Source organism: Pogona vitticeps, chromosome 6 (assembly GCF_051106095.1).
Source record: "Pogona vitticeps strain Pit_001003342236 chromosome 6, PviZW2.1, whole genome shotgun sequence".
Classification (NCBI taxonomy): domain Eukaryota; kingdom Metazoa; phylum Chordata; class Lepidosauria; order Squamata; family Agamidae; genus Pogona; species Pogona vitticeps.
This window is the reverse complement of record NC_135788.1, coordinates 71813803-72052603: the sequence shown is the minus strand read 5'-3', so window position 1 is coordinate 72052603 and position 238801 is coordinate 71813803. Positions and strand designations below refer to the sequence as shown.

Here is a 238801-nt window from a genome sequence, read left to right as displayed (position 1 = left end):
ACAGTAGTAGAGCAGTAGATACTGTAAGTGCAGCATCTGGTATGAGTCCTCCCTCCGCAGGCAGTGAAGTATGTCTCGCAGCTCAGAAAGGCAGTATCTTCAAAAACTTAACCTACTGATGCCTCAATTCATGTAATTTTATTCGTATCTATTTTTATTTTTTAAATTTACCAGTAGCTGCTGCATTTTCCACCCTCGGCTTATATTCGAGTCAATAAGTTTCCCCATTTTTTGTGGTAAAATTGGGTGCCTCGGCTTATTTTGAGTCGGCTTATACAGTACTCGAGCATATAAGATATCTGAAATTGAACAGTTCCAGCTTTTCAGAGTGTTTTATGTTCTAGAACATTTACAGTGCACATCTAGCTATGGTGTTGTTTCAAACTTTTGAAGACATTTGACAAAAATGTTAAGTAGCACAGCTTTTGCAACATTGTTCTACTCAACTGTGAAATTAACAAGGTTTTGATATGATAGTATGTGCTAGAAATTACAATATAAACAGGAGTGGTATATAGCTAGGCCCAAGAGAGGCAAAGTCAGCCAACACAAACCTCACAGAATATTGGTTAGCTGCCATGTGGTAAGACGACAATATTAATACACACATGGATTTTCAATTAGTGCCCATGTCACAATGATGCTAAAATACTTCTAAAGGCTGAAGCATGGCAACATGACAGTGAAGCACATTTGAACATCAACGAACAAAATTAAAAAGACAAAGGATTGGACAGTAGATTTCTTAAAACTGAAACCACAATGCAACTCACATTGCATGCTAGCGTATAAATAATGGAGATTTTAAAAAAATTAAAATTCATAAAGACACAACTGAGCATATTTTCACCCCCATTGGTCGCAGGAGAACCGCAGCATATTATATTAATTGCCTTGGCCTAGAAAAAAAATGGACTAAAATTCTGTTTATGACTTGCATTGTTAAAAGATAATTGCTAATTAGTAGTTTTGCACATTAGGAAGTGGTTTGCCTTTTTGGCAACAAGGTGTTTTGGGGAAAAGAGCAAGAAAGGGATCCTATAAACAAGTGGTTCCCAACTTTTGGTAACCTAGGTCTTCTTAGACTGTAAGTCCCAGAAACTCCGGCCAACACTGGTTAAGGCTTCTGGAAATTGCAGTCCAAGAACACTTGGGTTACCCAAGGTTGGGAACCACTGCTATAGACAGAACATTTGTTCCTTCCTCTTTGTATTGCTTGGTACCTAATGGCCAAAATCCTGCTGCTGAGTGAAGTAAATGATACTAGAGTAGGTCCATTTGAATCAATGGAATCTGTTGAGGAGTTGACTCAACAAATCCCCATTGATTTAATGGGGATAACTCTAATATGAGTTACTCTGCCAGGCAACAGGATTTTGGCCACTAAGTGCAGATCTTATTAGCTCTTCAAGAATCGGTTCTAAGTATTCTTAAAAATATAATCTGTTGTGTTTTCTTTGTTGCTGTCATTGCTTTACTATATTAAGCACTACATGGCAAGTTTCAAATCCATTTTTTAAAAAGCCCTGGAAAGCCAGAGTCATTCTCTGTCACCCATTTAAGCGTTGCATTGTCTGCATGGTGGGAATAATATTGATAATAATGCACAGTTGGGCACCTAAAGAAAAAAAAATTCTCCATCTGGATGAAAATGAAACTTCCTTTTTTTGTTGTTTCACTCCCTCCTTTTTTAATCCTAGTTTTCTTAGGACATTTTTTAAAAAAAAATGGTAGCCACAAGTAACATTTATTCAATAGAACATTGTGTTTAGGTGTATTGTTGGGTGTGGGAGAGAAGCTTGCCCGCCTCCATCAGTATATATTTCATTGCTTTCCTCTCACTTCTGCATTTAACAAGACTGAGGGGAGATATGATAGAACTTCTCAAATACTTGAAAGCTAGTAATATAGAGGAGCAGGATCTGTTCTCCATCATCCCAGAATGCAGGGCATATAAAAAGAGGTCACTTACCTGTAACTCTGGTTCTTCTAGTGGTCATCTGTGAATTCACACTAATGGGTTAATCTGCGCCTGTGCAGAGCAGCCTCGGAAAGTGCGGAAGGTGAGGTGCGAGCAAGATAATAGGAGAAAGCCCGTTTGATGTCTAGGGAATATAACGCCCATTCCAAAGGTAAGGTGCTGGAAAAAAAGTGGGGAGCACGATCAGCTGGTTTAAATGAAAATAAGATACTGTGGGAAGAAAGGAGAGATCCGGTTAGAGTGTCACCTTGTCCAGGTGGAATTGGGGGAAAGGCGGGTCCACTCTTAGGGCCGCCATTTCCCCTGCCCAATGTGCCGAGGTGATGGCAAAGAGAAAGGCAGTCTCCAGGAACAGGAGTCGCTCTGACGCTGTGGCCAAAGACTCAAATGGAAGCTTCATAAGGCAAGTCAGGACCAGCTGGAGGGACCATTGTGGAGTAAGAGGCCTATAAGCTGGGTGCATATTCTTTAGCGCCCGCTAAAGAGTGGGGTGGTGGAAGAGAAACACTGCCTCCTAAGAATATGGCTGATGGGCCACTATGGCCACCATATATACCTTCAGAGTGGAGTCGGAGAGGCCACGCCAGAACAGGTGAAGCAAGCAAGCAAAATAAGTTTATTGAGTGGCACAAAGGCCAGGTGAAGCCGGAACTGGAAGACAGCGTCGACGGATGTCAGGATCACAGATAAGTGGCGCGAAGAAGCAAACATGCAAAAAGCCTTCTACTACTAGGAATATGTCAAAGTCATGGAGCATTTATGTGCATGGCTGAGAACATCCGCTATAGAGGGGGAAGCCTCCATGCTGCCAGGTGAAGAGAGTCCAAGTCGGGTGAAATGTTTTGCCATGATATAGGGTCAACAGGTGGGGAATCAACGGCAAACGGATGTACTCTGTCGCTCTATTGTGCAGTGCAGAGAACCATGGCTGGCGATCAGGATGACATTCACGTTGTCTTGGCAGATTTTGACAACAGTCTTCTGCATGAATGGAATTGGTGGGAACATGTACAGCAGACAGGTGGACCAGCTGGTCATGAAGGGGCCCCCCAGGGAGAGATGACCTACTCCTGCCCGGAAGCAGTAGCGGCTGCATTTCTTGTTGACTGGCAACACAAAGATGCCCACTTGTGGAGTGCCCCAAGGACAACATAGGCAATGGAAGATGGTGTCATCAAGTGCCCACTTGTGGGAACAAGACTGGAGCCTGCTGAGGTAGTTTCCCAGGACATTGCCTTGGGCAGCAACATGGACCGCCACTGGGTAAATGTGGTGGACATAGCACCACTCCCAAAGATCGACAGCTAGGTAAAGCAGGGGGAGCGAGTTGGTACCCCCCTGCTTGTTGACACAGAAAATGGCTATTGTGTTGTCTGTCTCGATCTGGACCAGCTGTTTGACCAAAAGTTGTTTGAATGCCCGAAGGACCTTGATGACTGCCAGGAGCTCAAGGCGAATGATGTGCAGTCCTGCTTCGACCAGAGATCAGAGGCCATGGATCGTCAGAGAACCTAGGTGCGCACCCAATCAGTTGACTTGCATCTGTGGTCAACTGGACAGATGGGGTTAATGGGCCAAAGGACCTTCCACCATGAGGTTGGACAGACGATTCCACCAGGACAATTGGGAGGCCAGTTCTACCATAACCTCCAGGAGCTTGGTCAGAGGGTCAAGTGCCACATTGAACCGGGAGAGGTACCAAGCCTGAAGGGACCTCATTTTCAAACGGGCATGTTTAACAGCCATGGGCAACACCATGAGACCCAACAGACGCTGAGCCTGAAGGGCTGATACCAAGGCGCCCTGGTGAAACGGGCCCAGCATGAGCTGGATCTTTAATATCCTGTCTGGAGGCAGGGAGGCACATTCCATTGAAGCATCAAATACTGTACTGATGTAAGGGGCCTGCTGAGTGGGTTACAGTGTGGATTTTTCTGCATTGATCTGGAGACCAAGGGCTGACAGCAGAGAAAGAGTCAATGTGATATCTCGCTTGGCCTGGGCAAAGAACGGCATGACCAGCAGCCAGTCGTCCAAGTAAGGGAACACCACGACACCCTAGAGGCGAAGATGTGCCGCCACAGGGGCTAAACATTTCGTGAACACCTGAGGGGCAGTGGATAATCTGAAGGGGAGGGCTTTGAATTCATATGTTATTCCCTTGACTGAGAAACTGGCGGTTATTGGAATGGATGCTGATATGAAAATAGGCATCCTTGAGATCTAGGACTGTGAACTAGTCGCCTTGCCAGAGCATCTGGATGGTGGCATTTAGAAAGACCATACAGAACCACTGAGGAGTGATATACGAGTTCAAATGGTGGAGATCACTATTCACTTGGAATAGTGAAGTAATGGGAATAAATCCTGCGTGCAATGTCCAGGTGAGCCAAACGTTTAATGGCATCCTTCTGGAGCAAAGATCGTATTTCGTCTTCCTAAGGAGAGGGGGCAGTGGTTTTGAGGAAACCCATGATAGGGAGAGTGTTGAAGTTGAACGCATAGCCTATGGCTATGATGGAAAGGACCCAGGAGTCTGAGGTGATGGCGTGCCAGGATTGTAGGAATGGCGAAAGGCGAATGGACGAATCTGTGGCTGCTAGTGCAATACCTGATACCTGAGGCCTCTGACAGACCTGGAAGGTCCTTGAAGAGAATGGACGACACCAGGTATTCCTAGGGTGATACTGCTGAGCAGAGTACGATCTAGCTGTCTTCCTCAGTTTTAGAAGATTGCCAAAGATCTGTTTTTTTTTTCATTGAAAAGACCTACCCCTATCAAAAGGCAGCTCCTCGATCGTTGACCTTTCATCTTCTGAGATGCCTGCTGAACATAACCAAGCATGACAGAATGAAGCCAAGGCAAAGGGGAGGATTTTGATCATGAGTGATGTCCTCATACACCTTGTCTACCTTACGAGATGCTGGCTGCTCCACAGCTAAATCAAGTACCTTCGCAATGCGAAGTATAAGCTGGGAGTACAAAGTTTAGTCCTTGGGTGGTGAGGGAGGGTGATTTTCTGCCACCTCCGAGATTGGCGTAGGGACAATTGGAGGAGATTCATCCTCTCCGTCAGATAGTGCACAATTTGAATTGAGGGGAACATGGTCGAGGAGAGTAATTCTCTCAGGCTGGCGGCAGATTGAGTTGCTCCAGTGTTGATATGGGCACCAGGTCTATTCCTGTCACCTTTAGATGAATGTCTAGCCAGCGAATAAGGGTGGTCCGCAACCGACTCTGATGTAGAGGCATCCTCCAGGCCTGATGCCAGGCGATGGAAATGCTTCGCTTCCATAGGGGAAGCATAGTCCAGTGGCAAAGGCCTTTTATGGGCTTGGGGTGGAACAGGAGGGTAGAAGTCTCCTTCGGGCTCAGCAAAGCAATCATCAATGCAACGATACCATGGAGGAGAAGGTGAAGGAGATGGTGAATACCAAGAGTAGTAATCATAAGGCCAATGGTACCGGTAGTAGGGATAGACTCTGTAGAGTCTCAAGTATGTACGCTGGTCAGGCATGAAGTTATCGGGCTCGAAATAGGGCTGATGGCTGAAGTACTGTATCACCTTTCAAACTCTTGAGAACAGTAGTTGGGTCCATACCCTGATCAGTGTCGAGGGGGTTCAGGCTCAGCTGGCAGCTCCAGATGCTGAGACCTGTGAGTCTTCTTTCTAGGTACATCGCCCTGTACCGACTCCAGAGGTGAAGCTGAGACATGACAAACAGATGAGCCCGAAGGAGACTGCAGGCTAGCCTGAGTCAATTAAATGACCTCAGCCGAGATTTTCCCCCAGTCAGGTGAGCAGTTGACACATGGGGATGGCATGGCCTCCAGCATCAGGGGCGGACCGTCCTCGTTCCCCGACGGTATGCTCAGGCATATAGATTCTCGCTGGGATACTTCCACTATTGGCGTCAACAGCACAGTCTTCTCTGCTGAGTGCCTGGGCTTCTGCACCTTCTTCTTTTTCTTCAGGGCTGACACCGAAGGAGGCTTCAGTGTCAATACCATAGCCATCAACATCAAACCCAAGGACAACGGCTGGGGCTTGGATGCTATCTTAGGTCCTTTCGGAGCCTTAGGAGGAGGCAGAGAGCCCAAAAGCAAAGAATGCCCCACAGCCTGAGGTGATTCCATAGGAGCCCCTTGAGATGGAGATAAGAGACTTTTCCCACAAAAAAGGAGATGTTGAAGCCTCAATTTAAGAACTGACTTAGTAAAGTTCTTATACACCCCGCCAAGAGCTGATTGGTGTTCTTCCCTGAGACAGAACAAACAGCGGGAGTGCCCATCGGAGAGGGCTACCTTGTTGGGGCAAGTCTCACACCTCTTGAAGAGGCCCAGGGCAGCCATAACCAAGTTTATGGCTCCTCAACACAAGAAATAACAGTCTGATTATTTTCTTTTTGCCAAACTCACGCAGAAGAAATGTTGAGTGGTCCATGTCCGAAGTCTGGGAGGTCCACAACAAATGTAATATACTGTACTTTGAAAGGGAAAGGTAAATGGAAAGTTCCTAACGACAGTGGCGGCAAGAAAGGAACCGAAGCACTCAGTGCCGGGGGGGCGGGCTTAAGGGCACCATGTGCTTGAGCTCTGGAATATTCAGAGGCTCCTCTGCACAGATTAATCTATTAGTGTGCATTCACAGAGACCACAAAGAATAATGGGTTCAAATCACGAGAAGCTAGATTTTGGCTGAATATTGGGAAAAATTTTGCAATTGTTAGAGCAGTACGACAATGGACCCAATTACTTTGGGAAGTGGTGAGAGCTCCAATGCTGGAGGCATTCAAGAGAAAACTGGACAACCATCTGTCAAATCTGCTGTGCTTTCGATTCATGCATTAGGCCCCTTCCAACTCAGTTATTCTATGCTATTTGACTTATACTGATGTACATAAATGATAAGATTTTAGCCAGTTTGTTTGTTTAATTGCTATTATTATTATTTGATGTGTGGGGAGCTGTTTTGGGTACCATTAAATGGAAATGTGAGATACAAATATATGGATGAATGGACTGTAATCCCATACATTGCATTAAAAGCTACTTAAATCTATGTGACACTTCCCCCCCATTAGTTATTTGGCAGTGTTTTTGCATATCAATCACCCTTTCCATGAAAAAGATATGCTTGCCTCCAGCTGTGAATCAGCAATACATGTGGAAGGCTGCCTAGACACTTAGTAGACTGTTATAGGTTAATTTTAAATAAATGTAACCATAGGAACCAGCTTTTAAGTATGATGAATATTTTATGCTTTCTCAATTAACTTTGTTAAATTGGTTTTACTGTTGGCACTTTGGACTGAGATTAGTTTATGCTTGACAAGCTTATTTTTGTAGCATATTTCCCACTCCCCGGCCTAGACCATTTACACTTGCTAAAAATATGCAAAAATGGTAATCTTACATTAGTGTATTATAAATTATAAAAACTAATACTAAAGAAAGCAGAAACACAGCTGTATTCAATATTTTTTCAAGTAATGTTATGTACATTTTATTGCCTGTATATGCACAATGGTAAGCAGAGAACTATAAATACACAATTGAACAGTAGAAAACAAAATGTTACACTTATGGGAATGAGGAAGGGGAGACTATTTTTCTGATGTAGCTGCTAAAAAAGCCAGTGATGAATAATGCAATTATTTTTTACATATAATTCTAAAATATTTTCCCAATAAACAGCTTTCTGCAACAGCAAATTGCTTTTTCAATAACCACATCTTTCTCAGTCAGAATAACTTCTGATCCAAGTCTAAGTAACTTATTATATTATGTAACTGCAAATAATCACTTTTTCTCTCAAAGGTATTAAGCAAATAAACTGTTATTAGCTCTTTTTAGAAATGATATTTGGCTGCATGTTAAAGAATTGGGCCTTGGATACACAATAGCAAAAGGAACCAAAAATAACATAAAAAAATATATCTATAGACAAGATTTTTCACAAGACATTATGGGTAGCAGCTTAATCAGAAGTATTCGCCTTGAAGAGGTAGAGAGAATCTTAGCCTAGCACAGAAAATCATCATCCTTGGCACTGCTATTTTCTCTCCTGTGAAGACACAACCCCTAAAACTAGATAATGTAACTCTAGTCACAGAATCTTGGTTCTAGCCTTTGTAAGAAGGGTGCTGATGTCACTCCCGTCTTTTTGTTAAGTAGCCTGGTGTTTACATCTGAGAAACAAAAGCCTCTTAGGACATTTGCTTGATTTCCACTGTCTCTTCAGTTCTTAAGTCCATAAATACAAAGATGCTTTATTCACAATAAAGTTAAAAAATTCACAGAAACAACCTGAAAACATTTCCATAACTTAAATTAGATGATCTTGATGACATCATGTCAAGAGAACCATGCAATAAATTTAGTGCTGCTTCCTCTAACTCATTCATTTACAACCCAAAATCAATGGTGTCAAGGAGTATAGTGCTTGTGATTCTTCCCCAGACCTCCCTTAATATTCAGTGCAGAAACCACCATTCTTGCAAAAAGTAATAGCTGAAAAGTTTTCTGCAGTGCTGTCATGTATTCCTATGTGAGTTAAAATGATAGAACTACTGGTTCCAGTATTAGCTTGCAAGGAAACATTCTAGTGATAAAGATAAATGCATACTGAGCATGCTTGTGCAGAGCACTCCACTCTGAAGCATACTGCTTGAAGAAGGGATGGTGACAAGGATGGTTTCCATCTGTGAAGGGCCTTTGCTTGTTCCCTGGATGGAAGAGCCGCCACCCAACCCCAGTTCTGCAATACTGTAATCCAAGTGGGCTGTCTTCCACACAGTGTCAGGACTGGGGCCTTGCTGGAAAACGGCAACCTTACTGCAGGCAGGATTGGCCCCATCTCTCTGGGGGAAACTGTTCTAAAGACTGCAGGGCTGGGCCCTTTTCCTGCAGCTGTTGCTCAGCTCCTCAGGAGTGCCACTTGGGGAAGCTGAAGACTGGGCTATATAAGAACAGGTCTTTGCTGCAGGCCTTTGCCTCAACAACGGAGGTCTCTGGCTGTGTTGTGGGGATATTCCTGTCTTGCCTCCTTGTTCCTGACCTGCCTGCCTGTTCCTGCCTTGCCTCTCCTGCATCCCTAGACCATGCTGCCTTGATACGGTTCCTCCTGGCTTTGACCCCTGGACTGTCTGACCACAATTTGCATTATCCTTCCACCCGGTGGACTCAAAGCTCCAGCTGGTTGGTCTCTGCTTGGGTTGTGGGGTTGGTTCTACCTTGTTCCTGTGGTCTTGCTCTGGACCATCCTGGTGCCTCTTCTACTGAACCCTGACACAAAGGAGGCACTACCTGCTTTGTCCTCCTGGTTTGCATTGCATTTTTATTTATGGAACAAACATATTCAAACAGTGAACTATAACCACTTTTACACTGCTAGATCAATCCAGCTTTTTATGGGCACTGCATGTGTTCAGATTCAATTCTCTGAGTCAAGAAAGCCATATGAGGATGTATCTCCAGCACATTGATCTAAATCTACTGGCAGTTCAGACCAGTCCAGCTTTGTTGTTCTTGTGTCCTGCCACTTATGTGTCCAAGAAAAAAACATGATACTATAAAAACAGTAAGTAGTCATGTTATTTTGCAGCTAAATAAAAACAAGGAAATTTAGACTTTAGCTTTTAAAGCCTGAAGCATTCCTGTTTTTTTTTTAATGTACTGTAACACTGATAAAAATTGATGGGACAGCACACAGAGGAGTGTGAACAGAAAACATGATGGATTAGATTTTTTAAATTTATTTTGCTTTGATCAAGTGATATTAATACTGTTTCTCCTTTGGATATGGAATAACTGCAACAGTCACATGCAGGCTGAGAGTAGCCCTCTATTAAGGGGAAACAAGAAGAAAGAAAAATTAAAAAGAAAACTACAAAAAATGAAGAGTTCCAGAATGTGTTTGAGATTTTTTTCCTTTTACAGATGCATTGTTTCTTTGCACGATCAAGCATGCAGGCATCAGCATCACTAGCTTTGTCCAGGAACATCTGTTGCTGCATCACCTGCTCCAGAGCCTGTTTGAGCCCGTTTGATATAAAGATTCAACAACTTCATCTGCAGATTTAATTATAAACATCTTGATTAGTATTTACAGCAGACTGAATATTAGAAAATTCATGAAGTGGTAAGCAATTATATTTTATAAATTCATTAACAGTAATAAAGGAAAAAGATTTACAGAAGTACAGTGGACCCTCGACTTACGGAATTAATCTGTATTGGAATGGTGGCCGCAGGTCAAAAAGTCAAGGTCCATTTCCCATGGGAATGCATTGAAAACCATTTAATCCATTCCAGCCAAAGAAAATAAATCATGGACTTCGAAAGCTGCACCTGCTCCTCTCTGCCTCCTGTCCCTGGTGCCCTTCTGTCCACGGGGACAGGAGGCAGAGGGCACTGGGGACAGAAGACATGGCAGCAGTTGCAGCTTTCGAAGTCCGGCAAGCTGAAAGCCAGCCGTGGGCACAGAAGTCGGAGTGGTTTTTGGGTTGCCGGGCTTCCAAAGCTGCCCCCGCTGCCCTCTGCCTCCTGTCCCTGCGGGGCAGCAGGGACGGGAGGCAGCAGGCAGTGGGTGCAGCTTTGAATTTCCCACCCTTTCCCCCTGCCTTTCATAGGTTGAAGCTCTGGCTGCAAGCTGATCCAAAATTTTGTGGCTGGAGCTTTTCCTACCTCAAAATTTTCGTAAGTAGGGACCTTTGTAAGTCGAAGGTCCACTGTAGGAAGCATGGCAAGAAAGAAAAGTTAACTATTCCTTGAAAATTATAAAATGTATCTCTGGTTTAAAGTAAAGGAAGGATTAGTCTTCTCCACAAAATATGAACATGTAAAACTGTTGGAAACAGGAAACTACTGTTTCTTGCTACCAAGAATTACTTCAGTAAACAATGTAATTATGCATTTCTTTTTCATACTCAAGACAAGAAGCCTTTTTAAAAAAGCCAGTTCTTTATGACAGGGGTCCCCAGCCCTCGGTTTGCGGCCTGGACCGGTCCATGGAGACAAATCTCCCACGCCCTTCCCCCCCACAGCCCCTTTGTGTGAGTACATGCATGCACCTCTGCCCCTTTGTGCACGCGCGTGAGTATACGCACCCCCGCCCCTTTGTGCATGCGTGTGCACGCCTCATGCGTGCCCTGCCACTTTGTGCAGGTGTGTGTGCCGTGCGTCTGTGCAAATGAGCACTGCCCCTTCACATATGCATGGAAGGGGTGGCCTGCCCCCTGCACACGGATCCCATCCCCCCAACCGGTCTGCAGTGTCAAAAAAGTTGGGGACCATTGCTTTATGACATCTCAACTTGGGGTAACTGTAGTTTGAGAAGACAGTGGGATCTGAAACCATGGTTTGATTCTAGCTTGTTATCAGTCATAGTTTAAACAAAGCAGGAAATCCTAGTAGTTCAAAAGTAGAACATAGCAACTTCCTCTCCTCATAAGTGCCAAAGATCAAATGAGAGGAGCAGGAACACTGAAGCCCAAAACCCGCTGTGTCTTGTTCTTGGAAAGCCACTGCTTCCTATTATGACTGAAATGGCAGATAGGTTTATTGCAATAACCACTTAGGTTATCCTGTATGTCTGAATGCTGCTCCATGGGAGGGTGGAGACCTCATACATACCAAGAAAAAAAACATGCTAGAAATCAGTGCTGTTGAATGCCAGGTCTGTAACTAATAAATTCCAGATTATTTATGATCTTATTCTGGAAGAGGATGCAGACCTGGCGTGCATAACCGAAATGTGGATTAGTGGGGAAGGGGGTCCGCCCTTGACCCTTGCCTGTCTTCCCAGTTATGCTGTACAGCACCAAGGTAGACTGGAGGGATGGGCAGGGGGAGTAGCCATTGTATATAAAAACACCCTGGAGGTTACTAGGTGCTCTGCGGTGCTGAAGCCAGGTTTGGAGGCCCTCCATGTGTCGATAGGGGCCAGGGGTGGTATTGCGATTTTGCTGGGTTACCGTGCTCCCCATGACCCAGCCATCTCCTTACCAGAGCTGGTGGACTTTGTCTCCGCGGCATTGTTGGAATCCCCGAGGCTTTTGATCTTGGGTGATTTCAACATGCATGCGGAGGCCGAGACATCTTGTGCAGCTTTTGAGTTCTTGGAAACCATGGATACCTTGAACATGTCCCAACATGTTAATGGCCACACCCACGTGGGAGGCCATACGCTAGACATGTTTTTTTCCACCAGTTGGAGTGAGCGTAGTCCGATGGTGACTGACGTTGAGTCAGTTCCCTTGTCATGGTCGGATCACCACCTAATAATATGTAACCTCTCAGTGGCCCTCCCACCTTGCAAGGAGCATGGATCTATTTTAATGGTCCACCCTCAAAGGCTACTGGATCCTATAGGATTCCAGGATACCATGAGAGGGATTCCAGCAGATCTGGCTGGTGCTCCTGTTGAGGCTCTGGCTGAAGGCTGGTTTACAGCCACCACTAGGGCTGTTGACATGATCGCTACTAAATGCCCTCTCCAATGCAGAGCTCAGCTTGCATCCTGGTTTAATCAGGAACTACGAGCGATGAAGCAAACTAGGAGAAGGCTAGAGTGCAAGTGGAGAAGGAAACCAATGGAATATAATAAGGAAGCTGTCAGGGTCACGACTAACCTCTACCATGCGAAGATAAGGGCTGATAGTTAAGCTCACCTCGCTAACCAGATAAGCGAGGCTTCAAATCAGCAGGCAGAACTTTACCGTATAGTTTGTGACCTATCTGGAATTGGTCTAAGTGATGTACCTCCTTCTAGTATCTCACCTGACCAATTTGCAGCATTTTTAAAATCAAAAGTGGAGGCCATCCCCCGGGAAATTTCTCCTTTTTTTGGATACAGTGGACCGAGCAGAGATGTCCAGTGCTCCACCTTGCCTGGTGAGTCTCGATCTCTTTCAGCCTGTCATGCCAAATACTGTGGACAAAGTGCTAAACCGCTGTCAGGCCACCACCTCATCTCTTGACCCTTGTCCGGCCTGCCTAATCAAAGTAGCCAGGCCTATAACAATTGAATGGGCCACAGTGATAATTAAGGGGTCTTTCCTTGAGGGCAGGGTTCCCCTCCGCCCTCAAGGAGACACTCATTAGGCCTATTAGAAAGAAACTGAATTTGGTGGCGGGCGATATTGGCAACTATAGGACTGTTGCCAATGTTTCTTTCATTAGTAAAGTAGTTGAGAGGGTGGTGGCCGATCAGGTTCAGGTGAATTTGGATGAAACAAACACCCTGGATCCATTCCAGTTGGGCTTCGGGCCACGCTACGGTATAGAAACAGCATTGGTCGCCCTGTTAGATGACCTATTGAGGGAGGCTGACAGAGGGAAAATGTCCCTGTTGGCCCTCCTCAATATCTCAGCTACCTTTGATATTGTCGACCATGGTATCCTCCTGAGGAGGCTCTCCAAATTGGAAATTGGTGGCCTGGACTTCTTGGAAGACCGTCTTCAGAGAGTTCAGCATGGGGTGGGGGACTTGGCCCTGTGGAACTTCAATTGTGGAGTTCCGCAGGGTTCGACCCTCTCTCCAATGCTGTTTAATATCTATATGAGGCCGCTGGGTGGGGTCATCAGGGGGTGTGGGGCATTGTGCCATCAGTATGCTGATGACACTCGGCTCTACATCTCCTTTTCTCCAACCACAGTGGATGCTGTTCTGTCCCTTCAGCACTGCTTGGAGACTGTACTGCAATGGATGCAAGAAAATGGGCTGAGGCTGAACCCAGAAAAGACGGAGGTCCTTAGGGTGGGTGGCCCCACCATTGGCAGTTTGGGAAACTCCCCCTCTTTTGGGGGTGTGACTCTTACTTCAAAGAGTGAGGTTTCCAGCTTGGGGATACATCTGGACCCGGCATTCACCATGGAAACTCAAGTGGCGTCAGTGGTCCGTTCCGTATACAGTGGTGCCTCACAAGACAAATGCCTCGCAGGACATAAGATTAACAAGACGAATGGTTTTGGCAATGGGGTGGATGACTCACAAGATGACTGTTCCTATGGCTGTGCTTTGCAAGATGAATGTTTTTCGTTTTTTGTTACTGCCTCATGTTTGCTGATTTTTATATGTTTTTCTATGATGTTTAAAGAGTTAAAGTTTTTTGACTGAAATTTTTGAAATCATCTGCACAATATGTATGGCTTTAAAGAGCACTTAATAAACTCTTTGTAAACCAAATTTGACTTTGTTGTGACTTTTTTTGCCCATATGAACGCATTAATTAGATTTCAATGCATTCCTATGGGAAAACGTGTTTCGCAAGATGAATTTTTTGCAAGACAACATTAACCGTGGAATGAATTAAATTCGTCTTGCAAGGCACCACTGTATTTCCATTTCTGGCGGACTGCCCAGCTGCATCCCTTACTTGATGTTGGGGCGCTCACCACTCTGGTCCATGCGTTCGTAATCTCAAGATTAGACCACTGTAATGAACTCTCCATGGGGCTACCTTTGAGATTGATGCGGAAACTCCAAATGGTGCAGAATGCGGCAGCCAGACTTCTCAGTGGAGTGAGGAAAAACCAACATATCACTCCCACCCTGGCCGCCTTGCATTGGTTGCCCGTACGCTTCCGCGTTAATTTCAAAGTTTTAATGATTATATACAAAGCCCTAAACGGTTTAGGATCTCAATACTTGGCGGAACGCCGCCTCCCACCTAGATCTACCCATATCACTAGATCCAGTCAGGAGGGGCGACTGAGGAGCCTAACGCCGAGGGAGGTCCAGAAAGAAAAGAAAAATATACCGGGCCTTTTCAGCAGTGGCTCCTTCTCTTTGGAACAAACTCCCCTCTGAGATCCATTTGGCCTCCTCGCTGGGTATTTTTAAAAAACAACTTAAGACCTGGTTATTCAGACAGGCCTTCCCTCCAGGCACTACTTAATTTTCTTCTTCCCATCTTGAACTATTGTTTTCATTGTATATTGCTGTAAAACTGTTACTATATATTAACTGTTTTTATCTTGTCTGTTGAGAGCCACCCAGAGTAGACAATGTCTAGATGGGTGGCATATAATAAATAAAATAGAAAGGAGACCATCAACATATCAGTAGGATGTGTGAGGCGGTGCTTCGTCACAGTGAGATCGGCCAGTTTCCAGGAGGCTCCTGAAACTAACCAAGGACACTCAGTTTCAACCCCCTCAAATTTGGGGGGGGGGAGGACTTTTACTAGGAGAAGTGAAAGTCTGAAGCAACAGAACCTGACTGAGAATGGGGGTGAGTCGGGAGATCCCTGGATTGGCCTCTCCTTGAAGTCAGAAACTGAGAAGGTGCCATTTTGGCACAGAGTTCTGAATGCCCCAAGACAGAGATCGGAAAAGTACAAAAGGATTGTGAAAAATAATCTTGACCAAACTTGAAGTAAGTGGCTTGTTTTACATATGGAACTGCTAAGGACCTAATACAATGAAGAGATTGGGTGTAGTCTGTCAGAGAAAGTGACTAGATCTGTATGTGGCCAGACTGACAAACCCTTCCCCCCTTCATCTGAGGCTTGGCTGAGAAACAGAAAGAAAGGAGGAGGAAGGGAAAGGGAGAGAAAAACAACTCTGCTTCTATTGCAGCAATAAAACTCGCTCCTGCAGGACAATATAACCATAAATTACTAATGGATTTAAATCTGTGAAGCAGCCAGAAACAGTATCGGGGAAAAGCCCTTCCTTCTGTCAACTTTTTGCCCCAAGCTATTACTGTGAATAACTACTGTGGGCACTACCTGCTGGAAAGAAATTCAGATAATACCTCCAATTATGGAACAACGAGATATCCTCAAGAATATTCAGAACATTATACTTAATGGACGGCACCAGATGAAACCAGACGGATCAGCTATTTGAACAAACTAAAGACGTGGGGACATAAATGGAATTTACAGTCAAGATAGTGAAGACGGAGAAAGAAGTGAAACTGCGATAGCAGAATCAACTTTTTAAAACCACAAACAGAGACAATCTTCTAGAAGCTTCTAGAAGAAAAAGGTGAAGATACAATGCAGTGGCCGATTTGTTAATCCTCCTTATGGAGATGTTAACAGCGGAAATGCATCAAATTACTATGAATTTTGATATGAAAGGGAGAAGAATTGAGATGATGAGACAGATTTTGTGGCAGATGAGGCAAAGGAGACAATACCTGGAGTGAAAGAAGCTCTTGAGAATGGATGCATGGTCCATAAGATGGAAAATGAAGGATGACATGATAATAGGGGCACAAAATATTGGTTAGAATATAGAGATAGAGCAGTGGAGGTAAACGTTGTTAAATCTAAGAAGGTATTTTGTGGTGAAAGAATATATGATAAACACAAATTAATGGTTATAACAGTGATTTAGCAATAGAACAATTTATTATTTATTATTATTATTTATTATATTAGATTTATACCATCTAAACCAAAGAATAATAGATATAAGATGGCAGAATAATATTAAAGCTATAAAACTAATAAACTTAAAGATAAAGTCCAAGAAAATGGAAGATTAGTAATGATAATTATCGAAAATTGTTATAATGCATTTTTTTTCTTTGTATGATTTCCATCTTTAATACAGTGGTACCTCGATTTAAGAACTTAATCTGTATTGGGACTGTGTTCTTAAGTCGAAATGTTCTTAAGTCGAAGCACCATTCCCCATAGGAATGCATTGAAAACCATTTAATCCGTATCTGCTGTTTTTTGTTCTTAAATCGAGGCGCTGTTCTTAAGTCGAAGCATTAGTTCCTATAGGAACTAATGCAAAGCTGGTTAATCCGTATCTACCACTAGGGAGTGATTTTTCTTCTTCTTTTGACCTAAGGTGAACTTAGGTCAAAAAAAGGGCAGGAAAAGTTTTTCTTTTTCTGGTTCTTAAGTCGAGGCTCCGTTCTCAAATCGAAGCAACTTTTTGCAAACGGAGCCGTTCTTAACTCAAATTGTTCTTATGTAGGGACATTCTCAAGTCGAGGTACCACTGTACAATTGTATAAGCAGATGTAAGAATACTTTTCACTCTCTGGAATTTTACCCTTTCTTACCCTTCCCCACCTCTTACCCCAGCCCCCTAACTGCACCATTTAATCCCTATGAAAATGAATAAAAATATATTTAAAAAAAACATATCAGCAGGATGTGTATAATGTGTATGCTGGTTATTTTATTTGCATAGAGGTGATTGGCAGTGATCTGAAAACAATCCTTTCAAAAATTAATTCATTGTTTCATAAAATTATTTAGTAACAGTGAATGGATGAAAATACACGATTAGACAGGATTCACATTTTAGAAGTTGCTCTTACATTCTAAAGCATTTACTTTCTTGAGATCATCATATGAAAAATATTGATTTCATGTACTCTAGCTGCTACAGATTAAATATTTTTGAATGATGATCTTGAAGTAAATGTGAGATTATACATATATTTTATTGATGGCAGTGAAAAGGTAAAATAAAACCATACATATACATGGTAACTGAAACTGGTATTAAGTTATGAATTCCCCTTTTGGCTGTGCAGGTCAGATCTATGGCAAGACAAAACTGAAAGGAATATTTGTTTCACTTTCAATTAGCACCCCAAACAGTATCTCATTTCTTGAACTTCAGAAATTTTTATTCCCAAAATACGTCTGTGAGTCTGTAACTACAACATCAAACTGACACTCTAGTTAAGTGGTAACATCCACTGCTGTTTTGCAATTCCACAGCAAGAATGCAAAGAATCCCTGTGAGAAAGAAAAGGTTATGAGAGAGTGTTTGACCCAGGGTCACACAACAATTCATGTGAGTTGGGATTTGAATGCAAGTCACTGCAGTTCTAGTTACAGCTTGACATTAACCATGGAATAAAAAAAAAAAATCAGTTCTAACAGTTATGGGGGATGTTGGGGTATTAACAAGTTTTCAGTAAGTAAATATAAGTCAAATAAACATGCCGAATCAGATCACACTGTATTTACGGCACTATAATTTTTTCAGAAATCCAAATCACCAGTGGTTGGGTTTTTTAATTTGCTGCCTGAAATGGCAGAACCTGGGAAATATCCACTACTCAGTAACGTATAATTAATGCATTTATAATAATGTATACATAATTTATGGCCTAATTAGTGTTGTAATAGGGCCTTAAGTCAAGCCTGATTTTAGAACAAACAATCCAACATCCATATATTTATCGGAGATATATGGCCTGTTTTCCAGAAATGCTTGCAATATTTCACAATATTGCAAGCATTATTGTGAAATAATGCCACTTTTTAGACAGTAACAAAAGCTTCTCCTGTCTCTTAAATTCACCCTCTTAGTAGTTAATACATGACACCAAACTAGGTTTTTGGATTTGACAGGTCTCCACCTACTTTGCTGCCTGTGAGCTGGCTGAGATGTGGTTTCAGCTCATCTCCAATTACTGCATGAATAGCTACAAGACAGAAGACACAAGCCTTTCGAACACTGCTCTCTGAGTTATCATAGCCCTAGAAAGCAAGAAAAGTTAGCATTTAAAAGTGTATAAAAAACTACATGAACAAAATTAAAAATCAAGGTCCTTACTAGTATATATATAATTAGTCAGGGAACAAACAGAACAATTCCTGCAATTATTAAGACAGAAAAAAACACTAATCAGCTTCAAAGGAATCAGTCTGGGTCAATTATATCGATCACATGTCTATTAAAAACTGAGCAGTCACAGAAAAGCTATCTGATTTTAATTCGTTGCTATTTACCAACTTTCCACAACTCATTCTTGCACATGTATTATAACTTCTTACCTGTATAAGACCTGGTACTATTTCTGGCAAGAGCTGAGCAAGTGTTTCTTTAGGTACTCTTTCTATGACTTTCGTCTGCATTTTGATTGCAGCCAGATTGATAGGGTAATCTGCTGTTTGAATAATGGGGCAAAGTACTTTGATGCACTGATCTGGACTAATGGATGTAGCAAGCATAGTAGCAGCTTCTTCAGCCGATCTTACTACCTAAAATAATAAACAGAAACACAGAGAAACAATTAAATTGCATTGGTTCAATTCCACTTTGGATGTTTTAATAAAATCATGTAGAGAATGAAATATAAATAATATTTTGCTGTATAACTTAATGCCTCTAGAAGAGCAGCCTGTCAGTAATGGGCCAGATTGTCAAAACACTGTTCAACACCCCCAAACTTGAAAATACAAATAGCTGTCTCTAACAATAAAGAAATTTATCAGTCCAAGCATTTGGATGTTTCATTCCCTACGTTGAAGTCAGCTTCTTTGATTTTCATTAAAAAGCAGTGCTTTTCAATAAAAATCCTGCTCAAATAAGCCCCCCCAGTCCCCATTAATTCAAAACTGTAATCCACAACTGACTTGCAGCTATATTTTAATTTACTACTTTATATTTAGACCTGACACCAAGACAAATATTTCACTTCCTCTATTATATATTCTAGAGCAAGTTCAGCTTCTTAAACTGTAATGCTTATTAACTTTTGCAGAAGTATATTTTAATATAATGAATAAAAGACACACTAATGAATAAAGGTGTGAAAATAAAGGAAGGTTTAACAACAATGCAGACATGGTAAACATTATCCAGTTGCATTCACAAAGGTGTGCAAGCCTCTGGAATATCACATCGCTGAGCAACATATACACATGAAGCAACTTCATGGGTGGAAAAAATTATGTGGAGACCCAGAAGTACTGATTATTTTTAGGTGTCTGATGAGTAAGATGTATCATCATTATCAGTGCATCTTACTGATGTTCATATTAATAAAAGTTGCTCTGCAACTTATAAACCTTCCTTAACTGAGAAATAGTTCCTCCATACAAAATCTGTGGTACCAGACATTTATTTTGGTTGAATTTTTCAGAGCTATATGAATGATAGTTCCTCTAAGTTTGATATGCTTGCAATCATGGCTTGAAACTGGATGCACCCCCAACATTTGGGGGGTCCCCTTGCTCAGCCTATGGGCCCTTTATGCAATATCTATATTTGTTTTAATTTTTAACACCACATTAATTCTCCACATCTTCAAGGGTAAATCAAGCCTAAAGAAGAATATACTAACCTCTTTATGAGGGTCTTTATGAGCTTCCAGAGTCTTCATGATTGTGAGCTCAGCATAATTTCTAAATCTTGCTGGTTGGTGCCTTAAAATTTCTCTTAAGACTTTCAATGCCAGTGCCCTAATTGCATGCTGAAAATATAAACATACTTGCTTAGCCTTTTTTACATAGTTTTAGTCAATTTTTTTACTGTTGGTCTATGAAAACTTAGGGTGTTCCTGTATTGTGATTTATCCTGTGATTTGTCCCACTGTTGTTATGGTTATGTTTGGTATATTCTACAGCGGCTACACAACACACCGCTAAATCAAAAAAGAAGAAGTTTCTTACCTGTAACTCTGGTTCTTTGAGTGGTCATCTGTGAATTCACACTAATGGGTTAATCTGCGTCTGAGCAGAGCAGCCTCGGAAGCTTCTATAGCTTTAAGCACTTGGTTCCAAGACCTCCCACATAGGCTATATCACCGCCCCAGGCACCCAGTGCCTCAGTTCCAAGGAATCGACCGCCGCTGCCCAGCATGCGGTGGCACATGTGACGGACAGCGGGGAGGAGGGTGGTGAATTCACAGATGACCACTCGAAGAACCAGAGTTACAGGTAAGTAACTTCTTTTTCTCCTTCGTGGTCTCTGTGAATACACACTAATGGGTGACTAGCAAGCTGACTAACCCGGAGGAGGGACGTCACAAAAGTGCAGAAGCCAGGACAGCTTAACCTACCGCAGCCTCAGCCTTTGCTCGTACAACCAGACGGTTGTGTGAGATGAAGATAGACAGAGTGGTCCATGTGGCTGCCCGGCAGATATTCGCGATGTGCACTCCATGGAGAAAGGTCATTGAGGATGCTACAGCTCTAGTAGAGTAAGCTCTCACTGGTCCTGGAAGAGGAGTCTCTGCCAAGTCATAGGCAAGATGGATGGTCTGGACTAAGCATTTAGAGATGGACTGAGAGGAAGCTGGTGCTTCCAAGGAGGGGCCAGCAAAGGTGACAAAGAGACGTTGTGAGGCATGAAAAGTGGTCGTGCGGTGCACATAATAAGACAGAGCACGCTTCACATCTAGAGCGTGCAGAGCCGACTCAAGTGATGAAGATGGACAATTGGCTGGTTCCAATGGAAGGCAGAAGATACCTTAGACAGGAAGGTAAGGTCTGGTTGCAGGATCACCTTGTCTGTATGAAATTGCAGAAAGGAGGCTTGCTGTCAGTGCAGCCAGTTCTCCAGCCCTGTGAGCTGAGGTTATGGACAGGAGAAAGACTGTTTCGAGGTTTAGCAAGCGGAGTGATGCTGGCACCAAGGACTCAAAGGGAGGCCTCACAAGCCGCCAAAAAACTAATTGGAGAGACCATTGAGGTGTTAGTGGTCTATAGGCAGGGCGCATATTTTCCAGGCCTTGGAAAATTGCTTGAAGGTAGAATGGGCCAGTCCCAGGCGAAACAGGTGCAGGAGAAACTGAAGGAATGTGTCCAGAGACATTGGCCTAGTAGGCAAATGTAGTCTTGATGGAAAGTGACAGAACGCCTACCCATTATAGCAGTAGGTCAAGACAGTAGAAGGTTTGCGAGCATGATTGAGCACGACTGTTACAGTCGGGGAAGTAGCCAAGCCGTCAGGTGGAGGGACTTGAGGTCCAGATGAAATATCTGACCCGTGAGACAGTAGATGAGGGACCAGCTCCAGTCTGATGTATTCTGCAACCCTCAAAAGCAGGATCAAGAGCCATGGCTGGTGAGGGGACCAAGCATGATGTTCGCACTCTCATGTTGGACTCAAATGGCAGTCCTTTGAAGAAGGGGGAAATGTGGAAACCTGTAGAGGAGGCCCCATGACCAATTCATTAGGAAGGCGTTCCCTAGGGAGTTGCGGCCAATGCGGGCCTGGGAGCAGAACCTGGCCCACTTCTTGTTTGTCTGGGATGCAAAAACGTCTCTCTGGAGTCCCCCATCAATAACAAGAGGGGGCAAAAGATGGCATCGCCGAGAGCCCACTCGTAAGAGCACGACTGTAGTCTGCTGAGATGGTCTCCTAAGGAATTGTTCCTGTCTGCCAAATGTACAGCCACTGGATAAATGTGGTGAGCATAACACCATCCAAAAGGTTGATTGTGTGAAAGAGAAGGCGTAATGAGTGCTGCCCTGCTTGTTTATATAATAAACTGCAGTGGCATGGTCTGATGTGACCTGGACTATCCAACCACGGAGTAAAGGCTCGAAGACCCCAAAGGCCTTGGTGATTGCCAGGAGCACCAGCACATTGATATGGAGGCCAGCTTCTATCATGGACCATGGACAGCATGGTGGTATAGACAAGCCCCCCAGCCTGACTGGCTGGCATCCTCAGTTTACTGAACTATCAGGGTCAAGAGACCAAAGGGTCTCCCTATCCGCAGGTTGGGGGGTTCTCCACCTGTCCAGTTGTGCAACAAGTTCCGGCATAACCTGGAGCAATGTGGATTGGTGGTCGCAAGATGTCCGAAACAGTGAGAGATACAGTGGGGTCTCGACTTACAAACTTAATCCATATTGGAAGGCAGTTCGCAGGTCGAAAAGTTCGTAGGTCGAATCTGCATTTCCCATAGGAATGCACTGAAAACCACTTAATCCGTATCTGCTCTTTTCCATCCATAGAAACTAATGGAAAGCTGCTATTCTGCCTTCTGCCACTAGAGGGGGATATTTTTTATTTTTTTCTTAGGTCAAGAAAAGTTCAGGAAAGGAAGGGGGAGGCAGAGAACAGTTTTAAAAGCACTTTTGAAATCTTTTTTTCCCAACGAAGCCAATTTTAAAGCATGTTTAACACAGAGACAGGAGTCTGGAATTCACCTTAGCCCAGTCTTTGCAAGCCAGAATTCTGACCCACAGATTTTTTCAGCAAAAACACAGACAGGCAGGAGTCTGGAACTCACATCTTGACCCAGGCTTTGCAAGACAGAATGCCTGACCCACACAATTCTTCTGCAAAAACACAGACAGGTAGGATTTTGGAACTCACACCTTAACCCAGTCTTTGCAAACCAGAATGCCTGACCCACACAATTCTTCAGCACAAAGACACACAGCTCTTTTCCAACCAAACCAACCCAACCCAACGGGAGGGAGGGAGGGAACAATGAGGAAAAGAAGAAAGAAAGAATGAAAGAAAGAACAAAAGAAAGAACGAAAGAACGAACGAAAGAAAGAAAGAAAGAACGAAAGAACGAACGAACGAACGAACGAACGAACGAACGAACGAAAGAAAGAAAGAAAGAAAGAAAGAAAGAAAGAAAGAAAGAAAGAAAGAAAGAAAGAAAGAAAGAAAGAAAGAAAGAAAGAAAGAAAGAAAGAAAGAAAGAAAGAAAGAAAGAAAGAAAGAAAGAAAAGGTCATTGTGACAACCCCAGACCTACTGGAGTATACCACACTTTAATTAAGCTGCCACCAACCATTCCCTATAAGAAGTCACACAGACCAGGAATGGATTTTTAACAAACAAAAGAACAAGGTTTATTTAAATAACAAACAGGGTAAATAAAATGATCAGGTAAATAAGATACTGTAACGTGGCTTAGTCTCAATCATACATACATCAGATTGGTTCACACAGAACCCTTTAAAGTAAAGCACAGACCCTGAACCTATCAGTTCTGGCTACCTATAAAGAAACCTGAACCTATCAGGTATGTACCAACTGACACACAGTTGTACTCAGTCTGACACACAGACTCCCACTCCTCACTCTCCACACAAGCTCCACATATATATACAGTACAGCACCTCCCCCCTGATGTCCCGCCTTCCACTCCCCATAGGATGGAACTTTCCCTCCAAACCCATGACAGACAGGTACCATCAGTGCTGTATGTGACACCTCCCCTCTTTATAAGTTGTTTTGCAGGGGAAAAGCTAAAGTGCTTTTCTCCAAAAAAACAACCAGGATCAAAACACACAAAAACAGTTATACATTAACATACAATACCATAACCCATACTTACACTCTAGGTTAAACATATCAATTAGGCATTTAAACATTCATATTTACAATACATTAAGTTACCTTTATTAATACAAACCAAGCATGTTTAATAAACAGGTACAATTAACTTTTGGTCACCAAAATATATACATAGTCCATGTTTCTTCGCCGTCTTCACTCTTCGGGTCTTCTTGACAAGGCGTCAGCAACACAGTTCATTGACCCTCTGACCACCTTCACTTCAAAGTCATAATCTTGCAGGTTTAAAGCCCACCTCATAAGTTTACTATTGTGGGTTTTCATTGTCTTTAACCACTGCAGTGGTGAGTGGTCAGTGCACAGAACAAAATGTCTTCCCCAGATGTAAGGTTTGGCCTTCTGAATCGCGTATACTATGGCCAGGCACTCCTTTTCCACGGTTGCCAAATGTCTCTCACCTTTCTGGAGTTTCCTACTCAGGTAGGACACTGGATGCTGGTCACCATTTTCATCCTCCTGGCAAAGAACTGCTCCTACCCTGCTGTTAGACGCATCGGTGTAGATGATGAACTCCCGGTCGAAGTCTGGAGCACGCAGCACTGGATACTGGACGAGCGCCTCCTTCAACCTCTGGAACGCCTCCTCACAGTCGCTGGTCCACGGGATGCGGTCATCAGTCTTCTTCCGCGTCAGATCGGTCAGCGGAGTCGCTATCTCGCTAAACCTCGGGATGAACTTTCTGTAGTAGCCCACCAACCCAAGAAATGATTTGACTTTTTTCTTGGTGTTGGGTCTGGGCCAATCACGAACGGCTTCTATCTTGGCCTCTAGGGGTCTGATCACTCCTCCCCCTACTATGTGACCCAAGTATTTTATTTCTGGGCTACCCAGCTGCAGTTTGTTCTCTTTGCAGGGCCTAGGCCACAGCACTTCCTCCCCTGGGTTAAAGTGCCTCTCCCTGGCTTTCTGCTCATACCAGGTTTTCTGTCTGACCTTCTGAGCTTGCAGGTTTTCTGCTGCTAGCTCTAGGTTTCTCTTCAGGTCAATCATTAAAGTGTCTATATACGTCACAACATCTTGTGGGTCATCCTGGGTGATCTGCTCCCAATTTTGCTTGATTAAATCAAGTGGCCCTTTCACCCTTCTCCCAAACAAAAGTTCAAACGGACTGAACCCGGTACTGGCTTATGGCACTGATCGATAAGCAAACAAAAGGGATTGCAGCTTCTGGTCCCAATTGTTTGGATTCTCTGCCAAGTAAGCCGTAATCATGCGCATCAGAGTCCCATTGAACTTCTCCGTTAACCCATTACTTTCGGGGTGATAGGCAGTGGTTTCCTTGTGTTTAATTCCACAGATTTGCCATAACCGTTTCATGAGCTTTGATGTAAACGATGTGCCCAAATCTGTGATTATTTCTGAGGCAAATCCCATCCTGGACATATACCCCACCAAGGCATCTGCCACTGTGTTAGTTTCGATGTTAGTCAAGGGTATGGCTTCGGGGTACCTCGTGGCATGGTCCACAATGGTGAGAATGAACCTGTTCCCCCTCTTTGTGGCCTTGGGCAAAGGTCCCACAATATCCACTCCTATACATTTGAACGGGGTGTCAATCACAGGCAAAGGGCACAACTTCGCTTTGGTCCTGTCACGGTTATTCCCCTGCCTCTGACACACATCACATTGTTTACAGAACTCCTTATCTGCTTCCCTATTTCAGGCCAGTAAAAATTTTGTGTGATTCTCTGCTGGGTTTTGTTCACCCCTAAGTGCGCAGCAAACATGTCAGAGTGCCCCCTTTGTAAGATCATGGGGCGATACTTTTCAGGTACCACTAGCTGACTTCTGATCCCATCTCCCCCTTTTGAGATATTCATCAGGGTCTCTCTATATAAAATTCCCTTTTTCTCATGAAATCTCGCTGTGGTTTCAGGTGTTAGCGGGGTGTCTGTCACCTGTTCAAAACACTTTCGGAGAGTGGCGTCTGCCTTTTGCTCTTGGCCAAATTTGCTGTCTGTGGTTAAGGTTTCTACCACAGCTTCGGGACTCCCCTCATCTGCTTCCGTCTCGGGCTCTTCAGTACCCCCCTGAACTGTCCCCGTGGTGGCTTGTGAACGTGTAATCACTAGCACCCGTTTCACATGTTCAGCCAGGTCATTTCCCACGAGCACGGCTGCTGGCAGAGTCGATGAAATCGCTAGCCGCCAAACTCCCCTCCAGCCTTGAAAGCTCACAGGTACCTCAGCTACTGGCAGTGAGATCACCTGTCCCTCAATCCCTGCCACCTTCAGGCTCTCATTTGGGATTATATACTCCCTAGGAATAATGTCTGGATGGCCCAGGGTCACCTGGGAACAAGTATCCCTTAGCCCCCTATACTGATGGTCGAGTATTCCTACGTCCACCCCTGCAGTCTCAAACAATTGTGAATCTGTTCTCACTAGTAAGCAGCGCTTGACCTCCACAAGAGGACCATTTTCCCCAGCCTGATCAGCAGATGTAACTGTTCCAGACTGAGTAGCCATGGCAACAGGCTCCCTCAGTGACAAGGAGCTTTGCTCTTTCTGGACACAGAACACAGCTTTTGGCTTGGTTCCACTCAAATCATGAGGCAAATTTCCCTTCAGCTGCTTTAATTTCTCACACTCTGAGATTAGATGGCCCTTTCCTTGACAGAAATAACATTTTCTGCTGTATTTTGAGTCTTTCTAATCTGGTTTTGGTTTTCCCTCCAAAATCTGAGGTCTTTGTGGTTTCATGTCTGAGGGCTTCCCTTCAACATGGGCCCCTCCCCCTTGCTGGTTTTTCCCTGGTCCCTGAGAGTACTTGCTGTAGGTTTCCTTGGATTTACCTACAGATTTCCCCTCAGCACCTAAGGGCTTTCTTATTTGGTAAATAAAATCTGCGATCTCTGCCGCCTCTGTCACAGATTTCGGTTTCCTCTCCCTCACCTGGAACTTCAGTTCCCCATGCAGGACTGAATAAAACTGTTCCAGCGCTATCAGGTCTTTGAGCTGCTGGAAGGTCTCTGTCCCCTCCTGAGACAGCCATTTCTCTAGCAGCCTCACCAGTTGAGCCCCCACTTGGGTAAAAGTCTGCTCTGGTTTCTTTGTGAGTGACCTGAATCTTTGCCTCAGCTGTTCCGCATTTATCCCATGTCTGGCAAACACCAGTTTTTTAAACTCAGCGAAATCTTTCAACAGTTCCACTGGCATCTCCGCATAGACTTCTGCCAGGCTGCCACTGATTAAAGATCGCATAATGGTCATCTTCTCAGTTTCCCTTACTGAGAAGTCCACAAACGCTCTTTCCACGAGGGAAAAGAACACCTCAGGGCAATCTCCCTTGTGGTACACAGGGAATTTCTTCAGGTCAGTTTTAGACAGGCTGCCTTCCCCATTCCCTGGGTTCCCCTCATTATTATTGTTATTACTATTTCTATTCATTATCTCCAGCTTCTTCAGCTCAAACGCCTGTTACATACAGCACTGATGTTACCTGTCTGTCATGGGTTTGGAGGGAAAGTTCCATCCTATGGGGAGTGGAAGGCGGGACATCAGGAGGAGGGGCTGTACTGTATATATATGTGAAGCCTGTGTGAAGAAGTTTGGAAGCTGGAAGAAGCTGGGAGAAGAGCTGAGAGAAGAAGCTTGAGTGGGAGTCTGTGTGTCAGACAGGGTACTACTGTGTGTCAGTCAGTACCAACCTGATAGGTTCAGGTGTCTGTAGGGTTAGCCAGAACTGATAGGTTCAGGGTCTGTGCTTTAGTTAAATGCGTTCTGTGTGAACCAAACTAGTGTATGTATGATTGAGACTAAGCCACGTTACTGTATCTTATACATTTGATCATTTTATTTTCCCTGTGTGTTATGTAAATAAACCTTGTTCTTTTATTTGTTAAAAATCCATCCCTGGTCTGTGTGACTTCTTATAGGGAATGGTTGGTGGCAGCTTAGTGTAAAGTGTGGCATCCTCCAGTAGGTCTGGGGTTTGTCACATTGATTCCCCATGCAGGACTGAGTAAAACTGTTCCAGCGCTATCAAGTCTTTGAGCTGCTGGAAGGTCTCTGTTCCCTCCTGAGATAGCCATTTCTCTAGCAGCCTCACCAGTTGGGCCCCCACTTGGGTAAAAGTCTGCTCTGGTTTCTTGGTGAGTGACCTGAATCTTTGCCTCAGCTGTTCCGCATTTATCCCATGTCTGGCAAACACCAGTTTTTTAAACTCTGCAAAATCTTTTAACAGCTCCTCTGGCATCTCTGCATAGACTTCTGCCAGGCTGCCACTGATTAAAGATCGCATAATGGTCATCTTCTCAGTTTCCCTTACTGAGAAGTCCACAAACGCTCTTTCCACTAGGGAAAAGAACACCTCAGGGCAATCTCCCTTGTGGTATACAGGGAATTTCTTCAGGTCAGTTTTAGACAATTGACCTCCCTCAGAATCCCTATTGTTATTATTGTTCTGGTTCATCATTTCCAATTTTCTTAACTCAAAGGCCATCCTCTCTCTCTCCAACGCCATTCTTTCTTCTCTTTCCATTTTCTCTCTCTCTAATTCAAATTGTCTCTGCCTCTCCCTTTCCTTTTCCTCCATTTCCCTCACCCTCAGTTCATGCTGTTGGGCTATGAGCAATTTTCTGAGTTCAGGGTTCTGTTCTCCCGTGCTGTCACCCTGCACTGAGCCAAATTCATCCTCAGAACCTTGGTCCACCTGGGGTTCCCTCACTTCACCCATTTCTGCCATTTGGCTTCGAGTCAAGGGCATAATCCCCCCCCCCCAGAACAGGCTGCTTTCAAAAGTCAAGCCTCAAAATAAAGCGACCACTTTTTTTTTCTTTCTTTCTTTTGCCTCAGAACCAGCTTTCTATAGATTGCTGCTGTTCTTCAGCACTAACTTGCAACTGTAGCCAGCCAGAGTCTACCCCCCTCTGCTAGGCCTCTCAGCAGACAAGCTAGATCACTGCTACTTTACACAGTTTTGCCTCAGCCTTTTTCCCGCCAAAACAAGTTGCCTCAGAGCTCCCTAATCTAGTCTCCCCAGTTGGCACGTTCTTCCACTAGCGCACCTCCCCGTGAGGTACGCCTAGAAGATTACCTACGCGCCCTCAGATTGTCCCTGACTAGACCCCCCTTGCTCTGGGCACACTTGCCAAGGCTTTGCTGGACCACTGGACAACTGGACCAGTCGTATCCCACACGCTGGACACCAATCAATGTGACAAACCCCAGACCTACTGGAGGATGCCACACTTTACACTAAGCTGCCACCAACCATTCCCTATAAGAAGTCACACAGACCAGGGATGGATTTTTAACAAATAAAAGAACAAGGTTTATTTACATAACACACAGGGAAAATAAAATGATCAAATGTATAAGATACAGTAACGTGGCTTAGTCTCAATCATACATACACTAGTTTGGTTCACACAGAACGCATTTAACTAAAGCACAGACCCTGAACCTATCAGTTCTGGCTAACCCTACAGACACCTGAACCTATCAGGTTGGTACTGACTGACACACAGTAGTACCCTGTCTGACACACAGACTCCCACTCAAGCTTCTTCTCTCAGCTCTTCTCCCAGCTTCTTCCAGCTTCCAAACTTCTTCACACAGGCTTCACATATATATACAGTACAGCCCCTCCTCCTGATGTCCCGCCTTCCACTCCCCATAGGATGGAACTTTCCCTCCAAACCCATGACAGACAGGTAACATCAGTGCTGTATGTAACAACGCCATTTTCTCTAACTCAAATTGTCTTTGCCTCTCCCTTTCCCTTTCCTGTTTCTCTTCCTTTTCCATTTCAAATTGTCTCTGTTTCTCTCTTTCCCTTTGCTCCATTTCAACTTGCCTTTGTTTCTCTTCCCTTTCTATTTCCCTCATCCTCAGTTCATGCTGTTGGGCTAGGACCATTTTTCTGAGTTCTGGGTTCTGTTCTCCCGTGCTCACATCCTGCACTGAGCCAAATTCCTCCTCAGAACCTTGGTCTACCTGTGGGTCTCTTACTTCCCCCATTTCTGCCATTTGGCTTCGAGTCAAGGGCATAATCCCCCCAGAACAGGCTGCCTTCAAAAGTCAAGCCTCAAAATAAAGCGACGACTTTTTTTTTTCCTTTTGCCTCAGAAACAGCCTTCTATAGATTGCTGCTGTTCCTTCAGCACTAACTTGCAACTGTTGCCAGGCAGAATCCACCCCCTCTGCTAGGCCTCTCAGCAGACAGGCTAGATCACTGTTACTTCACACAGCTTTGCCTCAGCCCTTTCCCGCCAAAACGGGTTGCCTCAGAGCTCCCTAATCTAGTCCCCAATCTGAGGTGGCATGTTCTTCCACTAGCGTACCTCCCCGTGAGGTAAGCCTAGAAGATTACCTACGCGCTCTCAGATTGTCCCTGACTAGACCCCCCTTGCTCTGGGCACGCCTGCCAAGGCTTTGCTGGACCACTGGACTACTGGACCAGTCGTATCCCACACGCTGGACACCAATCAATGTGACAACCCCAGACCTACTGGAGTATACCACACTTTAATTAAGCTGCCACCAACCATTCCCTATAAGAAGTCACACAGACCAGGAATGGATTTTTAACAAACAAAAGAACAAGGTTTATTTAAATAACAAACAGGGTAAATAAAATGATCAGGTAAATAAGATACTGTAACGTGGCTTAGTCTCAATCATACATACATCAGATTGGTTCACACAGAACCCTTTAAAGTAAAGCACAGACCCTGAACCTATCAGTTCTGGCTACCTATAAAGAAACCTGAACCTATCAGGTATGTACCAACTGACACACAGTTGTACTCAGTCTGACACACAGACTCCCACTCCTCACTCTCCACACAAGCTCCAAATATATATACAGTACAGCACCTCCCCCCTGATGTCCCGCCTTCCACTCCCCATAGGATGGAACTTTCCCTCCAAACCCATGACAGACAGGTACCATCAGTGCTGTATGTGACAGTCATCACTGGGGCACACAGAACCCTCAGACAGACAGAGAGAGAGAGAGAGAGAGAGAGAAGGGGGGGGGAGTTTGGAGGCTAAAACACATTTCAATCAACACATTTTAACCAAAACATTTTTAAAACCAGCAACTTTTAAACAAATCAGGAACAAAGCAACTTTTAACCTAACAAACAAACCTACCCACCCACCCACCCACCCACCCACTTATCTTTCGTTGTCTTCTTTCTGGAGGACAATAAAGCTGGAAATAAAACATTGCTGCTTTTCCCTTGCCCCCGGGAGGCTTCTGAAAGCGGGGGAGCTTTATTCCTCAGTGCTGAGCAAGCCTCCAGCAGCCTCTTCAGAGCCAGCCGATCAGCTGTTAGGTGGGGAAAGGTGGGGCAGGAGCAGAGAAGAGCACAAAATGGCTGCCAGGCTCCCTTCTGGGTGTCGGCTTTTATCTGTTTGCTGCTCTTTTTCCTGCAGTTCGGGGGCTACCAAGACCTGGTGAGTGACTTTCTTTTATTTATTTTTAAGTTTCTGACCTTTTTTTCCCCTCCAGAAGCCTCTAAAGGGAGGGGACACTTTTTTCCTTTTGGTAACTCGAGGGAAGTTCGTATGTCAGGTTCGTATTTCCCTATTGGGCGGGTTCGTAAGTTGAATTGTTCGCAAGTAGGGCTGTTTGTAAGTCGAGACCCCACTGTACCAGGCTTGAAGGGACCGCATCTTCAGTCGAACATGCTGTACCACAGCTGTGGTAGATGCCATCAGCCCCAGAAGTTGCTGAACCTGTAGAAAGGGATCCAAGTGTCTGAGGAAAAGGAGCATAACAAACCATGCATTTTTCACTATTTTGTTGTCAGGGAGAATAGCTTGCCCCATGAAAATGTCCAAAGTCGCACCAATTTAATTTACACGTTGTGTAGGTTGCAAAGTTGACTTCTCTATATTGACCTTTAGTCCTAATGCTGACAAAAGAGACAGGGTCAAGGACGTGTATTTACAAGCTTGTGATTTGGACACAACGACCAGGAGCCAGTTATTCAAACATGGGGTAAACAGTGATTCCTCCAACTGAAAACATGAGAAAGCATAGATGGTCTGACCAGATGCTAGCATGAAATAAGCATCTTTCAGGTCAAACACAGTAAACTAATCCCCTGGATGTCACATGTGAATAACAGAGTCCAGAGAAACCATACGGAATCTTTGTGGAGTAATGAAAGAATTCAGGCCTCTAAGGTCAAGGATGGGTCGGAGGCCTCCATCCTTTTTGGGGATGGTGCCAAGGAACAATGGCATATTTTCGTAACAGGCCAGAATTTCATCTTCCAAAGGGGAAGGGGAGTGGCCTTAAAGTGGCCTGTGACAGGGGATAAATCAAATTCAACGGTATAGCCGGTAGCTATGATAGAGAGTACCCAAGTGTCAGACATGAAGGAACACCAATTGGAAAGAAAAGGGGTCAAATGGACTGATTGGTCAATAACACAGAAGTCAGGTGCATTACAGAGACTGCTTGGTAGTGCTGCCTGTGGTTTTGTTGGCCAGGGCGCTGCCTCCCTACTTGCCTAGGGGGTGGCGGTTGGTAACCTTGGGGTTGGGACCTTTGACATTCCTGGGATGCTCTAGGCTGGTAGGAGCGTCTCCAGGTACTCTTTGGGCAAGGCTGTTGCGTTGCAAATGACCATGCCATCTCCTGGAGCTAGAGCAGGTTATCAAGAATATCATCAGTTTTCTGATCAAAAAGCCCTACTCCATCAATGGCAGGTCCTTGACCCGTGCCCTCACATCTTCTGATATACTGGAAGATCTTAGCCAAGCATGCCGCCATAAAGAGATGGCAGCGGCCAGTTCTTTGGATGCTCCTTCCAAGGCATGACGAGCAGCAATGGGCTTGCGATGTGTCAGCTTCATTGCCCCCTGGTGATATGAGAGGCCCTGGCTGCGAAGGTGCTGAGGAGCTGCCTGGAGAATTGGCAGTGCCAAATTCCATAAGTGACGATGATAAGCACCCATGGCAGTGGAGTAATTGGCTACACAAAGGACACAGGAGGCCAGAGATAAAAATCGCCGACCAAAGATGTCCAATTTACGAACTTCCTTATTGAAGGGGAAAGCATTTGAATGATTCCGAGCTCTGTTTTGCATGCTGTCCACTAGGAATGAGTTCAGAAGAGGGAAACAGCATCGGTCCCAGAAAGCTTATATAAAATCTCAACTCTCCTTTTTGATAAGTAGTAGAGGGCCTAGCCCAAGCATTCCTCATAAGTTCAGAAAAGGAAGGGATGAATCTAAGACAAACGGGTAGAGGCTGGTCCTGCGCAATGTCCTCAAATACCTTATCTGTCTTCCTTGACATGGGTATAGGAAGATTGGTTGGAAAATCATCCTCCCCTTCTGACTCTTGTGAATCCCAATCCAAACAAGCTAAGTCCTTCCGACGATTTGGGGAGAAGTCTTCCTTCGTGTGAACCCGACCAAGATCAGTCTCGAGATCAGCCGCCAGGGCGGAGAAGGCTGAATGGGTTAACTGGGGGTTCAGTCAAACCTGCGGACACTTTGTTCCCACCGCCGGAGCTGAGTTCGAGGGAGCACTATTCCTTCAAGGTGTTGGTGGAGGCACATGGCATTCCTTAGCTCGTGGCTCAAAATGGTGCCAGGTAGAGTGGGGGGCTGGTGGTGGCAGAAAGGGTGGTGGATAAGGCTCATAGCTCCAATACTGAAAATATGAGTCGGTATAGTAGGGCACTGGATAAAAGGACGGATCTCACTGAACTTGTCAGCATGATAGGACCCCACTGAAGAGCAGGGAAAACTTCTCGAGTACGCCGGATGGCCACAGGGTTCCCTCAATTGGGTCGGCTTCTATGAATCCTTTTCCTATGAGCCTCTGCTGGCGTCGGGCTGTTTTGCACCAATTCATCAACCTCCAAAGAGGTGCTACCCCAGTCAGGAATATCGCTGACAGGTGGGGATGGCGGTGGGAGCTGCAGGGGCCCCTTTTCTTTTCCCAAGGGGAAAGCTAGGGCTACCGTATGTTGCCGGGATATCTCCAGTTGTTGTTGCTCTCGAGCCTGTTGCCTTGGCTTCGGAAGCAGCTCCTCCCCACCTTATGGAGCTATTGTTAAGAAGGCAAAAGAAACTTTTCTCAGAGAAAAGCCCTGAGGCGCTGCTTCAAAGCCAGCTTTGTAAAGCTCTTACAAAAGATACATAACACCGGCTAGTGCTCTTGCCCCAGGCAGAAGAAACAACTTGTATAAACAAACCTCTTATTGAGGCTAATTAACAATTATCCATTTGTTTATGCAGGTTACTCATAGTTACTGAAGAAAGATCAAGCCAGGGAGGTCAAGAGAAGAGAAAGGTAAGGATTAGTATTTTTTAAAAAAATGCGAAGTTCTTAACTAAGCTGCTTTTGGTGGACAAAAAAGAAACTGAGGCACTGGGTGCCGGTGGGGGGGCCCGTGATATAGCCTACGTGGGAGGTCCTGGAACCAAGTGCTTAAAGCTATAGAAGCTTCTGAGGCTGCTTTGCTCAGACACAGATTAACCCATTAGTGTGTATTCACAGAGACCACAAAGGAGAACCAACCCAGCCTTTCCCCCCAGCAGTTCAAACATTTTTGGTTCACTAGCAGGGGCTCCTTCAGGTTTTCTCCTTCAGGTAAGATGGTTGTACAGTGCTGTGGGCAGTTCTAAGAAGTGATCTACTGCAAACCCAAAATAGTTTCCTTGTTCCCAGCAGATTAACACTTTTTTTGCATTATACATAATACAGCATCACTGGTAATCCACCTTCCTCTGGCAATGTACAGAAAGAACACCCTCTCCTGTTGTTTCTGCTCCAACACTTTTTTTAAAAAACTATTTTATCAGATGCAGTACTGTGTTGGAGAAGCCCAAATTGCTCCCCCATCTAGCTGTCGTCGCTAGTTAACATAAGCACTGCACTTTACAAAATATTAAAGGAATTCAGTATTATGTAAGGAAATGCCCAGATGAATAAAGGAAGGACAGGGAAGAGGCTTAGTACAAATGACAGAAGAGGGTAAAAATTTCAACATTTGAAGTGCATGTGGTCTCTTGCCAGGATAAAGTGAATGCTTCCAGGTGAGTGGAAAACTCAATCTAAATGCCATTCAAAGTCCCATCAACCCAGGTGAGCCTAATCCAAGCTGGGACAACTTCCCTATGGTACTCATACTCTTAGTTCCATGTTTCCAGAATTTCTTCTTTTCTGGATCTATGAAAATAAGAACAATTTCTGACTATTATTTTTAAAATGGGTGCATAAAGATCTTTTCTCACAGCACAACATCTGCAGTGAATAGCACACTTACCTGGTGCTAACATCAGAATATATTTTAACAGGCTTGCAGTAAAGGAGCACATCTAATATCAGTGTAAATACAGAGCATGGTCACAAGTCTTTACTAAACATTCTGACTTCACCATTACTAGTGGAGAAGTGTAATTCCCTTCCATGCCATAAAAACACTGAACACCAACCTCAGCATTTAAAAAAATAACTTATTCCAACAGTGATTAGCATAGGTTGTTAAACTGAAGGCCATCACGAGCTGTTTGCATGTATGTACGAAGAGACTGTACCAAGAAAACGGGACGTGTCTGGTTTCTTTTTAATCTTCTACCATGAAATGTTAATGCTGACACGCTGGCTAAAATCTTTTTGCAGTTATGCAAACAGCATAACTTTTAGTTACACAAATGGCACAAACTGCCATAAGTTAAGAAATTTCCACAGGCATTGTTTGTTGGATGCAGTATTGTGTAACTGTATATGCAACTGATATTTACTGAGATTTATTAATTTACAGCAATTATCTTCCAAAAATTATGCCATTTGCAAAATTGTGCAACAGGATTTCAACCATTGATTACTTTCAGGAGAACATTAATATCAATCTTTCCCCAAATCTAGACAAGCAATAGGGAAGTAAAAAAGCTAAAACTATTTTTACCTTTTTACCATTTTCTGCCTTACCTCTTTGTCCCCAAGAGTTTCAAGTAAGAGAAGCAGAATTGTTTTGAAGTGCTCATCCCAAACACCAACAGACTCTTCTTGAGTCAATTTCATTAGTTCGTAAAGAGCAGACTTCCTTTCTTCAATTCTCTCATTATGATTTGATAATTCCTTTAGCAGCTCTGCTACCAGGTCTGAATGATCTAGGGGTGGTTCTATGCCAAAGGAAAGTATGAATAAATAAAAACTGTGAATTAAAAATGACTTTTTGGTGGGGTGTTTGGTACAAAAGCAAAGCAAAAAAATGCATTCCAGGATGTGATACTACTATTATAATAGTCAAACAATATGCATTTTATTTTACTTGAGACGTATCTTGGAAATTGATTATTTACTTACTGGCAAATTTTATTACTACTTATGAGACAGAGTAGCTGATACCTCTAGATGTTATCTATTCATGAGAATTCAGGTTCTTTTTAAAAAGATTGCCAGGGACCCAAATTAGAGGAATTTTGAATCCTTGAGACAGTTACTAGTGATGTAACTATAATCCACTCTACCCAAAACTTTCAAAATACACCTAACTACAATGGGGATGCAGGGCCCAAAACTGCTGGGACCCCAAGTGAAAAATTTAAAGAAAGATGAACTATCTCAAGGTAGGATGAGTCCTGGACTGCTGCCAACAAGAGAATTCATCAGTAAGCAAATTTTCATTCTCTCTATTTGTGATTTATTTAGTTAATTAAACAACAGAACCCAAATACAGCCTGAGCTCAGGCTTCCAGAACACTCTGAAGCACTCTCCCACTGAAGAAAAAGAAAGCAAAGCAAAGCAAAACACTACATTAGTCCTCTGGTATTCTGTGAAAGGACGCCAAGATAATGTAGCAGCTCTGTAAATGCCCTCCTTTTGGCCAGATGGCCAAAAATGCCATTATTTCTATAAAATCAAGGACCTCTTCAGATATTCTACAGATACCATAAAAATAAAATGAGGGAATATACTTTTATGCAAACTATGAAAATATGAGCTGAATTTAGTTCTTACGAATCTCTTTTCTGTAGAAGCTTAGACAATGCAAACATTCTGTGTTTTACCTAAAAATATTTTCTCAGCAAAATATTGCAGTGCTTTTTTATCATTGAAAGGTAAGAGCCCTCCCTCTTTAATTGGAAATTATCTTTACCCAAACTTATTTTTTCTTTTGGCTGCATGTGTTATGGAAAACCTAACCTGACCTGATATTTTCCTATTTATGTTTTACTGTAAATTATATTCTTTTCCTCAATTACTTCATCTGCATGAATGGCCTTGGTTATTATGGAAGTTAGGAGGCACAGGCTTCTTCCTCAATCAGCCTAAGTAGAATTCATATGCTTCCATTTCATTATATTTCACACAGTCTTAATTGCCCTTTCCCCCAAAAAGGCTCTGAATAGGAAAAATGTTCTGTTACCAACATAAATACAAATCTAGATGGAAACACGCCTAACAACTCTAGAATATACACATGTAAGATCTGATTCCATTTACATTTAGTGTAATCTTTTTAGACACCAATGCAGTTTCACCCTTCTGCATTTTGAATAAATTCTTCTGTATTTTCAAGTAAATGTAGCAAGTATCAGAATTTCATTTAGCTTACAGTAATTCAAGATGGCCCGAATTCTATTGCTGAGTTATATTTACATAAAGGAAATTGTATAGGTCTTGGTGACAAATTGCTACTCATCACTGAGGTGCTAGTTGTGTTTCGGTATGTCATGGATTTTGTCTAACATCTGTATCTCTTTTGATTAGGTTATTTTTTTTCCACATCACCTTTATTGATCCCTCCAGATATACTTTTCCCAGTATTGTCTGCAGCACAGTAGACTCACCATCAGGAAACTGGTCTGCATCATCATCAAACATGGCCTCTTTTAAAGCTGATTTATTAAAAGGACCAACACTATCTGAGTAGTTGTATGGATTATAATCACGTGACCGTGGGGAAGAATGAGGAGGCATTGTGTTGAGTAGTGAGGTTTTGTTGTCAAGAGCTGTTCGACCTGTATCACTGGCTCCACCTCCTGCTCGCAGATCTACTATGCCAGACCCACTACAAATCTAATAAACAAAAAGAGACATATTAAAAAACAGTAGACCAAGATTTATTTATAACTCTTACATATATAATACTCCTGTATAGAAGTCAAAATATTCCAAATATTCAACCTCCAGTAGGAGATAAAAAAACGCACAATACTATAATCTTTCAGTGGTTTATGCACAATGTACAATAAAATAATAACTTTCTATATCCTCTACAATATGCTATGAACTTAATAAAGATCAAAGACTTCAAAACAATAAAATAGGGTCATGTCAGAGGAAAGGATTCTGCTCTGCCAGCACTGTGTCTCCACAAAGTCACCTTGCAGAGTTGTTTCAAGTGAAAAGGGGTTTAATATGCACCCCAGCAAAAGAGCAACATGCTGGCCACTCAGCAACCCCTGAAAACCCAGATCTGCAGCTCAGGTGTGCTCCTGGATTCATCTCTCAGCCTGGATGCCCAGAATTTGGTAGTGGTCAGGAGTCCATGTGCACAGTTGAAACTGATGCACCAGCTGTGCCCGTTTCTTGAGATGTATGATTTGACTACAGTAACAATGCCTTAGTTACATCCTGCTTGGATTACTGTAATGCATTCTATGTGGTGCTGACTTTGAAGATGGTTCAAAATGCAGCTGCCAGATTGACAGGGGCCAGTTATAGGGAGCATATAATACCACTGCTACAATAATTACACTGACCACAAGTCTGTTTCCAGGGACAATTCCAACCCCTGGTTATTCCTAAAAAAAACATTTAGTTTGAGCCCAGGCTATCTGACAAACAGTATATTCTCATATGAACTTTCCAAGTACTTAAGATCATCAGACAAGGATCTCCAATTAGTCCCATTGCCATTGCAGCCATGTTTTATGGGACCATGAGAAAAAAACATCTCTGTAGCTGCTCCCAGGTTGTTGAATCTCCCACTTGAGAGGTTAAGTTGACTTCCTCCATTATATTTTGCCACTGCCAGTTAAAGACCCACCTCTTCAGGCAGGCTTTTAATAACCTTAACGGAGTCCCTGAATGCTGGTTTTTAGATAAGTTTGTTTCAAAGTTTAAATGTTACATTGATTAAATGTTGTTAATCAATGCATTTTAAATTACTATTATAGTTTCCCCTTCATGCATTGCTACCTTGTCATGGTGAAGGAGCTTCAGTAATTCAGAGAAGCTATGGGCTATGCTGTGCATGGACACCCAAGATAGATAGGTCATAGCGGAGAGTTCTGACTAAACGCAATCCACCTGGAGCAGGAATTGGCAAGCCACTCCAGTATCCCTGCCAAGAAAACTCCATGGACAGAAACAAAAGGCTAAAAGATATGACGCTGGAAGATGAGCCCCTCAGGTCAGAAGGTGTCCAGCATGCTACTGAGGAACAGCAGAAGTACAAGTAGCTCCAGAGCTAAAGAAGTGGTTGGGCCAAAGCCGAAAGGATGCTCAGCTGTGGACGTGCCTGGAGGCGAAAGGAAAGTCTGATGCTGCAAAGAAAAATACTGCATAGGAACCTGGAACGTAAGATCTATGAACCTTGGTAAGCCGGGTGTGGTCAAACAGGAGATGGCAAGAATAAACATTGACATCCTGGGTGTCAATGAACTAAAATGGATGGGAATGGGCGGATTCAATTCAGACGATTATCATATCTACTACTGTGGGCAAGAATCCCGTAGGAGAAATGGAGTAGCTCTCATAGTCAACAAAAGAGTGGGAAAAGCTGTACTGGGATACAATCTCAAAAATAATAGAATGATTTCAATACGAATCCAAGGCGGACCTTTCAATATCACAGTAATTCAAGTTTATTCACCAACCACCAATTCTGAAGATGCTGAAACTGACCAATTCTATGAAGACTTACAACATCTTCTAGGACTTACACCAAAGAAAGATGTTCTTGTCATTATAGGGGACTGGAATGCTACAGCAGGGAGTCAAGAGATAAAAGGAACAACAGGTATGTTTTTCCTTGGAGTTCAAAACGAAGCAGGGCAAAGGCTAATAGAGTTCTGTCAAGAGAACAAGCTGGTCATCACAAACACTCTTTTCAACAACACAAGAGGCGACTCTACACTTGGACATCACTAGATGGGCAATACTGAAATCAGATTGATTATATTCTCTGCAGCCAACGATGGAGAATCTCTATACAGTCAGCAAAAACAAGACCTGGAGCTGATTGTGGCTCTGATCATCAGTTTCTTATACCAAAACTCAAGCTTAAACTAAAGAAAGTAGGAAAAACCACTGGGCTAGTCAGGTATAATCTAAACCAGGGGTGTCCAACCTTTCACCTTCCCTGGGCCACATTAGAAGATGAAAATTTGGTTTGGGCCGCAAATACATTTGATTTGGGCTGCATGAGGGGGGCAGCCCTAGCCATCCTCTGCAGCCCCGTTCCAAGCGCGCTTACCGGCAGCTGCGATCTCAGAGGGCAGAGGCTGCCAGCTTCAACTCTGGCAGCTTTATGGGGCCGGGAGGAGGTCCACCTATTGACAAGGACGGCACAATGCAGTCACGCAGTCCTCCTGTCCCCTCCCCTCCCACTCCTTCCTTCCTTCCCTCTCTCCCCCTCTACTGTTGTGACATGCCCCAGCCACATTCCAGCCACAAGCGCCGGCAGTGTAACTTGTAACTTTGGAATTTCTTTAAAAATAAAAAATTGCACTGGGCTGCATTATGAGCTGACCTGGGCCGCAAGCGGCCCTCAGGCCGCGGGTTGGACAAGCCTGATCTAAAACATACCCCTTATGAATACACAGTGGAAGTGAAGAACTGATTTAAGGAACTAGACTTGGTGGACAGAGTGCCTGAAGAACTATGGATGGAGGCTCGTAACACTGTACAGGAGGCAGCAACAAAAACCATCCAAAAGAAAAGGAAATGGAAGAAAGCAAAGTGGCTGTCCAATGAGGCCTTACAAATAGCAGAGAAGAGAAAGGAAATACAATGCAAGGGAGATAGGGAGATTTACAGAAAACTGAATGCAGATTTCCAAAGAATAGCAAGGAGAGACAAGAGGGCCTTCTTAAATGAACAGTACAAAGATATAGAGGAAAAGAATAGAAAGGGAAAAATCAGAGATCTGTTCAAGAAAATTGGAGATATTAAAAGAATATTTTGTCAAGTGGGCCTTAGAAAGCATGGTTAACAACAAAGCCAGTAGAGTGATGGCATTCCAGTTGAACTATTAAAAATTTTAACAGATTATGCTGTTAAGGTGGTACATTCAACATCCCAGCAAGTTTGAAAAACTCAGCAGTGGCCAGAGGACTGGAAGAGATCAGTCTACATCCCAATCCCAAAGAAGGGCACTGCCAAAGAATGGTCCAACTACTGTACAATTGCACTCATTTCACATGCTAGCAAGGTTATGCTCCAAATCCTCCAAGGTAGGTTTCATCAGTATGTGGACCAAGAACTCCCAGAAGTACAAGCTGGATTCCGAAGGGGCAGAGGAACTAGAGACCAAATTGCTAACACACGCTGGATTATGGAGAAAGCCAGACAGTTCCAGAAAAACATCTGCTTCATTGACTATGCAAAAGCCTTTGACTGTGTCAACCACAAAAAACTATGGCAAGTTCTTAAAGAAATGGGAGTGCCTCACCACCTTATCTATCTCCTGAGAAATCTATATGTGGGACAGGAAGCAACAGTTAGAACTGGATAAGGAACAACAGATTGGTTCAAAATTGGGAAAGGAGTATGACAAGGCTGTATATTGTCTCCCTGCTTATTTAACTTATATGCAGAATACATCATGCGAAAGGCTGGACTGGATGAATTCCAAACCAGAATTAAGATTGCCGAAAGAAATATCAACAACCTCCGATATGCAGATGATACAACTGTGATGGCAGAAAGTGAGAAGGACATGACTTAATGACTAAACAACAACAACAACATTATAGTTTAATTGGTTTCAATGTATAATTTATTGTGTTTTAATTTTTTGTTAATACTGTGGGCTGTCTTGAGTCAGGAGAAAGGCTGTGTATAAATGAGACAAATGACGAATAAATAAGGTTACCCCCTTTTTGGACATGCAATTCTTTTGTTCTATTTTCAGTCTAACTGAAATACTCACTGCATCAACATCCTCTTTTTTTGAATCTCGCTTCATAGGTTCATTCATATCTTCCTGACTGCGGAAGCTAAAGTTCTGAATTGCTTCAGTTACTCCACGGAGAGAACTATAAATATCTTCTGAATTCATATTTTCTGTATCATAATCAAATGCACTGTAAAAAACCAGAAACAATCAAGGTGAAGCTATTTTTATTTTAACAGCATGTTTCGCTTACCAACTAGTATTGTTCTATGTGAATTCTCACATGAAAAACAATGAAACTCAGCAAACTGCCTTGTACTGGATCAATGTATTTGCCCATTTTGCCTAGTAATGTCTCCACTGATTGGCAGCTGTAACTGAAGGCATGAAGCGTAGAAGTGTTTTGCCCATTACATGTTATTTAAGTTTTTAAAAGAGATTAACCTTGGATCTTCTGCACACAAACCATTCTCTGCTACTGAGTTACAGTTCCTTCCTAAAGAATTCAGAGTGTTGGTTTCAACCTATAAAGCCCTGAACAGGTTGTTCCCAGGCTATCTCAGGGATCTTATCTCCCTTTATGAGCTTGTCTGAGTGTTAAGATCATCAGGAGAAGCCTTTCTCATAGTTGTGCCACCTTTCAGGTGTTTGGTGGGTACATGGGAGAGCGCCTTCTCTGTCGCTGCTCCAAGACTCTGGAACTACCTCCCATAGGAATCTAGGATGGCTCCATTGTTATTGTTCTTCTGCAAACAGATGAAGGCCTTTTTCTTCAGGCAAGCTTTCCATTAGAGACTGTCTGCCTTAGTAGGGTTTTTGAATGGATTGTTCTAGCTTACGGCTTTGAATGAGTTTTTGTGTTGCTTATGTTTTTCCTATAAGACTCATGTGATCCTTTTTAGTAAAGTGGTGCCTCACAAGACAATGCTAATTTGTTCCGCAAAAAACGTTGTTTTGCGAAAACATTGTCTTGTGAAACGCGGTTCCCCATTGAAATGCATTGAAATCTATTTAATGTGTTCCAATGGGGAAAAATCGTTGTCTTGCGAAAATTGTCCATAGAAAACATTGTCTTGCAGAACGCGGTTCCCAACTGGAATGCACTGAAATCTATTTAATGTGTTCCAATGGGGAAAAATCATTGTCTTGCGAAAATTGTCCATAGAAAACATCATCTTGCGAAGCACAACAGCAATTGCAAAAACCAATCGTCTTGCGGATTGTCCCACGAGGCAATCGTCTTGCGAGGTACCACTATACTGTATTTGTAAATAGTATCTGAAGATGACAGATTTGAGGAGGGACTGCAGTAATCTGGCACTGAATATGAAACAAATCTTTAATTAATACAATGAGACAATACAGTATTAGTATTGAATAAAGCATTCTGGTATGCACTGAGGACATTGTGATGGGTAATTCAAAGAAAATGAGGATACTAAATATGAGGGGAAAGGATGAATGTAGGTAGGCAGTACTGGATTTGGCATTTAAACATTTTATCACTACAGTTTTTCAGAAAGCTAAATTCAAAATATTCTTGGGAGTTGATCTAGATTACTGGTTCTTAACCTTGGGTTACTCAGGAGTTTTGGACTGCAACTCCCAGAAGCCTTCACCACCAGCTGTCCTGACTGGGGTTTCTGGGAGTTGCAGTTCAAAAGCATCTGAGTAACAAAGGTTAAGAACCACTGATCTAGATAACAGCTAGTCATTCATTTCTTTTTGTTGAAAACTCTGTTTTGTTAAGATAAAATCAGTAAGATATGATAATCTGGATCTAGAGTTATGAAGATTTAATAACCCTGTGCATGGCAGCAGGCGGGGGGAGAATAATTTTTGCCTCTCCACTCCTCCCATAGCTTTTTAAGCCGCAGAAAATCTATTCTAAAGGATTGGTTAGGGGGACCCTGAAATGTAGTATATAGTGCTGGAGGCTGCAAAAGTTAGGAGGAACTGGCAAAAATAGCTTCTCTACTTTATTTCCCCCTTCCAGGAGATTGGCCTGCATCAGTTCCTTCTACTGATGGTTAAAATACTTATGTTTGCCAAGTATAATCTTTGGATCCATTTAGTTAAGCTGCATCTTACCTTGGTGACAAAGTATTTTGTGATGTATTGGTTGGGGAAGTGATGGGACTAGACCAACTGGCTGGTGAGCGTGGAACCGGCCTTGTTAAAGGGCTTCCCATGGAACCCTGTAATTGAAATATATATTCTTCCTTATTATACTTAATACTGTGGTTGAGCCTTTTATTCAGAAAACCACATGAAAGATTCTTCTATTATTATTATATCAATAAGCAAATGCATAAATATGACATTGTGGCATTGCCTGAGAAAAATAATCTCTGAAAACTTAACAAATAATTAACATCTTAAATATAATAAAATGTATACATGTCTTTAACCAAACATGCTTTAAATCTTTATTATAGTTTTTAAATCCTCAAATATTTTAATGAGAATAATAATCTGAAAATACCTGGCCACCATTTCCTGTGTTCCGGAGGTGATTATGAAGTAACTTTGTGGCACCATCCTGAAAAGTTTTTGGTAAAGCACCCAGCAACATTGTAAACTCTGGGGTATTGAGTTCAAACAGAGAAATCAGCACCGACTGTGCAGCCTAGGCCAAAAGAGCAAGTAATTTAGGTAAACAGGCCAGACTTTAAATAGAGAAGACGACTGAGATATCTAGGCAGGTCTAAAGATTTATAGTAAAAGAAGTATGCAAAGGAATTGACACTTCCTTGAAAATAATGAATTTAATCTGACAACCACATTCTCAATATTTTATTGTAGCCAAACCTTTGGTACTTGGGACTATGGAAAATGACACATACGGCTCTATGCTACTTATATTTCACAGGACAGGATACATTTACTGGGCAGGTTGCAGATATGGGATGACTCTGAGGAAGGTTGAAGAGATTAAACTCATCAGAGAGTGGTTATATGGATCCAGTGATATGCTATTGCAAGACCTAGAATGCTGTAATTTTTGTGGCCTAGTGAGTCCACTAGTTCAAAAGTTATGACAGAGCCTTTCAACAAGTGGTATGGAATACCCCGTGTAAGCAGAGCGGAGCTGCATCTCCCTCCTCCTACTGAAGTGATCAGATCTATGCATGTCTCACAGGAAGAACTCAGGAACAAAAACAACAGGGAAGCTATTGCACAGCTACATGCCTAATGCAAGCAGTAATTAAATTAAAAAGGGAGGCTCCTTTGCTAGCGTTACTTTCATTAATGGCTCTGCCCACCTTGTTCTCAGCATCTGCACACTACCCAAAGTTTGATCACCATCTGTTGCACCTAAGTCTGGATACTGCTCTGTTCTTCCTGACATCTGGCTGAAAATGCCATCAGTAATGAAAACTCTAATGTTAAAAAACTACATATCTTTATCTACTTTAAGGTCCGTGTCCTTGATATGTTACATTTCAAAAACTGAGATTAAACTGGACACTGAAACAATTTTCATAATTCTGCCTCTGTATGTCACTACAAGGCATTTGAAATGAAACAACCGAGATGCACTTAAAGTGAAGACTTTCATCTTTAATTCAACGGGTTGAACAAAATTAGCATATAAAACTTTTAGGAATTGCAACCATTTTCATACACAGTCCCCTTCTTTCAGGAACACAAATATAATTGGATAAATTAACACAATCAGAAATAAAATGTTCATTTACATACTTTATTTATTTATTTAGAATCCTTTGCAGGCTATTTATTTATTTAGAATCCTTTGCAGGCAATGATTGCTTGAAATCTGGAACACATGGACATCAACAAACACTGGTGTAGTGTTCACCTCTTATTATGCTAAATAAATCATGTATCATTCATGTTTTATGCTGATGTGGTTGAGAGGTGGGGCCACTAGAGAGGTTAAAAGGCAGAGCCTGAGAGCAGGAGTCAATCAGTCAAGAGTCAGACAGGAGGGAGTTAGTCAGAGTCAGAGAGCCAGAGAGAGAAGGAACAGATATTAATAGAGCTAAGCTGGTTAAAATAGATAGAGAAGGTGGCAATTAATTATATGGAAAGAAGAAAGTACTGTATTGTACAGTGGTGCCTCGCATTACAAGCGCACCGTATAACAACGAATCCGCATAGCGATCCCTTTTCCGGGATCGCTAATGCGGAGGCATAGCGTCGGCCCCAATGGGCAAAACTTGCTTACCGATCTTCCATGTGGGGGGCCCGTCGGAAGGAGCCGCCGCCACCACCGCCGCCGAGAGAGTGATGCGGGGCTGTGCTGGCCGGGGAGAAAAGCAGGCAGCGAGACAGGCAGGCGGAGGGAGGGAAGTGGCGCGTGCTCGTGCGTCCGCCCCCCTTTCCCTCTTCGTCCTCCTCCCCCCACACTTTCCCTCTTCCTCCTCCTCCCTCTTCTGCCGTCGCCGGGGAGGAACGCAGGCAGGCAGGCAGATGGAGGAAAGGAAGTGGCGCATGCTTGTGCGCCCGCCCACCTTTCCCTCTTCGTCCTCCTCCCCCCACACTTTCCCTCTTCCTCCCTCTTCTGCCGTCGCCGGGGAGGAACGCAGGCAGGCAGGCAGATGGAGGAAAGGAAGTGGGGCGCGCTCGTGTGTCTGCCCCCCTTTCCCTCTTCCTCCTCCTCCCTTTTTTGCCGCCGCCGGGGAGGAACGCAGGCAGGCAGGCAGGCAGATGGAGGAAAGGAAGTGGCGCACGCTCGTGCGTCTGCCCCCCTTTCCCTCTTCCTCCTCCTCCCTCTTCTGCCGCCGCCGGGGAGGAACGCAGGCAGGCAGGCAGATGGAGGAAAGGAAGTGGCGCGCGCTCGTGCGTCCGCCCCCTTTCCCTCTTCGTCCTCCTCCCCCCACACTTTCCCTCTTCCTCCTCCTCCTCTTGCCCTTGGGCGATCAGCTGTTGCCGGATGCCCGAAATGGCCGCACGCAGCGTTTTTGCGCCCTCCCCTCGCTTACCGAGGGCGCGAAAATGGCTGCCGGACCCCGGAAGCATCGCTGAAAGGTGAGTTTTGGGCCGATTTGGAACGCATTAAACGATGTTTAATGCGTTCCAATGGCTTTTTTTGTCCCGTTCAGCGATGTTTCGCTATAGCGAAGGTTAATCCGGAATGGATTAACCTCGCTATGCGAGGCATCACTGTATAGAGAGACCTGTGAATGATTTCCTTGTGTACAATGAACATCTGAAGAACATCTGTGATTATTATTAACTGTGCTACACTTCATTAAATAATTTCTGTTTGCAATCACCAGACAAGTGTTTGGACAAATGTCTTTTGTATTGTGGGCAGAGGTAATCCACTGGTGGCAGTAAGGGAAACAAAGACTGGAACCTTTGTGAGGGCACAAAAAGTAGGTGATTCATAGAGGTGAACGTCACAATTGGTGTCCAGCGGTGGGATACGGAAAAAAAATCCAGTCAATCAAGAGTTAAAAGTGAATTTTCTTTGAGTCAAGGGTACCTTTTAGTCAGAGGTCTGTGGTAAAGAAGTAGGTTACCTGCTAGAGCTTTAGTGGTAATGCTTAGTAGCAGGGCTTCAGATCCTAGATCTGGGGGGGACTAAAGAAAGGGAAAAACTCTGAAAGGAAAATTCCTTTTGAGGTTACCTCAGGATTTGAACAGATCCAGTGGGCTACATTAAAATCCAAGGCTCTGAGAGTTAAGGGAGCGCTTGTGGATAAGAAGCAGAAGCCAGGGTCAGAACAGGTCTTAGGTGAAAAGGAACATAAAAAGCAAAGGCTTGAAAACAGAACTTGTTTTGTGTCTGGAGGCAAGAAGGATGTCTCCAACCAAGAAACGTCATGGCTGGCGTGGTGTCAGAAAAAGTGTAGCTATCTTTAGCTGCCAAATGAGAGCTACATAGTACCCCAGAAAAACACCAGGAAAAGAAAACAACAGTAAAAAGTGTGTTTTTAAAGAGGCCTGACTAACTCTGCAATAGGAATCAGCTCTTATCAAATACAGTGGTGCCTCGTATAACGAGTGCATCGTTGAACGATGAATCCGCATTGCGATGCGGATTTCCCCATTGCTAATGCGAGGGCACGCTCGCATTACGATGGGGAAACAGCTGTTCCGCGGCTCCAAAATGGCCGCCGGAACACAAAAAATGGGTGCTGGTACACCCAAGATGGCCGCTGGAACAAAAAAATGGCCACTGGCACACCCAAGATGGCCGCTGGAACAAAAAAATGGCCACCGGAACACCCAAGATGGCCGCCGGAACAAAAAAATTGCCACTGGTACACCCAAGATGGCCGCCAGAACACAAAAAATGGGCACCGGTACACCCAAAATGGCTACCGGGACGCTCAAAATGGCCACCGGTACACCCAAGATGGCCGCCGGAACAAGGGAAAACATCGGAGAACGGTGAGTTTTGGGCCCATTTGGGGTTTTTGATCCGTTTTACGATGTTTTCCCATAGCGAAGGTTAATCCGGAACAGATTAACCTCGCTATGCGGGGCACCACTGTAAGTACATATATACTTATGCCAACCAAAAGAATTAGAAAGTTAAAAATGGATGTAATTGATCTTCAAGAGGCACAAAGTTTACTTCAGGAGGTGGAGGGAAATGGAGACCCTCTAGCTCCAGCGGAACAGGAGGAGAGTCATGAGGGTGTGTCAGAGGAACAAAAGGATCTAAGCTCCAAAGGTTCTGAAAAATGGAAATTGGAACAGGAATTCAAACTAAGAGCTAAGGAATTAGAAATCAGAGAAAAAGCCAGAGCTGATGAAAAAGCTAAAGAGCTAGAGCTCAGGAAACTATAGCTCAAGGCTGAGTAGGAGGCCAGACAAATAGAATTAAGAGAGAGAGAAATTGCACTGGAGCAAGAAAAAGACAAATGGAATTTCAAATACAGATGAAACTGGAAATCTCTCAAAGATCGATCTAAAGAAATTCCCCCAATATAGGAAAGGAGATTGCCCTGAATCCTTCCTCATTTCATTTGAGAGAGCATGTTGGGACTTTAATGTTAAGGATGATGAAAGGACAATGGTTTTGAGATCCCAAATAAGTGGAGTTTTAGCTGAGCTGTATTCTCAGATGCCTCTGGATTTTGAAGCCTATAGAAAAATGGTATTTTCACCAGGACGGGTTTCACCCATAGAAGCATTTGTTCATTCCAACCTTTTGAATGTTAGAAAAATTTTGACTTATACACTGGTGCCTCACACAACGATGTTAATTGGTTACAAAAAAATCAACGTTGTGTGAAACATCGTTCTGTGAAACACCATTTCCCATAGGAATGAATTGAAAACTGGTTAATCCGTTCCAATTGGAACAGATTGCCATCGTTCAGTGAAAATCCCCATAGGAAACATTGTTGAGTGAAACAATGTTTCCTATATTGGAATGTATTGAAGACGACTCAATACATTTCAATGCCTTTGCGAAGTCCTTTTTCGCTCCTGTAAAAGTGTCTTACAATGTTTGGACACTGTTTTAAATGATTGCAATGGTTAGTCCACCTCCTGAAACCTATGCAAATTTAATTTGATGTTGTTCAGAGTCGTCCTTAATTTTTAGTGATTTTTTGAATTTTCTCTCATTGGAATGTACTGTATTGAACTTTCCGTCCAATGCATTCCATTGAGAGAAAATTCAAAAAATCACCAAAAATTAAGGACGACTCAGAACAACACCAAATTAAGTTTGCATAGGGTTCAGGAGGTGGGCTAACGATTGCAAGCATTTAAAACCTGTTCCAAACATTGTAAGACCCTTAAAAATGAGCGAAAACGGAAGAGCTTCAAAAGCACTGAAGCCGGCTTCAGTGCTTTTGAAGTCTTTTCCGATGTCCCTTTTTGCTCATTTTTAAGTGTCTTACAATGTTTGGAACAGGTTTTAAATGCTTGCAGTCGTTAGCCCACCTCCTGAACCCTATGCAAACTTAATTTGGTGTTGTTCTGAGTCGTCCTTAATTTTTGGTGATTTTTTGAATTTTCTCTCATTGGAATGCATTGGACGGAAAGTTCAATACATTCCAATGAGAGAAAATTCAAAAAATCACCAAAAATTAAGGACGACTCAGAACAACACCAAATTAAGTTTGCATAGGGTTCAGGAGGTGGGCTAACGATTGCAAGCATTTAAAACCTGTTCCAAACATTGTAAGACCCTTAAAAATGAGCGAAAACGGAAGAGCTTCAAAAGCACTGAAGCCGGCTTCAGTGCTTTTGAAGTCTTTTCCGATGTCCCTTTTCGCTCATTTTTAAGTGTCTTACAATGTTTGGAACAGGTTTTAAATGCTTGCAATTGTTAGCCCACCTCCTGAACCCTATGCAAACATAATTTGGTGTTGTTCTGAGTCGTCCTTAATTTTTGGTGATTTTTTGTTTTCCCTATTTAAATGAATTGAACTGTCCATTCAATTGATTTAAATGGGGAAAATAAAAAAATCATCAAAAATTAATGAAGACTCAGAACAAAACCAAATTAAGTTTGCACATGTTTCACAAGGTGCACTATGGAATCCAAGCATTTAAAACAGGTTTCAAACATTTTAAGACACTTGTAAATGAGCAAAAAGGGACATCGTTAAGTGAAATTCCCCCATAGAGAACATCGTTAAACGGTGGGGGAAATTCCTCAAAAAAACCCATCGCTGTGTGAATTCATCGTTGTATGAAGCAATCGTTGTGCGAGGCACCACTGTACAGATATTTTAGACAAAGATAGGAGATTAAAGCCAAAACAAGATCTTATAGACCAGGGGTTAGATGCATCATGGTGGTCTACAATGCAAATACAATCATGAACGGGACCTAAAAATGTATGATTTTTATAAAGAACAACTTTTGACCAAATAATGTTAACATCAGATGATAAACTAATTAGGAAAGTATATAAATACCTTTTAAATTGGAAAATGGAGGATGAACAGGTCAAAGAAACGATAGTTCAATGGGCAAAAAATTTTGGGTACAATATTGACTTAGAAAAATGGCAAGGGCTGTGGTCTAGAAACTATAAGATGACAATGGCAACATCTTATAAAGAGAATCTATATAAAATGTTTTATAGATGGCATTTACCTTCTGATAGATTGGCTAAGATGTATTCTAGCAGGTCAAGTAAATGTTGGAAATGTCATAAAAAAAATTGGAACCTATTATCACCTCTGGTGGACTTGTGATAAAGCAAAAAAAATTTGGAACAAAATACATACATGGCTTGTTAAAATAATCAAAAAACATGTAGATTTTAGGCCAGAGCTCTTTCTGTTAGGTATAATACCAGAAAGTGTTGATAGACAGAATGTATATTTAATACTGCATATTCTAAGAGTGGCGAGGATTATTTATGCACAGTACTGGAAAAATGAAGGAACACCTACGGATCAAGAAATAATTAAAAAGATATTGGACTGCGCCGAAATGGACAGACTAACATTGAAAATCAAAGGAAAAGAAGATACAAAATATTATCAAACATGGGACTTATTCTATCAATGGTTAGAAGGATGTTGTATAGATTAGGAGTGTAATGTGTGTAGTAGTTGTTTTACAAATGATTATAAGCTGTACCCTGGTGACACGATGTTAAATCAGTATGGATAGATTTATATAATAAAAAAATGTAAAAAAAAAAGAAAAATGGTATTTTCTAGATTTGTCATCAATGCAGAACACCTGCAGAGAAAATTTCATTCCCTGACCAAAAAGCTTGAGGAATCTTATTCCCAGATAGGGGCTAAACTGCTACAATGTTTGGAGAAATGGATGGAACATGAAAACGTAACTTCTCTTGAGAAGATGAAAAATGTGATTGGGTTAGAACAATTTTATTCTATCTTGCCTGGGGAATTGCGTTATTTAGTTAAGGATAAAAATCCTAAAAATCTATTAGAAGCAGGTGAAACAGCTGATTACATTGGGGAAATTAGAGACTACAAGTTTTCTGAGGTAAAATTTAACAAGCAGAACTGGGTCAACAATATTTATTTATTTATTTATTTATTTATTTATTTATTTATTTATTTATTTAATTTATACCCCGCCTATCTGGCCCACCGGACCACTCTTTAAGAAACCCTTTAATAAAAATACCTCAGCAAAACATCAGGGGAAGAAGGCCAGGGTAGTACTTCACCTAAGTTAGCACGGCCTAGTTCTCAGACCCAAATGAACCCTGAGGAAAAGTTAAAGTTGAACAGATCTCCTCAGAATGAGAGACAGTCTTACAAATGTTATAACTGTGGAGTGTTCGGTCATTTACAGTTCAATTGTATGAAAAATAAACTTAGGAATGAGAAGGATGATAATCAGCCCAAGAAGGTTTACTGTTTAAAACCAGCTGAAGCCACTGAGAAAAGCAGTAACCAAGTTCTGTCTCCATGGCAACTGGCACGACAGAAAATTTTGATCTGCCACTAGCCCAGGTTGTTCATTGTTTTCTAGCAAAGGCAGAAGTTATTTTAGTTCATAACCCTGGTGAAAGGATTCTCATTAATGAAAAGTCTTATGCTGGAGTGGTTGACACTTGTTCTAACATAACCCTGTGTCATCCTGATATGATTCCTAAAGAATTCTCTCAAACCAGACTGTTACCATCAAGGGAATAAGTTCTGCTCCAGTGATTTTACCCATGGCTAAAGTAAAGATAAACTATAGAGACTACGTTGGAATTTGGGATGTGGCAATCTCTGATCAAATTCCTGCACTTGTTTAACCGGGCTAGATCTCACTAAGCATGTGCAGAGTGCTTTTGAAGTAACAGGTTCCCTGAGGGAGCAGTTAACAATCTCTGAAGGAAAAATGGATTCCCTAACCTCTGAATCTATCCAGGGATGCCCCAAGTTAGAAAAGAATCATGAGGTAACCAAAATGAATGATGAGGTTATTTTGAAAATCCCTAATGATCCTTCCTGTATTGAGGAACCGATGGAAGATAGTACTTTGAATGATGATACTACAAACGTTAGAGAGAATCCCATTCCACTAAACCTTGAACACCCAAAGAGGTCTATGACTGATAAAGACCTGATGTATAGAGAGGGTTTACATTTGATAGAGCATGTTAAGAGTGCTTTTGTACTTACATGCTCACAAGGGGGCCAGGAATCACCCACTGCAGCAGGAACGGATACAGTAGCAGAGGGAATCCTGGAGGTAAAAAGTCTCTTTGGAAGTCAGCCTAATTATCATCCAGAAGCTGATCTTATGCTTCTAAAGAATCCAAATAAAAATAGTTTGGCTCAGGGGTGGGAGGAGGAAATCAGTTTGGTAGGTTGCTTTGTACCACCAGTACAGCCACTTTATTATCTCCTGAATGCCCTGAAAGGTCTTGCCCGGATAAGGAGCTTTTATATAGAAAAAAGTCCTTAGAAGTGGCAGAGCCAAGCTTGGGAAGTACTCCTGAAAAAGAGAAAGGATTGTATGAGGCCCAGGAAAGAGTATTCTGTCCTGAGGACCCAGTAGCAGAACTGAGAACTATAGAGGGGAGAAACTTGCTTTTGGCAGGGGCGGAACAAGTAGTCTTTAAATCCTTGCAAGGCAACCCCCTATCTAGCGTATCACTGAATAAAGAAATAGAATCAGCTAACATACTCAGTGCATCTAAAACAAACCAATTGTTGATTGCACTTAAGAAAAACTTGCATGAGAATATTAAAGTGACCCATGATAGTGGTCCCCCTCAGAGTGAAAACGTTTCAATAAAAATACCTGTGAGTGAATGTGTGAGTGAGGATGAAGGCGTAAGCCCTGACTTCTTAAAGAGGGATGCATCCAGAGATGTTCAGGAGGAGGACAGGGACTTTCTACCCTTTCCCCAGCTGAGAAAGTGAAGCCCCAAGCCAGACTTAAAGTAGATGTCACTAACAAACGACAAGCAGAGAACATCCGGTCGACAACCGAGTGGCTGATGACCGCTAGTTGACAGAAGAGAACACGGAAGAAGGAGTCAGAGATCATCAGAGGGACCCTGAGTGCCAGCAGTCGTGTGACCAGCTGAAGGAGGTGAAAACGACCAGACCAGTCCACAGCGCAACTGACTACAATGGGAAGGTGAAAAACTGGGACTTGCAAACCACGGAGTAAAAGAGACTCAGATCATGCCTCAAAAGCCAAATGACTGATGGGGGGGGGGGGGGTAAACCAAGCTGATAATGTTATAATAAATGTTCTGTTTCCGTATAGTGTGGAAAAACTGAATATTGATGAACTGAAACGTGGAGAATGATTCAAGGACTTCTAAAACGAAGTGGAAAGGACTACTGATTTATTGGTTAATAATCTATGTAAAAGTTTCCTGATTGTGGTATATTTGTGTAAGTTCGAAAATGTTAAATGTAGTAAGTATAAGTGATAAGGTAAAGTACTGTACTGTATATTGTTTGTTTGTTTGTTTGTTTGTTTGTTTATTTATTTATCATGCTGCCCACACTAATTGTATTGGAATGTTTAGACTAAAAGAGATTGTGGTAGTTATAATACATATTTTTATTGCTTTCAAAATGTTGCCAGAGGCTAAGTAAAGTTTCATGCAATGATGCATGTTTGTTTGGGAGGGAAAACTTTCACAGATATAGTTAACTACTTGAGCTATTTAAAAGGCTTCATAATATTTTAATAACTGCAGTACTGCTAATCCTCCTTTAACACTTGGTTAATTTTTTACAGAATTTATAAATCTTATTGTTCTTCCTTTCCTGTAATAATGTTTTCCAGGTTTTTCTTTTTGTCATAGTTTTATCTTTTTCATTTCTGGTTGCAGGGGTATATTTTGGAACAAAAATAATACTTTTGATAAAATAGAGACTCCCACTTGTTGCTATTCTCTCTAATAATGATAAATTTAGTTTTTCCTATTTCTTCATTTTTTTCTCTTACAGTTGCAAATATAGCCTTTTAATTCCTGTACACTAGCCAATTTATGCTTTTTGTTAACCAGTTCCCCAAATATCTAAAATCAGAATAACACAAATCTAATTTGACATTATCTTGATTTTCTTTTGTTCTACTGTAGGAATGTTTATACATAGCAATTTATATGAAGGTATAGGATTTTATGAATAAGAAATTTACTATTATTGTAGTACAACAGGTATTGTTCTGCAATGCTATCTTGAATGGATTGATAGAAATAAAATAAAATAAATAAAAAAGTATAAAAAACAGTATGTCTCCTTCTAGCAGTTGCTGCAGAATAAGCATCAAGAGCTGCACTCATGCCCTTCAGATTGTTCACTGTATGAACAGAATGCTAGTGTTTTGGTATGATCTAGCATGACAAATTTTTATTAGATGACAAATTTTACCAAAGTGAATGCTTCAAATTCTTCCATTATATCACATTAACTTGACATTAAAACCAGCTTTTCTTTATCCTTGTGAAAAAATGGAAGACATTAACTTTCTAACAGCAACAGTCATGTCACATGACACTGTAATATTAAAGCATCTAAGTAAAATTCTGTGCAGACATAACAAGAATTAAAATCCCAAGAACCATCAGTTTACAGTACAAATGTTAATACAAAGGGAAGTACTGTACCTTCCTAACATCGGAACTTTTAGGTTCTGTTGTCCAAGTGATAATGCGAGATACTGCCAGACGAGTTTCACTCGAATTTACAAAATCTCCTGGATCCATCTGTTGTGCCAGAGTCTCTATATATTTAAGAATGGCAACTTTTACCTATAAAAATAACAACAATCAAATAAATACACAGAAATACACAGTGTGGCAGTCAATGGCAAATAGGATTAGAAGGGGTGATTATTTTTCCACTTGAGAACATTAACACAGCAACATTACATAACAGGAAAAATGACACTCCTTCCCATTTCATAATGTTATTTCTAAGAAATTATCTTCAAGAATCAAGGTAAGGAGATCCTAAGAATTGTAAGCATAGAAAAAACAGCTGGCATTGATGCTCTGTAAACTTCTGGATAAGAATTTGTAACATTGTAAGCAGAACATTTTGGACAGATACAGTTTTATAAACAGACGTAGTTTTCATGGCCTTATTCCTAGCCAAAAGCCCAGCAACAAACAGAGGCCAGGCATGGTGAATTTTATCACCTGATGAACCTGCTGTATTACCTGCAAACTCTCCTCCTTTCACCTGAAAAACACACGCACTGCTCTAACAGAGTCCCTCCCCCACTCTTTTTAAACACCATGCCTAATGAAGATATTGTTTTATATCAAGAGGTCTTTTTAGGTGGCCTAAAATGATAGTACCATAACAGGGATTTTGTATTTACCTTCATTTTTTCCCCACTAACTTTCATGAATGGAAGACACATTACAAATAAAGAAAAGCAGCTCTGAATCCAATCCAGTGATTTCTAATAGCAATATGAAGCATATACAGTACTGGACAAGAACCAAAGAACTATGCAAAGGGCATCCCTAAGATCTTTCAAACAATAACTGTGCAACGTCTCCTTGAGACAAGATGGGAAATCCATTTTTGAAATTTTTGAAACTGAGTTCCAAAGCAGTTTGAAATACTAAACTGACAGCTTGCTAGTTGAGTGTGTGTGAGAGACAAAGAGAGAGGGAATCAAACTGGAGCATCATTAGTCTGGCCAACTGTGCAATTATATTATCAAAATTGAAAAGGTGCTTGAATAATATACAAGTATGGATCACAGGCACAATGACATCAGATTACTAATCACTTACTCCACTGAAGGCCAAGACAGTAGAATAGTCATGTCTCTTAGAAATACATACATTTCTTTAAAATATTTAGATAAGTATGATAATGCTATTAACTGTCCTCAAGAATATGGACTAATGAGAATTCTTTATTCATCTTACCACTCCACTTCTTCAAAAATATATTCTGCCAGCACAACTGACAGACAATGGATGGTATATGTACTTCAATACAGAACACCAAACTGCCTTTTTTGTGATAAAAACAAGAAGTGCTTGCTGACAAATGAATCAGCACAATTTGATAACACATAAAAACAAGCACCAATTTTCAGTGTGCTGAAAGAACCCACAACTTTGGTCTTATGCCAAGTTACATATATGGTGAATGGGGAGGGAGGGCTTGCTACTTCCTTCTTATTGTTTCCTACTCAGCAGTCCATGGAACTCCACTCTAAGAAAGATACTCTGGAAGACTAGGAAGCTTTTCACTACTGTTTCCTTCATTTGGGGAAGGAAATAAGTTGTTGTATGCTGTATGCTGTATCAGAAGCATACAGATTCAATATTCTCCTAAACAGACAGGACCTCTGGAACACACTTCAATAGATATCAAGCCATACTCTTCACATTCACCATGAAGTTATAATTCTGTTTCAGATTTTCAGAAATGCGTATATTTGTATTACTCTGGTATATAGTATTAAATAATTACACAATTGGTTCTAAAGGGACATAAAAAAGGTAAAGGTAAAGGTTCCCCTTGACAAATTGTCCAGTCATGTCCGACTCTAGGGGGCGGTGCTCATCCCCATTCCCAAGCTGTAGAGCCAGCGTTTGTCTGTACAGTTTTCCACGGTCACATGGCCAGCGCAACTAGACACGGAACGCTGTTACCTTCCCATTGTGGTGGTACCTATTTATCTACTCGCATTTTTACATGCTTCCGAACTGCTAGGTTGGCAGGAGCCGGGACAAGTGACTGGAGCTCACTCTGTCGCATGGATTCAAACTACTGATCTTACCACTTTGCAGCCCAGAGGTTTTGCAGTTTAACCCGCAGCTCCACCATGTCCCTTATAAAGGGACATAAAAAGGTAAGGGTAAAGGTTCCCCTTGATAAATTGTCCAGTCGTGTCTGACTCTAGGGCGTGGTGCTTGTCCCTGTTTCCAAGCCACAGACCCTGCGTCTGTCTGTAGACAGTTTCCGTGGTCACGTGGCCAGTGCAACTAGACACGGAACACCATTACCTTCCCACCGTGGTGGTATCTATTTATCTACTCGCGTTTACATATTTTCGAACTGCTAGGTTGGCAGGAATAAAGGGATATACACTGGCGTAATTCCACAATCAGGGAAAATCCAGCTGTCATCTACATAACCTCTTTATAGGATTTTTCATTTTGAGGAGTTATGGAATCTATTTCATTTAAAGCTAGAAAACTACTGTAAAACCAAGCTCAAAGCATTCTCACTAACCAACTGCATTAAAACAATCTCTGTTTAACATGTATAATAACATTCTGTTGAACGGTAAACAAATGAGGAGATAGCTGCGTGCGACTTCAGCGCCACTGTGTTCAAGGATAAAGAAGTGCCATCTGTGAAAAGCTCTTAACAGACTGTGTACATTTACTGCGTGCAGGATAGAGGAAAAACGCTGGTTGTATACATATGCTTGTTGTTTTCCCAAACTGCCTCAGTTTAAGTTCTTAATATATGCTGCATTTATACCCAAGACTGCAGGTTCTCCAACTACACACTTCCAGGAGAGGCCTGCATTTTATATTTTCCATTGCATTTTACCATTTCAGACTCCACATCCATGTCTGAATTTGTATAATTATTGTGCAATATTTACAATAAAATCTTATGAAAATAGAGATGCCTCTAATTTTGAATATGAAAAAGGACTATATGACTTTGGGAAGCCCAGGAATAAAATCAGCTCTACTTCCAGTAAATCCATAAAATGAGGAGTGGAAAATCACAAGCATAACATTAGGAGAGAAACGATAGAGTGAGTTTGCATAACCAGCTTGGTGTTAGGCAGCCATACATTTGTTTTCTATTTTGTTGATCTTGTCGTGTTTTCTTCTACAGTTTACTGTCAAACGTTTTAACAGAAGCATAATGCTTGACATTGACTGGACAAAAGCATGCTCAAAATTCCTTGCAAAGGTTAGTAGCTGCATATTGGATGCATACAAATAACAACTTGAAAAATGTAAAATTTAAACATAGTAGGTTAAAAAGGCAATAATGCAGACAAAAACCTTGGAGCTCCAAAAAGAGCGAAGCTGGTCCTGCAGTGCTGGCTTGACTGTCTGAAATTTTACAAAAACAAAACCCACTAATTGAAAACCAGCAACAGAGAATGCAACAGAGACTAAAATATTAATGAGCAGAATTTTTACAAGTGCCATTTTTCTTCAAAAACTGGGAAAGGATCATACCTTCAAGCTGGGTGTCTGGGTCTGATCAACGGTAAACCGCATTAAAATACTGAACTGGAGATCATTTGGAAAAGATTCTCTGCAAAGATGAATTAAAATTAAAGGTAAATGTTGACTTTTAACAACTTGTTATTGAGCTCGTGGAAACTAGAGAAAGGAGGGAGACAACAGGAAACATTTCAGTGGTTTTAAAATTGAAATATACAGTGGTGCCTTGCATAGTGACGATAATCCGTGTAGCAAAAATCACTGCAAAGTGATTTCGTCACTTTGCGATATTAAAAAGCCCATAAGAATCCATTGAAACCCCTTCAATGCATTCCTATGGGCTTAAAACTCACCTTAAAGTGAAGATCCTCCATACGGCGGCCATTTTCGCTGCCTCTTATGCGAGGAATCTGTCCCTAAACACAGCGGGTGGCCATTTTTTTACCCGGTGGCCATTTTGGAACCGCCGATCAGCTGTTAAAAAATCATCGCTTTGCGATGATCGGTAAGCAAAACAGGGTACCGCTCATCGTAAAGCGATTTTCCCCATTTAAAACATCGCAAAGCGATCGCAAAAAGTTAATCGCTATGCAATTTCAGTGTTAAACGGGGCGCCCGTTAAGCGAGGCACCACTGTTTGCCTAGTGAGGCCTGAACACTTTCTGGTTGAGAACAGGAAGACAGCAATATTGGTGGTGGGCTGTTCATGTAAGAATGAGTGATCTTGAAGTGCTGAAAATCAGGATGAAGCATTTGGTCCAATATATAAGATACAATCTTCAACTTATGCTCTTGTTTCGTTAAACATGTATCTTTTACCAACAATGGAAATACACTGATCTTGTTACATTGAAATGGCTCTCAGTATTAAAACTACCATTACTTGATACCCAAGAAGGTATCATTTGTAAACAAAGCAAGAGAGAAGTATTTATAAAAATGTTAATAAAATAATATTCATTTGTTTTCACACAGTGAAGAATCTATTACCTCGTCACATCAAGTGCCTTTTGGACTTTTGCTTGCACAGATCCTAACAAGTCAGCACCCATTTTTTTTAGGAGTTGTGTCAGCAACACAAATAGCCAATCCTGTAGATCTTCTTTATGGACCTGGATGAAATCTACTAAAGTTTCCAAAAACATGCTGAACACCTGGAGGAGGCATAAAAAAAGGAGGACAGAAGGAAAAAGAAAGAGTAGGGAAGGAGTTGATGTTTGCCTGTGTTGAACTCATAGAATGATGAAGTAACACGCAGAAGCAGACAGAAGCAATGATTCACAGCCAAGCAGGATAACATTCTGCCCTGTCTTTCATCAGAATCTGTGATTCAGAAGTATGTATGCCATTCTGAAAATTAGTACTTCATGCAATATCACTGGGTAAAGAAACGCTGTGATGACTGGCGCAACTTCTTCTCCCTCTCCCTCTCTCTCTCACACTCTCTTACACACAAACACGCTTTGGTGTTGGTCACTGAACTAAGTTTTAGGAAAGCAGTTTAAGCCAGTGTGTCTCAAATTTGACAAAATTATGACTCATCTTAAAGACAGTAGAGCTTGCCATTTGCCTGTGTTTTGGGGCTTCTTTGGACAAGTTACCACAGCTCGCTTGTAATGTTACCTCATTCCTATACACATAAATCCTATATTTCCTTATACTAAGCCATCACCATCCTAACCCAGCTCTCCTCATGCTACCGTGTTTCCCTGAAAATAAGACAGGGACTTATATTAATTTTTGCTCCAAAAAACACATTAAGGCTTATTTTCAGGGGATGTTTTATTTTACAGTAATGTCATCTTCTGGTTGCTGCACAATGCTTTACAATGGTGGAGGGCGGGATTTCATTTAACTGGGGCTTATTTTTGAGGTAGGGCTTATATTACGAGCATGCTGAAAAATCATACTAGGGCTTATTTTCAGGTTAGGTCTTATTTTCGGGGAAATAGTATGTACATATTTCTGTTCCTCACAACATACAAATGTGTCTTCAGTGACTAATGAGCCACTTAGTATAGTGTATACCTTTATGCTAGCAGATCTCCCTTCCTCATTTGAGAAACACTGTTTTAGACAGTTAATCCACTCACTCTTACTGTACATGCAACACAACATGTGCACATCACTCAAAAAGACACACACACACACACACATTTAAAAAAGGCCTAAGATACCATGATAAGCCTTCAGTGAAACATAGACTTCTGTATACTTTCTATATAAAGCATAATATGTAATGAAGCAGAAAAGAATGCATTTTCCTTTTCTTACAAGGAAGTATGGTGCTAAGAAAAAGATTTTTAAAAAACAATTGCTTACTAAATCCTTAGTTAAAGATGGCTCACTATAGTAGCGTAAGTTGTAATTTGTTAAAACAGCTCAGGAAGCAAGACACCATACTTCAAATTAAACTATATCATCATTAGACTTTAAATGATCATTCCTGAAGCATCAGAATAATAAGCGACACAAAACTGAAAACCGAACAAAAAAATTCTGGATTTAAAAACAAGCTACTTAAACCATTGGTACAGAAGGATCACCTAAATGGGAAATTTACTTTCTTACACACAACTGTCAAAATCAAATTTCCAAAACCACAAATCTAGACACATGAAACTTGTCATGCACCATAGAGAAACCAAGGTGTCCAACTGTAGTTTTCATGATTTCAATTTAAATTAATCTGAATTTGTCTGTTTTTGAAACCTGCATTACTTCTAGGATCTCTAGGTCCTATTACTGCCACAATGCATTGTGGCAGTAATAGTACCTAGAGATCCTAGAAGCCATGCTTCCTCAGACAAGGAAGGCACAAAGGATTCAACTCTGGCAGCTGCTTTGTCTGAAAGCTTTTCTCTATCAAAGTGACAGCTGTTCCAATCCATGCAAAGCCCGATACTTTTGCTAGTAAGCAATTAAAAAAAACTGGGCACAACTGTTTTGCTTCCAAGGTTCAGTTAAACATCTGAATTCTTTACTGCAGGAAGAGAGAACCTCTAATCTGCCAGTCTTTTCGATCCAGCCTTCAAGCTTCTTCTACCTCCATAGCTATGTAGGGACCTCTGCTTCTAGCTCTGATAAGAATTACACCTGGTTTTACTCTTCTTGTATCTTTAGTTCAGGTGCCTACTGGAAAATCCCCCCCCCCCAAATTCCTTTCCATGCTGAAGTCACTAACCCATAGGGTCATCAGAAGTGGGAAGCTACAAGATGGCACATAGCAGCAGCAGCAACACAATTTTATTTTCATATTGGAAATCAGCCATATTTGAACCTGGTAAAATATTGTCAAATGTCTAGTAGTTGCAGTCCCAGGTACCCTCCTGAAGGATTTACAGTCTACACTATATCTGCAGATTGTATGTTAATATACTACAGCTACAATAAGAACAGGTCTGTGAGCTTTTCCACCAAGGACTGGCAACTGAGATTTTGGTATTTGTTCACATCCAAATTCTCCATCATATTAAGGCTAATAAAGGTGCCACAAACCTTGCACCATTTTATGCAAGATGGTAATCATTTTTGAGGTATGTTGATTATATAATGTACCATGTCTCCCTGAAAATAAGACCTAACCTGAAAATAAGCCCTAGTATGTTTTTTCAGGATGCTTGTTATATAAGCCCTACCTAAAAAATAAGCCCTAGTTAAGTGAAACCCCACCCTCCACCATTGTGCAGCAATCAGAAGATGACATGACTGTATTTGAATAAACATAGATGGTTGTAAATGAAAACAATAAAACATCCCCCCAAAATAAGCCCTAATGCATTTTTGGAGCAAAAATTAATATAAGATCCTGTCTTATTTTCGGGGAAACACAGTAGCCTAAAGCAAACACATTGTTTCAGATGAAAGTGATACCACAGCACACATTTAAAGTTAATGCAGCTTATTCACCAGCACCAAAGAGGCTCTGTTGCATTTTTTAAATTCTGAATAAAAGGTAGAAGCATGATGAATGTGGTTTAAATGGTTCTCAACAGTAATTTTCTGCCATATGAATGACTAAATTATGGGTGTGATGCACAAACATAGCAAGGCTTAGGTATTATCTTGACCACAGATTTTTCTTTGTTTCTTCAACCTATACACTAACTATAATTGCACTAAGCTCAAAAAAAAATATACTCAATGTTTGTTCTAGACTTAATATGACTTTTCTTTAAAAAGATAGGCATCTAAAAGGAAAGCCAATAATGAAGATAACCATGAAATTGTGAACACTCCACTTGTATTTATTACTGCTCTGACGCAATACTGCATTGTGAAAAAATTCCTGGAAATCTCATATGAAGCTGAAACTGGAGTATGGAGAGCAAAATGGTTTTATAGTCTGCTATAAAAAAGTAATTCCTTAGGCAATGTGAAGTTAAGATGCGCCAGTCACCACATTATGCAGCAGAAATATAAAATCCAAAAAGGTGAGTTAATTAGTATACAAAAGCACATCCAGAAACATTTCAGCATAATTTGCATAACTGCAAGGATTTTGTAAAGCGCAAAAGCGAGGTTCTGCACACATTCTTTATAAGAGTAAAGTAGAGGAAAAAAGGTTAATTTCAGTCATGCAGCAAGGTTAGGGTTCCAACAAATACTGAACCAACTTACTCTCTATAGAGAGTTCCAACACAGGGGACAGCATGCAAAAAGAAAAAATAAGGGCGGGGAGGGAGGGGGAGATAAAACACACAAATTAGTTGCCATCTGCATAGTTCCTGAATGAGGAAAATATGATAATTGGGTTTTTAAATGGTTAAACGTTAACACCTTTGGTATCAAATCAAGTAAAACAGAAGTACACACATCTATCCTTGCTCTTTTTCTCCTTTCCTCTCCCTTTTCAACCCAAATAGTCCGAAAACAAATACTGCTTTTTGTGAGCACTGCCTCCATGTGGGCCAATTCAGTCATGCTGGTTTGATACATATATAGTAGCATATTCCACAGAAAGTAAACCATAACATTTCAGAAGCATATCCATTTTGTAGCCTTTGGCATCCTACAGAAAAATTCGAAAAACCGCTTTTTCATGAATGTGGGTTCAGAATTCAAAATGTCAGGGAATGGCCCAGTATTGCTGCATAATGTTGTGCCTGCAATGCCAGCAGGAAAAAGGATGTCAAAGGGCAGCCTGAATGTTGACAATACGAATGTCAGCTGTGAAGATGCTGTACACCATCTTTAGTGCTGGGGCACCGCCAAACCCAGCCAGAGGTGCTGTGGAATCCTCCCATCCTTCACTGCTGCCATCTCCCTCTCCTTGGCCAAGGGGTCTCCCTGCGTGCTGGCTGGGATCATGCTAACACCTTGCCCATGCCCAGGTGCAGACCCTGGGTTGAGCAGGAATCTCCGGATTCCTGCCTGCACAGGAGAAGAAGACGCAGTGGCAACGGCGCCTTTTTATGCTGGGGAGGCTCTGGGACAGGTCAAGGGAGCCATATGTGAAAACAGTTTGGGAACCACTGGTCTACAGGATACCCTTTTGTGCTCAGTACCATTCACAAAGTGATACCAAGCAAGGGAAAATCCCAGAAGCAGACTCCTTTTTTCATCAGTTAATCACTTCTCACTCAAACACAAAACAATTGGCAGGGCTGTTTTTCAGCAATTATGAACTTTTGAAGAGAGGAAGGAGTACATGCAAGAAACATCAAGATAACTAAACGTTCACTGTATCTCCAATACAACACAGAGATACAACAGCAATTTTACTATTTCTTTTCCACAGGGAGAGCCGCTTCCAAGAAATAACCCCCGTAATAAAATTTTGCAAATGATATTAAAGAAATGTTTGAAACCGATATATTGCAATACTCTAACACAGTGAGTTATTTACGCTTACAACTACAAATGACTGTTGTGAATGTAAAATTGACATGTACTGTATCAATGACTACAATCATAGGTCCAAAATGATTCTGCTCTTCTTACTATGTGATTAAGTGTAAGGAATTCAGCTTAAATGCCATGTAGCTTCTCAATGATGAAAACAGAGAACATAGGCATGATGATGACGATAAGCTACCAGGATGTAGATGCTCTGATTGGTCTACTGTTGCTCTTGTTCTCATGGTTTAAAAGACTTTCTCCTAAGCAGTATGAAGCTAAACAATTTGATGAAATTAAATGATGACTCCTAACCATGAAGGTATGCAGAAGTGGATTTTTCCCCTATCAGACAAGCTGGGTTCTTTGCATTAAACTCATTCCTGTTAAGACTTCCTTCTCAAGTACCAATATACAGCCATGCTGACACTAGGCATGACTATTTGGCTTTTTACTGCCCAAGGATTTATCTCATTCTGATTACACTATACCCTTAAAAGGCACTGTGAAAAGACTAATGCTCTGGGGAACTCTGAATTCAGAAACTTCTCTTACGGAACAATTTCTGCTAAATTTTACGAATAGCTGACCTTGGATTTCTGAACAAACTGCCTGTCAAAGAAAAACAAGGGGAAAACTGGGGCAGTAGATGTATAATTACAAACAATATCTTAGGGGGACAATTATCTCGGACTGTAAGTGCTTGAAAAGCTCTTGCAGGACAGCATGTTGTAAAGGTAGCATCTGGGGCAGACAGAAAGAGGCTGCAGCCAGCTTCATTGTTCTTTGCTGCCTTCTGGTGGCCTGGGGCTAAATTTCTAGTTGTTCTTTACAACTTCAAAGATCCAGCTGGTGCATTTTGTCAGGAATTGGACCTGACTCAGCAAAGGGTGTTTCCTCTGCTGTTAGAAGGATACCATTAGGAAGACAGAAGTAAAGATGTCTTCATGTTGTACTAATCACTGCAATGGCTGAGATGAGGCCTCTGAATGCTCTTCTACTGAGTCACTGGGCAACCTCAGTGGTCCTTATAAGCAGCAGAGCCTGTTGCAATATGAAGTTGGCACTTCACAAATCTAACATATCACGTTTGGATTAATGCGATCTTTGAAAAGGAACACTTCTCTATGGGAGTCACCAGCAGTAATATAGAGAAGGGGATGAGAGAAAGGCAATACCAAGAGAAAAGGAGAATAGGAGCATGTTTGGGGTTGGGTAGTGGAGAAAACGAGAAAAGAAGAAGAAAAAGGAAGGAGATGACGGAGAAATAGGCTTTAAAATCTGGAACAAAGAAAAGAGGGTTCCGTAGCTGCTCCTGAGCAAAGAGAAGAACTGACAGAAAAGGTCTGAGTGGAAATTTAAGTCATGTGCTTCCACTTTTCACCATCTTCCACACCAAAACAGAGAACAGGCAAACAGCATAATGCACTCTCAGGAAAGCCTCATGACCATACCAAACATTTCTCAACAAAGAATTTCAAGTTGCTCATGGAATGGCACAACAATTTTAAAATCAACCCTACATAAGCATTCCAAACAGCACACTGGCATCAGTTCAAATGTTCTGGACTTCCAATCTATGTATAGAACGTATGAGGCTAAAAGAAGACAGTTACAAGATTCCAGAGAGAAAGGAAAGCATACAATGATAATAGGAATGAACAACATGTGCCCCCCCAATCTATACACTCATCCCAAAATTTTGAAGGGCTGAAAAAGTTCCTTTGTACTGTCTAGCAGGCATGCTGGATAATTCTGCCATGTTTTGAATGATCCTTAGCCCCCTGGGGACCTTCTCCTCCCCCCACAAAAAAATAAAATGTTGCAGAGAAGATTGTTTGAGTGCATAAGGAGTAAAGAATACATTTTAAAAGAATATTTTTGGGGAGTTGTGGTCATAAGAACAACCCTCCAAGCCCCAGTGATGGACTTCTGTGGCTCCCAGATCTCTGGAAACCACCTGCTCCTTGCAGTAACGGGACTTTTCCCTCTGGTTTTTAAGTAGACCTTTTCAAAAACGTATTTCTATAAGTAAAACTTCTCACATATCCATAAGCAGATTACACAACATGTAAGACATATGAGTATCATACTAAAATTAAAGGTTTAGGGCAAAACACACTCTCCAGATGTTGTCAGACTGCACCTCCCATCCATCCCAGCCAGCAGTGAAGACTGCAGGTAGCTGCAAATCAACAACTACTGGGGGGGGGGCAGTTTGCTCATCCCTGGCTTTTAGGAACACCTCTCTGATGCTGCTCAAAGCAAACACATCCTCTCTTTCACGTGATTTTTTTTACATATAACTTACACTGATGATTTAATGTAAAGATAATGGGGTCTTCCTTCTGTATTCAGAAACTCTGAAGTCCCTGAACAGATACAACCACATTATCACTAAACACTAGTTGAATACAAAATACTACCTGATTCTGTCTTGTACCACATTTTGTACCATTAGAGGCCTAGACCATCATGAAATAATCATTTTATCATAACAAGTAGAAAAGTTATTAGTTGCCTTATATTTCTAATACAGAAAATGTAAAGAAAAAGCCATGTGCTTTGCCAACTATTGCTGCTCTTAAAAATGAATGGTTACTTAGAAGTCATCAATAAATTTAGCATTTGCTTTCAAACTGATTTGTACATACTACAGTGCTCATATATATGTTTGCAGATGTTCATAACAAGTCAGAAAAAGTCAAATATGTATAGATATATATACCTTGCTGTGAGGATCAGCAAACATCCTGGTGAAGATTTCGCACAATCTTTTTAATTCAACTCGACTGCCAAAAAGAGAAAAGATAACACTATTAGCAATCTGCAGAATCATCTTAACAACTTTAAAATAGAATCAATGTAACACTTTCATTCCAATAATAAAAATTCACAATGTAAACAGAATTTTAATGGCTCCATTAAAAGCTGACATTTATACTAGCATTTGCATCCAAAACTGTAGAACACATCCAGAAAACTGGTTAACTGATCACAGAGGACTAATTACTGGAAATCTCAATTTTCATAGAAAAGGAAGATGAAAACTTGATTGGAAAACCACTCCTTCAAGAATATGAGGAGGTAAGAGCCAAACAGACAACATTTACTCAAGATAAGGGCTTTCCTGCAAGGCTTTTTTTTTTTTGGAGAAACAAAACAGAAGTTTAAACTATCCTGTAACAGAGAAGAAGCTGTGAACAGCCTGAGGATAGAACAACACACAATCTGGTGCTTTTGAAGACATCACTGCTAAACAAAGACAGGAAATTCAAAGCATCCTTCTGCTATAGCCTAATACTGAAAGGGGGGAAGGGCACAGAGGCTTGTTGCTCCCAAAGAATAAAAGAGGTTGTTTATCTGTAATGTTTGTTCTTTGAGTGGTCATTTGTGCATTCACATATATGGGTCTGCACCTGCACAGTCATGGTTTGGAATCTTGTGAATAGGGTTTTGACAGTGGCCCCATTTCTTCCCTATAGTGTGTGTGTGAGAAAATTATTTCTCAGTTCAACATTCAGAGGACAAGGCAGGACAGCAACATTAAAAGAGAGCAGGAAAAGCAGAGGACCTTTGAGGAACAATTGTAACAGATAAACAACCTATTTTCTTTCTTCATGGTTTCTGTGCATAACACATATGGATAAGGCCAAGGAAAAGGTCTGCAAAAAATACATGACAAGGAGGAAAGGCACTTGCAGTTACTGAAGAAGAGCAGTTAGAACTGATCTATTGAATGACATCCTCTTGGTATCAAGACCAGTGCTAAATACTGATGATTGTAAGTAGGAATGGGATGTATTGATTTTTTGGACTACAGATCCCATAATTCTTCATTCTGGGAGTTCCACCTGACAGACAACATAAGGCTCCTAAATGTGGCTCACTATGGGAAAAGGCCACAATTGGAATGAGGTTTAGCTCCAGCTAGCTTCCTGTTCAGAAAGAAAGCTTCAACTTAGCATTGGGGCAGGAACAGGAAGCTTGAGCAGAACTAGGACTCAATATTTACATTCAATAATAAATGGCATAAGGCAACAGATCAATTGAGGTGTTTTTGATATGGAGTATCTGGTTACTCTTGTGTGATCATGGTGAAGGCATAACTATAGAACAGGTAGAACTACAACAGCATCAAAGACAAGAATGATGTCTATTGCACTACCGTCCTAGGGATCAACTAGCCAAGCATCAATACTGTCAATTCTCTTGGTACTATCAATATTCACCTTCTTGTCAGCACCTCTGTTTGAAAACAAACAGAGGTGCTGATAAGGAGGTGAATACTGATAGAACCAGGATGCTGAGTAGAATGTTAGGAACTCTCATGATAAATCCCTCATTTCTGAAACTCCGCAAGTATGATGTAACAACACAGAACACTGTGTAGTAAGAGGCACAATAAACTGCCATGCCCAATCTGGGCCATAATTGCTGGAACTGACATAATTTGCTGTCGTGACTGGCTCAAGGGGTTCATCCAAAATGGATTCTTCTCTTATTTTTGCTCATGGACATCATGGAAAAATCTTTGATGGTGAGTGATCAGATATGACTTTCATTTTGGCACTGTTGATGGTGGTAGATTTAGGAGCTTTAATCTTCTTTTATTTCTTTATGAAAGGTTTGAAGAAACTTTTCTCTTACCACCATTGAAAGACTTTGCAAACATTATGTCTTCCAAGGAAAGAGACAGAAAAGATACTTATTGTACACATCTGCTGGGGGAGCTGTTGCCCTCTAACAATACAACAGCATTTAAAGAATGCCCATAGGGTCATTGGCCCTGAGAGGAATGAAAAACAAGTAGCAATCAAAATAAAGGATGGTACATATAAATTTTGGGGGACGTGGTGGCGCTGCGGGGTAAACTGCAGAAGCCTGTGCTGCAGGGTCAGAAGACCAGCAGTCGTAAGATCGAATCCATGTGACGGAGTGAGCTCCCGTCGCTTTGTCCTAGCCCCTCGCCAACCTAGCAGTTTGAAAGCATGTAAATGCGAGTAGATAAATAGGTACCACCTCGGTGGGAAGGTAAAACGGCATTCCCTAGTCACGTGACAACAGAAACTGTCTTTGGACAAGCACTGGTTCTACGGCTTGAAAATGGAATGAGCACCGCCCCCTAGAGTCGGACACGACTGGACTGAAAATGTCAAGGGGAACCTTTATCTTTACATATAAATTTTAGAAATATAAAAAGGAAATGAAAATAAAAGAATGAAAGAAATAGATAAACTGCAGACTAATAGCTTGTATTAGTCAACTTCTATCTGAGATATTTTACTACCTGCTGCCACTGTGGTGGACAAAGCAGAACTCAAGACAGTGCTTTCACACATGTGATATGGGAAGGGGAGTGGAGCTGCCCTCCAAACTTTCTAGCTCAAAGGGTCCAAATCATGGTTCTGCACGGGCAAAGTCCAACAAAGAACATCATGAAAACCTGAGTTTTAAAAGCAAATAATAAAGAGGACATTTCCTCTAAAATCATGAGTCTAGTATTTGGCTAGGGTAGTGGTTATGCTCTTTTGTGGGGGGAAAAACTACATTGGATGATATATGACTCCTTTGAGTATTATGGCATAAATTGAACTTAATAGCAGCAGACTGATAACCCCTGCTAGCACAGTTGTTTTGGCTTATGACAGTACATAAGTGGGTGTATAATCAGTTGTACATGTGGTTATGTACTCACTTACACAAATACCTGTGCAAAATACTAGCTATTCTCTTGTGTGAATTCTAAAAATACACCACTGTTAGTAGAATATATCTTGTATTACTACATTGATTCCAATGGATACAGGCTGAAGTGTTAAACAGACAGGTTACTTACCTGTAACCATGGTTCTTCAAGTGGACCTCTGTAAATTCACACAAAAGGGTTAAGTCAGCGCCTGCACTGGACCTCTCAGAATATTCCAGAAAAATAACAAAGTTTAAGTTGCCCCAATAGCGCATGCTCCACCCGCCTCAGCCCCCAGTTCCATTTATCCGCCAGAATAACCTGAGTTTAAGCTAAATATGTTCACTGACAGATAGTGGGGAGGCTGGATGTGTGAATTCACAGAGGTCCACTTGAAGAGCCATGGTTACAGGTAAGTAACCTGTCTTTTTTCATCGTGGCCTCTGTGAATGCACACAAAAGCGTGACTAGCACACCCACTTACCAGAAGGTGGGTCGTCACTGAAGGACGCTCTCCCGAAGCCTGTCTCTCTTTTAGCCCTCAGGTCCAGTTTATAGTGGGTTACAAAGGTGGAGACGTTGGACCAAGTGGCAGTTCTACAGATGTCTGGAATGTTAATGCCACATGGTAGGGCTATAGAAGTAGCCATGGCTCTGGTGGAATGAGCCCTAAGTCCTTCAGGTGGAGTGCGGTGTTGTAGCTCGTATACCAAAGAAATAGTTGAGACAAGCCATCTGGAGAGGGTTGATGAAGAAGCTGTACATCCTTTCCTACGGCCATAAAAGCACAAGAACAGTCTAGGAGAAGTACGGAAGTCTCTGGTATGAGACACATAAAAGGCTAATGCTCTCCTCACATCAAGGGGGTGTAACATGCGCTCAGTGTCAGTTTTTGGATCCAAGAAAAGAGTAGGCAATATTAGTGGTTGATTTACATGAAAATCAGTGACCACTTTAGGCAAAAAGGTTAAATTTAGGTGTAATATCACTTTGTCTCTGAAAATTTGTAAATATGGTTGATCCGATCGGAGAGCTGCAAGTTCGCTGGCTCTTCTTGCAGATGTAATAGCCACAAGGAATAAAGTCTTAAAGGAGAGTAACCATAGATCAAATGTCGCCATTGGTTCAAAGGGTGGTCGGGTCAACGCATGTAATACCACATGAAGAGACCATTGACATGTTGGTGACTTAATGAGGTTAGTGAGAAATGCCTTGAGTGTAGGATGTGAGAACATGTGTGCTGAATTCGAGTCTCTGGGTTGAAAAGACAGAATTGCAGCAGTATAAACTTTAAGAGTTTAAAGGGCAAGGCCAAGATCAAATAGGTAGCGTAGGTGTTGGAGCAAGGTGGAGAGTGAAACAGGGGAAGTTTCATAGTGTCTAGTTTCTGCAAAGTTAACAAAACTCTTCCACTTGTAGGAATATAGACGAGTGGTAGAGGGCTTCCTAGCACTATCTAGGACCTCCTTCATCGCGGGGAGATCCTCCACGCTGTCAGATGTAGAGTTTCTACATTTGGGTGGAGAACAGTGCCTGCATCCTGCGTGAGAAGATGTGGTAGAGGTGGCAGCTTGACCATGTCTGATGCCATTGCCTGAAGCGTGGGGAACCAGGCTTGTTGAGGCCAATATGGCGCTACTAGTATTGCCTCTGATTTTGTGTGACGTAGTCTGATCAAAGTTCTTTGTACAAGAGGAATTGGAGGGAAAAGGCAGAGTAGGCCTTTGCCCCAAGGAATCATGAATGCGTCCCCCAGAGAGTCCATTCCTCGACCCATCTGGAAGTGTAGAGTTTGCATTTTTTGTTGAGATGGCTTGCAAACAGATCCATCTTGGGATTCCCCCAACGGTGACACAGACAGGCATAAATCTTGTTGTTCAGCTCCCATTTGTGTGATTGAGCTGTCAGCCTGCTTAGTTTGTCTGCTGTTTTGTTGTCTGTGGTGGAGATGTGAATTGCCACTGGGAAGATGTGGTGTTGATAGCACCATTCCCATAGGTGAATTGTTAGAAACAGAAGAGATTTGGAATGTGTTCCTCCTTGTTTGTTGATGTAGTATATGGTCATGGTGTTGTCGGTGACCTGCTGCACACCACGACCATGTATTAGAGGTAGAAAGGCTCTGAACGCCTTCGTGACTGCTAGAAGTTCTAGATGATTGATGTGCAGGTTCTTGTCCTGTTAGGACCACAAAGTGTGAATTTGATGATGACCACAATGTGCCCCCCAACTGATGAGGTTGGCGTCCATTGTGACTTGGATTGTGAGTCGGAGAAGTCTGAAGGGATGGCCTATCATGAGATGTGGAAGAAAAGTCCACCACTGTATTTGTTGTGCAAGTTCTGGAGAGGCACGAAGTCGCTTTCTTTGGCTGTTGTGAATTGGGTTGAAGAGAGATAGAACCCAGAGTTGTAAGGAGCGCATCTTTAGCCTTGTGTGAGCCAAGGCGGGTGTTGTGGATGCCATGAGTCCCAGAAGATGTTGTGCATGCTGAGCAGAGATTGTCCTGTGCAGCCTGAATTTGTGTACAGCAGTCCTTATTTTTTGGATGCATTCTGAGGGAACACCTTGTCTGCATTGGAGTCCAGTTTGGCTCCTATGTAGTTTATCACTTGGGAAGGATTGAGAATTGATTTCTTTGTATTGATCGTGAGACCTAGGTCCTTTAGAGTGCGTAGAACGAACTTGGTGTTTTTGATGGCTTGACGTCTGGACAGAGAAACTATCAACCAGTTGTCTATGTACAGGTAAACTTGGATTCCCTGAAGACGTAGGAATGCTGCCACTGGCGCCATGCACTTTGTGAACGTCCTTGGTGCTGTGGACAACCCGAATGGAAGAGCCAGGTACTGATAAATGGTGTTTTGGAATACAAACCGGAGGTATTTTCTGTGATTTGGGTGGATTGTTATGTGGAAGTAGGCATCCTTGAGATCCACTACCACAAACCAGTCCTTTTTTCTCAGCAGGTGAATGATTGAGTCCAAGGTGACCATCCTGAATCGTTTTGCGTGGAGGTAAGTGTTGAGATCTCTTCGGACCATGATTGGTCTGATTCCTCCGTCTTTGGGACGGCAAAGTAACAGGAGTAGAATCCGTTCTTTACATTTCTTCTGGGCACTCTTTGGATTGCGTGCTTCTACAATAGAGTACAAATTTCTTCTTCTAGGACAGGGTTGGGGAGTGTGACTTTTACCTGTCCCAGAGGAGGATATTCTGCAAGTTCTAGTTGGTATCTACAGCGAATGATGGTTAGAACCCAGGAATCTGTGGTTATTTTTGTCCAGTTTTGTAGGAAGGGATGAAGTCGAGTTGGATGATCCTGTCCGGTCAGAGGTAAGGGGGGGAGTCAAAGATAAGGTTTTGATTTCTTTGCATGAGGTTTGTAAGATTGTCGGCGTTGTGAAGACTGGGAACGAAATGTGGATGAAGAATATGCTGCTTGAGATAATCTGGATTGACCTTGGCCCTTGAAGGGACGGAAGGATTGAGAAGATTGTGAGTAATGTAAAGAATGGGAGTACTGGAAGTAAGGTTTAAGGCATTGGTATTTGTTAAATCTTGGTTGCTGTTGTACAGAAAAGGATTTGGCTGTTTTCTTCATTTTGAGAAGTTCATCCAGGTTACTGATTGTTTTTTCATTAAAGAGGCCGTTAGCATCAAAGGGTAGGTTTTCTATCCTTGTCTTAACATCATCCATGATTGTAGCAACTCTGAGCCAGGCGTGTCGTCTTAAGGTGACTGCAGACATCAGAACCTTGGCAGCAGCAGCATCTGCATGACGTGATGCTAGTCTCTGATGTTTTGAGACTGTCAGGGCCTCTTCATAAGTATTGAGGAACCCCTGGCGTATGTCCTCAGGAATCAACTTGAGGGCTGGAAGAACTCGTAACCATAATTGCTTCTGGTAGGCTCCCACTGCCGTTAGGTAGTTTGTCACCCTAAGAAGAAACGAGATTAGGGAATACATCTTTCTGCCCAGGACTTCCAGTTTTCTCCCTTCTCTCTTGGTAGGTGTAACGTGAGCCTTAGCATTTGGCCTAGAGGAGCTTGTCTCCACTATTAGAGAGTTAGGAACAGGATGTTTCGCTAGAAATTTCTCCATTGACACGGTATAGATTTTCTGTACATCTTGAAATGGGTGTAGATGTAGAAGGTTGGTTCCAAGCATCTTTTATTAAGTCCATAAGGGCAGAAATAAACGCTAAGCTGAGTGGAGGAGTACGCTCTTGGTTAATATCACTGAAAATTAAGTTCTCAGATGGGGGGCTGGTTTGTTCTGTGTGCATCTTGAGTGTCTTGGCCATTCTAGACACCATTTGCACATAGGAAGAAAAGTCCTCGGATGGAGATGAGGGGTGTGAGTCAGCTGCATCTGACTCCATTCTTTCTCCTTCAGGTAGTTCATCTGCTGAAGTGCCCTGTTGAGTGTCATCATCAGGAGGTGAGAAATTTGCCGAGAAGTCTGCTTCCTCTTCTGATTTGGAGGGTGAGTGATGTCTTTTACAGAGTTTCTCTATATCAGTAGTAGTAGTCTTAGGGTGTTGAGAAGATGACATGATTCAGGTTCTTGTTGGGTGTTTGCAGTCTTAGAAAGATGTGGTCTTTTCTCATTCTTGTCAGCATCAAAAGTTTTCCGATGTCGGCGTCGATGTGGAGAGGTAGAAGGGCAAGATGACGATGTTGATGAATATGAACGTTTCGATCTCTTCCTTTGTCTATGATGATCTGTCGATGAGGAATCTGATTCGGAATAGTCTCGTTGACGCTGGTGGTGGCGTTTCTTTCTCTCAGTCTCGGTGTTGTCGGAGTCTTAGTGTTTCCTATGTTGACGCCAAGACGAGCGATGAGATGATCGGTGTTGATCAGAAAGCAAATGCTTGGTGTTATTCGCTCTTTTGTGTGGAGGCGAAATCGGTCTTGACGGGACCAACTACAATGAAGGAGCCGGAGATGCCCACCCGGTAGATACAGGGCTATTTGGGGCCAGAAGCCAGATTTGTGGTGGCTTGTACAAGTTGGCTCGGAGTTGGGAATGTTACGCCCACTGGTAAAACAGGCTCAATCTGTCTAGGAGGTAGCAAGGTTGCTGCCTCAGATATTGATTCCTGATCCCAGGAAGCGTCTTCTAAAATTGGGGATGGTATAGATGCTGAGACTGGAGGCAACTGTTTGAGGAGTTCTTTAGGTTTAGTCAAAGATTTTGATTTGGCTTGTTTGGTGACCTTAATGGAGACAGTAGAAGATGCCTTCGACATCGAGGTGGAGGTTTTCTTTAAAGTTGCAGATTTTTTTGGCGGGTTTATCTTTAGTAGCGGTTGAAGGCAACTGAGGGTAAGCTGCATGAACTTCTGACTGTGGTGTGGCAGAGGATGAAGAGATTTCCATTTCAGATGGTTTAGATGCTGAAAGGGTTTTATTCCACAGGTAATATTTCAACCTTTGTTGGCATGTCTTAATCACGGCTTTTGTAATTTTTTTACAGTGCTTGCAACTGCCTGGCTGGTGGGACTTCCCAAGGCAAAAAACACAGCGATCGTGACTGTCCTGAAAGGGCAGTTTGTGGGAGCAGATGGTACAGTGGCTGAAAGGACCGGAACGGGACATAAGCAGGTAGGGAAACAGATCAGCGTTACTGTTGTGGATTGGTAATTGAAGTCGCATGGGCTGTTAATTAGCGGGAAATTGTCCGGAAGCAACAAATCCAAGTGGTAGGCAACAGAAGAGTCAAAGAGCAGTCTGAGGTCGAGGCAACAGATATAGCTAAGTCAGAATAGTCCGTGGTCAAAAAATACAGAAATTTTTAAGGAAAATTGCGAAGCTCAAACGAGAGGTTCCTAGCCAGATGGCGGTAAAATGGAACTGGGGGCAGAGGCGGGTGGAGCATGCGCTATTGGGGAAACTTAAACTTTGTTACTTTTCTCTTGAAGCTCTGGAATATTCTGAGAGGTCCAGCGCAGGCCCTGACTTAACCCTTTTGTGTGCATTCACAGAGGCCACGATGAAGAACTGCAATTTTCTATTCCTGCAATAATTACAAGCAGCATTACTTCAGTTCTAATTTTGTATAGTAATCATAGAAGTAGCCTATTGCATGTTATATATTAAGTTAGTTGACATTTTCTCTCTGTTGTACAGTGCTTCAGGGAATAGTTACTGTATAATTGTAACAATCAGGTGCCATCAAGTCAATTCCAACATACAGAATCTCTCCAAGGGTTTTCTTATGGTAAAGTACTCAGAAGTGCTTTACCAGTTCGCCTCTCCGGTGTCCTTTGGGAAGATACAGCTTGCCCAAGACAGCACATGTAGCAGAGCACATAATCACATCAGCCTCAGATATTCTGGGTAATGCTGAGTAGCCTTTCTCTCATGAAGCACAGAGAGGGTTTAAACTCCCTGCACCTGTCTCTGTAGCCAGGCCTTCCATGACTCATATATATAAATACTCCCATTGAAAGCAATATAAAGAAAGCTTAATTTCAGTTAGTGTTTCCAGTTTCATGTTCATCATATCATAATCAATACATTGCATACAGAACTTAACATACAGCAAAATAAATCGCTGCAGAAAAAAAGTCTTTCTCAAATGGAACATTTCTTATCTGAAAAAGATTCTCTTACCTTAAAGTCCTCTGATTTTTTAATAAATTCTGTAGCCCCAGGAGGCCTTCTTTTCTTTCTGACCAATTGGAGCTTGCACAGCGATTAAGGACCTCTGCCACATCTTCTGTCTGCCGCATATAGGTAGGTATAGTGCCATTCCGTGAGCTATATGATCTTTCTGAGCAGGCACTGGAAGCATCGCTGTTGGCATCATCATCAGAGTACATTCCATACGACTCATATCTCCTTCGCACTGGTTTTTTCTGTCATACACAAAACTACATGTGAACATTGATAATAAAGTGCAGTACTTTTTTGTGAACAGTGATGAATAGTTATGAACCCACTTTCCTGCAATCTCTCCAATTCTACCACCATCTCCAGGCACATCTTACATGGATTCTAACACTTCCTTTGAGTACCCTCACATGTAGAATGTCTGAATCTTAAAACTACTGATACTTAGAATATAAAAAAGGAACTTTTCCAGAAATGACACTATGTCATTATGTTCTTAATGGCAACATTTCTACTGATGACAAGTCCTGCTATGTTCTGTTCTGTTTTGAAAAACAGCACCATATGAATACTTGAAAGCTTCCGGAAATGTTGAAAGTGCAATGTAGCACAAAGGACGACAATGCTTCAAGCTACCCAAGCTTCATTTAGAATTTCTTAAAACATTTGTGCAGGACAGAAACTGTTTTGCTAAATAGGCACAGTGTTTACATTCAAGAACACATGACAGGAAAACAAAGGGAATTATACCTTCGTCCGCATGTCTCCTAAGAGCTGAATGCATTGAATTATAAGGAAAAATAGAAGAATTAAGAATGTTATTGACAATTATTGAGTAGTATGGTTAGCAGATGTCATTATACTACTTCCAGTTACAGTTAAGATTTGCAAGAATGTGAGGTCTGATTGTTTATAATTAAGTAAAATGGTAGCCTTAAGTTTCCTCATAAAAAGCTTGTTTAGCTAGTTCCAGAGATGACTAAACAAACATGGACAATACAGAATATAGCTTGGCAGGCAACTGTAGTTACCTAAAACAAATACTGGAATGTGTACGAAGAGAAATATACAAAAGAATCTGTGTCTTTTAATATAATAACTGAGTGCCTCTATATATTTAATTTTGCAATTTTTATTATAAACTTATGAGGTGCCATAAGAATTAAGCAAAAACAATACAGGATTCCTGGGATGTCATATTAACCTATAATGACCCCTCCAAAATTCTAGAGTCAATCTTGCCAGACCCAGTCTAGATTTTATGAACACACAAGCATAATCCAGCCTGTGATAAAATGGCAAGAAAAGATATGCAACAATAGATGAATTGGTTCAAAAATCTTCCAAGAACATAGTAACTAAAAAGGACCACCTTGTTTTAGATTTGAATCACACGGTGTTACAGACTACTAGCATATACCATATTTTTCACTCCATAAGACGCACCTCAGCATAAGACACAGCTAATTTTTAGAGGAGGAAAATAGGAAAAAAAATTCTGAACAAAGTAGTGTAATAAAGTTGTATGGTATCTCTACAGGCAGAGTGGTCCCATGTGAGGAGGTCTATTATTTATTTATTTATTTGTTTGTTTATTTTTTCGATTTATATCCCGCCCATCTGGTATATTCTACCACTCTGGGCGGCTTTATATATTATATATTATATAATATATTATATATTACTTTATATAATACATTTTGAATTATGTTCACCATTAGGGGAGTAGAGTAGACACCCCAAGGTGCAATACATCAGTGTAAAGTTTCAAAAATTCAGGTTTAAGATGCCATTGGAGTGGGTTGCTTTGAATAGTATGACAAATCTCAAAAGAACTAAAAGCCTTTCACTCAGTGAGCAACTGAAACAAATCCTACTTTTCACCAACAATTCCTCATGTGCCCCTTAATGTCATCAGTCAGCAATGCAGCCAGGAATTCCTCTGTATTATGTTATTTACGATACCTGGACGAGTCTTCTCCCTTCCTCCGTGGAGCTCTCCTCTCCCTCTCTCTCTCTCTGCTTCCCCCAGCGCCTGGCTGGTCACATGATCCAGCTGTCCAGTAAGCAGCTCTGGTCCTACAGGGCTGCTACGGATACCCTATAGTATCAGTGCTACTAATGAGTACAGTACTGGGGGGTCTGTTACATCACCACCATTTTGCCTAGTCCCAGCAAGCTTGAGGCAGCGTCCTTCCAGATCAGCATTGTAAAAAAGTGTAATTATCAAACTGGCTACTAGAGGGTACCAAACACAATGTAATTTTCTTCATAAGATTCACAGACTTTTTACCTCACTTTTTTTGAAGGGAAAAGTGCGTCTTATGGAGCAAAAAATATGGTAAAATATGAACCGATCCCAAGTTTCAATCTTAAAGAGGGAAACAAGAGGTCACAGTGGGCAAATCTATTTATGCATACTTAAACATGGATTACAGTTGAGAATGTATATTAAAAAATCAAGTAAAATGCACTGTGGAAAATGTGCATTTTAAAGGAAAACATCTGAGGAATGAAATGCAGTGTAAACTCACAAAGGGAGCTCTGTTTAATTTAGTAGAATCAATTTAAAAAATAGACAAGAGCATAAAATACGTAGTTTAAATCATGTGTCAAACTCAAGGCCTGCAGGCCGAATCTGGCCCGCCGGGCCATTTCATGTGGCCCTTGCAATGTTGCCTACTACTGTGCAGTATACAATATGCAGGCACTTACATGGTCACCAATAAAGCTCCGCAAAGATGCTGGGAATCTGCCCAACGGGGCTTCTAATTCCAAGCAGTGAAGAGTCAGAAAGTGATAATTGTATGAGGATTATATTTAATATGATAAAGAGTAGATACAGTTATATAGTCTTACAGATACAACCAGCCCTTTGAGCGCAACCATAATGCCGATGCGGCCCAAGAAGAAATAGAGTTTTACACCTCTGGTTTAAATCCTATTACAATGCTTTTATTTGCCATCCATCCAAGGGGATTGGGGTTTGAGATAGAAGCTGCTCACCAAAGCATCTGCTACTGCTTCTTCCACATCTGAACCTGTATTCAAGACTCGCATGGCACTAACAGAAGAAGATAATCGACTTGACTGACTTATTCCAAAACCTGTCCCTGTCACAATAAGAAAAGAAGGCAAAGTTAATCAGAAGTATCCAGGAGGGCTTAATACAATATTAGACACATTTAAAAAGCTGTATTTCAGAAATGTCATGCCTTTTGTTATTTGAAAATGGCCATATCACTGAAATTTATTCTTGGCTCCAATTTGCCTCAAGGAGCATTCAACTGATTAAGATGGGGAAGTAAAAATATTAACTATATCTTCCTAAATGCAGCTGAATCTTGCTATAGAAATTCAGAACTCTTGTATTAATCACATGAGCCAGATGGGTCAAAGACAGAGTCTTGCATAATTTAGGTAGTTCTACATGAGTATGCAACGGCTATATGAGTGATCAGAGTTCTCTTTTAAGTTTGTCAAAATAGGATTGTCATTACAGAGCGAAGCAGTCACTTAATTTTAAAACTGTCTTTGCTTCTTTACTTTTGAAACTGCAGCAACAAAAATTTGTATGGAAATCCAAGGCTGTCACAAATGGTTTTCAGCAGCATATGCTTAAAATTTTGTTGGATGCTGGCATTAGTAACTTCACAAAACTGAAGTAAATATAAAGCCAATTACTTAATTGTACCTTGTGTGACAAAAAGAACATGTTCTGACACTAAACATATGCAGGAATTGAAACAATAGCAAATTATTTCTTTTCCTTATTAAAATCTGTTAAACATGCCACTACAGCTTTTCTTTCAAGCTATGAAGCAAATTAAAGAAAAGAACTATCAATATAGCCTACAGCACTACATATGACAAAGCTACATGCATTCAATAGAGCTTTATGAGACGATATAGACAAACTAAAAACCAACAAAATTCATTTGAAAAGACAGAAAATAAATTGCTTGAGTAATGGTAGAAGGGGAAAATGTTTCATTTTTTGTTTTAAGTATTCAAAACTAATAAATAGAAGTAAACATAAAAATGATAAAAAATAGATTGTACGGGTAACTGAACAGGGGGAAAAATCCAGGATGATGCACAGATGATAGCAAAGTGTACTCATCCTTCACCTGTAGCCCCATAAACATCTGGAGAGTAGAGGGCACCAGTGGATCTGGAGTGATGCCTGGAAGCTGTAATAACAGGATCATATGAACCCTATCTATTGCTGTAACAGTAAAGTGTATGGCAACTACATGGAAAACAGATCTAATTCTGGACAAAGCCAGGTGGCATTACCTCATGAGACTGATACCTAGGCACAATTAAGGGCTAATTCAGATGAACCATGACTACTGGCTCCTTTCCTACATTTGACCAATTATATGTAGCTTGGACCATCATATATTCAGCATTCTGCTATGATAAACATTCAATATTTAGTCTTACAGTTGGTAGCAAAAACATTATGTCTAGCAGCAGATCCACACAAGATAGTGGTCCCCAACCTTGAGTAACCCAGGTGTGCTCGGACTGCAACTCCCAGAAACCCTGGTTAGCACATCTAGAGTGTGTTGTAAGCCGCCTAGAGTGGTCACATTTGACCAGATAGGCGGGGTATAAATTAAACAAACAAACAAACAAACAAACAAACAAATAGTGGTGAAGGCTTCTAGGAGCTGCACTCCATGAACCCCTGGGGTCACTGTCATAATAGGCTACTAGCTCGCATATGACTTCCAAAATGCTATATGATGCAGGAGATTTGAATTTTTGTCCCACGCAAGAATCAGAAAATTCTGAGATTTAAAAGTATAAGGTAATACAAAACTTTGCCACTATCTATAAAAATGGCACACATAAAAGAGAGAAATGGCTAATAAAATACAGCGATTTGTAATTATGGGGAAAGACAAAAGCTTCAAATGGTTAAGTCTGCAACTTCAATTGTTACAGAAATAAGGATTTATTTTTTAAAAAAAGAACTGTACTCTCACATTACAGAAACTACTGACATATGACACTTGGGCACGTAAGTTAGGAGATTGATTCATACAAAAGAAACTCTGAAGCTCTGATTTGACTATTGCATGCTGAAATTACACACAATGACAGGAATCCAACTGAGTAATTATGCCAACATGAGTTCAATGATGTACATTTCATGAGGCAACTGCCACTAGTTAGGACATTAGTGTTTGCATTTCTTGTTGAGGCAAGTGGTGTGCAAAAAGGAAATACAACTACTGACTTCTTAACTAGTAGCAATTTGTTGCTGAGGTTCACACCACTGGATTTAGGCCAGCCAGTGAAAATAAGTAATTATCAAAGGAAGAAATGAGTAATTAATAATCAAAGGAAGAAGTAATAACCAAAGGAAGTAATTATTATTCCTTTGATTATTACATAAGTATATAATCAAAGGAAGACATTCTCTGGCTGACCATTCACATCTGAAAATACTATACATCAACAGTGACTTGACGGAACATGCAAATTATGTATGACATGGAAAAAAATAATTTTTTACACATACTACCGTGTTTTCCCCAAAATAAGACAGAGTAGTATATTAATTTTTGCTCCAAAAACGCATTAGGGCTTATTTTCAGGGGATGTTTTATATTTTTAATGTACAACAAGCTATATTTATTCAAATATAGTCATGTCATCTTCTTCTGGTTGCTGCACAATGGTGGAGAGTGGGGTTTCACTTAACTGGGGCTTATTTTTGGGGTAGGGGTATAATATGCTTTTATGATGAGTATCCTGAAAAATCACACTAGGGCTTATTTTCAGATTAGGTCTTATTTTAGGGGAAAAAGGATAGCTTAATGAAAGTGGTATAGCAGAAGCATAGAGTACACTTTTGTAAAAATAAAATCTGTCACAGTTAACACTGATATAAGTAACTAAACACTACATGGAATTTTCTCATTAAACATGAAGTAAGTAGCATCATATCGTAGAATCACATTGTACTCATTCTGGAGAAAAAGTTGACAGGATGAGTTGCCTCAATTTAAAATGACATAAAATGAGATGGATCTGTGGATGCTAATTAAAGCAAAGGAGTGATTTCCAGTGTTTGAAGTCAAGCAGTGGCACTGCAGTAATGAATTTTACAGCAGTAAGCAAAATATTGTTTCAAAAAGAGTAAGCTACTTTTAAAGTGGCTTAGAGCCTTTTTTTGGGGGGGAAGCAGCAAATAGAAATCAGAAGCTGTCAATCAATTAAAATCACTTAAGCATCTTTTTAAAAAAGTCAACTCTAATCCAAATTGGACATGGGAACCTAACGTTACTTTTCTCAGAATAAAATAGTTTTAATTATAGATAATAAAATATCAATACAAAATCCTTTCGTCTTGATTTTATTTTTAAAAAAATTAATCAAAGACACTGTGCTGTTAAACAAGTAATGTTAATGAAAAAATCTCACATGTATGAAATGCAGGGATTTGTAATATATATATATATATATATATATATATATATATATATATATATATATATATATAGTCCTCCCCCCTTATGTATCAAGGTAAACTTGAATAACAGTTTAAACATTTTTGTCCCTTCTGTGACTTTCTTTATTCCCAAAACTTTGCCATTTAAAGCTGGTGCTTCCAAACACAAGACTGTCATGATCTCCAGTAGAAGAAAATTCCAAAATACATTACATTTGTTTATATTACAGTGATATATTAGAAAATGATTGTGTAGAATTGGCATTTTTTGTTTATAATCAATTCACTGGAACTGCATTGCCACTGCTACACAACAGAACTGTTAATAGAATTATGAGAATAGTAGGTAACTATCTGTACAATACGATTAAAGAAAAATCAAAATAAATCTATTATGGCAAGAAAAAAACCCTGATAAATATATGCAATACAGAAACAAAGAATGAACTCTGCCTCTAAAATCATCAATTTTACAATTTACTTGTCCAAGACTACAATTCAGAGGTGAATGCCTATTATAAACATTATTATACATTGTTTCCCATCAAGCCTTGACATCCAAGAACTCTGAATCTTTTAACATCAGTTCTCAAAAAACAGTTTGAGGTCTACTGCAAAAGCTGCTGATGAAGAAACTTGATTACTACTGACTGAAAAAAAAGGCTTATACAAAATTATGACAAATGTGTGTGTGTGTGTATGTGTGCTGGAAATACAGTTGACTGATGTGCAAAATATCTTTGGAATTGCTGCATTTACACCTCTGAATTGTGCCATTAACATAACAGAATTACATAGGACATTCTCAAGTTCTTCACACGAGTATGTTTTTAGCCAAAGTAAAGAGGCTATGGGTTTTATAGGCAGGGAAATATTTATTTGTTAAATGCTGGATCTTTATTTAGCTTATATTAGCAGATAATCAAGGGCAGACAGCCATGCAGAACACATTCTCCAAGTACTTACCAAGGGGTGCAAAAGAGCGGACAGGGCTTGTATCCCTGCTACTTTCACGGCTGGCTTCCCGACTGCATCCCTGACTCACACTAGGTCGAGGAATACGACTACCTCGTGCTAGTATGATTCAGGATACAGATCAACAGCAGCAGAGAAAGAGAGAAGACACAGAAAGAGTTGACATTTTAATGCAATTCTGTTTTTTTACCTTTCACAGTAAGAGGTGCATTACTAAAGAGATGGTCCCATCTCTTGTTAATACTAACAAAACATGTGTTCTTTCATACTTTGAACTATGGAGAACAAACACCCTGTGAAGATTTCTTTATAATGTAAACTAGTGTCAATTTGGGGGGGAGGGAAGAATGAATATGATACAACTAATGGCATGGAAAAGAGGAGGCATTACAATATGCTGCTTATGTACTGCCTCTTGTAGATATAGTAGCAAACCAAGTGTTATATTTTCATCACTGTCTAGTATGTTTCTAGCATGTTTCTGACAATTGTTTTATATAATATGCACTCTTTAGAACTATGAAATATGTGTACAGTAAATTGATCTGAAGAAGGAGAATAGCAAAGCAGAGGGCTTACCATTCTCCACAAAAGCCCTTCCGGTTGCGCTTTAAAGCATGTGCAGCGACATACCAGTTGAGGGAATTGTGCCAGTCACACCATCCCTGATTTTTTCCCTTCAGGGAAATATAACAAACTGAAACACTGCTGTATGCAGGTAGCCTCTCGATGTGAGCCAACCTACTCTCCCAAAATCATGAATCTGTCCACTTGGGTACAGCACCCTCTCCCTCTTCAGACAACTGCATTTCTGATACTGAAGAGATGGTGGAAAGGGGCAGAATAAATGTGCTCTCTCAAAATGCACGACTTTCACATACTTTTAACTATGATTAAATAGGGCTCTAATATAGTACAAATCTTAGAATACAGTTGAGGTGCAGCAGAACCTAATCATAGAGTTTGAAGAATAACATTAGACCTGGTCTTTTCCACCAATGGGAGTGAGAGTGGTCCGATGGTGACTGACCTTGAGTCGGCTCCCTTGTCATGGTCGGATCACCACCTAATAAAATGCACCCTCAAGATGGCTCTCCCCCCTCGCAGGGAGCAAGGACCTATTGTCATGGTCCGCCCTCGAAGGCTACTGGATCCGACTGGATTCCAGGATGCCATGAGAGGGGTTACGGCTGACCTGGTTGGCGCTCCTGTCGAGGCTCTGGTCGACGGCTGGTTCACCGCCGCGGCTAGTGCCGTAGACACGATCGCGCCTAAACGCCCTCTCCGCCGCAGAGATCGCCCGGCGCCCTGGTTTAACCAGGATCTCCGGACGTCGAAGCGGGTCAGGAGACGGCTAGAGCGCAAATGGAGAAAGGACCCGACGGTTTTTAATCGTATAGCTGTTAAGGTCGCTACTAACCTTTACCAAGCTAAGGTAAAGGCTGCCAGTCGAACCTACCTCACTAACCGGATAAGTGAGGCATCCAACCAGCAGGCGGAATTATTCCGTATAGTACGTGACCTATCCGGAATTGGCCCGGGTGATAGGCCTCCCCCTAGTTTTACACCGGACCAATTTGCAGCATTTTTTAAATCTAAAGTGGAGGCCATCCGCCGGGACCTCTCCCCTTTTTTGAATACAGTGAGTCGAGCTGAGATGTCCAGCGCTCCGTCTTGCCCGGTGACTTTTGACTCCTTTCAGCCCGTCTCGCCCGACACTGTGGCCAGGACGCTTGATCGCTGTCGTGCCACCACCTCCTCCTTGGACCCTTGCCCGGCCTGGCTAATCAAGGCAGCCAGGCCTTCAACAACAGAATGGGCTACTGTAATAATTAATGGGTCTTTCCTTGAGGGCAGATTTCCTTCTGCCCTCAAGGAAACACTCATTAGGCCCATCAGAAAGAAACCTAGTTTGGCGGCGGACGAAATTGGCAATTATAGGCCCGTCGCCAATGTTTCTTTCTTGAGCAAGGTAGTCGAGAGGGTGGTGGCCGATCAGCTTCAGGCGCTCCTGGATGAAACAGATGCCCTGGATCCATTCCAGTCGGGCTTCAGGCCGCGCCATGGAACAGAAACGGCATTGGTCGCCCTGTGTGATGACCTATTGAGGGAGGCCGACGGGGGCAAAGTGTCTCTGCTGGTCCTCCTCGATATCTCAGCGGCCTTTGATACCATTGACCACGGTATCCTCCTGGGGAGGCTCTCTGAGTTGGGAATTGGTGGCCTCGCATTGGCCTGGCTCCGTTCCTTCTTGGTGGACCGCCCCCAGAGAGTACAGCTTGGGGAGGCTGTCTCGGCCCCGTGGAGCCTCAATTGTGGGGTCCCACAGGGGTCGATCATCTCCCCAATGCTGTTCAACATCTATATGAGGCCGCTGGGTGGGGTCATCAGGAGGTGTGGGGCACTGTGCCACCAATATGCGGATGACACACAGCTCTACATCTCCTTTTTTCCAACTGCAGGAGATGCCGTTCTGTCCCTTCAGCGTTGCCTGGAGTCCGTACTGGAATGGATGCAGGAGAACGGGCTGAGGCTGAACCCGGACAAGACGGAGGTACTGAGGGTGGGTGCCCCCACACTTGGGGATATGGGAAACTCCCTCACTTTTGGGGGGGTGACTCTGTCCGCCAGGGATGGGGTCCGCAGCTTGGGGATCCATCTGGACCCGGCGCTCACCATGGAATCCCAGGTGGCGTCCGTGGTCCGCACCGCTTTCTTTCATCTTAGGCGGATAGCCCAGCTGCGGCCCTACCTCGATGTTGGGGCTCTCACCACTTTGGTGCATGCGCTTGTAATCTCAAGATTAGACCACTGTAATGCGCTCTACGTGGGGCTACCTTTGAGGCTGCTGCGGAAACTACAGGTGGTGCAGAATGCTGCGGCCAGATTACTCAGTGGAGTGAGAAGATACCAACATATCTCCCCCACCCTGGCCGCGTTGCATTGGCTGCCCATCCGATTCCGCATCGACTTCAAAGTCTTGATGCTTACTTACAAAGCCCTAAACGGTTTAGGACCTCGATACTTGATGGAGCGCCTTCTCCCACCAAGATCTACCCGTGTCACTCGTGCTAGCCAGGAGGTGAGGCTGAGGAGCCTAACGCCGAGAGAGGCCCGGAAGGAAAAGACCAGAAATAGGGCCTTCTCGGCGGTGGCTCCTCGCCTCTGGAACAACTTACCTCCTGAGATTCGCGCGGCTCCCTCGCTGGGCATGTTCAAGAAACAATTAAAAACGCTGTTGTATAAGCGGGCCTTTCCAACAGAAAACTCCTGACGATTTTCTTTCTATATCTTTTTAATTTCTATCTTTCTTAAATTGTAATGTTTTAAAATTTTGTTGTTGCTGTTTGTTGTGAGCCGCCTAGAGTGGTCTAGTACGACCAGATAGGCGGGATAGAAATAAAATAAATAAATAAAATAAATAAATAAATAAATTCAGAAAACATGGACTTGGTCACCATATGAAAGACATGGACAATATAAAAAGAACAGATTATGTCTAGCTAGCAAGTCTTACCAACTGATAGTCTTGAAGGACTGGCCTCTCTGCTGCATCCTTGACTTCGAGGAATCTTGCTTCGCTTTTGTGCTGTTGCAGGGCTGACCAACACTCTTTGAACCCCAGTGTTCAGAGTTGAGAGGGCAGTTGTAGTTAAAACTCTTCCAGGAGAACCGGAACGACTGCCAGCTGAAGGCAAACAAAAATAAGCTGTGTTTTACAATGCATCCATGACAATAAAGGTGGGGGAGAAATGAATATAGTTGAAATAGGTACGGTGGAACAAAATTATTTGAGACAGTTTGGAAGAATCTGAAGCTGGATCTTTGGAAGAATCTGAAGATAATGAACAACTTCTAGAAAAAAAAATACACTGACTTTAAGAAAAGCTACAAGTATGTTAACTCAAGCCTTGCAATATTCTTAATATTTGAGCTATACATACTTAAGTATTATTACAGCTTTTTCAGAAATAAATACATACCAGTATTGAGGACTTACATTAAACTGCTGGGTATGAATGAGAAATTCATCATGAACTGAATCAATTTGCAGGACTGTAGATACTCCAGAAACATAGCAGAAAATGAACCACCTGTTTTGTATAGTGGTTCATCTAACATTTATTAGGCTGGAGTGAGAAGCTGTTGTGAATACCAGGTTTTCTAATAACCGGGTTACTGAATAAGGCATTCCTGGAACCTGGGAAACAGGTGGAGAATGTCCAGTGCTCTGTAAAGTAGATGGGGTCTGGCCACAAATCACATGCATTGAATAGCTGCCCTCATCAAAAATGGCTTTTTCCTATTACACGGAAATTTTCAAACACCTTTTTTTTTTCTGGCAATGAGATAACTAAAACAGACAACTTACTTCCAAATTTCAGGTGTCTAGATTAGTGTGCTTCTTTAGCAACCTTAACTCAATATGAAATAAAACCAAATTTCACAGGGGAAAATATGCAACTTTATTCCTTGAAAATAAAACCATGTTCCAATGAAGATAGTTTGATCATGGGAATTCATTTATAACATAAATGAGTATCCCATGAATATTATAGACAGATATTGTTTTTTTTAGACACAGTACACGAGGTACAGACTTCTACAAAATGTTAATATGTTGTTTTTTGTGCTATTACAATGTGGCTTAACATGATCAGATCCATTCATCCCCACCTCCTTGGAGCGTGGCTTAAAATACTATACATTCAAACAATCTCATTATAAAGCATGATAGTAAATGACTGATACAGGACCAACATGGAGGATGATGGGGCAAGACAATGCTCCATGCAAATGCTATGTGGGCCATTGTTTGCCTTTGGATATAACATGTCATGAGAAGAGAACAGCAATTCCCAAACTATATACCATGTCATACTATGAAAATTAAACTACAGACTCCTATTAACCCAAAGACCCAAAGAAATGAGAAAATAGCATTTCTGCTCTAGCCTTGCCTCCTTCAATCAGTATTTGCTTGTGAGGGGAATCACCTTTGACTGCAAGCACTGGGTAGGAGTCACTCACTTCAGACACATCAGACTTGCCTGCCCTCAAAAGAGGGCTTTGTGCTCCTTGTGGCTTTTAACTTCAAAACCAGGAGTCATACTCAGATCAAAGACACAGAGAAACATATGAGCTAAGGATGACATGTCAGTTCACCAAAACTGATTTTCTCTCATTCAAAGTCTAAAAGGAAGTAACTTTGGATATAAGTGTGTTTCCATTTCAGATTCAGAAACTCAAGTGTACTTCAGCTAATAAAGTTTGGGAAATACTGCAGCGGAATATGCTCTTCAGATAGGAATCTATTCAGCAAAAATATATATTTTTTAAAAGGCATATGCCAGTAAGCTCACATATTGTGCAAAAATATGTATACAGTTTTGCAGCAATAAAAGGGGATTTCAGTCTCTGCACTAAGCTCAGACTACTTAAAGATCACAAGCCTAGAAAATGCAATCATAGGGAGAGTTCAAACTCTAGAGAATAAGTTCCACTAACACAATGTTATTTACTTTAGAGAAAACAAAACTAGGTTTACACTGAGAAGTGATTACATGGTGAAAACTAATGTTAAATCTTTACATAAGGCTGCAGCACTTTCCACTGGCCACATATTTTCAAGTTCATCCATCTTAAAATAAACTGCTGCTTCTTTTAGATTAACTTTCAAGCCCATCATGACAGTCTTAAGTGCCTGTGAATATGTGCCTTAAGGTTTCAAAAAACAGTCAGAATTCTATCAGTTACATCAGCAGTTAAACTCAAGTAGTGTAAATCTCAGCGAACTGCCACTAATTAAGTTAGTGCATTCATTAACTTGCATCAATTCATCACTGAAATTTACACTGACCGAGTTAGACTGGTGGAAACACATAAAAGGATTCTGGCCTACAAATTAAAGTTCAGCTTTTCAAAACAACAGCAAAAAACAAACAAACAAAAAAACAACACCAAATGCCGTGTTCCATATCAAATTCTATGATATTAATAAGAAATCACAACTTTTTCCCACTAGACCAACTGCAAGTAGCCCTATGACACTACAGTACACTGACTTTTGTGCTAAATGTGCAAGGAGTAAAATGTGTGGCACATTTTATAATCTACATTTTTTTTGGTCTTTCAACTTGAGATATTTACAGCATTGCAAGCAGCACACTGAAGAGAAATCAATGGACTTTGGAGAAGTTTTTTTTATGAAAAGGCTGGAACCATTTAAAAAACCTGTCATTCTTGAGGCTCCTCTCATATTCAGAGGTACTGTTTTCCCTTTATTCAGCACTGGTTAGGTGTCATCTTGAGTGCTGTGGACACAGCACTTCAAAAGGGATGCTGATAAACTGGAACAGGTTCAGAGAAGGGCAACAAGGATGATCAAGGCTAAAAATCGAGCCCCATGAGGAAAGACTAAAAGAACCTGGCATGCTTAGGGATGAAAAAAGAAGACTGAAGGGAGATATGATAGTTGTTTTCAAATATTTGAAAGGCTATCATACCAGAGGAGCGGCAGGATCTGTTCTTGATCATCATAGAGTACAAAACATGCAACAATGGGCTCAAGTTACAGGAAGCCCGTTTTGCAGTTTAATATCAGAAAAAACTTCCTGTTAGAGCAGTATGACAATGGAACCAATTACCTTGAGAGGTGGTGAGTGCTCCAATACTGTAGCATTGAAGAGAAATTTAGACAGCCACCTTACAGATATCCTTTGATTTGTATTCCTGCATTGAGCAGGGGGTTGAACCAATGGCATTACAGGTGCCTTCCAACTTCATTGTTCTATGTTCGATCTCAATTCACAGATTTATGTTTTAAGATATTTCCTTTTTTTCCTACAGGAAAATCTATATACACTCAATATATTTGGACCTGCAGTATTTTACTATGAGTTGACAAATACCTGGTATTTCTGCTGAATAGGATCCTGTTGTGATGGATGGTAACCAATGATGCACACACAAAATCTAAAAAGCCTTACCACCAGACTGTGTATTAGCAGACTGTGATCCTGAACAAGTGTAAAGGCAGGAATAGGGTAAGGGTTTAAATCCATGAAGAGGGAGGGAGCAGAGCAGATTAACAATGGATGGCGAATGGAAATAAAAAAGCTTTAGTCAATTCACATAAAAAGGAGGGGGAACTGCCGCAAGAGGATTAGTGCTAATAGTGCATTTTACTAGCCTCTACCAGGCTCAGATGCTCATATATGAAACAGACAGAACAGAAACTGCACAATTACAGTTCTTCAGCTCTCAAACAAAGAACTGCACAGGAATGAATTTAACTGAAACACTGGATCAAGATCTTTGGAAAGCTCTGTTCACAGGAATTTTAAAGTATAATATTTTAGCTAAGGAAAAGACAGCATAAATGTTTCAATCTTGATAACAGAAAGAAAGGAATGTGGTTGCATAGGGGAAGAAAAAGGAAAAGGACATTTGTGTCTGGTATACATGCTGCTTTAGAGACAACAAAAGGTGATTGGAGAGCTATAACAAAGCCTTGCAACATCTACATGCTCTTGGCCTTGTTTTAGTGGTCTTAGTTCACTGTGTCATGAAATGTAACCACAAACAGAATATATTATTGTGTTTCTTTTGTGTGGGTTCGTGAAAACCTAGGGAAAAAAACATCCAGAAACTGGCCAACTCCTTATGTATATTGCTGATATCCACCGATTCAAATACATATTCTGCCAAGGTTGTCCCTCTCATAACACTGGGTGAGGTGGTTACCTCAGGTCCTAAGAGTGCTGAGGAACTGCCACTCCTTTGGTGCTGCACCCCAACTCACAAGGACCTAAACACACCTGGATGTGAGAAGGAAGCAGTACCACTTCACCCTCTGCTAAAAAAAGAGAGAAGGGGAACAGGAATAACAATGTCTATGATTGCTACTGCCACCACTCATCTTTTTAAAGTTACCCATTTTCTTTTCCCCCTGTCTCTTTGTCACAGGGTGGCACAGCAACATTACTCCCTATATCTGTCTACTCTCCTCAGCAAAAAGAGAGGGGTGGGTGGGTAAGGGGAGGTGGGTTACTTTGAAGAAAATGGGGGTGGCAGCAGGAGCAATGAGGGCAATCAATGACAACTAAGGCCATCTGTGCACCTTGCCCATGCCTAGTGCAGAGGAGAAGGAGAAGGCTTATGCAGTCACATGTCTGAAAGCCAGCTCCATATTGATTAAGTGGTTTCTTTAGTTTTCCAACAGTCAATTATCCCAGCTCCTCCTACACTGCCTTGGGTCCAGAAAGAACCCTTGCAGAACAACAGAGAAGATTGTGCCTGTTCTGTACAGAAGCCTCTTCTGGTAAGACACATGAAGCTGTTTAATCCTCTTCCTTCTCCCACTATGACTATAACAAACATGTGCAGGTTGAACTGCTGGGCATCACTCATCATAACCACCACCCATCTATTCTGATGAATAAGTCAACTTCATCTGATACCTCAACCATATCTGTTCTAGGGAGGAGAGATGGTGCTGCTCCCTTCTTCCCAACAATGCCCTGCACTGGGGCTGGGAAACTGTCTTTTGGTTGCAGTTAAACTGGTTCCCACCTCAAAACATCCTATGTGTTCTGATATGAATATATGAGGGGTTCAGCCCTTTACCATAATGAATATAAGGTTTAAGAGGCAGCAGAATATAGATTTGTCCATCCTGGTTTTTTTACTTTTAGTACATTTTGAGTAATCCACTAAACAATTCCTGAGATGGCAGGACATATAATCAGTTCAAGCAAAGCACTGATGTGGTCTTTTGGAACTGATTTCTTCACACAAATTGAACTGAGAACGTCCCCTACAACACCTTAACTCTTGAAGTTTCATAGATGCAAACCTTAATTCATGATGAGATACTGTACTGTATTTGAAATGTATGTGAAATGCAAAAGTTTCAGAGACATAGAAACATAGTTCCTAGAATTAAATAGTACTTATGGAGCAGGAAAACTTGACAAACATTTTCACTGTATTTTCCACCAAACAATTTACTATGAAGAATATTTACAAAAATAAAATAGGCTGAATTATCTTTAACCAGTGTCAGTTTTGTAAGGTGAGGAGTTTCATCTTGTTCTTAGATGTGATCTACCACTTAAGGTGGGACCACTCATTTCAAAAAGGCTAAAACAAGTTTCAGAAAATTTCTTCCTTTCAGGCCATCTAGATTACACAATCAATTTCGCTAGGCTAAATCCAAATAGTCCAAACTAGAACAGACCCAGTACATCTATGGGGTCTACATACCTGGTAAGAAGTCAATACTTATGTAGGTCCAACTGATTCAACCAATCTACCTTTGGGGGGGGGATAAGTAATTTGATTTTGCTCACTATATTTTATTTATTTCTTCTTTCTCGTTGCAAAGGAAAACTGATACCAATTGTATTCAAGGGAGATGGCCCATTATTACTGGATCTAGTTCCTGAACCAGTTTCTGAAGAGCCTTGTTAAATTTCCAAGTAACTCCTTCTGGGTACCCTATACAGTGGACCCTCTACTTACGGAATTAATCCGTATTGGAACGGTGGCTGCAGGTCGAAAAGTCTGTAGGTTGAGTCTCCATTGACCTACAATGCATTGAAAACCTATTAATCCCGTAACCGGCAGTTTTTGTTTCATTTCTGTTCCATTTTGGTTTTTTTCTGGTCTGTAAGTCGATTCTCTGGCTGCAAGTCGAACCTAAATTTTGCAGCCAGAGAAGTCTGTAACTCGAAAAGTCTGTAAGTCAAGCCATCTGTAAGTTGAGGGTCCACTGTAAACAGTTTGAAAATCAGTGATCTTATACTACTAGGTAAAAATTGTAAAAAAAATCTAATTCTTTTCACTGCTGAAGGTTTAAATATTTTTTGCAGTAGATCTAAATGAGTAGAAAATATGAAAATATGAAACTATATAATCACAGGCATTTCTTATTTTATTTTAATTTTTGTAATTCAACATTTTAGAAATTACTGCCTGAAACCTTAAAAGATCATCAAAGTAAATTGCTATATAGCTTTAAAAATTTATCCAAATAAATAATGTTCATACTAAAGTAACTCTTCCTTGCACGAGAAAGATTCTTATTTCATTTCTACTTCACTCTAATTACTTCCTGGTTTTAAATGTGTATAGAAATGTTAAAGTACACATTATAATCATTTCAAATTATCAAGATCCTACAATATTTTAAATATAATTTTAAATACCAACATCTCTGAAGTATCAATGTTAAAGTCACTATCCAGCTTCCCCAAGAATATGAACAACATAATCAGGAAATTTAAGGCATAAGTGCTTATGTTCTATATAAATGTTTGAAAAAATGCATGTTTAATCACTTAACATTTGTAATCCTATACCCATTCTTCTGTGAGTAACTTCTTCTGAACTTAATGGGGCTTATTTTTGAGCAGTCCCAACAGCTGGTCCCAGAGCAGACATACACTTCTTAAAAAGCAGTCAGGTAAACATATTGTGCATTTGCTAGAATACTAAATGCTGTAACATTTTAGATATCATGTGGTATGAGCTTTTTAAAAAAGTTAATTTTTTAGCTACATAAAAAAGAATGTGAAGGTAGATGAAACGAATTATGCCATATGCCTCTTTTTAATGAGAAGGAGATACAGAATACTCTGAGGCAGCTAAAAAGAAAAGCTAAAAATGTATTGATCTGGTTTAAAGCACTGATATTTCTCTCTCCTTAATGCTTTTACTCAGTGTATTACCAAATACACCAACACTGCAAAGACAGGTATATACACTATATATTTTTCATTCTAATTCACAAGGTTTATCAAATGCCTATGAACTCTAGGCCAGCTAAAAGCAGAACTAGAGTACAGTGGTGCCCCGCTAGACGATGACCTCACAAAACGACGAATCTGCATGACGATGAGGTTTTGCGATTGCTATAGCAATTTTCACTGGACGATGTTTGGGTCCGTGCTTCGCAAACCGATTTTTGCAAGACAATGATTTTGACACTGATTGGCGCTTCGCAAAACGGGTGTTTTCAGGACTGATGCTTCGCAAGACCGCCATTTTTACATCTGATCGGTGTTTCGCAAAATGGCTTCCCTATGGGCGATCTTTGCAAAACAACGATTTTTCCCCACTGGAACACATTAAATGGATTTTAATGCATTCCAATGGGGAAATGGTTTTCGCAAGACAATGTTTTCACAAGACAGCGATTTCAATGGAATGGATTAACATCGTCTTGCGGGGCACCACTGTCTACCCATTGTCTGGATGGGACTAACTAATTATCCATGCTATATTAAAATGCCATAACCTTTAAAGACAATGTTAAGGTCTGTAGAACACATGAATCAGATAACTAAGCAAAATTATTTTCAAAGGGAAGAGGGAAAATGTCTGCACATTCAGCATCCAAACAATTTATAACCCTGCAAACAATCTTTGTGGCTGAAATAAAGAAGGATTAAAAACACTGGCAACATCCTTCTTTCATTAAAGTAGGTCCTAGCAACCTGCAGCTAAAGGAAGCGTTGACAGTTGTAAATAACATGACTTTAAACAACAACAGTTTAAATAATGATAAATTCAACCCTCCTGACAAAGCTTTGCTTCCATTTTAAAAGGTTTTTTTTCTTTTGCAACTACGAAACCTCCCTTGATTTTCAAGGCTTGAGGAAGGGGGAGAGATGGTTCTCATTCATGGCCTCTGTGAATACACGCTAATGGGTTAATCTGCGCTCCAGCAGAGCAGCCTCGGAAACGTTCACAGCTTTAAGCACTTAGTCCTGGGACCTCCCCTACACCTGGCTATATAACTCCCCCCCCCAACCCAGTGCCTCAGTTCTTTTTTCAACAGCAACTTTAGCAGCAGCTTTATTTGGAACTTTGCAAGTAAAAACAATTCCTTTCCTTTCTTTGACCTCCCCTTGTTCTTTCTTCTATAACAAGTTGTTTCTTCTGCCTGGGGGAAGAGCACTAGCCAGCCTTAGGTATTCTTTGTAAAGGCTTTATAAAGCCAGCTTTTGAGCCCTCAGGGCTTTTCTCTTAAAGAAATAAGGTCTCTTTTACCTTCTTAATAAGGCTACCCCAGGCTCAAGAGCAACAGCTATCCACCTGTTTGCAATCTTCCTCTTCATGTCAAGAAAGAGGACAACATCTGAGCTAGCTCTGCAAGTCTGCAGTGAGTTGGGCGTCTGATGCCCTGCCCTTGGAAGAAGAAAGGGCCTCCTGCAGCTCCTGTCGCCATTCCTGTTTGTCAGTGATTCTCCTGACTGGGGGTAAAGCCTCTTTGGAGGTTGGCATGGAACAGCCCTTTTGCATCATGGGCTTGTTCATACAGCTGCTAATTCCAGAGAGAGCCGGGTGCTGAGGCTGAAGATGTTCTGGCAACATATGGTAAGCCTTGCCTTTGGGGAAAGAAAGGGCCCCCTGCAGCTCCCACTGCCAGCCCCATCTGTCAGTGATACCTGACCAGGGCAACACCGTTTGGTGGTTTGGCATAAAACAGCCCTTGTTTATCAATGGGCTTGTTCACACAGCTGCTATTTCCAGAAACAGCTAGGTGCCAAAGCAAGAGCTATTTGATAGCCCTAGCTTTGCCTTTAAAAAGGGGGGGAGGGGCTGCAGCTCTCACTGCTAGCCCCACTAGTCAGGGATATTCCTGTCTGGGGTAGACCTGTTTGGTAGCTGATAATTTGGCATGAAACAGCCCTCTTTTATCAATGGGCTCATTCACACAGTAGCCTGCGTCCCCACCTCAGCTGCCGGCACCAGCATAGGCTCATAAGGAAAGGACTCATAAGAGTCAACCCTAGAACCCTGCCACTGTCAGGTAGACCCGAGTAATTTTCCTCAGGAGGGTCCTATCATGCTGACAAGTTCGTGCTGGACCACTCCTTTTTATCCGGTACAGGAGCTCTGAGCCTTTTCCGCTGCCTTTTCTGCCACCACCGCTGCCTCACTCCATCTGGCACTGTTCTGAGCCACGGGCTAAGGAGTGCTCTGTGCCTCCACCTATGTCTCAAAGGTGTAGTGCTCCCTCGAACTCGGCTCCAGCAGCAAAATGTCTACGGGTTTGACCAAATCCACTGTTAACCCTTTCAGCCTTCTCCGTCCTGGCAACTGTATTGAGACTGAGCTTGGTCAGGTTCATGCTAAGAAAGACTGTTCCCCTAATCGTCAGAAGGACTTACCTTATTCAGCTGGGACTCACAAGAGTCAGAAGGGGAGGAAGATTTCCAACCAATCTTCCTACTCCCATATCAGTTGCCGCAGTTAGTCCCCCTCCTTTACCATTAACAGATAAGGAGTTCTTTGGTCGGCGTTTTTTTCTGGCCGCCATGTAGCCACTACTCCTCTGCCATGGGTGCTTATCATGACCACTTATGGAATTTGGCATTGCCCATTCTGCAGGTAGCTCCTGTGCACCTTTACAGTTGAGGCCTCCTATATCACTAGGAGGCAATGGGGTGGGCGTGTCACAAGCGCATTGCTGCTCGACATGCCTTAAACCAGCATCCAAACAACTGGTGGGTCAAAGACATGCTGTTTGATGGCACAGGGCTTTTTGGTCAGAAAACTGATGTTATTCTTGATAACCTGCTCAAGCTCTGGAAGGTGGCAAGGTCATTTGCAGAGTAACAACCACAAGTACAGTACCTGGTGATGTTCCTACCGGCCTAGGACATAACAGGAACGTCAAAGGCCTCAACCCCAAAGTTAACAGCCACCACCCCCTAGACATGTGGGCAGGCAGAACCCTGACCAACAAAACCGCAGGCAGGATCGAAATACCGAGCGGTCTCTTTACTGCACCTGACTTCTCTGTTGTAGAACTATCAGTCCGTTTGACACTTCATCTTTCAAATTGGTGTTCCTTCACATCTAACACTTCAGTACTCTCTATCATAGCTACCAGTGATGCCACTGAATTTGATGTACCCCCTTGTCACAGGCCACGTTAAGGCCACCCCCACCCCCAAAAAAGGATGGAGACCTCTAGCCCATGCTTGATTTTGGAGGCCTGAATTCTTTTATTACTCTACGTAGATTCCATATGGCTTCCTTGGACTCTGTTATTCACATGTTACATCCAGGGAGTTGGTTTACCGTGAGATGCTCATTTTCATGCTGGCATCCGGCCAGACTATCAACGCTTTCTCAGGGTTTCATTTGGGGAATCACTGTTTACCCTTATTTGGATAACTGGCTCCTGGTCGCTGAGTCCAAGTCACAAGTTTGTAAACACACGTCCTTGACACTGTCTCTTTCGTCGGCGTCAGGACTAAAGGTCAACAGAGACGTCGATTTTGCACCCTACACAATGTGTAAATTGTATTGCAACTTTGGATGCTTTCTTGAAGCAGGCTTTCTTTTCCCTGACAACAAGTCTGTGAAAATGCATGATTTGTTATGCTCCTTTTCTTCAGGCATTTGGCTCCCTGTCCTACAGGTCCAGTGACTCCTGGGGCTGATGGCATCTACCACAGCTGTGGGACAGCATGCTCGATTGAGGTTGCAGTCCCTTCAAGCCTGGTTTCTCTCACTCTTTTAGATTTCTTGTGATCACCTATCCACATTGCTCCAGGTGATTCCGGAACTCACTGCACAACTGGACTGGTGGAGATCTCCCCTCAACCTACGGATAGGGAGACCCTTTGGTCTCTTGATCCGGTGGGTTCAGTCAGTGGTGGATGCCAGCCCGTCAGGCTGCAGGTGCTTGTCTACGCCACCACGTTGCCATGGGCCGCTGGTCCATGATAGTATTCAGTCTGCATATCATTGTGCTGGAGCTCCTGGCAGTCACCAAGGCCTTTCGGGCCTCTGAGCCCCTACTCCGGGGTCGGGTGGTCCAGGTTGCCTCAGACAATACCATTGCAGTTTATTATATAAACAAGAAGGGCAGCACACATTCGTTAAGGCTTCTTTTTCAAACCATTGACTTTTCGGAATGGTGTTATGCTCGCCACATTTATCCGGTGGCTGTACATTTGGCAGGCGAGAACATATCAGCAGACTACAGTCCTGCTCTCACGAGTGGACTCTCGATGATACCATTTTTCGTTGCCTCTGTCGTTGAGGGGGGACTCCAGACATAGACACTGTCACATCTCGGACGAACAAGAAGTGTGCCATGTTTGGCTCCCAAGCTGTCATCAGCTGCAAATCCCTAGGGGACACCTTCCTGACGAATTGGTCACGGGGCCTCCTCTACATGTTTCCACCTTTCCCCCTTTGCAAAGGATTGTCGTTCAAGTCCAACATGAGTGTGCAAACGTCATGCTTGGTCACCTCCCCAGCCATGGTTCTTGATCCTGCTTCCGTGAGCTGTGGAATACATCACACTGCAGCTGGTCCCTCATCTACTGGCTCGAGACAAGGGTCGGATATTTCATCCGGTCCTCGAGTCTCTCCATCTGACGGCTTGGAGTCTTCCCTGTCTGTCACAGACATGCTCAATCATGCTCACAAACCTTCTACCACCTTGACAAGCTCCTATAATGGGTAGGCGTTCTGTCACTTTGCATCAACCAACAATTGCCTACTAACCTAATGTCTCTGGATGCATTCCTTCAGTTTCTCCTTCACCTAACTTGCCTGGGACTGGCCCACTCTACCTGCAAGCTATTTCTCAGAGGCCTGGAGAATATGCGCCCTGCCTATAGACCACTAACATCTCAGTGGTCTCTCCAATCAATTCTTCAGCGGCTTATGAGGCCTCCCTTCAAGCCCTTGGCGTCAGCATCGCTTCACTTGCTAAGCTCAGAACTCCTTTTCTCCTGGCAGTAACTTTAGCTTCCAGAGCTGGAGGACTGGCTACACTAAGAGCGGATCCTCCTTTCTGCAAGGTAACCTTACGCCCAGACCTTACCTTCTTGCCTAAAGTATTTTCTGCCTTCCATCTGAACCAGCCAGCTGTCCTTCTTGCCTTCTTTCCCACGCCATCTTCACTGCTTGAGACAGCTCTGCATGCTCTAGATGTGAAGCGTGCTCTGCTGCATTATGTGAATAGCACAACCACTTTTCATGCCTCACAGTGTCTCTTTGTCACCTTTGCCGGCTCCTCCTTCGGAGCACCGGCTTCCTCTCAGACCATCTCTAGATGGTTAGTCAAGACCATCCGTCTTCCTATGATTTGGCAGAGACTCTTCTTCCAAAGTCAGTGAGAGCTCATTTTACTAGAGCTGTGGCATCATCAACAGCTTTTCGCCATGGACTGGACATCGTAGATGTCTGCCGCGCTTCCGCATGTGCCACCCTCCCTATCTTCATCTCGCTCTACCGCCTGGATGTCTGGCCGAAGGCTGAGGCTGTGGTAGGTCGAGCTGTCCTTGCTTCCACACTTTCGTGACGTCCCTCCTCCTGGTTAGTCAGCTTTCCAGTCACCCATTAGTGTGTATTCAGAGGCCACGAAGGAGAAAGAAAAGTTACTTACCTGTAACTCTGGTTCTTCGAGTGGTCCTCTGTGAATTCACACGTCCCGCCCTCCTTCCCACTGTCCGTCATGTGTGCCATTGAACGCTGGGCAGTGGTGGTCGGCTTCTTAGAGGCACTGGGTGCCGGGGGTGGAGTTATATAGTTGGTGTAGGGGAAGTCCCAGCACTAAGTGCTTAAAGCTGTGAAAGTTTCCAAGACTCCTCTGCTCAAGCATAGATTAACTCATTAGTGTGAATTCATAGAGGAGCACTCGAAGAACCAGAGTTACAGGTAAGTAAGTTTTCTATACCATTTCCTCATCTTTAATGTTACAAAAAGAAAAGTGGCTTTTCAGAGAATATGGCCACGGCCTTATGGCATTCTTAATTAGATGCTAAAATCTAAACTCTCAAAAATGAGAACATGTTCCATTAAGTGGCACATGTAACCAACTCCTTTAGGAGCATGATACACAATAACAAGGAGACTGGCTAAATTTCTGTTGATTCCATGGGCATACTCTAATGTGATTTCCTATGCTAAGCGACAGGATTTTGGCCAATGAATACAACTGCCAGCAATTCTTAAGGCACAGTATTTGACAAACAGTTCAAAACAAACAATAAACAACTATGTATGATAAAACTCTACTGGAATGCTAAAATGACTTTCCAAGTGAAAAATGACATGTTTGAAGTGTCTGCTTAAGTGACTGTTTAATAATGTGTTTCCCTAATTCTACATACACACATTTCCAATAAACCATAATATACTACACTGAATTCTACTGAGAAGCAAAAACAGGGCACTGCAGTTCTAGATGAAATGGAAACTACTGAATAGTAGCGTTAACAGGTAAAATGTTTTATGACACTGAAACTGATTATGGATGTCATCAACTGCTTCATGAACTTTCCCATTCTATCCATACTATCCATTCATTCATTTTTGTTATTAAACTTTAGCTTATTAGTTCCATAGTACAAAGGAGTCTAATTTTAATAGCTCTACACTGCTTCACCATAAGAATAACTTCCTCCTGCTCTTTGCTTTTTAAATGGCATCTTGTTCAAAATAACACCACACGAACTATAAAAGACTCCAAAAGCATGCAGACTACTGACCCGAAACACTGAAACACTGAAAAAAAATACCTTCATTTTTGTCTGGCGATGATGAACCTAAGGCACAGAACAACAACTCAGTATGTAGTGTTTTTTAAAAAATATTTGACCATATCCTTTGGTCAACGATTGTACACTATGCATATGGCTTAATGCTATTAAGAGATAAACAAGACATGCGGCAATACATACGCTGAGACTGAGATACAACTTTTGTTCGACTACGACCTCTGGAATCTGTCTTTGAGTTTCCCATGCCAACAGATGGTGTTGAAAGCTTGGTTCGTACACGTCCTAGGAAGGAAGGAATTAGAAAAATTATTCAGTAATGATGGCAATCATAAAAGTAAGCATAACATACTTTAATCATGCTGCTGCTCTAATCAGGTGTTTCTTACTCCCTGTCAAAAATTAAAATGTTAAGAAAACAGACAGGAATTCGTATCGCAGTTTCAACAGAGTAAAAGAAAACTACAGAAATGCTAACAGCACTAGGTGCAAAGTTTTGCCACACTCCTCACTAACATGGATGTGTGAGGTAAAGCAGAGGTCCCCAACCCCCGGTCCACGGCCTGGTGCTGGTCCGTGGCCTGAGCCAGACCAAGCCACCAAGACAGACATCCTGCTCTACCCCCCCACGCACTCACCCCCGCACAGCCCATTTTCACCTGTGCGTGCTCCAGCACACCTGTGCAAGTGCCGCTGTTTGTGCATGGGCACGAGTGCGCCCATGCCCAGACAAGCACCACACTGCCATTTGTGCATGGGCATGAGCGTGGTTGCGTGCATGCGCAGTGGCACGCTTGTGCAAGAGAGAGAGTGCTTGTTCGTGCATGCACATGAGCGCGGGGGGTGCCCCGCCTTCCCCAGCCAGTTCGTGGACTGAAAAAGGATGGGGAACGCTGTAAATTATAATCTGAATAGTAAGTCTGGCAAAACATTACCATCAGTCAGCTGATTTTATGTATGCCGTATTTATGCTCAAGAAAGATGCCTTTTCCACTCCTTGACTTGCCATCTTTCTGGTTTAAATATATTCATTTTTTATTCTCCAATTTGAATTAAGCCATTGCTATCAACAATTAGAGACTTCATCGCCCATAATAATGGCAGCTTATCATCAAAGTTTGTGTGCTTTAGTAAGGAATAAATTCTATTTTATAAAGAAAAACCAGAAAATGTTGTGTAAGCACATTTATTGAAGCAAACCAACCAAATTCTATCCTACACATTCAAGATGGATGGGATTTCTGAAGCTATTCAGAAAACTGTCACCACAGTGAAGAGTTGAGCACCAAGCTTAAGAACAAAAATTCTGTATACCAATCTGTAAAACACCATTCTAATATTTGTGATTGAACATTAAAATAAAATATCTAGGAAAAACAATACACCAACGCAGTTTGATACAGTCTATTAGATACAGTTCTGAAACTGTTATACTATATAAAGCATTGTTCACCTAAGTAGGAAAAAAATCCTGAGTCTATGGAAGTGGAGTCAGTATTTTAAAAGTTACACCCTTTGTTATTGGCAATATACGTTTATTATGTATGAACAGGTTTGGCTAAAGCCCATACAATCACACTCATGCAACAGGACTGCTGGCATCCACTGTAATGGGGTGAGAAGGATGCACACAGACTTTCACCTGCAAAAAGCAGGAATACAGAGTGCTACCATTTTTTCATCATTCTAAATTACCACAAATAGAGGAGCTTAGTTACATTATAATAAAACCCCAAAAGCCAAACCATAAGGCAATGTTGCTGCTTGTTCCGTATCTGTTAAGTGTCGTCACTAGCGAGATACAGGGCTGCCACACTGCTCAATTTAGTTTCTATTTTGCACAGTCAAATAATGTCAAATATTCTAAGAATGCCACCACATAAATGGAAATCCATTTTTATATTGCTATAACATAATTTATTCATATAACATAATATGAAAAGCAACAAGAACATTTTGACCTCTAGCTTTCTGGCAGTTAAAGACACAGCTAGTAGCAGAGTAAAGCTTATCCAGTTGCTAGGTATTGCTGAATACAGTGGTACCTTGACTTGAGAAGGTCCCTACATACGAACAATTCAAGTTAAGAATGGCTCCATTCACAAAAAGTTGCTTTGACTTGAGAACGGAACCTTGACTTAAGAACCAGAAAAAGAAAAAGAAAAAAAACACCTTTCCTGCCCTTTTTTTGACCCAAGTTCACCTTAGGTCAAAAGAAGAAAAAATAGTAAAAAATTCACCCCTTAGTGGTAGATACGGATTAACCAGCTTTGCCTTAGTTCCTATGGGAACTAATGCTTCAATTTAAGAACAGCGCCTTGACTTAAGAACGAAAAACTGCAGCTACGGATTAAATGGTTTTCAATGCATCCCTATGGGAAATGGTGCGTTGACTTAAGAACGCAGTCCCAATACAGATTAAGTTCTTAAATCGAGGTATCACTGTAGTCAGACAAGCAGTTATCTATGGCAAAGGTCACAGTCATCTGTTGATCTATGACCAGGGAGATCCAAGTACAAATGCTCAGTCATGAGCTTCAGCAGGTGTTACTGGGTCAGTCACGCAAACTCAGTCCAATATACCTAACAGGGATATTGCAAGAATAAAAAAAAATGGAAGCACTCTACATATTGTCCTGAATTCCATGGAAAAAAGGGCAGAATTAAATATACAAAACCTGTAATAGAAATGGGAGGAACAATTCTGCTCTTCCCACTATGACCTCCGACCATGCATCTCCATACCAACACTGGAGCCCACAATTGGAACCAAAGAGAACTAGCGGGGTGAGCAGAGAAACGTCCGTTGTCACTAGTAGATGCTGGATTTAACCAACTGTTTTTCAACAGCAACTATTCTAATCTTAAGAAAATTAATTATATGTTAACTCTACTGAACATCATCACTGTCCTCAACATTAGTTGCTTTAAAAATATTTGACCATTATTTGACAATACCTCAATAGGTAAATGCTTAACTATATTTAGAAAGCAAAGAAACATTTCTAAGATATGAAGAATAGTAGCACCTGCTTTCCAAGCATGAGAACATCTAGCATATTGAAATTTCCACTGAAGGGTTTTAGCAAGAACAAAATAAACCAAAAGTTTGCATTTCTAAAATAAAAACAGAATCAATACTTTTTAAAAATATAAATGGTTATTTTGAAAACGCATTAACACAAATTAGGCAAAGAAATACTGTATTGCAGCAACAAAACAGTATTAGGTAAGCCAACTAATACGTTAACCCTTAAGATCACATAATGGACTGTTCAGTTTGTACAAGGCTATTGCTTATGATGATGGAAAGATTAAGATGGAAGCATGTGCTTTTTAGAAGGTTCATTCTCTTACCATCTTCAGAAGCTGTTCCTAAATGGGAAAAATATTAAAACAATGATATTCCAAATAAGTACTTCAGTGTATTTGGTAAGCAATCACTCTGGTTTTCAAAGAACATACATAAAAGAGTGTCTATTATGCAAGAATGAATTCTTACTATACTGCACTTTTCAATGAAATTATGCTCAGAAATAAGCATAATCTTTTTAGTCACATGAAAAATGCAGCGTTGCATCATATCTTCCAGCCATTATAGCTAATGCTATTTTGTGCCATAGCTGCAGGGAAATACAGTATGGTAATAGCAGCACCAGAAAGATTCACAAAAGCACTTCCACAGCTGGCTTAACAATTGGATCTACATTATTAGGAAGACATGTCTTGGATATCTAATGTGGACATTAATGCACTTATGAACTCACCACACCCGACAAACGCTATAAACAACATAATATAGATACAAATATAGATAAAAGCAATCATGGCTATGCTTCGACTCCATTGAGAGTAACATGAAAAAAAAATTGATCATGGCTGATGGAATGGATTTGGAAAAAATGGCAGTGGGTAAGAAAGAAACAACATTGGAAGCTATCTTCTCTTGTTGCAGATTATTACAGAATTTGAAACACAGGAATCATGGGAAAGGACACAGTAACAGATTCATGGAAGAAACTAAGGAAAAAGTAAGTATTTTCAATGTTTTAAAAATTTTATGCATTAAAAGGATAAAATGGTAGACAGTATATTATGACCAACTTTATAACAGTACTTCATAAAGTTCTGTTATCTATAGCCTAGGAAATTTCTTTGTCTTTTGATTATTTATTGATGTCGACTGTTTATATTTTATGAAGGATGGGCAAAAACCTGGTGGAGTAAAATTCCACTGGTGTAAAGTAGATCTAACATAGGAAATAATTAAACTTATTGAAAGCTTTCTATCTCTTACCTTTAGGTTCTGAGGTTCCCTTGGACTCTCTTGGAAACCCTTTGTGAACCTTGGGATAGGTGGGTGTGGGTGTCTTCTGTGCAGTCAAGTCAGAACCAACTTATAGGGCTTTCAAGGTAAGTGAGATATTTAAGGAGTGGCTTTACCAGTCTCTACACCCAATGAGTTTCCATGGCTAAGTAGGAATTTGAATCTTGTTCCCCAGAGTCCTAGTTCCTCTACATAACGCTGGGAATCAGTGTGGGACTGTGAAGGGGGGAGGCTTTAACGTACGGGTGTCCAACCTTTCACCTTCCCTAGGCCAAATTAGAAGATGAAAATTTGGTTTGGGCCGCACATAAATTTGGTTTGGGCTGCATGGGGGGGGCAGCCCTAGCCATCCTCTGTAGCCCTGCTCCAAGCACGCTTACCGGCAGCTGCAATCTCGGACAGCAGAGGCTACCAGCTTCAACTCCGGTGGCTTTATGGGGCCGGGAGGGGGTCCACCTATTGACGGGGATGGCACAATGCAGTCACACAGCCCCCCTGTCCCCTCCCCTCCCACTCCATCCTTCCTTCCCTCTCCCACCCTACCATTGTGACATGCCCCAGTGCATTCCGTCCGCAAGCGCGGGCAGTGTAACTTGAAACTTTGGAATTTTTTTAAAAATAAAAAAATTGCACTGGGCTGCATTATGAGCCGACCTGAGCCGCATGGACAAGTCTGCTTTAATGGTAAAAAATTGTTGATGATTCCAATCGCAGCTCAGGGGATAATTGACTAATATAGGCCTCCTCCCCCCCCCCCAATTCTGGGGCTCCCAAAGGCCTCTCCAGTGCAGGGGGAGGACAGGAAGCCTTTTATTAGTTTAAATTAATTACTTGGTGGAATCAGTCATGCTGGATCCAGTTTATTCTGGCTTCCAAGTTAATGGTGCTGGATCCAGTTTGTGATGGCATAACTTTACACAACAGGATTTTTATTGTTTTCATGAGCTTTTAAAAATGTTATTTCTAAGAAGAAATTGAATGACAATGTTTCTACTTAAAACAAAATTTCTGGATGTCCTCAATGTATTTTGGTATGTGTTTACCTTTTTATGTCTTGCTAGGGTTGTCATTTTAGTTTTATTTTAATCATCACTAACTCCAGACATTGTAGCCATTTTTTAATGAGAAGTGTGAGATAAGATGGTAAACAAGATGGCTGAATGGAGCTGGAATGTGCCTTTGAACAACAGCACAAAGAAGGAAATACATATAAAAAGACAGCAATGAGTGTTGCACACGGCTAAGTCACTTGGCTCCTGTTACATTGTTGTTACTGGTAACCCCCGTCATATGGGCGCTTGAGTTATTATTCAATTATGACCTAATATTCAGGATATCAAATCCTGCCAACATTTGGTGGGCTCTTATAATGGAAACAGCAGCAGCAGCTACTTCAAATCATAAACCAGAAATGCAAAGTAAATCACCAGTTAGAGAAGTCAAAATTACACATCTAGATTTAACTGCTACAGTTGGAAAAAAAACTACAGTTGTTCACTTGATTGCCAACTGTTGCAATATTAAAATTATGTTTTTCTCAAACTAATGCTAGGTATATTAATAGATGCATATTTTAGTAACACTGTGGCTAAAATCCTGTTGGTGGTGCTGTGTCATAGAAGGAGGATAATACAGGGATCCCCCAAACCCACTGAGGTCCCCAGGAAACCTGTTATTGCCCCAAAACTGCCATGTCTGATGAGATAATCCTTGGTGCAAGATGTAAAGTTGTGCATCAGGATTTCAGCCTGTATTACATAAACTTACAGCACAATTTTGATGTTGATATTAATGTGCAATACATTAGTGAAAACATAAAATTAGTTATAAATTAAATGATAGATTATGAACTAAGTAATGATATTCAAATTATTATGTAAATACAAGCCACTAGATTAGTTGTTTTAGAAAATGACAGACAAAATACGATCTTACCATCCATCTTGTCAGAAGTATCCTCTTTGTTGAAAGAGCAGGCAAGGAAATAGGGAAAACTTAGTGTGTTAGACAAATAGTGTTGACAGAAGAGCCATAAAACATTCATTATGGGAACTACATTAGTATGAATAATTTGCAGAGACCTGAACATTGAATCAATGCATTTGCTAATTTGGCATGTCAGCATTTTTCAGAATCACATGTATAAAACCATAATATGCTATTAGTATTATACTCACTGAGACATTCAGTAACTTTATTATTACTATAAAGATATTTGACATTTGCAAATCACATGGAAGCAAACAGTTCCAGCTTAATGCCAAACAGTCATCAATGAATTATACTGATAAACCTGGAAACATACAAACTTAGGAACATTCTGGTCCCACTGAAATCAGTGTGAGTTTGGGCAATTTGTTTTTGATTCAACCCATAATGTGAAAATAAATGAGCAAATGCAGACAACCTATTTCAGAAATCAAAACAAAAGAAGTGAGATAAACTGATTTGCAGGAACATTTAAGAATTCCTAAATTTATGGTACATTCTTAAGAAAACACATACTGATGCTCTCGTACTAGCACAGGATTGGCCCTTTTCTCTTAAAAGAAACAAAGAATAGTGCTGGGGAAACTTCATTGATTTATCTTTTCTCTCTCTAGAGTAAATCTGCCACTACAACTCCCTTAGAGGTTACAAATCTCTGTCAATGTAAATCACCCAGAGAGCTACCAAGCAGACTCGAATCAACCTTCTGTCCTGCTGCTGGACCAAACTATTTGTAGGACCCGGGGCATTCAAAACTTTCATATCTAAAGTATGTTGGCTATTAGTACCAAAAGAGAGAAACGCCAGACCTAGTCATCAGACAAACTGCTTGTTATTCCCCATAAGGCCATTTTTTATCCACAGAGACTCCATGAATTAATGACTTTCAACAGTTCCTAAATTGTCAGTCCTGCTCAGGTCTTGCAAACGAACTGTTGCAGCTTCCTTTACTGAATAAATTCATCTCATATTTGGCCTTCCTCTTATTGCTTTCTAATTTTACTAGCATTGTTGTCTTTCCTAGTGAATCCTGTCTTCTTCATAGTAAGTCTAAAATTTAATTATTTTAGTTTACAGATTTTAGCTTCTAGACGGAATTCAGATATGATATGATCTAGAACCTACTTATTTGTCTCTCTTGCATTCATAAATCTTTCCTCCAAAACATTTCAAATGTGTAGATTCTTCTTGTTGTTAGCTTTCTTCACTGTACAGCTTTCCCATCCATACACACTAGGATGTACACCAGGAACACACAGTAGAGATGATCTTGGATTTGATCTCCAGTGACACTCCCTCACATTTATGGATTTTTTAGTTCTTTCATACATTCTGAGTCTCAATCTTTTCTTGATTTCTTGGCTGCTGTTTTCATTTGGATTGATTATTGAAACAAAACATATAAAATCTTTAACAATTTCCTTACTGTCAACATTAAAGTTGTGTAATGGTTCAGTATTAATTGTTTTTGTCTTAATATCCCACTGTAATCCTGATTTTGCATTTTTCTTTAGGCTTCATTAACTGCTATTTTAATTAATTGATATTCTCTGCTAATAATATGGTGCCATCTGCATCTTAAATTATGGATGTCAGCTCACCAAGTCCACTCTTCTTTCAATTGAATCTAATCCAGCTTTCCATGTAAGAAAAGCCAATACTCTCTGTCAGTTTAATTTCCTGTCTCACCTTTGCCTCATGGCTTTTCAGTACTGTTGTGGAACCTTTCAGAATATGTGAGCACAAGCAGGAGTGAGTGGACACACAAGACAAAATGTATTTCTGTGCACATTCCAAATTAATGCCCTATGAGAAATACTATCTTTACTGTGTGGGAGCCTTAGCTGGTGACAACTGACTATGGGCTGGGCATAAGGACAGACTGCAGGCAGAGAATCAGTCAAGTACCGTATTTTTCGCTCCATAAGACACACCAAATTTTTAGGAGAACAGGAAAAATAATCTGCTTTCTTCTCCTAAAAATTGGTGAGCCTTATGGAGAGGTCCATCTTATGGAACACATCCTAAAACCCTTTGGAGCCCCCCCCCCGGCGTCAGAGGGGGTGAAATCGCCACCTTCTGGGACTCTTCTGAAGCTTCCCAAGCCTCAAAAGAGTCCCAGAAGCTGGCGATTTCACCGGCGCTGGCCCCGTGCGGGGGTGGGGGGAGTGTCGCAAGGGTCCTGGAAGGCTCACTCGGACCCTTGTGACGCTCCTCCACCCCCCCACAGGGCCGGGGGGGGTGAAATCACCAGCTTCTGGAAGTCTTTTGAGGCTTGGGAAGCTTCAGAAGACTCCCAGAAGCTGGCGATTTCGCCAGCGCTGGCCCCGTGCGGGGGCGGGGAGACCATCACAAGGATCTGAGTGAGCCTTTCCGGACCCTTGCGATGCTGCCCCACCTGGAAGCTGGCGATTTCGCCCGCGCTGGCCCCGTGGGTGGTGGTGGGAGCGTTGCAAGGGTCCTGGAAGGCTCACCCAGACCCTTGCGATGCCCCCCCACGGGGCCAGCAGGGATGAAATTGGTGCCTTCGCTCCATAAGACGCATGGACTTCCCCCTCACATTTTGGGGGAGAAAAAGTGCATCTTATGGAGCAAAAAATACGGTAGTTTGTTTTAGTGTGTCTTAGTGGAGGAAGAAGCTAAAGTGAGCATGTTGGTATGTTCATAAATAACAGATATGTGTTTGCAGGACTAGGATATTTGGCATTACTGAGCATGGATAGCATAAAGAGGCAGCAAAAATGAAGGCCCTACAGCTAAGAGAATCTGTTTTAAAATGTCACATAACAGAGAGAGTTTATCCTCAACAACAGCAGTGCATGGTAGTGGTGGTGGAGATAGGAGCAAACTTTTCTCCAAGTAAGCTTTAAAGCAAAGAGACAGGCAGCTACACTTTTGCGAAGCTGTTTCTCTCTCTCTCTCTTTTCTTCCAGTCTAAGTGCCAATTTCTCATGGAATGCCACCTAGGATGCTTGGACAGTAATAAACTATCAAACCTGTCATCCAGGAGTATCAATATAACACATATTTTCTACTTCCCTTTCTCTTGTACAGAAGTGTGAACATCTGTCATTTCAAAGTATGTGTTCCATAGTTTTGACAAGGTATTAGTGACAAATGCAACATCTTTCCATTCCTCATTTTCAAAAGAAGAAACTGTTATAGGACAGTATTTTCTTGATTGATTTTGAAGAGCAAGAGAACAATATTTGTTAACCAAGATAGAATGATTATGGGTTTAAATAGTTTTTAATGTACTTTCTGTTACTGCCAATCTAAATTAGAATTACAGTTCTCATTCTGAAATTAGAATGAATGTTATAGAGAACACTTAACATTGACATCTCAGTATCTCACAAAAGGTAAAAGTCTACGGCAAGTGGCATCACTACCATCGAATAAAAATGCCTGTCCAGCTCAGCATAACAGCCAGGTAGTTCAAAGTTAGCAGGTAGTACTCAAAGTGGCAAGAAACAAGAATCAGGCAACACTGAAAAGCGATTATGAAAAGCTAATGAGAACACAATCCCTAGTTAAATCACATCACTTCAGATCATTTCTCTGCTGCAGGAAATTTAATTGGAAGCCCTAGCATATTATGCATACTTACTAAGAATTAAATTCTTTAAAAATTCAAAATGATGAACTTAAAAGTAAAGACTAGGTATCAGAATCATGCTTACTAGAATAATCAATATTTATTTATTATTCAGGTGAAAGGTTTTCAGAAAATCTTTCACTTAAATAACAAATATGAGTATGTACAAAAAGACAACAATTAGCATCATGAATCATTTGGCAATACTGTTTTCTGTACTTATGAAGCTGTGTATCTAGCAGTACTATACTTCTTCCTTGAATTGCATGGGTTTAAGCAATGTGGTTTTGGTTATACATGGATTTTTTAATAGACAAATACACAAAAAAATAAATATTCAATAAGTCCTGTGCTCTTGGCCACCCAAAACCTATGAGTTCAACACTGAAGGTGCTGAAGTGGTCTACTTTCCCACAAACAAACCTCTCTAATACAGCCTCTGGATCAGGGGTCATAAGGACCTTTAAGGCTCATTGCACACAGTACTGCATGGAAAGGATTGACAATGCTATGGAAGAGAGCTCCAACAGAGAGAACTGTTCTGTGTATGTGTTTGTGTGTGGAAAAGACAGGTTACTTACCTGTAACCATGGTTCAAGTGGACCTCTGTGAATTCACACAAGTGGGTTTTGACAGTGCCTGCACTGGTCCTCTTGGAATCTTCTAGAGCTTTTGTAGAAAAGTAACAAAGTTTAGAATTGCCCCTGTCGTGCATGCTCCACCTGCTTCAGCCTTCAGTTCCATTTATCCGCCACAATAGCCTGAGCTTAGCAGAGACAAAGTCAGTGCCGGATAGTGGGGAGGCTGGGTGGGAATTCACAGAGATCCATTTGAAGAACCATGGTTACAGGTAAGTAACCTGTCTTTCTTCTTCGTGGCCTCTGTGAATGCATACATGTGGGTGACTAGCAAGCTCACTTACCAGAAGGAGAACAGAAGAACAGAAGTCAAAACTGCTCTTCCAAAGCTTGTCTCCTTCTTGGCCTGAATGTCTAGTCTGTAGTGCGTCACAAAAGTGGACGCATTAGACCATGTGGCTGCTCTGCAGATGTCTGGAACATCGACACCACGCAGCAACGCTGTAGATGTTGCAAGAGCTATGGAGTAATGTGCTTTCATACCTTCTGGAGGAGTTTTGCCTTGCGGTTTGTAAGCCAGAGCAATAGTGGAGACAAGCCATTGAGAAACAGACGAAGAGGAAGCAGGGGAACCCTTATGTGATCCATGGAAACAGAGGAATAGTCTTGAGGCAGCACAAAAGTCCTTAGTCCGTGAAACATAATACGCCAAGGCTCTTTGAACGTCCAGTGAATGAAGCATGCGCTCAATGTCCGATGTAGGTTCAGGAAACAAAGTTGGTAATGTAAGAGGTTGACTGAGGTGAAAATCAGAGACAACCTTAGGCAAAAAAAGAGATGTCAGGATATAAAATAACCTTGTCTTTAAAGAATTGCAGATAAGGAGCATCAGATCGGAGAGCTGCTAACTCACTTGCCCTTCTGGCAGATGTAATATCCACCAGGAATAAAGCTTTGAATGACAAGAGGCAAATATCACAAAAGGCATAGGTTTGAAGAGATGGCGCATAAGGGCGCGCAACACAAGTTGAAGAGACCACAGAGGTACAGGAGCCTTGACAGGTGGTTGGATATTTGACAGACCCTTCAAAAAGGATTTGAGAGTTGCGTGAGAGAAAAGACGTGCTGAATCTGAGTCACAAGGCTGGAAAGAGACAAATGCCAAGATGTAAACCTTAAGGGTAGATAACGCCAAACTGGAATCAAACAAATTGCGTAGGTGTTGAAGCATGGTATGAAGAGAAACAGGGGAGATTTATAGTTGTCTTGATTGGGCAAACTTTAGAAAATTATCCCATTTATATTTATAAAGGAGGTTAGTAGATGGCTTCCTAGCTTTGTCTAGAACCTCCTTGATCGATGGATGATCCTCCAAGCTGTCAAATACAGTGACTGTAGGTCTGGATGGAGGATGTATCCTGAGTCTTGGGTGAGAAGGTGTGGAATGAGTGGTAGCTTGAACACATCCACGGCCATCGTCTTGAGAATGGAAAACCATGGCTGGTGAGATCACCATGGTGCAATGAAGACTGCATCTGTTCTCAGCTGACGAGCTCTGACCAGGGTCCTCTGTATGAGCGGTATTGGAGCGGTATTGGAGGGAAAAGGTAAAGAAAGCCTGATTCCCATGGAATCATGAAAGCACCCGCAAGTGAATTCACACCTCTTCCCGCAGAAGAGGCATACCGCCTGCACTTCCTGTTGGTCTGAGTTGCAAACATGTCCATTATGGGATATCCCCAACGTTTGCAGAGCATGAGGAAGATCTCTTTGTCCAATTCCCACTCATGGGTCTGTACTGTCAGACAGCTCAGTCTGTCTACCAGCTCGTTGTCCGTAGCTGAAATGTGAAGGGCTACTGGGAAAACATGATGGTCGTAGCACCACTCCCATAGATGTATTGAGAGGTACAGAAGAGAGCATGCTTGTTGATGTAAAGCATGGTCGTGGTGTTGTCTGTGATCACTTGTACACCACAACCTTGTATCAGAGGAAGGAATGCACAGAAAGCTTTTATAAACGCCAGCATCTCCAGATGATTGATGTGTAGATATCTGTCATGATGGGACCATAGAGCATTTATCCTGTGGGGTCCACAGTGTGTTCCCTAACCTATAGGACTGGCATCTGTTGTCACTTGAATTGAGAGCTGCAACCGTCGAAACGGGCAGCCGACCAGAAGATGTGGCAGAAACATCCAGCACTATAGTTGCTTTGTTAGTTCTGATGTGACAGGCAAGTGTTTTCTTGGACTGTCCTGAAGGGGGTCGAAGAGAGTCAGAAACCACGCCTCAAGAGAGTGCATCTTCAGACGTGTGTGTGTCACTGCAGATGTTGTGGAGGCCATGAGGCCAAGCAGATGCTGAACATGACTTGCTGAGACCTTTGAGTGCGGTTGAAATCTGCGAACAGCTCTGCGGAGCTTCAGTATGTGGTCCGGTGGTAGGAATATTCAAGCTCTGATGGAGTCCAGACTTGCTCCTACATAGTCGACCATCTGGGATGGTATCAGATGGGACTTCTTCTCGTTTACTGCAAGATTGAGGTCTTTCAGAGTGTGTAGAACAAACTTGGTGTCTTGAATTGCCTTTCGTTTGGATGGAGATACCACCAGTCAGTTGTCTATATATGGATAGACCTGTATGCCGTGTAGACGAAGAAAGGCCGCTACTGGAGCCATGCACTTTGTGAAAGTGCGAGGAGCTGTGGGTAGTCCGAAGGGAAGAGCACAAAATTGGTCAACGGTGTTTTGAAAAATGAAGCGAAGATATTTCCTGTGATGTGGATGAATTGATATATAAAAATAGGCATCCTATGACCACAAGCCAATCTTTTCATTTTAGGAGATGAAGAATGGATTCTAACGTGACCATCCGAAAACGCCATGGATGCAGGTAAGTGTTTAGCTTTCTTAAGTCCAAAATGGGCCTGATCCCGCCGTCCTTTTTCGGTACTGCAAAGTACCGGGAGTAAAAGCCGTACGGTATGTCCCATGGTGGTACTCATTTAATAGTTTGTTTTTGAAGAAGAGTGAGAATCTCTTCTTCTAGAACAGGGTTGAAAGATGTAAGCTTGATTTGTCCTAGAGGAGGAAATTCTGCAAACTCCAGATGGTAGCCGAATTGAATGATACTTAAGACCCAAGATTCTTTTGTGATGTGGGCCCAGTTGTGAAAAAATAGAGTTAGTCGAGTGGGATGCCAGGGTTCGAATAGCCTTGTGTATGAGTCAAAGGTACTGCTTTGATTTCTTGGCAGGTGGCCTGTATGATTGGCGGCATTGTGAAGAAGTTTGTGGGCAGAAGGTGGAAGCAGAAGAAGAGGCTTGAGAAGATCTAGTCCGGTTCTGATTTTTGAAGGGACTGTAAGATTGAGAGGCTGATATTGCTGGTGTGGGTATTGTTTACGCCACTGATATCTGTTGTATTTAGGCTGTTGTTGAATCGTATAGGATTTAGCAGTCTTTTTAATTTTGTGTAAATTTTCTTTCATTTGGGTAAATGTTCTTTCATTGAAGAAGCCTTTAGCATCAAAAGGTAAGTCTTCTATATGTGTCTTGACGTCTTCTATAGTTCCTGAGGATCTAAGCCATGTGTGCCATCTCAAAGTGATGGCTGATGTCAGTGTTTTTGAAGCTACATCTGCTGAATGGCGGGAGGTGTTTAGAAACAGTAAGAGCTTCAGCGTAAGTATTTAGGAAACTTTGTCTAGTGTCATCTAGAGCTGCTTGAAGGGACGGAAGAATCCTTGATCGAAGCTGCCTCTGGTAAGCCCCCATGGCTGCTTGGTAATTTGCTACCCTAAGCAAAAAGGTGGTGAAAGAGTATATTTTCCTACCCAGTACATCCAATTTTTATCCCTCTCTATTCTTAGGGGTGACGTGAGACTTCCCAGACGATTTAGATGAGCTTGACTGAATGATCATGGAATTGGGAGCCGGGTGCTTGACAAGAAAATTAGTGTCATCCCTGTGGGTACTATACAGTTTTTCAGTTCTGCGAACTATAGGTGAAGATGTAGATGGTTGATTCCAAGATTCCTTGATAAGCTCCATCAAGGTTGGAATGAACGCCAGGCTCAATGGAGGAGTTCTTTCCTGATTAATGTCTCCAAATATAAGGTCTTCTGTAGGAGGTAGAGGTTGCTCAGTTTGCAGCTTTAGTGTCTTGGTCATCCTAGATATCATCTGAATGTATGAGGAGAAATCCTCTGAGGGTGAGGATGGGTGAGGGTCACTAGCATCTGATTCAAAGGTTTCCCCCTCTACAGGTGTTTCACCTGAGGCCTCAGAAAACACTTAATCATTCTTATCTGAAGCGGCAGACAAAAGTATATCTTTCTGATCTGAAGTGGAAGGTAAATGCAAAGATTTCTTTAATTTTCATTTCTTACTGTCCATTCCAGATATCTGATCTATGTGAGTTGAATGAGTCTTTGACTGTGTAGCTTTTGACATCAACTATGTAATTTTGGCACAATCGGATGTGTCCTTTGTCCTATCTTGATGTTTGGAAACTCAACAGTTGTCAACGTAGAGATGTTGTCGACATCGAAGTTGAGGTGGCGACGAGGACAGGGAGGAAGATGAAGAAGCATACACATACCGTATCTTCTTCTTCCTACGGTATTCGTCATTGCTCGAAGAAGATTCGGTGTCCGAGTTGTGTCGACGTCGACAACGGGACTTCTTATGATCAACCTCAATGTAAATGGGGTCATCGTATTTCAACTTATGTCGACACCGAGACGATCAAGGTAGACTCACAACCTCACATCGAGAAGATGGGCGCCGATCCGGAAATAGATGTTTTGTCTTTGCTGTTCATTTTCAAGGTGGAGAAATCAGCCTCGAAGAAGCTGATGGCAATGAAGGTTCAGGTGATGCCCACCCGGTAGAAACAGGGCTATGATGGGCAGAAGCTGGGCTAGAAACAATAACGTCTTCTAGCTAGCTAGGGCTCGGAGAGAGGTCGGGTCCGGTAGGTGAAGTGTCAAGCTGCCATGGAGGAAGAGAAGTGGCAGCTTCGGAAAGAGATTCCTGGTCCCGGGATGAATCCTTCAAAATCAGTGATAGCAGCAACGCCAAAACTGGAGGAATCTGTTTCTGATGATCCTTAGTTTTGTCTTTCTTGTCTTTAGACGATGACTTTTTCTGTTTCAGGGGATCCTTCGAAGACGAGCTCGAAGTAGTCCTTGATGTTGACGTAGGTGGTTTCTTCATGGTTGACGTAGATGATCTTTTTTGTGATTTTGTTGACAGGTTTTGACATCGACAATGGTGGTGGGGAGGCAATCTGCACTTTAGATCATGGGGTAGCCGATGGTGTCGGTGTCATTTCCTTCTCGGACGGCCTCAACGCAGAGAATGTTTTGTCCCACAGAAAAAGTTTCAAACGTTGCTGCCGAGGTTTTAGGGTGGCTTTAGTGAACTTTTTACAATGTCTGCAGGAATGTGGTTGATGGGACTCTCATAGACAAAAAAGCCAGTGTTCGTGACCATCCAAGAATGGCAGTTTTCGCGAACACGACATGCACCTACTGAAGGGTCCGGAGAGGGACATAAAGTAGAAAGGAGAATAAGGGGTAGTATGACTCACAATTAATTGGGTGGCAAAAGTCCAGAATTGTCCAGGCCTTTGAGGAAATGTCAAGAAAATAGTATGAAGAAGCAGCAGTAGCGGTAAGCCAGAAAGAGGCGGGAAAGTGAAACAATGGGGAAAAAATCAATCCAAATCGCAAAGCGAAGAATAGTCGAGCAGTCCGTAATCAAGGGGCAACAGAGAGATCGAATAATTAAAGGGAGTCCGTATCAGAAGCCGTAATCCAATAAATATAATCGAAATAGAGAGCTCTAAGACCAAGAAGTTCAAAGCATTAAGGCGGTAAAATGGAACTGAAGGCTGAGGCAGGTGCAGCATGCGCAATAGGGGCAACTCTAAACTTTGTTACTTTTCTACAAAAGCTCTAGAAGATTCCGAGACTAGCGCAGTTGCTGTCAAAACCCACTTGTGTGCATTCACAGAGGCCACGAAGAAGAATCGACTGTTTATGCTTTGTAGTTATGTTTTAGGGGCCATAAAAATATACATAAATGTTGGAACTACATGGGGGTTCAGCGCTCCTAACCCCAGCATTGTTGAAGGGAGAAGCGTATAAGTGTGACTGAGAAAAATATTTAAATGCACAGAATATACTGCATCATTGTAGAGTTTTCTCACCTAGAGAAGCATACGATCCTGGAGGTAGACCTGCCGTTGCTAAGCGGCCAGCTCCTGCCGTTTGACCAATAGCATGACGTGCCTTTGCACCTGCAGCAGCATTAACATCAATGTCACTGCGAGACCTCTGAAGTGTCCCTGGACTTGGAGCAGTCTTGATAGTCCCTGCAACTGAATGTAAAGGTTGTTATAATTAATACACTGAAGTATTATATATAGTTTACTTCTTACACTTGCAAATGAAAAAGCCATCAAAACAATCAATTTGGGCCAACTTTTTAAAAAAAGGAAGATGCCATCTTTACACCTTCCTGACTAAGCCTTCTTTAGTATATACACAGCAATGAAAACATTTACCTCTTCCAGCCATACTTGAACTTGACGAGGACCATTTTGATGAGAAAGGACGACTGAAACAAAGGTAATAACAGCCACTTTACTAATGCATATTATTATGTGTTTCACAACATAGTGAAGTATTCCCTTTCTGCTTTACTTTACTGCTCCACTATTATATGAAGGTTATGGCTGTCTAGTGAGTTATCAGTACTCTTTATATGTTGATATCATTCTGCTGTCACTATAAAAGCTTGCAAGTTTTCAAACAGTCTGTACAGTTTTCTGAGTTGTTCATTCTTCTTCACTATTTCACAGAACCAAGGCCTCTATCTAGGAACTGTAAGGTCATGTAAGATGTATTTATACAAGACTAGTTATGCTAGCATGTAATACATTAAAATGTGGAGCCCATTAAAAATAATGCAACATGGATAGCCAACATTTGTATTCAAGTAAGCATTTAATACATACTCATGGTTCAGCAAATTTCATGCATATAAAATATGCTTCTTTGTACAGATCTCCTTATCTAGATCAAGATGAAGACATTTTCTTCTAAATGTGATGCTTACTTGAGACTTTCCTGTGAGCTGGAGGATGACCTGTCTGACTGTGGAAGTGATGTGATGCTACCAGAATTCTTTAAGTAGGTCTGGAGACTTCTCTGATAGGACGGTTCCAGACTGTTATAGAGTGCTTCTGCTTCACCTGGAAAATGGTTTCTTAGACCTAAATAAGTCCTGCCAACAAATCACATAATATTTATTACAGGTAATGTTGTCACTCAGGCATTTTTAGAAAAGCAAATAATAATCCATCAACGCTAGAAAAAAAGGAATATACAAAATTTAGTAATCAGTTAAGATATGTCATATCCCCAAAAGGAATGGTCCAAAAACAAAAAACGAAGACATACTGTAGAATAAATTAATTTTCTCCTGTTAAAAGGAATATACAATTTCAAGACTAATTTAACGATAGTTGAATCTTACTTTCTTGCCTCTACTCTTGCCTCAGCATCTGCATCATGAATGCCCTTTTTGATTGTTTCAACCAAGACTGCTGCATGCCTATAAAAGAAAACACAAGATTGATGTTATAAGTAATATTATTTTGTACTCATTAACATTTCTTCTGGCTTTGTACAGACACAGCCAAAGTAGGCTTTATTTTCTTCTTGTTTAATCAGTAAGCAATTATGTCTCTGAATTCTGAATATTTTCATTCCCGGTTCATCCCTATTTCTGAACTGTGGACAGAGTTAGAGAGGGAAAATATGCATTTCAAAATTATCTAAGAAAATCTGATAAAAAGGAGTCAGATGAACAACCCTTATTGACTGGCTGCACACCTGAAGTTACAACAAATGCACAGGAAGTCACATGAAGGAGAGTGGTTCTTGGACTACAACTCCCAGAAATCCTGGCCAGCACAGCTAGTGGTGAAGGCTTCTGGGAGTTTTCACTGAAGAACATCTGGAGAACCAAGGCTGGGAACCACTGCACCAGAAGTCTGATTATTGAGTTTTAGATAAATTCTGATCCATTTCTAAATCCTAACCTTTCCTAAAAGTATAAACACCTTGACAGGAAATACCCATTTTTAAACACAATATGTTAAGGTTTTAGGTTTATAGGAAAAATAAGTTACTAATCAGAATCTGATTTGATGGTTCATTCAATAGGAACATGCTTTGAGGGGGAAAAAACCTTTAACGTAATATATGGAAAACTGTAAAGTTAGACTTGTGTTATAATTATCTAAGGATAGCTTAGCAGAATAATCCTGAAATTGGCCAAAGGCTCTGCAAAAATAATCCTGCAGGGCCTCTGGATGTTGCAGAAGTGCTGCTCCACTGGCAGTACAGTATAGCATTTCTGTCCCAGACACCCCTAGAATGCTCATGAAACATTCAACTAACATATGCAGTATCAAGCAATGTTTTTACTGATCAGAGGGCTTGAATCGGTTTTCTGTAGGCATCAAGTAGAGTCTTTGATTCAAAGTACAGTACCCCAACATGCACATAAGTAGCTGAAATAAAATCAGTGCTTCTGCCCAGAGAGCCTGTTACACTGTAATTAAAGCTGGAAACTAGAAATACAGCAGATAGCCCCATATACCGGTAACTCAACATGCCTGACTCTACAACTTGCATTTGAAGTTGTTCATTTATTATGTTTAAAAAGAACTTAAGGTTATTCCACCAAGCCTTAAATATACCTTTTCATTTTATAAACTGGTGGAATGAATTTATTTATTACGGTTTGGTGACCAGCTCATAAAACATATTATGTGGCTAAAGTATACAAAATGCAGTTTAAAAAGTGTACAAAACTAATGGAAATAGTTCTGAATTGTCTGCTTAAAAACTATTTATCAGAACCCATAGAAAACAGATCCATCTGCTACAGGTAATTTAAAGGAAAAATATACATACCTTTCCAAAGAGTGAGTTTGCCACTCTTGCAACAACAAGTCTAGAAATTCAAATGAGCGCCTGGAAAAGACAAAAACGAAAGTAAAATTTAAATCTGTGAATGATCACAGCATGTCAGTACTCTGAATAACTTTTGATTACTGAAAGTCCAAGAATTTGTGACTCACATCAAGCAAACTATTTATACAGCTTAATGGGCATAATAAAAAAAAACTACTTCAAGCAGACCTACTGTAATTTTAAAAAGACTTTCATTCTCTATCACAAACAACTTTTTCTCTGGACTTCCAAATGTATTTTCTACGAATGTGTGGAAAGTATTTAGGAAACATTAAGTTCAAAGTTATTTCAGAGGATACAAGCTAACTCCCTCCAATGACCACATCTGTGTCTGAATCAAAATACAGTGGGGTCTCTACTTAAGAACTTAATCCGTATTGGAAGGTGGTTCTCAAGTGGAAAAGTTCTTATGTAGAATCTGCATTTCCCATAGGAATGCATTGAAAACCATTTAATCCGTATCTGCTCTTTTCCGTCCATAGAAACTAATGGGAAGCTGCTATTCCGCCTTCTACCACTAGAGGGGGAAATGTTTTCTTTTTTTCCCCCCTTAGGTCAGGGAACAGTGTTAAAAGCTTTCTGACGAAGCTAATTTTGACGCAATGGACTGAAAACCAATTAATCCGTTCTGGCTGTTTTTTTGTTATGTAGAGGTGCGTTTGTACATTGAAGCATTAGTTCCCATAGGAACTAATGCAAAGCTGGTTAATACATACTCTACCACTAGGGGGAGAATTTTTTTTAACCTAAGATGACCTAAGGTTAAAAAAAGAGCAAGAAAGGTTTTTTTTCCTATTCTTATCTTGGATTTTTGTTCTCAAGTAGAAGCAAAATTTAGCAAACGGAGCTGTTCTTAAGTGGAATTGTTCTTAAGTAGGGACGTTCTTAAGTAGAGACCCCACTGTAGTAATTATAACTCAGGGAAAAGAAGGCAAATAATGATGTACTCCTGGAGAAAACCTCCTTCCTTGTCTCTTTGCCAGCAACCAAAGTTCATAGAAAGTGCAAGTGTAGTAAAAACTCATGCAGTGGTGCCTCGCAAGATGAACGCCTTGCGGGATGAGAAACCCACAAGACGAATCATTTTTGCGATCACTGTGGTGCCTTGCAAGATGGTTTCTTCTATGGCCATGCTTCGCAAGATGATTTTTTTTTCATGACTGATGCCTCGCAAGAGGAAAAAAATTAATTCATCTTGCGAGGTTCCCATAGGAATGCATTGCAATCCACTTTTTGCAAGACGAAAATATGGGAATCCACTTTTTGCAAGACGAAAATTTCGCAAGACAGTGCTGCTCGCAGAATGAATTACATTCGTCTTGTGAGGCACCACTGTACTTGTGAAAGAGAAAGAAAGCCCAAGACTGCTAATTGGCTTCAACTTGTTCACACTGTCACTGAATAAAGAAATTGGGAGACATATTTCTACGGCCCACACAGACAAATCCAATCCTTAAACCCCACACTGCTGTCTGAGACTATGATAAGATGTGGTACAAGTGCATGTGGCCCTCAAATATGGTCCAACCAGGCCAAGGCACCAAATCTAAATGGACACAGTGCCTCCATGGAAACTATTTTAAGAGTCAGTTCAAACTTCATTGACATTTCTTTTAGTGGATTAAATCTAATATTAGTACCACCTACAAAAGATTTACTGAAATCAATGGGTACTAAGTTACTTGTTCCTTATAAGTCCCATTCATTTCAGTGAATCTCCTCTAGCAAGGGCTAATATTTAGATTTGGCCCATTGCGTGCAGGATTGAAACTACAAGGTATTATTATCTAATAAACTTGCCTGACAAAGAAAACTATAATGTTATTGAAAATGGAAAGGAATATAAAATGCCACAGCAAGTCAAATGGGCATATCAACTCTTGATAAATGTGCTGTCTATTACATTAAGTTTATTAATTACTTAATGTAATAAATTCTACTTGGTAAACATCACTAAAGATTCTGTTCCAATTTTGTATGTGACCGTTCATTCTAGTCTTAATTCTTCCAAGGCAACTGCCTTCTCTCCTTGCATATATGAACAGCAAGAATGAAACCGGCTACACTTCTGATGTTTCCATTCTAATGTATTTAAGTACATTTTTCACTTTTAATCAAACTATTTGCCTTGATATATAGCCACACTTCTTTCAGATCTTTATGTCCCTTTATACCACATTACTACAGCTTGAAGTAGTCAGAGTTTAAAAAGCATCAAATATGGCTTCAGTAAAAATTCAACATGATAAATCATTAGAAAAATATAGAAAGTAGGTCCGTTTAAAAAAAATAACATGCAGGGTTTCCAATGGAATCCTATTCATGTTCACTAAGAAGCAAGTACTTCTGGGTTCAGTTTGTATATGACTATAGCCTTAATTTTTGTGATCAAAGCCTTATTCAGGATTTTTAAAGCATATATTGAGCAGTATTCAAGGGCACAAGTGTGCTAGTGCCACCTACTCCAAATGAAGAGAGGAGCATACTTTGACAGACTCCCTATGTTGGCATTTAGCTGAAGACTAACTGAGCTGAAGAGAGAAGTTGTTTTACTCAGGCAGGCTCTCTCTTTGCAATCCAGCATACAGAAAAATCAGGATTTTGGCTGCTACAGAGAGATTCTACAAGTAGGAACCTCTCTTCTTTAGACTTTTCATTTTTAATCTGACTGAAATGTTTACAGATTGTAGCAGAGTGAACACACTCCCCTCAAGGACAAATAAGAATGACTAAACTGAATCTAACCCTATTGAATGCAGTATCTATTTTGCAGCATTAAATAACTTCGTAACACTTTGAGCAAACTCTATGAAACAACGGGACATAAGCTAATTAGATCTAGTCTAAGTATGAATAAATTGAGAGTCAACCCAATGTATACTACCAAATAAATGCTTACCTCCTGACTGCAACAGATTTTGAGGTACAATTGCTGGTTATTAAAGGTATGAGTCGGGGCACATGGGTATGCTGAAAAGAGAACATTTCTTTAAGATTAACCACAAAGCATTCAATATTCATAAAAGTACAGTGGTACTTCTCAGATGTACATTATAGCAATGTACAAAATTACAAAAATGCTCTCTTCCTATAGGTTAACTGCCTCACTTCATTTGTCAGGAATACTTAAGAGTAGGAGCTCTGTAGATCTTAAAGTCTGACAAGGAATGCATGGCAGATAGAAGCCTTTTTGGATACAGTAGTTTGTTTTCAAGCCATACACGTCTACAAAGGCTAAAACCAGCATTTTACATTTATATATTGTATTTAAATTTACATCTGAACTATTATGAAAGAGAGGCTTCAAGATGGGTGAAGTGTAAAGAAGCTAAATTTAAATACTAATCAATCATAGTGTGCAAAACAGGATGCTCACTTGTAACATTTGCTTTACTTTCATATGAATGCACCTGCACAAAGCCACAATTCAGAACCTTCTAGATAGAGAAATGATTTTGACAATAGTTCTACCCTTCCTATCTACAAAGCACATATTAGTGAACTGCTCCCTAGTTCAAAATTCGGACAAGACAGAAGCAAAGCAACAGTTGATTAAAAGTGATAAAGAAGGAAAGGTAGGTGATGTAATTGCATGGCTGACCAAGTGGTTAGCAATCCGTTTTTCTTCTTCATGGTCTGTGCATTTCCACATATATAGTGATGGAGCAGTGAGCTCACCTGGATGAAACTCTTGAAGGCAGAAGAGTACTCTCCTGAGTTTACTCAAGCACAGTTAAAATAAAAGCTTTTCCAATCCATGATTTGATACTGGTACAGTAGTGCTGCACAAAGGTCAGGAACAAGTTTTTGGATTTAGCATCCTGGAGCTTATTTAACATCTACTATATGAAGAAAATTTTGTTGTCCTACTGTTGTAGATGAAATAAGACAACTGGAAGAACAATATACTTTAAGATGTGGAAATCCAAGAATACCTCTGTTGGAAAAGAGAGCTGTAGCAGAACCATGACTTTGTCTGAGTACCAATGTAAGTCAGATCAATCTACCTGCAATGCTCAAAGTTCTCTTGCATGGCATACTGCAGTAATGGCCACAAGGAAGGCTACTTTGGTTGTTCATAGGCATAAGGAAGCAGAAACCCACAGCTCAAAAGGCAACTTCAAGAGGAACATCTTAGAAACCCCAGGCAAGGGCTGGGAACTGGAATGCCATCCCAGGTAGGAGTACGAAAAGAGAACAATGCAGGTAAACCAACTTTAACAGAGAAGAATGACAAACCTCTATCCAACAGGGATAGCAATAACTAGAAACTGGTAAAGGTAACAGTTTTCTGGAGCAAGTACAGGAACAAAAAAATCTGGCATTTATAATTGTAGGAATGGTAGATGGATGGCTTTCTTGCCATCTGAATAATTTGAATTATCCTTGATGCTTAAGCACCTTGATGCTTAAAAGCTTAAATGTAGATATGTAGCAATGAAGAATCAACCAACCATACGGGCTGAGGAAACCATTACTGGCAATGACCGTAAAGAGGCTATGAGGATGCTCCTGATGGAAGTCTGAAAATGACCATAGTGAGAAGAATAGAGAGAAATATGTATAAGCCTTCCCCATGCCAGGGCAGATGGTGAACTTCCACCTGTGAGTTGTCTGTCCCAGCTTGGCTGCAACACTACTGAAGTTTTAAATTCAATACTGAAGCAAACACATTGATTCAAAATAGTCCCCCCATCTGGAAGAGCTTGCCAAGTAGGTAAAAGTAATGTTCCCATTCCTGCATGTTTCAGTGACACTGCTGAACAGATGTGCTGGTAGTTTTTTGGCCAGCCACGTGCAACACTACAAGAAAGATAATGCAATGAATGCACCATTGCCAAAGGCAAAAAGTGTGGTCTAGCTAAGGTTTGGACCACATTGTGCCTTATTTGCTAATCTGCCACATCATAGGATACCTGATCCACAGTCCTCTCAAGTAGTGGGAGAAATACTTTGCAGAACATGAAGACTGCAAAGAACTCCCAATGAGTGGATGTGGTGCTAGGCCTCTAATGTCCATCACCTTTGAGTTCTGTAATGGACATAGTGCCCTCCCCAACTGTGGCTGGATGCAGCAGTTGTTGTTTTTAGAAAAGAATGGAGAGGACAGAATAACATGCCCAGTTGTTGTAATAGTGGTGGTGCTAGTAAATGAGCAGGGCATGTTCACCATGATAGGGAAAGAAAGACAGAATAAGGCACTGTGAACCAAAGTTGCTTTGAGATGTGGACTGGATTACAGTACCCCAGAAACCACAATTTTAATGGTATTATTCAGTCTTTACTAGGGACGTGGTGGCGCTGTGGGCTAAACCGCAGAAGCCTGTGCTGCAGGGTCAGAAGACCAAGCAGTCGTAAGATCGAATCCACGTGACGGAGTGAGCGCCCGTCGCCTGTCCCAGCTCCCGCCAACCTAGCGGTTCGAAAGCATGCAAATGCGAGTAGATAAATAGGGACCATCTCGGTGGGAAGGTAAACAGCGTTCCGTGTCTAAATCACACTGGCCATGTGACCACGGAAAGATTGTCTTCGGACAAAACGCTGGCTCTATGGCTTGAAGAGCGGGATGAGCGCCGCCCCCTAGAGTCGGACACGACTGGACAAAAATTGTCAAGGGGAACCTTTACCTTTACCTTTTTATTCAGTCTTTAAGTACTGTAACTGTGTGTCTGAGTAGCTTTACAGCAGAATATGGAATATTCTAGAATAATCAACATAAAATGTAGTACAACTATTACTCCCACCAGTACCGCACTAATGGGGGAGAGTGGTAATAGTGTATAGTATATACCATAGCAATTACATGTTGGGCTTTTTCTCTGAGAACAAACTGAGAAAGCAAAGTTTCGGATCACTTTGCCTTCTATAAAAAGGATGTCCTTAGTGTGAGGTGGGACTTGTCCGCACTGAGGAAAAGGCCTAGCCCATGAAAAAATAGAGAGTGTGATGTCAAGATAGTACTTTTGTGGCGATCTGGCTGAAGCAACAACCAAGCAGTCACTCATATACAGGAGCAGAATTATGCCATTTCCACAGATGTTCCACACCACCACCACCACCACGTCCACTGCTGTGGAGAGCCTGAAGGGAAGGATTCTGTATTGGTAGCCTTCACAGCCAAAGTCAAACCTGAGGTACTTGCTACATGCTGGGTGAATGGTTGTGAACCAGCTGCCTTCCTGTAGGAGGCGATATGTTTGGGCACAGCCACCATTCAAAAGCACTTTGCAGCTCTACATCTGCTAACACTTCACAGATGTAGGGTTGATTGGAGACCCATTCCCACTGATGTGGGCCAATCAAGTGGATGTAACCTACATCTAACTCACTACTAGAGACAGAGCAGTGTGAAAGAGCAACTTCATTCTACTCTTCTCTCTGTGGAGAATGAAGCACCCTCTTTGAGGACAGAAGTAGGATAGCCACAAACAGAGCTGAAATTGTCAGTTAGGTGATGAACATTCACAGTGGTGATAGAAGAACAAAACAGGCTGAGGTACATATCACTATAATGGTTGGCACCACAACAACTGTTAGTCTCAATAACAAGTAAGTAGGGTCTAATTACAATACTGAGGTGTCCCATACTAAACATGCTGGAGGCTGGTAAAAATGTTGCTGACAGAATCCTTGCAGATGTGGTGTATACCAGTTCTACATAATAGATAGATACTATACAACAATACCAAACCAGTGATCTGATTCATTTAGGTGATTCATTTAGGTGACTGCTGGGGTGATTAACTTAGGAGTATTCAGAGGATGCTGAATACTCTTGACATTCATGATTTGAAGAGTAAAACTGGGCCTGATAGTCACGTTACCACGGACTCTCATTGTTTAGTTGCAGCCGTAATGTTATTTGGAGGCCCACCGTCAGGGTAAGTAAAGGACCTCTGTTCTTTTCAGTAAGCCTCTTAACTAACATGCCTGGTAAGCAGTACTGATAGGCTGACCAAGTTCCCTCAACTAGATATGACGATGGCTCAGGCTGCAAGATGCCTGACAGAGTAGTCAGATAAGCACCTCTTAGATGTTGGTAGCAATTAGCATGGCATGTTTAACATTTTTAAGGCAGCTCAGAGGAATGGTGGTTCCTTTCCCTTTTGAGTTGGCACTGATTAGGTCATAAACTGCTGAGTTAGTACCAATGTGGCTGGATTATGATGATAAAAGTTACTGGATGTTGAATTGGTGCTGAGGATGAGTGCACTGATTTTGTATATACTGTACTGATATCTGTATAAACTAGATGTTGTTTAATATTCAATCTTTATCAACAGTTATTTTAGTTTTTCAGTTTATTAAATACCCAAGCAAAGAGGGGATGTGTTCTTAATGCAGATTGTTGCATCAGCACTCCAATATCACTTTTCAAAGTAGTCACAGCCAACTCAGAACTTATCAGGATACAATAAAACAGAGGTGTGTCTCCCAATACATTCTGCACTTTCAGAATGATTGCTGGTTGGTTTTAAAGCTATTCACTATTAGCTTGAAATCTGCATTCCTAAAAGTACCTTCTACTGCCCTTCCTACTCACATTGCAAGTGCCTTATTTATTTTACACAACATAGTGTTTAGTTAAACATAAATAGTACAGATCTACAGCCTGCTACGTACGTAGCCAGTAACTGTCAATACAGGAGTAGAGTTTTCAAATCACACGGGTAAATACTTACACGGATGATAAATCTAATGGCTGCACACCCAGAAGTGGCCATAACTTTGGCGCTATTAGGGACCAGATTAAACAGAGTAGGCACAATGGCTTCTGCGCCATGGTCAAACTTGTTTCCCAGCACTGTTGAAAGATGGCTGTAAGGAATTAAAATAGCTGGTTACTACAAGCAGTTCACTATCTCAAGAATTTTAGCTGTCCTCTGAAATCAGACTATTGCTTCCATTTCCAAAGCCACTCAGTCATGACCTTACAACAAACCACAGGATTTGAATCCACAGCTCTATAAACTCTCTGAAAAATGAACCACTGTCCACAAGACTTTGAATCACTCTTCTACTCCAAAAAGCCATTTATCTTTGGATTCATATCATATACTTTTTATACACTTTTATGGTAAACCAATCTACATGAAAACTACAATCACAATCAGGAATCATTCTTTGTCCAGATAACAATGCGTGATGAAAGTGTTCAAGACAGATGGCAATGACAGAAGCCCTGAGCTCTTTCAATTAAGTAAAAAGAATTGCACTAATATACAGTACATCAACTAATTACATCAAGATACAGTTTTTGCCCAACATACACACAGGTTTCTTCAAAATCTGGCTGTATGGAGGCATTACATTTAGCTGTGTTACATTTGCTTCACTAGTCAAATTCAATTTTAAAAAATATTTTGGGCTATCACAGAGGTACTATATTGGCACTAGGCAAAAGGTAAATCTGAATCTACTGGTACATTTTGGGGGAAATTGTGGATTGATAAAATGAGTACCCAGTTTGTTGGAAGGCAAAAGTGTTATATGCATAAATGTGTTAACAGCCGCCTAAGAGTGCTCTAGCACTATGAACCAGTATGTAAGTCAAGACAATAAATAAATAAAGTGGCAGGAACTTTTGACTCCCAATTATTTCTCAACAGCAGCAACACTATTGGCCCCTCAGCCATAAATTGTGCTGGTGAACTGATTTAATCTTGGAGCAACCGGGATTGGAAATTTACATGAAAGAACATAGGGCTCTGTAAAGTTCTGCATTCAGAACAAATTTCTCAAAATCCTTTAGAGCTACTTATATGCCCCTTACGTCACATTATAGTCAGTTAGTCAAATTTACCCATAAGAAGACATTTTCAGGTCACTTAGCCTGTACTTACGCTACTGTAATGCATGCTTCTCTAACCACTTGTGATCGGAGATCTTTCGCGGATAATTTAAATGCTCCATCTAACAGTCGCAAATGCTGGAAAAAACAGTCATATTGTGCAGCTCCAGCAACAAGCAACGACCGGACTTTCTTGAGCTGGGGGTAGGGTGGGGAGAGAGAAGAATTGGAATATTAATCATTTCTGAATCCAAACATACTGGACACAGGTAATGGCATAATAAATATATAAAATAACACATTAAAATTGTGTTACCGCATTGGCTCGTTGATCCCAGTCATGCTTATCATCTGACAAGATTTCCCTGATTTTATTTAGAGTTTCTTCAAGTTCGCGACTTGAATAGATCTGAAAAATAAAATTAGATGAGATTACGTATGAGACTTGCGATGTGAATAGTTCAAATTAATTCAAGCAATCAAACCAACAAAGGCAACCCATTTTTAATCTCTTATCTAGATGCTGATACACTCAATTAATCTAGGTAAAATTCCTAAATGCCGTCCAGGAATTCAGTTTAAATTTAAGCCTCCTCTGTGTTGCAGAGCTATCTTTAAATTCTGCAAAGTTTTTTTCTACTGTTGAAAATCTCAATGTTCCCATGTTAAGGCCTGCAAGGAGCTTACTTCCACATATGCATTCCAAACCAAACATGGCTTGATTTGCTGTCTCTTAAGAGTTAAGAAGCTCAGACTTCTCTAGCCACCACTATCCTTTTTTAGTGATCGTCAATTAATTCAGCTATCTCCTGGTAAAATGCTTCTGTACATCTGATTAAATATGGCAGGTTAAGGAGACCATTCTTTGTCAATCTTCACAGACATATGAATGAAATGCAATAAAAAGGTGTATGACTGGAAATTATCTTGCTTGTATAGGTTTAGAACATTTTAGGGGTTCATAGTTAACATCAAAAAATCTAGAAACAGGGAATGGAAAATAGATTTTCCAGACTTTAAAGTAAATCTAGTTCACAACTTGTTATTTTTCAGACACCAAATAAATACTGCAGTATACATGTATACTATTTTATTGAATGAGTTTTAGTAACAAAAACTCAAGCATAAAACTGAGCAAGGAATGGGAGATAGCATCCCCCAAGAGAAATATACAATAACATATAATGGATTATGAATGACAAACAGAATTAAATGTGGCATACTTGAAATACTATAACTGTATGCTGTCAAGTCACTTCAGATTTATTTTAAGGCACCGAGTACTCAGAAGTGGTTTACCATTTCCTTCTTCTGAGGGTGCCTTGCAAATATGCAGTTTACCCAAGGTTACATAGTCTAGTTCTTATACACTTGTATAAAAAAAAAACCTTGCTGGCCACCAACAGAGGGCAATATAACACAATGCTTGTTTTACTACCTCATAAATTACAATAATTAAATAATTAATTGATAGTACTATTAAAAAACATGTTTTTTGAAATGTTTTCAGTGTGTAAGACCTTTTTTAATAATAAAGCATGAAACTTTGCAGTTAAAAATAATTCCAAGTAAAAAAGAATTGACATAGTGTGGTCCCACCCCAATAACTACAACAGTAATTAAAAGATTACAGTTACATTGGAAAAAGAATGACACCACTTTTTATTAAACCAGCATGTGTGCCAGTTTTTTCTGCTTCCTTTTTTCTTCCACCTTGAATGTTGCTGAAACTGCAACTGCCATAATATACCCACTATGGCAGTTCTTGTGGGTGGTAGTGGTAAGGGGGAGTATATGGCTGCCCAGCTCCTGACCCCCTGAGGAGGAGATGAAAGAAGATTGGTTGGGGTCAGATAGTCAGCTCAAACTGTCCAGTTCCAAATTTTGCACAAATATCTCCACAGACATTGAAGCACTAACACTGAATAGGAAAAGGGGGAAAGAGACTGGGGTAAGGGTCCCCAATGCCCTCTGAACTCCCAATTATGGCATATTCCCTCAACACAGAGGGACACTTAGATCAGCTTGTCTTTGTGGTAGAGGAATTCTGGCTCTCTCTCCCTCATTAAAGGTGGTTACTGCCTGTGCCAGGCTGAAATTCAACAGTCAGCAAGAATTGGGTCCAAATTATCTCTCCACAGAAAGATTCAGGACAGGAATCACCTAGAATTCACCTTACAAAACCACACATGGAAGTGTACAATAGGTCTGATATCTATTGTATTAGTGCTAAGACTAGGATGTGCCATAACACCAAACTTCTCCAGCCAGTATAAAACAGTATTAAAAATAAATGTAAGGATTGAAAGGTCTAGACACCCATGAAGGTGATAATGTGCAAAGCAATGTAAGGGGAATATTGTCTGGATGCTGTGGAATTTGCGTTATGAACTTGAAAGGTTACTAAATATCCCACCTAGAAGAGCCCCAAGTAAAACTGCAATTTAATTGTAAAATATATTACAACACCTTCATTACTGAAAATGAAAATTATCTACAAGCAATTAATTACCAGTTGCTAGTTATTCATAATTACTTGTTTCCAAGCACTGGTGTAGTTTGGCAGATGCCATGCAGACAGACCTATGAAGTTCAAGGAGGGCCCAAAACATCTCCTCTTCAATGAAAAGACAGCTTTCCTTTACTCTCTGAATTATCTACTAGCCAGGCAGTTCGACATCTGTGCAGATATTAGGCAAAATCCTATTGGTGTAAATTTACACTAATGGAAAGCAATGGCATCACTTCTGATGCTGGTAACATTTAATTTAAATTAATTGAAAGCTTCCTATCTACTTGTTTCAGGTTCTGAGGTTCTCTCAGGCTCCCCTTTGTTCATAACAAAAAGGTGGAACAGATCATATATGCACATGAGTCAAACACACTGACCTAAATCCAACTGTTAGTCCCATCTAGAGTAAACTGAATGTATCAAGTAAACTTAAGTATTGATTTAAGGTAAAGGTTCCCCTTGACATTAAGTCCAGTCGTGTCCGACTCTAGGGCGCAGTGCTTATCCCCGTCTCCAAGCCATAGAGCCAGCGTTTGTCTGTACAGTTTCCATGGTCACATGGCCAGCGTGACTAGAAAAGGAATGCCACTACCTTCCCACCGTGGTGGTACCTATTTATCTACTCGCATTTACATGCTTTCGAACTGCTAGGCTGGCAGGAACTGGGACAAGCAACGGGAGTTCACTCCATTGCGTGGATTGGATCTTACAACTGTTGGTCTTCTGACCTTACAGCACAGAGTCTTCTGCAGTTTAACCTACAGCACCACCACATCCCATAAGTATTGATTTACTAAATTCCAATTGATTTAATAGGTATATACTTGGGACTAAGAACTGTATTTAAATAATCCATTTATTGGAGTTGGTCATACTGCAGATTTCTGGTGACTTCATCAGCTGCACCCATGTCATGGCTGTTTTAGGAAATTAATTTTTTTCCAATCTCTCCCAGGCTGTTGGGGATTCCTAGGAATCCCTTCTGTCCTGCAGCAGCTTCCGGGAACCAAGGAAGGGGAGGCAGAATGATTTACACCTAGAAAATCACCACTGTTGGAACCAATGATGGCAATTTTCTTGCTTTAAACAATTTCCCCTCCCCATCCGACCTTGGATGAAGACATTCCTTAGGGATCCCTGAAGCCTGGGTAAGGTAGGGAAACTTTTAATTTCCTGAAATGGCTGCAGCATGGTCATGGCTGATGGGATCACTGGAGATCTGCAGCATAACTTGTGCCAACAACATTCCGGACAATGTTACATACAGTGCTTCTATGAAACAGAGTATGGTAACTTGGAAATGCTTCTCAGACAGATGAGACTTCTAAATGGCATTATTTCTGCAACTGGCATATTTAAAAAAAATTAATGGTTTAAATATGTGATGAATATTTTATCAATTAACCAAGGACGGGGGATATTCTGGACCAATCAAATACTAATTCCAACCAGGCTAAAAACATTATCCTTGTACCACACAGTTTCCACAACACAGAACTTTAAAATCAACATTGCACATTAATACCAATATGCAAGTTTGAAGAATTTAGCTAAACCCTGGGAACTTGGTGGATAAACCTAGAAATGCAAGCTTAAAAATATGAAATTTTATGTGGTGTATTTCTTTCCAAAATCCCATTCAGAATGTCAATCTTCCTCATAAATTACTAACATTGTATATTATATATATTATCTATTTTTCTATAGAATTTTGGTTTATTTATGGCATTTTCTTTATTATTAGGACAACATTTAAGCATCCATACAAGATGCAACAGAATATCATCAATACTGTTTAAGGTTTAATTTCATATCTTTTATAAAGGCCATTCAGGGCTAATGAAAATCAATTCTGATATGAATAAACAAAAAAGCCAAGATGTATATTGGAGGGCCGGTGGGGAAGCTTTGAAGCTCCACTGCGCCTAGTATTAATTAGAAGTATGGAATTTATATGATTTAATATGTAAACATAATGAGCTGTACTCAGATATGAATGCATGCAAAGCATGCTGCTTATACACCACCCTGTAGTGCTTCAAGCACTCTCTGGGCAGTTTACAAGTTAATTATGCAGGCTACACATTGCCCCTCCCCCCAGCGAACTGGGTACTCATTTTACCGACCTCAGAAGGATAGAAGGCTGAGTCAACCTTGAGCCGGCTACCTGGGATTGAACCCCAGGTCATGAGCACAGTTTTGGCTGCAATACGGCAGTTTAACCACTGTGCCACAAGGCTCAGTGGTTAAAGAAGAGAAAAAGCTTCCTACACTATGATCCAGCAGAGACTCCATGCTGGAACACTCCTTTAGCAAACCACCTTTTGCCCTGCAAATACTAGTACCATGCAACACACTGCTTTGCAGGACTGCAGATACTAGGGAGCTGCAGAAGGGAAAGGACATCAGTGAAAAGGAACCCTAACTACATGCATCAGGTTGCACAGTTCAACTCTATCCAACACAATAGCTGTTGATAAAATAAGTACAGTACCATTAAGATCCTCAAACTTATTAGGTGCGGTTTCACCAAAGAAAAGTTTCCTGGTTTCTTCGTCGCAAAAAGAATCTTGAAACATGTGTGCCACACATGCTGCCTCCACGGTTCATGTTTCACTTCTTTCCCCTCACAATTACCCACATTCTTACCAACATCTACTCTGTGATTGTATATGTGCATGTTATAGAGTGGTAGAATATACCAGATGGGCGGGATATAAATCAAACAAATAAATAAATAAATAAAATAATATATACAGTGGTGCCCCACATGACGACGATAATTCGTTCCGTTAAAATCACTGTACAGCGAAATTGTCATGTGAAAAAAAACACTGGAATGCATTGAAAACCGGTTAATGCATTCCAATGGGGGAAATACCTGATTGTCCTGCGAAGATCCTCCATAGGGCGGCCATTTTGCAATCGCTGTCTTGTGAAAATCGATCCAGAAAACAGCAGGGAGTATTTTGCAAACCGCTGATCAGCTGTTTTAAATCGTCGTCTTGCGAACAATCAGTTCGCGAAGCATGGACCTAATCGTTGTTAAACAAAAATCCCCTATAGGAAACATCATTTTGTGATCGCTATAGCGATCGCAAAAAAGTCATCGTCAAGCGATTTTGTCATTGTGCGGGGTAAGCGTCTAGCGGGGCACCACTGTATAAGGTTGTTATATGTTAAAGAATATAAAACTAACATAGAAAACAATTGGCGAGGGCATAAATAACTGTATGTGTTGATCACACACAAAGGACCAAAATGATACTGCACAAAAGAATGATGAAAAATACTGTTTTAGAAGACAAAAATACTGTATTCAATGCAGGAATGAAACTACTACTTTGATGGTATGTATCTGTTATGTTTCAAACTCATTTTGTCCCCCAAAGTGTATCACGGGGATGGGTGAATCTGTCTAGCTCGATCTCACCAAAGTTCTTTTTTCTACTGCCATGTCTATTCTCCCTTTGTAGGGGGTTTTCCTGCATTTTTCAAGCAATCATTTCTTCCCAAAAATCATGTGTTTTTGTGTGCTTTTTTCAAATCTGTATATGCTCCCATGCAGTTTTTCAACAAATTTTGTTTTGTTTTGCAAAATATATTGCACCTTGAAAATGTACAGGTTTCATGCACAAACTGTTTTCTGTCCTTATCTGATTCCAGAATTGGATGATCTCATATAAAAATGTGAAGTCAACATATTTCTCACCCATCATTATTTTCTACCTTATGACAACTTTGGTGTAGTGTTGTGAAAATGCACTTAGGGCATAATATAGCCAAAAGAAGCTTTTTCTTAGTTATAACATTGTTCACTACATTGTCTAAGCCAACATTAAGCTAAATAGTAAATCTTAATTGTGTAGTAAAAACAAGGTAACGTCAAACCCCAGTTTATAAGGCTGGTTTGTTTTCATTAATCACAGTTCAGATTGTTCTTTTGATGCTAACTCAATATGTAGTGCTAAATCTGAACAGACTTATCACCTTTATTTGTAAAGCAAAATTGCTTTTGATTTTTTGAGTGAAACATACATGAGCCATGTTTCTCTAGGCTGACCAAACAAGCAGTACATTCATATTATAAACCCAAGTGGTTCACTGCAAGAATGAGTCTTCAGTTTTCTTCTTTGTATTACAAAGAAGTAAGAGCTGGAAAGATCCTGATCCTCACCTTGTCCAATGCCCTGCTAAAGACAGAATCCTCCACACATGCATTTAAGCCACTTAGTGATTAATCCACCTTATCATGGCTGCCGTATGGCACACTGAGAGAGCAGATGTGGTCAGCGACTTATGCTACAGATTCTACACTAATTAAACTCTAGAAATACAAGTCACAACAGGAAGTTTAAGCAAGTGGGTGTATTATGAAAGCCTCACAACTCTACCCTAGCTACCCTAGACACTAGTCAATCTAGTTTACAGGACTACTGCTTCCTAATCCCAAATATATTTCTCACTAAAACTCCTCACCTGCATGGCTAGCCAAATTTAAGCAATATTTTAAAATACATTTGTGCATTTGACAACACTTAGCCCCCTTTTCCATTGATGCTTCAAAGCAATTCATGGCTTTTGTGCTTGTGTCTTCTGAAGTTTCAAAGAAATCCAAGGCCTCATGAAGGATCACATGCTTTCATTAAATACTGAAAGCGAGTTAGCATTCATTTGTTAAAATGAATGTTGCACTATAAAATGTGGAACTATCACTATTAAATCATGTTGTTACTTGCCATCAAATACTTTCCAACTTACAGTGATCCAACAGTGTTTGAGGTGTATGACATGTTCATGGAGTAGTTTACATTGCCGCCCTATGTTGAGTGTTCATGTCTCCTGATTCCTAGCCTGACTCTCTATCCACTATACTACATTTAATCTTATTAATATTATTAATACATTTAATCTTATTAATATTAATATCATATCAAGAACATAAGTAAATGATGCAACTCTACCTGTACAGTAGGAACATCTGTAAATGCTTTTATGAAATCATCTTCATCAACAGCACCAGCCCCTCCTTCCTTTGTGGTGCCTGTATTAAAAATATATATATATATATATATATTAGCTGGGATTTCAATCCACCAATTGAAAAGAATAAAAATTAATCAAGGCTGAAGATGAAAATTTAAAAACAAAATGCTTGTTATTTAAAATATTTAACTGCTATAATATAGAGAGCATTGTTATGCATTAACAAGGGCATTAGCAACCAAAACCAATCTTCTCTTCTGCGATAAAAAGTTCTGCACCAAGCAAAATTGATTGTTGTCACCCATAACTATGCAAATTAAAGGAGATGTGCATCATACATTCTATTTCTGCTACCAATGGATAGGCAAAAATGGTGTAGATCTACTGTGGTTAAAGATTTTAAAATGTACTAAGGAATTCATCTCATAAACACAGGATTATGTTGGTAAAACAGAGTAGATCATTTAAAAAGACAAAAAGATGCATTAGATGAGAATATGAAATGCCAGAAGTATATTGTACCTTCTTACATTGTGCAAATTTCACCAGTTTAATCTGAGGAATTCAACAGCAGTGATTAGGATGAAAAATGAGGAATAGGCAAGAGTGAAGAAGGCAAAAAAACAAATAAACATGGCAACCTGCACAACTAGCATAAGGTAAGGAGGTGGTGATAACCTGTGTGGGCGTTCCAAAAGATGAATCTTTAAGATCTTTAGAATTCACAGGATTTAGACTTGATCCAAGCATGTCCCCATTTTCTGCACTTAATACTGCCACATATGGTTAGATTTAATGTATCATGGGAAGTATAAGGTCAGTGGCTTAAGAAGCAAAGGAAAGCATGTTGCTTATACACTTCCCATAGTGCTTACAACACCCTCTGGGCAGTTTACAAGTTAGTTACGCAGGCTACACATTGCCTCCCCAGTAAGCTGAGTACTCATTTTACCAACCCTGTAAGGACGGAAGGTTGAGTGAACCTTGAGCTGGCTACCTGGGATAGAACCCCAGGTCATGAGCACAGTTGTGGCTGCAGTACAGCAGTTCAACCACTGTGCCACAAGGCTCAGTGTAGGAAGAAGGTTTGTCACTCCTGAACAGTAACAACTTATTGACTACATCTGCACAAAATGTTAAGATAAGCATGCTGCTAGAGTCAATGAGTATGTACGGCCAAATGGACAAGTGGTGTACTATTGGTTTCTCTTGCAATTGGGAGCAGCCAGACTAATCAGAAATTGAGCAAGGTAAAAAAGCTTGATGGTACAACTTCACCTTTTCTTGTTTATTTTGCGTTTTTATAAGTTAAGAGTTTGAAGCCAATGTATGAATATATATTTCGCATTTACATCCCACCTCTCTCCCAAAAGAAGATAGCTTATAATTGCAGATTTACTACAGTAAAGGCAATTCAGGGTCTTATTCTAAACTTCCTAGTCATCTTAGTTATTCATGGTAGCAGGTAAAGTCAAGTGGGAGTGACTGGGTACCATGCATAAATATGCTGCTGCTCATGTGCAATCTGTAAAAATTCCTAGTACATTTTGCATCACACTTTGTGCAAATACAGGCATTGTACAAGGCATACTTATGGCTATTGCAATTCTTACACTGAAAGTGCTTTCATTTAATTGAACTACGTATTTTAAGGTTTTAAAAAGCAATTTTTTTGCTAGTACCAACTTAATGCTAATAATTTACCACAATAGCTTTAAACTGAGTTCCAAGCCAAAAGCCTACCTAGCACAAAATTCTGGTCTCCCAGTAGCAAACCAACGTGACGGGGGAAGTGCACCAACAGAACATGCCTTAGTTATATCACTTTGGATTACTGTAATGTGCCATCAGTGGGTCCAAAATGCCCGACCCAAATTGTTAACTAGAGATTGTTACAGGGATCACGTTGTCAAGTTTGAAAAAAATACTACAGGTATAAATAGCTGACATACTGAGGAGACTAAGAGGAGCAAAGATAAAAAATTAAGTCACTTTAAATGCAGTTTGGAATTGCTGGTTAATACATAAAACACATATAAGGCCATTTCTTCACAAAGAAGTCAATAAAAGAAAATATTTGACAGATGAATGAAGAACCCAACAGGCCCATCTTTCAAAAATGTATAAATATTTGAACCCTGGGAAATGCGTCAATACATTTTACTTAAGTATCAAAAACGAAGGTACCATTTTCCTAAAGTTGGAAACAATGTTGCCAACTTCATGAAAGCAAACAGGACCTACATCAATGAAGATCTGTATTAAACAAGAGCATGCAGTAATTTCACATAATTGGAAAACATAAGTTAGCAAAGAGAATTGTTTATAGTTGAGAAGGGGTTTCCTAATTTTTTAAAAAATGTGTTTTTAGAATGGTTTTAAACTATTTTTGTCTGCTAATTTTTAATCTGACATCTGTTTAATTCTTTTTAAAATATTATAATAATTTATTGATCTTAACTTTTTAAATATTTTGTTTCAATACTCTAAGCTGCCTTGAATTCTCTTACAGAAAGGCAGTGTATATTTTAAATAAATAAATGATAAATAAACTTAAGTAAAACTACATGTTCCACCTCATGTTTCTCAATAATTGATATAAAAGGTAATTTCATTCTGTCATGGGTGGTGACTGCCACAATGATTAGTTGCCACTGATGGCTCTAATGTCCATGCCTTTGTCAAAACTATTTTGAAATTGTCCTAACTAGTAACCATCACTACACTTTGTGGCAGTACATGTTACATTATAACTATACACGGTATAATAAAATTGTTCCTTTTATCTCTTCTGAGTCTCCCACCATTGAGTTTCAGTAAACAGCTCCAGGCTCTTACTAGGATATAGCTAGGGATGAGAATTAGGAGTCTCCTGGCCTACATGTGACCACGTTCACTTATTCACAGAGAGGAAGACGTCCAGGAATGGCAATTTGCTCTAAAAAACGATGCCTTATTTCACTCAAATAGGGAAAGAAATCAAAAGAAAACACCTAACTTCCAGTTCCATTAGGGGTAGCTGATGTAGCCCATGGTGGATCCTGGGGGGCCATACATTGGCCCCTGGATTCTTGGGCTTGCTCACTTCTGGCCAAAGCAAAAAGATGATAAATAGCAGTATACATAGCTGGAATACAGCTGGGATGTCAGTTTGCCTCAGCGAATGAAGTTACAATGAAGTACCAGAAACACTCACTTGATTTAAGTGCACATGAACATTGTGTTCACATGGCACTGTTAGTATGATGCAATGGTCAAATTTGACAGGGGAACATAGATTTTGATGCATAAGCATTTATCTGAGAAAATATGTTTATTTGCATGTTTGCAGTTTCCTAAATGCAGAACATATGAAAGTGACCCCTTAGCAGTTTTACTGCATAATAACGTAATATTTATGCAGAGTTCCCTAGATCTTTTGCAATTTTAATAACCACTGTAAAAGAAAGAAGTGAACACCCAGTCAATTATAAACAGTGGTGAACATCACAGTAAAACAGTAACACATCAGACAATAGGAAATGCTTTAATGTAAAAATTAGCAACATTTATTAGCTCAAAATCAGTCTTAACCTTAATAAACAATTATTTTAAAAATTCTGTATATTAAGAGGCCACTTCATACACATATCTTCAAGAAATCCATCTGGCAAATTAAACATGTTTGTAGCATGTGTGATGAAATATCACTGTGTATGCTCCAAACTTCTATAAATAAAAAGAGTAGCATTATTTTAATACTTAATGGATACACACTGGATGCATGTTTACTTACATGAGAGCTCATGAAATATTTAAATTTGAAAGAAGAAAGGTTTTCAGCTTCACAGTATTTCTTCTTCCATTTTAAACTAATGCCTCAAAACACAGATGCATGCCAATAACAAATGACCTATTTAGAAAGTGTGTTTTGTACATTTTAAGAGATTAATTTCTCAGAAATGCCATAACAGACATTATTTTTCACTTCCTTCAAATACTTCCCACACAAACTACCAGTCTTGTGAAAACTTTGTTCAGTTAAACAAATTCTTGTCCATCCCCCATTATCTTCATTTCTTCTTTTCTTCTGTATTCTCTTCTATGTAAGTCCCATAGGGCAGAGACTTTTGGGTTTGTTTTTTTTTTGTTTCTCTTCAAATCACTGTGCATATTAAGGGTAAATAATTAACATCTCATACTGCTCCTTATACAGCTTTCAGACTGGCAACAATCTAGATTTTCTTTTCAATACTGATTTACTCGATATTACAAACACCTCTGAAAACAAGCATACTAATTTTAAGTGGAAGACAGTAATATATGGTTACAATGGCTACATGACCATGCCAATTTCTTTTTCAAAGTGTTTTTGATATTTTTTAATACACACTTAATGGGTTGGAGTTACGATGCCATAAATATAACTGCAGAAATTGAGAGCTTTCACTCATTAACAAACTGCTGTGCAAACTCCTGGTCATGTGTTAGTTGCAAGCCACCATAGTACATTCAAAATTAAATCTAAGATAGAATAAACAGAGGCTAAAGGCTCTGTGCTCTACCACAGGTGTGCTCCATGGTTGGTGAATGCCCAGAATGCCAGAATGCCAGCTTAAGAAAATGCTTTTCAATATCCTGCTCATCCACGTTGTTTTAATTTGCATCTTCTGCAATTTTAATGTATTTTGTTTAATTTTAATGGTTTTAAAGTGGGGTAGGTTTATTTTATTTTATTCTTTCTAAAAGTTGCCTTAAGTGCTATCTTGTAGTAGAAAGACAGGGTATGAATGCATTTAATAGCAACATCATCATCCCTCACTTTTAACAATGGCATGGGCATTGATGAGAACCAACACAAAGAACTAGTCACATATATAGGGCTTCTCACTATCACCACATAAATGCATTAGAATACATGTAGAACTGAAAATAAGAGATATATTTGCCACTTAATTTATTAGTGAATCTTCTGGGACAAGACACTTCTGCAGTACAGAGATGGAAAACCTCTGATCCCAACAACCATTTCTAAGTACATCTGAAATATGAGGATAATACTGGCCTGTTGAAGACATAGAAGGATGACTTCTACACTATTCTTTGGACCCAGATTTAGGTGAATTAAACTGGGCTGGTTGCTACAGACTTCCTACTCTCTCCTTCTCAAGTCTCTCCAACCCTCTGGAAATGATACACAGGAGGCAAGGAGGAGGATGAAAAAGATGAGCTGGAGGAGAAAGAATGACTCCCAAAATTAAGGTAGAGGGGTTGTCTGTGAAAGAGGCCATTCTGTCAATGCAAGTCAGATTGTGCCTCCACCCCTTCTCTGCATGGCACCTGAAACACTTGAACTGTGCTACAGAAATGCTTCTTTCACAACACAGAGATGTAACCATGACCATGTTTGATGAAACAGGAGCAGAATCTTTATCACACACAAGGGAAACACTTTTGGTCACAACAAGTCAGAAACTGCTGGTTGAGCTTAAAAATAATACATATTAATTTGAAGTTCAAGTAAAAGCACATATATTGAGCGATCACATTCTCTGTAATCATCACACATATAAGGTGCCATCCTATTGATACTTTTCAAAAGTCTAGCTTCTGGTTTCTGTCCATGGAGTTTTCTTGGCAAAGATACTGGAGTGGCTTGCCAGTTCCTGCTGCAGGTGGATCGCATTTAGTCAGAACTCTCCACAATGACCTGTCCGCCTGGGGTGTCCCTGCACGGCATAGCCCATAGCTTCTCTGAATTACTCCCCTTCGCCACGACAAGGCATCAATCCATGAAGGGTAAAGTATTGTAGGCAAGAATCGTGTAGAAGAAATGGAGTAGCCCTCATAGTCAACAAAAGAATGGGAAAAGCTATACTGGGATACAATCTCAAAAATGATAGAATAATTTCAATGCGAATCCAAGACAGACCTTTCAACATCACAGTAATCCAAGTTTATGCACCAACCATCAATGCTGAAGAGGCTGAAATTGACCAATTCTATGAAGACTTACAACACTTTCTAGAACTGACATCAAACAAAGATGTTCTTCTCATTATAGGGGACTGGAATGTTAAAGCAGGGGGTCAAAGAGCAGAGAAGAGAAGGGAAACAAAATGCAAGGGAGATAGGGAAAGTTACATAAAATTGAACACAGACTTCCAAAGAATAGCAAGGAGAGACAAGAGGGCCTTCTTAAATGAACAGTGCAAAGAAATAGAGGAAAAGAATAGATAAGGAAAAACCAGAGATCTGCTCAAAAAAATTGGAGATATTAAAGGAACATTCTGTGCAAAGATGGACATGATAAAGGACAAAAATGGTAGGGACCTGACAGAAGCAGAAGACATCAAGAAGAGATGGCAAGAATACACAGAAGAATTATACCAAAAAGATCTGATTGTCCCAGACAACCCAGATAGTGTGGTGGGTGTTCTTGAGCCAGACATCCTGGAGAGTGACGTCAAGTGGGCCTCAGAAAGCATGGCTAACAACAAGGCCAGTGGAGGTGATGACATTCCACTTGAACTATTTAAAATCTTAAAAGGTGACGCTGTTAAGGTGCTACACTCAATATGTCAGCGAGTTTGGAAAACTCAGCAGTGGCCAGAGGATTGGAAAAGATCAGTCTACATCCCAATCCCAAAGAAGGGCACTGCCAAAGAATGCTCCAACTGCCGTACAATTACACTCATTTCACATGCTAGCAAGGTTATGCTCAAAATCCTGCAAGGTAGGCTTCAGCAGTATGTGGACCGAGAACTCCCAGAAGTACAAGCTGGATTTTGAAGGGGCAGAGGAACTAGAGACCAAATTGCTAACATGCACTGTATTATGGAGAAAGTCAGAGAGTTCCAGAAAAACATCTCCTTCTGCTTCATTGACTATGCAAAAGACTTTGACTGTGTGGACCACAACAAACTAAGGCACGTTCTTAAAGAAATGGGAATGCCTGCCCAGCTTATCTGTCTCCTGAGAAATCTATATGCGGGACAGGACGCAACAGTTAGAACTGGATATGAAACAACAGATTGGTTCAAAATTGGGAAAGGAGTATGACAAGGCTGTATATTGTCTCGTTGCTTATTTAACCTATATGCAGAATACATCATGTGAAAGGCTGGACTGGATGAATCCAAAGCTGTAATTAAGATTGCCGGAAGAAATATCAACAACCTCAGATATGCAGATGATACCAGTCTGATGGCAAGGGAGGAATTAAAGAACCTCTTAATGAGGGTGAAAGAGGAGAGCACAAAAAATGGTCTGAAGCTCAACATAAAAAAACTAAGATCATGGCCACTGGCCCCATCACCTCCTGCCAAATAGAAGGGGAAGATATGGAGGCAGTGACAGAATTTACCTTCTTGGGCTCCATGATCACTGCAGATGGTGACAGCAGCCACAAAATTAAAATACACCTGCTTCTTGGGAGGAAAGCCATGGCAAACTTAGATGGCATCTTAAAAAGCAGAGACATCAGCTTGCCGACAAAGCTCCGTATAGTCAAACCTATGGTTTTTACAGTAGCCATGTATGGAAGTGGGAGCTGGAGCATAAAGAAGGCTGACCGCCGAAGAAATGATGCTTTTGAACTGTGGTGCTGGAGGAGGCTCTTGAGAGTCCCCTGGAGTGCAAGGAGAACAAACTTACCCATTTGAAGGAAATCACCCCTGAGTGCTCACTGGAAGGATAGATCCTGAAACTGAGGCTCCAATACTTTGGCCATCTCATGAGAAGAGAAGACTCCCTGGAAAAGACCCTGATGTTGGGAAAGTGTGAAGGAAGGAGGGGAACGGGACAACAGAGGATGAGATGGTTGGACAGTGTCACCGAAGCTACAAACATGAATTTGACCCAACTCTGGGAGGCAGTGTAAGACAGGAGGGCCTGGCGTGCTCTGGTCCATGGGGTCATGAAGAGTCAGACACAACTTAACAACTAAACAACAAGAACAAGCTTCTGGTTACACTGTCAGCATGTAGTACATTTTGAATTGCCAAAATACAGTGATGGGAATGGGTGGTGATTATTTTTCCACATGGAAATTACTGGGTAAAGTAATTTTGACAGGTTTACCATTTTAAAAATCTGAATGAGAGGACTGACTGAAATTATAACGTTCTGTAGATGTACATGCTAGTTCAAGAACTACTTTCAATGTTATCACTGAAAATCACTATGTCCTAGAATTCCAAGTTGCTGTGTGATTCACCTGATCATATTTATTTTAAAACTGTAATAATCAGCTTAGCTTAATGAAATGGCTTGCACTTGAGTTTATACAGCTAATTCATGTCATCTGAATAAAATAGCTGTCAATGGGATCACATTAAATAAACTAGTGTCACCTCTGAGGAAACGCACACAACCATATCTACTCTTTAATGTAAGTGTTTACTTAACAAGTTCCCATCAATTTGATGAGTTTCTTCTAGTTTTGATTAACAACTGAATTCAGGCCACAGTTTAGTTGTGTCTGAGGGCACTAAATCTATAGAAGTTAGGAGAAATGTTTTAGAATGTTAGCATTCAATGACTTAACTGGAATGAAAATTTTATGGATTCGTAGAACTACCTGCAACTGACTCACTGTTAAAGGAAAAATAATTTCACTCTTCTGGGAAAAATCAAAGAGTAGGTACACATAATGCAACAGACAACTTCTCCTATTTGCAAAGTATCTCAAGGCTTTAATAAGTATTCAATGTGTGAGTGGAAGAGGCTCAGAAAATTCTGTCAGTGGTTTTCTTGGCCAGATATACTCTCCATGTCAGTAAAACGAGGTTATCATTGTGTACAAGTGTAATTCAGATGTTCTGACAAGGAGGAAAATGAGGAAAGCAACGTGTGAAGGTTCCATAGGCTTCCTTTTTGTATTATTCTTGAAATTAAGCCTTCAGTTTAAAAAAAGTCATATAAAATGAAAGTTTTTAAAAGTATAGCTCTACAAAGATACTAGGGTGACTCCCAGAAGTCACAGCCAGCATAGTCAGTAGTGAGACATGCTGCAAGTTAAGAGTTCAGCAGCATTTGGATGGCTGCACTTTGTCCTTACCTGGTTTACACCAAATGGTATGCATAACATAACTATGCCACTTTGCGTAAGACCTCTTTTTCTTCATTAACATATAACAAATTTAGTGATATTTCACAACTTTGTGTAATGTACAGCTAAATTGTATAGATATTTCATAGCCTCATTTCTAGTGCACACCTGTTGCAACAGAGGCAGGATATTACGTTAGTACAAGTGTGATGCATTCAAGAGAAAACAAATGTTTATTATAGTTATATTTTAAAGTGTACTGGTTTTTGATACTCACATCCTATATGACCTTTAATGCGTTTCCAAGTGCTTTTCAATTTACATTGAAAGTATCATGAGTTAATAAGCTTTCCAATATTTGTAATGCTACTGCAACTTACAAAACAATCATACTGAAGAGTCAAAGAGGAAAATATAATATTACCTAATGAATCTAAAGAAATGTCCCTATGATACCTCCCCTCTGATTAAGGGATCACTTGAATCAGGTAAACAAATAATCCCAGTGACATAAATAATTCAATTTCCAGCAATTTCAGAGAGAAAAAATGAATGTCTCAAACTCATAATTCATAAAGATAACTACATACAGAGATTAAAAAGACTTGTATATGAAACAAATATGCTATGTTTAGGATGAAAGAACATAATAATTAGCTTTATGGTTAAGTCTATATTTCCTTTTTTTCTAGCAACATTTATTACTGAAAGAACATAATCATTAGCTTTATGATTAGGTTTATATTTTCTTTTTTTTCTACCATATTTGTGGATTGTTTTTCTTATTTTTGTAATCATTTGACATTATGAAAAAGTTTCCATATCACATAGTGCAGTAAATTTTAAGATCTAACAAAATGCAATGTGAGCTATACTGCATAACTCTTCTACCTTGGATATATGCATATACAAACAAAATACTTCCCATGCAATTTTTTTAAAAAAATAACTCTTTCACCAAATTCAGTTACATGTATTTACCGGATTATTCTAATTTATATTCTGATTCAGATTAATTCACACAGGGACATCATCTGTTAAGATCCTGCCTAATTTCCAGATCTGCAAGAACACTGCAGTTATGAATTAAACAGTATCTTTCAAAGTTCTTCAATCTGATTTTGGCTAAACAAGTTGAGACAAAAAGAAAGAATTGAATAAACTCCAGCAAATTCAAGTTTAAATAGTTTAATCTTACCTCCAACCTTAGGCCCACCAGCAGAACCTGGTTTTCTTGAAGTATTTGAGGGATTTCCAGGTTTTTTAGGTGCAGGAACCTTGAAAGCTGAGGAAGCTGAAGATGGCCTATTTCCATCCACTGATTCTTCATCATCAAAGCTTTTATCTGTAAAAGATGTTTCACAGATAAACTTGTGTTATAATCCTATTCTTTTCTTCTGTTTAAGAGAGAAGCTGTTTACAACAACACTTAACAAGAAGTCACAAAAAATCAAATAAATCAATAATAATTATTATGTCCTTTGTCTTCGGAGGGTATAGCCAGACAATCAAGGGTAAAATAATATAATTAAATAATTTAATTGCATTACCTATAATAGCTTTGTGAATAAAGCTAGACTGAAACACATTTTAAAGGTTCAGTATTTTGGCCAGCTGAGGAAAAATGAGTTACAAGGCATATATTTTCCTGTTCACTTCTAATATTTCTCTCAAATTAAATCTTTACAACCCTAAATTCTTCACAGCACTTCAAGGGAATAAAAACCCCACTGCCTTTCTATGACTCCTGCTTGCCATCTCTTCTACACATCCTCCCACAATGTGTCTACTAACACTCCCTGCTTCATTCGTTCCACCCTGATTTTTACACTTACAATCACAGATCCGTTTGCAGATCAACCGCCTCATTCCTCTGATAGCTCTCAATACCCCTTGCTCTAAGGTATTCTCAACTGCTCACATGGCCATACAGATGGACAATCTCAACACTAATCAAAATATTCCATGTAAAACTGACAGAAAACACCACAGATCCACCACAAAGATTTGTGCCGGCATCCTTCTCTCTCTTCCCTGCACTAGGTATTGAAACAGCCAATCGGCTGCAAGGTGACATCATCTTCTGGTAGAGGCTGCTAGATAAAAAGATGAAAATTCTTCACAATATAAATTAATTCCCATGCACAAATGTTTGTAGCCACTATTCCATAAGCTTTCAAATGAGGGGTTAAAAATACAAGATTTTAAAAGATCTTAGTTCTAAAAAAATGTAAAGGTATCTCTTTTAACCAGTAAAGTTTCTCTCTTCTTTCTGGAATTTTTACTTTCATTACAGCATCTTCTGTTTATACTTTAGTTGGAAAAAAACAGTAAGGCACAGCCATGTGTGACCAGTTTACTATAAAGAGAAAGCTGAATTTTTCTAGGACCCTGAAAATACAAGGGAAAGCTAGCATGTAGTTCCCTCATAAACAAGATGGGCGAGGCTAACACACAGCTGTGTAACAGAAATATATGCCCATTTAACCAACTTCCCTTTTCAAGAGCCTTTTTAATTATAGTTTTCATACCATCAGTTATTCCCCGATTTCCATATTCTTTTGTCTAAGCTGAACATGCTTCTATTTTACAAAATTTCCACATAACCTCCAGGGAGGCTGCATTTCCATTACATGGGAAAAAAAATATGTTTTTAATGTGGGATCAACCACAACCTTAGATTTCAAAAGGATACTTTCAAGATCAAGGTTGAGAAAGTGAAGTTTTAGAAATGATGACTCAAATATTGCAAAAATATGTACATTAAGCTCTGCATTCTACATAATTCTGTTTCTTAATTACATCAATTTTAAAGAATATACATATCTGTAAACATCAAATATGTATGCTTCCAGGCAATCATCTTTTATGGTGATATCTGGCTGTAAGTATTTTGTATGCAGTGATACAGTATATTACTATCAGAATGCAAGAGGAAGACATGAAACACATTATTCCAGGAGTTTCCATGGAAACTGTACTCTGTCCTTGCACATGAACTGGAAGACAACATTTCAGTTCTCACCACAAGAGAATGCTTTAACCCTTACAGCACAAGAATTTAGCAGAATACAGTATGCTTATGACTGTCTTAAACGCAGTGAAACCTTTACATTTGTATAAATACACCAAGGATTAAATTAAACAGTAGTAATTATACTTCTTGGCTGGGTTCCTCTTGGTGGCTCACACACGTGTAAGTTGAATCACATAATTAATAAGGTGCCAATCAATGTGCCCACAGCACAACCAGGAACACAACCAGCACATCAATAATTAGCAGCAACTTGCTATTGAGACATATGCTATTTCACTTATTCATGCACAAATCCCCTTTAGGTTCAGGTCCCTTTAATTTGGTTAGTATTCCTCTTGGAGATTATGGAATGTGCCTCTCCAAACAATGTACATTTGGGCATCCCCTTGGCAACAACTGTGTCAGCTGATTCTTCCAGCCCCCAAACATCAATGTATCATGCCTCACTGTACAAACAAGACTGGATGAGTGACTATGTGGTTTTAACAATGGCTAGCAAATGGCCATCATTATTAAAAGGAGGTTTATTAGGGCCAAAGTTAAGGAACATTTCTATTAGTATAGAGGTCCTGTCAACAACTAAAGAAGAGGTACTGCACCAAAACTGCATTCAATAAACGCACAGAGACAGGCATCAGCAATACCCCAAAATATCTGGCATGAAACTTGTGTTGAGAGATCTCATAGACAGTATGGAAGTGGTATATTAGTTAAGTCTGATCTCCAATTATCATCTACTGCTGTTATAGAACAGGATGACACAGATATAGTAACAGCAAAGCTGAGTAATCATATTATTCTTTGTTATAAACCACGTAATGCAACTTTTTCCTTTAACACCCCTGACAGTTTTCATAAGCAAAAAATATATAATTTTCCAATTGCAGACATCAATAGCCATAGTGGTGACTGAGGATATGCCCTTAATGATAATAATGGAGAAGTAGGGCTAAAGCTAGCCTTTTTTCTTGACAGTAAAGTTCACTCATCTTTCAACTGCAGAAAATAGCAATTTAGTTATAACTGAACACTGCAATTTGCTAGTGAGCTTATAGCCCAACAGTGTGTGAAGTTTACTTATACCTTACACCAATTTTGAACATGCAGCAACAACCCATAATATACCAACTCATGGCAGCGGTGCAACCATGAACAGTACTGTTCTTCAGGAGATACAATTTTTTAAAAAGCTGGGTTTAGTGCAATATTGAGTGAAATTACTTGTCCAGACACAGAGGCTTATGATCAGTTCACTGAGGCAGTGAAAAGATGTTCCTCACTGTCTATGCCTTGAGTATATAGGACCAGCTATCTTCAAGGTTTGTCAACAGAAATAATTGCTTTTTACAATTTGAACAAAATCCTTTGAGCAAAAACAACAAAAACTACTTTGGCCAGACAGCACCCCTGTTTCCCCAAAAATAAAACCTAACTTGAAAATAAGTCCTAGTATGATTTTTCAGGATGTTCATAATATAACCCCCAAAACAAGCCCCTGCCCTTCACTATTGTGCAGCAACCAGAAGATGACATGACTATATTTGAATAAATGTAGATTGTTGTAGATGAAAAAATAAAACATTCCCTGAAAATAAGCCCTAATACGTTTTTCCCCATAGCCCCATTTCCCCCCAGCTGACCGGCGTGGGCTTGAGAAGGACCGCGGGGGAGCCCTCCCCCACAGTCCTCGTAAAGCCCTAGCCGGCATTTTCCCCCAGCTGAGCAGCGGGAGCTTCCGAAGCCACCTTCCCAAGCCCTAGCCGGCATTTTCGCCCAGCTGAGCGGCGGTGCCTTTGGAAGTTCCCGCCGCTCAGCTGGGCGAAAATGCTGGCTAGGCTTTGCGAGGACCGCAGGGGAGGGCTTGCCCATGGTCCTTCCCAAGCCCTAGCCGGCATTTTCGGCCAGCTGAATGGCGGTGGCTTCGGAAGGACCGCGAGGGAGGGTTCCCTCCCCCGCGGTCCTCCCAAATGCCCCATTTTCACACAGCTGATTGGCGGTTCCAAAATGGCCGCCCGCTGTGTTGCCTCGCTTTAGAGGCACCGAAAATGGCCGCCCCTATGGAGGATCTTCACATATAAAGGCCTAAACGGTTCAGGACCTCGATACTTGGCGGAACGCTTACTCCCAACTAGTTCTACCCGTGTCACCCACGCGAGCCAGGAGGTGAGGCTGAGGAGCCTGACGCCAAGGGAGGCCCAGAAGGAAAGAATTAAAAACCGGGCCTTCTCGGCGGTGGCTCCTCGCCTCTGGAATAACCTACCTCCGGAGATTCGCGCTGCACCCTCGCTGGGTACTTTTAAGAACCAACTAAAAACGTGGATGTATAGGTAGGCCTTCCCTTCCAGTTAATTCCTGTCCTTTTTCCTTTTTTATTCTTTTTATCTGATTTATTTTGTATTTTTCCCATCTTGTAGAATCATTTAATTAATTAATTGTTATAAATTTTTCTTGAACTTGTTATCCTTTATGTTGTAAGCCGCCTAGAGTGGTCAAAATGACTAGATAGGCGGGGTATAAATACAATAAATAAATAAATAAATAAAATAAATAACACTGAGTTTTCCCCCCATAGGAACGCATTAAAAAGGGTTTAATGCGTTCCTATGGGGTTTTTTGCCCCGGAGAGCGACAAATCCGGATAGTGACGATTTATCTGGAACAGATTATCGTTGCTATGCGGGGCACCACTGTATTTGCAAAGAACAATATTCTTTGACCGCTATCAGGAATTAGACAAAGCACATAACCATCAAGAACTACAACCATGGCCCATGTTACACTAGAAACAAATATACTAGCCTGGTGAGGTATAGCTCAGCCAATGCACTCAGTGGTAAGAATCATGCACCATTACACTGTGCAACTCTGAAAACTATTAATGGAATTAATGTTTTCTATTCTGCACACACAAATCTGGCTCTGGTGACACCTTAATCCATTGGGAGCCACTTTAATACCTGAAAATTACCACAACATGTGTTTGCAGTAGGACCAGGACCAACAGTGGTGACTTTGGGACATTAATGAACACCCCCCCCTTCAGTGGCTTCCTCAGGCTGAAGAGGATCCCTGGGGATCCCCAAACCCGTGGGAAGGAAATAAGAAACATTTAATTCCCTTCCTAGAGGTGACATCACCTGAGTAACATGGAATAAAATTCTGCTATGGCTATGGTTCTCAAACTTTTTCCACTCATGGCTCCCATGTGCAGCAGTGGCGGAGTAAGAAGAGTGGCAATAGGTATGGGGCAGAGTAAGAAGAGTAGCAAGAGGTGTGGGGGGGGGAGCAGGAAGCAAATGTGCTTGAAGATGGAAGAGCAGCAGCACAGTGCCATTGCCAGCTTGGAAAAAAAAGCAAAGCAACGTTTCTGTGTTGCTTCTGGCTGGTTTGGTGATGCATCAGACAGCAGGAAGGCACTGGGCGCTATGGTGCACACTTTGGGAAGCTCTGTGCTATGGGATTTTGGTCAATGAAAGTTGCAGAATCATTATTGGATGCCTCAACACCTATTGACAAATCTAATAGACATGGTTACCTAGTGGCATACAAGAAAGGTAACAGGTAGTGAAAGATTCATAACATCCATATTAAATATACACCTACTCTTCAGATACTGCTGTACCCTTCCCAGATTAAAATCAAGGAAAATGTTTTTTTAAAGAACATCTGTGAATCATGAAGAAACAGCAAAGAATGCCAGGACTATAATGCTGAAAGAAAGAACTATGACTTAAAATGGACGGAACCCAAGAAAAATATAGTTCCTGGTCACACTGAGAACTGGGTTAGGTGACTAGGTCACCTAATAGGAATTGGCAGAACCCAGGCAAATCTAAGTAAACAGTGGTTTTGCACCAATACAACTCATTGCAAGTGTGGAAAAGAACAGGCAACTTCACACATATGCCCTTCAACATATACTTAAGATCTAATGTTAGCTGCCCCAAACACCCTTGACATTGTCCATCACTGTGAAAAGTACAGTATCTGATACAATTATGTAACTTTTATAATATATTGCATTCTATTAATTGTACTGTGGTGCTTCTGATAAAAAATAAACACTATTTTCCAAAATGAAGTTATAAAAGGACACTGGAGAAGACTGACACTTTTGTTTACAACTTATGTCAGGCATTAAAGGTTTCCTTGGAAGGTTTCTGATGAATGCAAGAGGCATTTATTATAAAAAATTTTTTTTTAAAAAAATGATTTAATCAGGGCTCCTTTTCTGTATTTAATTGCATTCAATTATTTGTATTTCAAACTGCTGATCTTAAAATATAAAGTACCTTTAAGTACCTTTGAATTAAAGATTTGCTGAATCATTTTCCCCCACACCAGTGTGCCTGATCCAAGATTATTATCTAAAAGGGTTACTGTTTATTTGTTAATTGTTATTTATTGTTTTAGTTATGTGTTTTTATGTTGTTCATTTCTCTTTTACAAATCATATTGCATTTTATGTTGTTTTTATATTGTTAGCTGCCCTGGACTGCCTGGATATGAATAGTGTAAGTTTTGAAAGGAATAATTAATTAACATATCTTACCCCAGTTTTGTTACTTATTTAAAATATTTCCAGCCACCTTTCCAGGAGAAGCCTGCCTAAGATGGGTTAAAAAGGGACGTTTTTTTTTAAAAAAATATATCACTAAGGGCTCATACACTTACAGTGAACTTGTAAGCATGAACTTGTATAACAGCAGAGAAATATAGGAAAGATCACAAAGCATGGAACAGGATGAAACCTTGCATCCCCCGGAGCTGTTGACCATCAATTATGCCTTTGTGGAGAGGAAAACACACAGAATGATCTTCTGTTCTGCATACCCCATTTGAGAATTTGTAAATGTACTCAATTCAGCTAACTCTTAAGTAATCTCAGACTATTATGTCACCCCAATGAAATACTGTACTCAATACACATTTCAGTTCTACAAAAAATTTGGAAAACCTGACATCTGACAAAAACTGCTATCACAAAATTACTGTCAACAGAAGACAGCAATACACATGGAGCAATCAAAACAAAGGAGTATCTTTTGATAGTGTTAGCTATGATTATTGAGAACCTGGTAGTTTAAATTAGCAGATGAAGCAAAGTTTAACCTTTAAATTATTAGGGAGCTCAAACGATCTTTACTGCAATGAAAAGCAGATACACTCACTGATCATTACAGATATCCTATACTGGGAAAAAATATTCTGTAAAGTCCTGAATGTTAGATTGCCAGTGCTGCAGGAAATAGAAATTAGTTTGATTATGGAAACTGAAAGCAGTTTCAACAAAAAAGCAATTGAATTTAAACCTTATATGGGGAGGAATCTCTCCTCAGTAAATGTCCAAATTATTCTGTATATGGACTGATGATTAACATTCACAATTCTGAACCGTCTATTCTTTTGTGTGGCAACATATGTCATTGAAATATCATTTATTCTTCAACAAGTATGCATTCTTGTGTTGCAGAACACTTTATATGACTAGATGTATGCAGCTCTAAAGAAATTAAGATTTAAATTTGTTGCTACATTGATTTTAAATGTCTTGTCCTTCCAAAAAGGAATCTGATTGTGAGCTGGAACCAGAATACAGAGAAATTACCATTTATGTAAGCTTTCCTGCAAAAAATTAAGATTTGCGTTTCTATGTTCCCACCAATTCATGCGAAAACTTGAAAAGGAGGCTGTGCCACAGGCTGGAGGCTATACAAAGGTCCAGCAATTTTACTCCAAGGCTCTTTGAGAACACAGTGTCTTCCTCTGCTAAAACACTTTACCCAACTGATGGGAGAAATATGCCAAGAGAAATCCAGCATGCTATTCATAACAAACTATTGCTTATTTATCCTCTAATAATCCATAGTGAAATAAATGATTCATCAATTAAATGACCACAGTTTAACAAACTGAAGGAAAATCATTAGATCAGTGACTGCCAAGCAGCCCAAAACATCAGAGATTCTACCAACACAGTTCTCCTGGTAATTAGCAATTAAAGGCTAAATCCAACTGTTAGTGCCAATCAGAACAGGCCTACTAAATCAATAAAACTTACATAAGTGCTGACAGACAAAATTCAATGAATGACACAAGTCTTCTTGGGTCTAAAAATTGGATTTAACCCCCACAAACACAATCTCAACACATGGACTGGCTCTTCCCTTGCATAGCAGGGCAAGTGAATTTTGACTTATGAAGGTAAATGTAACGACTTCCAGTCTTTATGACAAGTGCAGCATTACATAATGCTGTGCAATGCTTTGACAACCTCTGAACCTTTCATGAAAAATGGGAGATGGAGCAAGCAATTATGCTGACAACAAAGATAGCAAAGATAGAGAAAATCAAAATTCTATGCCAAGCTGCGCTAAATGTCATGATCTATATACACTGAAGGCAAATGGAGGATGGCTGAGAGGGCCAAACAGACCCATAAAATGGTTTAGATAGCTTAGTACCTGTGTCCTGCCCAAACTGTTATCTGTAATCAGTAGTTCTGGTCATGGCAGCTTACAAGGGCAGGGGAGTAACCTCCTGTCTATGACTCAGCTACAGAGAATCAACCCATGTACCCCCTGAACCAGTTGCTACTGTGGGACATCAAGTTGCTTGCAATTTATGGCAAGTCTATGAATTAACTACAGTGGTGCCTTGACTTACGAACGCCCTGACCTGCGAACAATTTGACATACGGACAACTTTGGCCGCAAAATTTTGCTTTGACTTGTGGCCGGAGCTCTGACCTAGGAACAGAAAAAAGGCAGGGGAAAAGGGCGGGAAATTCAAATTTCTAACTGTAGATGGTGAAAGAGGCTGCTTCTTTGTAGCTCTTTCACCCAAACAGTTAGGAAAAGGCGGCAGAGGAAGGCCAGGTAGGCTCCCGAAGGGCTACAGGGGTGGCAACTGCAGGGCTGCAGGAAGGCTGGGAAGGATCCAGGAGGGCAAGGGGGTCATGGTTTTGACCCTCCCAGACCCTTCCTGCACCCCCTGTGTGGGCCCAACAAAACAGCCACCCCCTCTTGCCCTACCGGACCCTTCCCAGCCTTCCTACACACCCGCGCGGGCCCACCAGGGCCAAAACCACAGGGTCTGTCTACACTGCTTGCTGCCCAGCTGGGAAGCAAGCAGCGCGGACGGACCCCGCACCGGGAGCTAGGAGCCCAGCCAGGAAGCCATTTGAATTTCCCGGGCTCCTGCCTTCCGGCACGGGGGTCTATCCACGCTGCTAGCTTCCTGGCCAGGCTCCAGGAAGCAGAGCCCAGCTGAGAAGTGAGCAGTGCAGACGGACCCCACGCAGGGAGCAAGAGCCCGGCTGGGAGGCGAGGACCGTAAGGGCAGCAGCGGCAGAGCCCAGGTGTGGCAGTGGCGGAGGTAAGGTCCTTTTCCTTTAAAAAAACTGTTCTGGGTGGGTTTTGGAGGGTGGGTTTGGACTGGGGGGTATTATTGTTTTGGTTTTGGATTTGTGTTTGTTTTTGCAGTCCCAGCATGGGACTTGCTCTGTTTATTTTTTATTATTTTTATTATTTTTGGTTGTTGTTTTTTTTAAATCCTGGAACGGATTAATCCTGCTCCCATGCATTTCAATGGGAAATGGTGTTTTGACCTACGAACATTTTGACTTACGAATGTCATTCCAATATGGATTAAGTTCGTAAGTCAAGGCACCACTGTACTTTCAAAAGGTCTTACTGGTAACAGCCGTGCTCAGATCTTGCAAAGTAAAGGCTTAACTTTCTTTAATGACCTAGTCCATCCCATGTGCTATGTTCTTCTTTTCCCATTGTCTTCCACTTTTCCTAGCACTACTGTCTTTTCCAGTGAGTCCTGTCTTCTCATGATATGTCCAACATATGACAGCCTGAGACCAATCATTTTTGCTTTCAAACAGTTTGCGTTTGAATTGATTTAACACCCACTTATATATTTGTTCTTCTGGCTGTCTATGGCACCTGTAAAGTTTTCTTTCAATACAACAATTCAAATAAGCCTATGCTTTTCCTTTCAGCTTTTTTCATTGTTTGGCTTTTTACATCTGTACAGTAACAGCAACACAGTCTTGCACTTAAGAATCTTTTCAAGTTCCTTCAAACTTGTTATTCTTGGTTGCAATTACCATTTGGACTGATGATTCAACTGAGATGTAGAAAATCTTCAATAATTTGATTTTTTTCATAGTAAACATCAACGTTACCTAATCTTTTCAGTTATTAGTTTTGCTTTCTTAATGTTCAGCTGTAACCCTGCTTTTGTTATTTTCTGCAAGTAATATTGTGGCACCTGTACACCTTAAATTATTGATGTTTCTTGCATCCAGTTTCATTTCCCCTTGGTAAGAATCTAGTCCAGACTTCTATATGATATGTTCTACATATAAATTGAATAGACAGGGAAATAAAATGCAGCAGTGTCTGGCACTATTGCCTACTGAAAATCTTCCTGTTTCTTCAGTGGCTTCTCAATATCTCAAAAACGGCCCTTAATCCCACCAACATCGCCATCCAAGCCCTGAACCCACTGATGGCATCTGATTTCAGAAATTAAACGGGGTCAGACATATCCAGTACAGTATTTGGATAGAACACCAGCAGAGAATATCAGAGAGCTCTAGGTAAGCCTAGGAAAGAATTCTGTTTAAAATCTGGAGAGTCACAGCTAGTCAAAATGGCTAATAGTGATTAATGATCTGAATCAGTTTGCAACTGTACTTTTGAATTCTATAGCCTGACATGTGATGTTAACTTGTTGATTGACAACATGCACCGAGTTAAGCCATCTCAAAGCTTGTGTCTTCCATTATGAGCCAGCTCAGGTGTTAAGATCATCAGGAGAGGGTATTCTCTTGGCCCCACCACCTTCACAGGTGCGTCTAATGAGTATACAGAAGACAGCCTTCTTTGTTGCTGCTCCCAAGACTTTGGAATTCCCTCCCAGAGGAGGCCAGATTAGCTCCATCTTTGCTATCCTTCCGCAAGCAGTCAGATACATTTCTCTTCAAGCAAGCCTTCCCTCAGTAACCAGCTACCTGTGTGTGATTTTTAGATAGATTGTTATGCATTACTGCTTTGACTGGATTGTTAGTACTACTTGTGTTTTCCTCTCACGGCGACATTTTTAAAATGTTTGTATACTTACTGATCTTTGCCTTAATGTGTGTAGGCATCCTTCAGTCTCGAAAGACTATGGTATCGTGCTCTGTATGGAGGACTTGGAACAGCGTCTAGTGTGGCTGAGGAGGCCAATTCGAGAGTGACAATCCCTTCCACACTGGAGACAAATCCAATCTGTCCCCTGTCCAGCTCCCTGGTTTTGCTTCCTTTGTGACTTCCTCTTTGCCTCAGCCTGCTGGACAAGGGTCTCTTCAAATTGGGAGAGGCCGTGATGCACTGCCTGCCTCCAGGCTGAACGATCAGATGTCAGAGTTTCCCATCTGTTGAGGTCTATTCCTAAGGCCTTCAGATCCCGCTTGCAGATATCCTTGTATCGCAGCTGTGGTCTCCCTCTGGGGCGATTTCCCTGCACTAATTCTCCATATAGGAGATCCTTTGGAATCCGACCATCAGCCATTCTCACAACGTGCCCAAGCCAGCGTAGACGTCGCTGTTTCAGTAATGTATGCATGCTGAAAATTCCAGCTCGTTCTAGGACTACTCTATTTGGAACTCTGTCCTGCCAGGTGATACCAAAAATCCGTCGTAGGCAACGCATATGGAAGGTGTTCAGCTTCCTCTCCTGCCGGGCACAAAGGGTCCAGGACTCGCTGCAGTACAGGAGTGTGCTCAGGACACAGGCTCTATAGACCTGGATCTTGGTATGTGTTGTCAGTTTCTTATTGAGCCATACTCTCTTTGTGAGTCTAGAGAACATGGTGGCTGCTTTCCCAATGCGTTTATCCAGCTCGACATCTAGAGAGAGGGTGTCAGAGATGGTTGAGCCAAGGTACACAAAGTCGTGAACAACCTCCAATTCTTGTGTGGAGATGGTAATAGAGGGAGGTGAGTCCACACCCTGGCCCATGACTTGTGTTTTCTTCAGGCTGATTGTTAGTCCAAAGTCTTGGCAGGCCTTGCTGAAACGGTTCATGAGTTGTTGGAGGTCTTCAGCAGAGTGGGCAACAATGGCTGCATCGTCTGCAAAGAGGAAGTCCCTCATGCATTTCAGCTGGACTTTGGTCTTTGCTCTCAATCTAGAGAGATTAAAGAGCTTTCCATCTGATCTAGTCCGGAGATAGACACCTTCTGTTGCAGTTCCAAAGGCATGCTTCAGCATGACAGCAAAAAAGATCCCAAAAAAGTGTTGGTGCGAGGACACAGCCCTGTTTCACTCCGCTTCGGATGTCAAAGGGATCTGATGTTGAGCCGTCAAAAACTACAGTGCCTTTCATTCCATCGTGGAAGGACCTGATGATGTTAAGGAGACGAGGTGGACATCCAATCTTGGGAAGTATTTTGAAAAGGCCATCCCTGCTAACCAAGTCAAATGCTTTTGTAAGGTCTATGAAGGCCACTAAGAGTGGCTGTTGTTGTTCCCTGCATTTCTCCTGCCTGTTAATTGATGTAATATTGCCTGTTAATTGATGTAAGATGCCTTCTTATTCATTGTTCATAATGTTTAAATATCATTTGTTAATGATGTTAACCACTGTTATACACTCATTGTTTGCAACTTTAAATATTGTCTTTCATTGCTGTAAGCCACCTGGGGCCTTTTCAAGGAGAAAGGTGGGGTAAAACATATTTTAAATAAATAAACAATTGTGGCTATCTTCTCACCATCATCAAGTACAGGTGTGAAAAAGAGAACACAATACGAACAATGTATTTCAAGATTATCAGTCATGTACGTAAAAGCTCAGAGAGAGGTGTGGTGCTGCCAAGTCATTTCTGGCTTTGGCAGCCCTATCAGAGTTTTCAACTTATGTCGGATACTTCAGGAATAGTCACAAGTGCCAGCGCCCAATGAGTTTTCATCAGCAGAAATTTTGACTTATGCATCCTGATTCCCTAACATTCTCATCCATCACACCACACTGGCTCCTACTAGTATCTAATCAATTCTCGTCTCTAAGTGCTTCCATATAAAGGAGTGACACAAATTCCATGGTCAAAAAATGCTGCCTCCCCTCTGCTTGCCTTACATGTGTAGTTATCTGAAATGGGACACTATGAAACTTAAAAGCCCAAGATTCTTTCCAAAACTCAACACAAAGAAAGGCACAAAACAGAAGATTCTAAACAGCCCCTGAGTGACACACATTTGGCAATATCAAACCCAGGCTGGCAGTAATTCATTTATTGAAGTTCTGGGTCAACTTTTGTCCAAATTGACTGTTGGCAAAAAGAACAATACTACTTCACTTAATCATCTTTGGAAATGGTCACCTAACTTGTTTAGTAGAAACTACACAGATGCTTAAATAAATAGCTGTAGGAACCAGAGAAAATAATGGAAGAAAACCTGCTGCACATTTATGCAAACGGTGTAAAGTGCAGACGCAAATTGCTTTAAGAAATCGCCACATTAATTACAGTATCTGTTGTATATTAAGTTTTACAACTTGGTTGTAACAATGATCACAGAAATTTCTTAACTTACAGCAATTTACATCTAGAAGTTAAACTGTTTGTGCAACTTGCAACAGGATTTTGGCCAAAGTGTCCTTTCTGAAGCACCTGTGAAGATCCTCTGAACTTACAGGAATCAGAGACCTATTTCAAATGATATACATCAGTTATCGAAGTTCATCTCAGTATCATTCTGATGCTTAGTAAGTTTCTAGTTAAGACACTTGGAGCATTACACCAGTGGTTCTTAACGTGGGCAATAATGCCCCCCGGGGGCGATTTCATTTTTCAGGGGGGCAGCAGAACGAAAAGGGGCGGCGTGGGGGCGCTGGAGCAGAAGGGGGCGGTAGGGGGGCGCTGGAGCAAGCCAAAACTGTGAAGATGGCTGTAGCCTTTTTACCGTGTGCATGAATATATATTTTCCTCCAATCTTAATTTAGTTTCAGAGTTTTTGTCTTGAAATTTTTAGTTCCTGCATTGCGGTTTGTTTTTATGCCCTTTTTATATTTCTTTTTGCATCTTAAAATTTGCTTGCAACTAAATCATTAAATGTTACTTTTTGGGGGCATTTCATTTTCTTGGAATTGAAATTTTTTTCCAGGGGTCATTGGATTTAAGTGTCATTCATAAATAAATAAATAAATAAATAAATAAATAAATAAATAAATAAATAAGATATCATCACCATGGCGAGGGGGGGCAATGATAACTTCCTCAATGGCTCAAGGGGGCGTTTCTTTCAAAAAGGTTAAGAACCACTGCATTACACTTCTGTTTTGGAGATTTATTCTTTGGCTCACATCATTTTGTTAAGTCCTTCCTTGAAATGTAGATTTCCAAGGAGAGCAGCTGTTTCTGGCAAATTTACCTTACCACCGTATACCTTACCACCAGTTTATTTCCCTTTACTTGTCAGCATCAATCAAATGAAGAAAATCTACTTTTCAAATTTATTTAGATTTCAGGCTCACTGGAACAACCATATTAGAACAATGAAAATGCACTTGATAAGACAATTTCCATGTTTGCTTATACTTCAGATTCTTGCTTGCTTCCACTTTACATTGAAATGAGTGGAAAACAGATTTTTGAACAGATTACATACACAGGTAGATCAACACATACTAAAATTTAGGACATTCTGAAATATCCACAAATCTGGTTGCAAATGTGGATGTCAGCAAGGGGAACCCCTTGAAGAAACTCCACTGATGTTGTCAATGCCCTGGTGGAATGAGGGTGGATACTCTGTGGTGCTGGAACTCGAGTGAGTTGATAAGCAAGCTGGATGGTAGGCACATTCACTTGGATATTCTCTGCGAAGTAACTTAAGAGGCAGGAAGTTGGTAGCTTAAAAAAAAGTCTAGCTGAGTGTCTGAAGGATTGAGTGCTGGCTATGTAGAAACCAGAACCCGTTGTACATCCAATGTATGGAGAATCCTTTCTTGAAGATTATATGGAGACGGAAAAAAGGATGGAAGAACCAAAGGTTGGGATATGTGAAACTGGGAGACAACCTTGGGTAGGAAAGAAGTATCTACAAAGAGTTTGACTTTATCTGGGTAAAACTAGAGATAAGGGTAAGTCAGACCTCAAGGCTGCCAGTTCACTAGCACAACGAGCTGAAGTGATAGCTACAAGAAATAACATCTTAAAGGTAAGTAATCTGAGGTCAGTTAATGGAAGGGACTCAAACGGGGCCCTTGTAAGTTGTCGAAGGACTAATGTCAATGACCACTGAGGTGATGGAGGACATATGTCAGGATACATGTGTGAAAGTCCTTTGAGGAAACGTTTCAGAGTAGGGTGTCTGAAAAACTTAGCTGCCGAAGAGGTTGGTGGTTGATAAGACACAACTGCTGAAAGGTAGACTTTGAGGAATGAAAGAGAAAAGCCCTTAATTTTTAATTGCAAAAGAAAATGAAGGACAGTGGTAAGAGAAAGGTTGGTTGAAGGTAGCAATGACGCTGCAGTGAAAGATTGGATTTATTTTTCCATTTATACATGTAGGCTTTCCTAGTTGAGAGTTTCTTTGCATGAAAGAGGACATTTATCAGGGAGGCACAATCCTCCATGCTGTGAGATGAAGGGCAGGGAGATCTGGGTGGAGAATTTGATTTTTGTCTTGTGTAAGCAGGTGAGGCAGGCAGGGCAGGTGATAAATGTCAGATGACAGCCAGTGGAGAATTGGGAATCATGGCTGTCGTGGTCACCATGGAACTATCAGGATAGCATTGGGCCTGTCCTGTTGAAGGCGGATTATGACCTTGTGGAGAAGTGGGAATGGTGGAAAGCAGTGAGTGAGTGATTTGGGCCAACAGCCAACAAATGCGTCGCCGCGGGAGTTCTTGCCGACTCCTGCACAGGAGCAGTAATGTTTGTTGGGAGGCAAAGAGGTCAGTGATGGGTGTGCTTCAGTGTGTGCACAGGGAGAGAAAAATAGTCTGATCTAGTTCCCATTCATGGCCTTGAGATTCTTTGCGACTGAGCAAATCTGCCAGATTGTTGTCCTGACCGGCTATATGTATCGCCGTGAGACAAATGTGATGGGAGATGCACCATCCTCACAGGTCAACAGTGAGATATAGGTGACTTGGAGAGTGAGTGCCCCTTGTTTGAGAATATAGTACATCTTGGTGGTGCTATCTGTGGCTATTTGGACCATTTTGCCAATAAGATGATTTTTAAAGGCCTTGCAGGCTTTTATTACTGCTGAGAGTTCTAGCTCATTGATATGGCACAACCTTTGTCTTCACAACCACTGGGCATGGATTTATAGGGATCAGCAGAGGGCATCCCAGCCGGTGAGGCTGGCATCTGTGGTAACTTGAATTTGTGGACGGGGTTGTTGAAAGGTCATCCCATTTGAGTGCATCAATAATGGTAGATATATTGTCCCAAAGAAAACAATGGTAGGTAAAAGGCTCCCATGTGGGCACAACATGCTCTGGCGCCACTGCCGAACCAAAAAAAAACAACTGGTTCATTGTGCTTGGCGGGCCTCACCATTGGGCACTGATCGGGGCAAAAGGCAACCCAATGATGGTGCTGAGTGTAATCCATGTCCCTGCGAGAAGGCAAGCGGACGCTCTTGTAGGATTGGTGCCTTTGTTGATGTGCTGGAGGCCAAGGTGGTAGATCTACTAGGGCAGTAAGGCATGGTTTCAAGTCGTATTTTGGTGCCGTGGATGTTTGGCAAAGCAACTAGTGAAGACTCACTAGGAGAGCCTGAAAATTGTTGAGGGGCTGGTAGGAGAAGTCGTGATTCAACACACTGTTCCCATTCGGGAGACTGCAATGGTGATAGTTGGTGAGGTGGAAGTGCCCCACAATCTGAGAGAGATCCAATGCAGATGAGGTCTCCAGACTCTGGTGGTTGTGGAGTTGGGGAAACAGTTTTGGAGGGTTTCAATTTCGAAGACTTAGCCTTCTTCGGTGGCAAAGGTTGAGGTGCCAAGGAAACCTCAATAGACGTTTTTCATTTGGTGGTTTTTTTCGATGTCAACTGTTTGGCTTTGTGCACCCGTGTGGCAGTTGATGTTGCGGGCACAACAGGTTCTTGGTGTTCAGAATGAGGTTAAGTAGCCGAAGGATGTTGTTTTGCCTCTTCGGAAATGGCTATATCCATGGCTTTAGCATGAGATACGGACTTACAAGAAGATTGGGACATGGTCTTAGCAGGCTGGAGAGATTGCTCCCAAAGCTGAAGTTTGAGCCTAGAAATGTGACTGCAGAGAATGACGCACTTAAAGTTTTTACAGTGAGGGCATGAGGAAGTTTGATGTGCCTCACTGAGGCAAAAAAGGCATTTAGCATGGCCGTCAGAAAGTGGGATTTTGTTGACACAGGCTGTGCAGCATTTAAACGGGCCTGTAGAGGCCATGAACTGAGAACTGGGAAAAATAAAAAAAGGGGGGCCCTAAGGTCGGAGCGTACTGGTTTGGAAAGTAATAATAATAAGGATTGGTAAAGAAAGAAAAAATTTAAGTAATAAAGGGTAACAAATTTTCTTTCACTTTCAGAAAAAGACTCACAGAAGCAATGATTGAGTCTCTCAACATAGAGGTTGAAAAGAAACTGAAGTGAGAGCGTTGACACCAAGGTACATATACAAGGAGGGAGGAGTCTGCACTAATGTATCTTTTTGCTACCACAGAACTCTAGCATATTCTGACAAGGCTTTGCGTATGCGCAGATCACCCACAGTGTGATTCACAGACGCCATGAAGAACCACAGCTTTTCCTAAGACTGAAAAAATGCAAAAGGGAAATCCACTCTTAAATGAAATTAAAGTAGGTATTCTAAAGTAAACAAGCTAAGTATCTGTCCAAATTATACATAATATCTTAACTAGAACTTTCAAATGTTTGAACTGTTGGTGTGGTGACAGCTTTATCATACAGTGATTTCAAAATGACTTTATCATACAGTGATTTCGAAACTATTAACACAAATTGCAAAAGAATTTGGCTTTTGATTTACTGAAATCACTGAATTCATAAAGTTCTGGTTTCAAACAGTTACAATCACCCTAATGATATATTAATTTGGTAGTAGTTTATCTATTTGTGCAGCAGAGTAAAAAATACCAAAATCAAGTATAATCAAGTTCTGAGGCAACACTGAGGTGGACAGAAGGACACTGTGGTTTGTACCACAGGCCAGTAACCAGAAGTATTTAGATACTTTAAAAATGTGAATAAATAACTATCTTCTTTACTTTAAAATGTAAATATAATAGGTGTGTATTTGAAACACTGGTTGAAATCCCCTAGTAAGTCACAACTACAACAGGCCCACTGAATCAATGGAATTTATGGAGGAGATAAAAACCAAATCCCCACTAATGCAATGGGCCTGCTCTAGTTGTGACTTACATGATTCCAGTCTATAACTTACTCTTTTAAAAGGAAGCTTTCCTAACCCTTATTACATCATACTAGACTATCTACAGTTAGTCATGGTCGATCAGATGCCATCCTGTTTTTCATTTTAAATGCATTTAGTTTCCCAAATATTTGTAAATAGAAACATTCTCTTGTGATAGAACAAGATCAAGAACCCAACATTCGGTTCGAGACACTGAGCAAGAGTGAGGGTTAAAGATGTCCATGTACAACCTGGTAAGTAAGATCTCAGCAATGACAAAATAGATTAACAGAGATGAGAGCTGTAAAAGTATTTGTCATCAATTAACCATTTAATGTAAGGTTATGATAAGACATAAATACTTGTGGCACAGCACATGAATCTGAAGTTTAAGAAAATGCTTCTGTTTATGAGCTATGACTAAAATGTAGCCCCGAATATTCCTGGAAGTACATGTATTTTCAAAATCCTACCCTCCAGTTGAAATAAATGGTTGATCTCTTTCAAGTTTTAAAAAGTGAACAATTGGCCACTTCACAAAAAATCAATAACTGTAGTAATTGTACATTTAATTTACTGTATTTATTGGCAAGTCTAAGATAAAACCAACTTGGATAACTGATCTCCTCTGCCTTGACTCAAAGGCTAGATTACAAAGGGTATGTCAATCTGACAAATATCATTAAATGTTCTCCCTGCCCCCACAAAACACAACGAGCTAGTTAAGGAAAATTTAATGTTGCTTAGTAGAAACTCAAAAACATTAAGTTTATTTTATTTCCAGCAACAATCTGAGTATTCTCAAAGCCTCTGTTCTTCTTGGTGTATTATATTAATATTGTGATCAGAATCTGTGCAAGGAAGGGTAATGCTGTAATCAGTTGCCCCAGACTCATTTGGCATGGTATTCATCATGTAATCAGTAACACAACTGATCATCAGGGTGAATAAAAATCAATGATTTCACTTAAAAATCAATTCAAATCACAAGTTAAATTTAAAAATAATTTTTAATTTAAATAATCAAAAAGTATTTTTTAAAATTAAATCGTAATTTAAATTACAGTGGTGCCTCGCTTAGCGATTGCCTCGTTTAATGATGTATTCGCTTAGCGATGAGGTTTTTGGAGCGATTTTGCGCTCTGTTTAGTGATGTTCCCTACGGGGAAATTTCACATAGCGATGTTCGGGACCTTGCCTCGCTTAGCGATGACAGTTTAGGTCCCCGTTTCGCTTAACGATGTCTGTTTTCGCTATTTTTAAAGTGTCTTAAAATGTTCAAAAACTGTTTTAAATGCTTGGAATCGTTAGTGCACCTTGTAAAACCTTTCCAAACTTAATTTGGCTTTGTTCTGACTCTTCGTTAATTTTTGGTGAATTTTTTCCTCCCTCATTGGAATGCATTGAAATGTAGGTTTGTCAAACCTGCAGTTCAATGCATTCCAAAGGGGGAGAAATAAATTCACCAAAAACTAACGAAGAGTCAGAACAAAGCCAAATTAAGTTTGCAAAGTTTTTACAAAGTGCACTAACGATTCCAAGCATGTAAAACAGTTTTTGAACATTTTAAGACACTTTAAAAATAGCGAAAACGGACATCGCAAAACCATTGGAATGCAATGAATAGGCTTCATTTGGTATCAAAAAATAGAGAACAAGGTTCTAAATGCTGAATTTCAAAATAGGAAGAAAAGCTACCTTCAAAGGCACTAAGATCTGGACAGCACTTCACCTGGTATATGAATGGACCTCAATTTGCTTCTTAAACTGCAACCCCCTACACAACAGCATATGCCACTTCAGAGGGCCCCTAACATGGGGAAAAGCCTTAGGAAAGGACAGAACTAGCTGCAATCATGATATGACATAGTTTCAGTGTAACTTGGCCTAAAGTTTCAGAGTAAGAAAGTTCAATAATGCACAGAACAGGTTATCTAAAACAGAATATTGCTTTTAACCACCATGCCTTTTTTGTCATGACACTGAATAATCTAGTGTCGAGATGCTGGATTCTTCTTAGACGTGACGAACCGGAGACTTAAACAAGAAAAAAACCAGCAACATAATCTTCCTACACAATCCTAATTGTATCTGACATTTTACTCAAAGCTCCTTCACACAAGTGTCAGCTGACTTTTAGAACAGTACTGTTTTAGTACTTATGTCAAATAATTGACATGATCAAACTGCAAAAATCTTGCCTATGACAGTTATTCAAACTCACTTTGGTTACTATTCCTGAAATATAAGCAAAATCTCTTTAAAATGTGCATACAAATAATGTCATTTGTGGGAAAAGCTAGCTAGTGAAAAGAAACTTACATTCTTAATGAAACCATTTAGATTTAATTTCCAATACTTAAGGTAAGCTTTACATGAAATTATTATAAAGAAATATATCAAATATTCGTGAAGGCTTTCACAGCTGGGATCTAATGGTTGTTGTGGGTTTTTCGGGCTCTTTGGCCGTGTTCTGAAGGTTGTTCTTCCTAACGTTTCACCAGTCTCTGTGGCCGGCATCTTCAGAGAACAGAGTGCTGTCCTCTGAAGATGCCGGCCACAGAGACTGGCGAAACGTTAGGAAGAACAACCTTCAGAACACGGCCAAAGAGCTCGAAAAACCACAACAACCAATACATCAAATACTTATTTTGCCACAGGCAACAGTAGGACAAGACTGTGGCAATAATACATACTAAGAAACATTGCAAATTCATAACTAGTCTATGTGAAGCTAGAAAGGAGGTGGTTTGATGAAAACAAATCTAAAACATTAGCACTATAAATTTAACTGCAGGAACATGTACAAATTTATGAAGGAAGTGACATAAATAGTAGTCTTTTAGTCAACAGTGATTTAAAGTCTGCTTAACCATACAGTTCAAGAAAGATATTAGTGTTATAAGATTATGGAACCCTCTGAATAACTACTTAACCCGAGCTTTGCCTAATTTCCTGAGGATTTAAGCACAAACGTCTTGATCATCTATGTTTTGAACATACCTCATTCTCTACATATATAGGTAATATGTACAAAAAATGATCTGTTTGGCATTTTGGCTTTTACTCATTTTTAAAAAACTTAATGTTACTGTAAGTTCTCAGCCAGCACATACAGACTAAAAGCAAACTTAACATCCACATACCCTTAATGTATGGAGGTGGAATATTATAAAGGTCATACAACTCTCTTTGGCTAGCAATATATAGATCATAAAATGGCCAGAACGTCATGAGTAGGAACCATAATCTGAGTAGTTACCGTATAACATTCAAAGTAGAGGATACACATATTCTACTCATTTTTACTTCAGAATTCTTTATACCAATACTGCAAGGATAACAATGGCAACTTAATACTGAAACGTCCAATTACTTCATCGTCTGACTTCTTCTAACATGCCCTTTAAAAATACAGTATATTTTCTTTGAATGACACCTCTTCATAGTAAAATGTAGACACTGCTTATACACAACTAAAATGACATGTACTCCTTACTACCATAACACAAACCCCTAAGATACATGGCTAAAAGATAGTGCAATTCTATATGAAAACTGCTTTTTGTAACCCAAATTTGAACTACAAAAGCTTTAAAAAAATCAGCCACAGATTATGGAGACAGAAATGCACTTGACATTATTTAAGTCTGTACAGTTGTTTCAACAATTCAAGTGCATGAAAGAACAAGTCTGCTTCATAACAATAAGAAATGTACTTACCATCCCCAACAGCCATTAAACAATGGAAAGACTACTAAGGGTTTTTCCAATGATCCAACTTCAAACTGAGTAACTATATGTGCCTGCGCCACTCTCAATTCAGTGCAGCATGAAGACAGACAGAGCACTGTGTGACCCAGTCAGAGCTGCAGTTCTATACTGCAATAGGCAACAGCTGCTATGCCATTTCAAAATAGAAGTCCCGCTTCTTAAAGGAAACTCCTTCTACTCACTATAACCAGCCTGATTCCTGCTTAAACCAAATGATGCATATACCCTGTGAGTAAGATTTATCTCCTCCCCTTCCTCTCCATTGGCTTTGTGCCTTTTCTTTGATATTCTGCTTGTAGCCAATGAACATTATTCCATAAAGATTTCTAATAGAGTCATCAAAACACAAAGCATGTGTTTAGTTATCACTTTTTGCTTCTATTCCCTAAGGATTTCTGTGTAATCAAGAGTAGTCACATGACCCAGTGATGATCTGATTTACATATCAACAAACAGAAGGAAAGTAGTAATTTTCTTTAGCCTTTTGTTGACGGGGAAGCTGTCTTTTCAATCTCCCATTGTACACAATCATCAGTAGCTGTTGTAAACAAATCACGTCAAAGGACGGCAGTCAAAGGCTCTTCTGTTTGGAGAAGGCTGTGCTGTTCCACAAAGATTGCTTCTGGTAAAGGCACTGACACAAAACTGAACCAACCACATAGCTGAGACAAGTCTGCAATGAGTTTCATATCTTAGGTAAAAAAAAGTTAAGGCAGACATTTCTACTAGGAATTTTAAAATATATATACATCAAAGCCAAGAATTTAATGCCTCTTCTCTTCAATGTTGGGAAAATTTATATCCTTTCTTCAGCTATCCAATCACAACATGATTTATTTTTAAAATTCTTCCTTCATTACAATGCTAGTAGACCCATTACGTTTTTCTGAAAGAAAACCTTGCCAATCAATATTCATTCACATTTAAAAATACACCCTGTTCCTGCAACAGTTCTCAAAAAAGCACTAAAAGATTTTCACTTAGGAGAAGGATGTTGGAATTTCTATAATGTAGGAGCAGGGGAAGATTTGAATAGTAAAACAGAGCAGTTATTATGTCAGACTGCATAGAGAGAGGTTCAAATCCTGAAGAAAGATCTTCGATAGATCATTATCTCACTGCCTAATCAAGTCTTCCAAGCTCCATGGAGGAAGGTTAGGTCAGAAATATAAACATGTTTAACTAATGGACTGAATAAGAAATACTACCCTGCTCGAGTCTTCCCCTACTTCACAACCTCAATTGAAATACTAGTTATTCTGATCCCTGCCTGTCCTCAAATAGTTGCAGTGTCCTGGTGCATAACCTTTTTTTCCATCCATTTGGTGTGATAAGTTTCCCCAAATGAAGGAGAAAAAGAGATATTTTTACATCCCCAAAGATACTGCCAAGGAAGAATGCATGCATCTCCCTCTGCCTCCTCTTCTCTCGCTCATTGTCTTCGTTTTCTCTGGGTACCCAACTTTCCAGCCTAGCCAAGCTGGGAAACCACAGTTTTTCCTGTCATTCATTAGTTCCTTACATGGAAGGCTAATACAGTGTTGACAAATCTGTTTCCAGAGTGGGTGGATGGGTTTCTTTTTAAAAGGTGTTTCTGCTCCCAAATGTATTTTTTCAGCAAGTGCTTTAGCCTATAACCTTATGTCAAGCCTACAATTGGATACCTTCCAATGGAAAGCACTTTGTCCATTAATCAGAGGTATCAAAATAGGACAGAGTAACAGATGGTCTTATTTTATATTTATCATATAGAGGAAATATATGGACTAAAGTGCTCCTCATAAATGTATGTAAAATAAATGTATTACACACTAACATGATCTAAGGCAACAGCTAGCAAAAAATAATAATACTAACAATGTAAGCTAGCAAAATACAAATATACCTAAATGGAAAATGCTGACTAGCTAATGACCAACCAAAATGTCTAGTAAATACTATTAGTAATACCATATTTGCCGGCGTATAAGACGACTGGGCGTATAAGACAACCCCCCAACATTTCCACTCAAAATATATAGTTTGTTATATACTTGCCGTATAAGACTACCCCCCTCTCTGCACACCTTCCACACACCAAATAAAAGGTGCTATTCATTGTCACCATTGTACGGCCGCAGCGCCTCCGCCCCTCCCCTGCATCTCCCTGTGACCGGCACTAGTGCGCAAGTGCTCATGTGCGAGCTCTGCATAGACAAGGGGCGGGGTGGAGCGCCATTGCTTCCTGCCGAGCAGAACAGCCCCCCCACTTGGAGGCATGTTTTTCAGGGCAAAAAAGTAGTCTTATACGCCAGCAAATACAGTACTTTTACTTGCAACATCTTATGCAGTGAAGTATAAATAGTTTGCTATTGTGTAACAAGGTTTACCATGCTAACTCATCTGTTTTAGTTAAAAGCAATGATTTGAACTAGTGACACTATTCATCCCAAACAATGGTTTAAGTCTTCTGATTTCTATTTGGAAATCAATATTTGTGCATATTTTTCACAGTACAATGACTGTAACAAAGCTACAAAATTCACAAGTTACTAGTCCACTGATATTTCCACAATGATTGTACCTCAAAGGGGAAAAAAAGATGTGAAGCAAACAGAGCTTACAATCCAAATAAGTGACAAATATTTATGGTTCAAACCTAATGGCTCAAACCTAATTTTAGAGTTATATTTCTGGAGTGATGTAATCCTAAATTCTACTTTTCAAATTATATTCATGTCTGAAAATAAAAAATCTCCTTTATTAAATGCCTATGTTAATAAAATACATTATGGGAGGGAACACTGTTGCTTACAATTGACTGGAAACTTCATTAAAATTGCCCTGATGTTAAATATCTTGTGGGAACCTTCCCAAACCATGCAGAAGGAGCAGCATTTCCAGAACTCAGCCTTCAAGAACAGCAATTCTACAAGCTATGCTGCTGTCTGCAATGCCTGTTTCCATGGAAATAGTTGTTCATTTGCTAATAAATATGAGAAGCTTAACACACCTCTTGTTTGCCAGAATGCCACATCAGTTTTCATAAGGGTACAAATGAGACAGCTTATAGCCTTAATACTTGCAAGTATTTGAAAACCACACCAGAAATGTCATGCAGCACAAATGCCATGCAACATACACATCTTGAAATTGAAGGCACTTACTATGAGTTAGATACCTGCATAGACTTGTAACAGAAATGCTATTCTGCACTTAGTGTTTGCTTATATAAATCCATTTTCTAAATAACCCAAAACTGTAACTGAGCCTCCCCAACTCATAAGAGTTTTCAGCCTCAAGGGGGAAAAACACAGTTCATATGATACATGAAGGCAGTTTAGAATTAAAATATACATTATATGCAGCTCTTTGTCTTATAGACACAATACACAACTCTGTTTTATTCCAAGAGGACCTTTTAGACACAAACATTTGTTCATGGAAATTGTTAGCATATATCATGTAAGGGCTGTAAGGCCACAGAAGATGATAAAGAGGGCCTTTTGAGAATTGGTCTCACACAGAAAATAACTGAATTTCATGCAATATTCTCAGCATCAATCTGCTGTGTTACAATTAAGAATCTGATTTCAGCAAAAAAGAATTAAGTCTTAACACAACCTTCCTCTTGGCAGGTATCATCCGGTATTTTTTACTAAATTTGGCATTTACTCTTGATCTTTTATCTTGGGGTCATTCATACAAGACATTCATGCTGTTTATCACTTCAATTATCTTTCAACCCTATAATATTTTCCAAGGAAAGGGGAAAAAATCATTTTTACTCAAACTGATGCTTTTTAAAATTTGTCTGGCATTTAAGATTAAGAAAAACTTTATAACTGTTAGAACAATACAGTAATGAAACCAATTACTTTGGAAGCTGGTGAGCTCTTCAACATTTAAGGTATTGTATTCAAGAAAAGTTAAATGCCAGATATGCTTTACCCTGGATTGCTGCAATGAACAAGCAGTTGGACTCAGTGGCTTTATAGGCCTCTTCCAACTCTATTGATCTATGATTCCATGTGGAAGCATTATTTTCCAACCATTTCTGAAGGCTTTCGAACTCACAACCATGTAGTCAAACATTGGCCAGCACTACTGTCCTCATCTCAGACATTTTTAGACAAAGATAGTCAACTAGTTTGGACAACAATTCAAACACATAGCTGAATACTCACCACTGATGTTGCTTGAAATCATATTGCCACTGTTTTTCACCTCATCAAATTTCATAAATATTGTTTGCAACCTGAAAAGTAGCACCACATATCAATACAAATGAGAGAACTAACATCTCACCCCTCTCCTCGCCCTGATTTGAAATTACTATTTTATATTATAATTTATTCTAGTCCAATGCTTCTACAAGATTTATTAAAGCCTGCTTCAAGCACTAATTTCTAGCAATATCAAGAGAACCACACACAAATAATTAAGCCAGTGACGTATGATTTACAAAGTTGTGTTGAACCATAGTGCAGTATGTTTTTAAAGTATACAGAATAAAAACAGAAGATGGTATTTAAATACAGGTGATATAGCAAAGTACATATCTTCCTTAATTAATAAGCAAAACATGTCAGATACACATAAAACATCTATCTTGAGTTCATCCATCTACTCCTGGGTTTCCCTTTAAAATGTGGTTTTGGTTTTCTCCAATATTTTTTCCAGCTAGCTTGCCTCATTTTTATATGTCCAAACCATTTTTGTCTCTGCTCTAATTTCAGCAACAAATGTTGGCTAGCTTCCTGGCGCTTGCTGTTCCTAGAGCCTTCTAATCCTCCAGATGTTAGATTTGTTAATTCTTTTTAGGTAAGCCATAACCTGCTACTCTGCTACATTATTTAAGATTCACATCCCAAGTTTCAAAAGTAACATCACCTACAAGACTTATTACAGTATTATAAATATTTAAATGTACAACTACACCAAGGACACACTGTAGATATGGTCAGAGAAAGAATGTGGTGCAAGGTGTACCCACTGTGCATTCTCTATTAAACGAAATGGCATATTCTAGCATTATTATATATTACCTAAAACTATAACATTGCTCAGAAGTATAGTTTTTCACAACAAATTGATCCTTGTCACTTCCCACCGCTAAATACAATGCATATATGACTCTGTAGTATACTAGAAACAGTCAGAGACCTCTGTTGTTCCAATGCTCACTCATCACTGCAAACCTGAATTCAAGCTGAAGCTGTCAAAGCAATTACTAAATTCAAACAGCAAGAATAATATGTACAAGAGCAGCTGGAGAGGAAACAAGGAATACAGTTTCTTAAAAAATCCTTATACTGTACACATTGTGGGCAATGCACACTTGCACTTTTATTTTCATTTAAGGATTAAAAGATGTGAGCATTCTTGAGAATGGTGAAAGCGTCTTCTCTGCTTTCTGCAGACTGGGAGATTATCTGTAACCACTGTACAGTACAGATGGTGCATTTATTCACACAGGGATTTTATATACGCAAGCTGCTCTAGGAATATTCTAGACCTTTAGGCTGAGACTTGGATACCAAGACACAGCTCACAGCACAGAGGACAGAGAGATCCAGCAACATCCCTACTTCTTTTTAACAGATTACAATCCCTGACATTGTGACTGGAATATACTATTAAAGAAGGAGGAAGCTATTTCTTCTGCATGGCAATGAATAAAGGAAAAAACATGTGAGAGGAAAATTTTGGTGAATTCTATGGCACAGTTTAGGTGAATAATCTATACAATCAGCTGTCACAGGTAATGGAACCCTATTCAACTATAAAAGTTCATGAATATGAGTAGATGTAAATATGACCTTGAAGGTACTCTGAAAGTGCTCTTATCTAAGGGGCTAATTTATCACCTAAGGTAACTGGGCCTAGGAGGTGAAAAGCAGACATTTCCACCCTTCACAAGAACTCAAACTCTTTCTGGAGTGCATCCAGTGTTCCTGTAATTTGACTGTACCTTTCTACTACCAAGCCATGTGATAGTTACAGCTGATCATGCCAGCTGACTTATGTTATTTAGCCTGCTAAGGATGATTCTCATCAATTCTTACTGGTTGCACTTTTAGTTTATCCTTATTAACCCAAATACCAAGTTTGTACATCAAGACAAAATCATGAGAAACTTGAATAAAATTGGTATAAGCTCTTCTATTGTCATTATCCATTTAAGTTCACTACAGTGACACTGTGTTCACTGAATTCAGTGGTTTCTTGAGCCCAAGAAAGAAAAATTAATGGTCTTATTTGCCATCTCCAAAATAGGAACAAGAAACAGCAATAACAGACTTAATGTATTATGTTATATATTCTATGATGTAACAAAGCCATGGATGACTGTTGGTATTTACCTTTCTGGGCAAAAACATTTCAAAAGCAAAGCACTATTTGTTTCAAGTAGGTGCTTAATTTTATTTATTTATTTATTAGTTAGTTAGTTAATTTTATGTCCCACCTTCATTTATTAGTTAAACTTATATCCTGCCCATCTAGTGAACCACTTATCTAGGCAGCTAATAACAATTAGAAACTCATACACACCCTCCAAACAAAAATTAGGCAAATAATAAAAATCAGTGAAAAAGAAGAAGCAAGGGCAAACAAAAATTCAAACTCAACAACATAAATTGTCAAGAGTGTCATAGAGGGAGTTTAAAGGCCTCTTTGAAGAGCTCAGATTTCACATACCGTATTTTTCACTCTATAAGATGCACCTCCCCCCAAAAAAAGTGGGGGCGGAAGTCTGCGCGTCTTATGGAGCGAAGCTGGCGATTTCGCCCCCACTGGCCCCGTGTGGGGGTGGGGGGAGCCTCCCAAGGATCCAAGTCTGTCTTCCAAGACCCTTGGGAGGCTCCCCACACACACCCCATGGGGCCAGCGGGGGCAAAATCGCCAGCTTCTGGGACTCTTTTGAGGCTTGGGAAGCTTCGGAAGAGTCCCTGAAGGTGGCGATTTCAACCCCTCCGGCCCCCGGGGGGGCAGGGTGAGCCTCAAAAGGGTCCTAGGGTGTCTTCCATAAGACGGACCTCTACATAAGGCTCACCAAATTTTTAGGAGAAGAAAACAGATTCTTTTTTTCATGTTTTCTTCTCCTAAAAATTTGGTGTGTCTTATGGAGAGGTGCGTCTTATGGAGCGAAAAATACGGTACTTCCCGAAGGTCAGGAGGGAGGGAGCCTGGTGTATGAGGCAACATGTTCCATAGTGTAAGGGCCACCACTGAGAAAACCTGGTTCCTGGTCGCAGTTTACCGGGCCTCTTTTAGGCTGATCAGCTGCAACCATGAAGCCTGGATAGAACTAGTGACACTGGTACACAATGTCAGGAAAAGCCGCTCCGACAGTTAGTGAGGTCCAAAATCATTAAGAGCCTTGTAAATTAGCACTGGCACTTCAAATTTGGCATAGAAGCAAATAGGAAGTCAATACAGGTTTGCATTGTAAAGCAAAGTTCTGTATCCTCTATCAAAGGAAAGTTCTTTTAATAATGGTCACATTATTCAGCATCTGGGCAACCAATTTGGAAGAAAGTGAATCTACATTTGAAAAATGTCAGCTTCCAAGTGACTTACACTTTAACAATCTAGAGCCAGAGATAAACTGTTAAGTTGTAGACTACTGGACACAAATTACTTGGGGTGATAAAACTCAAAAGGGACTATGAAGAGCTCTCTCCAAAATGAAGGGGGGGGAAGGAAAATAGGTCTCAATTAAAATAAGTTCAAAGCAAATCATTCTCTGGAGTGCGCCTGTGTCTGTGTACAGAAGCAACATATATGGAAATTTATTATAATGTAGAACTGGAGTAAAGGATTTCTAAGAATGTAAGTAGGAATAAAAACCTCATTAAGATCCAAGCACTGAGTAGGAGAAGAACTATGTTCTGTTTGCTACTCAAAGAATGTGGATACTGTTATTTTCATAATGAGTTACCAAAACTGCATTTTTGTGATAATTCTGCCTTTTTGTGTCCTATGGTTTACTGTATAAGCAAAAACCTAGGTACAGTTGCTTCAATGTTTCCTACAGTCAGTCAAAAGCAAATTTAAAAAGCATTTTACTTATCATTCTGAATGAGAAGTCATCGTAAGTATCTAAGTTTTCATAATTTTTTTTCCAACAATGGTCCTCACACATTGTTTTCCTATTTACAAAGATGCAGTCTCTTCCAAACAAGGGAAGATCAGGACAGTTCTGTCTCCCATTTGAGTGTTATCAGAGCTTGGAAATAATATGTTACAATTTAGGCATTAAGGGCTGAAATCCTATTCGGTCATTTACATCTGCAGAAGGGTGATGATGCCATTAGCAGGGACTGATTTTTAGTAGTTAGGAATGTCCTACTTTTGTCCTGTGCTTAACCACTATGCCATGGGGCTCCATATTACTTTGCATTTCTTGGCTTTTATTAGCTAACATTTCTGGGTACTATAATCAAAGTGAATTCATAGTGCTAAAGTTGGGTCATGCAGTATAAATGTAATTTTTAAAAAAGAGGTATAATCCCCCATTCAGTTAACCCACTGAGTAACATTTTAATTTATATGTCAATAATTTAACGAGTAACACTTTTTTCATTGTCAGTGTTAACAGAAACAAGTTAATTTGTCAATGTCTAATGTTCACCTTAAATTAATTAATTATTAAACTTAGCCTTGTAAGACCTAAGCGCAATGCTCAGCTGTTGCCAGGTTAGATTCTGACTACAAAAGAAATGTGAGATTTAATCCTCTGATCATAAAGGGAAAGCTCATAGTAAAAACTGTATTAGAACTTATCTGAGATATTCAACAAGTTTATGTCAATACAGTATAATCTTCAAGAAATAAATGACATCTGCGTTTCTATCAAAATAATTTGAAAACCCCATTTTCAGCATAATAATCAGCAATGTTTAGAGGGCAAAGAGCTGAGAAAAATGCTTGGAAATTGTTTTTAATTGTTTTTACTAGCCACTGAAGATGTAAGAATGACAGGATCTGATGAATCTCAAAAGTTAAGGAAACTGATAGGAAAGCAACCATTCCAGCAGAAACCCTATCATTCACTGTACTTTGCACAGCTGAGGTCAGGAAGCATCTCTGATAACAACTGGAGAATACTGGAAGAAGTATAGGTAATAAGGATGTTCTTAAAATGTGTAGCTCCCAAACTGTTTAAGGCTTTAATGCTTAAAAACAGTACAGTGGACCCTTGACTTACAGACGGCTTGACTTACAGACTTTTTGAGTTACAGACTTCTCTGGCCGCAAAATTTAGGTTTGACTTGCAGACTGAGATTTGACTTACAGACCAGAAAAAACCCAAAATGGAACAAAAATGGCCTGTTACGGGATTAATCGGTTTTCAATGCACTGTAGGTCAATGGAGACTTGACTTACAGCCTTTTTGACTTGAGAACCGCCTTCCAATACGGATTAAGTTCTCAAGTCAAGACCCCACTGTACCTTGACTTGAAATGAGAAATAAGCTAGGTACCAGTCAAATCGAACACAATAGCCAAATTCAAATTCTGTTTTTAAACTGGTATATGAATCTTGTAGTGAATTAACACATGTCAAGTAGCAAGGCAGGAATTTGCTGTTGTGCGATGACTTGTGTGACTTAGCACATGAAAGGAAATGCCTTTACTGAATTATTTTGGCATTTCAGCACCAAGATTTATGTTGTCTGCATCACAGATTCCCCACTGTGTCTCCTTGACAGGGGCAGGACTCAAGGATCCACTTCTAAGATTATCAGCCTAAAAACACTATCTGATTTTGTCCAGTATGTGTAGTATGTTACAAATGATTGGTCTTTGCCAGAATTCTGGCCACAACATTTTCTATCAGCTGCAGTATCTGTAGCCTTAAACTTCACATTGCAGTCGTAACTAGAATATGAGAATGCCTGACTTTCTCAGGGAGTGTCAACTAGAACAAAGCTGGCAAACCAGACAGCGCTAGAAAATTATATCTTTCATCAGTGATCCTATCTATTTATCCAAAATGGATGTTGGGTCAAGCACAATCACTAAAATACAGATCTTAGGGCTAACAGGTATGTTCCACAGCTACACCTTTTGCTGTTCACAAGTACAGTGGTGCCTTGACTTACGAACATTTTGAATTATGAACTCCGTTCGCAAAATTTTGCTTTGACTTGCAAACGGAGCTTTGACTTACGAACGGAAAAAAGGCAGGGATAAGGGGCAGGAAATTCAAATATACTAACCATTGGTGGCGAAGAGGCTGCTTCTTTGTAGCTCTTTTGCCCCAATAGTTTGGGAAAGGGATTTGGTGGTGGCAGAGGTGGGGGTGGCCCAGCGCCAGGAGACAGGAGCCCGAGAAATTCAAATGGCCTCCCGGCCAGGCTCTGGCTCCTGGCGCTGGGTCCATCTGCGCTGCTCACTTCCTGGTCGGGCTCGGGGAGGCAGAGCCTAGCCGGGAAGCGAGCAGCGCAGACGGACCCAGCGCTGGGAGTCAGAGCCCTACCAGGAGGCAAGGACCCATCCCAGCTGGGCAGCAGCGGCGGAAGCCCAGGCCAGGCAGTGGCAGCAGAAGCCCGGGCCGGGCAGTGGCGGCAGAAGCCCGGGCCGGGCAGCGGTGGCTGGAGCCCAGGTGGTGCTTTTTCCTTTTTAAAAAACTGTTCTGGGTGGGTTTTGGATGTGGGTTTGGACGGGGGGGGGGTTTACGTTTCTGTGCTGTGTTGCTTTGTTTTTGGATCTGTGTTTTTTTTGCAGTCCGAGCGCGGGACTTGGTCTGTTTATTTTTATTTTTGGTGGTGTTGCTTTTTTTTTTTTTTTTTTGAAATGCTGAAACAGATTAATCCCATTCCCATGCATTTCAATGGGAAATGGTGCTTTGAATTAAAAAGGTTTTGGTTTACGAACATCTTCTGGGAAGGATTAAGTTTGTAAGTCAAGGCACCATTGTACCTATCACTGGAGACACAAATCCATTTATTAGACTGAGTACACAGTTGCAAACCACTTAACTGTCAGTGAGAAATGGAAAAAACTTCTTCTGGAACAGATACATATTTCTGCTTCTGAAGAAACCTTACAGACCTAGGGGAGCATATTTTGAGGAAGTTGATTTTTGCAGGACCATCTACTACAAAGCAGATTCCACTGTAAACAAAACCTCAATAACATATACACTATCCTTTGTGAAGTATGCACTTTCATAGCTGAACATTTTTAGTGAAAACCTCAATTTGATTCTGTAGTTTCATTCATGACAAACATTTATAGCTATCAAATAAACCAACCCAGATGTAAGAATAGGAGAATTTGCAAATATACATTTCTCAGTCCTGAGATACTAAAAGCACTGCATTGAAACAAAATTGTTTTCTTCAAGAGTAAAAGATAATCACTATAGAGCAGTGGTGGCAAACCTTTTTGGGCTCGCGTGCCCAAACTGGAAAAAACAAAACAACGGGTGGTGTGCTGCGGTGGAACTGGAAGTGGCAGCAGAAGGGGGAATCCTGGGCATGGAGGTATCTCGAGACCCTACTCCGGATCCGCCGCCAGCACCAGCTGCTCTGGATCCTCACACGCTGTCTGTCCAGGCACCAGCACCACAGTTGCAGCTGCCTGCTCAGGTTTGGCTGCGGGGGAGAATAGCGATCCGGCGACTTATGGCTCACGTGCCAGCAGAAAGGGCTCCGCATGCCAACTGTGGCACACATCCCATAGGTTCGCCATTGCTGCTATAGGGTAATATGTCACCATTATACTCAGAACACCCTTCAAGGGATGCAACAACAAAACTAATGACTCAGTTCCAATATGATTCTCTCAACAATCAATCTACGAAAGATTAATCTGAACATTGACACTGCATTCTTATATTCCTCTAGAGTTAATTCCCAGGTAAGTAGCTATCAAATTGCAGTTGTTCCCAAGATATAAAAAGAGAAAAATAATCTGAAGATCTCAAAAGACACCCATACTCACTAGCACTTCATATAAACTAGCAAACATTTGATGATGAACTACAGTATGTACTCTACATTTCACTGCATTTCTGCACATATCATCTGGTAAATACACAACATATTTTGACACAGCTTACTATTCTATGCATTGGTAGATACCAAATTCTCTCTCCTGCCCATCTAAGCAGAAAAGGAATGGAATGGGCTCCTCTGATATTTCACATTGTTTTGGAGAAAAAGCAGGAGCTATTCTCTGCACCCACAGAAAGTAATTAAAAACTGGTCAAATATGAGGACATTGACACACTCAACAATTACGGTATTAACCATGCTAGTAAATAGAACCACCATTTTTAGAGGCAGGTTATTTTTGAATATGGGGAATTTAGAAAATGTGGTAAAATGTATTTAATCTAGAACTTTCACAAGGGTGGGGAGTTTCAGCCCAAAGTGCCAAAATTTAGGTCTAGTACTGGTCTGAATAGGCTCCTTAGATGGACAATGGATGGGGGAGTGAGTGAAAATCTCACCTCTGCAGTCCTTCTCTACCCATTGTCATGGGTTGTTAACAGTCGTTAACAGTGCTCTTTCTGGTGGGTGTGGTCCTGATCTTTGTGGGGAATGGATGAAAGGGCAGCATGATAAATAGGAGACAGATTGTATCTGAGGCCTCCACCCATGTTGAGTGAGATATTTTCTATATGCACATGTATGGCCTTCCCAGCCCCCTCTCTCAAACCACCTGTGTTCTCGGTCCAAAATGAATACATCTTGGTCATTAAATGCGTGTCCTTTGTCATGAAGGAACACTGATTGTGATTCTGAGTCATTGCCCCTCCTGTGCTGGGCCATTCTCCTGTTTAGTGACTGTTTGGTTTCTCCAATGTAGAGCTCCGAACACTCCTCTTTGCAATGGACTGCATATACTATATTGCTCCTGTTGTGTTTTGGTATCTGGTCTTTTGGGTGGACAAGTCTCTGCCTTAGTGTCTTTGTGAGTTTCAAGTGCACGAATATGTGGTGTTTACCAAAAATCCTTTTGAATGTTTCAGAAATACCTGCCATGTAAGGAATGATCAGGTTCTTCTGTTGGCTCTGGGTCTCAGACTATTCCACTGTCCAGCTGGATCGGGACACTGCCTTGTTAAAAGCCCATTTTGGATAAGGGCTGTCTTCATATGTTTATCTTCCTTCTTCTTGGCTTCTGTGGAGTTGGGGCGATGTTTCTTGCTCTGCGGTTTTGTGTCCTGATGACCCCTAGTTTGTGTTGCCATGGGTGATGAGAGTCAAACAGCAGGTATTGATCAGCGTGTGTAGGTTTTCTGTAGATTTCTATTCCTAAACTGCTGTTGGATCCTATGATGACTACACAGTCCAGGAAAGCCAGTTGGTTGTCTTTAGTGTCTCCCCTGGTGAACGTGATATTTGGGTTTATATAGTATCTGAAGGCCTGTACTTCCTGATCTTCACCCAGGGGTTGTCCACATACCTGATCAGATACAATCTATCTCCTATTTATCATGTTGCCCTTTCATTCCTTCCCCAGAAAAATCAGGACCACACCCACCAGAGAGAGCACTGTTAACGACTGTTAACAACCCATGACAATGGGTGGAGGAGGACTGTAGAGGTGAGATTTTCACTAACCCTCCTGTCTCTCCATTGTCCATCTAACAAGCCTATTCAGACCAGGGGGAAGTGAAACCAATGTGGAGGATATATCAGGAGTCTCCTACCAACTCTCCCCAGACTAAACAAGCTACTTGGATAAGTAATGAAACATTTCAACCTAATAAGAAAAGTTCAGTTGCCATGACTCAACTTCCAGACCTTATTCAGTATTAGTTTGCCTCACAAATTAAGAAAAATAACAAAAAGAAACAGCTAAAATTACTGTTACATCATCATGCTGATAACACCATAGTACTTTTCACAGTATTGTTCATAAGAAATATCCTCTCCTAAAATGAAATTTATGAGATTACTATGAAGCCAATCCACTGTTTAAAATAAAGCATAGGCTTTTAAAAATAATTTCAAACTTCCCATTCGGTGTATTTCTCAGCAACTATGTGCTTAAGCTTAAAAGGATCCACCGTATCTCCAGCAACATTTTAAAACAGAATAGGGAAAATAACCAAGATTTTGCTGATGTCATATATTTCATGGGGAGGGGGGATCACATCAAGAGTACTGGAGTATATTTTTCCTAGTTTTTCTAAAACATTGGGAAGTACTATGGATGCCTGAGAACCAAATTTAACCAAAGTGGCTAATTCTGTTTCAAGATCATTTCTGTCTTGATCAAGTTAACATAAACATGCAACACTGATTTCTTATTTGTAAATGTTTTTCCAGGACTGGGTACAATGGACTCCTTGCATTATTATCCATTAATTCATTATTATCTTAGACAGGTTTTTGGTTTCTGGTGTCTTAACCAGGATTTAACATTAGAAAGTCCAGTACTTAACGGGCGCCCCCGTTTAACGACGAATCCGCATACCGATGTGGATTTTGTGATCGCAAAAGCGATTGCATTGCGATGTTCCCTATGGGGAAAAATCGCTTTGCGATTTTTCCCCATAGGCCCCATTTTCCCCCAGCTGACCGGCGGGGGCATCGGAAGGACCGCGGGGGAGGGCTCCCCCGTGGTCCTTCTCAAGCTCCCGCCGGTCAGCTGGGGGAAAATGCCGGTGGGAGCTTGAGAAGGACCGCGGGGGAGCCCTCTTCCTCCGAGGAGGCGGCAGCGGGCGCTCATCCCCAGGCCGGCAGCGAGCGGCACTTCGGCCAGCTTGCTCCTCCTGGGGCAGTGGCGGCAGCGGGGGAAGGGAATGAGCCCTTGCGCAGCCAGGCCCCTGGCTCCGCCTCCCCCTTCACCCTCTCCTTTGAAAGGCTGGTAGCCGGTCGGCTTGTTCCTCCTGGGGTGGTGGAGGGGGAAGGGAACGAGCCCTTGCGCGGCCGGGCGCCTGGCTCCGCCTCCCCCTTCACCTCCTCCTCTTCTTCCAAAGGCCGGCAGCCGGCCGGCTTGTTCCTCCTGAGGCGACGGAGGGGGAAGGGGGAAGGGAACGAGCCCTGGCGCGGGCAGGCGCCTGGCTCCGTCCCCCCCTTCACCTCCTCCTCTTCCTCGGAGGAGGAGGCAGCCAGCGCTCAGCCCAGGGCCGGCGGCGAGCGGTGCTTCGGCCGGCTCGCTCATCCCGGGATAGTGGCGGCAGGGGAAGGGAAAGGGCCCGGCACCTGGCTCCCCATCTCCCGCTTCACCTTCTCCTCTTCCTCCGGAGGCTCCTTCTGAACGCCTGCCGGCCAGCTGGGGGGAAATGCCAGCTGATCGGCGGTTCCAAAATGGCTGCCTGCTGTTTTCTGGATGGATTCCTCACTTACTGAGGCGGCGAAAATGGCCGCACCTATGGAGGATCCTTGCTGAACGGTGAGTTTTTGCCCCATAGGAACGCATTAAACAGGGTTTAATGCGTTCCTATGGGGTTTTTCTTTCCGTTTAGCGATGTTTCCGTACAGCGACATTAATCCTGGAACGGATTAACTTCCCTATGTGGGGCACCACTGTATTCCCATAAATACTGACAAAATCCTGTTTCGATAAATGTACACTGTACAAGCCAGATGATGTCAATATTTAGTGACATAAATCTTCAATTAAATTAAAAGCTTCCTATCCCCTCTTCTGGTTCTGTAGAGTTACCTTTTGCCACTAGAAAACCTTTATTAACCTCAGGATAGGAGCGGGTGGACGGGGGCCTTCATATCAGAAAATAGCTGCTGGTGGTCCCACTGCCAGATCAGGACCAACAGAAGAGACCTGGCTATGATTTTCTGATATTAAAGTTTCAGAACATAAAGGGGTATATGCAGTGTTTAATTTGATTGTATTAAAGATCATGGTGTCATTTGACTTGCACAGTATAAATGTTATGTTAACAGGATTTCAGCCGTTATGTATTCAGACATAACCATTTTTTTCTCTTAAACTGTAATCACTTTGAAATTATTATTTTTTCAGTTTCCAGCTGGGATATATAATGTCTATTGGTATTCAAAAGACTGACAGTATAAGCACATCATAAAGAAGCATCAGACTAGAATGTTCAACTGCTTCTTTGCCACAGTTCTGATCACTACTTTTAGGCAATATTAAAGAAACCTCGCTTCCTTAAACAGAGAAAAAATCAGTTACTTAACTTCCTTGAAGTTTCAGAGAAAGTTACATTCTAGCCAGGCAATATGTGTTCAGAAAGTTATCTATACAATGGTCAATTTTGCTACTTCGTTCAAACACAAAAAAACAACAATCCACATGATTCTAGTTTGTATAAAAATGTCTTCCAGACACAATGTTGGATTATTGAACTGCCTTTTCACAGTTTTCTGAGAAATGCACTGTACATTCAAGCTTCAATAGATATTTATGCATATTTGAGGGCAGGATCTAACAAACTGGATAGATAAATGTACATATACAGAACAACAGCAAAGTACAGAAAACATTAGTAACTGTGGTACCGTGTTTCCCCAAAAATAAGACAGGGTCTTATATTAATTTTTGCTCCAAAAAACGCATTAGGGCTTATTTTCAGGGGAGGTTTTATTTTACAGTCATGCCATCTTCTGGTTGCTGCACAATGCTGCACAATGGTGGAGGGTGGGGTTTCACTTAACTAGGGCTTATTTTAGGGATAGGGCTTATATTACGAGCATCTTGAAAAATCATACTAGGGCTTATTTTCAGGTTAGGTCTTATTTTCGGGGAAACAGGGTATGAACAGAGAACTCACCTGGTAGCAGGAAGGCCTCTTTTGTTAAGATCAACTCTTACTTTCTCTCCCACATGTCTATAAATCTCCACAAAAGCCAATATTGCAGCATCTCTCACCTGTCAGATTACAGCGCATGAATTAAATCCTAGACAATACTCAATAGTAAAATGCATTTTAAGTCTAATCTTCCAGTGTTTTAGCCAACACTTTACACACTTACTTCTCAACAGTTGTGTACATAAGAAAGGGAAATAACTGAAACAAGGTTGCAAATATTTAAGGAATCAGCTACATCACTGTTGGATCTTTTCAAATGTACTGACCAAAAAGTTTGAAAAAACAAAAATAATATACTACTGTATTATACTTCTTCAAACCCCAATGAGGCAGATCTGAGAAAGTAAACTTGTTTAATATACTGTAGTGCACTAGATCTTTCTGACCTATATCATAATATATTGTGATATATTGTACTGCACTGGACGTAATTGACCCTTAGCTTTATGATCACATCCATCACATGAAGATGAATTTATCTTTGCTTCAAGCAAGTCTGTCAATTAGTATAGCGGGCCAACTGCCATCAACAAGTGGAGTTGACACTTTTCTCCCTGACTTTACCTATAGTGTCTGCCACTACTGTACTTGAGCCCATGGTAGCAGTGTTTTCAAGCTTCCCTCACTTGCAGAGTGGAGATGCTGTTGCTACCGGATCCCTTTCATTCATAGGCTAACTTGCAAAAGTGGTGTAATAGCTTTCCCAGGTATTCTGTGAGATTCTATATTCACCACTAAGCTAAAAGTAATTAAAAGAACTTTGTACAAAAAAAATGAGGCCACTTCTCTTTCAATGATCTTTTCCTCCTCTCCCACTCATATGTCTACACATCTCTTTAAAAAGACAGTGTTTTCATGTGCATGAGAAAGAAGAATATATAAACCAAAGTAGTATTACATATTTTAGGTGAGGTGAGTAAAATCCCCTGCATTTTGCATCTTCCAATCTAGGAAGAATCAGATGTGTGAAAGTTCTATTATATTATAAACTGCAAGTCAAAGAGAACATGGGAAGAATATACAGACTTCTTAAAACAACTTTTTAAATATGCCTCATTTATGCATAGTATATATGCTGTATCTTGTTTCCAGAATCCTAAAGTATAATCCCATCTTCCTTGGTATTAGTGCTGGGCTGAAATCTTAAAGCTATGTCAACCATATAATACTGTCTTGATTTCTCGGGAGGTGGGTCAGAGTATTTTCTCCCAAATCTTGCTCTTTTCCTTAACCAAACAAAGTTTGGTCTACCCGAATCACCCGACATAGCCAGCAGGGACGGCTGAGGGGACTGTTGCCAAGGGAGGCCCGGAAGGAGAAAACAAGAAACCGGGCCTTCTCGGCGGTCGTCCCTCGGCTGTGGAACACACTTCCCACTGAAATTCGGCTGGCACCCTCGCTGGGTGTGTTCAAAAACCAACTAAAAACTTGGTTACTCAGACAGGCCTTCCCCCCAGTCACCTAAGTTCTTTTCTTTCCTTTTTTTCTGGTTCTTAATTTTGCCATCTTGGATAGTATTAATTATAATAATTGCACTATGCTCATTATTTTTACGTTGTTTTAATGTATTTTAATCTTTGTAAGCCGCCCCGAGTAGACGTTGTCTAGAGGGGCGGGGTAAAAATTGAATAAATAAATAAAAATAAAATAAATAAAGTGTTAGTGGGATTATTTTATTAAAAGAATATCTACCGCTTGTAGCAGCTGATACGATTCTAAGACTGATATTCTTTTTATGCAACTTACATTTGCAAAAGGGGTGATGCCATCACCTGCAGGGCAAAATTTCTGGCAATTAAAAACTTGCTCTTTCTATCCTGCACCTTTTCTGACTCCCATGTAATCCCTTTCTTTGCACTTAACCCATGGGAGGCAGAACAGAAAGAAGTTTTTAATTACTGAACATCTCTTCTTGCCAATAACATTACCACCTTTTCACAGGTGTAAGCCATATAATAGGATTTCAGCCTATATGTTTCAAGTACTCCCATAAGACAGGGGAAACATACCACCACCATTTCATCAAATCCGCTTGTGAGACATACATACAGTATATGGCAATACAGACACTACAAAATCAAAATCACTAAAAAGAATTATAGCCCTACCTGGCTATTGGAGTCTCCAGATAAGATACATAAGTGTGGTACCAGTTTGCTGAGAGTTAATGATTGTGCACCATAGCTGAAAAGAAAATATCAGACAGTAAACAACATCTTACACCAGCTCTTACATTATCTAATTATTGAGTCCTTATAACATAGGAATACTACATTCAAAAACTCAAGAATCAAAGTTTAAAGTAAACTGATTATTATTTTGAGTTTAAGAATTTTTTTAAAGGACTACGTTCAATTAAAACATCCACCATCAGAAACGGAAAAACATTCATCCCCCCCCCCCATAAAAATGAAATACATACACATTTAAAGTTGCAATAAGACACAGGCACACTCCTTCTCGTGAACGATAGTTCTTGTGTTTGAAACCAACAGCAAGTCGTTCCCAAATTAACTATTAAAAATAAAAGGCAGGTTAGATTATTGAATGGAAATGCATACTCTTTGATACCAAGGCTAAATAACCAATGGCACGTATAAATTAATATTACAATTAAATATTATAGGTTTCATTTGAAACAATAAGTTTTAATCAAACTAATTTACACGTTTACATTGATCCTAGTATAAAACACTTATGCCAAAAAAAAGAACAGCTCATCAAATATTCTCTTTTTAGTAAACAGACAATAAGAATTGCATCTGAAGATTCAATTCAGTCTTTCTCTTATCTTAATACTCCCCTGTTTTTTTTTGGGGGGGGGGACATAATCCAGACTTCAATAGGTTGCTCACTTAGCTGAATTTCTTTTACAGCTGATTTTTTAAAAAGTATAAATGTATTTATTTTGCACAGCTTTCTATCTGCCCTCCATTTCCAGTGTTCCTTCTGTTTTTCAGTGAGCTTCTGTGATGATCTCTGGATCTTTCTTCTATTATGAGTTACTTGGATTACACTCATTTGCTTCCACGCATATTCATCTCTATGTTTTTTATCTCCTCTTGTCCATCCCCTTTTGCTTTTATCTTTGTAATTTGTGAGCTTCCAAGAGCTCTTATCTGCTAATGCTGAAAACTTGACACTTACAGGACTAGGTTTGCAATGATATTTCAAAGCAAGCGGACTCCAACTGCATCTCCCTTCGGCTGCAATGCTGCCATTATAATCTCAGTAGTTCAGCAGGCATTCAGGAGAAAAAAGGTTGCCTAGCAACTACCGCACAGTGAGCAATAGCACATTTCCCAGACTGCAGCATTTTATGATTTAGACCCTCCCAGTATTCAAGTCATGGTGTAGCATGATCAAAACAGACAATGTCGCATGTATACATATGGTATATTAAATGCCATTGTTCTTAACTATATTATGACTGAAGAAACAATATCAGATAATGCAATTAAGAACTATCAGACATATATACTTCAAATCAGGTATGTCATTTTAAACAATGTTAAAATATTTTGCTAGAATTTTTATTCAAAAATAGAACGAATCCTTTTCTACTCAGAAACACAAAATTATCACCTTAAATTTAGAGTGATGCTCAATGTATCAAATCCACTGTGAGTAAAAAAAAACCTCAACCTTACATATACTAAATATTTGATGTATTGTTTTGAATATTTCAGAAGCATTCTTTAGAGGCATTGGGCTGACACAAGTGCAGCTGGAATGTGTGCTGACAAATACTTGCAACAACAATAATAATCTTAGAACTGGAGAGCTGGAAGGGACTCTGTGGGGAAATGGTCAGATGAGATGTTCCTAAACCTTTTGGCATTATATCTCTTTTCTGAAAAACCCTCATGCTTCTACTTCCTCTCCTTTTCCCTCTTCCAGTCCTCTTCGAAGGAAAAATTCAATACAATTTAAAATTCAAAACAAACACATATATTAAATAAAAATATTTTAAATTAAAAATAAGTACAAATAGTTTGTCACAAAATGTTAATGAGCATGTAATGTGCTTGAAGAAACAGCATTTACAAATAAAAGAGTTGTTTCAGTTAATAAATCTCAGTCTCTTACACACCTCAACCTGCCAATCTGAAAACCAAGGTTAGATGAAAGTGGCACCAGTGCATTTTTCATATACAGAACACCCTATGGAAATGTGGGAAGAATATTAACAAATGCTGGCTATAACTTTCACCCCAATTATAATCACTATCATCTTAGAACTGCAGAACTGGAAAGGGCCCTATGAATCATTGAGTCCAACCCCTGTCAAGGAGGCACAATGGAGAATCAAACTCTCAACTCATGGTTCTGCATCCAGATGCATAAGCCACTGAGCTATCCAATAGTTCTCAAGAGATTTCAACAGATTCAGATGACTAGAAACAATGACTAACCAGGCCTAAACTCTAAGTTTATTGAGAATCTATGCAGATGCAAGTGACTGCTCCCTTAATGGATCTATATCAGGCTGTAGTATCCTCCCTTAAACCCTTGGTCCTCATGCAATTTAGTCCTTCCTAGTCTCAGTCACTATGATTACATGACTATTTCATTTTTACTAGCTCAAATCTCACTTTAAAAAAGTAAATCTTAACAGGTGTGAATCATGCTTTCTGGCAGTGCCAATGTAAACTGCTGTCATAATTCAGGCTGGTAAAGTTAAGGAGAAATCAAGACTACATCTGCATATCTACAAACCTCTGGCAATTGCTTCAACTTTTATAATGCCCTAGCATTGCTGAAAGGATAAAGTTGGCTGTATATTAAGCAAGGACGAGGAGCAAACAGTCTGTGCGCCAAATCAAGCCTACAAAGATTGTCACTCTGGACCAAAGTGACCCTTCCCTTTCCAATTCTTGTGGAATTCTCACTATTTCCTCTTATCCCTGATTGTAGAAAACAGTTCACCTTTCTTATCAGCATGATAAGCAGTGCACAGTACATCAGAGCTACTCAGACTGGAACTGGAGGAGATGTTCCTCCAGTCACCAGTAAAGTTTCTGATCACAGGTAAAAGATAACAATGAGAGTTCCTGTGGCGGGCCACTCTTAAGCCTCTACCAATGCAGGCCTCCAAGAGTGCTTACTACTATTCTTCCTTGCTGCCACCAACCTATCCTTAGTACTCACAAAGGACAAGTTTTTCTTTCAAACAAATAAAGTGTTTATTGATTTGTACAAAATAAAAATGGTGAATCACAGGTAATAAATTAAGTTGTTAATCACGTTTCTCAATTACTAGATCACACAGACTTTTCCCTCACTGACTATCTCTCTCAAATCTATCTCACTCTCTCAATCAACTTCTCTCATTTTTTCAAACTCTCCAAAACTCCCCCTTTCACACATCACACACACCTTATATAACTCAGCTCCTCCCCCTTCTGCATCACCCTCCCTCCTCTCATTGGCTGAGGTTCCCCTGCAGAGCTGTATGCCACAGTTCCTATTTCATCTCCGTGTCCTATTCAGGACACCAAACACTGTGTGACCCGGTGAGTACTTGGAGGAGTCACTTTGTGTGTTACCTGAGCCTCTTTCTCCATACAGAGTGGGAGAAAAAGACTGTGCCTCTTCCTGCATGGAAATTTTTCATGAGGAAGAAAAACCATTGGAAAAGAGGTTGGTAACATTAGGGGAATAACTCTCCCTCTAACATTATTTGGTTTCTTCTACAAACCTCAATTGTTTCTGGGATGATGAAGATAAGAATGTAGATGGGATCAAAATGGCACTAATATTAATATAAAAGAAACCCTGAGAATGTTAAAACAGAGCTTTTGGGTTTTGTCGAATGTAAACATGCAGTCATGAAGAGTCGGACACGACTAAACGACTAAACGAAACGAAAACATGCACAAGCTATGTAAGAACCATGATTAGAAGACAAATGCAGGTGTCTCATTTTTACATGAAAAACAGATATTCAAGCTATGATATTATTCAAATTAGTTAGTTAGTTTTAGTCACTAAAAAGTGAGGCCTAAATCAAGTGTTAACTCAGACCCACTGGATCACTGGAAATAACATGAATGTTTAATTACCAAGTTTTGACTGATTTAGTAGGTTGATTCTTGTTGTTGGTTAGTTGCTTAGTCGTGTCCGACTCTTCGTGACCCATGGACCAGAGCACGCCACACCCTCCTGTCTTCCACTGCCTCCCGGAGTTGGGTCAAATTCATGTTGGTAGCTTCAATGACACTGCCCAACCATTTCATCCTCGGTCATCCCCTTCTCCTCTTGCCTTCATACTTTCCAAAAATCAGGGTATTTTCCAGGGAGTCTTCTCTTCTCATGAGATGGCCAAAGTATTGAAGCCTCAGCTTCAGGATCTGTCCCTCCAATGAGCACTCAGAGTTGATTTCCTTTAGAATGGATAGGTTTGTTCTCCTTGCACTCCAGGGGATTCTCAAGAGCCTCCTCCGGCACCACAATTCAAAAGCATCAATTCCTCGGTTGTCAGCCTTCTTTATGGTCCAGCTCTCACTTCCATACATCACTACAAGAAAAACCATAGCTTGGACTATGTGGACCTTTGTCTGCAAGGTGATGTCTCTGCTTTTTAAGATGCTGTTGAGGTTTGTCATCGCTTTCCTCCCAAGAAGCAGCCATCTTTTAATTTCATGGGTGCTGTCACCATCTGCAGTGATCATGGAGCCCAAGAAAGAAAAATCTGTCACTGTCTCCATATCTTCCCCTTCTATTTCCCAGGAGATGATGGGACCAGTGGCCATGATCTTGGTTTTTTTGATGTTGAGCTTCAGACCGGTTTTTGCACTCTCCTCTTTTACCCTCAATACGAGGTTCTTTAATTCCTCCTCACTTTCTGCCATCAGAGTGGTATCATCTGCAGGTTGTTGATATTACTTCCGGCTGTTGATATTTCTTCCGGCAATCTTAATTCCGGTTTAGGATTCATCCAGTCCGGCCTTTCGCATGATATATTCTGCATATAAGTTAAATAAGCAGGGAGACAATATACAGCCTTGTCATACTCCTTTCCCAATTTTGAAACAATCAGTTGTTCCACATCCAGTTCTAACTGTTGCTTCCTGTTCCGCGTATAGGTTTCTCAGGAGATAGATAAAATGATCAGGCACTCCCATTACTTTAAGGACTTGCCAGAGTTTGCTGTGGTCGCCATAGTCAAAAGCTTTTGCATAGTCAATGAAACAGAAGTAGGTGTTTTTCTGGAACTCTCTGGCTCTCTCCATAATACACTGCATGTTAGCAATTTGGTCTCTAGTTCCCCTTCGAAATCCAGCCTGTACTTCTGGGAGTTCTCGGTCCACATACTGCTGAAGCCTGCCTTGGAGGATTTTGAGCATAACCTTGCTAGCGTGTGAAATGAGTGCAATTGTAAGGTAGTTGGAGCATTCTTTGGCACTGCACTTCTTTGGGATTGGCATGTAGACTGATCTTTTCCTGTCCTCTGGCCACTGCTGAGTTTTCCAAACTTGCTGGCATATTGAATGTAACACCTTAACAGTGTCATCTTTTAAGATTTTAAATAATTCAACTGGAATGCCATCACCTTAACTGGCCTCGTTGTTAGCCATGTTTTCTAAGGCCCACTTGACTTCACTGTCCAGGATGTCTGGCTCAAGGTCAGCCACCACACTGTCTGGGTTGTCAGGGACATCCAGATCTTTCTGGTATAATTCCTCTGTGTATTCTTGCCACCTCTTCTTGATGTCTTCTGCTTCTGTTAGGTCCCTACCATTTTTGTCCTTTATCATGTCCATCTTTGCACAAAATGTTTCTTTAATATCTCCAATTTTCCTGAACAGATCTCTGGTTTTTCCCTTTCTATTCTTTTCCTCTATTTCTTTGCATTGTTCATTTAAAAAGGCCCTCTTGTCTCTCCTTGCTATTCTTTGGAAGTCTGTGTTCAGTTTTCTGTAACTTTCCCTATCTCCCTTGCATTTTGTTTCCCTTCTCTTCTCTGCTATTTGTAAGGCCTCGTTGGACAGCCACTTTGCTTTCTTGCATTTCCTTTTCTTTGGGATGGGTTTTGTTGCTGCCTCCTGTACAATGTTACGAGCCTCTATCCAAAGTTCTTTAGGCACTCTGTCCACCAAATCTAGTTGCTTAAATCTGTTCTTCACTTCCACTCTGTATTTATAAGGGATTTGGTTTAGATTATACCTGACTAGCCCAGTGGTTTTTCCTACTTTCTTCAGTTTAAGCTTGAGTTTTGCTATAAGAAGCTGATGATCAGAGCCACAATCAGCTCCAGGTCTTGTTTTTGCTGACTGTATAGAGCTTCGCCATCTCTGGCTGCAGAGAATACAATAAATCTCATTTCGGTATTGCCCATCTGGTGATTTCCATGTGTAGAGTCGCCTCTTGTGTTACAACCAAATTTAAACCTATCTAATTTTATTAAATGAACTGATATCGCTCAGTGCACTGGAGCAGGTGACTGTACAGCCAAAGGAATCCGAACTGTGCCTCCAAGAATGGGAAGCAACCAAAGTCATCTTGAACATTTGTGGCTGATAGGGTTATATGCCCTGCAAACTGGGTGGCCTTACACGTATGGTCCAAGAGCACCACTAGCAGCAGGACCTCTAAACCACAAGTGAATATTTATGCCCAAAATCTCTGGGAAGGTTCCTATGAGTTGGAATTGACATGGAAGCAAATAATAGTGATTAATTATGGTAATTAGAGTTAAATGAATAAATTAACAATTCTTTGATATGCTACAAAGATGCCTCTAATGTGACATAACTTAAGTGTTAGTTTTACAACTACAACTTGTGCAGTCTTTTAAGAAGCCATCCCACTTCACACTCACAGAAGAGATGTTATTAGAGATGGTGATGGATTGGGGAAAAAAGGTGATTTGGTGGGACATTTACAAGCAGCCTGGCTGCAAAACAGAAACCAGGGTTTGCCTTCCGGCAGCCAGCCTGCTTCTCAATGTCTTGACAATCAGCTGGTCAGCAGGTCATTGACCAGCAGGCTGGCTGTGGGAAGGCAAACCTCGTTTCTGCTCCTGCAGCCAGTCTGCATGGAGGGACTAATAAAAATGGGTAAATATTTCTCTCTTCATATTCATCGGGGTCTCCAGACCTGACAAATATGAAGGGATGAATATCCACAAATCAGCGATATTTCATGTTTCATTCCCATATCTAGATATTATTTGTAATACAGTCCCTGCTATGATACATGTGTGCATCCTTGTATTTTTCTTTAATCCTAATTTATTAATATATAAAATGTAGTCAATTAGACTATCCACCTCAAAAGTCACACAGCTATCAAAAACAGGAATTTTTCTAATAGAGGAATGAATAGAATTTTTTTAATCCACAGTTTTTGAAGTATGATTTGAAAATATATGTTTTTTTTTTTTATAATTTTATTTTCAAAACTATTGGGTAATGGGGAAGGAATACAAAAGGCAAAGGGCAGTGGGGGGGATGGAAAAAGGGTTTTGAGAATAAGAAAACATCAAATGCATAATCATTCAATCTTTCATATCAAGTATATAAACATCTAATCTATTCATGTTCCAATAAAGGTTCATCTTTCTTCTTCTTTTTCTTCTTCTTTTGACTATTTTGTCTATGTATTAACCTCTTTAGCTTTCAACTTATACGTGTAATACAGCTTAAATCTATGTTATTCCCACAGCATCAGAACACCAAGGCCAATTGTGAAATATATCCCCTCTTTCACCCTCCTTTTTTCTTGAGAATACACTCAACAGATCCAAAATAATATAAATTCTGCTCTCCCCTCCCCTTTCCTCCCTGTGCTTGTTTTGTTTCTGCGACTCTTTTTTCTTCCATATTTTAAAAGGGGGAACAATATCATTCAAAGTTTGCTTTTCAACCTCAATTTTCTTATCTGTTATCGCTACATCGCTTACTGGGTGGCCCTCCATCCCTTGTATATTATCTGATATCTTCATCAATACAACCGGTTCTGAGATCTCTTTTTGGTGTAATTTAACCATTTGAAAATATATGTTAATGTATCTTCCACCATTTTAAGAATATGTAACACTTCACCAGATATCTTATCTTCAGGTAAATCATTTAAGCTGCAATTGATAAATATTGTCTACAGAAACCTTGGTTGGAAGTAATCATGTTCAGGATCAGTGTGCATTTTAAAAAACAAGAGCATGTATATACACAATAATTATCAGTGTACAATGATGATGTGCAAATGTGAACAGGCTCCTGGTATCCTTAATATTTGTGTAGAAGAGTGCACACAAAAAACATAAAACATCATTTCCTGAGAATTCCTCTTTTACAGACATTTTTAAAAGTTCAGCTCTCCTTTGTTTCTAGTTGCAATTATATCCTTCACTTTTGACAAAACATAATAGATCTGGAGACACATCCTGAATTCAAGAAACACCATGCCACTGTTTCAACAAGAAACACAAAACAAAACAAAAGCAAAAAAAAGAGAGATATTTTGGCACTTTAAAGACTAATTGCTATAGTTCAATGTAAGCTTTCATGGAATGTTGCCCACTTCTTCAGACATAAAGTAAAATAGTATAACAGTTAGTCTTTGAAGTGCCACAATGTCTTTTCCCCGGCTTTTGTTTTGTTTTGCATTTCTTGTTGAAATGCTTGCAAAACTAACACAACTACAAGTCCGAAAACCATACCATCGGTGGAGCTACTTGATCCATTAACTTCAAAACAAGATTTTGTGCTTGTTCTCGAACTTGATCTTTGGCATCTCCCATTCGATCCATCAACACTACAAGAACTAGGAGACAGAAACAAGAATTACAGTGCTAAGTAAGGTATGTTTCTCAGTAAAAAGTTAACATGAACCTCACTGTCAAGTCAATAATGTCTAACCCAACAATGCAGCAGCAGATCACGTTTTACATAAAGCAAAGGTGGATCATAGCATACCATATATATATATATATATATATATATATATATATATATATATATATATATATATATATATATATATATATATATATATATATATATATATATATATATATATATATATATATATATATATATATATATATATATATATATATATATATATATATATATATATATATATATATATATATAACTTTTACTTTTTTATTTTTATGGTATATATATATAAAGTCACTTTCAAAGCAATTAACTTCATTACACCAACCCAACGCTTTCAAAACAATGTGTAATCTCTTGACCACTCCGGACCTCTAAATATAGACAGAGAGAAAATACTGCACCACTGTGAACTACTGCAAATCCTATGAATCCTCAACGTAGAAGCTATTCACTAAGTACTCCAAAAAGTAAAAAAAATCTCTTCTCCAAGGCTGTTATTTGCCCATGATTTTACAATATTACAACCTATCCACCTGTTCTTTGTTTTTTATTAAACACAGCCTTCTCATGTCCACTACTGTATAAAAACCATTGTGCAAAATCTTTTAAATATAAAATGATAACATTTGGTCATATATGGTCACAATTTCTTTTGTTTAGTTAACTTCTGAATGTGCAGACTTTTTAAATACCAAGTTAATGGCCCAATCAGGTACCTTAAAAGTTTTGATTAACCAGCCCAGTTGATTTTACAGGTAGAACCTACATTGATAATATCTTGCTTGCCAGTTCATTGTTAAGTTTCTTTCTTTTTCTTCCAAAGAATGTCAGAGGATGAATATACTTCCAAGTGCTTGAAATCCCAATTTGGAACTTAGAAGTAACTGACTGCAAATAATGTTACTTGTAATTAATTATTTTCTCTAATAAATAAGATGGAACTATATCATAATACAACTGTAGCTTCACAAGGAGTGACACAACTCTTTTGTGATGTAACACTAGCTTTTCAATTACTTCCATAATATAAGCATGTAGCCTTCCTAAATATTAATAAGGAATATTAAACAATTCAAGCACTGATTTATATTGTGTCCACAGCTAAATGAAAATAATATTATCAAAAATAACTTACAGTAGCATTACATTTTAAAAAGGAAAAATTATAGGTACTAGTTACACGGAATTACAACTGTTACTAACTACCTTTGAACCATAAGTATCTGAGCTCTGTTTAATACATGAAGACTGCACACAGTTTTAAAAACCTGTGTAGCTATAATTACTCCACCACAAGCCATACATGGCTTGACTTTCAACTAGCATCATAAAATTTTAAAAAATGTTCATATATAAACAGGCAAGTGCATTTCTTCTCACAAAACATTTATGATATGGTTTTTGTGTATTAATTGTTGCCTGTGTAACAGCCCAAATCCTGTTGGGCAAGTTCTGCCTGCACAACAGGATAATGTCAGCAGCAATGGCATTTTTGGGGTGCACATGACTTCATCTCATTGCACGTCTGCCATGTGAACCCCAAAATAAAAAAGGAAGTCTTTCACCACTAGCAATCTATTGATATCATTCCAGACATATGAAACAATACTTTTGTGAATATACAGTGGTGCCTCCACTTACGACCATAATCCGTTCCAGAAGATGGACATAGCTCGAAATACATTGAAATGCAATTAATCCATTTAAAGGCCGAAGAAAACAATCACCGAAAAAAAAAAATCACTGCAAGACTCATTGGAAACACGATTAATCCCTTCTGCAGAAGGGGGAGGGGAAAGAAAAGCAATCAAGCGTGCAAGACCCATTGGAAATGCGCAGAAAACAAATGGAGCAGATCGGAAATGCACAGAGAACAAAGGGGGCAGGTTGGAAATGCAAAGAAAACAACGGAAAAAGCAAGGGAAGCATGCAGGACCCATTGGAAATGGGGAAGCTCCCCCAAAAGCAACCAAACCTCCCAAGACCCATCAGAAATGGGGGGAAAACCCCCAAAAGCAACCAAACCCCCCAAGACCCATCGGAAATGGGGAAAAAAACACTCCAAAAAGCAACAAAAAACCCCAAGACCCATCAGAAATGGGGGGAACCGAAAAACAAACAAACCCTCCAAGACCCATCACAGCACAGAAAAAAAACCCAGCTGAAAACCACGCTGCAAAAACAGCCAGAACAGTTTTTTAGAGGAGAAAACAGCACCTTACAAGGCAGCCTGAAACTTCCCTGCAAACACACACACACACACTCTCAGAAGCAAAAGGAGGCAGTCCCAAGCTTCCTCCAACGCACATTCTCTAACTGCTGGCGTGAAAGAGCTACAAAGAAGCAGCCTCGTTGCCACCTACAGTTAGTAATTTGAATTTCCCGCCTTTTTCCCTGCCTTTTTCTGTTTCTAAGTGGAAGCTCCGGTCGCAAGTAGAAGCAAAATTTTGCGGCCAGAGCTGGTTGTAACTCGAAATGGTCGTAAGTAGGGACGTTTGTAAGTTGAGACACCACTGTATCTTAGACTCAGAGGTGCTGCTCCATGCCAGCCAACACAGAGATGCTATGCATTTCTTACACAATAGCATCACATTTTAATTAGGATGAAATGGGAGAAATATCCACATCAAATAGATTTTTATAGTATATCCTAGCAGAAGCAATTCTACAAATTATAGAACTCCAGTCACATATTACCACATAGACCAGTGGTTCCCAAACTTTTGTAACCCAAGTATTCTTGGACTGCAACTCCCAGAAACCCCAACCAGCACAGCTAGTGGTGAGGTTTCTGAGAATTGCAGTTCAAGAAAACCTAGGTTATCCAAGGTTAGGAATCAGTGGCAAAGATGAAATATCTCCTTTAAGATTTGAAAATTATTATGAATATCTTGGGTTAAAAACAGATCAAAAAGCACTAAAATTTTAAATACTGTACCCAAAACAACATAAATATTATTGATCAGAAATAATGGATTAAATCCAGTAGTCACAACCAGAGTAAGATAAAGGTAAAGATTCCCATTGACATTTAGTCCAGTCATGTCTGACTCTAGGGCGTGGTGATCATTCCCGTTTCCAAGCCATAGAGCCTGTGCTTCTCCAAAGACAGTTTCCGTGGTCACGTGGTCAGCACGACTAGACACGGAACACCGTTACCTTCCCACCAAGGTGGTACCTATTTATCTACTCACATTTTTATATGCTTTCGAATGGCTAGGTTGGCAGGAGCTGGGTCAAGCGATGGACGCTCACTCCATCACGTGGATTCAATCTTACAACAGCTGGTCTTCTGACCTTGCAGCACAGAGGCTTCTGCGGTTTAACCCGCAGCGCCATCACATCCCTACAACTAGAGTAAGCCCACTGAATAATGGAATTTAGAGGAATTGACACCGTCCCCACTGATTCAATGGGTCTACTCTAGTTGCAACCTACTACTAGATCTACTATATCTCAGCTATTGCTATTTTAATAACTAAGGGACACAGTATAGCTCAAGTTAGATATAACCCAGTGTTCTGTTTGTACATGTGGCATCTGTTAATATCACAAAAGGCTCTCTCTACTCAATGTTAGTTTTCTGTAATTTGTCTGGTTCCATATGCAAAGTTATATAAATGTTACCCACTTTGTGTACTCATGTTCACAAATGTATGTATGTGTCCATATACCATTTAGTAGGGGTTATTTAAACTGTTGTTAATTGTTCTGGACGATTTTCTCTTCCCTTGTCTTTCAAGCTAATTAATACAAAGTGTTACTTCTTCTGTTCCTCATTAGTCCAGAAGGAATGATCCTTAAATGAAGCTACATTTTAAAATACCCTTCCAAGTTTACTGCTTTTTTAATTATATATTGCTATAGCAGACAGACATAGAAATACAGTGGTGCCTCACTTAGCGATGTTAATTCGTTCCGAAAAAATCGCTGCTAAGTGATTTCATCGCTAAGCAAAAAGCGGTTTCCCATTGAAATGCATTGAAAACCAGATAATCTGTTCCAATAGGAACGAATTGCTGTCCTTAAGTGAAAATCGCCATAGGAAACATCGCTAAGCGAAACACAGTTCCCCAATTGAAATGCACTGAAACCTATTCAATGCATCTCAATTGGGGGGGGGGGAATACAACAACAAATTTAAAAAGTGTCAGAACAAAGTCAAATTTAGTTAACAAAGGGTTTATTAAGTGCACTTTATGATTTCAAACATTTTAAACAGTAAACTTTAACTTTATAAATAACAGAAAAACATTTAAAAAATAGCAAACATGAGGCTGTTTAAACCATCGTTAAGCAACACAGGGGATCCAAAATTTAATCGCTATGTGAAGCATGGTCCCAACCATCGCTAAGCAAAAATCGCCCATAGGGACCATCGCTAAATGAAGCGCAAAAATGCTCTGAAAAAGTCATCGCTAAGCGATTTCATCGCTAAACGGAGCGCCCGTTAAGCGAGGCACCACTGTATATCACAATGTTCAAATACATGTTTATGTGCCTTTAAAACATAATTTTCTGAACTATATGCAAGACATGTCTTTTAGATACATATAAAATATCCCCCAAAATGCATAATCTTTCAGTGAAATGTTCCTTATAAGGAAAAAAAAAACCCCTGCTTACTGTAACTGCACTGATAATTATATGGCAAAAAAGTGCATATAAATTTTGCTATCATTCTTAGGAACACTTAAGCTCTTAACAAAGCATCAAACAATAGAGCTGAATAATTCCATTTGCCCTTGGACGACCCAAACATACATAGATCAGTTCAAAAGTTTGATCCTATAATAATGAATCTGAATAGTACTTAATGTCATAAGTGATTTTGCATGACTAAAGCCAAGCTGTGATTTGATGTAAATAACTCTGACATTTAAAAGCACTGAGACACTTTTCCCAACGTTTTTAAAATAAAAACTAGATGAAAAGAAACATGTGTACATTATTGAAACTAGAGAAATCCTATGTGTGTGAATACTTGGAACTGCTGTATTAGTAAAAAGCATTTATTCCTGGTAAGTCATATCTTCCTCTCTCTCCCCCTCTCTGTAATTTTATTTATAGTAGGCAGTTAATTTTGCCTAGTGAAGAAGACCAAATTATTTGCATTAAAAACTGTAAAGGATACATTTTTATCTGGTATAAAAGAGTAGCTCGTTTACTTATCCCCCCCACCTCTTTCTCCAGCCTACTCTTCCTAAGCAGAGAAAGTACTAATTCATGAATTTAGTACATTACTATATTCACTCAGACATCAACTTGTCATTTGTATGAGAGTTTAAACTAGGGTAAACACTGATCTATCATGGTAATGTCTATCACAAAATGCAGCCAAGTAGGTATGGGTACAGTCAGTGCCACAAAGGGACATACTCAGAGTAACTACAGGAACAACCCTTTCACAGTGGAAGAAAAGTGGTATGTAAATGTCCTTGGAAATAAGAAGTGTTGCCAGATCAAAGCTCATCAACATTTCTCTACAGTGGCCACCAGATGTGTATAAGAGATCCCCAAAACTGTGCCTCCCACATCCTTCTTCTGTCCCTTCATTCTGGCAGGCCAGGCTGCTGTGGACATGTCCATAATGTCACGGTGTCAGCAGGAAGCAACAGGTCAATAAAAGACAAGATTGCACTGCCCTGCTACATTGCCAAGGATGAGGCACGGAATCAAGGAGAACAAGGATGCTATCTCACTAACTTGCCCATCCACTTTGCCTCCTTCTCATGCAGACGTTGCAGTGGGTGGAGTGGCACACGGTGAGGTCTGAAGGTTTTGTGTGCATGCTGGGTGCATTTGTGCTGCTTGCTCTAGGCACCAACATTTCAAGTTACAGTTCTACAGTGGTGCCCCGCTTGACGATTACCTCGTTAGACGAGGAAATCACTTAACGATGAGTATTTTGCGATTGCTATAGCGATAGCAAAACGGTGTTTTAATAGGCAAAAATCAGCTGTATCATGATTGGTTCCCTGCTTCGGGAACCGATTTTTCGCTACACGACGATTTAGAAACAGCTGATTGGCGGTTCTCAAAATGGCCGCCCACTGTTTCCCAGACCTCATTTCGCAAGACAGGCATTGGAAAAAGGCCACCCTATGGGGGATCTTTGCTGGACGAGCAGGTATTTCGCCCATTGGAACGCACTGAACAGTTTTCAATGTATTCCAATGGGCTTTTTTATTTCACTTGACGACGATTTCGCTCTACAGCGATTCCACTGGAACGGATTAACGTCGTCAAGCGAGACACCACTGTACTTAGCAGAGATTACTTCACAGAAGAGGTAGATGATAAAACAATCACCTTCCTCTATGGCCCTCTGAATATTGCTGAGAAGCAACTCCTACAATCCCTGATCACTGGGCTTTATGATTGGAGTTACATTGAATCCTAGCTAGAAAGCCACAAATTCTACATCCCTGTCCTTAAAAAACAATGGTATGGTTCTTCCTCCAGCAGCTGTTCCCCTGTATTTTAAAAAGAAAACAAATATGTAAATGTGTATACTCCTCTCGAGACAAAACCTGGGAAACTGACAATCTGTAAATTAAGGCTATCATAAGAAATTAATAACTGTGTCTACATCACTCATGTTCAGCTTTTTTTCAAAGGAAATGCAAAATCTACTCACCAGTTCCTATGTAAGATTTAAAGCGTCCCAGCAGTCTGTCAACAAAGGCACCTAGGAGATCTAGTCCAAGTAATGATACCTATGGAAATAATTAAAGCATTAAAAAGCATGAATGCTACACTTCACGAGGTATCTAAGTAGGTCTCACAGATGTATAATGTCTGACAAAATAGGATTCTTGAAAGTTATGTAGCTGGTCTTGTACACTACAAATAAATGATATTTTGTGTTTGGAGCAAATGTATAGCACAACTTTCAGCTCATATTTGGTTTCTACTTCAACATGTACAGCAGAACTCAATCTTACAAAGGGGCAAATTCTGGCCCATTGGCTGCACTGTACCTCAGAGTCCCAAATGCATCCTCTGCCACATCACACCTTTGTGATCTCTAAGGGGTATGTGTGGGAATATTGCCATGTTTTTCAATCTCTTCCCCACTCCCCATTTTCTTTTATTGTTTTGTAGAAATTGATATGAGGGGGCTTTTATTTTTAGTCAGTTAAAAAGAACCTTTTTATAAATAAAAATATATATTTTGGGGTGTGATGTGCAATGTGATATGACCAAGACAAGATTGGGAATGTGCAGCCATGAACCTTTGTTATAAATTTTGGTGTAGGATAACAGAATTCATCAAAACCCAGTGTCAAACAATACAGTGCTCACCAGAGCTCTCCCCCCTCCCCAACTCTGTTACTGCTGGGCACTCCTCTAAGCAGTTAAGTCTGCAGTACAGAAATTTATGGAATAATAAATAAATACAGGTCTTCATCAGGCTGTAGATGGTACAGAAAAAAGTATAAGAGTTCCAAAAATCATAACCAGATCTGTGTGTCAGGCTCCTATGTTAAGTTTCAAAATGGAGACTGCCAACTCAGTTCAGAGATTCAGGTTTCAAATTCGACCTATAACCTGTGTCTGCAGCCTCTCATCCCCATTTTGAAACCTACTTTTAATAAAAGAGCTTGGAACACAGATCTGGTCATTATTTTCAGAACACTTATGTGTTTTTTTCTCCTGCTTATCACACAGCTGTGTGATAACCAGTCTGATGAAAAAGCATTGTAAAGCAAGCTGCTTATATACTGCCCCATAGCACTTCAAGCACTCTGGGCAGTTTACAAGTTAATTATGCAGGCTACACTCCCCCCCTCCCGTACTCATTTTAACAACCTCAGAAAGATAGAAGGCTGAGTCAACCTTGAGCCGGCTACCTGGAATAGAACCTTTGGTCATAAGCACAGTTTTGGCTGCAGTACAGCAGTTTAACCACTGCACCATGTAGACCGGTACAGAAAAGCTAACATTATGTTTTTGATTTTTAGTGCTTTCATAAAGTTATTACCAATCCATGGCTCTGAAATGTGTACAAGGATCACATGCCATTTTTTGTTTTCAATTCACTTCTTGCATCTCAAGAAGAGGTAGGCATCTTTCAGTCTTGAGAGACTATAGTAACATGCTCTGAATTAGAGGTCTTGGAACATTGTCTAAGGGTGGCTGAGAAGACTAATTTGAGAGTGACAATTCCTTACACACTGAAGACAAATACAATCTGTCCCCTGTCCAACTCCCTGGTTTTGCTGGTTTTGCTGATGAACAAGTGCCTCTTCAAATTGGGAGAGGTCATCCTGCACCGCCTGCCTCACGTTGAATGCTCATGTGTCAGGTTTTCCCATCTGTTGAGGTCCGGGGGAATTTTCCCTGCACTAATTCTCCATACAGGAGATCTTCTGGAATCCAACCATCAGCCATTATCACAACATATTCAAGTCAACACAGACATCGCTGTTCCAGTAATGTATACATGCTGAAAATTCCAGCTCGTTCTAGGACTACTGTATTTGGAACTTTGTCCTGCCAGGTGATACCAAAAATCTGTCAGAGGCAACGCATATGGAAGGTGTTCAGCTTCCTCTCCTGCCATGCACAAAGGGTCCAGGACTCACTGTAGTACATGAGTGTACTCAGGACACAGACTCTATAGTCCTGGATTTTGGTATATGCTGTCACTTCTTATTAAGCCTTAGAGTCTGTGTGAGTCTAGAAAACATGGTGGCTGCTTTGCCAATGCCTTTATCCAGCTTGACATCTAGAGAAAGCGAGTGTCAAAGATTGTTGAGCCAAAGTACACAAAATTGTAAACAACCTCTAATTCTTGTGTAGAGATGGTAATAGAGGGAGGTGAGTCCACGCCCTGGCTCATGACTTGTGTTTTCTTCACGCTGATTGTTAGTCCAAAATCTTGGCAGGCCTTACTAAAACGATTCATAAATCGTTGGAGCTCTTCAGCAGAATGGGCAACAACAGCTGCATCATCAGCGAAGACGAAGTCCCGCATGCATTTCAGCTGGACTTTGGTCTTCACTCTCAATCTAGGGAGGTTAAAGAGCTTTCCATCTCATCTAGTCTGGAAATAGTCACACTCTGTTGCAGTTCCAAAATTCCATGACAGCAAAAAAGATCCCAAACAGAGCTGGCGTGATGACACAGCCCTGTTTCACTCCGCTTCAGATGCCAAAGGGATCTGATGTTGAGCCATCAAAATCTATAGTACCCATTTCTTCATGAAAGGACCTGATGATGTTAAGGAGTCGAGTATTTTAAAAAGGCCCAGTCCCTGCTAACCAAATCAAAGGCCTCTGTAAGATCTATGAAGGCCACAAAGAGTAGCTGACGTTGTTCCCTACATTTCTCCTGCAACTGTCTGAGGGAAAATACTATGTCAATGGTGGATCTATTAGCTCGAAATCCACACTGTGATTCTGGACAGACCCTGTCTGCAAGCACCTGGAGTCTCTTCAGCACAATACGGGCAAGCAGCTTCCCTACAACGCTGAGAAGAGAGATGCCACAGTAGTTATTGCAGTCCCCTTGTCACCTTTGTTCTTCTACAATGTGACAATGTTTGCATCCTTCATGTCTTGTGGTACTCTACCTTCCCTCCAGCAAAGACAAAATATTTCATACAGCTCAGTGGTGATGATCTCTTTGCAGGACTTCAGCACTTCAGCAGGGATGTTATCCTCAGGTGCCTTGCCGGAGGCGAGGGAATCCAAGGCCACTTTTATATCTGCTAAAGTTGGTTCGCTGTCCATCTCTTCCAAGGCAGGAAGGCACTCAATGCTGCTTAATGCCTCTTTGGTTACTACATTCTCTCTAGAATATAGCTCAGAGTAGTGCTGCACCCAGCATTCCATCTGCTGTGCAAGGTCCTGGATGATCACACCTGTAGCAGACTTCAAAGGTGCAGATTTCTTCTGTATTGGACCTAAAGCTTGCTTGATACCATCATATATTCCCTTGATGTTACCTGTGTCCACTGCTATCTGTATCTGAGAGCACAGCTGAAGCCAATAATTGTTGGAACATCTCTTGGCAGCCTGTTGGACTTGCCTACGAGCAGCTCGAAGAGCTTGCAAGTTGTTCTCACTAGGACAGGCTTTGCATGCTGCTAGAGCTCTCTTCTTTTCCTCTTTGGCTGGCATCAGCTCCTCTGAATGGGCTTCAAACCAGACTGCCATATTTTTGTTCTTCTTGCCAAATGTGGACAAGGCGGTGTTATAAACAGCGTTCTTGAAACATTCCCATCATTCAGGTGCATTTGCATCAGCCGAGCCTAGAAGTTTCCTCAAGCGCTTGGGAAATTCCTCCACTTTTATCTGATCGCAAGTCTTGCTGATGTCGATATGTGGTCTTCCTTCCTTTTTTGTGTGATATAATCTCTTTATTCGCAGGTTTACTCTGCTACACACCAGGAAGTGATCAGTATCGCAATCAGCACCCTGATAACTGCATGTGATCATAATACTAGGAAGGCTAGAGCGTTTAATGAGGATCAAAACAAGCTGATGCTAATGCTTCAATCTTGGATGTCTCCAAGAGATTCCTTGTTGAAGCTGACACAGACCATAATGACAGCAAAACTCGAGCAAGTGTTGGCCATTTTTGTTCATCTTCCCAATGCCAAAACAGCCTAAACAAGTGGGCCAAGAATTGTAATCAGCACCAACTCTAGTGTTAAAGAATCCGAGAATGAACAGCGGCTCTCTCGTGGTTATTTTTTTGATAGTAGCTGCCAGATTGTCATAGAAATAGTCTTTGACTTCTACTGTAGATCAGTGGTTCTTAACCTTGGGTTACTCAGGTGTTTTTGAACTGCAACTCCCAGAAACCTCAGCCAGCACAGCTGGTGGTGAAGGCTTCTGGGAGTTGCAGTCCAAAAACACCTGAGTAACCCAAGGTTAAGAACCACTGCTGTAGATGACAGTGTTGGTGCATATGCACCAATGAGGGTGACCAGTCCTGCTGATGAGTGGAGCTGCAGAGACAGGATTCTTTCACTCCCCACGGTAGGTGGAACAGTGGATCTCAGCAGAGTATTTCTAACCACAAAGCCAACACAATATTCCCTGGTCTCATTCAATGGCTTTCCCTGCCAGAAGAATGAGAAGTCTTTTTCTTTGACAGATCCCTAATCTGGCAATCTCATCTCTTAGGCAACAATGTCCATCTGCAGCCTACTCAGTTCCATGTCGATGACAGCTGTCTTGCCTGCATTGTCTATTTCCTGCAGGTCATCAGAGAAGCCAGGGATCATTGTTTGAACATTCCAGGTGCCCAGCTTTAAGGCCGAAGTTTTCTTATGATTGTTGCATGGTGCAGGGTTATCGATCTGCTTATCCACTTTCACCCTGAACCCCACGCACCCCATGAGGTTAACAGAGAATGGTGAGGCAGCACCTTACTGGCTGGGGACTGCCCAGCTTAAGGCGGGCGGTAGCTACCTAGTGAGATGTAATGACCTCTCCCACCATTGGAAGTAGCCCCTGGTGTCACACTCTACACCAGGGGTCTCAAACTCAATTTACCTAGGGGCCGCTGGAGGCAGAGTCTGGTGAGACTGGGCCACATCAGATTTTCTGCCAAGCAGAGCAAGAGCGCGAGGAAGCCGCCCAGGAGTTTCCTTAGCCCGGCTCGGGCTCAGAGGAGGGGAGCGCGAGCGCTCCTCACTGGCCATGACCCCCTCCAGCTCCTTCTTCACTACCACCACCACCAGCAGCAGGACAAAGAAGCGGAGAAGGGAGGGAGCGCCAGCGACCGCCTAGTCGGGGGGGAGGGCACGACATAAAATTTTTAAAAACCCATACAGAATTGCCTTGCCAAAGGAGAAAAGCCCCCACAGGTACCCACAAAATTAAACAGAATGGGGTGGGCCCTCCAGAGGTGCGAGCATGCATGTGTGCGCGCATGTGCGCATGCACACACACATGGAGGTCCGGCAACTGAGGGCCCCTCCTCAAAAAAGGCGCACTCAGCAGCAGCAGCTACCCTCATCACAACAGAGGAGCAAACTTTGCAAGTCGAGGCCAGGCAGCCTCCAGAGCCAAGCCAGCTGAAGCAGGATGAAGAGGAGGAGAAGGAAGCACCGCCGGGCGCTGAGGTGGCCGCTGGCCAGGCTGGTGCTGGGGGTGCTGAGAGAGAGAGAGAGCCAGAGAGCTGCTTCCCTGGAAGAGGCGCTTTCGAGGGAGGGCTGGGAGTGAGCTCCGCTCTCAGGCATCGCACGGCGGTGGTTCAGGGAAAAGGGCTGGCAGCGCGCCTCGCTCGCCGGCTCTCACTCAAGACAGCACCTCTTGCACCCTCCATCAACTGCAGCCTGCCTGCCGTTCTGGCAGGAGTTGCCAGAACGTCACAAACTGCCTCCAGGAATCTGACTCCGTATTTGGCCTCGAGGTTAATCCTGAAGCCTTTTCCATTGGTGGCTATAGCCACAAGGCAGTGGAGGTTTGAAATAGATAAGGCAAGGCTTTTTTTTTACTCTTGACAGCAGAGGGCGTGTGGGTGCTTTGGGGGGGCAGGCAAGGTGGGAGCCGCAAACTATTGTCTGGTGGGCCGCAAATGGCCCCCGGGCTGCATGTTTGAGACACCAACTGCTCTACACCAATTGAGTGAAGATGTATAACCAGTAACTGCTACTTCCCGTGTTATTTTGATGCTATATGAGAAGCTGGAGTGTCCTCTCCAGAGCACGAAGCCTGGGTAAAATAATATTGAAGATAGACTGTTACCCAAGCAGCAAATCTCCCCTCTCCACATCACTGAAATAGTCCAATGGAAAGGCACGAGTCAATACAACTGGTTCCAGCAACGTCGCAGGAGTTGCCAGAACATTACAAACTGCCTCCAGGACTCCGGCTCCGTATTTGGCCTTGAGGTTAACTCCTGAAGCCTTTTCCATTGGTGGCTATAGCCACAAGGCAGTGAAGGTTTGAAATCGGAGTTTTCCTTCTCCTAGACGGGCTGCCTTCCAAGGCTAACAAGCCCCACCTACATGGGATCTCAGGAAGAGCACTTTAATCAATAAAAGTGTGGAGGCAGAGAAATTGAGCAATAGACAGCTAAGGATTTTTTTAAGGACAGGAGAAATAGTGGGTTATCTGGATGTCAAAAAGGAGCATGAAGCCAGAGAAAGATAAATAGTATGGTGGAGAGGATAGATAATAGCAGGGAAGGTGGCCAACATAAATTGGAAGGGGAAAATTAAAGGAATACAAGGTAAGATTAGTGAAGCTAACTCAGATGTGATAACAGAGATAAAGGAGCAAAAAGAAAGAGTGAGGGCATAAGAAGACAGGGACAAGCAAGGAAAACTGGTGAAGAGCAATAAAGGATGGATGAGCTAAATGTTAAGCTTGGAGAAGAAGGCAAATTATTGAGAAGAGTGAGGAAACAGAGAGATAGATCTTCACTAGAAATCAAAGGTAGCAAACACATATAGAGTTCGGGTGGATCCAAGAATCTTGTTTAGCCAGGCTAATGCTGGAGGATGAGTTTTATTAAAGCCAATTTACACTGACAGAGGCGTTCACATATGCCAAAAAATCAGTTTCACAAGCACTTTAAAATAAGCTACCTTCTTGTGGCTCAGTAAAATATCTTGCTTTGCAAGAAAAAAAATCACAATTTTCAGGCAAAAAAATCTGAGCTTCCCTATGCATTGTGTGATTGCAATTTTAAAAACTGATTTCAAACATGCCAAACACAACACAAAAATAGTCTTTTAAAAAATGTGTAACCATGGCCTAAGTTGGTTCTATTCCCCATGAACACTTACATCTTTTTAAATGATGCAAGATTCTTGTGTTTGCAATCATTTACAGTACTAAGGCAATACATTCTGAACTGGGACCAAAATCACCTGAAGAATTCATAAACATTACATGAAGAATGAAGGATTATTATTTAAATTTTCTTTATCCTCTTAAACAAATGTCTGTGACAGCTACTGTTACTAGAACATCTCAAGAAAATATGTACTCATTTTTTTATTAGAAATAATTTTTTAAAAGTTTGTGTTTATTACCATTATTCAATACTCTTTTAAGAAAAAATGTAATTTAAATTTAAGGATAAGAGAGGTGGGGAATCATAAGAATATGACCCCGAAAGGTCTAACCACCACTATAGTAAGACAGTTACCTTGAGAGAAGCCCCTCTGAAAACAGGGGTACAAGTACTTACTACAATCTAATACTGTACTTCATAACATGACCAATAATAATAAAAAAAGAACAGCTAGCTTTTAAATGGTAATCCATCTTCCTCAGGATGTACAGTAAGATTTTGGGGATAGTCCAGATAAGAGTCCCAAAAAGTCATAGCAGGTGATTGTGTCAGATCTGCTTCTTAAAGTGAGTTCAAATGGCTTCTGAGTGGTGGTGGTTTCAAACTCAAACCCAGGTAACATAAAAGCTCTTTGCAGCCAGTATTTGAACTCACCTTAAGAAGCAGACCTGGCACAATCATTTGCCATGAATTTCTTGGAGTCTCATATATATTTATTTCTTGAACTTTCTACAAAATATTGATGCATAGCCTGAGGAAGAGGACGACCACTGAATGCCATTTGTTTTATGTTTTTAGTGGTCTAATAAAGGTATCTCTTGCATTTGTATTATTCTGAGGACCACATAGCCTTTTTCTAAATTATGGAGGATACCGTCAATGGCTACCAAGGCACCATTGTCTGGAAGCCAGCATGGATTATTGACATCAGCCAAACAGGACTGCAGACTGAAGAAATCATCTGCTCGCATCCACCAGGTAACGCCACTAATTCGGATTCAATTGGTTTCTCCTTGTGGATAAACTTGAGGATTATACTGCAACAAAGCCCTTTGGGATTTTAATACTAGTTTGTCAACATATGATCTTACATAATCTTATATACCACACTATAATTATGAGTTCTATTCTAGGCTAAATAATTTTATGACTGTAACATAACTCCTAAATTAATTATTTAAAGTTGCACAACTAAGGAACAATCCTCTGGACATATACAAAACAGTTGAAAATATGTGTGTGTGTTATGTGGCATCAAGCTGAAACCAAATGATAGCAACCATAATATGGCTTTTACCGCAAGTGAAATATTTAAATACTGTTTTTCCCAATTTCACAAACTCATACATGCGTGTTCAGTGATTTTCCATGGCCAAGCAGTGATTCAAACTTCTTAGTCTCTATCCATTCTACCACAACGGGTAACATCTACCCATTTGTAAGCATACTTTTAAAATCTGGTACAGTGGGGTCTCGACTTACGAATGGCTCGACATACGAACGTTTCGACTTACGAACCGCTCTCATAGGAATATATGGACTCGACTTACGAACTTAGATTCGAGTTACGAACTCTTTTTTTCTCTTTTTTTTAAAGCTAAGTCATCTTAGGTTAAAAGGAAAAAAGAAAAAATATCCCCCTCTAGTGGCAGAAGGCGGAATAGCAGCTTCCCATTAGTTTCTATGGACGAAAAGAGCAGATACGGATTAAATGGTTTTCAATGCATTCCTATTGGAAATGCAGATTCGACTTAAGAACTTTTCAACCTGAGAACTGCCTTCCAATACGGATTAAGTTCGTAAGTCGAGACCCCACTGTATAAAATTAGAAATGTTTATATATGTGTAAATAAAACTAAGCCTATTAGTGCAGCATTACCTTGAGAATCCTCTTCATGGATTGCTGCCTTGTTGTGGCAAAGGGGCTTGAGTAACTCAGAGAAGCTATGGGTTATGCCGTGCAGGGACATCCAAGACGGACAGGTCATAGTGGAGAGTTCCGACTAAACGCGATCCACCTGGAGTAGGAATTGGCAAGCCACTCCAGTATCTTTGCCAAGATGCCCCATGAACAGAAACAAAAGGCTAAAAGATGTGACACTGGAAGATGGGCCCCTCAGGTCAAAAGGCATCCAACATGTTACTGAGGAACAGCGGAGGACAAGTACAAGTAGCTCCAGAGCTAAAGAAGTGGTTGGGCCAAAGTAAAAAGGATGTTCAGCTGTAGACGTGCCTGGAAGTGAAAGGAAAGTCTGATGCTGCAAAGAAAAATACTGCAGAGGAACCTGGAATGTAAGATCTGTGAACCTTGGTAAGCTGGATGTGGTCAAACAGGAAGCACCGCTGGGTGCTGAAGCGGCCACTGGCCGGGATGGTGCTGGGGGTGCCAAGAGAGAAAAAGAGCCAGAGAGTCACTTCCCTGGAAGAGACAATGGTGGCAGCTGCTGTTGGTGGCTTGGATGCGCTCTTTGAGGATGGGCTGGGAGCGAGCTCCGCTCTCAGGCATCGCTTGGTGGTGGCTCGGGCGCTCAGGGAAAAGGGCTGGCAGCGCGCCTCGCTCGCCGGCTCTCCCCCAAGACAACGCCCCTTGCATCCTCCATCCAGAACTGCAGCCTCCCAGCTGGCAGACAGGCGGGCTGGCTGGCAGGCTGCATTTCCGGATGGAGGGTGCAAGAGGCACTGTCTTGGGAGACATCCAGAGAGCAAGGTGAGGCTTTTTTGACTCTTGACAGCAGAGGACGGGTGGGCGCTTCGGGGGGGGGACAGGCAAGGTGGGGGCCACAAACTATCATCCAGAGGGCCACAAATGGCCCCCAGGCCACATGTTTGAGACCCCTAGTTTACCTTCTTGGGCTCCATGATCACTGCAGATGGTGACAGCAGCCACAAAATTAAAAGACACCTGCTTCTAGGGAGGAAAGCCATGACAAACCAAGACAGCATCTTAAAAACCAGAGACATCACCTTGCCAACAAAAGTATGCATGGTCAAAGCTATGGTTTTTCCTGTAGTGATGTATGGAAGTGAGAGCTGGACCATAAAGAAGGCTGACCGCCGAAGAATTGATGCTTTTGAACTGTGGTGCTGAAGGAGGCTCTTGAGAGTCCTCTGGACTGCAAGGAGAACAAACCTATCAATTCTAAAGGAAATCAACCCTGAGTGCTCACTGGAAGGAGAGATCCTGAAGCTGAGGCTCCAATTCTTTGGCAATCTCATGAGAAGAGAAGACTCCTTGGAAAAGACTTTGATGTTGGGAAAGTGTGAGGGCAAGAGGAGAAGGGGACGACAGAGGAAGAGATGGGTGGAAAGTGTCACCAAAGCTACCAACGTGAATTTGACCCAACTCCAGGAGGCAGTGGAAGACAGGAGAGAGCCTGGCGTACTCTGGTCCATCACGAAGAGTCGGACACGACTAAATGACACCAACCTTGAGAATCCAAATGTAGTACTTTAAAATGATTGCTTTGAGCAATGAGCACTTCTCTATTATTTCCATTACACAGTTATTGTTATTGTTGTTGCTGTTGTTACTGGTATTGTTACTGTTATGTTGATGATGCCACATTTCTCCCAACAAGGGACCCAAAGTGGCTCACAACATTAAAATTCACACAATTAAAAACACAATAAGTTAAATACAGTGATGCCTTGCTTAACTATTTTAATTGGTTCAAAAAAAATTGCTATATGAGAACATCGTTAAGCGAAACACTATTTCCCATAGAGATGCATTGAAAACCGGATAATCCGTTCCAATTGGAACGGATTACCACCCTTAAGCAAAAATCCCCATAGGAAAAAACGTTAAGCGAAACCCATTGAAATGCATTGAAGCCTTTTCAATGGGGGAAAAAATTCACAAAAATTCAAAAAGACTCAGAACAAAGCCAAATTAAGTTAACGAAGGTTTTATTAGGTGCACTAACGATTCCACGCATTTTAAACATTTTTAAACATTTTAGAATATTTTAAAAATAGCAAAAATGGGGCTGTAAAAAAAACGTTAAGCAAAACAAGGGGACCTAAAACTGTCATCGTTAAGCGAAGCATGGTCCCGAAATCGTTAAGCAAAAATCGCCCATAGGGAAAATCATTAAGTGAAGCGCAAGATCGCTCCGAAAAAGCCATCGTTAAGTGCATTTTTCGTTGTACGAAGCAATCGTTAAGCGAGGCACCACTGTATTAAAAGACAAATTAAACAATGTATGGACTAAATTAAAATTAAAAAACTAAAACATGAAAACATGAGAAAGATTAAAATTATCTTTTAAAATAGGGTTCAAGGATTCAGTTATAACTGTTAAAAGCCTGCCTGAAGAGATGGGGCTTTAGCTTTTTTCGAAAGGATAAAAGGGAAGGAGCCATCCTGATCTCCCGAGAGTATGTGTTCCATAGCCTGGGAGCTACCACAGAGAAGGCCCTGTCCTGTGTTCCCATTAGCTGTTCTTGTGCTGGCTATGGGACCTAGAGGGGAGTATCCTCTGCTGATCTCAATCACTGAAAAGGTGCATATAGGGAGAAACAGTCCTTCAGGTAGACTGGACCCAAGCTGCATGGGGCTTTATAAATAATGACCAGCACTTTGAATTGGGCTCAAAAACGGACTGGTAGCCAATGCAGTTCTTGTAACAGACGTATTATATGCTCCCTGTAGTTGGGCTGCAGAGTTTTGCACCAACTGAAGTTTCTGAACTATCTTCAAAGGCAGCCCCACACAGACTGTGTTACAGTAATCCAAATGAGATATAACTAAGGCATGTGTCACTGTAGCCAAATCCGACATCTCAAGGAACATGTACAGCTGGCGCACAAACTTTAGTTGTGCAAATGTACTCCTGGCCATTGCCGAGACCTGGGCATCCAAGCTTAGAGATGAATCCAGGAGTACACCCAAGCTGCGGACCTGAGTTTTCCAGGGGAGTGTAACCCCATCCAGCACAGGTAGTATCCCTATTCCTTCATCTGCTTTCCGACTAATCAGGAGCACCTCTGTCTTGTCTGGATTAAGTTTCAGTTTGTTTGCCCTCATCCAGCCCATTACTGATGCCAAGCACAGGTTCAGAGTCAAGACAGCTTCCCTGAAATTAGGTGGAAAGAAGAAATAGAATTGGGTGTCAGCCGTATACTGATGACACCCAACCCCAAAATTCCAGACAACTTCTCCCAATGGTTTTATGTACTAGATGTTAAAAAGCAAGGGTGACAAAGCAGAACCCTGAGGAATGCCACAGGCCAATGGCCAGGACGTTGAGCAGGAGTCACCCAGCACCACCTTCTGAGTTCTCCAATCCAGGAAGGACTGCCACTGTAAAACAGTGCCTCCAAGTCCCATCCCAGAGAGACGGCCCAGAAGGATACCATGGTCAATGATATTGAAAACTGCTGAGAGGTCCAGCAGTCCTTTAATCAACAGGGACACACTCCCCCTGTCCAATTCCCGGCATAGGTCAAGGTGAACATCAAGGTGACCAAAACTGTATCTGTCCCATAGCCAGGCCTGAAACCAGACTGAAATGGGCCTAGATAATCCGCTTCCTCCAGGAATCCCTGGAACTGAAAAACCCCCACACGCTCCAGTACCTTGCCCAGGAATGGGATGTTTGAGACTGGCCAGTAGTTATCCAGTACACTGAGATCCAGGGAGGGCTTCTTCAACAGTGGTCTTATTACTGCCTCCTTTAATCAAGGAGGGATCCTACCCTGCTGCAAGGAGGCATTTACCACTCCCCATACCCAATCGACCATTCCTCCTCTTTCTGCTTTTATGAGCCAGGAAGGGCAAGGGTCCAGCACACATGTGGTGGCATTCACCTCTCCAAGAATCCTGTCCACATCATCAGGCTGCACCAACTGAAAAGTATCCAATAAAAACAGGACAAGCTGGGGCCAAAGTTATATCCACTGGGTCTGTAGCAATTACAGCATCCAAGTTAGTTGTTGGTATGTGCCATCAAGTTGCTTCCGACTCATACCAACCCTATGAATAAGCAGTCTCCAAAATGTCCTGTCCTCAGCTGCCCCACTCAAACTCAAGACCATGATCTCTTTTAAGGAGTCAGTCCACCTTATATTTGACTCTTCCACTTTTCCTGATGACTTCCACTTTACCTAGCATTATTGTCTTTTCCAGTGAATCCCGTCTTCTCATGATGTGCCAAAAGACAGACTCAGTTTCAACATTTTGCCTCTGGAGATCATTCAGTTTTGATTTGATCTAAGACCCACTTGTTTGTCTTCCTCGCAATCCAGGGTATCCTCCAGCACCATATTTCAGGTGAATCAATTTTTTTCTCTCAACTTTCTTAACTGCCCAGTATAGACACCACCAAAAAACCTATTCACTGCAGACACACAATGTAGCATGGAGGCACAGTATATTGACAACCCATAGCACATAGGCTTAAATCCAACTGATAATCCCATCTAGGGTAGACCCATTCAATCGCTTACTGAATGATTACTCAACCGTTACATAAATGCTACTGATTCAATAAATCTACTCTAGTTAGGATGATCAGTTGGATTCTGGCTAGTACTTACAAGCTGAATATTCAACACTTTCTTGCTTACCTTTCACATATGCAGTATCACTAGTTATTAACCAGAATTTTGAGAAACACTGCCAATTTATTTCTAAAACTGTATTCAAGAATTCATGTAGCACATGTAAACATAATGCATATGGTTTGTGCCCACTGTATGCAGGTGGGCATATACACACAGAGATTCATTTTAGGGGAATTTGTGGAAACAATACATCTGAAATTGGTGTTACAGAGCAATATCGCCACCAGATGACAGGACTGTAAAGTAGCTACAGTTAATGCACTGCAAGATGACTACTGAAGAACACATGTCAATTACTAGCAATATAATACCCTCCTCCAGATTTTACTATAGTCCCAAAATAATTTAAAATTCCTTATGCCTTGTGTTAACAATCACTACTTTCCTGGGTACCCCCCCCCCGGAAACTCCTACTTAGAACATTTACAAAAAAGTGGTCATTACGATTATTCTGTAAGACACATAACTGTATAAACAAAATAATGCCATAATAACAACATAACTGAGCATAGTGTTGGCATGCAACAGTGTAACAGCGATCTGCAGAAATCACTTACATGGGTTACTTAAAAGAAAACTCATAAGTTATTTCCAGGTGGCACTGAAAATCTCTACAAAAACCACATACAGGAACTTCCAGTATACATTTACTCAAAACTGATTCTACTGAGTTTTTAAACACACACAGGAATATAAACTGTGTTTGATTATGTTTACATTTGTATCCTGTGGATTCCTCCAGTTCTTCCGGTCAGGCGGCTATTTGCTCCACAGAATCAGCATAGAACATATACAAAGTTACACTGTTACTTCTGTAAAAATATTCAACATGTCACCCAATGTTGAGACACAAGTGATATTGTCTTACAGAGGATTCACTCAATGGGCAATAGAGTATGTAGAACACAGCCTAGAGGAAAACAGGGCCACATTTGATACACTTCCTTTGTAACACACACATGATTCGGCAAAACTGACCTTACCTTATAATTACTAGAGTTCACCCATCCTGTTAGTTCATCCATCACTTTATCAAGGCGCTGCTGATCCTGCTCCAGATCAGTAGAAACGCTGGGATCATTCAAATACTCCAGAAATTCCTGGCCGACCAGCATCCTGCGGCCCACATCTTTCTGTTGTACCTGATCACAAAAGTAATCCATCTTGCCATGCTCCATTTTTATAACAAGGGAACTTTGCAGAACTTTAAAAACGCCCTTCTCTGTGTCTTTGAGAGTTGTTTCAGTGCCGGGTTAAAGAAATGCCTCAAAGCGTAAATCCAAGTTGCCGTGAAATTCAGGTATAAAAAAGGGGCTCTTTTCACTTCCAAAAATCTGCCCAACGGAGAGGGGGGGAATGAGATCCCTTGCCTTCTTTCCGAGCGAACAAAGAATCATATATACACCCCAAAGGCAAAATCCCTGTCTGACGAAACAAAACATTAAGTCATCTTGAGGCGCTTAGAAAAATAATCTAAAAGCTCTCAGGCGAGTAATTAGTGCAGTGCAAGTTCTGAGAGAGGAAGGAAGAAGAAATCTTCAAGATGCCGAGCGTCTCTGAGGGGGCGATATTCTCCCCCCCCCGCTTGCTCCAGAATTAACCGCCTTCACAGGGTCATTCTGGGCGCCTCGAAAGCGGGACGACGGAGGACGACGAGGCACTTGCGGAGGAAGAGGAAAGCGAGGGGCGCTCCCTCAAGACCGGGCGAAGAAGTGCCGCAGCTGCCGCCCAAGCGCCAGCGCCGCCCCGTCCGCCAGACGCCCCGCAGTCCCTTCACCGCAGTGAGGAAGAGCGGCCCCTCGGCCCGACCTGGAGGAAGAGGAAGCCGCCAGAGCCACCACCGTGTCGGTGCCGCGGCGGAACTTTCATGCTCCCCACACCAGCCCCAGGCTGGGCGAGGAAGGGCTGTGCCAGGGCAGCCCCCCCCACCACACACACAATGAGCCTGCGCGGGCTCCCTGCCACCGCCGCCGCCTCAAGACAGAGAGACAGCTCCTCTGTCGTGGGGAAGTTGCGTCCACTTCGAGCCGCCAGTCAGGCAGCCACTCACGGGAGGCGGGGAGGGGGAGGTCAATCACCCTGAGGAGGCCCCGCCTTTTCCTTCCCGTCACGGCGCGCGCGCACTCACACACAGACAACACACGCGCCCCCTAAACTCGGCACCGTTCAGCCCAGCCTCTCCACTTCTTTCTTCTTGGTCACTCTCCAAACGAATAGACACACTTCCTTCCACTTCCTGCGCATGTCTAAAAATCGAGACACACCCCCTTCACTGTCCTTCCCTCCCCGCTCTACCTCCTGCGCCTTTCTAGAGTCTAGACTGGTATCCTAGTTCGCGCGCGCGCGCACGTGGACCTCTTAAGGGCCTGCCCACTGGGAGCGAGCGAGCGCGCGCCCGACGCGGGCCTTTCTCAAACAAGATGCGTCAGCAGGCGTCCGATAGGCTCCGCTGCGCCCCTGCGTCCTGTCCGGCCACTTTTTTTCACCTCTCTCAACCAATCGTGTAACACCTACAGGAGGGAGAGAGAGAGGGAGGGAGGGAGGGGACCCAATATATAGTGGTTTAAAATAATGCCTGTACATGTTCTTATAATTGAAGGCAACGTGAGAGGACCAGAATAAATGCTTAAAAACGACGAAAGTTATATACAGTAAAAGGAATGAGAAATTGGTGCTGACGTAAGTCCACCCCTACAGTTTTTTTTCAGTGAGCCCTTGTTTTTAGGGAGAGAGAGAGAATGAGAATGAGAATGGGCTTGGTGGGGTCCTGACACTGACTCCAGCGCGCGCAGGCTCCTGATCTCTGCCTTGCCGCGCTTCCTGAGTGTCTTTTGCCCTTTTCCACAGTTCGTCCCTATTCTGTCCACTGTAGGCGGTGAGAGAGGCAGGGGCGCTTGTGTTGTGCCTTGGAACAGGGAAACCATATAGACGCGTATCTGCAGGGATAGTTTGAAACCTATGAAGCTTCACTGAAATTTAATGATACCCTAATGTAAGGTAAAAGTAAAGGTTCCCCTTGACATTTAGTCCAGTCGTGTCCAATTCTAGGGCGAGGTGCTCATCCCCGTCTCCAAGCCATAGAGCCAGCGTTTGTCCGAAGATAGTTTCCGTGGTCACGCGGCCAGTGCGACTAGACACGGAACGTCGTAGTCATCTTCCCACCAAGGTGGCACCTATTTATCTACTCGCAGTTTCACATGCTTTTGAACTGCTAGGTTGGCAGGAGCTGAGACAAGTCCGTCGTGTGGATTTGATCTTACCACTGCTGGTCTTCTGACACTGCAGCAGAGAGGCTTCTGCGGTTTAGCCCGCACCACCACCAGGTCACTTCTGGTGATACTGATTGATTATTTCAACTGACATTAAATTACTCTGTTTTACTGAGCAGAATACATGAGGCATTGGGAGATAGACGGGGTCATGGAAGGCTGATGCATAACTTAAAAGTGTATATAGGAAAAATTTAAAGAAATAAAGAACAAAAATAAAAATATAAAAAAGGCAAAAAACCTTATGGCTTGAGTAATTCAGAGAAGCTATGGGCTATGCAGTGCAGGGACACCCAAGATGGACAGGTCATAGTGCAGAGTTCTGACTAAATGCAATCCACGTGGAGCATTAACTGGCAAGCCACTCCAGTATCTTTGCCAAGAAAACTCCATCGACAGAAACAAAAGGCTAAAAGATATGATGCTGGAAGATGAGCCCCTCAGGTCGGAAGGTGTCCAACATGTTACTGAGGAACAGCGGAGGACAAGTACAAGTAGCTCTAGAGCTAATGAAATGGTTGGGCCAAAGCCAAAAGAACGCTCAGCTGCGGACACACCTGCAAGTGAAAGGAAGTCCGATGCTGCAAAGAAAATTACTGCATAGGAACCTGGAATGTAAGATCTATGAACCTTGGTAAGCGGGATGTGGTCAAACAGGAGATGGCGAGAATAAACATTGACATCGTGGGCGTTGGTCAATTAAAATGGACGGAAATGGGCAAATTCAATTCAGACGATTATCATATCTACTATTGTGGGCAAGAATCTCATAGAAGAAATGCAGTAGCCCTCATAGTCAACAAAAGAGTGGGAAAAGCTGTACTGGGATACAGTCTCAAAAATGAGAGAATGATGTCAATACGAATCCAAGGCAGACCTTTCAACATCACAGTAATCCAAGTTTGTGCACCAACTGCCGATGCTGAAGAGGCAGAAATTGACCAATTCTGTGAAGACTTATAAAACCTAGAACTGACACCAAAGAAAGATGTTCTTCTCATTCTAGGGGACTGGAATGCTAAAGTAGGGAGTTAAGAGATAAAAGGAACAACAGGTAAGTTTGGCCTTGGAGTTCAAAACAAAGTAGGGCAAAGGCTAATAGAGTTTTGTCAAAAGAACAAACTGGTCATCACAAACACTCTTTTCCAACAACACAAGAGGTGACTCTACACATGGACATCACCAGATGGGCAATACCAAAATCAGATTGATTATATTCTCTGCAGCTAAAGATGGAGAAGCTCTATAGAGTTAGCAAAAACAAGACCTGGAGCTGATTGTGGCTCTGATCATCAGTTTCTTATAGCAAAATTCAAGCTTAAACTGAAGAAAGTAGGAAAAACCACTGGGCTAGTCAGGTATAATTTAAACACAATCCCTTATGAATACACAATGGAAGTGAAGAACAGATTTAAGGAACTAGATTTGGTGGACAGAGTGCCTGAAGAACTTTGGATACAGACTCGTAACGTACAGGAGGCAGCAACAAAAGCCACCCAAAAGAAAAGGAAATGCAAGAAAGCAAAGTGGCTGTCCATCGGGGGCTTACAAATAGCAGAGAAGGGAAACAAAATGCAAGGGAGATAGGGAAAGTTACAGAAAACTGAACACAGACTGCCAAAGAATAGCAAGGAGAGACAAGAGGGCATTCTTAAATGAACAGTGCAAAGAAATAGAGGAAAAGAATAGATAAGGAAAAACCAGAGATCTGTTCAAGAAAATTGGAGATGTTAAAGGAACATTTTGTGCAAAGACGCACATGATAAAGGACAAAAATGGGAGAAGACATCAAGAAGAGGTGGCAAGAATACGCAGAGGAATTATACCAGAAAGATCTGGACGTCTCGCACAACCCAGATAGTGTGGTTGCTGACCTTGAGCCAGACATCCTGGAGAGTGAAGTCAAGTGGGCCTTAGAAAGTATGGCTAATAACAACGCCAGTGGAGATGATGGCATTCCAGTTGAACTATTCAAAATCTTAAAATATGATGCTGTTAAGGTGCTACACTCAATATGCTAGCAAATTTGGAAAACTCAGCAATGGCCAGAGAATTGGAAAAGATCAGTCTACATCCAAATCCCGAAGAAGGGTAGTGTCAAAGAATGTTCCAACTACCATACAATCATTTCACATGTTAGCAAGGTGTCATGAGTTGAGCCGAAGAAGATCTGGAATATGAGGCGTTAATTACAGCTGAGGAAAATGCTGGGCAATTAGAAGCACAGACAGCTGAATCACCACCAGATTCTCCTCCCCCAGTGGCCAGGGTGAGGCTAAGCTTCGGCAAAGACTCATGACACAAAGGGCAGAGGATTGCATTAATGCTTCCCATAGGAACCTCAAGTCGACCAGCTCTCAGTTTTAGCAGGATGAAGTGTTTAATTGACTGCTGTTGCTATAAAATCTGCACCCAGAGGCTTGGAAGTTTTTGGAAGCAAAAAATCAACATTCTGGTTTGTATCTACACTTCCGCTTATCTTGGACCTTGTTCTCTGGAGCTTTGGCTTTGGACTCTTGACTTCTGACTATGGTTTGTGTTTTGCCTTTGGCATTTTGGTATCTGGATTTCTGATATTGTACTGGCTTATTGGACTTTTGCCTGTTGAAGCCCCCTGGGAACGTGACACATGGTTATGTTCAAAATTCTACAGGGTAGGCTTCAGTAGTATGTGGACCGAGAATTCCCAGAAGTTCAAGCTGGAGTTCGAAGGGGCAGAGGAACTGGACACCAAATTGCTAACATGCACTGGATTATGGAGAAAGCCGGAGAGTTCCAGAAAAACATCTGCTTCATTGACTACGCAAAAGCCTTTGACTGTGTGGACCACAGCAAACTATGGCAAGTTCTTAAAGAAATGGGATTGCATGACCACTTTATCTATCACCTGAGAAACCTATATATGGGATAGGAAGCAACAGTTAGAACGATATGGAAAAACTGATTGGTTCAAAATTGGGAAAGGAGTACGACAGGGCTGTATATTGTCTCCCTGCTTATTTAACTTATATGCAGAATACATCATGCGAAAGGCTGGAATGGATGAATCCCAAGCCAGAATTAAGATTGCCGGAAGAAATATCAACAACCTCAGATATGCAGATGATACCATTCTGATGGCAGAAAGTGAGGAAAAAGAAACTCTTAATGAGGGTAAAAGAGGAGAGCGCCAAAAATGGTTTGAAGCTCAACATCAAAATAACTAAGCCATTGGTCCCATCACCTCCTGGCAAATAGAAGGGGAAGTTATGGAGACAGTGACAGATTTTACTTTCTTGGGCTCCATGATTACTGCAGATGGTGACAACAGCCACAAAATTAAAAGACACCTGCTTCTTAGGAGGAAAGCCATGACAAACCTAGATAGCATCTTAAAAAGCAGAGACATCACCTTGCCTACAAAGGTCTGCATTGTCAAAGCTATGGTTTTTCTAATAGTGATGTATGGAAGTGAGAGCTGGACCATAAAGAAGGCTGACAACCGAGGAATTGATGCTTTTGAATTGTGGTGCCGGAGGAGGCTCTTGAGAGTCCCCTGGACTGCAAGGAGAACAAACTTACCCATTTGAAGGAAATCAACCCTGAGTTGAGGAGAGATCCTGAAGCTGAGGCTCCAATACTTTGGCCATCTCATGAGAAGAGAAACCTCCCTGGAAAATACCCTGATGTTGGGAAAGTGTGAAGGCAAGAAGAGAAGGGCATGACAGGGGAGGAGATGGGTGGACAATGTCATCAAAGCTACCAACATGAATTTGACCCAACTCCAGGAGGCAGTGGAAGACAGGAGGTCCTGGCATGCACTGGTCCATGGAGTTGGATATGACTTAACAACTAAACTACTACAACGAGAGCAAAGAGACTTACTCCCCAAAATGTGTGCATAGGATTATTTCTCTGATTTAAGTCATGAGATTTATTTTATTTAAAATATTTTAATCTGCCTTTCTTCTTAAAAAGGATTCATGTAGGCTTACAACAATTAAAATACAGTATTTAAGTTAGTAACAATGAGTATACAGTATTTAAAAAAGGAAGCAACACTGAAACACATTCAATGTAGTAAGATACAACAATTGATTTAAAAAAAACCCACTTGGCAGCCATTCACTTGAGGAAGGTTTGCCTGAAGAGAAGTCTTTGCCTGCTTGTGGAAAAAAAGCAAAGATGGAGATATGGACAACTGTTACTTGGCTTGGGGGATTGCAGGCAACTTTATCAAATTATAGAATGTAGCTTCAGTTGAAACTTTTCCATACAGGGGGAGTGGAAGAGAAATGGAAGAAAAGAAATTCAAAACTTATCAGTAAGTGATTATCATAAGAGTACTGTAGTTGTAGAGATGTTAAGCAGATTAATACCTATCTTTCAAAAATTATGAATGACATAAGAATTTAGTAAGAAAATTGGAGTTTATCACTATTTATTATTTGCATTTCTACCACACCTTACTTCCAAGGAGTTTAAGGTATCGTTAAATGGTTCTTCTCTCCATTGCATAATCACAACAAACCTGTGAAGTGGATAAAGCTGAATTAGAGGTACTAGTCCAAGATCATCCAATGGATATCATGGCTTAGTGGGTAGTAGGACATGGATCTCCCAAGTTTCAGTTCAGCATTTATAAAAAACAAAATTTTGCCATGGCATGCTGTCAAAAATGTTTTAACATACATTATTACCTAGATTAGTTAATATATAATAAAATGATGCATCTTTTCTTAACTAAGAAACAATTTATGGGAAAACTGTAGGGCCTGGATCTTCTTTCAAACCCTTATACAGTACAGTGGTGCCCCGTATAGCGAGGTTAATCCGTTCCGGATTAACCTTCGCTATACGAAAACATCGCTGTGCGGGTAAGGAAAGCCTATTGGAACGCATTAAACTTAGTTTAATGCATTCCAATAGGCTTCGAAACTTACCCCTCCAGCGATGTTTTCGCGTCCGGCGGCCATTTTGGAGCCGCCGATCAGCTGATCGGCGGCTCCAAAATGGCCGCCGGATGACCCGAAATGGCCCCTATCAGTGTTTTCGCGCCCTCCCCTTGCTTACGGAGGTCGCGAAAATGCTGCGGGGGGGGGCATTTCGGGTCATCCGCGGCCATTTTGGAGCCGCCGATCAACTGTTCGGCGGCTCCAAAATGGCCACCGGAGGCCCCAATCGTCGCAAAGCGAGTGCGGCGATTGGGGCTGATCCGTATAGCGATCCCCAAAAAGGGATCGCTATACGGATTCTTCGTTAAACGGTGCGCTCGTTAAGCGAGGCACCACTGTATATCATTCAACATGCACTGTTAATAGCTTGGGCAGTCCTTAAAAGATGTGAATGACACACTGGAATATCCAGAACTACCCCTTGTGAACTTCCTCTACTGTTTAAAAGCAAGAAGATTTTCATTTTGCACTCACCTTTCTTGGGTTATAGTATACTATATATTCAAACTATACAGTGTACTCAAATAGTTGTGTGTCTATATTTATCCCTGCAAATAGTCTTGCAAATGTAGAAGTACCTTTGTATTAACACTATATCAGTATTATAGTCTACTTTCCATGTGTTTTATTGATTCCCCTCCCTTAGCTTTAACTATTCAGACAGGCTAATGGAGAAACATAATGCACCAGAGGAAGAAGCAAGATTACAGTTGGTGAAATTCTTCCAGGCTGTCATCAGTCTTGGCATCAGCTTTTAAATTTTTGCTATGAACACAAAAGCATGACGGTGTCCAAGGAGAATGCTTCCCTATTATTATTATATAATAATATATTTAAAAACTAGTTGATTCAGTGAAAGTACTTGTTCTTTACACAAAAAGTAATTGTTCTGTATTCTGTTATTCGCCTTAGATAATGACCAGAATCTTTTTGATGCTTGTGTAAAGTTTGCTGAATTTCCTATGGCTATTGACTGAGGGGACAGGGTGCATCTTGGTCACAGCCTGTCTATTCAGTTGAAATATGTGTCTCCCCCCTATGTCAGTTAGCTACAATTAGCCATAGGAAATAACACAGCACTTACAGAAATGTCAAAAGTATACAGTATTAAATTGTATGCTTTCGTCAGGTACATATTGTAAAATCAGCAGGGCAGTGGTACAACTAAGTGACGGCAAAAGTGTTGTCAAAACGTGTTTTCATTCAGATACTGTACTGAACAGATAAAAAGCAAGGTTACAACACGATTGAAATACTGGGTTGAACTAAAATGTCTTCAACAACATATATTTCTAACTAGAAATTCATACTAAACCTGTTCATGCTGCACACACCCAAACTGTACCAGAACATTAACTACTGCTGCATGTAGCATCATGTTTGAAGTGTCCAAGAACACAGGAAAACAAGTGGGACTGGATTCTCAGTGTTGCCTTGTATTTTTGCCTCTTAGAAGGAATGTGTCTATTAAGCAGGATGTTCCAAAAATTAGGAAGGAACCACTGATAAGGGAACCTTCTACTTTGCAATATACTGGCAGATGGTTGTGAGCCCCAAACCTGCGTGTATGGTGCCTGTCTGCTAGGAAATGGGCCATTTCTAGAAATTGAACTGTCCTTGTTTGCACAGTGCAGGCAAAGTGTTCTTTATCCTCATGGCCCATATCTATAATTTCCTTATGCTCTTGCCCAGATCCATGCTACGTATGTTACAGCCTTATATAGGTAACTTCTCTGGCTCTCTTTTTCCTTGCAGGGTGGGTGGTTGTTTTCAATTGAAGCAATAACCTTTTGTGCATTAACCACTCTCAGCCATAGATTTAACTAATAAACTCATACAGGTTTATCTGACTTTGCTTTATTTAGACACTTCAAACATTTCTTTCTAGGAGCTTAACTACCATCAGGTGGCTTTAAGCTCATACACTCAGATATTTTAATACCACTTATTTTCCTTTCAGTTATCAAATGGCTACGCTTCTACATACCACATAGATAGAACACTCTGCCCTATTTTGATGTGACCACATTTTGCCCCCAAAGTGATAGGCGATTTAGAAGCAATTACCACCTGCTTTTGCTGCTAAGGAAATGGCATTCTACTTAAAAGTTAAGAAACAACAGCCTCTTTTTCAGCTGGAGGGGAAAAGATGATTCTAAAACTTCCAAGTCCTTCATTGCCAACAATATGTATCTGAGGTCTTGACTTGTACCATGTTTCAAACTATTATTTTCTTATGGGCTTTACACATTATTTCCATGTGTTATTTGACAATCAGCATTTTATTTCAAGAGAGAGCTCTGTGTGATCAGTCCTTTCAGAAATGTTTGCAGAACTTTAATATGATATGGGAAACACTAACATCATTTTTTTTAATGTTGGAAAAAATTATGAGCTGCCCTTTAGCATGCATTCCCAGGGCACCATTCAGAACTGCAAATAAAACAGTGCAATAAAAATCCAAGACTAAATACAAGAACTTCAGTATCTGCCTGCAATCCAGAATAAAACTGAATCACCAGTGAAAGCTAGCATTATCTTGTGAAAGGAAGACATCAGGGTCAGTGTATGGATTAAATGTTAGCAAGCTGCATCCAAATTATAGAGACCCTAATAGGTTCTCTATACCTTAAATAAGTTGTATTTAAGGAGTGGTTTTACCAGTGCTATATGCTTCCTGTAAGTAACCATAGCTGAGAAGGAATTCAAACTCAAGCCTTTCTTTTGAATATAAATCAGAGCATTTCTCCGAAGCTGATTTTGCTTTGATATATAGCCATACCCATGCTATAATCCAGCCAAAGTCAAGCAATTTAAAGTCCTATTTCAATGGAAAAAATCCTGTTAGGCCATTGATAGGGAGTGTGTGGTATTGTTGGACTGCACCTCTCGACATTCCTTGCCATTGGCTATTTTGGTTAGAGCATCTGGGAATTGCAGTCCCAACAACATTTTGACAACCACACCTTTCCTTACTTCTGTACTAAATAATTCTTAAGACTTAATAGGTTTAAGCACCTGTTTATTGTTTTTATTAAAATCAATGAGATAGGACTAAACCTAAGCTGCATAAATTGTTTCACAATTATTTTCAACAATAGGAACACAATGCAAACGGGTAGTACAGCACAAAGGGAACAGAGGTTTGATGTGCGTGATATGCACAGTTTGCAAATAAACTAATTGACCAAGTGTTCCAGATGAAACAATTGCTGCAGCTGAAATGTTTCTAATAAACATCCTGAGTTGTTTAGCATAATTAAAAAGTGTACTCTTTGAATATGTTAAATGTAATCCTATCCATGTGAGGAATCCATGATTAAGGAATCAGAAATAGCTACTGGCTAGACATCCATGGGAGTACAATCCACTAGAAAGTTCTCTTGTGCAAATCTCAATAGAATGATAGGAAGTTACATAAGGAAACTGTTTAGGCTTATAAAAACTGATTATTGGTTGCACTGGGATTTGGGAGATCCTAGTATGAGTCCCTGTTGAGACATGAAACACACTGAATGACTTTGGACCTGTCACCCTCTCTCAGCTTGTGTAACATCTGATAAAATGGGCTACAGTTAGCAAAAGCTTATATCAAACAAAACATGCTTCAAATTAAAGTGCTGCAAAAATGGAAACTTTTTGAGGAGGAAATGAGGAAAAGAGGCTTGAGGTCATTGGAAGAAAGGTGGGATAAAAGTGTAACTAGTAAGTGTAACAAATCAAATACTTTGCAAGATGTGAAGAGTGTTTTTGCACAGCTCCGTTTCAGATGGGTTCCTGAAGCAGAATTTCCAAACAGACTGCTTTTTTCCTATTCAGTGGGGGAAGAGAACTGGACAGTACACTATGAGAGAAGAAAAGTGGAACTTTCTGCCAAAGAATCCAAGATGACACTTTTGGAAACAGCATGTGCTGAACAATGCCTGCCGATTATTTTTTCATCTAATGTTTCTTTTAAAAAATGTCTTTGTATTGGTAATAGTAATTGGACAAATTTCTAGAGCTATCAGCCATGACCACACCTCTCTCTTGCTTGAAAATAAGAAGAGGAAAAAAGAAAATGGAACTATTGGTGAGATGTGATAAGATATTTTAACTGCAGCTCAAATACTATCTGATAAATAGTGCAATTTTCTATAAACCTTTGTACTTGGACATTAGCACTTGAGGAAGAATGAAATAAGGAAAAGAGGGTGGAGTCTGTCGCTGATGGAAGAAGGAAGGAATCTACATTCTGCTTCTCTGTTTGACCTGAGAGAAATAATGCATATAAATTTGGTATGATTTCAATTAAGTTCTGAATGAATTACCATCTTAGCATGCATTTAAGCTGACACTGAATTCCTGTACACCTACATAATTTTAACATGCTTTTGTTTGGCACATTCCACTGTACACTCCTTTTTTGTGCCAGTGCTCCCTCTGGTGGCCTTTCTATATATTTCAAGGGGCCCAGCACAGTTTCTAGATGCTTTGCAAAGAGGTAGCATATACTTAACATTTATTAATATTTATTTATCCCCAATCCCAAACAGCATCCTGACTACAAATGCTGTCCTCCATTATGAATATTCACAAAACACCTGATTTATATGATCCACTGTTTTTTAAGTAGCAATGCCTTAGGGAAAAATGTTCTGAGTTTTCATGATCAGGAATTTCTGTTGCTGAGTAAACCTGGAATATATTAGATTGCTTTTGCACTCAGTTTTCTGTGGATATTCTTGAAAGACTTCACAGTCAACCAAGACTGTTGGTAGGCTAACCAGGACTATGCTGGCAATGCATTTCAAAATAAGGTGGACATTGCTAGTGTGGTACATAACCTGGCAAAGTCCATCCCAGCCAGGCTCATTGATGTTGTAGACATTACTGGAAACAGCATGGTTATATCTGCAATGAAATAGTAAAATAGGGTTTGATGGGGAATATCCACATATTACACTAGACATTGTTGTAAATAAATAAAATATCTAATTTGTTAAGAGTTACATAGCACACCATTGATTAAAGAAGCAGTTTTGGCATGTATCACTGAAAGAAGAATGCTGTTGAATTCAGTTACACTTGACTTGTTCATTACATCTGACAAGTTTTGGAGATGGCAGGTCCGTACAATTTGTACAAATGTGCCAGATCCCCCCCTCCTCCTCTTTCAGTTTGCCCACCATAGATGATGCGGAGACTTCGTGTATCAAAGGTGGAGTTTTTATTTTTAACGCCTTTGCTATATTGTAGTCTTTCTTTACAAGGGCTTCTTGATTCAGAGGTACCCCTAGGTATTCTTTCTTATTAATTAACAACAAAATCCCAGCAACTGGCATGGGAGTCAAACTAGTTTCTTGTAACACCCATTTGGGCAGTGTGCCCAGTTTGTCTGGGACGTCTTTAACATCTAACACTGTGGCAGGTAAAAGACCCATCCTCCAAAGGGTTCCAACACCATTTTCCTGTAATTTTGCTGGATTGGGGGCATGAAAAGACTCATCCCATGAGATTTCCCATGGTGTTCGAGACATCTTGCATTCTCCCATTTTTGTGTTTCTCTAGTGAACCTGGACTTTCTGTTTTGAGCCTTTCTCTTTCCTCAGTTTGGCCCTAGTAAGGTGGCTTCCCATAGACCTGTCCCCTCCATTCTTGCTCCACTACTTCTCTGGGAACTTTGATCTCAACCCATTTACCAATCCATGGATCTTCCTTAACAATGTCTGTCCATCCCTCCTCACCTTTTGTTTTTTCCATGCTCCAATATCCTTCCTCCAGTTCTTTGCTCTTTCTCTTTTCCTCCTTCCCCAGCTTCTTTTTTTCTTATTTTATAGCCTCCTCCTTTCCTGCCCAAATAGCTCCCTCTGTAGGTGCATCTTTTCCTGGGTGTTTTAGTTCCTTTCAATCCAGTTTTAACCCCTTCAGTTCTTCTCCCAAAGTCACCATGGGTAAGGTCAAGATCCCCTTCAAAGGAGAGGATCTGCCTCCTTCAGCCTCACAACAAATTATTTAATTTTTTAAAAATCATAACCTAAATCCATCTTAGTAATGTATGTCCAGAAAAAGATTGCTTTGCTAGTACTTAAATAGTTTCCATTCTGATCAGGCCACTATTAGTTTGTAGTTGATTAATCATTGACACTGGGTCCGTCACATAACTTCCTCCTTCTTGAACTAACAGAAAAAAAAAGAAGAAGCATGGATCAATTTGTGAGTTCATGTGATACAGAAGGAAGCCTCCATTCATTTCCTCTTGCTACCACTTGGCTCTAGGAGTCACTGCTCCTCAACATCTCTACTTCTTCCACTTTCTAACAATATCTTTGACTTCTCCTGAGGCTTTGAGTGTGATCTCCTTTAAAGTGATCCTTTCTGTCTACTCTAATCTGACCCCCAAAAGTAGAAGCCCTGAAGCTAGACCAAAAAGGTTTAGATTGAGCTTGGGATGGAACACATTTCTTTGTGCATTATATAATTGATAGGAAATAGATTGCACCGGACACTTCACAAACAGATTAAATTGCAATCTGTTTCCCCATTTGATCACAGTCTTTGATGTCTAATCTTATTATCTTCTTTTCCTTGGTCATTCCTTGTGTGGTTCTTCATGTTTCCTTGTGGTCTTGTCTTCTCCAGATACTCTCCAGATGTGGAAGATGCCAGTTTCCATCATTTCCAGCCATCATAGCCAACTTAGAGTGTAACCCATTTTGAGAGAAACAGGTTAGCAAAGTACAGTATGTCTTTGTTATTAGGCTTGTGCACTTGAAATCAAAGTCACTCCATATATATTCACCTATTTCTTTATAAATTGTTTATAAATCACTTTGTCAATTACTGGCATTTCTGAATGTGACCAGTACTATGGGTGATCTTTCTGGAGGAAGCCCAGATGCATCAACGTAACCTAGACCGTTCAGCCTCACCCTGACTAACTGGCCACAGGAGAAGGCAGGTTGCTAGGAAGCAATGCTGGATGGTTTATTTATAGCATTTTAAGCCAACTCTGCAATAGTGAAAGGCTCCCAGAATTTGTCACCAAACTGGTCAGGTTTGTACAACACCCCTGCAGAGTTTCACCCTTACTAAGACATATATGCGAATGCCACAGACTGTTTTAACTAAAAAACTTTTCAGACCAAGGAGAAATGTAGGTTGAAAACTGGCCAGGTGATTAGGTTAACTTCTTATGTTTTTAAGAAAAAGGATTTTCTAGAGGTCGTGGAGAGCAAACACCTTAGAACATTCGTAGCGAGATGAGCCAAGTCTGTTGAGATGAGTATTAATAAACTCCAAGACCTAGGAACGGCACAGGAGATGATAATTGTTAAATATAAAGTTAAGAAAGTGGAAGACAGGGCAGAAGCAAATCAGACTAGAATAAGCACGCTGAAACAAAAAGCTAATTTATCTGAAAGACAGTTCTAGACAGTTCAATTTCAATTGCAACATCGACAAGACCTTAAAAAGTGATCATAATGTGGGTTAATGCCATAACGGGCACACAACACTTGGATGAAGAGGACATAGAAAGAGCTTATTTTGTTGATAATCCTAAAAGCCCAAGGACAAGACCAGTGGTGGTGAAGTTTTTCAGTTTTACAAAGAAAGAGCAATTTATGAAAGAAATTAAACAAAAACAAGATCAGCTGGTCTACAGGGGCACTAAGCTGCAGATTTTCCAAGATTTAAGCAGTGATTCTTTGAACTGGAGAAAATCTATGAAGCCTGTTACAGCAGTATTGATTAAAAATAGTCTCAGATAACAATGGGGGCATCCTGTTGTTGTTTTGGGTTTTTTTAAATTTGGAAAGACCAGGTTCTGTTTAAAATCTATTTATGTGAAGAAGATAAAAATCTGAAGGCGTGGAAACTCTGGCAGGAGGAAGAGGGAGGTCAGGAGCTAACTCCGATTTCAAGCAAAAAAAAAAAAAGGTCGAAGGAGAAAGGACGAGATACCTGAATGGCTGGAAGATGGATCACTTGTTGTTTCCACCCCCTCCCAAATGTCTCTCTCCTTCCTTCCTTCCTTCCTTCCTTCCTTCCTTCCTTCCTTCCTTCCTTCCTTCCTTCCTTCCTTCCTTCCTTCCTTCCTTCCTTCCTTCCTTCCTTCCTTCCTTCCTTTTTTTTTTTTACTGATTTTTTTCTTTTTTCCAGTTTTTAGTACTGACTATACTAATTATATTATATAGTGAAAAGAAGAAGAATAGAAGAAGAATAAGAATTGAAGAAAAACAAGGTGGACATTGTCTTTCTGCAAGAGACTCATCAATCAGAAGATTGAGCTTTCTCACTACTGTTGCTCTCACTGCACACTATAGAAACACACCTCAACTTTAAAACCAGCCTCACAAGTGTTCTGAGAACTACTGGAATGATAAAAATCACCAGAGAGAACACGAAGGACCAGGACAGTGAGTGCGGGGAGCAGACCTGGGGTTTAAACTTTTTTTCCCCCTTTTTCCCTCTCTCTTATTGTTGTTTATTCTACTGTGTGTGGTGGAGGGAAATTTCTGGATGTAAAATTTTTGTTTCCTTTATATATTGTATATTTTTATTGTTTATTTTATTTATGGTTTATTTTATTTTATGTTATTTTGTCTTATTGTATTTTTCTTTTTCTTTTTTTCCCTTTTGATCACTGGATTGTTAATCACTTTATGCTTCTTCTTTTTGTGAATTATTATTTGTACATTTGCACTTTAAATTACTCTTATTATTATTATGGAGTGGAATGCTTCCCCCCCACCCCAGCGAGGGGCCATTGAATATTCTGGTGATTATGGGTAGATATGGTGCTGGCAGGGCCCCTACTCATGTCAGAAGAATTGTGAGCAGATGTTGGAAGCTGTACACTGTTCTGGGACTCTGATCAACTGTCAGGATTGAGGTAGCCAGATCAGCCGACCCTCCACTCTAAAACTGGTGCTGTTGAATGCCAGGTCTGTATCCAATAAATCTCAGATTATTTACGATCTTATTCTGGAAGAGGATGCAGATCTGGCGTGCATAACCGAGACTTGGATTAGTGGGGAAGGGGGTCCACCCCGGCCCTGGTCTGTCCTCCCGGTTATGCTGTCCAGCACCAAGGCAGACTGGAGGTGTGGGGGGGGGGGAGCAGCTGTTGTATATAAGAACACTCTGGAGGTTACTAGGCGCTTTGTGGTGGTGAAGCCAGGTGTAGAGGCGTTCCACATGTCAATAGGGGCCAGGGATGGTATTGGGATTTTGCTGGGTTACCGTGCTCCCCAGGACCCAGGCATCTCCCTACCAGAGCTGGTGGACTTTGTCTCTGTGGCTCTGTTGGAATCCCCGAGGCTTTTAGTCTTGGGGGATTTCAACATCCATGTGGCGGCAGAGACCTCTGGTCCAGCTCTTGCGTTCTTGGAAACCACGGCTTCCTTGAACATGTCCCAACATGGTAACGGCCCCACTCACGTGGGTGGTCACACGTTAGACCTGGTTTTCTCCAACAGCCGGAGTGAGAAAACCAGCTGTGTTGGTTCCCTTGCCATGGACGGATCACCACCTAGTAAAATGTAATCTTTCAGTGGCCCTCCCAGCTCGCAGGGAGCAAGGGCCCATTTTAATGGTCTGCCCTCAAAGGTTACTGGATCCTATAAGATTCCAGGATACCATGAGAGGGATTCCGGCAGATCTGGCTGGCGCTCCTGTCGAGGCTCTGGTAGACGGCTGGTTTACAGCTGCCACTAGGGCTGTTGACACGATCGCTCTTAAATACCCTCTCCAGTGCAGACCTCGGCCTGCGTCCTGGTTTAATTAGGACCTACGAGCAATCAAGCAATTTAGGAAAAGGCTAGAGTGCAAGTGGAGAAAGAACTCAACGGTTTATAATTGGATAGCTGTCAAGGTCATGACTAACCTTTACCTTGCCAAGGTAAAGGCTGCTAGCTGAACATATCTCGCTAACTGGATAAGCAAAGTTTCAAATCAGCAGGCGGAGCTTTTCTGTATACTGCGCGACCTATCCAGAATTGGTCAAAGTGATGGGCCTTCCTCGTATATCACCAGACCAATTTGCAGCAATTTTTAAATCTAAAGTGGAGGCCATCTGCCAGGAGCTCTCTCCTTTTTTTAGATACAATGAGTCAAGCAGAGATGTCCAGTGCTTCGCCTTGCCCGGCCACTATCAATCTCTTTCAGCCTGTGACGCCAGATATTGTGGACAAAGTGCTTGATCACTGTCGGGCCACCACCTCATCCCTTGACCCTTGCCCGGCCTGGCTAATCAAAGCAGCCAGGCCAATAACAACTGAATGGGCCACAGCAATAATTAATGGGTCTTTCCTGGAGGGCAGGGTTCCTCTTGCCCTCAAGGAGACACTCATTAGGCCCAGAAGGAAGAAATCTAGCTTGGCAGTGGACGAAATCGGCAATTATAGGCCCATTGCCAATGTTTCTTTCATTAGCAAAGTGGTGGAGAGGGTGGTTGCCGATCAGCTTCAGGTGCATTTGGATGAAACAAATGTCCTGGATCTGTTCCAGTCAGGTTTCAGGCCGTGCCACAGTACAGAAACGGCATTGGTCGCCCTGTTAGATGACCTACTGAGGGAGGCTGACAGAGGTAAGACGTCTCTGTTGGTCCTCCTCAATATCTTGGCGACCTTTGATACCGTCGACCACGGTATTCTCTTGAGGAGGCTCTCCTAGTTGGGAATTGCTGGCCTGGCATTTGCCTGGCTCCGATCCTTCCTAGAGGACCGTCCTCAGAGAGTACAACTTGGGGAGAGGGTCTCGGCCTCATAGAGCCTCAATTGTGTGGTTCTGCAAGGTTCGATTATCTCCCCAATGTTATTTAATATCTATATGAGGCCGCTGGGTGAGGTTATCAGGGGGTGTGATAGTCTTCCATTTCACTTGATGTTTTTTTCATTATTTGTTGAACATGATACTCTGTACTGCTGCCATTTCTGAAGTATCTAATTGGCAGATGGGAATAATTGAAATGTTTAAATACAGGGATTGTGTTACATGATGAGAAAATAGCACATACTGCATACAGAATTTGCACTGTATTGTGCCACAACAGGCAGTACAAATTGACAGAACATATCTATTGCTTAAAAACAGGTGCCAGGACATTTTTCTTTTTAATCCATGCACACAGTCAACAGTAAAGCAGTGACGTGAGAATTTAAAATAAGTAGCATAAGACTTCTGGTGCAGTTAAATATAGTTTTCTTGTGGAACAGTTGAAGCTATTCTCAAAGTCTTTTGTATAATTTTAAATTAGCTGTTACATTTAAGGCAGATGTGCTGTTGAGTGTCTGTAGTTCTATTTTCAATTGTGAAGCATTATCTGCAGTTCTATTTGGATTTGTTTATTGGTCATTTTGTTGCTGTTTCATTGTTATAAATTGTTCCACATGACTTCCACTATTTCATGGATCCTAGAGTCTATCAGGTATTTTAAACAGTTGTTGAAATAATGAAAAGGGGTTCTGTGAATATGCACTGACTTTCCTTCAATTAACAACACTACTGGCTATCCAATCTTTTCATATAAAGATCTGAATTTTGCTTGTGCAACCTTATTAATGGATACACTAATGATACTAAAATAAAATATGTTCAGAGCACAGAATAGTTGCTTTTAAACTGCAGGTCGAAACCCCCGCCCCCCGGTCAGGATGGGAACTGGGAACTGTAGCTCTAAAATGTTGAATTTCGGTGCCCAGAAGTGAGCATGTTTGAAGCACACTATTTAAAAGAATTGTGGTTAGGACTGTAGCCAGTCATTTATTTTGCAAAATGACTCTAAAAGTATAGCATAAAATGGATTACTTTCGTTAGTTATGTAGTGGCAAATTCTAAAATATCATTGACTATTTGATAAGCGACACTGGCATGCTGCAAAGAATAATCCACACCCATACACCCAGGAAGTATGTAGTATTTATAATCTTCTTTTCTATTATTCATAACCAAAAATATTGTTACTCTAGTAAAAAAAAAGCCATCAAAAGACATTCAAAGTTAGCTAATCAACCACTAATAAAACTGCTGCTTAAGTTTACAGGACATGACTTTTTCCGGTGTAGAACATAACTATTGTCTAATGTAGAAATACTTGGGACTAAACTCTAGTAAGCTCAGTGGTACTGTACTTACTTCAGTGTAAATTCAAAACTTCATAGCAAAGATTGTTAGTCAGCTGAAATACAAACTTCATCTTTAGTTAGAAATGCTAACAGTCTTGCAAAGCAATGTTAGCATTTTAAACCGCAAGCATGAAGCAGTGGCCCAAAGAAGAGGAAAGAACTAGTCAGCTTCT

The 238801-nt window shown here is 40.9% G+C and overlaps 2 protein-coding genes and 2 long non-coding RNA genes across 53 annotated transcripts; 2 read left to right on the top strand and 2 right to left on the bottom strand.

Annotated features, from left to right (window-relative positions):
* Positions 1 to 7462: 7462 nt before the first annotated feature.
* CLASP2 (cytoplasmic linker associated protein 2) lies at positions 7463 to 220007 on the bottom strand. Of its 50 annotated transcripts, XM_078377537.1 has the most exons (43): positions 219302 to 220007; positions 204625 to 204703; positions 197801 to 197904; positions 189557 to 189648; positions 189243 to 189318; positions 187096 to 187193; positions 174555 to 174625; positions 148339 to 148485; positions 138088 to 138167; positions 130928 to 131020; positions 130664 to 130809; positions 129503 to 129638; positions 124720 to 124790; positions 121761 to 121820; positions 120313 to 120390; positions 119893 to 120060; positions 119339 to 119391; positions 118982 to 119152; positions 108535 to 108558; positions 105630 to 105647; positions 102456 to 102557; positions 102294 to 102320; positions 91725 to 91754; positions 88253 to 88423; positions 84727 to 84834; positions 81422 to 81484; positions 80298 to 80404; positions 78042 to 78065; positions 77292 to 77536; positions 67707 to 67770; positions 60131 to 60294; positions 59153 to 59231; positions 58973 to 59023; positions 55577 to 55720; positions 44561 to 44704; positions 44167 to 44273; positions 42112 to 42265; positions 37802 to 38030; positions 35936 to 36129; positions 20044 to 20172; positions 18752 to 18958; positions 18338 to 18454; positions 7463 to 10055 (listed from the first exon to the last, which is right to left on the bottom strand). In XM_078377537.1, exons 1-43 carry the CDS (start codon positions 219494 to 219496, stop codon positions 9969 to 9971), a joined length of 4707 nt encoding a protein of 1568 aa, XP_078233663.1. In that variant the 5' UTR covers positions 219497 to 220007; the 3' UTR covers positions 7463 to 9968. The 50 variants fall into 50 exon arrangements, with proteins under 50 accessions (XP_078233663.1, XP_078233669.1, XP_078233665.1 ...); XM_078377543.1 differs by lacking the exon at positions 58973 to 59023; XM_078377539.1 differs by lacking the exon at positions 78042 to 78065.
* On the bottom strand, positions 23497 to 31125 carry LOC144583559 (uncharacterized). The gene is made up of 2 exons (XM_078377568.1): positions 29713 to 31125; positions 23497 to 27444 (listed from the first exon to the last, which is right to left on the bottom strand). Exons 1-2 carry the CDS (start codon positions 30019 to 30021, stop codon positions 26680 to 26682), a joined length of 1074 nt encoding a protein of 357 aa, XP_078233694.1. The 5' UTR covers positions 30022 to 31125; the 3' UTR covers positions 23497 to 26679.
* On the top strand, positions 97045 to 106303 carry LOC144583560 (uncharacterized). The gene is made up of 2 exons (XR_013537409.1): positions 97045 to 97119; positions 106228 to 106303. It is a non-coding gene; the product is annotated as an uncharacterized LOC144583560 (long non-coding RNA).
* Positions 220008 to 220891: 884 nt separating the features above from the next.
* On the top strand, positions 220892 to 234363 carry LOC140708351 (uncharacterized). The gene is made up of 2 exons (XR_013537407.1): positions 220892 to 220997; positions 233143 to 234363. It is a non-coding gene; the product is annotated as an uncharacterized LOC140708351 (long non-coding RNA).
* Positions 234364 to 238801: the final 4438 nt, after the last annotated feature.

Coding starts and splice junctions, on each gene's coding strand:
- CLASP2 (XM_078377537.1), bottom strand. CDS start 219,496: ATGGAGCATGGCAAGATGGATTACTTTTGTGATCAGGTACAACAGAAA. Junction 124,791..129,502: donor CCATTAGATTTATCATCCGT/GTAAGTATTTAC, acceptor TTCTCTTTTCAG/CATACCCATGTGCCCCGACT. Junction 120,391..121,760: donor CAAACTCACTCTTTGGAAAG/GTATGTATATTT, acceptor TTTCTTTTATAG/GCATGCAGCAGTCTTGGTTG.
- LOC144583559 (XM_078377568.1), bottom strand. CDS start 30,021: ATGCCCTTGACTCGAAGCCAAATGGCAGAAATGGGGGAAGTAAGAGAC. Junction 27,445..29,712: donor AATTTGAGTTAGAGAAAATG/GCGTTGTTACAT, acceptor TGTATGTAACAG/GCGTTTGAGCTGAAGAAGCT.